Here is a 214,141-nt window from a genome sequence, read left to right as displayed (position 1 = left end):
GTCTCTTTGTGCGAGGCCTTGGTGTTGGTGGTTCTGCTCCGGTTTCCTTCGGCAACTGGATCGCCTCCTCCGCGGTCAGCACGGGCTCGCTCTGCGGCTGCACTGGGGGAGCCGACTCTCCCTCCCACTCACCCCCAACACCCCCAACACCCCCAACTTCCTCCCCGCCAACATCGCCCTGATCCTGCCCTGTCTCCGCTCTAGCTTCCTTTCTCGGGCAGGCTTTCCTCTGGTGTCCCTGTTCTCCACAGTAAAAACACCTCATCGTCTCAGAACTGAGGAACACCACACAATTCGTCCCTTCTACATTAAAATTCCAGGCTACATTTATTACTTGACTGGGATCTTTTAGTAACACAAACAACTGCCTTCTAAATGACATGACGTGTCTAACACTGTTATTTTTACAACCCAGCGGGATTCCCTTAATTGGGGATACAAGTTTACCATAACTAGCTAAATTCTTTTCTAATGGCTCATTTTTTAAAAACGGGGGCACATTAGAAATAATAACTTTTGTTACCAGGGTTACTAAAGGGGAAACCTGAACAAATTCACCTTTTACTGTAAAGCCTTCCTCTACCAGCTTGTTTACCAGCGACACCTCCATTAAAAATATTACCAGCACTTTATTCATTCTTGACGCTGACCTAATATTTTCAAATCCCACCACCTCTCCTACTTCCAGCAGGCACTCCTCCACCGAAGGGTCAGGCAGGCAACAGACCCCATGTTGGTGGGTGAGAGCCCCCAGTCCTCCTGAATGAGACCCCATTACGGGATCTCCAAACACATACCACTAACTTACGAACAAACAAACACACCCCACTAACCTATTAACAAACAAACACACACCCAAAAAGAACAACTAAGTAACTATCAAAACAAAATAAATAAATAAATAAATAAATAAAGTTTTAAATTTCCTGGTTGACATTTGTTGACATTTTGTGACTAAGTTTGTTGTGTGTAATTTTGTAAATATCTGGCAGATGGAGCAAGAGATAAGTACAAGGTATTACAGACACTTAGTGTTGCAATATCAGATTACACCGTGTAACAAAAAAATGTAATCTGCCCTGATCACAAAAGCAAAGTTTGTGGGGAATAATAGCCATTTTCTATACTTTTGAGGCATAAGCAATTAGGAAATAACACTTACTACCCAGGAACAAAAATTGTGTTACATAGTGTTATCAGCAGTTTTGTAGACTCAGTAATTCAAGTTCAAAGTTCACGTTCAAAGTTCAAACTTTGCAGAACGTACCAGTATGTTTGTACTCCCTGGGGACCATTAATTCAATTACTTACCAGTACGTTCATACTACTCAAAGGGTTAATTCATGAGAATGAAACTCAATTAGATGAAGCAAGTTGTCACAGTTCAAGTGTCCACGCAGGTTTAAGAAACGAAAGACAAATGTTGCCACTGAGTTTTCAATGGAGCTTCTGTTAGGAACGCTTACAGCAGTAACGGTACTAGAGATAGCGAAGACACTGTAAAACATGAGAAAGCATGATGAAACACAGAAAGTATTGAAAAGTTTAGAAAGTGCAAAATGCATTGGCATGCAAAAATCATGGGAAACTGCACAATGACCACAGGTCAGAGGTTTGTATGGTGTAGCCTAACTTAAAGCATACATCTGAGGTAAAGAAGCAGTCAAGCTGTTAATGCCTTCCTCAATGTTGTGACGTTCACCGACATATTTGACGAGTATACCTCATATTTGTGCCTTTAACAGATTGCAATTTTATGACTGTGGGACTAGTTTCACAAACACCCTAATATGACCTTAGGTAATGATAATGACTATTAGGATCAGTAATACCAGCCGCTGGTGTTTGAAGTTATGGATAAACTTTTAATTAGTCATGCTTCCTCTGCCAGCTCTTCTATTTGCATGACAGCAGCATGTGTTAGAATGCAGTAGGGAATATGTTGGCTCTGCCCTGCCATTGCCCCTCTGTCTTTTCTCTGTACACAACCTATCAACCCTTGTCACAGTCCATGCAAACAGAGTCTGCACGCAAGGCTGGGACTGCAGCACAAATGATTAACTAGCACAAGCTCTCAAGAATGCACTCACACACACACACACACACACACACACACACACACTATTTGCTTGCTTAATGTGGAGCTTTGCTATAGAAAAAGCCCTTGCTGTTTGTATAGGCCGTTCAATAAACAGTGGCTCCTGGAGCTCCTCTCCCTTTACGGCTCTTTGCATGATGCCCTTTTGTTCTCACATTGAAAGAAGGTTGTTTGGCCCCGGCCTCTTCGTGTCTGAAAGTATAAGGTGATAGAAAGATGGATCAGTGAGATAAATGTGTCTGCACGCAATGAATATAAAAAAAAGTTGGCTCACAGCAAAAAGGCTGTGAAGGGCAGCTCAGGGAGCCAACCTGCTAATCCGGTCTGTGAGCACAACAGGAAATGAGGAGGGAGCTCATGTAAATACAACTCCACCCACACACCCCTGGTTGCCTCTCTGCCTGCACACTGACCCTGCAGGAAGAACAGGAAAGGCCCAGGCTGTAGGCCCAAACTGGCTTGCAGGGAAAAAGCTGGTGCAGGGAGGCTACAGGTTTAATGGGTCAGTTTTTTTTAAAACTCACTAAGGTTCTAGAATGCATCAGAATATGAGTTCAATCTGAAAAATTCAAAACAGACCCAGAGAACCTGGAGCTCTAGGGTCAACCTAGTATATTTAGGGCCCAGTTAGACAGGCACTAAACATTTTAATGCCAACTACAGGTGAGACTGTACAGCTATAAGAAGGGGCTATAGTGTGATTTAGAGGTGTTAGGTTCTGTTTTACATCCTAAATATTTAGAACGCTATTCAGAAAACATGTTTCTCTCCTACACTGCTCTATATTTCCACAGATTTCTGTAAAGAGTATTTAATGTATTTACAGCAAAGGCAAAAGTGCCATAAATCTTGTTGTCAGCTGTCAGTGTTTCTGACCGGACACCCACCCCTTGTGTGCATTTTATTTATGTATGTGTTCATTTGTTGTTATTATTATTATTATTATTATTATTATTATTATTATTATTATTATGTTTATGTGCGGGAGGTCAAGCACTGTCCGTCTTTTATTATTTACTGTTTGAGAGTGTCAAAAAGCCGGTCTTATAATGTGTAGTAGGTGGCGATGGGGTTAAAACCCCTTCGCTAGAACTCTCGTGGGAATGTGACTGGAGTCTTAATAAGGTAATTTATTGTAGGTAATTAATGATCCAGAAATTAATATAAAATACTCACTCTCGGCTTAGAAGGAGGAACATGTCAGAGGAGAGACGTGAGTTTTTGAAAAAGAAGTAAACAATTGCTACATATGCGGTTTCACAACCAGCATACTACTTGTTACAGTTTGTTTGTTTGGCCCTTGTGTCCTTTTGTTTGGTGTTTTGTTTAAATCTTTTCTTTTACTATTTAATAAATGCGTTGAGCACCGTTGCACTTCAGTTTTGCCCTGTCCTTCTTTGTTTGTGTTGTTTCTTCCTGGTCCGTGACGTCAGCGCTTCTACACACTCCAACCACTCTGCCACAGTCTTACATGGGAAGTTTAAAAAAAAAAAACAGACTCACAATTTAAATAACTTCATTTAAAAAAGAGAGCTGATACAATATTAGGTTGAAGCAGTTCTATCTCCATGTTTTATATAAATAAGTGTGACAGAGACAAGATTATTCTTGGTGATAAATCTCCTTCCCTACTTGTGAGGGCGCTGTGTAAAGGGAACTGGACTGGATGGCCAGACAATTCATTCAGGTGTTAGGTGGAAGTCGGACATCTAGAAAGGGGGATTGGAGGAGCGGCTGCAATTGTTAACCAAAGCGTGATTGACGGTGCATAAGGGGATGTAGAGAGGTGATCTGTTCCTTTGTATGGTTAACGCTGAACTGGAAGGAGAACTTAATTGTTATCATGAGTTTTTTATTTGTTTTATTGTGTTTAAAATCTACTTGTTTGTTCATATTAGAGAGCTAACACGATCCGAAGCTGTCGCTCCAGGCCAGCACTAAACTTAGTCAACACTGCACTTGTTCACAATAAATTGTATTTTCACCACAAGCACTACAGCACTCACTTTGGACTTGTGACTTGTTTGTGATTACTGTGTGTGCTTAAATACCGAGTTTATTGTTTCAGGACTGAACCTGTGGATGTAACTGAGCATCGTTATGTATGGCCAGTTCTTATTATTCTTTACTGTTATCATCAGACTTTGGATTATAAATAAACCATCATTTCACCAGTACTTTGTTGTTTGTCATTGTCTTGAGCACTGCATCATCAATGCCCCTTGGCAATTTGTTCAAAGTCCTTTTTTGGGTAAATGTATGTTTTATTGTTCCTCACACTTTATACCAGCTTCTGTTCAAACAGCAAAGCTAGTAATATTTCATATGCATATTACTGACTCTTCTGTTCAAACAGCAAAGCTAGTAACATTTCACATCCATAACTGTGACAGAAATATAATGATTCTTGGTTGTAAATCCCCCTCCCGACCTGTGAGGGCACTAAGCAGCGAGAACAGAGTTCTCTGGACGGGCTGGCCTGACAGTTCTTTCCCAAGGTTAAAGGGACTTCGGCCAGCTAGAAAGGGGGCAGGACTGAATTGCAATAATGCATTGACCCGGAAGGGAAACGACATGGCAGCCGCAGATTGGAGAGGCAGTTGCACTTATTTATTAAGGGGTCATGAGTGACAGCATAAAAGGAGAAGGAGAATTGCCATCTGTTCCTTTGCTTTGGTGCTAAATAGAGAAAGGAGAAGTCTCTGGACAAGATGGCCTTTGTTCGTTTTCCAAGGTTGTGAAGTCAGTCAGCCTGGATGGAGCGAGCTCCTCAAGATCCTGTTGCTGTCTCATTTCTTCCAGCTTCATTTCTAGCATACTTACTAGTTTATGCAAGTCCTGGATCGCGCGGCACTTTACACACACTTGGTTTAGCTCCGCTGGGTTTTCTCGGATTTCCCAAATCAAGCAGGTGTCACAGATTATTGGCTTGAAGACCATGTTGATGGGGTTTTTTTGAAGTTTAGTTTCTTCTCAAGCCGTCAACCTGCTTTCCAACTGCTTCTAAACTGCTCTGCACTTTTCCACGCCTGTACTTCTCCCACGCTGTTGCTTCCACTCGTTGTCGCTGGGAAGACTGCCTCATTTATAGCTGCGTTGTTCTGCTGATCTGTTGGCTCCTCCCCTCGCCCGTGTCTCAGAACGGCATTGAATTTGAATCAGCTGCTCCGAGTTTCAGCTTGCTTGTTTGTCAAAAGCCGGAACGAGATGGAACGGCCCGGAACGGCCCGGAACGGTACTTTAATGAATTCAGTTGCTTTAAAAAACAGCATAGAAAGTTGCACACATGTGAGGAGAATATTTTACCAATCAGATCCGATTAATAACCTGCTGTCATTAACCCATTCTGGCCCAGAAACCTCTTTTTATCACCAAAAAGCTCCCGGAACACTGGGTTCCGAAGGTGCAAAGACAATGAAAATGATACACACAATGGGACTAAGTGAGAACAAGCATAACACTATTGAGAAAACCCACCGAACTGACCTTTAACTGCCCATTCTGTGCATAAACAGCTGTATAGATAAAGCCGCCCGGAACACAGGGTTCTGAAGCAGCACAGAGTATGAAAATGAATTGAATATATATACATATAATATCAAAACGACCGAACCGATGTAACTGCCCATTTCTGGAAAAAATTAGACAGAATGGCCCCTAAATTATCAGTTTCTCTGGTTTTACTATTTATAGGTATGTGTTTGGGTAAAATGAACAACCAACCTTTTTGTTTTATTCTATAAACTACTGACAACATTTCTCCCAAATTCCAAATAAAAATATTGTCATTTAGAGCATTTATTTGCAGAAAATGACAACTGGTCAAAATAACAAAAAAGATGCAGTGTTGTCTGACCTGCGAATAAAATGCAAAGAAAATAAGTTCATATTCATTTTTAAACAACACAATACTAATGTTTTAACTTAGGAAGAGTTCAGAAATCAATATTTGGTGGAATAACCCTGATTTTCAAGTTGTGGGTAGCTTTCACGTCTTGGCATGCTCTCCACCAGTCTTTCACATTGATGTTGGGTGACTTTATGCCACTCCTGGCACAAAAATTCAAGCAAGCTCGGCTTTGTTTGATGGCTTGTGACCATCAATCAAACCAAATTGATCACATTCCAGAGGACATCAATGGGGTTCAGGTCTGGAGATTAAATAGCTGGCCAACAGGGTCTTTCTGGTGGTTTCATCCACACCTTGATTGACCTGGCTGTGTGGCAGGAGCAATGTGCCATGCTGGAAAAACTGACAACACTCACAGTTGTATTGACCACCAGGGGGAAGAGTCAGCCCAAGGAAGACAATGGTACCAGTCCTGACATACTTCCAGGCACAAATCATGGTGACCTCCTTGGGTTTTTTACACAGTTTTCCCATGAAGCATAGGGACCAGGTTGAAATGCAATATTCTGAAAATGCTGTACATAAGAATTCCACAGTGGACGATGACCCCTTGGGTGTGTTTCTGGAAATGGGTGTATTGAAATCACTCCTGACTTGCTGCTTCATTTCACTGTTGTTCTGAGATGTTTTTTCTGCATTAAACTAGATTGTGAGAGAAATGTTTTTGTGGGTAGCCCCTAACTGTAACAGTTATTTGTGATTAAAATAATAATAATAATAACACAAACTGCAAAGGTCTAGAATTGTGGGTAGCCCCTAACTGACATGGTTTTGTATATAGCTGCAACAGTTTCACAACATTTATTTTTTGCACATTTTTTGGTTCTTCTTACAACGAGAAGAAAATGCAACGCAAATTCACTGCAAAGGCAAGCAAACACACAATTATATAGCTTACAACATGTAACAAAAAATAAGCAAACAAAGCAAAACAGTTTAGATTTTAATATTACACCAGATGACTTCACATACAGACATTGTGTCATATGCATAAATACATAAATAGAATAAACAAACAAACAAACAATAACTATAAGACAAGACATGATTAAATTAAATTAAATTAAATTATATTAAATGTTAACTTTTTTGCAGAAAAAATGGCATGCTTGGATTCCGGTATATTACTGACAACACTTTGGACGTTTGTATTGACCACCAGGGGGAAGAGTCAGCCCAAGGCAAGACAGATGGTACCAGTCCTGACATACTTCCTGGCACAGAATCATGGTGACCTCCTTGGGTTTTTTACACAGCTTTCCCACAGATGGTACCAGTCCTGACATACTGGGCACAGAATCATGGTGACCTCCTTGGGTTTTTTACACAGTTTTCCCATGAAGGGACCATGTTGAAGTGTAATATTCTTCTAATGCTGTACATAAGAATTCCACAGTGGACGATGACCCCTTGGGTGCGTTTCTGGAAATGGGTGTATTGAAATCACTCCTGACTTGCTGCTTCATTTCCCTCTTTGTTCTGAGATGTTTTTTCTGCATTAAACTAGATTGTGAGAGAAATGTTCTTTCTCCGATTAATACTGTAGCGATCTACTGCCGTACAGGAACCATGTCAACAGGGAATGGCACCAGCGATCCACTACACAAAATACGTGCAAACAGGCATACAAAAATTGCACAGTTGGATGATTCATGCTGAACTGGTACGTATTGCGGCGCATGAATGATCCACTCAGACCAATCAATCTTTGAATCCATCTGTACATCTATTAACGTTTGCAGTATGTGATTGTAGTTGGTGGAAAGGCCATGTTTGGAATCTAGGTGCGAATCATCTTCCACTTCATAAAAACAAGCATCAGTATCCAATGACAACTGTGTACATTTGTGGGGATGATCCAGATGTCTTTTTCTGTAATGTCTGCTTTTATGCCAAACTCATGTACACTTTAAGTGTATCCTTGTAACTCAATTGAGCGAATGATAAATGAGCTGACAACAAAGAGATCAACGTCTGCTTCAGTGACGTTCTTTAGGGAAGCCCTGGTAAGCAAGAAGCTCTCAATGACAGTGTCAACTAGCCAGTTGTTGTCCAAGAGAGACTTCATGTCTTCAACATTAATGTAAATGTTCTGTACTCGTGTACTCTTCATGCGTGGATAACCTGTTAGGGATTCCCATGGAACTTGTATTGCTGTGTTTGTGGTTTTAGGAGAGCTTGAAAACTGTGGTGCTCCTGGATCAAACTCACCCAGTGCAAAGGAGGATGCACTTGTTTCCATAGGAACATGTTTATCTGGACTCGACCAATTCTCATGTGTTTCCACTGAATTGATGTTTTTCTGTGCAACATCAATTCTGGGGTCACACATCAGAAGGGAATCCAATGCTGCTGATATCTGCAGTTTATCCTTTTGTCATGTTTTTTTTTCTCCCAGATTTGCCTGTTCTTGCATTCATCTTGAGTTTTTTTAGAGAGTACACAACTTTTTTCGCGTGTTGCTTTTTACCTATTGACCTCTGTGCTGCCAGTATGTGGTAGCACATTCTAGAACAGTTGCAAGAACACGTTTCAAATGGGAATAATTTCACCACATACTCTTTTTCGCGCAATCCTCTGATTACGAAGCAGCCAGACTGTGCTTGTAGAAATACGCGGTTTTGTTTCACAGTCAAATCAGCTAGACCTTCCATAGTCTTTGATTTGCGATCATCTGCTTTTGATCAAGCGCATGTTCTGTATTACACTGTCCCTGTTTTATGAAGTCCAAAATCTCCTCTACAGGTACACAATCAGCTGGGAATTCTATAGAATCAGGATTTAGTTTTCTGTTGGCATGCCACGTGTTTAGGATTCACTCGTAATTGAGAAAGGATGCACTCCATTTTACCTTTAGGTTTTCCAACAACTCCAGAAATTCCTCTTCACTCTCACAGTCTAACAACCGCAGAACATTGTTGGTGTAAACATTCCTGTCAACTTTCCCTCCTTCATGACCTGAAACCCAGAATTCGAAGTCTTTTATATAATATGGTTCCAGCAAACCACATGCGTACAACTAGGAATAGCATTTTCAATCGCTTTTACAATAGCTGCTTCTCTGTCGCTTACTATTACTGTGGACCTGTTGCTGACCTGGAGCACATGTTTTGCTAGAAATGAAAAGAACGTCTCATGGGCATGTGTTGTGCGCTTGTCATGAATCAGAGCTGCCACAGGAATTGCGGGATTTTCCAAAAAAGGCGCATTGAAATATTAAGGGAGACAAGTAAAAGTCACCAAGCTGAAACGTTGTGTCATATGAAAGAAGTGTACTTGGATTCAGCTTGGTCACCTCCTCAAAAATACAGATTACTTCTGGAAGAGCCAAAGTTACAGCGATTTCAGAGATCAGGGAATACTGACAGACAAATCCTTCCAGGGCATAGTGAAGCTCATACACACCATATAGATCATCGTGACTGATACTCCCTTTCTGTTTTTCATACTTTAATTTATTTTTTATTTGTTGCATATTTTTGGGCAGCACCACTCTCATATGGGCAGAGGAAGCATCAGATGTTGTTATTTCTTGCTGGTAAATTGTAGTCAGGCCCAAATGTTTCCATTCTGCAGCTTCGGACAGCACTGATGGCATTGTACGAACACGAGATCTCAGGGGATATTTCCTCATATTCCCGTGGGGCACATGGTTCCGGTGTTTTGTCTTGTCCCAAATAATGAACAACCACTTTGTCAACACTTCCATCAATAACTTCATATCCGCATCTGTGAAACATTACTTGATCTGAATCAATCAGTCTTTGAAAGTAGGTCTTCCTTACCAGAGGATGCCCTGTGGCAAAATATGTCTTCCTTTGTGGATCAATTTGTACTGGTCGCACCTCCAGTCATCTTTCCTTTCCTTTTGGCCTTTATAACTGTAGACAAACAGCTGTCTGTTTTTTGGTTTAGAAGCTGGGAGAGTCAAAAAATTTTCTTTTCTAGGATTTCTTAGAATATCCAGTAATTCTTGTGGTGAAAGGTGTTCCAATTTATTCATGTAAAGTAAACTACACATACTGGATACAATAATATCTACACAATCTGCTTTATTATAACTGTACACATGCAGGTTATACAATGTTCTCCAAGGTATGAACAAAACAAGCCTCATCGTGGACACGTCATTGGACGAGACACTTGCGTTTCCGATACAACTCGCTGTGGGCTTTTTATTTATTTATTATTATTATATTATTTATTATTATTATTATTATTATTATTATTATTAACTATTTTGCATTATAGTTTCACAACTAACCCTACTGTAAATTATGAGAGGGTCAACTTGCTTCTTTTTTTCCTTTAAGCAGCTCCCTCACGGTATTGCCTGGTATTGGAACAGGGTGGCTTTGTTTGTGTTTGTATGCACATTTGTTTTTAATTTTGGCATTTAAATAATACTAGTTTGCACTTCAGTTCATTTTTTACATTCACATTTTTATGATTTAGAATTGAGCATGTTATGTTTGTGTATGTATATCCTCCCCTGCGTATGGTCGATTATGTATATTTTCTTTTAAAATATAATCAGTAGTGGGATAAGACTGTTCCCCTAGACTGTGGTAGTCCTCGTTTGATTGGGTGATTTTTGATTTTATGTCGTAAGTTCCTTTTTTCTTTTAAAAGCTGGCCGGGAAAAGATTCTGGGTTCCCCTTTGTGTTTTATACTCGCCCTGGGAGGCACGGTTGGAGCGGTTGGCTGCCTAGAATCAACTGAATTAAGAGGCAATGTACGCGCTGAGTTGGAAAACACCCGTTTGCGAGATGTTGGCATTTTGGATATACATAGTGGTGAGATGTCTGTAGCAGATAGCCCTTTTTCTGAGGAACTCGGTTTTGAAAAAAAGGCTCCACTGCCATCCCTGACTCCAAGGGCAAGCCTACCTTTTTTTTGTTTTCACTTTTATGTTGAGCGCTGTATGTTTCATTTTCATGCCTGTGTTTAATTTGGGAACCTCCTGTCTTGTCTAGTGCTGCTGTGTGTGTGTTTGAATACAAGAGAAATGCAACAATGTATTCTTGCTCTAAATGAGTTGCTGCTATATTAAACTATGTAACAGTGTAATATCTTAGAAAGAAGGACTGAACCTTTGAAACATTGTATCAAATTGAAGTATTTGGCTGAAACTCTGTAACTAACAGACAGCACTAGTTTGTGCAATATGAGAATTGAAACGAAATTGTATTTTAAATAAATGTGATTATTTTACATCCCTGGTATTTTTATTGTGTGTTTGTGTTGTACTTGGTCAAGACCTTATCCTCTGGCCCAAATAAAAGATCCTGGTGCTAACAACCTAAAATCTTTAGCTTAATCTGAAGGTAGTGCCTTCAGTGGTGTAGACGGCAACCATAAATTATATTTTAAAAGCAGTTTAGCCCTCGCTACTGTATGACCTTTATTGCTAATATGTATCGGAATGTTTAGTCACCAACGAGGTATTTACGGCTGAAGTCTAATTGAATATATGGCTTTAAATGTGGAGCTATGCACAAAACATGTGATTGTTAATCAATTTGCATGACTTTTCAATATTAGGCTGTATAGATTAGAACCCCTGGAGGTTATTTTTGAGTTTTAGGGTTTCTTATTAATCCTACGATATTCCAGCGTTTATTTCTGGTTGTTTAGTCTGATGTTTAAAAAGGTTCTTTGTATACTATTTGGAACCCCTGAAATACGATTTCTTGGAATAACTTTTTCAAGAGTGTAAGATTTTTAAACCTCACTAATATGTTTTAGAACATTCCTGGAAGGTAGGCTATTAGTAATAATCAGACACTTTGTAGCCCATCAATCAACAAAACCTTTACTATTTAAGTTCCAGTACAGTAGCAAACAATATTAAGCCATAGCAGTGAAAACGAGGTTATTACCCGTTCTCAAATGGAAGTTGGGCGTGGTCTGGCATCTCTGCGTCAAGCAGTTTGGTCTCTTAATTATTCATTATTATTAATTAGTCATTTTAGCAGACGCTTCTATCCAAAGCAACTTGCAGAGACTATGGGTGAACTATGCATCACAGTCACCTCCAATAGGACCTTGGTTTTACGTCTCAAGGAAGGAGCACAAGAAGATTAAGTGATTTGCTCTGGGTCACACACAGTATGAGTTGGGATTTGAACTGGAAACCACCTGGTATGAAGCCTTTGTCTTTAACCACTGGGCCACCTTACCCAAGCTAAAGCACATTTGAACTATCGACTGGCTCTTTTCTTATGTCATTCTTAGCCGAGTGCATGACAATTCGTACAATAATGACACTAGTCTATAATATTATGTGCACAGAGGGGCACATTTACTAATGTAACAGGAGGGGGAGGAGGTGTTTTGGGCAGGGGTGTGTTTGGGGCTAGTGTTGGTTGTTCGGCGAGGGGGGGAGGGAGCAATTATTGAATGTCTGGATATTGTGAGCACTGGTGTGGAGTGTGATTGTGGGGTTATCTTGGGGGTTTATTATTGGGCTTTGTAGTGGCCGCTGGGGTTTACAAATAACTTTACTCTTTTATATGCTCTGAGTTCCCATTACCTTTTTTTCTTATTAATTTAATAAACACTGGCTTGAGATGTGTTATAAAAAAAAAAAATCGGAGCTGCTCCGCCTCATTCGTACTCACAGGGGTTGTATCTTACATTACAGGCTAATGAAACCCCAATCTCATCATGCCCAACAGATGACACGTTACAAATGAGCGACAGTTTAACAATCCCACCTACATCTCAGTCGTTTCACATTGCAATCTTAATATCACACATTCACTACTGCCGCTTCTGCATCTCACTCTAAAAACAGTCTCATCAAAAACAGCAGCTTGTTAAGTGAACAATCAACAAGTTCTATGTGGTTACACCGTCAACATCTTAAAAGTACATACATTTTTTTTATATTATGACCCTTAAAATATGTATATCTAGTAATATGGACAAATTCTCTCTCTATTAGTGGTGCATGGACCAAGAAGAAGCACATTGGAACCCAGGAGCAAGCTGATGTTCTCTAACCCCTATATTCTCATCATTCAGTCTACAACAACATCCAGTGTACCACAAACTTATCAACACAAGCTGGAATGGTTGTCAATGTGAAGCACATTCAGCAGTTTACAGAATTCATGGCATTTTGGAGAAATTAGTACAGAGTTCTCAGCATACTGCATGGACTATTAAACTGATTATTATAAAGTACAAATACAGAATCTTACACGTGGTTTCAAACAGCACCAGATAAACGATTCCACATCTAAGACATAAAACCGTTTTTGCTAAATTTTGTTTTCCTGAGAGTATAACACATAAGCCTAGATAAAATTTGCTTCTAGTGTTTAATCACTAAAAACAAGATCTGGTCAATAACATGATATTCTCGTCGTCACTGAATTGCAGTGTTCCGATCCAGTACAGTATTAAACTAATCAGTGGCTCTTTGCAGGTGTTTCTATCAAGGCTGAAAAGTGTAATTTGTATAGACAGTAAAAATCAGTGAACAACCGCTCGGCTGAATACACATTCTTGAATTTGCAGTAGATCAATTCATATTAACCCATTGCATGCAGGGAATTAAAGGTCGGTTAACACTTCGGACACTTCGGACAGTTTCTGTAAGGATGTTACTCATTGTATTGTGTGTATATTTCTTTTCGTCTCCTGTGCAGCTTCTGGGCAGCTTCATTAATCAAGCTGTTTATGCACAGAATGGGCAGTTAAAGATCGGTTCGGTGCGTTTTTTCAGCAGTGTTATGTTGTTCCCACTTAGTTATATTGTGTGTATCATTTTCATTCTCTGTGCAGCTTCGGAACCCCGTGTTCCGGGCGGTTTTGGGCGGCACGGAATGGGCAGTTAAAGTCTCTACACTTAGCTGTTTATGTTCCGCACGGAATGGGCAGTTAAAGGTCGGTTCGGTGGGTTTTCTCAATAGTGTTATGATGTCCTCACTTAGTTGCATTGTGTGTATAATTTTCATCGTCTTTGCACCTTCGGAACCCAGTGTTCCGGGAGCTTTTTGGTGATAAAAAGAGGTTTCTGGGCCGGAACGGGTAATGACAGCGCGTTATTAATCGGTTCTGATTGGTAAAATATTCTCCTCACGTGTGTGCAACTTTCTATGCTGTTTTTTTAAAGCAATCGAATTCATTAAAGTACCGTTCCGGGCCGTTTGGTCTTGTTCCGGCTTTTACCCCGAGTTGTTACAGAACAAGGGGTGTGTCAGCGGAAACTCCTTTATAGCACGTCGTATATTCATGTCTCGTTTTGTTTTTAGGTTGTGCAGGGTAGCTGTGTGATGACGTCAGACCAGATGCAGGAAGAAAAACAAAAGGAAAAATACTGTGGTGCAATACACACAAATAAATAAAGTGTTTCAATAAAAAACACACTGTTCACAGGGCAAATAAAATAGATAAACAAAACAAAATCACCAACACAAAAAACTAAACATACAGGTCAGGCATGTGCAGAACCGCTATCGGGGCTCATATATTATTTATGTGGAGCCAGCATCAGGGTTTTAATTGTTAAAAGGAACAGGGAATCCTTTAGGGATTTTAGATCCCACAGGTATATTTACTGTGTCAGCGGAAACTCCTTTATCTCACGTCAGTATATTCATGTCTCGTTTTGTTTTTAGGTTGTGCAGAGTAGCAGATGACGTCAGACCAGATGCAGGAAGAAAAACTGCCAAAGGCTTTTATTTACTATATGGTGGGTTACCCCGAGTAGTCACTATGGCCGACGACGGTCCCTTGTAATTTCTTAATAATACCTATATATATATATCACCCACACGATAACAGTAATACAATAATTTCAAACCCTTGATGACTATCCTGGCTAGGAAATCCGTGCCCATATATACGACAAATAAAAAGTGTATATAGACCACTTAAAAGGTCTCGTTTAAGGTCATTTTATAAACATATCTCCTGATGTACACACCCCCAACATTTTGCAAATTTGAGTGCAGGAGCGTCCGAGGCTTTTCCCGTCTATTAGACTTACTTTTTTAGGGTGAAGTTATACTGATCATAAGTTCTCAGATGAAATGAGAGCCACAATCTACACAAGTTTTTTAAACAAACAGGGGACTTCTTGATCTGTTACAAGAGGGGTGCCTGCTTTAAATAGATACAGGGCTGGGAAGTAACATCGTAATGGGGAGTCGTGTTAGATGTTGTTCAAAAATTACAACATGACCTGCTCCCTGCACTGCTCATCTGAGATAACATTTAAACAAAACAAAATGCACTGCTGCAGGGCTCCTCATTTTCCAGTGTCTTGTTTTGCTTTTTTGCATTTTCTGTTCCTGGTCATTTAGAGGTGGTATCAGAATTATCTTCTGTGGTGAGGGGACTAATCTATTGCAAGTATTGATTTTTGAAGACATAGCTGTGGAAGTCACAGCTTTCTACTTTTTTCTTTGATCGACCCATTTGTCTTGACCTCAGAAGTGTGGTGGTAGAGAAACGGGAGGGGATGGAACATGAAGTCTGCTGAGGCATTGTGATTAGGATGGCTTGCAGTGGTGACATCAGACCTGGAAGAACACAGCCTCCAAAATAAGGAGTGGCTGGTGAAAACTGAACCATGGCGCTCAGTATATTTGTTAAATGATAAGCAGAAAATAAAAGCTGTAAACAAAACCAACACAAACAAAAAGGCGCGTTGGCCAAACAAATAAACAGCAAGAAAACAAGTATCATGCTGGTTTTCAGCCAGCGGATATAGCAATTGTTTCCTTTACTCCACAGACTTATGTCTCTCCTCTGACACACAACCCTGAGCGCAGACGGCTGCAGGCTTTTATATTCTGGCCATATAATCATAAATCTCGAAAAACTACTCACTTCTAAATCTTTTGTGGTCATTTTTGTATTACTTTAGTATAAATACATGTTAATTTGGATTCATATGTTGTTCTTTTCTGACTTTATGTGAACGAAAAGACACACATTTGCCCGTTTTCCCATTGGAAATAGTGATATTTTGAAATATCACTGTCCTGGTCACAAAAGCAAAGTTTGTGGGGAATAATAGCCATTTTCTATACTTCTGAGGCATAAGCAATTAGGAAATAACACATACGACCCAGGAACAAAAATTGTGTTACATAGTGTAATCAGTAGCTGATCAGTCACGCATCCTCATGAGGTATTTAAAAATAAAGACAATAACCTGGTGGACGGACAAAACAATAAACAAAGGGGCAGGACAGCATGTCTGCCACAGACATGCTCCTCCTCCACTTCTTTATTTGTAATATTGACAGTCTCATTGTGGGTAGTGTTAATACATTAATTATCAATAAACTGTTCGAGTTGACCAATGTGTTTGAGGCTGCAAATTTGTTCTTCTAGATTTGTTATTTTACTGATTAATTCCTGAATGATACTGCAATTTGAACATACACAGGTATCCAGGTAATCATTGCAGCTAACAACAGTAAACATAGAACATGAAGTACATTGCATGGGTTTGTCATTAGGGTTAAATACATCATAGCTCCACAGGAGGATTGTACTCACTCAGATCAGAATTAAACTGCGTCTTTTATTGAGGAAAAAAACAATCAGTCAGCGACTAAGTATAACTCCCTTTTTCCAGTAGAATGCAGCAGTCCTCTGCTCGTAAACTGCAGGCCTCTGAGAGTCCAAAGCTTTCCTGCTGCTTGGAGCCAGGAACCAGGGTGGTGCAGCTTCCTGCTGCTGCTGGATTGGGGCAGAGCCTCAGGAGTAGTTCTCTGCTGATGCTGCTGGATTGGGGCAAGGCTGGATTGGGGTTGGTCTCCTGACCTCCCCCCCTTCTTTGTAGCTGGCAGCCCCCTCTTCTGAGGTGCCGGCACCGGTGCTTCCTGCCGTCCTGCAGAACTAGCAGCGGCCCCAGGCAAAGCAGAGCAGGCAGCGACCTCAGGCGAAGCAGAGCAGGCAGCGACCCCAGGCGAAGCAGAGCAGGCAGCGACCCCAGGCGAAGCAGAGCAGGCAGCGACCCCAGGCGAAGCAGAGCAGGCAGCGACCCCAGGCGAAGCAGAGCAGGCAGCGACCCCAGGCGAAGCAGAGCAGGCAGCGACCCCAGGCGAAGCAGAGCAGGCAGGCGACCCCAGGCGAAGCAGAGCAGGCAGCGACCCCAGGCGAAGCAGAGCAGGCAGCGACCCCAGGCGAAGCAGAGCAGGCAGCGACCCCAGGCGAAGCAGAGCAGGCAGCGACCCCAGGCGAAGCAGAGCAGGCAGCGACCTCAGGCGAAGCAGAGCAGGCAGCGACCTCAGGCGAATCAGAGTCCTTAGTGACCCTAGGTGAAGCAGAGGAGAGACAGGCAAACCCAGGCAAAGCGGGACCCTCGGCAACTCCAGGCAAAGCAGGACCCTCGGCAACCCCAGGCAAAGCGGGACCCTCGGCAACCCCAGACGAAGGGGGACATTTCTGAGTCAGCAAAAATTCCTAGGTCTTTTACATAGATTCCTTGTTCAATTTCAGTATCTGTTTTATACATGTTAACCACACCCTTTTCCATCCTGCATGCAGTCCTTGAATCCCTACTGCTCAGTTTGAAATTAATCTTTTGCCATGTGTCTGCCCTGTTCTGAATGTTGTCTAGATCATTTTGAATGACCTTTGCTGCTGCAACAAAATTTGCCACTCCTCCTATTTTTGTGTCCTCTGCAAATGTTGACAAGTTTGCTTACTGTTACCATAATCTAATTTTCCATTTTGTAGATTAGGAATTTCCATAAGACCTAATATAATAGAAGTCAGGTACTTACTGGTCTGTAGTTACCTGGTTCCATTTTGTGGTTTTTCCTCTAATCAGTACTTTCTGTTTTCCCTGTCGGTAACAACCCCTTTGTCAAGAGACTGTTGCATGATCTTGGTTAGCGGTTTGTAAATAACTTCTTTCATTTCTTTGAGTACTACTGGGAGGATCTCATCCGGCCCAGGGGATTTGTTTATTTTAAGAGCTCCTAGTCCCTTTAAAAGCCTCTGTTATGCTAAAGTTATTTAAAACTAAACAGGAACTGGATGACATGTGGGGCATGTTGTCTGTATCCTCCTTTGTAAAAACTTGTGAAAAGTAATCATTTAATATATTTGCTATTTTTTTATCTTCATCTATGATTTTGCCATTTGTATCTCTTAGACATTTAACCTCCTCTTTGAATGTTCTCTTGCTGTTGTAATATTGGAAAAACATTTTGGAATTGGTTTTAGCTCCCTTAGCAATGTTCATTTCTATTTCTCTCTTGGCCTTTCTATCTTCCTTTTTGACTTGTGTTTGCAGTTCGGTGTACTCTTTCTCTGTACTTTCTCTGTACTTTCTCTTTGGTCCCTTTTTTAACGCTCTGTAAAGTGTCTTTTTTCACTGAATGTTTTTTTTTCAATTTATGTATTAAAAGATTTTGGCAATTTAGTTTTACATTTAGATTTGTCTACTTTAGGGATGTAATTGTTTTGCTCCTCTAGTACTACATCCCTTTTCTGTGGATATTTTCTCTATTTTACTCCAATCAACTTCCGTTAGTGAATGGTTCAGGAGACAGTCACTCACAAGCATCTTTGTTGAATCGTTCAAGAGACAGTCACTAAAAAGCTTCCTATTGAAGCGTTCAGGAGACAGTCACTCATAAGCTTCCTTGTTGAAGCGATCAGGAAACAGTCACTCAGAAGCCTCCTTGATGAAGCGTTCAGGAGAAAGTCACTCACAAGCTTCCTTGTTGAAGCCTTCAGGAGACAGTCACTCACAAGCTTCCTCATTGAAACGTACTAGAAAGTCACTCACAAGCTTCCTTGCTGAAGCATTCAGGAGACTCACTTATAATCTTCTTCATTGAAACATTCAGCGGACAGTCATTGACAAGCTTCCTCATTGAAGTGCTGGAGACAGTCATTGACAACTTACTTGATAAAGCTTTTTGGAGACACTCACTCAACCTTGTTGAAGCATTCAGAAAAACGGTCACTCACAAGCTTTCTCGTTGAAGCGTTCAGATGACAGTGACTCAAAAGCTTTCTCCCTCGTTGAAGCGTTCTGGAGACAGTGATTCACAAGCTTTCTCTCTCATTACAGTGTGCTGGAGACAGTCACTCACAAAACTCCTCCCTCATTGAAGCTTGCTGGAGACAGTTACTCCTTGTTCAAGTATTCAGGAGACAGTCACTCTCAAGCTTCCTTGTCGAAGCGTTCAGGAGACAGTCAGTCACAAGTTTCCTTGTTGAAGCGTTCAGGAGAAAGTCACTCACAAGCTTCCTCATTGAAGCATGCTGGAGACAGTTACTCACGAACTTCCACCCCATTGAAGCGTTCAGCAGATAGTCACTCGACAGCTTCCTCCTTTGTTGAAGCATTCAGGATACATTCATACACAAGCTCCCTCATTGATGCGTTCGGGAGACAGTCACTCACAAGCTTCCTCATTGAAGCGTCCAGGAGACATCCATTCACAAACTTCCTTGTTGAAGTGCTGGAGACAATCCCTGACAAGCTTCTTTGTTGAAGCGTGTTGGAGGCAGTCATAAGCTTCCTCCCTCATTGAAGCATGCTGCTGATAGTCACTCACAAGTTTCCTCATTGAAGCGTTCAGGAGACAGTCACTCATAAGCTTCCTCCCTCGTTCAAGCATGCTGCTGACAGTCAATCAAAAGCTTCCTCTTGAAGCGTGCTGGAGACAGTCACTCACAAGCTTCCTCCCTCACTGATACTTGCTGGTGACAGTTGCTCACTAGCTTCCTCATTGAATGGTTCAGGAGACAGTCACTCACAAGCCTCCTCATTGAAGCATCCAGGAGACAGTCACTCTCAAGGATTCTCCCGCATAGAAGCTTTCAGGACACATTCACTCACAGGCTTCCTTCTTGAAGTGTTGGAGACACTCACTCACAAGCTTCCTCCCTCATTGAAGCGTTTACAATACAGTCACTCACAAGCTTCTTTGTTGAAACATTCAGAAGACATTCACACACACGCTTCCTCGTTGAAGCGTACACAGTCTCTCAGAAACGAACTCCTTGTTGAAGCATTCAGCAGACAGTCACTCAAAGCTTCCACCTTCTGAAGTGTTCAGCACACAGTCACTCACAAGCTTCCTCCCTGATTCAAACTTGCTGGAGACTTCCTTGATGAAGCGTTCAGGAGATGGTTACTATCAAGTTTCCTTGTCGAAGCATTCAGGAGACAGTCACTCACAAGCTTCCTCTTGAAGTGTGCTGGAGACAGTCACTCACAAGCTTCCTCATTGACGCATGCTGGAAGCAGTCATTCACAAGCTGCTTCTCCAGTTGAAGCATTCAGGACACAGTCACTCACAAACTTCCTCCCTCATTGATATTTACTGGAGACGGTTCCTCAAAAGCTTCCTCGTTGAAGCCTTCATTACACAGTCACTCAGAAACTAACTCCTTGTTGAAGCGTTCGGCATAAAGTCAATCAAAGCTTCCTCCTTCATTAAAGTGTTCAGCACACAGTCACTCAAAAGCTTCCTCCCTCATTCAAACTTGCTGGAGACAGTTCGTCACTAGCTTCCTCGCTGAAGCATTCAGGAGATAGTCACTTATAAGCTGCCTAGTTGAAGCATTCAGGAGAGAGACACTCACAAACTTCCTCATTGAAGCATGCTGGAAGCAGTCAATCTAAGCTTCTTCTCTTGTTGAAGCATTCAGTAGACAGTCATTCACTAGCTTCCTCATGTAAGCATTTGGGAGACAGTCACTGACAAGCTTCCTCCTTCGTTGAAGTGTTCAGGAAACAGTCACTCACAAGCTTCCTCACTGAAGCATTCAGGAGACAGTCACAAGCTTCCTTGTTGAAGCATTCAGGATACAGTGACTGACAAGCTTCCTTGTTGAAGTGTTGTGCAGACAGTTCTTCATACACTTCCACATTGAAGCATGCTGGAGAAGTCACTCATTAGCATCTTTGTTGAAGTGTTCAGAAGACAGTCACTCACAAGCTTCCTTGTGGAAGCATTCAGGAGACAGTCACTCACAAGCTTCTTCACTGAAGCATTCAGGAGGCAATCACTCACCATCTTCCTTGTTGAAGCGTTCAGGAGACAGTAACTTATAAGCTTACTCACTGAAGCATTCAGAATACAGTGACTGACAAGCTTCCTTATTTAAATGTTGTGCAGACAGTCCCTCAAAGGCTTCCTCTTTGAAACATTAAGGATACAGTTACTCAGAAGCTTCCTCCCTCGTTGAAGCATGCTGGAGACAGTCACTCACAAGCTTCCTCATAATGCGTTCAGGAGACAGTCACTCTCAATGTTCTCCTCCCGTTGAAGCATTCAGTAGAGAGACCCTCACAAGCTTGCTTGTTGAAGCATTCAGGACAGCCACACACAAGCTTCCTTGTTGAAGAGTTCCGGAGACAGTCACTTATAAGCTGCCTCGTTTAAGCATTTGGGAGACAGTCACTCACAAGCTTGCTTGTTGAAGCATTCTAAAGAAATCACTCACAAGCTTCCTTCTTGAAATGTTCAGGAGACAGCCATTAAAAAGCTTCCTCTTGAAGCTTGCTGGAGACAGTCTCTCATTTCAGTGAATGAGGAAGCTTGTGAGTGACTGTCTCCTGAATGCTTCAACAAGGGAGGAAGCATTTCAGTTACTGTTTTCTGAACGCTTCAACGAGGGAAGGAGCTTGTGAGCGAGTGTCTCCTGAATACGTCAGTGAGAGAAGAAGCTTGTGAGTGACTGCTTCCAGCATGAGTCAATGAGGAAGCATGTGAGTGACTGTGTCCTGCACGCTTCAAGAGGCAGCTTATAAGTGACTGTCTCAATGTCGACAATGTCGACTCAAGGGACTTTTTCGACCTGAAAAAAGAAACAAGGACCAAGGGTTCACAAATGGAGATTAGACAAAGGGGCATTCAGAACAGAAAATAGGAGGCACTTTTTTACACAGAGAATTGTGAGGGTCTGGAATCAACTCCCCAGTAATGTTGTTGAAGCTGACACCCTGGGATCCTTCAAGAAGCTGCTTGATGAGATTCTGGGATCAATAAGCTACTAACAACCAAACGAGCAAGATGGGCCAAATGGCCTCCTCTCGTTTGTAACCTTTCTTATGTTCTTATGTTCTTATGTTCTTACAAGCTTTCTCGTTGACACATCCTGGAAGCAGACACTCACAAGCTTCTTCCCTCGTTAAAGCAATCAAGAGGTACTCGCTCACAAGCTTCCTCCCTCGTTGAAGCATTCAGTAAACAGTAACTGAAACGTTTCCTCCGTTCTTGAAGTGTTCAGGAGACATTCACTCACAAGCTTCCTCATTCACTGAAATATTCATGAAACAGTCACTCATAAGCTTCCTGATTGAAGTGTTCAGGACACAGTTACTCACAAGCTTCCTTGATGAAGTGATCAGGAGACAGTCACTCACAAGCTTCCTTGTTGAAACATTCAGGGGACAGTCCCTCACAAGCTTCCTTGTTGATGTCTTGTGACGGAAATATGAGTTCTTATGTTCTTATGGTGATAAATCTTCCTCCCGACCTGTGAGGGCGCTAAAGAACGAGAGGAGAAGTATCTGGAAGGGCTGGCCTGACAGTTCGTTTCCGGGACCGTGAAGGGTGTCAGCCTGGAAAGAAGCGAGACTCTGTTGTAAGACTGTATTGATTTGAAAGGTAAATGAGGGGTAGCTGCAAGTAATAAGGCAGCTGCAACCGTTTACCTAGCTATCATACGGGACTACATATAGGGGCCAGGGTAACGCTGATCATTTCCTTCGTTTGGGTAAAACACTGGAGAGAGAGAAGGATCGAGAGAGGAGCTCTTATTAAAAGAAAAGAAAGGGTGTTGTGTGTTGTGTGTTGTGTCTGTGTAAATAGCTGTCTGTGTTTTCACCACTAGACAGCTAAACGCACAAATCCGGAGCTGTCGCAAGGGTCAGCACAAACCAGATCATCACTGCACCAACCCTCATGAATTACCAGTGTCTTCACCACCGCACACGCACGTCTGCACTCACCCAGGACTGGTGATCATGTGTTTGTTTTTGTTCGGGACTGTGCCCTGTTATTGCTATCCCTGCGCTTTACACATTGTTGTGTATAGCCAGGGATTTATTATTTGACGGTCACCAGACCTGGATTACAAATAAAAGCACTTTTTCACTGGATATCGTTGTCTGCCTGTTACTCCTGCATCACATCACTGCTACACCTGTTCCCCTCCACCAGCCACTTTGCCACACGTGGTGTGAGAGGTGGGATTATGGACAGCAACGCGCTGGCGGAGCTGCTGCAAGCGCTGGAGAGCAGACGTGACGCAAAGAAGAGAAGGAGGGAGGAGCGCTACACGGCGCTTCATTGAATGGGTAGGGCTGGCCATTGCTGCAGCGACGACCCCTACCACAACACCACAACACATTAAAAATATACTTATCGGTAGGACCAATAAAACGTCACCTTGTAGTCGGGGTGGTGGAAAGGTTGCCACACCCAGTTATTCTGGGCCGAGACTGGCCAAAATTCAAAGAATTAATGCAAATAATGGCAGTCTCAGCCACACACATAAACGTGGCAGAAAAAAAAAAAGAACAAATTGGTGATGTGTTTCCTTTTCACCCTGAAATGTTTTTTTGTCCTAGAAAAACAAATAAGGAGAGAAGGACAGCGAAATGGGAGGGAGCGTCTTTAAGACAAGGCTGGGGTCTGGTGGGAGAATGCTGCAATGGTAACAAACGGCAGTCGAAGGGAGTGGGAACGCAGTGCGACCGAGAGAGCAAGGTTACTGGACCGACTAGGGCAGAGGCTATTCCAGCCCCTCTCAATGTACCGGACCCGTGGTACTCAAGCACGGACCTAGTGTTGGGCCAACAGAACGACCCGTCACTGGTGCACGCTCTGGGGCAGGTCCGGTCCATTGAAGGTAAGGATGTTGATGGCACTGGGGCACTAGTATATCCACATTTCAGTATTAAGGGGCAATTACTGTATAGGGTAAATCTAGCCGCGGACACAGGACAGCCTATAACACAATTGTTGGTTCCCCCGTCTTGTCTGACCGAAGTCATGAGACTGGCGCATGATATCCCTTTTGCGGGGCACCTCGGAGCCGAGAAGACGAGGGAATGGATATTGGCTCGATTCTATTGGCTCGGTCTTCATACTGATGTGTCGAGATATGTAGCCACATGCCCAGACTGCCAGTGAGTAGCGTCGGGTCAAGTGCGCCCAGCCCCTTTGGTCCCACTGCCCATTATTTCCACTCCTTTTGAGCGCATTGCAATGGACATAATGGGCCCTTTGCTACCTTCTGACTCCGGGTACACGCATATATTAGTAGTGGTGGATTATGCAACGCGATACCCGGAGGCAGTTCCATTGAGGTGATTCATAACACAGGAGCAGAAACATTGGGCATCGCTTCTTCCCTACCTCGATTTTGCGGTGAGAGAAGTGCCGCAGAGTTCAACGGGGTTCTCCTCCTTTGAGCTCCTGTACGAACGGCAGCCTCGCGGCATTCTTGACCTGCTGAGAGAGGGGTGGGAGGAGCACAAAAGCTTGTCTAAAAATGTGGTGAAGTATATGCTCCTACTAAGAGATCGCCTGGATTTGGTCGGTCATTTGGCCCAAGACAACCTCAGATCGGCTCAGCACCGACAGCAGCAGCATTACAACAAAAATGCACAGATTCGAACCTTTCGACCAGGGGACAAGGTAATGCTGCTACTTCCCTCATCCGAATCAAAACTGTGTGCTAAATGGCAGGGGCCGTATGAGGTGATTCGGCTATAGGGAAAGTAAATTATGAAATTAGACGAAATGAACATGAAATTTACCATGTTAATTTGTTAAAGCCCTGGCAGGCAAGGGAGGTCTTATTTATAGCCCCAGGCAATATGGACGATGATTTAGGTCCCTGTCCAGAGACCCCAAGCACAAGAACAATTTCTATGGGGGAGCAATTGGTTCCGGATCAGCAAAGAGAGTTGCGTAAGCTTATTGAGGAGTTCAGCGATGTTTTTTCTGAAGTGCCCAGCAGAACAAACTTAGTTGAATATGACATTATCTCCACCAGGTGTCACAGTGCGAGAGAGACTGTACCGGATCCCGGAAAGTCGACGAAGTGGCGTTCGCAAAGAGGTATGGGATATGCTCGAACTTGGGGTGATTGAACCTTCCAGGACCGAGTGGTGCAGTCCGATCGTCATAGTGGCTAAGAAAGACGGCACCAACCGCTTCTGCGTGGATTTCAGAAAGGTGAACGCTATTGCTAAGTTCGATGCATATCCCATGCCTCGGGTCGACGAACTTTTAGACAGACTGGGAAAAGCGAGGTTTATTTCCACTCTGGACCTGATGAAGGGATACTGGCAAATCCCTTTAACCCGCAGCTCCAGAGAGAAAACCACATTTTCAACACCAGAAGGGCTGTTTCGGTTTAAAACCATGCCATTTGCTACATGGTGCGCCCGCTGCCTTTCAGAGACTGACGGACCAGGTTTTACGCCCACATCATGAATATGCAGCAGCGTATATTGATGACATGGTGATTTACAGCTCCACCTGGCGAAAGCATTTGGCTAGGGTTGCAGCCGTTCTTCAGTCTCTAAGGGCAGCCCGGCTGACAGCTAACTTGAGGAAATGTGCATTTGCCAAAACAGAGACTCAATATTTGGGATTTTTAATGGGGAATGGAAGGGTGAGACCTGTAGTCACCAAAATCCAGGCTTTGGTTGATGCAACGATCCCCAAAACTAAGACTCAGGTGAGGTCACTACTGGGATTAGTCGGTTATTACCGTCGCTTCATCCCCGAGTACGCCACAGTGGTTAACCCGTTAGTCGACCTCACCAAAAAGAGTGCTCCAAATTTAATTAAATGGTCAGCTGAGTGTCAGGGGGCGTTTGATACTATTAAGCGTACACTTTGCCAAGCCCCCACTCTTATCACACCGGATTTCACCAAGAGATTCATCCTCCACACCGACGCATCGGATGTAGGGTTGGATGGTGTCTTGTCCCAAAAGGTAGCTGGAGTAGAACACCCGATATTGTACCTGAGTAAAAAAATGTTACCTCGGGAACGTAACTACTCTGTAGTCGAAAAAGAGTGTTTACCCATTAAATGGGCTACTCACTCTTTACGATACTACCTGCTGGGACACTCATTTGATCTGGTCACAGACTACGCCCCACTCACGAGGTTAAGCACAATGAAGGACAGCAATGCCCGAATAACTCGGCATTCAGGACAGTCATACACAAGCTTCCTTGTTGAAGAGTTCGGGAGACAGTCACTTATAAGCTGCCTCATTTAAGCGTTTGGGAGACAGTCATTAACAAGCTTGCTTATTGAAGCGTTCAGGAGACATCACTCACAAGCTTCCTTCTTGAAGCTTTCAGGAGACAGTCATTAATAAGTTTCCTCTTGAAGCGTGCTGGAGACAGTCACTCACAAGCTTCCTCGTTGACGCATGCTGGAAGCAGTCATTCACAATCTTCTTCTCTCATTAAAGCATTCAGGAGACACTCGCTCACAAGCTTCTTCCCTCGTTGAAGCGTTCAGAAAACAGTAACTGAAACGTTTCCTCCCTTCCTGAAGCGTTCAGGAGACAATCACTCACTACTGTGTTGGTAGCTGAAACTGTAAAGAGAGAAAATAAAAGCTGTTTAAAAATGTTTTTTTTCTTCTTTCTTGAGAACGCGGTGCTTGTGTTCATTGTGTGGAATAGGTGCACATATTCAATAAAATGGATACACCCAAATACTGGCGAGTTGATTAATTGTTTTATCATTATTATATTACTTTGTTTATTACTAATGGTAAACTTGTGTTAGGTCTATACACAGTATGTACCATTTTCAGTAAAATGCATCTTCACTGCATTGAGCAGCAGGAGGCTGGGAAATGTATTAAAGGATAATAATCTTTTGCATTTGTATTATAAAGGATTTGGACAAAGGCACTGTGTGAAATGACAAATGTATATTGTGCCGTGACAATGCTGGGATGTTTAAACAAGTTTATTTAAAGTCTAAATATAAATTATATTTTATTTGTAGGCTTGTGAATTGGTTTAGCCCAGAGGAACTGAATTATGTGGCTATATATATATATATATATATATATATATATATATATATATATATATATATATATATATATATATATATATATACACACACATATATATATATATATATATATATATATATATATATATATATATATATATATATATACACACACACACATATATATATATATATATATATATATATATATATAATATATATATATATGAGTGGAGGAGTAAAGCTTTTCTCGAAAAGAGGTATGTCTATAGAGATATACAATGTCTAGATATGAGTAGCAGTGTACTTCAAAGACGTATTCTTTTATTAACTTAATTTTTTTGTGTCACTCCCAGTGACTCATTATTTCAATAGTATATAGCACCATGTTTATTTCAATTATTGATTTGTTATTTATTTATTTATTTATTTATTTATTTATAGCTATTCAACGATCTTATACACTTATTGGATTTATTTGTTCTGATCCACTCTGTGACCAGCCTGAAGGATGAGACTTCACACATTGTTTTAACTGAACACAAGACAGATATTGTGCACCTGTTCAATATTCCATTATATCTGATCATGTGTGTTCTGTAAGATTCCCCGTTGCTGTTTCTGTTCAGATCATGAATTACCAGGATTACTATTAATCAAGTCACTTTTCAATTGCTGGATTTGCTCTTGTAAAACTCTAAACGCTGGATTGCTGAGTGAGGTGTTTTTAGAAGTAATCGTTAGCAGTGTACACAAATCATTTTGCACCCTCTGCAAAATTGTTAACTGTGAGTTAGTAAAAAAAAGAAAATGCTGTTCAGGGGGGACACAGATTACAGTTGCACACCCCTAGTGCTCATTTTGTAACCACCTCTCTTCAGAAATTGAGATTTTAGGAGTCTTTTGAGAAGTGTGTGTTTGGTAAAGGGCATTAGTTGATAGATCAGATGAGTAATTATATAAGTATACACCACAACACCACTTGGTAAATGTTATGAAAATGTAGATAAGTTCACATTTAAATGATATACCGATATGTTTCCCCCAAAGTAAACAAACGTGACTATCCTGTCTGCTTTCTCAGAAGAGATTGAAAAGGTGTTTTTGCCATATATTTATTCAAGTCAAGGAGGAGGTTAAAAATACATGACAATGACATGGTCAGATAGAGAATGCATTATTGAGGTCTACAGGGTGCAAATTAATTTGTAGAAAAATGGGGAATTCAAATATGATTTACAGTATGACCTAATGTTTCATGTACTCAGGACAGGTGAATGCTGATAAAGCAGGACTGTATCAGTTTGACTGACTGTCTGTTTATAGACACATAGAGTTGTGAAAGTGCGATATGATTCATGATACCCTATGGTCATTCGTTTGTTCTTCCGCAGTTACTGTACACAACAATGCATAAACATGTGTAATTACAGAACCATATAAACAATTCTTTTGACAGGCTGTGTTTTTCCTACATTTTTCAAAGTGCTGAGTGATGCCCATCCCAACGTCTGAAGCATACCAAATAAGATATAGATAGCCTAATGAAATCTTCAATACTGATATTAGTAGTTTTAATACTGATATTAGTAATGTATTGCTGATATCAGCAATTCTCAATGTTCTATTTTTATATCAAAAATAGAATTGTTGATATTGGAAACACAATTGTGGATATCAAAAATTGAACTGTTGATATCAAAAATACTATTGTTGATATCGGAAATACAATTGTTGATATCAAAAATAGAAATGCTGATTCTATTTTTTATATCAAAATAATAGTAACTTTTATTTTGATATCAACAATTGTATTTCCGATATCAACAAGTATATTTTTGATATCAAGAATGGCATTTCTGATATCAAGAATGGGTTTTCTGATATCAAGAATGGCATTTCTGATATCAAGAATAGGATTTCTGATATCAAGAATGGCATTTTTGATATCAACAATTCTATTTCCGATATCAAAAATGCATGCTAATGAACATCCGGTCTCAATTTTTGATATAAATGATGCATGCTAATGAACATCCGGATTCAATTTTGGACTTCAAAAACGTGTACTAGTAAGACGGAGACTTCCGGTCGACACATTTGTAAGCACATTATCCTGGGTATGCTAAAATGGCCCATAGTGTTGATAGTGTTTCTGCTGTATAAAGGCGTGTTTTTTTTATCTACAGAACGGGCCAGAACGGACATGTCTAACAATAACGAAGCATCAAAGTTAGTAACTTTAACACAAAGGTATTTTCAAAGATGAAGAAAAAGCGATTTAACCATTCATTGTATGGTCATAAAACACTGTATAACCTATATATATATATATATATATATATATATATATATATATATATATATATATATATATATATGTGTGTGTGTGTGTGTGTGTGTGTGTGTGTGTGTGTGTGTGTGTGTGTATATATATATATATATAAACCGTTTTGCATTCAGCATTCTTTAGCTACACATTACTTCTGTCTTAATTATTTGAAACTATATAAGCCTTGCGAGTTCCAGTCCTGCCTGGAAGTGCATTTTCTATGAATTGCTCATAAAACATTGACCATATCACGAGAATTCTCAGACATTTTGCCATACACAAAACAGACATACAGACCGGGTGTAATTCATCATCTAATTATGCATTTATGATATCAAGAATTCAAACCGGATGCTCATTAGTATGCATTTTTTATATCAAGAATAACGTTTTTTGATATCAAGAATTGCATTTCTGATATCAAGAATGGCAAGAATTGTATTTTTGATATCAAAAATACGATTACAATACTGATATCAAAAATGCCATTATAGATATCAAAAATACAATTCTTGACCTTCCTATAGATGTCCGGACTGCCCACTCCCTGATCACCTTCCGACGCCTCCTCAAGACACACTTCTTCAGACAACACCTGGAAAACTCAACTCTTCCCTTCTGGTCAATATAGCACTCTGTCTTTAACTTGCACTGATCTGCTCCCTGTTTTCCTGTATTTAAACCTGCACTTAGTCCAATCTGTAGTATTTTGTATTTAACTTGCACTCATATCTAACCCTAATATAACTATCAACACTGTTATCTGCTTTTGAATTGCCCCAGTATCAAATCGTACTGTGTTTTGTATTTGCTCTTATTAGGACGGAGCCATTGTATCTTGTATCTTCTCTTAATTGTACTGTAATTCTTAATATGAGAATGGAGACATTGAGAAATACTTCCAGTCGAAACTTATTTTATTACATTTATTTTAGTATTTCTAATGAGTGTTTAATATAGGTTAAATAACCAATAAATATTTGGAAAATCCGAGTCACGTTACATTTTTAATAACGCATTTTAGGAATAACTTACTTTAGGGCGAGTATTAAAAGTTAATGAATTTTGCTTTTTTTTTTTTTACCCAGCTCGAAGACAACCCTTGTTATTTGAGTCACTGAATTACGGATCGCAGGTGAAGAAAGCCTCCGGTATGAGCAGCACGTACATCATGTTGTGACCTCCATGCTTAGAAAGGACACGCCTCCACTAGGCTTCATTCAGTGTGTGAGATTCTGCCTCTTGTGATCGAGTGCTCGCGTGACAGAGTGACCAGGCGAGCCACGGGACTGCCCCGCACAGTGAACACCCCCGAGCACGATCTCTGGTTTCTCACGCGATTCCAGAGACACATGCAGAAGGAGAGAGCAATCTGTACAGCCTGCTGTATGTCAGAGTTAAATAAATACATAAGCATCAATTTCTTTTCAAAGTGGAAGCATCTCTGTTAAATATAATTCACATTTTGTTTTGAATGACACTTGAAGATAAACTGAAAATGGTTATTGAGCGTTCTGTAGGCCTATAGAAAACATATAATTGTTTTCTGGAATCTTCATTTTGTTAACATTTTATATATCAGAGAAAACATGGTTGTGGTTACCATATAAAGTCAAAATAGTTAGCATATAAGTAACTAATAGTTCTGTAACGATGTTTCATATTGGAAAACTAAATGCGAAGCTCTCTGCCGAGGAAGTGGCCACTGATTACATTTAATGATACATATTTGTTTTTAACGTGCATTAAATAAATATACGGTATAGAACACTGCTTCTGTTCAACAGAATAGTTCTTTATAAAAATCTCCCAACATGTAAACTGGGACCTCGGAGCAAAAATAATGGGATTTTTCTAAACCAGTCCAGCAGAAAACAGTAACGATTCAAGATTACATGAAATACACAATAAAAACGTACAATCCTGTTTTCTTTTTCTTCGCATGCTTATTTATGGCGGTTTCCGTGTTGGCTATAATCTGGGTAAATCAAAAACTGCATTAAATCACAAAGCATAGCTGTGGTGGCGCCATAAACTTGTAGAAACCAGTCCTACTTTGTTCTATCGATTAATCTCTCCAGGCATTAATTAGAGATGCAACAAATAATTACTGATTGCAATGGATTGTATTGTGAGACTCGCGTTTTATTTAAGACATTTGCTTTTTGCATTTGAATAATAAAGTTCTTAATATTCTATCACGATGTGTAATAAAATGTACATGCGTGGTTGATGTTCAGATGTCACTTTTTATTGTTCTTGCTTTTGAATAATAGTGATCTCGTTGATTTTTTGGGAGTTAATAAAAAGAAAGGCGGCTGAGTGGGGTAGAGCAGCTCATTCATTAACCACGTTATTTGGATATAGTGTATATACTTAGAGATTATGTGAGAAGAACAAAAAAAAGTCACCTGTTCTGTTTTGTCATTCTCACACAATTAGACCAATTCTCGCGCTTTGAGAATGGGTTACTAAAAGTGTTGTTATAAGACGCGTCCATTGCAAGTGCGAAGAATGCAGACTGTTGATTTGCCATTATTGCCCCATCGCTCCAGTTTAAGGTTAATCACCTGCGTTTGTCCTGTTGCAGCCTTGTCTTTCTGCCTTGTTCCATTCTCACGCAATCCATGTTCTTCTCACGACAGGGAAACAAATGTGGTTCCCTTTCACCTATCAAACACATGTTGTTTCATAGCCCCAGCATCCGCAACTCTGTCCACAGCCTCTCACGCAACTCCGACAATCTTTAACCAAGGTAACGGGTCACACACAGGGGCGTCGGCTTGAGCAAATTCTATTAAAACTTTGACAAGATAACATTCGGTGAACTAAAGGCCAGTACTTCACTATGATAATGAACACGCTTTTCTTCAACATTTCATTATTTTTTCAATCAAGTGAAAAACAACATTTTGCCTACTCTTGAAACAATCATTTAAAAGAAATGTTCAATTCCTTTAAAGGGATAACACAGTCTAATGAAACCATAATATTTGTGTTATTTTGCTGCATTGTAGGTTTTCAATGCAGATAGGACACTATAAAACCAAATGCTTAGGAATTAAACATTCATATTAGGCAATATACTAGATATATCAGTATTTATTACGTAATTACTTATGTGTCTTGTTTATTCATTTGAAACTTTATCATATCAATGATTTGTGGGAAATAATTGGGAAACATTTGCAAATTCTTCTTGATTAAAAATACATTTAAAACAAACAGTGTGGTTCCTTATTATGTTAATCTGGTGTTAATTGAATGCATATTTTGTACTGTGTATTTTCCGTTTGGCTACTTAAAATAAACCTGTCAAAAAAAAATATATATATATAAATAGATCTTCTACGAAACGAAACTTATAGCTGAGTTAGTTTATTATAGACGGCAAAAATAGAATATCTGCCGTTTTTATCTTTACAGGTAAAATAAAGAGGAAGCTTTTATTCTCCCCAAATGGGGTTTTCGCTATAATTATATTATTATTATTATTATTATTATTTTATTATTATTATTATTATTAATAATAATAATAATAATAATAATACAGGAAAGATTTTTTCTTATTTGTGTTGAATGTACTCCTCGAATTTATCAACCTGTCAAGCGCCCTGACTAAAAAAGCCCGGAGGCTGAATTCTCCTTCCTCTGAACATTACCTTTGCAGGCTATCCTTCAAAAGACAGGGTTGAAGTTTAAATGACCCTCCACACAAAGAAATGCTAATGATCTACGACTGTATAGATCCACTTTACACTGAAAAGCAAACTGTAACAACACGGATTCACAATTCAAATTAATGAGGTGAACACTGGAGACAAACTGGATTAAGTTAAACATTTTACACTTTTTTGTTTTTAATTTAGCCTTTAAAAGATACTTTGGGGGAACAGTACGTTTAAAGAGATCACAAAAGACTGTTTTCATTAATGAATTTGGTCCAGATGCTAAGTTATGACATCTAGCTTATTAATTTCAAGGGGAAAACACCAGTTTGTAAAATCAAATTATTTAATTTAATGAAAAAGATTACTTTTTTAAGTGTTATTACAATAAGCATTAGTCTCGGTATATACATTTGTCTGTAATCTGTTGTATGAAATGTAATTTTTAATTTTAACATTTAATTTACAGAACATGAAAACGCTGAAGCAAAATGAGTATAGTAGGTTTATATGTTTTCAATTTATTTCGACCATGAAGTTTGTTACACTTTTGGTTTGTTTTATTAATAATAATAATAACACTAATAATAATAATAATAATAATAATAATAATAATAATAATAATAATAATAATAATAATAATAATAAGAGACATAAAGTGTAACCTCATAAAAGATCTGCTACCAAATGGTTTCGTAAGTTTCTGTTATAATATTTAAACTAGTACTTGAATCGGATTATAGCCTAATCAGGATATCCTTTACTGGGTGACCGGCAAAGTTTCAGTGTCACGAAAAGGTTTCGTAAAGGATTGTGTCTCATATACTATATGAATGATTTACATGAACCATACATATATTATTATTATTATTATTATTATTATTATTAGTATTATTATTATTATTAATAAAACAAACCAAAAGTGTAACAAACTTCATGGTCGAAATAAATTGAAAAATTTTGCTTCAGCGTTTTCATGTTCTGTAAATTAAATGTTAAAATCTTATAAAACATTGTCCACAATAGACTGTACATTAGAGCTGAGTATGCATATGTTTGTAAGGATTGTTTACTCCAGTATAATTACATTTGACGTCTGAGTTGTTTATCACTGGTGTATCATATACACATCAAAACTTGGTATTTATTTATTTCTAACACATAATTGCTTGGTTTACACTGTGCAATTAATTGAAGCCCCGCGGTTGAAGTCGCACAGCAGCACTCTGGAGAGATCGAGTTTAGATTCCCGAGTTCAGTGTCCCGAGTTTACATGTCTGGGTGAAAAGCTAGTAGCTGGAAGCACAGAACATCCTGACTCTTATACTGCTGATAAAAGACGTGTATACTACTTGTAGATCAGTCTGGAGATTTTATTAAAAAAAAAAAAAAAACTTTAATTTGTAATGTTTACTAGAATGCGCCCCAACTACAATGCATCTAAACAGAATTGCACGTAATCTGTTAAACTAATACTTCTACAGCGTTGCTGAACTGAACTCTTCAAATAAAAAAGTATTCCTTGTCACGCTCTTCTGCAGGCACGCATCCCCGCTGGCTTCAGACAGAGGCGTTCTTCTGCTCATGTGATCTACACATTGCTGTGGAAGATAGCTGATATATACACAGACACAATAGCTGTGCTTTATCTACCTGCTGTTGAAATGTTCTTAATGGCGCTAATCATGTCGATACTCTTCTGTCTCAGTCGTGACTAACGTAGCTAAAAGCTTGCTTATTTATGTACTCTTCTGTTTGTTTATTTAATATTCTTTCTTTTTAAACTTGTCACCCTTTAACATTCTTTGCAGAGTTTTCTTCTTCTGTTCTCTTTTGTTTTGTGTTGAAATAGTTGGAATAGCATTGGTTTACCGTCTCTTCGCTGCTCCCTTTTATTGTGTTTAATTAGCCTTCCTAATGTTAAAATCGCACCGCAGGGTGTGTGTGTGCAGTGGAAGGTGCTGTGAAGAGCAGCCACGTGACAGAGAGGACTGACCAATGCGGGCGCTCAGAACTCTATAAAAGAAACGGTCTTCTCATCTTCATAGTCTTGCGGTGTTGAAAACGTAAAGCAAGTATCAGACTGATAGGCTTGCCTAGTCACCGATTACTGTATACACTGTGTGACACGACTGATCACACTGCCAAGGCTGGGATCAAACCCAACGGCTTAGCAAATTGACAAGGTAATTATGCCTTTTGCTTGTATTTTAATCAGTATATTTTTTTGTTAATTTTGCATTTATAAAAATAATAGAGTAGACTACAGCAGATTTTAAGGAATAAATACAAATATCTACATTGCAGTGGTTTGTACTGAAGTCATGCAATTTAGTTGCTTATAAACTCCTACAAAAACACTGTAAAATCATATATTGTAGATTACAAATGCATTACCCAATATGCATGAAGCCATATAAAGTATGGTATTTTACAAAATATATTACAACATTAACGAAATCAATATACATTATAATGTATTAATCGGCATGTGCCTTTTTACAATACTGTGCCATCAGAAGCAGTGTAGTCTACGGTCATACCTACAGTATGACTTTTTGACAGTGATAAGTATTGGTAAAACTATGAAAATGCATTTTATAAAACTTAAAAACAAACTTAATAGATACATTAAGAAATATTTTAACTACTCGATTTGTTGTATGAGGAACTACATATTTTGCAATTTTAGATGAAGTCTTGACTTCTAATCTATGATTGAGCTTTTGAAGTTATGGTGAATCGTTTGTAATTTATTATTCAGCCTGCAGGGTTATCAAATGCTACAGCCGATTCGGCGCTTTATTCGTGTCGGGGCAGGTGGTTGTAATTTGTAACTCGTGCTGTTGAGATCCAAATGGTTTGTACAGTGTTTTATACGCGCTGTTAATCTGCTAGTGTTGTAGACTGAGATCTGGAATCGCACTGGTTATGGCGCAACAGTCTTTGTCATTGTCGGCTGTATTCCTCGATACCGCAAGGTTTTATTACAGCTAGGGGTTTGAAAGCTGCATGGTTTAATAGTGCATTAGATAGCACTGACTGGGTGCTTCTGAGACTCCAGTTGCCTATATGCCCGATATGTGCAACAGGCAACAAAAATACAATGCAATAAAAAACAGAAAGAAACTAGATGAAATCACAACTTCCTTGGGAACTAGGGTGGCATATTCTGCGCGAACTAAATGACACCCGACCACTCTATCCAAACACACACATGCGCTCCAGTGCATTGCGCATTGTTGAGCGGGTTGCTCATACAGTGCCAGGCAGCTCCAGTGCTTTTGTGCATTGCTGAGAGGGTTGTTCATATAGTGCAAGGTGCAGCTGGGTCCCATAGAATGTACACTTAGCACACTGAAGCAGGATTGCAGCATTGCGTTTGGAAGGGGTTAAGATTCCTGGTTCGTGTACTACCGAAGATACTACACATTGAAGTATGGGGTGCCATGTGTAAAAAAAGCGTTAATATTTTAGTCTTTTTTTCCAGATTTAACATAAATCTTGTATTTTTTCTCCAGATTTTAAATGTTGTGAAAATAAATAAATATGTTTTTTAAATGTGTACATTCAGATATAATTTATAAATATTAATTTAGCAAGTTTTCAACAATTAAATGCTAAATCTTTATTTTTAAAATTAAGTCTTTATTTTCTTATTAAATATTTATTTTGAGAATCAAGATTTAGCAGTTCGCAAATAAATCTGGATTTTCTAAAATAAATATTTAACTAAATCTTAAATTTCTTAACAAGATTTAACATTTAGCTAGATATTTAACTGGCCAGCTAAATCTCTAAAAAAAAAAAAAAAAAAAAAAAAAAAAAAAAATTAGCTAAATATTTAACTAAATCTTATATCTCTTTACAATGTTTAACATTTAGTTAAATATTTCAATAAATCTTAAATCTCTTAACAAAATTTAATATTTAGCTAAATATTTAACTGGCCAGTTAATTCTGGAGTTTGTATTATAGGAAAAACCTCAGAATGGAGTGTGGTAACCAGCGGTGTACCACAGGGATCAGTATTAGGTCCTCTGCTATTCCTAATCTACATTAATGATTTAGATTCTGGTATAGTAAGCAAACTTGTTAAATTTGCAGACGACACAAAAGTAGGAGGAGTGGCAAACACTGTTGCAGCAGCAAAGGTCATTCAAAATGATCTAGACAAGATTCAGAACTGGGCAGATACATGGCAAATGACATTTAATAGAGAAAAGTGTAAGGTACTGCACGCAGGAAATAAAAATGTACATTATAAATATCATATGGGAGATATTGAAATTGGAGAAGGAATCTATGAAAAAGACCTAGGAGTTTTTGTTGACTCAGAAATGTCTTCATCTAGACAATGTGGGGAAGCTATAAAAAAGGCTAACAAGATGCTCGGATACATTGTGAAAAGTGTTGAATTTAAATCAAGGGAAGTAATGTTAAAACTATACAATGCACTAGTAAGACCTCATCTTGAATATTGTGTTCAGTTCTGGTCACCTCGCTATAAAAAAGATATTGCTGCTCTAGAAAGAGTGCAAAGAAGAGCGACCAGAATTATTCCGGGCTTAAAAGGCATGTCATATGCAGACAGGCTAAAAGAATTGAATCTGTTCAGTCTTGAACAAAGAAGACTACGTGGCGACCTAATTCAAGCATTCAAAATTCTAAAAGGTATTGACAGTGTCGACCCAAGGGACTTTTTCAGCCTGAAAAAAGAAACAAGGACCAGGGGTCACAAATGGAGTTTAGAAAAAGGGGCATTCAGAACAGAAAATAGGAGACACTTTTTTACACAGAGAATTGTGAGGGTCTGGAATCAACTCCCCAGTAATGTTGTTGAAGCTGACACCCTGGGATCCTTCAAGAAGCTGCTTGATGAGATTTTGGGATCAATAAGCTACTAACAACCAAACGAGCAAGATGGGCCGAATGGCCTCCTCTCGTTTGTAAACTTTCTTATGTTCTTATGTTCTTATGTATGCAAATGAGCTCCGTCTGCTTTGTGCTTACGTCAGCAATTTAGGAGGGGCGGGCGAAATATCCATGGTTGATTCCAATGAGTTACATTAAATTATCGAGCGTGCAGATGCTGCTGGAGTAGTAACTGCACGCTCGATAATTTAAAGGCCACATAAGAACATAAGAAAGTTTATAAATGAGAGGAGGCCATTCAGCCCATCTTGCTCGTTTGGTTGTTAGTAGCATATTGATCCCAGAATCTCATCAAGCAGCTTCTTGAAGGATCCCAGGGTGTCAGCTTCAACAACATTACTGGGGAGTTGATTCCATACCCTCACTATTCTCTGTGTAAAAAAGTGCCTCCCATTTTCTGTTCTGAATGCCCCTTTGTCTAATCTCCATTTGTGACCCCTGGTCCTTGTTTCTTTTTTCAGGTTGAAAAAGTCCCTTGGGTCGACACTGTCAATACCTTTTAGTATTCTGAATGCTTGAATCCGGTCGCCACGTAGTCTTCTTTGTTCAAGACTGAACAGATTCAATTCTCTTTTTTTTGTGCCACCATACACAGCGATTTTGTCGTCCAGTGAGAGAGGCAGAAGGAGTACTAGCGGTTTTATGAGCTTGTGCAACTCTTGCTTTGAAAAACAGTTAATGTAAATGGGGGTGCGGGTTTTACACACACACAGCATATGGACTACAGTAGCATATACCAAATGAAAATCCTAGCAGTTCGGGGTACAAGGATTATGTATGAGAAGTGTAGTGAAAGCAATTGAGACAGAGAATAACCGAAACACATTAAGAGAAATATTAATTAAAGGGGTTTATTATTTTGGTGTGGACCTAAATCTTGATCCTCAAAATATTATATATATATCTATATATATATATATATATTATATATATATATATATAAATATATATATATATATATATATATATATTTTAATATATAAAGATTTTGCATTTAAATGTTGAAAACTTGCAAAGTATTAAGATTTATAAGTTCTATCTGAATGTACACATTTTTAAAAAAAAAGTATTTATTTTCACAATATTTATAAATCTGGGAAAAAGACAAGTTCAAATATTAATGCTTTTTTTACACATGGCACCCCATCTTGAAGAGGCAGGCTGTCTACAGTAGTGATGACTAGGCATGATAATTATACAGAGGGCAACATAGAGTGCTGGGCATCAGTAAAGATAGGTTGTTATTAATATAGGGCATGCGTTTATATATTAATGTATATGCAAATTACAGGGTGTGTCAATGTGACCAGGGGAGTGTCTAATGAAGCCATGTGTGTGTGCATCCAGTGTGTAATAGAATTTGGGGATCTTTGGAAAATCAAGAGCTGATTTTAAATGGCAGTTTTGTGCCAGTCTTGTACACCTCTGCAAATTAATTAACAATATACAGACAAGTTCCTGAAATATAAATATTACTATTCAAATACTTTTTTTTCTTGATGAAATGTGTGTGCGTGTATAGTGCTATGGCCAGTTGTTACAAATGCTGTCTCTTTATCAATGCACACAAAGGCTGTTTCTTTATTGCAAGGAAAAGTCTCCCATGTCCGCACCTTACTAAGAACGGCTGTATTTTGTTTGTATAAACAGATATCTGAGCTCTGAGACCCGTGTGCTGCATTTAAAATCCTTTCAAAAGGAAAAACAATGGCGCTCATATCTCTACCCATCCTTGGGCCCATCTTGGTATCCGAGAGCCTGATCGCCGTGGCAACGTTGTGCGCAGTCTACCTGCTGCTGCGGCTCTTGCGCACGGAGATCCCACAGGGTCTGCGCAGACCCCCCGGTCCCACACCCCTACCCCTGATCGGAAATGTGTTGGAGCTGGGAGGCAACCCCCACCTCAGCCTGACGAAGATGAGCCAGCGCTATGGAGACATCATGCAAATCCAGATTGGCACCCGGCCCGTGGTGGTGTTGAGCGGGAACGAGACAGTGCAACAGGCTCTCATCAAGCAAGGGGATGACTTTGCTGGACGGCCCGACCTCCATAGTTTCCAGTACATCTCTAACGGCAAGAGCTTGACCTTCAGCAGAGACCATGCTGGGGTGTGGCGAGCCCGGCGCAAGCTGGCACAGAATGCCCTTCGCTCTTTCTCCACCGTTGAAAGCCCGACCAGCAGCTACTCCTGCATGCTTGAGGAGCACATCTCCCTGGAGGCGGAATACTTGGTGAAGCAGCTCTCTAGGGTCACGGAAGCTGATGGGAGTTTTGACCCTTTCCGCCACATTGTGGTCTCGGTGGCCAACGTCATCTGTGCTATGTGCTTCGGCAGGCGCTACAGCCACGACGACCAGGAGTTGGTAAATCTGGTGAATCTGACCGACGAGTTCGGGCGTGTGATTGCCAGCGGCAATCCCGCCGACTTCATCCCTGCTCTGCGCATCCTGCCCAACCGCAACATGCGTGCTTTCATCGCCATCAACAACAGATTCAACACCTTTGTCCAGAAAATTGTGACAGACCATTACCGCTCCTTCGACAAGGTAAGGGCTGTGCATGTGAGTAGTTGTGCTGCCTGTGAAATACGCTGGTTATGCTATACTCTAGAATACTGTAGTGTTTTGAGCATGGTAGTTTCACATTGAGAACATTACCATAGTGTTGAGAACTGAGAACTGAGAACAATTATTAGGATCTATTTAAGATTTCTACCTCCTAAAGAGTACTGTTAAGTCACAGATGCAAAATTAGAATTCCATAATCACACTCAGATCTCAGTCATTGAAATCAACTAAGCCTTTAAATCAATTAAACCATTAAAACCATTAAAACCATTAAAACCATTAGCCATGATGTTCATCACTGTTCTGTTTCTCTCATCTCCAGAGCAACATTCGTGACATCACTGACTCACTGATTGAGCATTGCCAGGACAAGAAGGTGGACGAGAACGCCAACATGCAGATCTCTGACGAGAAAATTGTGTCTATTGTTAATGACCTTTTTGGAGCAGGTGAGTTTTTCCATTTATTATTATTATTATTATTATTATTATTATTATTATTATTATTATTATTATTATTTATTTGGCAGATACCTGTATCCAAGATGACTTACAGGTGTTACAGGGCAGTACAGATATACGATGCAAGATTGATATTTAAATACAGTTTAGTTTACAGTAAGTGCAAATAATACTACTAAAATACAATATAAAATAGGATGCAACAAGTTAGGATTACAACAGATTATATCTACAGTGACATTAGTAGTGGAAGGATAGTGCATCAGCTGAGGATGCAGGAATGTGGTGCCTAAGCCAGGGAAGTGCAGTGCATAGAAAAAGGGGCACAATCAAGATAATTGAACCATTTGATCATCTTGATCATTGGACCACATTCTACAACGAGGACTATCTGTATAGACGGGATGGACTGCATTTAAATAACAAGGGAACTAGTCTACTCGGAGAAAAGATCCTCGAGCAGGTTCGGAAGCATTTAAACTAGAAAGGAAGGGGGGAGAAATCAACAAAAAAACAGAAGGGAGACCGCATCAAAACAAGAACAACAACTCAGGTAAGACAACCATTAAATGTATTTATCTAAATGCTAGAAGTATCAGAAACAAAATTCTAGAACTTGAAGCTACTGCACTAACAGGTAACTATGATGTGATAGGTGTTACAGAAACGTGGTTATCTGAGAGTGATGGGGATGAATATAATATTTGTGGGTATACACTGTATAGGAAAGACAGGCAGGACAGAAGAGGAGGAGGGGTAGCGCTATACATAAGAAACAGTCTTGAAGCCCAGGTGTTAAACCTGGACAAAGAAAATAAAACCGAATCAATATGGGTCAGAATAACAGACAAAAATTCAAAAGGCATAATAATAGGAGCATGCTATAGACCGCCAGATTCAGACGGTGAGCACAATAATCTGTTATACAATGACATTAGAAATGTGTGTAGCAAAGGAGAAGCCATACTAATGGGGGATTTCAACTTCCCCCAAATAAAATGGGAAAACCCGGTGGGTAGCGCGAAGGATGAAATAGAAATGGTGGAAATGACAAATGACTGCTTCCTAACACAATTTGTGAAGGCACCCACTAGAGGGGAGGCATGCCTTGATTTAGTCTTTTCAAATAACGAAGATAGAATAACTAAAACAGAGGTCAGAGAACCACTGGCAAACTCAGACCACAACATGGTCTCATTTGAAGTGTTTTTTAAATCCCCAAAAGTAAAGACTAAAGCTAAGGTTTACAATTTTAGAAAAGCAAACTATGAAGGCATGAAACAGAGACTAACAGAAGTAGATTGGAGTAAAATAGAGAAAACACCCACAGAAGAAGGATGGTTGTTCTTCAAAAATGTAGTACTAGAGGCGCAAAACAATTACATCCCTAAAGTAGACAAATCTAAATGTAAAACTAAATTGCCAAAATGGTTTAATAGATCAATTAAAAAAAATATTCAGCGAAAAAAGGCACTTTACAGAGCATTAAAAAAGGACCAAAAAGAAAGTACACAGAAAGAGTACACGGAACTGCAAACGCAAGTCAAAAAGGAAGTTAGAAAGGCCAAGAGAGAAATAGAAATGAACATTGCTAAGGGAGCTAAAACCAATTCCAAAATGTTTTTCCAATATTACAACAGCAAGAGAACATTCAAAGAGGAGATTAAATGTTTAAGAGATACAAATGGCAAAATCGTAGAGGAAGAAAAAAAAATAGCAAATATGTTAAATGATTACTTTTCACAAGTTTTTACAAAGGAAGATACTGACAACATGCCCCACATGTCATCCAGTTCCTATCCAGTTTTAAATAACTTTAGCATAACTGAGGCAGAAGTGTTAAAGGGACTAGGAGCTCTTAAAATAAACAAATCCCCTGGGCCGGATGAGATCCTCCCAGTAGTACTCAAAGAAATGAAAGAAGTAATTTACAAACCGCTAACCAAGATCATGCAGCAGTCTCTTGACACAGGGGTGGTACCGACAGACTGGAAAATTGCAAACGTAATACCGATCCACAAAAAGGGAAACAAAACTGAACCAGGTAACTACAGACCAGTAAGCCTGACTTCTATTATATGCAAACTTATGGAAACTATAATAAGATCCAAAATGGAAAATTACCTATATGGTAACAGGGTACTGGGAGACAGTCAACATGGTTTTAGGAAAGGGAGATCGTGCCTAACTAACTTGCTTGATTTTTTTGAGGATGCAACATCGATAATGGATAATTGCAAAGCATATGACATGGTTTATTTAGATTTCCAGAAAGCTTTTGACAAAGTCCCGCACAAAAGATTAATTCTCAAACTGAACGCAGTTGGAATTCAAGGAAACACATGTACATGGATTAGGGAGTGGTTAACATGTAGAAAACAGAAAGTACTGATTAGAGGAAAAACCTCAGAATGGAGTGTGGTAACCAGCGGTGTACCACAGGGATCAGTATTAGGTCCTCTGCTATTCCTAATCTACATTAATGATTTAGATTCTGGTATAGTAAGCAAACTTGTTAAATTTGCAGACGACACAAAAGTAGGAGGAGTGGCAAACACTGTTGCAGCAGCAAAGGTCATTCAAAATGATCTAGACAAGATTCAGAACTGGGCAGACACATGGCAAATGACATTTAATAGAGAAAAGTGTAAGGTACTGCACGCAGGAAATAAAAATGTACATTATAAATATCATATGGGAGATATTGAAATTGGAGAAGGAATCTATGAAAAAGACCTAGGAGTTTTTGTTGACTCAGAAATGCCTTCATCTAGGCAATGTGGGGAAGCTATAAAAAAGGCTAACAAGATGCTCGGATACATTGTGAAAAGTGTTGAATTTAAATCAAGGGAAGTAATGTTAAAACTGTACAATGCACTTGTAAGACCTCATCTTGAATATTGTGTGCAGTTCTGGTCACCTCGCTATAAAAAAGATATTGCTGCTCTAGAAAGAGTGCAAAGAAGAGCGACCAGAATTATTCCGGGCTTAAAAGGCATGTCATATGCAGACAGGCTAAAAGAATTGAATCTGTTCAGTCTTGAACAAAGAAGACTACGTGGCGACCTAATTCAAGCATTCAAAATTCTAAAAGGTATTGACAGTGTCGACCCAAGGGACTTTTTCAGCCTGAAAAAAGAAACAAGGACCAGGGGTCACAAATGGAGTTTAGAAAAAGGGGCATTCAGAACAGAAAATAGGAGACACTTTTTTACACAGAGAATTGTGAGGGTCTGGAATCAACTCCCCAGTAATGTTGTTGAAGCTGACACCCTGGGATCCTTCAAGAAGCTGCTTGATGAGATTTTGGGATCAATAAGCTACTAACAACCAAACGAGCAAGATGGGCCGAATGGCCTCCTCTCGTTTGTAAACTTTCTTATGTTCTTATGTTCTTATGTTCTTATTTGTTCAAACATGCTATCGTAAAAAATCCTTAGTAATGACCTGCTTTTGGTGTTCACTTCCCTGTGCTTCAGTACATCTCAGCACATATCAGGTTGTTATGTGTTCCATGAGCTGACCTGGTACCCGTTATGACTTAATTTACAGGCTTTGATACAATCAGCACTGCTCTATCCTGGTGCTTAATCTACTTGGTGTCCCATCCTGATGTCCAGAACAAGATCCACCAGGTATTAGGTAAGTCTATCTAGCACTGCATTTTTTTGTGTACATAATAACAAAATAGCAACACATTAAGGCCACAAAGCAACCTCCCAGTCCCTTGTCTTTAACCAGTAGGCCACAAGGCAGCTTTCTCAATCGTTTAGCTCTAACCACTAGATCAAACTGCCTCCATCCTAGTCCAACAGCTCTAACCACTAGACCACACTGCCTCCTTCCCAGTCCCTCAGCTCTAACCACTAGACCACACTGCCTCCCAGTCCCTCACCTCTAACCTCTAGACCACACTGCCTCCCAGTCCCTCACCTCTAACCACTAGGCCACAATCCATTTGCTTTATCTTCCTGTGCAGATGAGCATGTGGGCAGGGAGCGGAGCCCCAGGCTCTCTGATAAACCCAGCCTGCCATATGTAGAGGCCTTCATCCTGGAGACCTTCCGCCACTCCTCCTTCTTCCCCTTCACCATCCCTCACTGGTAAGTCCCACTCTGCTAATTCTTTCAGTTCATCCCATTTCCCCCTGGCAGATAGGGCTGTGTGTTGTGAACACATGTTCTAAAAGTGCTGGTTTTTTCCTCATTTCAGCACGACGAAGGACACGGCTCTCAATGGGTTTTACATTCCCAAGGACACGTGTGTCTTCGTGAACCAGTGGCAGGTCAACCACGATCCGTACGTACCTTACCAAAATCTCCCATGCTTTCTTCAATCTTTTTGAAGCAGGTACATTTCTACAATGAAACGTATTGTAACTAATTATATAAACCTCACATCATGCAAGATGATCAAATGTGCAGCTATGGTCAAACTTTTGCATCACCCTACAGAATTAACAAATGTTGCTTCATAAAGCCATGTTGCATATCACTTAATAGTTTTCCATATGCTTAATGAAAAACAGATAAATTAAAATAATCAACATGTCAAATCTAATAAAATACTATTTGAAATATTAAAATTAAATATTATGGCTTCTGCTAGTCTTTTGCAATATCATTTAGTTATTTCTTTGACTGCATTATATTAAATAAAATATCTAAATTATGTTCATATAATTTGTTATAGATTGTGACAATCCTAAAATTCTAGATGATGCAAAACCTTTGCCCATTAACTGTAGACCCATACAGTGCAACGGTGTTTATTTAGCTGCTGTGCCAAGCTAAGAGAGAGGTTCTTTTGAAGTGATACTAACCTGCATTTGCGTATTTCCTCAGGAGTCTGTGGAAGGATCCCTCCACCTTCTCTCCAGAGCGCTTCCTGAATGCAGAGAGCACCGGTATCAACACGGTTGAGTCGGAGAAGGTCATGCTGTTCGGGCTGGGGAAGCGGCGCTGCATTGGTGAGTTTATCGGCCGCAGTGAAGTCTTCCTCTTCCTGGCTGTGCTCCTGCAGCAGCTGGAGTTTCGCAGCCTGCCTGGCCAGAAGCTGGACCTCACCCCTGAGTACGGACTCACAATGAAGCACAAACGATGCCAACTCAGTGCCTCCCTGCGCTACCGCCACAGAGCCGACTCCGAGGAGTGAGAGTCTGCCCTCCACAGAAACACAGCACCATGCATGCCAGGGACACCGATCCGCTGCTCCACTCTCCTCAGGACTTCGGCTAGCTTCTCTGTTAAGTTTTCTGTGCCTTTTACAATTAACTTTTGAGCCTAATGATCAATGTTTTTTGCAACTTTTCTCAAGGTGGGGAATGGGAGGAACCCAACAGACAGATTATGTTTTTAAAAACATAGTTTTTCTTCTTTAACAGAGCTAGTGGCTAACCATTGGAAAACTTAACCTCCAAGTACAAACATTGGTAACTGGTCTAAATGGTCATGACTTCAATATTTGGTTGAAAAGTCCTGTTAGAGTGTATCAGGCAATATTATGCATTTGTTGACAGATTCTTATCAGTTGGGATATATGCTGTAATGTTTATCAGCTAGGCAGTTTTTCATTGTGCAATGCACCGCGGTTATTTCTACTTGCTGCTTGAGTTTTAAAGGGGGAAGTGGGGTCCAGTGAAAGCAAGATCAGTCTGAGCCATGGAGTTAGCAAATCTCAAACATGTAAAAGCTGTTTTACCTGGCTTTAACTTACTTACCTTTACCTTTTTGAGCTCAACTGGCTAGATAACCAGTGTCCAACTCCAGAAGTTCACGCAGAACCAATCTTTTTTTACACCTTTCTGTTTCCCAGACATTACTACCTGTACTTGCAGCCACGTTGTCTGAGCCATTATGAAAACAAGGATCCAGTTAATTGCCAAACAGCTGAAATAACTCTCTGGGTGAAGTATATTATACACCCAATAAGCTTACTGTTTGAATTAGAAGTGCCTTTGGATTGGGTCAGTTGTGTTGGACAGCTCATGCCCAGTTATCACATAACCCCAGGATTCTGTATACTAAGCGACTTCTTAGGGGTAGCTTGCCTGAGTTTAATAAGATTGCTTGAGTTTAATAAGACTGCAAACATCCATTTTTAAAAACAAACTCTAGCACCAGTCAATAAACACAACAAAACACTGTCAATGGCCTGCAGATTGAACACTCTACCTGCAGATTTATGTCAACAGAAACCCTCAATAGAATTACAGCCTTATTATGCATAGTTGGGTGTACACTGTTTCTTATAATTCTCAGAAAGAAATCTGTCATTTTGTAATTTAAACATGTACATGAAGGATGTTGTTGAACAGATCATGAATTCAGTTTTTATTTTTTAACTGTTCAAGCTGTTTTAATCTATTTGTCAGATGTATCTGTATGTAACAAGCTATTTTCACATTGTTGGTATTTTTAAATGTATCCCGAGAGAACACTTGTCTAATTGTGTACATATTTAATCTCTATGAGATAATAAAAAGCTATTGGATGTATAACTCATTGTCTCCTTTTTTGTTTTATTAATGCAAGTCAGTTAGTATGTAATTTCCATGAGCAAACCTGGTTATTCCTAGGGTCAATAAAGCAACATGGGAGGTAGGGCTTTTTCTTACAGAGCTCCTAAATTATGGAATGCTCTGCCTTTGTTTGTCAGGGAAGCTGGGGTCATTACAGTTTTCAAGTCAAGATTAAAAACGCACTTTTATAAAATGGCTTTCTTATCTTAGTGGGTTTTAATGTAACTTTAAAATTGCTGCTTTGTATTATGTGTATACTGTTATTTAAATGGTCTGACTGTGGCAGTTGTATGTGTGACATGCTATACAAATATATTGTGGTTTGTTCTTTTTTCTGCAATGTACTGTAAAAATGTACTTAAAATGAATTCTATACTGCACATGGAACCAGTGTAAAGAGGCAAAAACGGTATTAGGCTCACTTTTCCTGGTTTTAGTCAGAATTCTAGCGGTGGTATTCTAAACAAGCTGCAAGCAGGAACCACATGTTTTGGGACACCATAAGAAAGTGTATTACAATAATCATAAGAACATAAGAACATAAGAAAGTTTACAAACGAGAGGAGGCCATTCAGCCCATCTTGCTCGTTTGGTTGTTAGTAGCTTATTGATCCCAAAATCTCATCAAGCAGCTTCTTGAAGGATCCCAGGGTGTCAGCTTCAACAACATTACTGGGGAGTTGATTCCAGACCCTCACAATTCTCTGTGTAAAAAAGTGTCTCCTATTTTCTGTTCTGAATGCCCCTTTTTCTAAACTCCATTTGTGACCCCTGGTCCTTGTTTCTTTTTTCAGGCTGAAAAAGTCCCTTGGGTCGACACTGTCAATACCTTTTAGAATTTTGAATGCTTGAATTAGGTCGCCACGTAGTCTTCTTTGTTCAAGACTGAACAGATTCAATTCTTTTAGCCTGTCTGCATATGACATGCCTTTTAAGCCCGGAATAATTCTGGTCGCTCTTCTTTGCACTCTTTCTAGAGCAGCAATATCTTTTTTATAGCGAGGTGACCAGAACTGCACACAATATTCAAGATGAGGTCTTACAAGTGCATTGTACAGTTTTAACATTACTTCCCTTGATTTAAATTCAACACTTTTCACAATGTATCCGAGCATCTTGTTAGCCTTTTTTATAGCTTCCCCACATTGCCTAGATGAAGACATTTCTGAGTCAACAAAAACTCCTAGGTCTTTTTCATAGATTCCTTCTCCAATTTCAATATCTCCCATATGATATTTATAATGTACATTTCTATTTCCTGCGTGCAGTACCTTACACTTTTCTCTATTAAATGTCATTTGCCATGTATCTGCCCAGTTCTGAATCTTCTCTAGATCATTTTGAATGACCTTTGCTGCTGCAACAGTGTTTGCCACTCCTCCTACTTTTGTGTCGTCTGCAAATTTAACAAGTTTGCTTACTATACCAGAATCTAAATCATTAATGTAGATTAGGAATAGCAGAGGACCTAATACTGATCCCTGTGGTACACCGCTGGTTACCACACTCCATTCTGAGGTTTTTCCTCTAATCAGTACTTTCTGTTTTCTACATGTTAACCACTCCCTAATCCATGTACATGTGTTTCCTTGAATCCCAACTGCGTTCAGTTTGAGAATTAATCTTTTGTGCGGGACTTTGTCAAAAGCTTTCTGGAAATCTAAATAAACCATATCATATGCTTTGCAATTATCCATTATCGATGTTGCATCCTCAAAAATAATCAATTCTAGTTGAAAGAAAGGCATGCATTAGTCTCTCAGCATGAAATACATAAATAATTGGTCAAAGTTTGGTTATAATTCTCAAATGGTAAAAAGATACTTTAGTAAGTTTCCTAATATGTCAGGATCAGGATCTTAATTTCTAGTTTAAGTTTTGATGAGAGACTGCAAGGGTCGAGCTCATGTAATCCCACATTTCCTTTTAATTGGTTCTGTGATCCCACTAGCATAACCTCTGTTCTGACACCCTGGGATCCTTCAAGAAGCTGCTTGATGAGATTCTGGGATCAATAAGCTACTAACAACCAAACGAGCAAGATGGTCCGAATGGCCTCTTCTCGTTTGTAAACTTTCTTATGTTCTTATGTTATTATTTTATTTTTAAAGAAACGTAAGAAGTCATTCCTGCTGTGAGAGGAGCCAATGTCAAGGGTAGGACTATTAGGGGAAGGATTAATTCATGTGTTTAGGGTAGCAAAAATAAATCTATGATTGTTTTTATTTGTTTCCATTAAATTAGAATAATATGATGATCTAGCCAATTCCAGAGCCATCTTCCTATATTTAACCAGATGGCACTTCCATGAGATGTAATGGGACTTTTTCGACCTGAAAAAAGAAACAAGGACCAGAAGTCACAAATGGAGATTGGCTAAAGGGGCATTTAAACAGAAAATAGGAGGCACTTTTTTTTAAAAAGAAAATGCAACCAAGTTTTCTTCATTATTGGCTAAAAATTAAAAAAAGTTTCTTCAGCCCCTTTGTCCTGGAACTTCCAGAAGTGTTCTAAACCAAGATCAGGTCACTCTAACTGTAGCAGACAGAGATTCCTAACACGTGGTCCTTGAAATACCTTCAAAATACTGCACCTCCCAGACCCCAATTCATTCCACTGCAACACAGCACACAACAAAGAATTGAAATACCCTCAAAATACTGTCTGTGCATCTCCCACACCCCACACCATTCCACTGCAACACGGCACACAACAAAGAATTGAAATACCCTCAAAATACTGTCTGTGCATCTCCCACACCCCACACCATTCCACTGCAACACGGCACACAACAAAGAATTGAAATACCCTCAAAATACTATCTGTGCACCTCCCACACCCCACACCATGCCACTGCAACACAGCACACAACAAAGAACCCCAGCAATCACAGTCTGGGTCCCTAGTTACTATTTATCTACCAGTGCTGAAGAATATTCAATATTGTTCACTGCTAATATGTAAACAAAATGTAGAATCAAATGCATTTGTGCAATTTATCAAAAACTCAAAAAGTTTATTTAGCATCATAATGTTAGAAAATCAAGAAAAATACATTTTTCTAGATTCAGTTATTCATAAAAATAAGGCACGTGGGACTCAAGCTCCACTATTCTACTCTTGAGTTCCATTGCTCTACTTGTGAGTTCCACTGCTCTAGTCACGAGTTTCACTGCTCTACTTGTGAGTTCCACAGGTCACTTTTGAGTTCCACTGCTCTACTCTTGAGTTTCACTGCTCTAATTTGAGTTCCACTGCTTACTTATGAGTTCCATTGCACACACAAGACCCAGCCTGGAACCCTGTTCTGCATCTCAGACACCTCCCAAGATATGGCCCACTTGAACTAGAACTACCCCAATTTTTAAAGAATGACATGCACAAGAAAATCATACAAATTGTCCAAAATATTATGCACAGTATAACTGAATTATATTGTGTGTTGTGTCTCTTTGAAATGCCAGTTAAGGTAATTTCAAGCACTCATAAGAATGTTGTAAGCATTCACAGAATCCTATTTGATTTCAATATGCAATTAATCTGACACTGATAAGAACATAAGAACATAAGAAAGTTTACAAACGAGAGGAGGCCATTCGGCCCATCTTGCTCGTTTGGTTGTTAGTAGCTTATTGATCCCAAAATCTCATCAAGCAGCTTCTTGAAGGATCCCAGGGTGTCAGCTTCAACAACATTACTGGGGAGTTGATTCCAGACCCTCACAATTCTCTGTGTAAAAAAGTGCCTCCTATTTTCTGTTCGGAATGCCCCTTTGTCTAATCTCCATTTGTGACCCCTGGTCCTTGTTTCTTTTTTCAGGCTGAAAAAGTCCCTTGGGTCGACACTGTCAATACCTTTTAGAATTTTGAATGCTTGAATTAGGTCGCTACGTAGTCTTCTTTGTTCAAGACTGAACAGATTCAATTCTTTTAGCCTGTCTGCATATGACATGCCTTTTAAGCCCGGAATAATTCTGGTCGCTCTTCTTTGCACTCTTTCTAGAGCAGCAATATCTTTTTTACAGCGAGGTGACCAGGACTGCACACAATATTCAAGATGAGGTCTTACTAGTGCATTGTACAGTTTTAACATTACTTCCCTTGATTTAAATTCAACACTTTTCACAATGTATCTGAGCATCTTGTTAGCCTTTTTTATAGCTTCCCCACATTGTCTAAATGAAGACATTTTTGAGTCAACAAAAATTCCTAGGTCTTTTTCATAGATTCCTTCTCCAATTTCAGTATCTCACATATGATAGTTATAATGTACATTTTTATTTTCTCCGTGCAGTACTTTACACTTTTCTCTATTAAATGTCATTTGCCATGTGTCTGCCCAGTTCTGAATCTTGTCTAGATCATTTTGAATGACCTTTGCTGCTGCAACAGTGTTTGCCACGCTTCCTACTTTTGTGTCGTCTGCAAATTTAACAAGTTTGCTTACTATACCAGAATCTAAATCATTAATGTAGATTAGGAATAGCAAAGTACCTAATACTGATCCCTGTGGTACTCCACTGGTTACCACACTCCATTCTGAGGTTTTTCCTCTAATCAGTACTTTCTGTTTTCTACATGTTAACCACTCCCTAATCCATGTACATGCGTTTCCTTGAATCCCAACTGCGTTCAGCTTTAGAATTAATCTTTTGTGCGGGACTTTGTCAAAAGCTTTCTGGAAATCTAAATAAACCATGTCATATGCTTTGCAATTATCCATTATGGATGTTGCATCTTCAAAAAAATCAAGCAAGTTAGTTAGACACAATCTCCCTTTCCTAAAACCATGTTGACTGTCTCCCAGGACCCTGTTACCATATAGGTAATTTTCCATTTTGGATCTTTTTTAAGTTTCCATATGTTTGCATATAATAGAAGTCAGGCTTACTGGTCTGTAGTTACCTGGTTCAGTTTTTTTTCCCTTTTTGTGGATCGGTATTACGTTTGCAATTTTCCAGTCTGTCGGTACCACCCCTGTGTCAAGAGACTGCTGCATGATCTTGGTTAGCGGTTTGTAAATTACTTCTTTCATTTCTTTGAGTACTACTGGGAGGATCTCATCCGGCCCAGGGGATTTGTTTATTTTAAGAGCTCCTAGTCCCTTTAACACTTCTGCCTCAGTTATGCTAAAGTTATTTAAAACTGGGTAGGAACTGGATGACATGTGGGGCATGTTGTCAGTATCTTACTTTGTAAAAACTTGTGAAAAGTAATCATTTAACATATTTGCTATTTTTTTTTCTTCCTCTACGATTTTGCCATTTGTATCTCTTAAACATTTAATCTCCTTTTTGAATGTTCGCTTGCTGTTGTAATATTGGAAAAACATTTTGGAATTGGTTTTAGCTCCCTTAGCAATGTTCATTTCTATTTCTCTCTTGGCCTTTCTAACTTCCTTTTTGACTTGTGTTTGCAGTTCTGTGTACTCTTTCTGCGTACTTTCTTTTTGGTCCTTTTTTAAAGCTCTGTAAAGTGCCTTTTTTCGCTGAATATTTTTTTTAATTGATCTATTATAGTACTGTATTATGCTATTACAATATTATTTGTCAGAATTTAGTATCTGCACCAAAAGTACATATTGTATAAATTGAGAAAATCCTGATTTTAGTAAAAAGAACACAGAATGAACAATAGTCTAGGGGCTAAAGGCACTTTAACCTACACATTTTCATGAAATGTCATTCTCTATCCTGTTTTAGATAATCATTTACCTTGCTTACTGAACTATTCCAGCTAAAAGTTGAATTCCTGAAGTTAGGCGGTTTGATCACTTGAGTGTGAATTTACTCACAGTTGCACACGCCTAGTTTTTAAGTTTTAGAAGTGGACAGAATTTTTGATGGAACAGTAATTGGTATGTGTTGTATGTATTGTAGCATGCGTTGGGTTAGGGGTCAGGACTGGTCGGTGACACAATCAAATATGAAGACATAACCCTGACACCAGCTCCTGTAAGGGAGCCCGGCTCTTTTGTACAGTGGTATTAGTGATATATACCAGCTCATGTAAGGGAGCCCAGCTCTTTTGTACAGCGGTATTGGCGATCCCAGGTTCATGTCTGACCTCCTCCTGTGAGAAGTCTCTGCTTGTGGGAACCGAGGCTTACAATGCAAAAGACTTTCAAGACATGTATTATTAAACGCATAAAACTTGCTTCAATATTAGTCCCTTTCAGTCACAATGGGTAAGCCTAGTGCTACAAATTACTACTGGTGGTATCTCAGCAGTTATGAATTATTGTTGTATGGGTCGTTATAGATGGCAGACTTTGCTGGGGAAAAAAATAAATAAATACTGGATAAAAGTCTAGGCCACTTGCGTGAATACCCGCGAGCCACAGTAACTGCAATTACCTGTGGCAACTCCTTGCTTGAATCACTGGCAACATGCAGGACAGATTCATTACATTCACTCCCCGACAGTACTACCAGCAACACGGGCCAGACAAGGCAAGGGAGAGGAAGTGAGGTAAACAGCCACGAGGCCTTCCGGAAGTAGCGGACAGAGAGAGAGAGAGAAAGGAATCAAGGCTTCAGACATTTAAGAAGACGCTCGAAACGGCTGATTCAATAAAACCCGAACCTTGCCCATTTTAATTGCGAAACGTGAACCCAGAGCAGGTAACCCATTTATAACCTTGGGTTTCAAACGAGGTGTGAACAGCATGGTGTGTGGAGAAGATGGAAATAAACACTGGAAAGTTATTTATTTTTAATATTGCTACACACACACACACATATACTTTTTTTTATAAATTACAGTTTCAGCTACAAATATGCCCTGACTGAAGAACATTACAAATGAGTTTCTCGTGTTGTAGTTATTGCGTTTTTTTCATTGTTAATGTGGGATTTGCTTTTGAGAAAATGTGTGCAAAACTTAAGGACAGACAGTAATATGTAGGCCTCGCACGGGGAGTTTTGTTTGTACTAGCTTAACTAGTGAGGTGTCCTTAGCAGTGTTTTTATTGTTTTAACTGTACAACAATAAACACATGATGGTACTACCGGCGCTAGTTCCTTGCTGCCAGTGACGACATCGAAGCAGTAGTGGTGCAATGTTTTTGTATTACAGTACTATGATTCTTGGTTTACAAACAAATACGGAATTTTAAGTTACGATATAAGTCTGCATTCGAAGTTATTTATAATTCTTATTTGCAGCATTTCTGCATCCCTTGAATGCACATGGATGAATGCAATAGTAACAGGTGGAAATAGGTTTTGATAACACAAAAATATATGCTTCTGTTTACTGTGTCCAAGCTTAATACATTTCTTCAGTATGTGCGCTACACTATGATAGGATCTGTTTGCCCAAGATACCGGTAACCACGCAGCCCTGTTTCTGTGGAAAATGTAACACACATACTGTCTTCTAAAAACATACAGAAAGCAATCAAACGTTGAGCTATACTGTATTAGACTGGAGTTTATAAATTATTATTTCCAACCCCTGCAGATAGGGAGAGAGAGGGGAGGATAAAGGTTAGCCAAATGTTAAACCTTAACGTTTAACTCTTGTCCAAAAATATGCAAACCAAATATAGATGTGTAGCCTTAGTGTTTACGTAGTACTGTAGTAAGTGTACAGAGTAAACCAATTGTCATATGCAACATTTGTTCAATGTTTATATGCTGTGCTTATCCAGTCTATACACAGATTATAGTGTAGGCAGCACTCCATATAAAGTGACAGATGTTCATGTGGCTCATCTAATTGGTTACAAACATTCTCAATATGTTAAAGTTTTAGATATGTTTTAGTTTAGGAAAATAAATGTCGACCCCTTCTGTAAAACCTGAAAGATCTTGAATTGCTGTGTATTGTGAGTCTGACTTCCTTCCTGGTTTATCGTTTTCTGGGGTTCAGTTTGAATTGCTGTGTATTGTGAGTCTGACTTCCATTCCTGGTTTGTCTGTTTCTGTGGTTCAGTTGCTGGCAGGATGGCTGCGGACTGGCTGGGGAGCCTGGTTTCTATAAACTGTGGGGAGACACTAGGAGTGTACCAGGGGAAGGTGTCGTCTGTGGACCAGGGCAGCCAGACCATCTCTCTGAGACAGCCCTTTCACAATGGGATGAAGTGCCCTGTGCCAGAAGTCACGTTCAGGTGAGGCCTCTACTGTTATACCAACAGACTGTTATACTAAGTACTGCCCAGTGATTGTGGATTTTCTCCAATAAATACACTCGTGTTATACTGCCAGGCCCACTGAAAAGAAATGGGAGAAATGGTATATTAGGGTTATTCCAGGTCAAGTGAACCAAGTTCCTGGGAGGTGTCCCTTCCATTTCTGGTGTGATTGAGAAAATGGTTCTGGGATAGGTTATCTGTTAGCATAAATTTTAAAGATTGGTTCACTTGAATGACCTAGATCAGCGTTTCTGCTAGGTAAAACTACTGCCTGTCAGTAAAACCCCAGAAAAATGTGCCCATGACAATAAGGATGTAGTTGTGGAAGACAGCAAAGGAAAGAAGGTACAACTTAAGTGTACAAGTACTGTCGAGTTACTATACGTATTTTGACACACAAAAAAAAAAAAACACCGAAGCATTTTGGAAAGTAACCGAAAACACACGTTTCATACAGTATATAAAAAGGGAAAGCCCTGAAAAAACGATTTACATAAAATTTGAAAATGGCTAAAAATAAGCACAGCAAAATGAAATTAACAAAAACAGAAGCTCTAATAATAATTAATGTTGTGGTCTCACATATTTGTCTACTGAGTTCCCCAAGCTAAGTAACTTGTTTATTCAATATTGCAAACTATGCGTGCTGTGCTCTGCTTACCGTGCCAGAACACTAAGCTCTAGGGAAGTGATAAGTGAAGTACTGCTTTCGTTACATTTCTTAAACGCATCAACATAATTCATATAAAATTTAACTTGTGAGAATCTCATTTTTTAAATATTTAGTGTGATCAGCTAGTAGTAGGAAAATTTAAATGACCACATTTCTTTCTTTTACTCTATAGCTATGGACATTTGAAAAAAAAAGTACACAACTAGAACTACCATTAATTCTGCCAACCAGTAGACCCTTAACACTAGAACTGCTGAGATTTTGGACTACATACTACTGCTGCACCTGCAAAATGTTTGGCTCCATTTTAAAACTGCTTCGATATGAAAATTAAAAACAATCGGATACAACTTAATATTTTTATTTATGAACATTTTGCTTAACATTTTCGGAGCAGAAACACTGTATTTATATTTTAAGAAACTTTTTTCTTATGTTTTTTCAAAAAGCACATATACATAAACATGAAAAACTGTAATAAAATAGACTTTATACAATAAACTTCACCAAAAAGTGTAGAAAGCTGTATGCACATATAAAATTATAAAACATAAATTACTACTGCATTTGCCAAAGACTGCCTTTTCACAACGGGTGCAGACATCAAAAGTTCTCTATTACATTGAGCAACCTGGCATTGACTTATTCCGTGTGCCAGTGAGCGCAGTGCTGGCTGAAGGTTGAGGGGCATCTGCCAGCTGGCTTTCGTGACTCTTATCAAAAAGTTTCTGCCGTAGCTCCAGGGCTAGCTGCAAAACGAAGTCCCTCCGATTGATTGTGTTGCCGGTGCACTCCTTGTATAAAACAAAAGCCAGGTCCAAACCATTATAGAAAACAGCCACAGGCCACCTGCGAATACCACCTTTGACAGTATTCAGCTGTGCCATTTGATCCAGTATATCCACAACGTACTTCGTTGTGTTGTAAAATGCAACAGTCTCTGGGTTTCGTTTAGCATCAGTCCCAATAGTCACTGATTTGTGCAGAGAGCTTAGAATAAGCAATTTTTTTTTTACACCTGTACACACTTAGAGTGGCACAGTCGTTCTGCCTGAGGAGTGCAGGGGGTGCTTGCAAGGCTTGAGATGTTGGTGGTAACTATTCAGAGGACAGGCATAGAAGTAAAAAGTAGAGTAGCTGTATCACACTGAATTGTGATTCAATGTGTATATTTTGGGACAACTGCTAATAAAATAAATAATAGTAATATATGATGTGTAGAATGACTTTCATTAGTGTTTCGGCACTCAACAGGAGTATATAGTAAGTTTTTTTTCACAATGATGATTTTATTACAAAGCCCAGATTAAATTGTTGGCTCTATTGTATTGTTTTCAATATACCGCATAAACTGCGGGTCTGGTGGTTGAAGAAGCAAGTGCTTCATTTTTACGATTCTGCAGCTGAAACACTGTATGGGTATTTAATTCAAATATTTAGTTATACTTAATGGACATGCACAAGATACTTGCATATGCTGAGATATTTAAATTTGAATTGCAAAAGCCGATTATTGCGGTGCTAGTGTTAAACTTAAAAGTATTGCTATATAAATAGGGAAGTAGTCACAAGATAGCCTGAAATGGATTTCTGTTAAAACAAGCAACTGTACACACAGATGATCATATGAAAGTGGCACAACTCTGTATAGCTTCAGTTCTCTCTATTCCAAATATTTCCAAGTCCATGTTTTCCCATTCTTCACAGCGGGAACTACAACATAGAGTATGGTCTTGTAACATTCTGAAAGTTGAACCTCACACAACGCAGCTGCATTACCTGCACGGTTAAAAAGTCTCAACAAACCCTGCAAGCATAAAGGACGCTAGTGCCCGCGTCCCAGAGAGCCTTGAATATAAATTCCATTGTATTGCATTGTCTACAAATGGCACATCCCCTGTTCCTTCCTCCAGTGCCATGGACATCAAGGAGCTGAAGATCCTGGAGATCCCTGGTGGTGGAGCCCCAGCTGGACAGACAGACTTGGGCTCCACTGCCCACAACGGGAGGAGCACCAAAGGGCCTGGCAGTGCCCCCAGCAGTGCCCCCATGTCTGTGCCTCGCAAAGGTGAGCTGAGAGCACAAGAGGGGCTCCACTCGCCACAGCAGTGTTCAAAAAGCTACGGTGATCGCCACCTAGAGGCACTCGGTCTGGCCAAAGGCTTTCGCCGGCGGCACAACTCCTGTAAGTACCACTTGTGGTGAGGTGGGAGGGGGATGGACAGCTCAGGGTGTGCTTTACCTTTTCAGTAAAGGTTTTTGTGTCGATGTTGTGACCTGGATTTACTGAAGACTGACTTTACACATTTTGACCCAGTACTGTGTGTGGGATGCTTTGCTATTAACATAGACCTGCTCTTTCTACCAGGACCTGTATGGAGTGTGGGTGGGGTTTTGTTAATAATAATTGCTAGTGTCCACCTCATTTATTAAAACTGCATCTACTAACAAAAATATTGCACCTTTTTAAAGGAACAAAAGCTGGCACCCTGTTCTGATCTTTTAGAGTTGAGTGTTGGCAGTTTTCTTGGGTTTAATTGCAAGTTTAAAAATTATACATTTATGCCCGAAAGAAAGGCAAGTAAACTGAGAACATTGTTTACCCTTTTCATTTGGGATGCAAGCCGCTTATGATCGGTTTGGATTTTTATTCACCCCCCCACCCCCCTGCAAACTCTTTCAGCTTTTTTTGACAGCGATAAAAACTAAGTTTAACTTTAAAATCGAAAAACCCTATTGCAATTGCGCAGCCAAGGGAACAGGACATACCATTATTACACATGTTATTTTTTTTTAAATGTGACAGATTAGCTCAGTACAATGTGATTGCATCACTCAAACCATTGTAGCATACAATTAGACACAATATAGAAAGAATGATGTACTAAGAGGCATTCAACTTTCTTTAAAAATTATATTCAGGGAACCCCATCATCGTCCATTGTAAGTGGCAAATCATGTTAGAGGTTTTACAAATTGCAATTATTTAATCAATATGTTGGCTTCAAAGTGACTGAGATTTGGCAGCTTTTTAATATAGTTTTGGGTGAAGAAACGCTTCTAATTTAAAATGCCACCTCTGTGTCGGCAAAATAGCCCGTTGATATAATACATGGTATTTACACTTTAAGTCAATCAATATGCTGATCAAATGCATTAACAGTAATTGGGCAAATAAACACATTTGCAGTACATGCAGAGCAAATGAAGCTACCTACTAAAAATAAAACATGTACAGTAACTGTCCTGCTCAAAGAAGCACCTGTTTTAAAGCGTCTTCCAGATATTTGTCCACAGCATCCCTTTCACTTTTCCAGTTTCAGAAAGTTGAGGTTCTGAACCAAACATTTAATTTTATTTCAGTGCTTTTGTATTTAGCAGCTTTAGTCAGTTTAGCATCATTTATCATTATATTTTTTGTTTGGCCTGCACAGAGTAATTTAACAGACAGGACAGAATCAACTTAAAAAAAAAAAAAAAAAAAAAAAAAAAAAAAAAAAAACATTTTGTATCAAACTTCCAGCTTCAGATTTTCACTTCTTAGTAGAGCTGCTAGATTCTGTTTAATTTAGTAAACGTTAAAACTTTTAAAAATGTACAGTTGTAAACGTTAAAATAAAAACATTTTGAAAAGACTCCTTGTAAGGGGTGTATGCGCACCCTCTGTGCGGTCTGAACAAGATCACATGACCGTGAAGTATTAATTGTCTTACTGCACTGCTATGACATCATAGACCAATTACTTACCTGATCTATTAATATTACCACGCCTTAATAGTCACAGTTATCTAAAGAGTGTTTCTATAGGTAAAAATGGCAACATACAACAGCATTTTAATCGGTCAGCAATCTGTTTTTTTCATCTGTCACTAAGAATTACAGAAAAATTGGCAAATATACTGTGGTATTTATTTATTCAGAGAACAGAACAAAGAGAACTGAGGCAAGCAGTAGCACTATTCAAAAGCCATTTGAGAAATCGCCACGCAAGTCTCACTCGGCATGTAATATACTGTATGCGGCAGGACGTAAATCACGGAGCAGTCACACGGTCAATGCGTTTAAAATGACGGAGAATAGTACCGGGGATATAAATAAATAAATAAAATAACTCTTTAAAAGCATATTGCGGCGTTGGTGCGCACAGGTTCAGAAAAGGACAAGACAAGCAATGAAATTTCAATTTGTTGCTTTTGTATTTGCTCTGCAACGGTGACTACTAACTAACAGTAGCATTTATAAGCACTAAACTATGCAGAGAATAAAGACGGGAAAGGGTAAGAGACGGCAAGCGTAACACACGGGGGCGAGAAATACAGACACGAGGATAACTCGAAGAGGGTGTAGAGCTGACACGAGACATGTACATTAAATTAAGTGCAACCGTACAACAGTTAAAACACAAGTGGAACAATAATTTCAATTAAAAAGAGGAAACTGTTCAATGTATATCCCGCAGCGAATGCTTGCATTTAGTATAGTACGCACGCACAAATGCAAACAAACAATTTATGAACTATTAACATAACTTTCAAGAAGTATTTAATTGAAGAGCTTAGTTTAATTCAAAATTATTTTTTCTAATCCAAAATTTTTTTTTTAAAAAGTACAGCAAGTACTGTATTGGAGCTAGTTCAAAATATGTAATTATTTATTGGAATTAATAAACGATAAATGCTTTTTTTAAAATGTGAATTTTATTGTTAATGAGAAACACTTTCCAATAAAATAACATACATATTGAACACAATTTACTAACATCCCCGCAAGTCACACACCATCGGCAAAAATCAAGGACACTAGCAAAAGTCACGGAATCCGTGACACCCGCAACCACTGTGACGAAATCCCAGCCCTAGCGATCGTCTCAATAACACTATGTAACACAATTTTTGTTCCTGGGTAGTAAGTGTTATTTCCTAATTGCTTATGCCTCAAAAGTATAGAAAATGGCTGTTATTCCCCACAAACTTTGCTTTTGTGACCAGGACAGTGATATTTTTAAATTGACCTATTTCCAATGAGAAAACGGGCAAATTTGTGTGTCTTCGTTCACATAAAGTCAGAAAAAAACAACATATGAATCCAAATTAACATGTATTTATACTAAAGTAATACAAAAATGACTACAAAAGATTTAGAAGTGAGTAGTTTTTCGAGATTTACGATTATACTGTAAATCAGCCCCCAAATGTAGTCTCCCATCATGTTCTCATTATACTGTCCTTGGTAGCGGCGTTCAAAGTCCAGTATATCCTGGTGGAAGCCCTCTCCTTGCTCCTCCGAGTACGCTCCCATGTTCTCCTTGAATTTATCAAGATGAGCATCAAGGATATGGACTTTGAGGGACATCCTACAGCCCATTGTGCCGTAGTTCTTCACCAGAGTCTCAACCAGCTGCACATAGTTTTCGGCCTTGTGATTGCCCAGGAAGCCCCGAACCACTGCGACAAAGCTGTTCCAAGCCGCTTTTTCCTTACTAGTATAATATAATATAATTCTTGGGGAATTCCTTACTAGTATAATATAATATAATTCTTGGGGAATTCATTGCACTCCAGGATCTTCTTTATCTGTGGTCTGACGAAGACACCGGCTTTGACCTTTGCCTCAGACAGCTTAGGGAAGAAGTCTTGAAAGTACTTGAAGGCTGCTGACTCCTTATCTAGAGCTCTGACAAATTGTTTCATAAGGCCCAATTTGATGTGCAGTGGTGGCATCAGCACCTTCCGATGGTCCACCAGTGGCTCCCACTTGACGTTGTTCCTCCCCACAGAGAACTCGGTCCGCTCTGGCAAGTCCCGCCTGTGGTAGTGCGGCTTGGTGTCCCTGCTGTCCCAAAGGCAAAGATAGCAGGGAAACTTGATAAAACCGCCTTGGAGACCCATCAGGAATGCCACCATTTTGAAGTCTTCTATGACCTCCCAGCCGTCCTCATCATACTTCAAGGCGTCCAGCAAGGTCTTGATGCTGTTGTAATCTTCTTTGAGGTGCACGGAGTGAGCCAGAGGAAGAGACGGGTACTTGTTACTATTATGGAGCAGCACGGCTTTGAGGCTCCTGGATGAGCTGTCAATGAAGAGGCGCCACTCATTCTGGTTACAGCCGATTCAGATTGCCTCGAACAGACTGGTCACATTGTGGCAGAAGCAGAGCCCACCTTGACGGGTGAAGAAGCTGGAAAAAGGTTGGTGACGCTTCCTCTGATCTGCGACTTGCACACTTTCATCCAACAAGTTCCACTGCTTGAGCCTAGACATCAAAAGCTCGGCATTGGACTTGGTGAGACCAAGATCTCTAATCAAGTCGTTGAGGTCTTTTTGGTTGGGGTAATATGGGTTTCTCTCCTCAGCTCCACCTCTGAAATTGTCATCTGAATCTACAACGTCTTCCTCTCTCTCTGACTTACTGCTCTCTTCTAAAGACGGCTGCTCTCTCTCCGGAGGAGTGGGTACGGGGAGCTTATGGCAGTATGGCACCAGGGCGATGGATGAAGGAAGGTCCGGATATGTGATAGCAGGTGCATTCTTGCCAGTCCGACGTTTGGAAGGATCCACCATGCAGAAGTAGCAGTTGCTTGAGTGGTCAGTGGGTTCCCGCCAAATTCTTGGGATAGCGAACTTCATGGCTCTCTTTTCCCCTCTGTACCACCCTACAAAAATACATTTATTTCACCCACGACTAATGTGTAAGAGATTCTCGCAACATTTTTCATATATGATATATTTTTTCAATAACATTGAAAATTGTAAAACATTTTAAAATGAAAAACTTTTACAATTTTAAAAATTAACAAATTTTATAACATAAAATTCCGAGCAACAATTGTCCATCTTACCTTCCAGAGTTGTTTTTTGCAGTGCTCGCAGGTGAAATGAGGTGCCCAGGGTTTGTCTTAGCAGATGCTTCCACGGAGTACTTGCAATGCGTCTGCTGGGTGCAGCCTCTTGATGCCATCTCAGAAAAATGCAGATATGTATCCACTTAGGCAGCTGGAACTAAATTGAACTGGTGGGCTTAAGGCCCCGTATTTATACTACTGTTTATATTACTAGAAAGTTCTAGAAGTTACTCCAAGTTTACTCAGCACTAAATCTATCTGGAATGTTCTGGAAAATGGGTAAATTTCAAAATATCACTGTCCTGGTCACAAAAGCAGAGTCTGTGGGGAGTAATAGCCATTTTCTATACTTCTGAGACATAAGCAATTAGGAAATAACACTTACTACCCAGGAACCAAAAAAAAAAAAAAAATTTGTTACACAGTGTAATCAATCTTTTTATGTTTTCAGCCCGAATTTTATCGCATTTCCTAACATTTTGCTTGCGTGTCTGGGCCCCACCTCCTCCACGCTAAATTCAGCTTCATAGACGCAGACTAGTCACGTGACCAAAAGCTTGCTGGACATTGGGAGGTGAATATCCAGTGGCAATGATGCCACGTTACAAAGGTAGGTAGTAATAAAAAAAAACTGAGTAGCTATTTGCAGTCAGCCGCTAATTAGTGTTTCACCTGCATATTTTTGACAAAGTTTAAACAATTAGTTAAATGTTTGACACTTTTCTGATGTGTAAACATGTAAATTATAAAAGATTTACACCCCTACTTCTTAGGATGCATTTTTAATAAAAGGTTTGGGTTTGGGTGAGGGCACACAGGCCAGGTGTGGTGTATGGCTCTAGGTACTAGCACCAGCACTTTCATCAGCAAACCTGAACACACAACTAGGTATGAAGCCACAGTTATCACTACTGAAGGGTGTCAGAATCAATCAGACAAGTCTGTCATGACTTCTGATTTATGTTACCATATTAAAGTTATGAAAGGATGTTAGTTTTTTTTATTGAAACATGTTTTCAAAAAGTTGTGTTGTGTCTGTTAAATTACTCTGCAGGCCAGATTAAAAATAGTAATGACTAAACTGACTAAAGCAGCTAGATGAAGCGTGTGCCTGTAGCACAGTGTGAGATAAGCTGCTGGCAGTGCCCCCAGCATTCGTGTTTGATTTGGTTTTATCTTTTGTCTGTTTCATTCGGTTTGGAATTTTATGCATGTGTCCGTGTCGGTTCTGGAAACTCATAACCGTTGCGTCCCCACAGCACAAATAGAAAGTAGATCACTGTAACATAATCCTCATATGAGGCATTGCAGTTATCCTGCACATGCATTTTAAGGAAGTGCAGTAGAACCTCAGAGTTACGAACCCCTTGGGAATGGAGGGTGTTCATAAGTCTGAAATGTCTAACTCTGGACATTTTTCAATGGTTTTAATAAATATGTACACCTGCAACGAAAGGTACATTTTGACCTTTGGAAGGTTCAGAACACATTGCCAAAGAAAGTTTCAAAGCTTCGATGGTTCTAATTGCATAATTTACTGAAACGTCACCATAGCTACTTGTTGATATTTGATTGAAAATCCTATTTTACGGCTAATCCATATAAATGGAATAAAACTTTCACATGTAGTTAAATGTTATGCAGAACAGTTTTTATAATTTAAATTAAAAAAAATACACTGTTTATTTACATGGATTTGATTCTGCTTGCGATATACAGTAAGCTTGCATTGCAGTAGCTGACTTAGGCAAAACAAAGCTTTATTTAACAGTCATCGGTTCAAGCAGGTTATCAGTCACATTTTACTACTAAAAATATTAATAATAATACTAATGATAATATGAACTTACACTTGTCAAAGGACCCCAGAGATTGGTTGCGCCTCGATGATACATCAACAGTCGCTTGCACAGCTTGCATTCAACTTTTTTTTTTTTTGTTAGTCTGGGCATTTAACAAAACAATCCCAAACAGCTGAGGGGTTTCAAGACATTTTTCAATACAGCTTATGCTGTACAGAGCTTTGCGGTTGAGATGGAGAATAAAGAAATTAAAAGTTTGCTTCTGGATAACATGAGCTGGATGGGCAGACAATGCTCAGTTTTAAAAAAAAAAAAAAAATAGTGTTTACATATATTTTGTATGTTTTCAAACATATTCTACCATAGCACTCAGTACATATTTTACTGAAGCACTACAACCGTGATGGGTACCCCTCCCCAGTGCTATGGATACTATACCCTGTTCCATACTGTGCGTGGATAAGCCTGACAAACCTCCGACGGGTTAACTACCTTTTGAATTCCTGGCTAGTGAACAAACCTTTGAACACAGCTCTACTGTGTTTCTATTTCTGTACTTAAAAGTACTTAACTTTTTATGAAAACTACATCAGTGTGTCTACTAAATGTTTTTATTACCGTGAATTTATTGTGACTGGCTGTTTCTGAGTAGGCTACTACAGCACTATCTTTACAAAAAGTTAATAAGTGAACAAACCAGAGTTGAAAGGTCACAGCACAGAGGCAGGCTACAGTGTCCAAGAAAACAGTTTCAGAAAGATGAAGACAGAAATAAAACAGAAACCTCTAGTTTGCAAAAAGATGTTTACCCAGTCTGAAGTAGGAGAAAAAGTTTGGAGAAAATGGGAATTTATTTTCACCAGACTAGGGTGGGACCAGGGGAATACTTGTTATGAAGATACATTGGGGTTACACACAGCAGGGCCCCAGCGCCGACTACGGTCACCGGCACCGACGCCCGCGCACCATGTCAGTGTGACCAGTGTGCAGCTAAGCTCCCAAGGGAGGATGGGCACACTACCTGTGTCTGGTGTCTGGGACCAGAACACGCGGACAGAGAGCTGGCAAGAGAGTCGGACTGCTCCCCTTGTCAACGGTTCTCTAGAAGAACCAAGTGCAGAAGGGCAGCCCTCTCCCCAGCAGTTTCCCATTCCTCGGGACAAGAAAGGATGCGATCGGTTGTCTAGGGTCCTTCTCAAAGGACCTCTGGAACCCTGACTACTGTAGTGGCTAGGGATCTCCCCTATATCCCTGGTTCCCCCTCCCCTACTCCACCACCAGCACAGAGGCGTAAGCGCCCATCTGTGGAATAACGGTAGATAATGCCGAGGCAGCACCACTCAAGAGGGCGCTCACTGGGAGGTAGGCGATTGCCGAGGAGATACTGCTCTCCTTGTCCTCGCACACTTAGGCGCGCCCCTTCCGCGTCTCCCGAGAAACGCCAGAGCTCTAGGGAGCAACGTTTTGAGGCGCTGGCTCAGGCCGTGAGAGCCCGTCAGACCATGCTGGAGTTCTTGATACAGGCTCAGGGAAGACTGCCACCTGCTACCAGGCAGCTCCATCTTCTCCAGTCCGGCTCTGTCTCTGGCCCCACCTAGGCCCCCAAACCCTGGCGAGCTTTCGTTCACGGCTTCAAGGTCAGATGTGTTCGACCCCGCCACTTCGGTCGGGCAGGCCACAGTGTGGAGCTCCATACCGCTCCTCCCGCATACCTCTCAGTGGGAGGAGTTCCGTGCCCTGATGAAGCGCGCTGCGGCAGCCACAGATGTTCCCTGGCCTGTGGAGCAGGAGGGAAAGGGGAATCGATTCCTCAAACAGAAAAGGCACCCACAACATGCCCTTCCCCTCTGCAAGCATTTTTTGGAGCTGGTTCACTCTTCCTGGAACCAACCGGTATCTGCTCCCACTGGCTCCAGAAAAGCAGAGTCCCTGCTGCACACCTCTGGAGAAGCTGCACGTTGTTGGTGAGAGCGGCCATGTCCATGCTCTACCAGTCACAGCTAGCGGCAAGACTGCAGGAGCGGGCAAGAGAGGCAGATGCAGGGGAGCTTCAGATGGTGACTGGAGTGATGACTGACCTGATGGGGGAGCTAGGTCAGACATCAGGGTGGTCTTTTTGCAGCGCTGGTGGCTGCACGCCGACATCTTTGGCTGACCCAAGCCAAAGTGGTGGAGACAGAGAAGGTGGCGTTGCTGGATGCCCCTGTAACACCGGGGCAGACATTCGGAGCGACTGTTGATGTGAGCCTTGAGAGGTCCCACAAGGCCACGGAGGTCGCTTCAAAGTTTTCCCACCTTCCTGCCTATCGCCAGCACCCTTGGTGGCCTTCCCAGCCTGCCGGGACTCCTGGGTGCTAATGACTACGAGACATGGTTACGCTCTGCAATTCTTCTTAGGCCCTCCACCCTTCAAGGGTGTGCTCTTTATCACTGTCGGACCATCGTGCGCGATTCTCCTTCAACAATCTTCAACAAAAGCACGCTGTGCTCTTGGTAAACCCAAGCAATGCCCTCAGCGGGTTCTACTCCAGGTACTTCCTGGTGCCCAAGATGGACGGCTGTTTCCGTCCTATTCTGGACCTCGAACATGTTCCTCAAACTAAGGAAATTCAACATGTTGACCCCACAGCCTATCCTCCAGTCTGTCCAGCTGGGTGACTGGTTCGCATCGATCGTCCTGCAAGACGCCTACTTCCATGTCCCGATCCGTCCCGCGCACAGAAAATGTCTGCGCTTCGCCTTTCAAGGCAACGTGTACGAATTCTGCGTGCTGCTGTTTGGCCTCTTGCTTGCGCCGTGCACATTTTCCAAGTGCATGGATGCAGCACTGGCTCCACTCAGGCTGCGGGGTATTCGGATCTTGAACCACTTGGACGATTGGCTAGTTTGCGCGTGTTCAAAAGCACGCGCCAAGGTGCACACCAGACAGATCATAGATCATGTGACGAAGTTAGGGCTTCATAAATCAACAGAAGAGCAACTTCGTACCATCTCAGTTCACAGTTCCTGGGGATCAAATTGAACACACTGAGCATGCTTGCCTTACTGTTGGAAGACAGGATTCGGTCGTTGGAAGTCATCTGCCAATTCAGGAGGATGCTGTTCTACAGGTCAGAACATTTCAAAGGATGTTGGAGCTAATGGCAGCCGCCTCAAGAATCCTTTCCCTAGAGCTGCTGAGAATGCACCCGCTTTATGCTTGGGTGAATATGCTCATGGTGCACCTGGTCCGCGATCGACACCGGCTGGTGCGAGTGTCCAGACAATGCCGGAAGACATTGGAGTGTTGGCTCCGCCCTGGCAATCTGCGCCTCGGATCTCCCCTCGGCTCTCCTCACAGAAGGGAAGTTGTCACTATGGACACCTCCAGCCTGGGCTGGGGAGCGGTCTGAAATGGGAGGGGAATACAAGGTCAGTGGAAGGGACCTTGGCAGCAAGCGCATATAAATGCCCAAGAACTGCAAGTAGTAGCCCTGGCGCTATCACATTTTCGCCAGCAGTTAGCGAACAGACACGTGCTGGTCCGGGCGGGCAACAGGACAGTTACATAAACCACCAAGGCGGCCTGCGCTCACTTGGCCTTCACCATGCGGCACACAGACTTCTGTCTTGGACGCACAGAAACTTGCGTTCCATCATGGCGGTTCACCTCCCCGGTGTGGACAATAAAGCAGCAGACCTCCTGTCCAAAGGAACTCCAGACAGCTCGGAGTGGAGACTGCACCCTCAGGTTGTGAAACAAATTTGGGAGACGTTTTGTAAAGTACAAATCGACCTCTTCGCCACAGCCAAGTCCATTCATTGCCCCCTGTGGTTCTCTATGGAGAGAGAAGGGGGCCCCCTGGGAGTAGATGTGCTAGCCTTGTATGCGTTCCCTCCGCTACCGCTATTACCCCTGACACTAGAGAGGATCAGAGTGGAGAAAGCCCAGGTTTTGCTGGTCGCACCCTCTGTGTCCCCTGGGGCACATTTCCTGGCAGTGCAATTTCTTAAAGGGGCTTGGAGGCTCCATCCGCCGATGAAAAGCACGGTCCCTAAGTTTAATCAGGAGCTGGTTCTGGGAGTCCTCTATTTGAGCCCATGGCCTCAGCAGAGCTGCACCCTCTTTCCCTCAAAGTGGCGTTTTTATTAGCCATTACATCTGCCAGAAGAGTAAGTGAGCTTCATGCACTTTTCATCGATGACACATGTATGGCTTTCACTGGTAATGACTCATGAGTAACAGTAAAGGGGAACCTTTAATAAAAAACAATTACTTCAGATCAATGCGTATGCAGTTAGTTTATACGCGTTATAGTATTAATACAAAAAAAACAAAAAAAAACTTACCAGTCTGTGTTATGTAGGCGATCGCCTTCGTCGTTGTCCGACTTGCTTTCGTCAGATGCATTGCTTTCGGTTTCATATGGCTTAAATTGATATGGCTGTATGCCACACGCCAACACCGAGCCCACTGCCATCAAGAAAACTGCCCTCCCCATTACACTCATCACTTTCATTCATTCAGTAGAGTCAGTGAAATCACAGCTTCTCTGCAGCATATTTTCAATAATGTTCGCCATCTCTTCCGCCACCCATTTCACTCTGTGACGTCAAAAGTCTTTTTTTTGGTTTGGTTTTTTTTGTCATCTGACTAAAACAGTGAAAAGAAGACATGGTGCAGGAAATTAAACAGATTGTGAAACACATAATCCATAACATTGTGTTATCACCATTCAGAAATAAAATAAACAATCACCCTGCCATAGTTTTGTACAATAGCGAAACGGGAACATTATATATTGCTGACCAGGACAGAAAATCAGCAAATCTATATTTGCATGATAGGAAAAAATCTCTTGCCGTGGTTGGTTTGGTGTTTGTAACTCAGGGGGTTCTACTGCATGTGCACAGTTGGTTTGGAGTTTGTAACACAGGGGTTCTACTAATTCTGCTCTATTTGCTATATTTAACAAGAGGCATGCAGTGTATTGATTACATCCTTTACACAGTAATCTTTGCATCGGTTTCCTGTAAGGAATGTACAGTGGCTCTCAAATATTCACCCCCTTGGACTTTTCCACATTTTATTGTGTTACAACATGGAATCAGAATGGATTTAATTAGGAGTTTTTGCCACTGATCAACACAAAATCAACACCATAATGTCAAAGTGAAAAATGAAATCTATAAATTGTTCTAAATTACAGATATAAAACAGAAAATAATTGATTGCTTAAGTATTTACCCCCTTTGCTATTACACACCTAAATAAGCTCTGTTGCAACCAATTGTCTTTAGAAGTCACATAATTAGTTGAATGTGCACCTGTGTAAATTAAGGTGTTTCACATGATTTCAGATTAAATACATCATGAAGACGAAGGAACATTCAAAGCAAGTCCGGAATGAGGTTCTTCAAGCACCAATCGGGTAGGATATAAGAACATTTCCGAGGTATTGAATATTCCCCGGAGCACAGTAAAGTCCATTATTAAGAAATAGAGAGAATATGGCACAACTGTGTCTGTCTAGAACAGGCCGTCCTCAAAAACTGAGTATCCGGGCAAGAAGGGCACTGGTCAGGGAGGCCACCAAGAGGCCTATGGCAACTCTAAAGGAGTTACAGTCTTCCACGGCTGAGCTGGGAGACACTGTGCATACGACAACAATTGCCCGGGTGCTTCACAAAACTGGCTTTTATGGGAGAGTGGCAAAAAGAAAGCAATTGTTGAAAACAACTCTTATCAAATCTTGGCTAGTTTGCCAGAAAGCATGTGGGAGACTCTCAGACCAAGTGGAAGAAGATTCTGTTGTCTGATGAGAACAAAATCTAGCTTTTTGGTCTCAACGCTAAGCGTTATGTTTGGCGCAAAACTAACACCACACATCATCCCGAGTACACCATCCGTACCATGAAGCATGGCGGTGGCAGCATCATGCTATGGGGATGCTTCTCTATGTCAGGGCCTGGAAAGCTTGTGAAGATAGAGGGCAAAATGGAAGCAGCCAAGTAAAGAGAAATCCTTGAGGAAAACCTGCAAGAGTTTTTTTTTTAGCATAGGAGAATGCAGTGGTTTGCATTTGTTGCTTTTTTTCTTCTTCTCTACTTGTTTACGACTAGCACTATAGTCTTCATTGTACTGACTTGTGCATGATCAATTGAATGACAGTAACATTTGCAAAATATTATCCCAACACTCTCATATAGAAGACATCTGAGTGAAGTCACACAACAAATTAAATCAGCTTGGCTGGGTGGAGTGCAAAAAACAACATGCACAAGACTAGAGTTATGAGGTGAAAATTCTGTTCCCAGTGTCTAATTCCATGATTGTGCGATCGCGGAAAATCAGTAGGCCTACTAGAGCCAAAGTCCATACAGACATGTCAACGAAATGCCAATGAGACTCTTACTAATGGAGTTTTCTGTGAAATGCAAGTGATTTAAAAAAATAAAAAAATAAACTGATGGTATTAAGTTAAGAAGTGTAACAAAATGGTAACAGCCAAACAGGGACATTAAAATCAAGTAATAAAAATACTAAAAGTAATGAGATGCAATTGCAACCTCTGGGAGTGTGGCTTTAATGTTGATGTCAAATGGCAACATTGTGTGGAATAAAAAAAAAAAAAAAAAACTAGCAGATTTCTGAAACATCTGCACAGCATGTGATGTCACATTATGGTCCAAGTTAATTGCGTACACTTTGTGCCATCCCTGTTCTCACCAACATTTACATCCATTTCCATAAGAAACTCAAATAATGTTTCTGCTGATTTAATCTTTTATGTTTGTTCTACGTTACTTGTGATGTTTCTGATACAAGGTATCCTGTTTCATTAGATTTTTTAAAATTTACCTTCACACAAGGTCTACTGTCTTGTAGAATTGAGGGATTTATGCTGCAAGTTAAATCATGTGCACTTTATAGAGTTCCCTTTATCAGTGCTCCAAATAAGCAAAAGATAACTTACACTGCATTGTGTACAATGTTTGCTTTTGTAAGATGTTTAATGACATGCACTATCTGATATTTCTGAGTCGACTTGTTCTTGTTGCCTCTGTATTTCCAATGCTAGTTAACTACAATCTGAGTGGCATTAGCTCAAATTACATCATCACTGTCAGTTATATTGCACCGTCTCTGCTGTACCATAGTGTCTTCTGTAGCAAATTTTGGCTGAACGTTTAAATATCAGAAATATAGACGTTAGCTTTGGTATTTATCCAGTTGAAACTATAAAATGTAAATTTGTTTAATAGCAGCGTTTCCGCTGGGAAAAACTGCTGCCCATCAGTGACTTGTCAATAAATGCATTACCAGCCAATGCATTACTCAGAACACCATCGTTGTTGGTGTGACACCTGTCCATTCTTAATGCGATACACATACACGTAATTCCGAAGAATAAAACTGCCTATGTAAAAAAAAAATTGAAAATTCCTTTCGCTTTGCAGCTTTATTTTTTGTTATTTAAGCAGAACATGAAAGATCATTGTTTGTAACAGCTTGTGATGGTGTAAACATGGTCATGCTGAAGTGTCATTCTGGGCCCATGATCGGGTAAACACGATAAATGCTCTTTGTTTCTTTGAGTTGCTGGACACCATAATCTGCAGTACAGCTTGTTAGCGCGTATAATTGGATATGGAAGGATTGAATTTCACTGCTTGGTTGATTTTGTTTGTTTTTTCATGTGATGTCACTGAGATGGTGTGGTAAAGTGGCTAGTGAAGGGGAACAGATGTAGCGGTGATGCGATGCAGTAGTGATAGGCAGACAACAGTATCCAATGAAAATAGTGTTTAATTATATTCCAGGTCTGGTGACCGTAAAATAATAAATCCCCGGCTATACACAACAATGTGTAAAATGCAGGGATAACGATAACGGCACAGTCCCGAACAATAACGAGTTATCCGGGCATTGCTGTCCTTCATTGTGCTTAACCACGTGAGTGGGGCGTGGTCTGTGACCAGATCAAATGAGTGTCCCAGCAGGTAGTATCGTAAAGAGTGAGTAGCCCATTTAATGACCAAACACTCTTTTTCGACTGCGGAGTAGTTATGTTCCCGAGGTAACATCTTTTTGCTTAGATACAATATTGGGTGTTCTGCTTCAGCTACTTTTGGGACAAGTCTGCACCCAAACCTACATCCGATGCGTCGGTGTGGAGGATGAATCTCTTGGTGAAATCTGGAGTAATAAGAGTGGGGGCCTGGCAAAGTTTACGCTTAATAGTATCAAACGCCCCCTGACACTCAGCTGACCATTTAATTAAATTTGGAGCACTGTTTTTGGTGAGGTCGACTAATGGGTTAACCACGGTGGCGTACTCGGGGATGAGTCACCTGAGTCTTGGTTTTGGGAATCGCCACATCAACCAAAGCCTGAATTTTGGTGACCACAGGTCTCACCCTTCCATTCCCCCATTAACAATCCCAAATATTGTGGAGATAAACCTCGCTTTTCCCAGTCTGTCTAAAATTTCGTCGGCCCGAGGCATGGGATATGCATCGAACTTAGCAATAGCGTTTACCTTTCTGAAATCCACGCAGAAGCGGTTGATGCTGTCTTTCTTAGCCACTATGACAATTGGACTGCACCACTCGCTCCTAGAAGGTTCAATCACCTCAAGTTCGAGCATATCCCATACCTCTTTGCGAACACCACTTCGTAGACTTTCCGGGATCTGGTACGGTCTCTCTCGCACTGTGACACCTGGTTGAGAGATAATGTCATATTCATAAGAACATAAGAACATAAGAAAGTTTACAAACGAGAGGAGGCCATTCGGCCCATCTTGCTCGTTTGATTGTTAGTAGCTTATTGATCCCAAAATCTCATCAAGCAGCTTCTTGAAGGATCCCAGGGTGTCAGCTTCAACAACATTACTGGGGAGTTGATTCCAGACCCTCACAATTCTCTGTGTAAAAAAGTGTCTCCTATTTTCTGTTCTGAATGCCCCTTTTTCTAAACTCCATTTGTGACCCCTGGTCCTTGTTTCTTTTTTCAGGCTGAAAAAGTCCCTTGGGTCGACAATGTCAATACCTTTTAGAATTTTGAATGCTTGAATTAGGTCGCCACGTAGTCTTCTTTGTTCAAGACTGAACAGATTCAGTTCTTTTAGCCTGTCTGCATATGACATGCCTTTTAAGCCCGGAATAATTCTGGTCGCTCTTCTTTGCACTCTTTCTAGAGCAGCAATATCTTTTTTATAGCGAGGTGACCAGAACTGCACACAATATTCAAGATGAGGTCTTACAAGTGCATTGTACAGTTTTAACATTACTTCCCTTGATTTAAATTCAACACTTTTCACAATGTATCCGAGCATCTTGTTAGCATTTTTAATAGCTTCCCCACATTGCCTAGATGAAGACATTTCTGAGTCAACAAAAACTCCTAGGTCTTTTTCATAGATTCCTTCTCCAATTTCAATATCTCCCATATGATATTTATAATGTACATTTTTATTTCCTGCGTGCAGTACCTTACACTTTTCTCTATTAAATGTCATTTGCCATGTGTCTGCCCAGTTCTGAATCTTGTCTAGATCATTTTGAATGACCTTTGCTGCTGCAACAGTGTTTGCCACTCCTCCTACTTTTGTGTCGTCTGCAAATTTAACAAGTTTGCTTACTATACCAGAATCTAAATCATTAATGTAGATTAGGAATAGCAGAGGACCTAATACTGATCCCTGTGGTACACCGCTGGTTACCACACTCCATTCTGAGGTTTTTCCTCTAATCAGTACTTTCTGTTTTCTACATGTTAACCACTCCCTAATCCATGTACATGTGTTTCCTTGAATCCCAACTGCGTTCAGTTTGAGAATTAATCTTTTGTGCGGGACTTTGTCAAAAGCTTTCTGGAAATCTAAATAAACCATGTCATATGCTTTGCAATTATCCATTATCGATGTTGCATCCTCAAAAAAATCAAGCAAGTTAGTTAGGCACGATCTCCCTTTCCTAAAACCATGTTGACTGTCTCCCAGTACCCTGTTACCATATAGGTAATTTTCCATTTTGGATCTTATTATAGTTTCCATAAGTTTGCATATAATAGAAGTCAGGCTTACTGGTCTGTAGTTACCTGGTTCAGTTTTGTTTCCCTTTTTGTGGATCGGTATTACATTTGCAATTTTCCAGTCTGTCGGTACCACCCCTGTGTCAAGAGACTGCTGCATGATCTTGGTTAGCGGTTTGTAAATTACTTCTTTCATTTCTTTGAGTACTACTGGGAGGATCTCATCCGGCCCAGGGGATTTGTTTATTTTAAGAGCTCCTAGTCCCTTTAACACTTCTGCCTCAGTTATGCTAAAGTTATTTAAAACTGGATAGGAACTGGATGACATGTGGGGCATGTTGTCAGTATCTTCCTTTGTAAAAACTTGTGAAAAGTAATCATTTAACATATTTGCTATTTTTTTTTTCTTCCTCTACGATTTTGCCATTTGTATCTCTTAAACATTTAATCTCCTCTTTGAATGTTCTCTTGCTGTTGTAATATTGGAAAAACATTTTGGAATTGGTTTTAGCTCCCTTAGCAATGTTCATTTCTATTTCTCTCTTGGCCTTTCTAACTTCCTTTTTGACTTGCGTTTGCAGTTCCGTGTACTCTTTCTGCGTACTTTCTTTTCGGTCCTTTTTTAATGCTCTGTAAAGTGCCTTTTTTCGCTGAATATTTTTTTTAATTGATCTATTAAACCATTTTGGCAATTTAGTTTTACATTTAGATTTGTCTACTTTAGGGATGTAATTGTTTTGCGCCTCTAGTACTACATTTTTGAAGAACAACCATCCTTCTTCTGTGGGTGTTTTCTCTATTTTACTCCAATCTACTTCTGTTAGTCTCTGTTTCATGCCTTCATAGTTTGCTTTTCTAAAATTGTAAACCTTAACTTTAGTCTTTACTTTTGGGGATTTAAAAAACACTTCAAATGAGACCATGTTGTGGTCTGAGTTTGCCAGTGGTTCTCTGACCTCTGTTTTAGTTATTCTATCTTCGTTATTTGAAAAGACTAAATCAAGGCATGCCTCCCCTCTAGTGGGTGCCTTCACAAATTGTGTTAGGAAGCAGTCATTTGTCATTTCCACCATTTCTATTTCATCCTTCGCGCTACCCACCGGGTTTTCCCATTTTATTTGGGGGAAGTTGAAATCCCCCATTAGTATGGCTTCTCCTTTGCTACACACATTTCTAATGTCATTGTATAACAGATTATTGTGCTCACCGTCTGAATCTGGCGGTCTATAGCATGCTCCTATTATTATGCCTTTTGAATTTTTGTCTGTTATTCAACTAAGTTTGTTCTGCTGGGCACGTCAGAAAAAACATCGCTGAATAAGCTTACTCGGCTCTCTTTGCTGATCCGGAACCAATTGTTCCCCCATTGAAATCTCTCTTGTCTCTGGACAGGGGCCAAAATCATTCTCCATATTACCTGGGGCTATAAATAAGACCTCCCTTGCCTGCCAGGGCTTTAACAAATTAACATAGTAAATTTCACGTTCATTCCGGCGATCGGGCTGTCTAATTTCATAATTTACTTTCCCTATAGCCGAATCACCTCATATGGCCCCTTCCATTTAGCACACAGTTTTGAGTCTGATGAGGGAAGTAGCAGCATTACCTTGTCACCTGATCGAAAGGTTTGAATCAGTGCATTTTTGTTGTAATGCTGCTGTTGTCGGTGCTGAGCCGATCTGAGGTTGTCTTGGGCCAAACGACCGACCATATCCAGGTGATCTCTTAGTAGGAGCACATACTTCACTACATTTTTGGACGAGCCTTTGTGCTCCTTCCACCCCTCTCTCAGCAGGTCGAGAATGCTGCGAGGCTGCCGGCCGTACAGGAGCTCAAAGGGGGAGAACCCCGTTGAACTCTGCGGCACTTCTCTCACCGCAAAAACGAGGTAGGGAAGAAGCGATGCCCAATGTTTCTGCTCCTGTGTTATGAATCACCTCAATGGAACTGCCTCCGGTGTCGCGTTGCATAATCCACCACCACTAATATATGCGTATACCCAGAGTCAGAAGGTAGCAAAGGGCCCATTGTCCATTGCAATGCGCTCGAAAGGAGTGGAAATAATGGGCAGTGGGACCAAAGGGGCTGGGCGCACTCGACCCGGTGCTACTCGCTGGCAGTCTGGGCATGTGGCTACATATCTCAACACATCAGTATGAAGATCGAGCCAATATCCATTCCCTCGTCTTCATGGCTCAGAGGTGCCCCCAAAAGGGATATCATGTGCCAGCCTCATGACTTCGGTCAGACAAGACGGGGGAACCAACAATTGTGTTACAGGCTGTCCTGTGCCCGCGGCTAGGTTTACCCTATACAGTAATTGCCCCTTGATACTGAAATGTGGATATACCAGCACCATCAACATCCTTACCTTCAATGGACCGGACCTGTCCCCGAGCGTGCACCAGTGACGGGTCGTTATGTTGGCCCCACACTAGGTCCGCGCTTGAGTACCATGGGTCTGGTACGTTGAGAGGGGCTGGAATAACCTCTGCCCTAGTCGGCCCAGTAACCTCGCTCTGTTTGTCACAGTGAGTTCCCACTCCCTTTGACTGGCGTTTGTTACCATTGCAGCAGTCTCCCACCAGACCCCAGCCTTGTCTCAAAGAAGCTCCCTCCCATTTCGTGGCCCGTCTCTCCTTATTTGTTTTTCTAGGACGGAAAATAGGGGAAAACATTTCAGTGTGAAAAGGAAACACATCACCAATCCGTTCGCTTTTTTTTTTTTCTGCCACGCTTACGTGTGTGGCTGAGACCTGCCATTATTTGCATCAATTCTTTGAATTTTGGCCAGTCTCGGCCCAGAATAACTGGGTGTGGCAACCTTTCGGCCACCCTGACTACAAGGTGACGTTTTATCGGTCCTACGTATAACTATACTTTGAATGTGGGGTATGCCGCCGTGTCTCCATGGATACAGGAGATGGCCATCTGACCTTGTGGCTGCCACGACACACCGCCCAGGAGAGCTGTCCTAATAAAGGTTTGCTCACACCCTGTGTCCACTAATGCGTGGGTTTTCACATTCCCTAAAACAACATTAATCAGACAAGGCCCCTCCCGACCATTTTCCCCACGCAGCGAGGCATGAACTGGCCAGATGTCCCGGCTGGTTGCACCTAAAACATATAGGAGGGTCAGAGGGGGCATAGGTTAGAAATCTGTCCCGCTGCTGGTATGGCAACGGGGCAGGGGCAGCACCTCTACCCCAGCTGGGGGCTAACCATGGTCTCGATGGGGGGGACGGCAAGGGGGCCCAATAGGGTCGGCGCTCTCGGAGGTCTGGGTCCCAGGAATGAGGGTGGTGGTGGTGGTGTTGGAGGAGAGGAGGGGAGGGGAGAAGTCGGCTGCTCCAAAGGGCAGGGGCCAACAAGATCCTGACCCGGGCAGAAGTCAGGGAGTCTTTAAAGTCTTCCGCCAATTTGACTGCCTCCTCCAGGGTGTCAGGGTTGTGGCGCCGTATCCACGCCTGGGTTTTGGCGCCGACCACATGGCAGAATTGCTCCACCACAATGGCTTCCCCCATCTGTTGGGCGGTCTTCTTCCTGGGGGTCAGCCAATGCACCATGTGGTCGCACAGCCGCTCTGCAACCACCCGGGGGCGTGTCTCCGGGGCATTGTAAAGTTTTCACATTACTTCCCTTGATTTAAATTCAACACTTTTCACTACCATAAAATCGTTTTATAGGTTGTACTGACATAAGTCAGTCCCCCCTTTGAGACCTTTTTTGTATTTTCCTACATGCTCAAGAATAAAGAAAGATACGTAAGTTTAGTTTTATAGTGTTTAGTTAAACTGCTAAAAACTATTTGTTTTTCAAAACTCCAGAAGTAATAATTAACAGTGTAAAAGTTGTGCATCACATCTGTATTAAACTATCCATATTTTTTATATATCTGTCCAGAGAAGTTCAAGCACATATCATCTTTGCTTTACTAAACATTAATTTCCAAAACCATACTTGGACAATAGTTCCCACCTCATTGGCTTTTACAAATGTGTTGTATTAATTCAAATTTTAAAGAAGAGTATTAAGTGCTGTTTCATCAATTAAAAAGCAAAAAACTCACTATGCAAAACAGTGCACCATCTAGTAATAATAACCGGTAAACACAACATTTTGATGTTGCACATGGTGCAGTACAATTGCTTTCAATTTCCAGCTGCACAAATAAATTCATTTTGTTTTGTTAATCAGAACAATAACCATACACATACTTTGCAAGTGTACCATACGTTGCACTGACATGTAGAACAAGTTACAGTATGTATTAAAATCATTGAAATTACTACATCGGTCCATAAACACTTTCCTCCTATCCATTTTAAGTTTGTCTGTGTTTCGTCTCCAGCCACTTACTGTTTTTCAGCATTGCCATTAACATGTATTTCGGCAAATTCAACAACGTGCAATTTCAAACCTATTGAGTAGCATTTTCTTTTTTTTCTTGCTGTCACCTGCGTCATTATAGCATTGCAGTTACAACGAACACAAGACTTGAAAAGTTTACATTGGGCTTTCTGTTTCTTGTGGATCCCAGGGCTGGGTTCAGTTTGAATGTTGACAAATTATTTGCTGTTTGTGTTAACACTAAGTGGAAGCAGTATAGCTGTGATGTTTGAAAGTAAGTCAGTCAAGGGTCGTTTACATTCAGAATGATTAGTGGTATTGAGAATAAGAAATTAAAACTTAATTAGAGCAGTGGTTTTGTGTTTCTGTATTTTATTTAGATGAACATTTTGTTGGCTATAGTCAACTACAGCAAAAAAATATTTTATAACCACATTATATATAATTTAGACATGTATGTATTTTGCATTTTTCCTCGATCTCTTTTCTTGTATTACGGGTGTGTTTACAAATTAATTTATAATCCAGGGCTGACACTGGAACATGAAACGAGCAATGTGATTGGTCGCGGAAGGTTTCCAGAGGTCCATATATTGGATGGATATAGACAATTGGAGCCTTGTCACATATTCGAAATCACTATGCTGCCTCATAGAATTTAAAGTATCGGTAGCCATCTTGCTTACAGTTAGATGTACAGCTGGAACTATGAAACTAAGTGGCCAATTACTTGCAAAGAATTCCAAAGTAGTAAGTAGACATGCCAATTTGGATGAAGAACAATTAACTGAAAGATAGCAAAACAGAATAAAATACCAAAAATAAAATCGCTGTCTTTATACTCACTCACCCCGACTTTGTCACTTCAAATAATGTATTTTCTGCAGTTTGTAAACGCTATAGAACCCAAAAAGACACTTCTGCACCCCCCCTCTCTGACACAGACCTTACGAATTAGTGAAATCCGTGACGTAGTTGAATTTATTTTTGTTCCTCATGTCTGTTCTGCTCAAACAGTGTCTGCAGGAAAAAAAAAAAAAAAAACTCAACTCCAACTCCAACCCCTGGTGTATTTTTTCAGTGGCAATGTGCACAATATCGAAAATAAAGATGTAATTTCTTTTATATGTTATAACTAAATTTATTTACTCAGCTTAACTTTGTGTAGTTCAAAGTTATACATGGGACTGCTTGGCGTAAGGATATTTAATTAAAAAAAAAAAAAAAAAAAAGTTTTTCCCTAAACATGATTTAAGCTTTTTTTTTTTTTTTTTTTTTTTCAAATCCACTGTTTTACCTGGATTAAAATGATTTCCATTATGTGAGAGCAGGTGCTAAAACTTAATGCTGATGTTGGTCTCTGCTCCCGCCAGGATAAGCACCAACTAAGATGTAGCGTTTTACTGTAAACTAATGTGATCCATCTGCATCTTCATCCATTTGTGTATCTTTCCATTTGGTGTTGATGGTTGAAGTGTAATGTTAGCTCTATTTTGCCTATTTTGATCAACCACTATGCGGCCCCCCTAGTGCATCAGCATGACAACCATCTGGACTTAGCTGAGTAGGGTCCTTTTCTTGGGTCTTCTTCATCGACTAGCCTACTACATCTTAAGAGGGTTCGACAGTGATTCTGGCGCCCCATCTCTCAGCATCTGGTCATGACGCCAAGGAAACCGTCCTTTACTAAGATCCACCTTGCATCACGCACCCCTGTAGTCTGGTCGTTTGCCTGCGGGCTTTCTGTAAGCTGCCAGTGCTGCGTTGTCCTCTAACACTGTAGCTCTGAGTTGGCTGCATGGTGGGCCTGCAGTGTGAGAAGAAGCTGACGGCTTGTGTTCATCTTCACCGCTCCCGAGTCAGTGTGGGGGTGCTAGCCTAAAAATAATTGGCTATTCCAAATTGGGAGAAAAAACGATAAAAACAATTGGCGACCACTAAATTAAAAATTAAAAAAAATTAAAAATTAAAAAAATGTAATTTGTATTAACGTAAAATTTTTGCTTTATAATTCCAATAAGGTTGAAAAGTACCTAAATGAATGGGATTTGGTAGGACTTTTATTACTTCGCAATTTACAGTATTCTTGTCCACTCACTATATATTTAATGTAGTCTGCCCAGAGTCCACATTGACAGATTGACAGGGTGTTGTATGTTGTCTATACATCGTTTACAGTGAATCTCGACGGCTTTTTTTCTCAGAGTCTGGTGGCTGACTTTAACAGCAGTTTGGTGAGCACGTAGGCTCACCGACGAATAAAACCACGTACCCACTGTATCACCCTGCTCTGCAAGTTAATAGAAGAGTAATGTATTAGGTTGTGTGTTGGTGCCATTCAAAAATGAAATAAACAAATAATCCATAAGTTAGTTTAATCATTCTGATTGTGTATACCATATGTTTAAATGATAATAGCTGATCTATATATTTTTTTTTAAATCGGGCTTTTTGTACATTTAACATGTTGATTAGATGACAATATAAAAATAAAATGAGTTCTCTGCAATAAATTCACCTGATGTTTAATTTTTAAACTATTATTGTGTTATTTTATATATTGTTATTTTTGGCTTCAGAGTTGCTACGGGGTCAGTAAATTTAAAGAAAAAAAAACTCCCTGTTTTCACTGTGAAAATCTGGTAATCCTAAACTACAAGGACAGTGCGAGAAACTGAAGCTGTGGTAGAAACTTTGGTCAAAATAGTAAAACATATTCAACCTTTTCTCAAATTACTTTGTTTAATGCTGACATTAGAAGAACCGTGCAGAATTGGGTAAGCTGCATTATTCTACTGTAGGCATTCAAGAAATGTATTCATTAAATTAGCGAAGTGTGCCCCAGTGCTTTCTTCCACAGCAATGTGTAAGAATCTCAAACATGCTATATTAAAAAACCGGAGCAATACATCAATAGCTGCCAACTTTCAATGTGACTTGCAGGATATTGTAAACATTCTGAACACAAACAGACTCGGTTCTGAAAAAAATCCAAAAGGGAAGAAAAAAAAAAACTTCAGCTCGTATGCATATTCTTTCATGATGGTTTTTAATTTCTGTATGTTTAATGTGTACGGTAACCAAAGAGAGCTCACGCCTCAAATAAAAAGTGGCTAAGGCTAAGGTTGGCGCTGCGAGTGTTTCATGAAGCACTTTGCCAGTGCTGTCGCTTGCGCTCACTCTTTTGTGATCTGCGATGAGTGAAATCACTAACTCTATAATCCATTTTAAGGCACAGTGACCGATTAGGTAAATACGCAACGCAGGGTTGCAAAGGAAAGCAATTTTTTTTTTTTTTTTTTTTTTCTTTTAAAGAAAAAAGATACAATTATTGAAATGGCCGGTCCACACACATCCATTCTATTTGGCAAGTTTTCAGGAAGTTTTAGTTGAAGTTATGCATGAAGGAGTGGGCCAGAATTCCTCCACAGCACTGTAAGAGACTGATCAATAACTACAGGAAGCACTTGGTTGCAGTTGTTGCTGATAAAGGTGACGGAACCAGTTATTGAGTCTAAGGGGACGATTTACTTTTTACACACAATTGGGTGTTGCATAACTTTCTTTAATAAATAAATGAAATAAGTATCGAAATTTTGGGTTATTTGTTCACTCAGGGTCCCTTTTATCTAATATTAGCTTTTGGTTGAAGATCTGATAACATTCAGTGTCAACAATATGCAAAAATGCAGGTAATCAGACAGGGGGCAAATAGACTACCAGTCAGAAGTTTTACAACACCCCCATTTTTCCAGTTTTTATTGAAATTTAAGCAGTTCAAGTCCAGTGAATAACCTGAAATGGTACAAAGGTAAGCAGTAAATTGCCAGAGGTTTAAAAAAAAAAACTTCAGGTTACCAAAAACCTGAAAAATAATGTACATTTCAGAGTTATACAAAAAGGCCTTTTTCAGGGAACAAGTAATGGGTTAACAACTTACAGCTGTTCTGCAGCAGTGGAAGTAAGTTTAGCCTTGAAAGGTGATGCTAACAATTCCTACAGGTGTCCCAACTTTTGTTGATTACTTACAAACCCTCTGTCTGTATAAAAGCAGTGTTGGAACAGACTGTGTTACTGCACCCTCTTAAGCATTATTTGGACAGTATTGTACTGCAGGAAGTTGTATATTGCTATCATAATGGCAAGAAAAAGGCAATTAACAAAGGAAGACAGACAGACCATTATAACCCTTAAAAGTGTAGGTCTTTCCTTTAGAGAAATTGCAAAGAAAGCCAAGGCGTCAGTGAGTACAGTTTCCTACACCATCAAAAGGCACTTGGAAACTGGAGGAAACTCTGACAGGAAGAGGTCTGGCAGGCCCAAAGCCACAACAGAATCAGAAGACAAGTTTCTGAGAGTCAACAGCTTGTGTGATAGGCGGCTCACAGGACAACAGCTTAACACTGGTCGAAGTAAGCACTGTGAAGAGAAGACTTCAAGCTGCAGGTTTGACAGGTCAAGTGGCAGTAAGAAAGCCATTGCTAAGATGGCAAAATAAGAAAAAGAGGCTTGCTTGGGCCATTAAGCACCTCCAGTGGATTACTGAAGACTGGAAGAAGGTTGTATGGACCAATGAATCAAAATTTAAAATCTTTGGTCGTCACGCAGGGTTTTTTGTACGTCGTCTAGTAGGCGAAAGGATGGTTCCTCCGTGTGTGACACCAATTGTCAAACATGGAGGAGGAAGCGTGATGATCTGGGGCTCTTTTGCTGGATCCAGAGTCTGCGACTTGCACAGAGTGAGTGGCACCCTGAACCAAAACGGCTACCACAGCATTTTACAGCGCCATGCAATACCCTCTGGTATACGCCTAGTTGGTCAGGGGTTCATCCTACAGCAAGATAATGACCCAAAACATACCTCCAGGCAATGTCAGAACTACCTTAGAAGAAAAGAACAAGACGGTCGGCTTCAAATCATGGAATGGCCAGCACAGTCTCCAGACTTAAACCCCATCGAGCTGGTTTGGGATGCACTGGACAGAAGGGTGAAAGCAAAGCAACCTACAAGTGCAACACATTTGTGGGAACTTCTGCAACAGTGTTGGGAAGAACTTTCCGAACGATATTTGAGTTCCATTGTAGAAAGAATACCACAAGTGTGTTCGGCTGTTATATCTGCAAAAGGTGGCTACTTTGAGTAAAAAATTTAGATTAAATTTTGTTAAACAAAACGATTCCATGATCATGACTTGAGGATCATCCAGGTGCTTTTTGGCAAACTTGAGACTATAATTCATGTTGTTCTTAGTGAGCAGTGGTTTCCGCCTTGCTACTCTGTCATGAATCCCATTTTTGCCCAGTGTGTTTCTGATGGTGGAGTCATGAACACTGACCTTAGCTGAGGCGGGAGTGGCCTGCAGATCCCTAGATGTTGTTCTAGGGTTCTTTGTGACTTCTTGGACAATTTTATGCCTTGTTCTTGGAGAGATTTTGGCAGGATGGTCACTCTTGTCTCAAACTTTCTCCACTAGGACAATATGGTTCTGACTGTGGTTTGGTGGAGCCACAGAGCCTTAGAAATGGCTTTGTAACCCTTTCCAGACGATAAGCATAAACAACTTTTTTTTTTCCCCGGAGGAAACTTCAGGAATTTTTTGATTGTGGCATGATGTGCCTCTAGACCCTGTTTGCTGACAACTTCACTCTGATGGTAAGAGCTAAAGTTAGTCAGAATTATATTGGGCAGGGCTGGCCCAAATCAGGCCTGATTTGTTAACCACAGTATTCAAACAGCTGACTCTAATTATCCCTTTAATTGGATTGAGTTAACTAAGGGGGGCAATAACTTTTTTACACCAGAAGATTGTCTGTTTGATTACCTTGCACACCAAACTTTGGTGTCATTTTTTCTCCCAGACTCTTAAATACTCCAAATTCAATGTAAAAAATGTGCAAGAATGCAGAAAATCAAATACTCAAATACTCAAATACTTTTTCACTGTACTTTAAGTAAAATAACAGGTTCCTTCCTGTTAAACAATGATGCTGTATAGATCCAAGATTATTTTGATCAATTTTGTAGACCTCATTCTCATGTTATTCAAGTGATAATTAGGATTGTCTTAAATCCTGTTTTTAACAAGTTCTTTCTCACAGCCCTTTTATCCTCCCCCTCCCCCATCTGCTTTTCACATGCTAACTTTTTTAAATGAATCCATAAATAGCCATAATAAAATCCCAGACAAGCAGGTAGTAACCAGGAGAGCAAAACAGAGTATTTTAGCTGTGGTGGTTATCTTTTTAGCTTTAGAGTCTGTCTGAAACATCATTATCACTGTTAATACAATCATTGGTGATTTCTTTTTTAATACACAAATAAATACTGCTAGTAATGCATCAGGGCTTGAATTTTAGCGTGGGATCCCAGGAATCACGTGTTTCCCCTGCATATCTGCAGCTTTCAGTACGGGAAAGTCCCTCGAAGATATTATAAAAAGCTCCTGTATTCTTTGTGCTCCTCCTATGTTTCACCTAATTTAAACGCATGCACTATGCGAAGTAGTACAGGATATATCAAATGTTGCGAGACTGATGTGTTGCTCAGCAGCCATCTTTCAGTATTTTTGTGTTTGTATGTGACGTCACCACAGCACGGCGCTGCCATACTGGTATGGCTAATGCAAAAACGGTATCTTCAGCACCAAAATTAAATGTGTTTGCAACCACAGAGCACACTTCTCGTCTCCAGACACAGGAATTAGACCGTTAACAACCGTGTAGCCGCCATGGTTGTTTTGACCGCCAGTATGCGGCGTAGGCTGCTGAGGTCATGTGACTGCAACCCCTCAATTGTAGTAAGAGGAAAGTAAATAGTATTTAAGAATATAAAAACATAAGAAAGTTTACAAACGAGAGGAGGCCATTCGGCCCATCTTGCTCGTTTGGTTGTTAGTAGCTTATTGATCCCAAAATCTCATCAAGCAGCTTCTTGAAGGATCCCAGGGTGTCAGCTTCAACAACATTACTGGGGAGTTGATTCCAGACCCTCACAATTCTCTGTGTAAAAAAGTGTCTCCTATTTTCTGTTCTGAATGCCCCTTTTTCTAAACTCCATTTGTGACCCCTGGTCCTTGTTTCTTTTTTCAGGCTGAAAAAGTCCCTTGGGTCGACACCTGTCAATATGAAAGCTTGAATTAGGTCGCCACGTAGTTGAATGCTTGAATTAGTTTAGCCACGTAGACTCGTTTTTAAACTTTTTCTCCAATTTCAATATCTCCCATATGATATTTATAATGTACATTTTTATTTCCTGCGTGCAGTACCTTACACTTTTCTTTATTAAATGTCATTTGCCATGTGTCTGCCCAGTTCTGAATCTTGTCTAGATCATTTTGAATGACCTTTGCTGCTGCAACAGTGTTTGCCACTCCTCCTCTTTTTGTGTCGTCTGCAAATTTAACAAGTTTGCTTACTATACCAGAATCTAAATCATTAATGTAGATTAGGAATAGCAGAGGACCTAATACTGATCCCTGTGGTACACCGCTGGTTACCACACTCCATTCTGAGGTTTTTCCTCTAATCAGTACTTTCTGTTTTCTACATGTGTTTCCTTGAATCCCAACTGCGTTCAGTTTGAGAATTAATCTTTTGTGCGGGACTTTGTCAAAAGCTTTCTGGAAATCTAAATAAACCATGTCATATGCTTTGCAATTATCCATTATCGATGTTGCATCCTCAAAAAAATCAAGCAAGTTAGTTAGACACGATCTCCCTTTCCTAAAACCATGTTGACTGTCTCCCAGTACCCTGTTACCATATAGGTAATTTTCCATTTTGGATCTTATTATAGTTTCCATAAGTTTGCATATAATAGAAGTCAGGCTTACTGGTCTGTAGTTACCTGGTTCAGTTTTGTTTCCCTTTTTGTGGATCGGTATTACGTTTGCAATTTTCCAGTCTGTCGGTACCACCCCTGTGTCAAGAGACTGCTGCATGATCTTGGTTAGCGGTTTGTAAATTACTTCTTTCATTTCTTTGAGTACTACTGGGAGGATCTCATCCGGCCCAGGGGATTTGTTTATTTTAAGTCTCCTAGTCCCTTTAACACTTCTGCCTCAGTTATGCTAAAGTTATTTAAAACTGGATAGGAACTGGATGACATGTGGGGCATGTTGTCAGTATCTTCCTTTGTAAAAACTTGTGAAAAGTAATATATTTAATATATTTGCTATTTTTTTTTTTTTTTCCTCTACGATTTTGCCATTTGTATCTCTTAAACATTTAATCTCCTCTTTGAATGTTCTCTTGCTGTTGTAATATTGGAAAAACATTTTGGAATTGGTTTTAGCTCCCTTAGCAATGTTTATTTCTATTTCTCTCTTGGCCTTTCTAACTTCCTTTTTGACTTGCGTTTGCAGTTCTGTGTACTCTTTCTGCGTACTTTCTTTTTGGTCCTTTTTTAATGCTCTGTAAAGTGCCTTTTTTCGCTGAATATTTTTTTTAATTGATCTATTAAACCATTTTGGCAATTTAGTTTTACATTTAGATTTGTCTACTTTAGGGATGTAATTGTTTTGCGCCTCTAGTACTACATTTTTGAAGAACAACCATCCTTCTTCTGTGGGTGTTTTCTCTATTTTACTCCAATCTACTTCTGTTAGTCTCTGTTTCATACCTTCATAGTTTGCTTTTCTAAAATTGTAAACCTTAGCTTTAGTCATTACTTTTGGGGTCTTAAAAAGCACTTCAAATGAGTGAGTTTGCCAGTGGTTCTCTGACCTCTGTTTTAGTTATTCTGTCTTCGTTATTTGAAAAGACTAAATCAAGGCATGCCTCCCCTCTAGTCGGTGCCTTGACAAATTGTGTTAGGAAGCAGTCATTTGTCATTTCCACCATTTCTATTTCATCCTTCGTGCTACCCACCGGGTTTTCCCATTTTATTTGGGGGAAGTTGAAATCCCCCATTAGTATGGCTTCTCCTTTGCTACACACATTTCTAATGTCATTGTATAACAGATTATTTTGCTCACCGTCTGAATCTGGCGGTCTATAGCATGCTCCTATTATTATGCCCTTTGAATTTTTGTCTGTTATTCTGACCCATATTGATTCGGTTTTATTTTCTTTGTCCAGGTTTAACACCTGGGCTTCAAGACTGTTTCTTATGTATAGCGCTACCCCTCCTCCTCTTCTGTCCTGCCTGTCTTTCCTATACAGTGTATACCCACAAATATTATATTCGTCCCCATCACTCTCAGACAACCACGTTTCTGTAACACCTATCACATCATAGTTACCTGTTAGTGCAGTAGCTTCAAGTTCTAGAATTTTGTTTCTGATACTTCTAGCATTTAGATAAATACATTTAATGGTTGTCTTACCTGAGTTGTTGTTCTTGTTTTGATGCGGTCTCCCTTCTGTTTTTTTTTTGTTGATTTCTCCCCCCTTCCTTTCTAGTTTAAATGCTTCCGAACCTGCTCGAGGATCTTTTCTCCAAGTAGACTAGTTCCCTTGTTATTTAAATGCAGTCCATCCCGTCTATACAGATAGTCCTCGTTGTAGAATGTGGTCCAATGATCAAGATAGGTGAAGCCTTCCCGTGTGCACCACGTCTTCAGCCATGCGTTTTGATTAATTATTTCCAGCTGTCCATATGGTCCTTTGCAAGGTGCGGGTAGTATACCAGAAAATACCACAGTTTTGGTTTTCTCTTTTAATTTCCTTCCTAGCTCTCTGAATTTGTTTTGCAGGGATTTTGGTCTGTCTCTTCCAATGTTGTTTGTACCGATGTGGACGACTACTACCGGGTCGTCTCCTGTTCGTTCTAGGAGCCTGTCCACGTTCTCAGTGATGTGCTTGACCGAGGCTCCCGGAAGGCAGCACACTGTTGTAGTAAGGGGGTCCAAACTGCGAACTGAACTTGCTGTGTTTCTCAATATGGAGTCCCCAACAATCATGACCTCCCTTCTTTTTGCTGTCTGGTCACCACTGTCAATAGGGTCCTGGATGTTGTTCTTCATTCTCTTGTTGTTGGTTCTGCTCATCAAAATTCTGAAGTGACTCAAATTTGTTGGTTGTTTTGATTTCTGGTGGTTGTGTTTGACGAAGTTTCTTTTTTTCCCTGCTTCTGCCTACCTGAACCCAGCTGTTCTGACCTTCTATCTCCCTGGTGGCTTTCAGTCTGTTAGGGGTGATGCAGACTTCCATGAATTGTGGGTGTGCCAGTTCCTCAAGATCCTGTTGCTGTCTCACTTCTTCCAGCTCCATTTCTAGCATACTTACTAGTTTATGCAAATCCTGGATCGCGCGGCACTTTACGCACACTTGGTTTAGCTCCGCTGGGTTTTCTCGGATTTCCCACATCAAGCAGGTGTCACAGATTACAGGCTTGAAGACCATGTTGATGTTTTTTTTTTTTTAGTTTAGTTTCTTCTGCAGCCGTCAACCTGCTTTCAACCTGCTTCGAAACTGCTCTGTACTTTTCCACGCCTGTACTTCTCCCACTCGCTGTCGCTTCCACTCGCTGTCGCTGGGAAGACTGCCTCGTTTAACTGCGTTGTTCTGCTGTGCTGTTGGCTCCTCCCCTCGCCCGTGTCTCAAAACGGCGCTGAATTTGAATCAGCTGCTCCGAGTTTCAGCTTGTTTGTTATCAGAAAAACACACGCGGCTGTTTGACTTTGAGATGCTGCTGCTGTGTTTCCCCAATGTCCTCTGTTTTCTGATTAAAGCAATTCAAGATGCAATTTCTCCTTTCTGCTTCGAAACTGCTCTGTACTTTTCCACGCCTGTACTTCTCCCACTCGCTGTCGCTTCCACTCGCTGTCGCTGGGAAGACCCTCGTGTTATTTTGCAAGTGGTGTCTTTTGGATGTTGCTTTTCTTTATAACTTTAAAAAGACAACGCGGCATAAAAAGACAAAATGGAGCACTGGTTAAAATGAAAAGCACCTTGCAGCAATGAGGCAGCCAATTGTTCTGCTGAAGGCAAAAAAAAAAAAAGTTTGCCGGAGCCACTGTTAAGTGAAAAATGAGATACAGAATGTGATGCAACACAAACAAGTGATGCCAGTGAAGTGAAAAGCTAAACAGACAGATTTCAGCCAAACTGGCTGAAGATTTACCCATGGCTGGTATTTAATAATGATTGTGGTCAAATGAGTTGTTCAGTCTGCAGTCTCTATGCAGCTGTAATGTTTGCTAGCCGCTGTTGCAAAACCTCTACATTGAGTCATTCTAGTGGCAGTGCACACAACGCAGCTTTGAAAAAGAAACGGCAAGTAGAAGCTTCACGTCGGGCAAAGGCAATGGAGAGTGCAGGTCAATAGGACAGTAAATACATGCAGAGGTTTTGATGAGCAGGTTTAAGTCATTCCCATTAATACTTGATGTGCAATACAAATTACTTACCTGAAACAACAGGAATGATAATGATATATTATATATATATATATATATACCTGTACTGGGTCTGTTCTCCAAAAATCATTATCATATATATATATATATATATATATATATAAATATATATAATATATATATAATATAGATATATATATATATTATATATATATTATATATATAAATATATATATATATATATTTTTTATATGCAAAAGTGCCTTTTTTTTGCCATTCCCCCCTAAAATTTTGGAATCATAGGGGTGAAATACCCCCAGCACACAACAGTGCAATTCAAGCCCTGATGCATTATTGTTCCTCTGTTTGAATATTGAATTTGAATTAGCTGGAAAATAAAAGTAAAACTCAGTACACTATCAAATTACCAGGTAAAGATGTTTTCATATTTACAGTGTGCATTGGTTTCCTTTCATGATATATTTTTTCTGTTTTGAACAACTGAACATGGTCACTTTTGTCCATTGAATATAATTCATGCAGTGTTTGTTGGAATATTGTTCCCAGCACTAATAATAATGCAGTGGTAGGGAAAGAGTGCCAGCTCTTCTTTAGGAACTTGAACAGGTAAATAAATAAAATCCAATATTGTCTGGCAAAATCAGAAGTCCCAAATGGAGTGTTTGAGATTAACAACTTCTCGAGAATCCTTCCTGCATGTCGTTGTCTCGGGGCCTTTCCTGTCTAGGCACTGGGTTCCTGGGCATGCTTAACACCACAGCTGGAAGCAATCTGTTCAGTGTATGTCTAGTTTGGGCAGAGGGATATAAACTGGGATTAAATGCCTATAAAGACCCAGCGCATGGCCTGGATTAGGAAGTGCGGTGGAGTTATGTCTGACCTCCTTGCATTCCCATAGCGTGCTAAGGCACGGGCCAAAGTTCCTCTTTTACAAAACTTGTTTGACAGAAGTCAATAAATGGCAAATACCCCTGAAGGAGATGTTATGCAAGCCTGGCTTACGTGCCGAGTCAGCCCTCCACTCATTCTCTCATGCACGCTACAGGAGGCTTTCTGAGCAGCCTGGAGCTTGGAGGAAACCAGCCTTGCCTCATGGGAAGTTAGATTGTCCCAGCGTGATAATTACAAGTAAATAAATCCTGGAAGCTGTGTTTACCTTCTTTTGTACTCTTAGGCTGCGTGCCAAGTTGACAAGGAGCTCAACCTCATTCTGTTGAACAGTTCGATGGCACGGGAGTGCTGTGCATTTCACATGCAATGTGATAGCACTGTTGCAGAGACTATTTGAGGGGGGTAGGGGGTGCGTGCGGAAGATGGAGAACTGCAATTGCCAAAAGGCAAGAACAGTGTCGCTATGATGCCTGACCTGGTTATTTTAACCCTGTGTAGCATGTGGTTTCATGGCTGAAAGTGAAGACCCCACTTAATCATGTAAGATCAGTGTTATTTGTCCTGCTGCTCTGAACTGGACAAAAGAAGAATGAAGCTAATTTAATTGTTATTGTAGTAAACACTTTATTGTGATCTAAAATACACCAACTGGATTTATCATTTTGTGCCCAGTATGCAGTGCATCACTGCTGTAGTTCTTGTATTTGGAATAAATAGTGGTGCCCAATGAATGAGTGAAGCAGGTGTATGTGTTCTTGCTAAAGTAAACAAGAGAAAGTAGACTTAGCACTTCCTCCTTTTGCGACAACGGGGGTGCTGTGAAAGTGTAATCATTTTTTTTTATTTATATTTTTTCTCTTCCCATCATGACCATGCTGGTAACAAGTGTGCAATATGAATTACCTTCCCATTCTCTTCACTTTACAGAATAACAGGGCAAGAAATAACCAACGACACTTTGTGCCCACTTGCCGCAAATTAAAAAAAAGTTTACGGCAAAAGTTACCTATATACCCTCCCGTCATTGATGCCAGTGTCCGTCAACACCAACACATCTGATCTACAACCCGTTCACAGACTTGCTCAGCGTCAGCTAGCCTGTTCTGTCACAGTTGAATTCTGTTTAATTTCGTCCTGTGAAAAAGTGACTGACTCTATCGTAATCTTATTGTTACTATTCTTTTTACTGTGAACCTCCCAGCATGAAGCCTTGAGAAAGATATACTGTATCATTGGTTAATGACAGCAAACAGAGTGAGGGATGCTGTTAGACTGAGCTCAATATGACCATGCCTCAAGAAGTCACGTGTTCGCAGGCAGTGTCACTGTGTGGATTTTTTTTTTTTCCCCCATCTTGAGGTCTATGGTAACTCAAACATTTAAAAAGGAAGAAGAGCTGTCTATAGTGGCAGCAAAGTGTTCTAGGATTTACCTAATGTTCAGGTAAGCAATGGGTGCACAACAGTTTGTCCCTGACAATAATATCAATGTGAACTTACATCAAGTACTGCAGAAATTGGTTGTGTCTTCATATGTTAAGAGCCACTTGTACAGTTTGCATTCCACTGTGTTTGGATCATTTAGGCATTTCACAAAAAATATCAGAGGATTTTCCTTTTTTTTTTTTTTTTTTTTTTTAATTTCGTGGTCACCAATTATTTTTATTTTTTTCTCCTCAATTTTTAGTAATGTCCAATTATTTTTAGGCTCATCCCACCATATAGAGCGCATCGGGAGCCCAAACAACAGAGGGTTTTCAGGTCACTTATTTAGCAGCTGCAATTTAATTTTAATAATGTAGATCTGTACTTAAATTTCCTTTTTTTTTTTACAGATTAGGTAAAGTAAACAGTTCTGTATTTTGACATTTCTGTTTGAGGGGAGGGTGCTAGCAGTAAATTGTGTAAAGTTTTTAGCCTCGTAACTCTTCTTCAGCCTTTGCAATTTACTGTCTCTGTAATATTTTTAGGTCCATACCAACAGTCATGTCATAATAAATCGCATCGTTTCGAGGGGAGCCGTTGCAAAAAAAACTTTGATGTTATCCGGTTTTCAGGCCAATTTATTATCAGCTACAATCAGGGCATTGAAGCGGTTTTTGCGTCTCTGAAAGCTCGTGCTTTTGTAAATTATTAACATTTAGATATGTGCATTTTAACTTCAAAATTATCCTATTTTAAATTACCAGGTTCGTTATAAACAGTTCTGTATTTTGACATTTCTGTTTGAGGGGAGGGTGCTAGCAGTAAATTGTGTACGTTTTTAAACTAAAATCTTATTCAGGTATGTGCATGTCCCCAGTTTTGAGCCTTTTAGTTAATAGTATTTTTATTACCGAATTGAAATATATCCCTGAGTAAGATTTTAGTTTGAAACATACAGAATTTACAGCTACCCCCCCCCCCCCCCCAACAGAAATGTCAAAATACAGAACTGTTTACTTTATCTTTACAAGAAAGGAGAGCTGCATCTTTGCCATAACCCACTATTTTCTTTTATGACGTTTCAACCCATGTCAACTGATCTGAGAGCTATGAGGAAAAAATTGAGTGACCTGAATCTCTCTACGAAATAAAACCCACGTTGATTTAAATGCACCCTGTGTGTAACACCTATCAAATAGGCTATGAAATAGTTTTTAAACACAGCAGTTCCCATATGGTTCAACTTGCATTGGCACATTTACAATAACGTAAAATGTAATTTAGTAAAGCATTTTGTTCAACAACGTCTTGCACATCTGACAGTTGTAAAGTTACAGAAAATATATATTTCTGGACCAAGTTTTTTTTTTATTTTCTCAGTACATAAGAACATAAGAACATAAGAAAGTTTACAAACGAGAGGAGGCCATTCGGCCCATCTTGCTCGTTTGGTTGTTAGTAGCTTATTGATCCCAAAATCTCATCAAGCAGCTTCTTGAAGGATCCCAGGGCAGCTTCAACAACATTACTGGGGAGTTGATTCCAGACCCTCACAATTCTCTGTGTAAAAAAGTGTCTCCTATTTTCTGTTCTGAATGCCCCTTTTTCTAAACTCCATTTGTGACCCCTGGTCCTTGTTTCTTTTTTCAGGCTGAAAAAGTCCCTTGGGTCGACACTGTCAATACCTTTTAGAATTTTGAATGCTTGAATTAGGTCGCCACGTAGTCTTCTTTGTTCAAGACTGAACAGATTCAATTCTTTTAGCCTGTCTGCATATGACATGCCTTTTAAGCCCGGAATAATTCTGGTCGCTCTTCTTTGCACTCTTTCTAGAGCAGCAATATCTTTTTTATAGCGAGGTGACCAGAACTGCACCCAATATTCAAGATGAGGTCTTACAAGTGCATTGTACAGTTTTAACATTACTTCCCTTGATTTAAATTCAACACTTTTCACAATGTATCCGAGTATCTTGTTAGCCTTTTTTATAGCTTCCCCACATTGCCTAGATGATCTCTAGCCTAGTATGATCTCTAGAACACTTTGACTAACAAAGCACAAAAATCGACAAGAGTTTGCTGTTACTATATATTTCAGGTTTACTGCATAACTTGACCCCATGAAAAGTGTGATGTGAATGTGCTGTTGCATATGGGGGTAATATGTTTACATTCAGCAGCTGCGTGACTTTAGTCCGTGCACCACCAGTAATTTAGGGATTGAGCTGCGACAGTTCATCAAACGTGTTCTTGTTCTTGAATACCTGTTATTAAATACAACAGTTACGTTCAGTACCGGATTCATGTCTTTTATTTAAAGAAGAACTGCACACATTGGAGGGATGTTTTTAAATGTTTGGGCGGATGTAGGATTCGGCCGAATCCGAACCCTGCTCAGAAAGTAGGTATTTGGGCAGAATCCTGGATTTGGTGCATCCCTACCTACAATACGTTATGTTTTATATGTGAACAAGCCAGTTTGTTATCTCTGCCTCAGCTGAGTTTACAGCAGTATGTATTTGAATAAAATACTGCTCTTGAAGTCTAGATATGTGTTATCCAAAACTTGATTGTAATCCTATCGGTTCCTTGGAGAACTGCCGTCTGGCTGTCTACGTGAGCAAATAGTCAGCATTCTTATAATATTACTATTATAAGAATTTTTGCATTTTGATTTGAGCAACTACAGATATATTTGCATTGGCAACAGGAATTTGGAATGACTTCATTGAAAACAGCATTGCCTGTTCAAGCTAAAAATAAAGCATTACATGGACAAACAGCTATTTCTCACAAAAGCATGGTGTCGCTGGACACAATGCATGTCAATCAAACCTGTCAAATCGGGGATCAGGTTTTGGCTGGCAGCGGACCCTACCCCTACCTGTGCAAAGATGAAACTCACCCAGCTGGTCAGAGACTGGGTGGCAATGTTGTACTGATGTAACCATGCTCAGAAAAAGGGATGAATGTTAACACTTTTTTTTTATTTCACTGTAATTAGCAAAACAGTTGAATAAAAAAAAAAAAAAAAAAAAACAGCCTGGTTGGAACAGTAAACAAAGCGAGAAGAGTTTCCACCATCTGCACAAAACTTCGTACTCCATGAAAGCAATCACTGGTGTCCAGTTGCTGTATCTTACAATGTACTGGGCATGGCAGCAGTCAGTTCCTTTGTTTTGTACAATGAATGCACCCAGGGGAAAATATCATCTTATGATGCTAGCCACGGAACTTTGGCAGAAACATTTCGATCAGAAAGCTGCAAAGCGGCATTGAAACACAGCTCAACCTGGATACAGTGCACATCAAGTGACACACGCAACAGAAAACAATGCCAGGTAACTAAATGCAATAAAAATAAAATGTCTGATATCTTTGTGTGAAAGAGCAGTATGTGGTACATGCACACGACAAGCTGATAAGCGTTACATTTGTGTGGATTGTGCTAATATGGGGGCTATTTTGAAGTATGTTTCCCTGAATGCGCATTCCTGTTACAGTGTGAACTGAGTTATTTTCTTTTTTATAAATAATGATTTTGACAATTCTGTTTGTAGGCCTACATATAACCAGTTTACAGCTGGTTACACAATATTTTCTTTTGAAACGTTTATTACAGTTTTTCATTTTTTTACATCATGCATTATATGCGCTAATTTTGCAGATAAAGCCTTTTGTTTATTTTTTCATTTTAGATAATGTTTCTGCTGTGAAAATATTAGATATGATGTTCATGAATACATTTTTTGAGTTGTGTCTGATAGTTTGCATTTCATTTTCATATTGAAGCTGTTTAAAATGTACCCGTAAAAATGACTACCACTGGCTGTTCTAGGTAGAAGCATAAACCCGACAGTTCTAGTGTTAAAAAAGTTTTAATTACAGGACACAGGCAAACGCTATATTTAGCTCTGGTTAACAGGCTGACACCCTAAATATTTTTTTTTTGCCAATTACCCTTTGTATTTTTTTCATTATGAAAGTTTGTTTTAAAATGGGATATTTTTATACCATTTTATTTTTACAATGGAAAAGTGACCTATATTTAATTTTTGTAGCAATTAATGTGTGAATCACCCAGAAAATATTGATTTTTGTTTGTTTGAAATAACATTTCATCAACAAAATAGGCTCTGTTTTTGTTGTTTTATGAATGAAATTGCCTTATGCCCTTGGATTGATTTATATTTTGCCTAGAACTGCCTTGTTGCCCCTGAATTTTCAAGCCCAACAAATGCAACATTGCCTTGCCCTTCATGACCTTAACTTCATCCCTGGAATAGGAACAGTGCTGCATGTTTGACAGTGCTGGACATTTAGATGGCCATAGTGCCCCCTGGTGTACAGTAAGGGGAGATTTTGTTGCATTGTAATTTGGAAATGTGCAAGCTTGTCCAAATTATAATTCACTTCCAGGATCTCCTGACACACTTCCTCCCACTTTTTAGTTTTTTGTTTTAAACATCAACATTTTGTGCAAAGGGCTTAAATGCATTAAATGGGGTGATAACCAAAACTGTGAAATCCATCCATGTTGCATTAGTGCTAAAGATAATTAGATTCTTTGCTTGTTTTTTCTGTTATTTCGAAAGCAATGCTATAAATAATACTGCTGCTTACTGGCACCTGATCACTTCCTTTACTGTGACTTGCATGGTGCTGATCCTGTTAAAACACCAAGATAAATCTGTCTGTAGCCAAAGAGAGTAACAACCAGGAAAAAAAAAAAAAAAAAAGCTTTTAATATTGTGCTATTTTGAGATGTTCAGTACAAGAAACCGGGGAATCGGCGATGTTTCTAATGCTAATAAGTAAAAACAGCATTTTAAAGAGCATGGAATCTAGAGGACAGTGAAGATTTTGTATAATGCTTATGAAAAGAGCAGTGTATGTATGGCGAGTGCTGGCCTTCAGGAAACCGCAACTGAAGAAAGATAGAACTGTGCTGTGTGAGTCACGTGTTGTAAAATCAGCTTGTAACAAGTTGGCTGATATTGGACTTTCACTAGGCTGTAGATCTATAGCGTCATTTACAGAACAGTATTCTTTACAGTACGTTTAACAGTGGCGCACAGGTCATCAAGTACATCGAGCTAACAGACATGACCAGTAAATCTCACCTAATATGAATTGCCATCGTTTGGTAGGTCTCACATTTTGGTAAAGATCCATTTTTACTAGTAGGCTATATTTTGGATTTTTGGATCAAATACACCAACTGGATTTGTCATTGCAGTGCCCAGTATGCATTGCATCAATGCTGCAATTCTTGCTGTTGGAAGAAATAGTGATGCCCAGTGAATAGCAGGTGTTCTGGCTAAAGTAAACAAGAGAAAGTACTAACACGCTCTCCTCTGAGACAACAAGGGTGCTGTGAAAGAGCAATCATTCTCAAACAGGCCACTGTTATTCCATAGAATATGTGTGGATTGCAGATTTATCCTGGTGTGTTTTTCAGTGCTACTCTTCTGCTTCTCTGTCACCAGTGTTTGGTACTGGGAGAGCCAGCCAATGTAAAAATGTTGGGTATCAAAGTTCATGTAAAGAAATAAATGGCAGAATTTTAAAATGTTTCCAGGTTTGGTTTTATTGAGAAATAATGTGTTTTTTAAAAAGAAAAAAAAAAAAGAATTCTTAAGTTGTTCCTTTTCATAGAAGTCGAGCTCCCAGAAGAAACTGCTTCCCTCTGAATTGCATATTTTTTATGTTGACTGCATTTACCTTTGTACATGTGGCGACGATAAGCTTTACTGGAAATATTTGTTTGCTGTATTTATTTGATTTATTTGTGGATAAAGTGTGCATTCTTAAGTATGCATGGCTTACAGTTTCAGGATTTCTGGATAACTGCTTATCCAATTGTTATTTAACAGATATAAAACTCAAAATAGGGGTGCTTAACACAAAAGAATGGGCGGCTGTGTGCAGAAGAGTGCTGTACTGTACCTCTCTGTCTTGCCCCTTGCGTGAGAGAGCGGAGTGCTGTCAGAAGGTAGAGCAGCAGGTTTGTCCAGTTTTTCTGTTTTTTATTAATAGAACTCTAATCGGATATCTGGTTTCTTTTAAGACATCTTTAAACAACATAAGAACATAAGAGGTTACAAACGAGAGGAGGCCATTCGGCCCATCTTGCTCGTTTTGGTTGAGTAGCTTATTGATCCCAGAATCTCATCAAGCAGCTTCTTAAAGGATCCCAGGGTGTCAGCTTCAACAACATTACTGGGGAGTTGATTCCAGACCCTCATGATTCTCTGTGTAAAAAAGTGCCTCCTATTTTCTGTTCTGAATACCCCTCTGTCTAATCTCCATTTGTGACCCCTGGTCCTTGTTTCTTTTTTCAGGTTGAAAAAGTCCCTTGGGTTGACATTGTCAATACCTTTTAGTATTTTGAATGCTTGAATTAGGTCGCCACGTAGTCTTCTTTGTTCAAGACTGAACAGATTCAATTCTTTTAGCATGTCTGCATATGACATGCCTTTTAAACCCGGAATAACTCTGGTCGCTCTTCTTTGCACTCTTTCTAGAGCAGCAATATCTTTTTTTTTATAGCGAGGTGACCAGAACTGCACACAATATTCAAGATGAGATCTTACTAGTGCATTGTACAGTTTTAACATTACTTCCCTTGATTTAAATTCAAAACTTTTCACAATGTATCCGAGCATCTTGTTGGCCTTTTTTATAGCTTTCCCACATTGTCTAAATGAAGACATTTCTGAGTCAACAAAAACTCCTAGGTCTTTTTCATAGATTCCTTCTCCAATTTCAGTATCTCCCATATGATATTTATAATGTACATTTTTATTTCCTGCGTGCAGTACCTTACACTTTTCTCTATTAAATGTCATTTGCCATGTCTGCCCATCTTGTCTAGATCATTTTGAATGACCTTTGCTGCTGCAACAGTGTTTGCCTCTCCTCCTAATTTTGTGTTGTCTGCAAATTTAACAAGTTTGCTTACTATACCAGAATTTAAATCATTAATATAGATTAAGAATAGCAGAGGACCTAATACTGATCCCTGTGGTACTCCACTGGTTACCTCACTCCATTTTGCAGTTAATCCGTAAGATTAACACCTGCGCATTTATCCTCAGACTCATAAGAACATAAGAAAGTTTACAAACGAGAGGAGGCCATTCGGCCCATCTTGCTCATTTGGAAACTTAAGTTCAAGGATAATGTTTTTCCTAGAGGGATTTGCCATTTTTTTAGTATTTCTAATTTATCTGTATTGAGAGTTTCGTAGTTATGGATGATTTGCGAAAACAATATCCCTGGCAACATTTCGGACCTGCATGCCCCTAATTGAATGACCTTTTTCTGATTCCTTCCTGTGATCCCTCTCTCTTCAGGGTCATCAAGCAGCCGGGGCAACAACCAGACGACCCCCAAGAAGAATGGCATGAAGAACAAGGACGACGAGTGCTTCGGGGACCCTCTGGAGGAGATCCTGGACACAGACTTTGACTTCGAAGGGAACCTGGCGCTGTTTGACAAGGCGGCTGTCTTCTCTGAGATTGAGACCTCTGAGAAGCGCAGTGGAGCTCGGTCCCGCGGCACGCCCAATGAGCGCACCCCTGCCCGCTACCGGCACGACGAGAACATCCTGGAGGCAGAGCCCATCGTCTACAGGCAGATAATGGTACCACAGAGCGGGGGCAAGGAATACTGCACTGGTGAGTAGACCTGTCTTCATTTGAGCGCCATGCTGTTTTTACTGTGCCTGCCAAGAATGATTGCACATTGCACTAACATGTTTTGCGGTATAGGAAAGCCGATGTGGTGACATCAGGCCAGAATGCAGAACAAAAACAATTGCAGTACTGCAGGGCAAAAGACGTGACATGCGCCGGTTTTATTTAAGTAACAGAATAAAAAAGGCTTAACAAAAAAATGCTCACAAAATAAGTTTAAAGAACATAATCATGAATACTAGACACAAACAGTAGGTCAGGCTGGGCAGTTGAAGTTGCTGTCACTGTTCATATTTATATTTTAGTTTTGTTTTTAATCCACTCGCTCACTCTCGTTCCTCCTTTCAAACACCCACCACAGCTGCAGAGCCCTGCAAGCTTTTATGCAGGTGACCAAATCCCGATTTAGCAACAAATTAATCACTTAGTTGGGGAGATTGCCACCTTCTGCACAAGGTTTTTATTTACACACTGGCAGAGGACGTGCTGCCTAATCTCGCCTCTGCCAGTAACAAAGCACGGCTACGCTGTCATATTAAGGTTGCACCGATGTTGTAATTTTCATACCGTGATGATAATATAAAAAATATTGCGATATTCTATAATACCATAATTTGAGGCCCCAGCCCCACATATTTGAGAACGTAAGACTTGACAACATACCCACTGCCAACCCAACAAAAAACATATGCAAAGTCAAAACCATGTGAACCCCCCCCCCCCTAAAAAATTTAATAAAATAACGGGCAAGTCAAAATTGAAGCACATCAACAAACGGAAAGGAAAATCAAATGAACATCAATGTGAAAAACAACCCATTTAATGTCCGTTTTAATCAATTGAGCATGATTGCATTTAGTTAGCTGTCAGTTGTTCTGTATTTTGAAATACAGTATATCCTCGCTATAATGCCCTTCATTAAAGCGAACTTTCGGCTATAACGAACCTGGCCCCAAATAATAATGATAAAGATAATATTGCAACATATACTATGTGAGGTCTGTGAAGTGCAGGAACTCTTGGAGTAGGAGCGGCTGTGTGTCACATCGGTCGAACAGCCTATGGGGGACAGGCATGGACCAAAGCAGCTGCTGGTGATTGGCTGTGAAGTGGGATGAGGCGGGACTAGCTGGGTCTAAAAACAGGGCAAGTGTTTGTTGTGAAGCAGAGAGAAGAGAATAAACAGACAGAATAGTTCCACAGCGACCTGTTAATTGTTAGTTAACAATTGGCAGATTATCTTTGATCGTTTATTAGTGTAATGAATATCGAGTTTGGCCCTGAATTGACCTGAAGGCGCATTCTTACAGCGTTAAGGATTTTTGTTACAATGTACACACACTGTCAACATCGCAGTCTGTCCGCATGGGATTATGCCACCTCACAGTGAAGTCAACTGTTTTGTCTTAAGAGTGTGTGTGTGTGTGTAACTATGCCTCCGAAACGAACATCGTTTTATGTTGCAACAAATCTGGACTCTATATTGATTGTTTGAAAAAAGGAGTAATGCAGACATAGCTCTGTCAGGAATATAGGTTGTCAACAAGCACTTTGTTTTTTGGCTTGTTCAGCAACCACGCGGAAAAGCAAAATTTGATTTAAAAAAAAAAAAATTGAGGATCAACTTTTCTTTCATGTCAGACTTCATGTCGTCGTGTTGATTTGGAATAAAAGATGAGTCTGGGATTCTTGCATGTTGGATTAAGATTTGGTGCACTTTTAAACGATTCATGTCAGATGGATTTTGAATAAGTTTAGCTTAATTTGAGATTTTTGCTTTTTATACCGCATTTTAATTATTTAACAAATTAGATAAAGGCAGAATACGGCATAGATGAAACGAACAGGTACATGTAATTCTACTTTAATTCACAGTCTCATCTCATTAACTTACTCAACAGTTTATCGTTCATTTTGATTGTCTTCGCTATAACAAACCTCTCGATATAACAAACAAAAGGCTTGGCCCCCAACAGGGTCTACTGTACATCTACACTCATACTGAGAATGACTTTCTCGCGAACACTACCACTTCCTTTTGTGTGTGTGTGTGTGTTTTTTTTTTTTTTTTTAATTCCTGGAGCATTTAGGGGGCGCAGCTTGAGTGTTTGCTTATATCTTGTGGCAGGCTTGCTCGACTACGTCTCGACTCGCATCTTTTCACATTCGTATTTTACCATAGTGAAATGATTAAGTTTAACAGTCTCATTTCATTGTCAAAATTAAAAAAAAAAAAAAAAAAAAAAACTTTACCTTACCTCATCTTTGAACATGTGTCCAGCTCATGCTTTGTTTGTAAAATCCTTTGCAAAAACGTTTATATTTTTATCACACACACAAAAAACCGCCACCATGCAGACTTGATATCTTGTTTGTTCCGAGGACCAACTTGAAAACACAAACACAATTTGGTTAAGTAGCAAGGCGTTTTTTTCTCAATTATACTAATTATTAAAAGGTGCTGTATCTGAACACAATATGTATAATAATATGTATTGTATGTTGTTCTCAGAACTGCCTCTTTTTGTAAAATTGTATTGTTAATAAAAATAAAGAAAATAGTAGCAAAGCGTAAAGTCACTGCCTTAACAGTTTCTTTTAGCAAACAGTAATCAGTTGTTAAGTAGTGGACTCACTCTGGCTGCAACCACCAACCTTCTCTTACTCCCTCTGCTGCATGTTACATCCAAGTGATGTGGATAACGTATCCAGTCTAAGACATCACACGCACAAGCACACGTATAGCTGACAGCAGCAGCAGGAAAAACAACATTCAGGAACAGAAAGTAACAGCAGTCTTGTTCTAAACCTCCACAAAGTTCTCTGGGGTGCTACAATGTTTTAACACTGCATGATATGAATGAAGGACATTTTATAACGTGTGTTATTTCATTAGCTATGTTTATTTTAGGACTAGTGATGATATTGACGATATATATAAAAAACCGTCCACATTTTCCAGTATCGCGATATACGATAATATTGAATATTGGCACAATCCTACGTCACATTTTAATAAATAAATCATAATACAAACAAAAAATAATAAACTGCACAGGGGCAGAGTGGCACCCTGTTCTAAAATAAACAAATACATGTACAGAGCTCCTCCTCCTGTTTCAGGGTAAAATAATGAACAATGGCATTCTGCATTGGTAGTAAATTTATATTATTTGGGGTACCTCTGCATTGGTGGGATAATAAATGTAATTTATATATTATCTAATTTGAAGAGGAAAAAATGCTCTGTTTCTAGCTTGGCAAAATACTGTATTTGCTCAAAATAGCACCTGGATGTTTATTTTCTCAATCTTCTTTTTACCTGGGCAGTATTTTGGATAAGGCTTTGGAGTAGGGACTAATTAATATACTTTGTGCATCTGTATAGTACACTGCTGTGCATGTCTTAGACATGTTGTATTTTTCTACTCTGATGCATTATGAGCATCAACAATTTACTCCAAGCCTCCACTAGTGTTTTCTACTATTATAACAACATTGACTTGCATAAAGAAGGAAAAATATTGAGTGAAATAGATTGCATCACTCAATTTTTAAGGTGTGGTATCCCAAACATAACACTGTTTAACAAAAAAAAAGTGTTATTTCCTAATTGCTTATGCCTCAAAAGTATAGAAAATGGCTGTTATTCCCCACAAACTTTGCTTTTGTGACCAGGACAGTGATATTTCAAAATATCACTATTTCCAATGGGAAAATGGGCAAATGTGTGTCTTTTCATTCACATAGTCAGAAAAAAACAACATATGAATCCAAATTAACATGTATTTATACTAAAGTAATACAAAGATGACTACAAAAGATTTAGAAGTGAGTAGTTTTTTGAGATGTACAATTATACTGTAAATACAGTAATTGTAAATCTCAAAAAACTACTCACTTCTAAATCTTTTGTAGTCATCTTTGTATTACTTTAGTATAAATACATGTTAATTTGGATTCATATGTTGTTTTTTTCTGACTATGTGAATGAAAAGACACACATTTGCCCATTTTCCCATTGGAAATAGTGATATTTTGAAATATCACTGTCCTGGTCACAAAAGCAAAGTTTGTGGGGAATAATAGCCATTTTCTATACTTTTGAGGCATAAGCAATTAGGAAATAACACTTACTACCCAGGAACAAAAATTGTGTTACATAGTGTAATCAACAAGTACAGAGAAACATCATCTGTAATTGACAAACCCAGGACTGGAAGACCCAAACAGCTGTCTAACAAGGATGAGCAATACTTGAAGATAATATCCTTACAGGGTTCTCACCTTTACCGCCCCCCTTATAATGCTACCCTCGCATACCACCAGCTGTTATCTTTGAACAAATGTCACTAATATAAAAACAGTGTTATTTTTACCCGTTATATTGCCATCCCGCTGTTCGCCATCCGCCAACCAACCAAGCCGAGCAAAAATAAGCATTATAGTTTCCCTCATTGTAGTACCAGCGAAATAATCATGGCCAATTAAAACAACAAAGTTTATGCAGTTAACCTTTCTCGTTTTTACTAATTAGTTGTTAACTGAACGTATCAATGTCATCAACAATCCCGCTCCCAAAGCAAAACAAAGTACAACATGGCGAGTCGACCCTACATTTAACACCAAAGCAAAAGAAACAAATCTGCATGTGTGCATCTGAAAATAAGAAAGCAAGTCATGGCAAATGTTTTCTCGTGTAAGTGAGGTATATACTGTTAATCGAAGGACAATTGGAAACATTGTAATGGATAAAAACAAATGGCATACCTGAAAGTCTTGATGCAGTCTAAAAGTGACTCTTTTATAAACCACTAAACAAATAAAAAAAAATAATAGTACAGTAAGAGGTTTGTTTGTTTACGTGCAAGTTTTATGGAATTGTTGTTTGGGCGATTTGACACTAAATGAGTGTTTATTAAGTATCAACCTTTCCTTAAAAGTAACCATGTATGTTTCATACAGATGGGAAAAGATGATAATACATCACTAGTATACATCACCTAGAGTACTGTAGTTTTTAAAAAAGATTAATGTTTTATTAAAATGGCCTGGAAATATTGTGATTGTATACAAAAAAAAGTTTGAATTTATTGCAAATATAGAAGTGTGTGTGTGTCTGTGTGTTTTTTTTTTGGGGGGGACCATCACTATAACGCCACCATCGCTTATTGCCCGTTTTTTCCCTTGGGCCTTACCAGGTGGTATAAATGCGGGCTGACTGTATATCTGTGGTTGTCAGTAGATAGATGCAAAGTCTGCGTCATAGGGTTACATACTCCCTGTCAACGCATGGGCGCCATTCCACGGAGGGGAAACTAGATTTTTGCCACAGTGTTAACGTTTCTGTCCCACTGAGAAACCTGTTTTTATATTTCAAAACATTAAAATGGCCTATGATTATGTGGATGTAATTAGTGCTGTTTTTATTCTTTCACAAATAGCATAAATAGTTTGGTTTTCTAAACTTTATTTATTTTTTTTTAATTCATGACTTTTTTTTTAAAATCATAGCTTACTGCATAGTAGTAGTTTCTGCATGTGAGTTGTACTGTATTTGTAGTTAAAGTAATATAAGCTACTTATTGATTAGTAAAAAAAGCTATACTAATAACGTGCATCATCTCAAATTTGAAATATCTAAAACTTTATTGTGATCATGTGATTTGGAGTTTTGCTTTTGTTGTTGATGTTCTCATATATATGTGTGTGTGTGTGTATATATATATATATATATATATATATATATATATATATATATATATATATATATATATATATAGTGTGTGTGTGTGGTTGTTGCACCATTAACTTACATTTGATCACACGTGTGCTTGCAAGATGATGTGGAAAACCTGTTTGTCACTGTTCCATAGTTAACGAATATACAACAGAAATGTTTTTTACATTTATCACCAGAAAACTGGACATGTACTATGTCCCGCATTTTATATTTTAAAACCTATACTATATGAAAATCTCTCTATGGGAAATGGAAGTCATACAAAAAGATAATTGTAAAATTGTGAAACTTCTGATTTTTTCCTAAAGATTTTGAAATAAAAAGAATTGAATATCTCAAAACTATTTGGAATACACTTTACCGTCCTTCATCTGAACGATTTATTTAACCGAGCTTGTTATGCTACATTCCCGCTATCGCTCTCCACGTCGCCACAAGTAAAACGTTTTCCTTTGTGGCTCAACTATTTTTCCCAAAGTTCGCCACGGTGGTGAAGGCTTTAAAAAATATACCTGTGTAAGACTGCCAGCCCATTCAACGTGTGCTGGTAGATGAGTCAATACAGACTGTTTAGTTTGATTTCATTTTGCCAAATGAAAGCTCTCTAGCTTGATCACGTAACATACAGTTGCTCTCAAAAGTATTCACCCCCCTTGGACTTTTCCACATTTTATTGTGTTACAACATGAAATCAGAATGAATTTAACTAGGAGTTTTTGCCACTGATCAACACAAAGTCCATAATGTCAAAGTGAAAAATAAAATCTACAAATTGTTCTAAATTAATTACAAATATAAAACAGAAAATATGATTGCTTAAGTATTCACCTCCTTTGTTATGACACACTTAAATAAGCTCTGGTGCAACCAACTGTCTTTAGAAGTCACATAATTAGTTGAATGGAGTCCACCTGTGTGCAATTAAGGTGTTTTACATGATTTCAGGTTAAATACACCTGTCTCCGGGAGGTCCCACAGTTGGTTAGTACATTTCCTTACAAAAAACTACATCATGAAGACGAAGGAACATTCAAAGCAAATCCGGAATAAGGTTCTTTAAAAGCACCAGTCAGGGGTAGGATATATGAACATTTCCAAGGCATTGAATATCCCCCGGAGCACAGTAAAGTCCATTATTAACCCTTTGCAGTCAATTTATTCAGCACTTATCAGGCACGTCAGGTTCAATTTATTTTCACATGCGCTGTTTAAATTATTTATTTATTTTTTCAGTAAAACAGGCGTAAAACACTCTGCATATCAACAGGACACTCGGTACTGCAAAGGATATTTACTTTTAGGCCTGCATAACCGATCAAGAACCACAGTCAAAAATGTTCTAATTAATCCAGCTCAGTTGTGGTCTCGGTAAAACCTGAATGAGATCTTGCTGCAGAACGCTACAATATAAAATCCTCCCTGACCAACCACAGCTCTAGCTGCACAAGATTGTACTAATGTCATTAATGATATTAGTAGGGTTGTACAGCCACTACTGTGTTTTAAAAAAAACTTTTTTTTTTTTTTTTACCGTGTTCTTTCACCTGTGACTACTGACAGTAAGATATTGCAACGATTCTGACATTAAAACTTAACAAATCATAGTGAGACTAATCCTTTTTAAAATAATAAAAGTGTATTTTATTAAAATTATTCCTCCTTCATATCCACTGTTACTATTTCCAAAACATATTTCACCACATTTTAAAAAAGATAGCAAACAAGTGATGGTGGGGGTGGTGGTGGGGGGGACTTAGCTGTGATCTTGAAGCGGCGTGTTTCTGGCTTGCAGTCTGTGAAAATGTTCTTTCGTGACCAGAGGGTATGTTTGAAACCATGACTGCTTCACCTCCCTGTGACTAGTATCACAGTCATATTTTAGTTGTGTGTGTGCATGGGTGACTGGTATTCCTTGGGCTGCATCTATGGAACATGATTCTGGTAATTGGTCTGTACAATTTGTTTTATAATAACATTGTTTTCCGTTTGGATGCAATGAAGGGTTTTTGTTTTGTTTGTTTTTTACAAGCAGCGTGGTCCACTGATTGTTTCTGTTGGAGCCTCTCTCTCCAGCTTGTGGCATGCATACAGTGGCTCTCAAAAGTATTCACGCCCCTTGGACTTTTCCACATTTTATTGTGTTACAACATGAAATCAAAATGGATTTAATTAGGAGTTTTTGCCACTGATCAACACAAAGTCCATAATGTCAAAGTAAAAAATAAAATCTACTAATTGTTCAAAATTAATTACAAATACAAAACAGAAAATAATTGATTGCATAAGTATTCACTACCTTGAGTCAATATTTAGTAGAGGCACCTTTGGCAGCAATTACAGCCATGAGTCTATTTGGATAAGTCTCTACCAGCTTTGCACATCTGGACACTGCAATTTTTGCCCAATCTTTGCAAAATTGCTCAAGCTCTGTCAAGTTGGATGGGGACCTTTTGGTGAACAGCAATTTTCAACTCCCTTTCTACATATTCTCAATTGGATTGAGGTCTGGGCTTTAACTGGGCCACTCCAGGACACTGACGTTTTTGTTTTTAAGCCATTCCAGTGTGGCTTTGGCTGTATGTTTCGGGTCATTGTCCTGCTGGAAGATGAATCTTCCCCCAAGTCCCAGGTCTCTTGCAGACTTCAGCACATTTTTCTCCAGGATTTCTCTGTACTTCACTGCATCCATTTTGCCCTCCCTATCTTCACGAGCTTTCCAGACCCTGTCGCAGAGAAGCATCCCCATAGCATGATGCTGCCATCACTATGCTTTACGGTAGAGATGATGTTCTCAGGACGATGTGCGGTGTTAGGTTTGCGCCAAACATAGCGCTTAGCTTTGAGGCCAGAAAGCTCTATTTTGGTCTCATCAGACCATAGAATCTTCTTCCACTTGGTCTCAGTCTCCCACATGCCTTCTGGCAAACTCTAGCCAAGATTTGATGTGAGTTTTTTTCAACAATGGCTTTCTTTTTGCTACTCTCCCATAAAGACCAGTTTTGTGAAGCACCCAGGCTATTGTTGCAGTATGCACAGTGTCTACCAGCTCTGCCGTGGAAGACTGTAACTACTTTAGAGTCGCCATAGGCCTCTTGGTGGCCTTCCTACTAGTGCCCTTCTCGTCCAGATACTCAGTTTTAGAGGACGGCCTGTTCTAGACAGATTCACAGTTGTGCCATATTCTCTCCATTTCGTAATAGATTACTGCAAATTATGCATGTCTGCGTCCCTTTCCCATTCTGTGCATCCCGTGAACGCAAAACAAAATATTTTTCCGTCCAAATGTGACCTCTGATCAGTTTAATCTAGTTAAGTAATTGGGCAACAGTGGGTCCCCAGGACGTGGGTTGAGAACACTGGATGCAATGATGTCTGAGCCAACGAAGGAAGCAATAAATAAATAAATGTATTGCTTTTTAAATGAACTAATGCATACTGGAGGTGATACAAGCAATAAAACATTTTAATTCTTTATCTAGGGTTGAATTTTTTGTGTCCAGTGTTTAATACATACACCATTTTCAGGCTTCACCTAATTGAACAGGTTTAATTGTTGTGCATTTAAATGCACAACCTACCAAATTTAATCATGTGTTCCAAAAGTAACAAAATCAAGAAATATAACAAGCCTGCTAAACAAAAGCCAGCAGTAGGTTTATTTTTATTTTTTAATTTACAGCCACTGGCGACAAGCCATGTATTATATTTAGAGCTTCTGATTTTCAGTTTTAACCAAAAAAAAACGGATGAAACACCCCTGATACAAAAAAAAAAAAAAATTGGTGTATAGCCAATAAACACCTGAAAAACGCTGGAAATGGAGACTCAATTCACTTTGACTTGACCCCTTTTCCCGTGAAAACAGTTAGTAAAATACCTACAAAAAAAATTACAAACTCCCGGTGCAGCTGGGCAATGTCCCTCCTTCCTGACTTGTATCTCCCATTGATTTGTTCTGAATACTTTAAACCCACCCAACTACTGAGTGACAGCAAATTCTACATTTCTATTACAGGCTATATTATAGTATGATAGGGAGTGTTGACATGCTTGTGGAATTTAAAACACAATTTAAATTGTGACGAAATGTAAAAAAAAAAGCGCCTAAACACACCAAAACCCGAGAAGAATATGCCCGTGACCATAAGAATTGAAGTGTGCAAGTACTGTCAAGTTACTATACATCATGTGACAGAAAAAAAACGTACTGGTTTGCATATTAACTTCGTTAATCTGAAATATAACTATGTTGATGTAATATGTAAAAACGCAGATGTTATGGTTGAAAACGAAGATTTTGAGATGGTATGCTTTTTACAAGTGCACACTTTTAAAGGCTAACGCAACCTCTGTATCTCATTAAATGGTCACACAAATTAATTGTGTTACCGGAGTATCCCAAACATTACTTTCTTTACTTTTCTTTCTTGCCATCTTACTTCAGAAAATAATTGCCAAACTTCGGAAAGCATTGTAGCTCAGTAGATACAGTATTTGTAATTGTAGCACAACGCTCTTTACTTGCTCTGTTACTTTGAAGACCCCTGCCTGCACAGATCTAATCCCTTCAGTAAACACTCACTGGGGGCAGGGCAGGGGGGGAGAAGCTGAGCTCAATCGCATGCAGATTCAGAGAATCAGACCTGAGGGGGGCAGAGAAGCTGTGCGCTTAATGCAAAAAAGAATTGCAGATTCAAAATTTAATTTAAAAAAAAAGTTTCCCTTTGCTGAAACCCTTTACACAAAAACAATGCACAGGCTTGACTATCGATAGTTGTCGAACGATATGATACATCGATGCATTGCCTCAGCCTTACTCAATACCTATACTGTACATAATGCTATTGTGTTTAATACAGTGATTTTACCAGCCCAACCACAGGAGACCCACGGTTACTGGTAGAGGTGTGCTGATTCACACTGTGAACCGTGTATTTTTCTTGAAGATATGATTGATTACCGATACAGTAACCCCTGTATCAATACTTTAAATTTTTTTTTTTTTTTTATTGAAGTACAATGTGACCTGATAAATATGAGCATGCACTAATTCATGTCTAGACTGATAATTAAAGAACAATGTTTATTAGCAGGCACTATAGCAGCCTTGCCTACCACTCGCTATGTTCAGGGTGTTGTCAGGGCCGTCGGAAGCTAAGCGGAGGTGGTTGTTAATGTTGAAGATCTCATCAGGGCGATGGTGAAATCAGACCTGCTCCGGCCTGTTTCAAATCCACTGGAATTTTGTAAACCAATTGTGTTTCTCCCAAAAAAAAAAACAAAAAACTCAAAGCATAAAATTATTCTATTTGTTTAAAAATAATCTGCATTTAGAGAACTGCTTTGTTTTTCTTTCTTTTTTGTCAGATTCAGAACTTTTGAAAAACTTGTTTCCAAGAACTGTGCACATTTTTATTTTTGTTTTATTTAGGACTGCAACGAAGGGTACATTTTGACCTTCGAAGGTTCGGAACACATTACAGAAGGAAGGTTAGAACCTTCAGTGGTTCTAATTTGCATAATTTACTGGTAACGTCATTATAGCTACTTAATTATATGTGATTGAAAATCCTATTTTACAGGTAATCCATATAAGTGGAGTAAAACATTCACATAGTTAAATGTTACATAGAACAATAATCCTGTTTTTGTAATCCTGCTTTGAACACTATACCCTGCTTCATTCACAGCAGAGGCGACATATTGAATTGCAACGTGTAGCAATTTGGTAGTGGATTTTAATACAACAACTTTTGTTTACGTAATGTATGCATTGTCCAAGTCAAAAGATAGTTTAAATGTGACATTTAGTGTGTGATTTATAGTATTCACACAGTTGTGCTCGTTCCAAAAGTGCACAGCAAAAAAAGTGTGCAACTTAAGTGTCATTACACTTTGGTAAAGTGCACGCTAATTGGCCTAATTAGTCCCATAGCAACAAACTCACAGTCGTGTAAAATACTTGACGATAGACTTTCATGAAATACCACCATACCTCCTCCACTTCCCGTATATAAAAGAACTCTCTTCTCTGGGAACATTCCTTCCATCCTGTTGTCCTCCTCTAGACTGTAGCGTAAGATTTTCCTTATCCCAATCTTACTAATACAAATCAGTTAAATATCCATCCATACATTATTATCAATCCGCTTCTCCTGGTGAGGGTTGTTGCTAAATTATATATAAATTGTATATAGAGAGTTTGATTTATACCAATACAATAATGTCAGCAGTTTATAATATTGTTTATTCATTTCAGTGTATTATGAATAGGGCTGGGATTTACACGGTGGTTGCGGGTGTCACAGATTCCGTGACTTTTGCTAGTGTCCGCGATTTTTGCTGATGTGCGTAACTTGCGGGGATGTTAGTAAATTGTGTTAAATCTGTATGTGATTTTATTGGAAAGTGTTTCTCATTAACATTAAATATCACATTTAAAAAACAATGGATTTATTGTTTATTAATTCGAATAAATAATTACATATTTTGAACTAGCTCCAATACAGTACTTGCTGCCCCTTTTTTTTTTTTTTAGTTTTTAAATTAAAAAAAAATAAATTCTGAATCAAACTAAGCTCTTTGATTAAATACTTCTTGAAAGCTATGCTAACAGTTCATAAATTCAGTGTGTGTGTACTATACTAACTCAGCATTCGCAGCGGGACATACATTGAACAGTTTCCTCTTTTTAATTGAAATTATGGTTCCACTTGTGTTTTAATTGTTGTATGGTTGCACTTAATTTACATGTCTCTTGTCAGCCCCACAATCTTTGTGTGATCCTCGTGTGTATTTCTCACCCCCAGTGTGTTACTCTTGCCGTATTCTTACTCATAGCCTTTCCCCTGTTTGCGTCTTTATTCTCTGCTTAGTTCAGTGCTTATAAATGCTACTGTTAGTCAGTAGTGTAGTCACTGTTGCAGAGCAAATAAAAAAGCAACACATTGAAATTGCATTTGCTTGTCTCGTGCTTGTTGAACCTGTGCGCACCAACACTGCAATATGCTTTTATTAAACAGTTATTTTTAAAAACATTTTTATCCCCGTGACTTTATTCTCCCTCTTTCATTTTCTCTGTGATTCTGAATGCTTTGACCTTGATTGCTCCGTGATGTACGTCCAAGTTTTCCGTGACAAACTCCTAGCCCTAATTATGAACGGTGCATGAGAACTACTAGATCATTATTACCAGCATTATTATCATAATAATAATACTATGAATAATGTAGCTTTTTCCCCGCAGGATGTTTCAAGCTTCCACCCCTTCTGACAGCACGCAACACCAGGTCCGCTGGATGGATGAGGAAACTCGTTCTCTCCTCCAAATTATTGCGGACCTTTACATGAGACTAAATTCTCTCATGTAAACTTGGAAGCAGAACTGTCATGACCATAAAAGCGCGAGAGAGCTGTTGTCACGCTTTGCAGTTTTTGCTTGTAAATTGCCCCGTTGTCAAACGGTTTTCTAACAGAATTATTATTATTTATTTATTTATTTATTTAATTTTTTTTGCGTGAATACCACCTGATGAACCTTTGAAGGCAAACGCAGTGTCTGGTTTGCTTGCTAAACCTCAATGTGAACAACAGCTGGACTCGGTCCTTTTGCTCATAGGAAACACATTTTAGAAGATAACCTGACTTGGAATTAAACATTTTGCACATAGTTTAGTTCATATTCTGAGGAAACAAGTAGAGCAAAAAACTAAAACTGTTTTACAAAACTGCATTAGTGTGCTCTACAAGTTAATAGCAGAGCAAAGTATTGGTGTGCTCCATTCAAAAATAAAATAATTATATGGATTGTTTGTTTAATTCTGATTATGTGTGTATGTTTAAATGGTAATAGCTGATCTATTTAAATCCTGGCTTTTTGTACATTTAGCACACGTAGATGACAATTTAAAGAAAATAATGAATTGTTATGATCTGCAATAAATTCACCTGATGTTTAATTTCTAAGCTATTATTGTGTTATTTATGTACTGTTATTTTAATGGCTTAAGAGAATTGAAGGAAAAGTCTATAATAATACTAATAATAACACTATGTAACACAATTTGTGTTCCTGGGTAGTAAGTGTTATTTCCTAATTGCTTATGCCTCAAAAGTATAGAAAATGGTTATTATTCCCCACAAACTTTGCTTTTGTGACCAGGACAGGTAAATTTCAAAATATCACAGTATAATCTACAGTATAATAATATTTACAGTATAATCGTAAATCTCGAAAAACTACTCACTTCTAAATCTTTTGTAGTCATTTTTGTATTACTTTAGTATAAATACATGTTAATTTGGATCCATATGTTGTTTTTTTCTGACTTTATGTGAATGAAAAGACACAAAAGCTCCCATTTTCTCATTGGAAATAGTGATATTTTGAAATTTACCAGTCCTGGTCACAAAAGCAAAGTTTGTGGGGAATAATAGCCATGTTCTATACTTTTGAGGCATAAGCAATTAGGAAATAACACTTACTACCCAGGAACAACAAAAAAAAATGTTGCACGGTGTAATAATAATTTGACAGGGCTCCAGACTAGGGGTGTCACGGTATCAATTTTTTAAGGTATAGTAACCGTCAAATATATCACGGTTATCGTTGTACGCGGTATGATGTCATTTTTTTGTAATCTGTTTTTAAATGGCTATTTAAAGAAATACACTTGTCTTTTTTTAACGAGAAAAATAACTTTAGTTTATTTAAAACAAATACAACACTCTGGTACTACAGTTCTATCATTACTACCTAGCAAATATTGCTGCCTTTTTATTTCAAATTACTATGGAAAAACACAAAATATTAATATTTTCTGGGCTCAGTCTGGAACGATAGGGATACTGATGTGATCACTGCAACTGAATACCCTCTTCATCTTTATCAGTTTGGACTGCATCCCATTAGTTAAGATGGGTTTTCAACCGGCGGTACCCCTGGGGCTACTTCTAAGGGTCATAGGGGGTACGCAGGACAACTCGGAAATGAACAAATAAAAATGAAAGTGTTTATAATCTTGATTTTTTTTTTTTTTTTTAATGGTATTATATATTCTCTAAACCACGAAATGTACTTTAATCTTTGTTTAGCATCTCAAAGTGAACGGCTAATGGAAAAAAAAAAGACGTCCACATTTTCCACTTGTACGCATTTTGATTGCGTGGATTTCCACTCTGATCAGGGTTGCCAGTTGCTCTTTTTAAAACCACAGAATTGGGCATCTATTTCCACGGAGTCGCTGTGAACAGGCTGGCTTTAGTGGGTGACGTCAGACCAGAAACGGGGACCAACACAGAACAGAGACGTGGAGTTTGGTGAAGCTGAGCGCTTGCTTGCGCTCAGTATTTAATAAATGAACAGACAAAAAATAAAGTTTGAAAGACAAACAAAACACAGGACACAACACTGGTAGCCAAAACAGAGACAAACAAAACGGACTACACAGACAAACACGATGAGCTGCTGTTATTATTACTATTACCTCTGTCACCAATCCCCTTATCCACTCAACGAACACACAACCCCGAATGAGTGAAAACATGCAGCTTTTATGCAGCTGTACCGAGACTCAATTGCTAATCAATCATTCAGTTGGAGTCTCAGTACAACTGAAGTGCAATTCCCCGTTCTCACATATTACTACATTTTACCTGCACATGAACTGCTGTGCAATCCTCGTTCCTAAATACAAATATACATTTTAAACACTCGTGCTCGTAACCCATATTATATCCCGTGTACCAATGACGATACACCAACATTAGCACACTACACGCAACAAACAACACAGAAATATACACAGAGGTGGTGCAACATTGCCACAGTCACTTAGAATTTTACCTTGCTGCTTTTTACTATATTTTAGGCTTCTTTTCATGCTTAGTCGTTTGTTCAATAAAATGTCATTCTTGTATACAAAAGCAAAACACATTATCTACCAGTTTTGTTTTCTCTGTAAGACATAGGAGGTGGATTGCAGCGTACCAAAGTTAGTCCACTTGATGTGTCTAATTAGTGGATTAAGCAGGTTTAGTCCACTTGCTTGGACTAAAGTTAGTACACTTGTTAATCCCGATTGCAGTGTACCAGACGATAATCGCCACTGGTGGATCATCCGCTAAATTGAACTAAACAAGATCCTGATTGCAGCGTACCAGATTGGACATGAGATGATCCTGTTCAGGTGGACTAACTTGGTATCATGAAGTATAAGACTAACGTAGTACGCTTGCTCGTTTGCTCAATTATTCTCTGAAATGACATCCAAAAATTACAGTATTAAAATGAAAAGCGAAGCATTTTGTTCAGTAAGGTTCGCTTGCTGAGTCGCATGAAGAGCTTCATGCTCAGTGCAAGGTACTGTAGACCCGCATAACCCAGTGTCTCAAGTAAAAGGCGCTGCCTAAATGCAACAGAATACAGAACTATGTACAATATTTAAGCGATAGAGTCCGTCGATGCGGGCTCTGCCATGTGGTAGATGACTGTGGCTGTAATTATGCGTCCCGAGCCGTAGGCGAGGGCGCTAATGAAAATCAAGGTCTTCTACCACACGGTAGAGCCTGTATCGAGAGGGCTCTATTGCTATTAGAAAATGATTTAATTCTTTATTTTCTCATTAAAAAAAAAAAAAATTAAAACCTATGTTTACCTTGAATTTATGATATTTCTCCAGGTAACATTCCGCTGAGGAAAATAGTCCCTAACAGAATTAGAGTAGAAAAACGACATACACGTAGAGAAAACTTTATTATTATTGTTAGTATTAGTATTATTATTGCTAACATTTATTTATTGGGGTCTTGCTCTTTCTTATTATAGTTTCTATGTACAATTGTTGAATAGTCCGTGTAGTATTGAGTCTGACTCTAAACTTGTTGGAGGTGTGGCGTCATTCAAGCAGCCAGGGAGTGGATTGGCTGATGCAGAAAGAACTGAAATAAGGTTGGGAGTTTGACTGGCTGGTTTTGAGGGAGGGTGTTGTTTGGATACAGCCGATGACAGAATTGTGGATCAATTGTGTCTTCCCTGTTGATTTGCTGTCCAATAGCTGCAAATTGAGCCTTCATTACGGTGTCCTGTCACAGACATGATTTCGCTTGTCTCTAGACTAGCGTTAGAAAGTATGTTTAAGTAGCGCTTTATGTTATCGGATTAGTAGTAGATTAGAATGTTAAGGGAAAAAGCTGGTATTCATGGGCGGATTTATTTAAAATGTAATTCACTGTTAAGTACTTCAAAGTTCCAGGGGGCATCTATGCAAGTAGAAGTCCGCTAGATCTGGAAGCTGATTGGCTGTTCGCTCTCAATCGTTTTCTAATTGTTTTTATTATTTTTTTTTTATTATTTTTACGGTCGGCTGTGACATAGCTTGGAACCGAGCCTGAGATCTCCAGGCTTTAGGGCACATCCTGTACGCCACGTGGATCCCAGTATTTTGTTTAAAGCCATAGACAAGTTGAATAACGTGATAGACTATTTAATGTTCATGTGACCGGAAATGACGCACAAGGGTGGTCCAGTTGGCTTTTTTTCTCACAGAGATCTGGCAACCCTGACTCTGATATATAGGTGAAGCAGGTGCCTGGAGAGCAGTCTGTGCTGCCATGATCTTTGCTGTTTTCAACTTGTCGTATCAGTCAAGCACAGTGTTTCTGCGTTTTTTTAGGAAGTATAAATGCTCTGGTAAACATACATGGTCATTGTACTTTGACATGGTTTTTTTTTTTGTTTATTACCGCGGCTGCATTTTATTAACAACGATAGCGGCTGGTTGAATATGTGTTCGGTGTTTGATACGTGTCTTTCTTGTAATATGAAAACTAAGGAAAACAAAAAAATCTGAATGCAAAGCGACAAAGTTATACAGAGTCCCTTTGGATCATTTTTAGTTAGTAATGGTAGGTTTTTACCCTAACCCTGTTAAACTGAAAAGAGAATGACAACCATTACCGAATGGGAAGAGCCTCTCTGACCATCAATCTCTGAGCAAATATACAAAAGCTGCCCTATCAGGGCCCTGCAGTGAGAGGGAAGTCCCGCCCACCCCCTGTTGAAGAGGGACATCCTCACAGTAGCACATCGCCATTTTCTTTCGAAAACAGGTGTCAGCTGGGGACACGACCTCAAAGGGTAATGGTTGTCATTCTCTTTTCAGGGAACCAGGGTTATGGTAATAACCTAACGTTCCCTTTAAATTTGAATGACAACCATTACCGAATGGGAAAGCTGTACCAAAGCTGTTGTGGCTCCAGATTACCAACAGTACAGCCCCATGGCAATAGCATCAGATCCTGAGGGCATGCCGCCTGCAACACCCTAGAGCCCAAACAGGATCTCGCTCGGTTTGCAACATTAAGGCGGTAGAAACGCGCAAATGTCTGACTACCTGTCCATGTAGCAGCTCATCTAAGGGGGCGCCATGAAGGAAAGCCCACAAAGTTGCCTAGCCTCTGGTAGAATGGGCCGTAATGTCCCCCGGTAATGGGGAGTCCGTCTGTTCATATGCCAAGCGTATCACATCTGTCAACCAGTGCACTAGACATTGCTTTGATAGGATCTGACCTCTAGAGCGGGACCCATAGCTGACAAACAGCTGGTTGGACTATCTCCAGGACACCGTCCTATCCAAATAACAGCGCAGAGCCCGAACTGGGCATGACGTATGTTGTCTATGGTCCTCCTCCTGACTCGTGCAGGGAAGGTCTGAAAGTTTCCAAAACCACTGATTGGTTAATATGGAATGAGGATACCACCTTTGGCAAAAAGGATGGATTTCTTCTTAATGTTACCCACGAGTCACTTCCAGTGAAAGCCATAGATGTGTCATCGATGGACAGCACATGAACGTAGACGTAATGGCTATTAAAAAGGCCACTTTTAATGGAACAGGGCACAGTTTTGCTGTCGCCATGGGCTCAAATGGGGGGACCCATAAGGGCCTGTAGTACCAGTTCTAGATCCCACTTGGGGACCATACTTTTCATGGGAGGACTAAGCCTCTGAGCCCCTTGCACTGCCAGGAAATGTGCCCCAGGGGACACAGACAGTTTTGTCATGGCACACTGATATTGCTGCCAGGTATGCCTTCAAAGTAGGCATCTCAATCAGGCAAGTCACCGGATCATGACCTTTGGCAAGGCACCAGTCTTTGAAAACTTGCTATTTATATGAGTACTGGGCTCTAGTGCTCGGCTCCCTAGCAGACTGTAGTGTTTCCACTACTGCATCTGGCAAACCTCGTCTGAATAGACGGCTCCGTTCAACGGCCAGACCCAGAGTTGGAGCTGGGCTGGGATCGGGTGCTATAATAGCCCCTCCGCTTGGCTCAGGAGGTCCTTGTGCAGCAGGAGCTACCACGACTGATCCGACAACATGTCAGAGAGGAGAGCAAACCAGGGGCATCTCGGCCATTTGGGTGCAACCAGCAAAACCTGTGCTCTCTACCCTGATCCTCTCTAGTGTCAGGGGTAATAATGGTGGTGGAGGAAACGCATACAATAGCCCCTCTGGCCAGGGGTGAACTAGCGCGTCTACTCCCAGGGGGCCTCTCCATGGAGAACCATAGGGGGCAGTAAGTGGAGGTCGAAACCTCTCCCAAATCTGCTTCACTACTTGGATGCAGCCTCCACTCTGAGTTTCTGGAGCTCTTCTGGACAGGAGGTCTGCTGCCTTGTTGTCCACACCGAGGAGGTGAACTGCCCTGATGGAACGTGAGTTTCTGTGCATCCAGGACAGGAGTCTATGTGCTGCATGGTGAAGGCCAGGCGAGCGCAGCCACCTTGGTGGTTTATGTAGGCTACCACTGTGATATTGCCCGTCCGGACCAGCACATGTTTGTGCACTAACTGCTGGCGAAAATGAGAACGCCAGGTTCACTGCTTGCAACTTGCGCATTTTTTGCAATTGCTGCCGATGTCCCTTCCACTGACCTCTTATTCCTCTCCCCTATTCCAGACCACTCCCCAGCCCAGGCTGGAGGCGTCTGTAGGGATCTCTTCCCTTCTGTGAGGGGATCCGAGGGGAAACCCGAGGCGTAGATTGCCGGGACGGAGCCACCACTCCATTGTCTTCTGGCATTGTCTGGAAACTCGCACCAACCGGTACCTCAGACCGGGTGCACCTTGAGCGTATTTACCCAGGTTTGAAGCGGGCGCATTCTCAGCAGCCCTAGTGGAAGGATTCTTGAGGAGGCTGCCATCAGCCCCAACAACCTTTGATATATTCTGACCTGTAGGAGAGCGTCCTCTCTGAATAGGGAGAGTGTGGCCTCCAACGACCGAATCCTTCCAACAGTGAAGCAAGCATGCTCACAGAGTTCAGTTTGATCCCCAGGAACACTGAGGACTGAGACGGTACAAAGTTGAATTTCTGTTGATGTATTGAGAGCCTTAACCTCGTCACATTATATGTGACCCGTTTTGTGTGCATCTCTGCGCATGCTTTTGAATGCGCACAAACTAGCCAATCGTTCAGGATCCGAATACCCCGCAGCCTGAGTGGAGCCAGTGCTGCATCCATGTACTTTGAAAAAGTGCAGAGCGCCAGTGAGAGGCCAAAAGGCAGCACACAGAATTCGTATGTGTTGCCTTGAAAGGCAAATTGCAGATATTTTCTGTGCACGGGACGGATCGGGACGTGACCCAGTAGCCCGGTTGGATGGACTGGATGATACTCTGTGCTGTCAACAACTCTGTTTGAGGAACAAGTTGAGGACCCTGAGGTCCATAATTGGTCTGAAACCGCCGTTCCTTTTGGGCACCTGGAAGTACCTGGAGTAAAAACCGCTGGGGGTATCGCTTGGGCTTACCAAGCGTACAGCATTCTTCCTTTGAAGATTGGCGATTTCTTGTTGAAGGAGTATCGCCCTCGCTGGTTCAACGGTGGTGGGGAGCACACCCTTGAAGGGTGGCACACCTATGCGGAATTGTAAAGCGTATCCATGTCTCATTGTCGATAGCACCCAGGAGTCCTGGGTGCAGCCTTGCCATGGGTTGTTGCCATTGGTCAGTCTGGTTGTGGGGAGGTTTGGTGGCAGCCGGCGCCCCTCAGGGGTGGTCTCCCTTGGGCTTGGGAGGGGGTGTGCCTCTGCCTGCTTGTCTATTCTGGGGTGGAGGGTGATATTCAGACCCTTTCACCCCGGCAGGCTGTCCATGCCACCTTGGGCGCTGACGGTAAGCTGGAAGGTGCGAAAACTTGGATGCGACCTCCGTGGCCTTGTGGGACCTCTCAAGGCTTACATCAGTGGTCGCTCTAAAAGCCTGCCCTGGTGTAATGGGGGCGTCCAGTAGCGCCACCTTCTCGGTCTCCACAACCTTGGCTTGTGTCAGCCACAAATGCTGGCGGGCGGCCACAAGCACCGCCAGCGACCTCCCTGATGCCTGACCTAACTCCCCTATTAGGTCAGTCATTGCCTTAGCCACCACCTGGAGCTCCCCCGTGTCTGTTTGTGTAGCCCTTACCTGCAGCCTCTCTGTCAACTGGTTCTGGTAGAGCACCAGTATGGCCGTGGCATTTGCTGCTCGGGCCGACAGCGCTGCCGATGCGTAAGTTTTTTTGAGCATCACATCTGTCGTTCTACAAGGCTTGGATGGACGGGTTGGGTCCTTATCCCTCTTGGTGAAGGTGGAAACTTGCACCAAAACCATGACCATGTTTCCGATAGTGGGGAATACGCCTAGGCCCGCTTCTTGGGCTCCTGCAGTAAGAAGCAGGGACTCTGCTGTACTGGAGGCTGAGGGTGCAGACGCTGGGTTGCTCCAGGAAGAGTGCACCAGTCCCAGGAAGTCCTGACATAGGGGGAGGGCATGCTGTGGGTGCCCTTTCTGCTGGCGGAAGCGGTTCCCCTTTCCCTCTTGTTCTGCTGGCCCCAGAGTACGTCCGTGGCTGCAGCTGCACGCTGCATTAGGGCCCAGAGCTCTTCCCTCTGCAGACACGGGTGGCAAGGGCGTTAAGGAGCCTTCCACCGTGGCCTGCCCGATGGAGGTGGCTGGGTCCGAGATGTCTGATCTGGATGAGGACAAGGACAGCTTGCCTGGGCTAGAGGTTGTAGGCAGAGGGGATGGGGAACGAGACTGTGGGGGCTGGGGCTGCCCGGTGGTTGGGGGCAGCCTGCCCTGAGATTTTAATAGGGTCACCAGCACTGTCTGCTTAGCCCTTACAGTCTCTGCCAGCTCCACGAAGCACCGCTCGGGTGTTACCCTCTCGGCGGTGACCATCTTGCCTCCCTTGAGAGGTGTCTGCGCCTCTGTACCGGTGGTAGGGGAGGGTGACCCAGATGAGCTTGAGAGGTCCCTGGTCACTGTAGCAGGGGGGCGTTCTGGATGACCTCTGCAGAGGCTGTTGGACCACTGATCTCATTCTCCCCTAGTTGGAGGAGAGAGACTCTGCTGTGGATAGGGCTGCTCTCCTTTGCTTAGTTCTCCTCACTTCCGACATGGAGAGCAGTCCAGCTCACCTGCCAGTGCCTTGGCTGCGTTTTCTGGCACTAGGCACCTGGTGCAGGATTGATGTTCATTCTGCCTGAGCAGCTTAGCTGAGCACCGGTCACACTGATGGAAGCCAGCTGAAGACCCAGTCGACTGCACTGACATGTTCTCTGTTGGTGTTGGTGGTGTTGTATGTTTTTTTGTTGTTTGTTTTTAAACTGCTATGTTCAGCTATGCTTATTTTTTTAAACGATTCATCGGTGCTGGGATCGGCGTCGAGGTGAGCGCTGTCGGCGCAGAGGTCTATGTCAAGATGCATGCGGTCAGTGCCGCGAGTCGATCACGTCGTGTAGCGCAGTCGGTGCCGGGCTGTAGACGGGCTTGAAGCTATACCCTGATGCCGAATCAGTCGGTACCGGGATTGGCGTCGAAAAGAGCTTGATCGGTGCATAGTCAATCGGCGCAGAGGTCGATGCCGATGTGTAGCGTAGACGGCCTCGAAGAGGTTTGCCGGTGCCGAATCAATCGGAGCTGGAAACGGCACAGAGCAAAGCACTGTCGATGCCGAGACAGTCGGCACCAAGTGGACCAGCCCGCGGGGTCTCCTTACAGCACCACAACAGCTCTCACAAAGTGTAACAACTACATGAGGCCTTGTGTAGTGAAAAGAGCAATGGCCACTCGCTGATCTCTTCAGAGGGGTTGAAACCAGCTCTAGTCAGAAAACTGACGCGAGAATAAAGCAAGGGCACTCTTTTAGACACGCTTGAAGCGCGATTTTTAGTGTGAATTAATCTTTAATTTGCGAGTAAATCCAACAAATGAGCTAAATTCGGTACATAAAAGCAAAAGCAATGTACGACCTGTCTCAGAGAGATGAGAGAAAAAATGGCGATGTGCTACCATGAGGACGTCCCTCTTCAACAGGAGGTGGGTGGGACTTCCCCCTCACAGGATGGCCCTGATAAGGCAGATTTTGTATATTTGCTCAGAGATTGACGGTCAGAGAGGCTCTTCCCATTCGGTAATGGTTGTCATTCAAATTGAAAAGGAATTATAGTTTTATCTTGAGGTTAATGTTTTTGTTATTGTAAATGTTTTAAATGGCACACAGTTATGCTGAGGTGGGAAGTAAATAGAAACCTGATAAACATTTACAGTGCTGACTATTTTGTATTATTTATAATGACTTTTCCCAATAGAAAGCAAAACATTCCTAAAAATACTACCTTTTAATGCTTTGCATCCCAGATTTAAGAATGAAGCCTACTGTTTAGTTTTCCGTCTCAGAATTTTAAGCAGATTATTCTGCCTTTTATTGCAGCTTTGGTACCATTCATTGAGCGAAAATTGTAAAGGGTACTTTAGCTGAAACCTCCCGACAGAACAGATACAGGTTAAAAAAAGGTTGAAAACCCATGATTTGAAGCAAAGTGTTACCTAGCATAATTTTTTATTTATTTTTTTTATTTTTGAATAACCTTTATATACCCTACACTGAGTATAAAACATTAGGAACACCTTCCTAATATTGAGTTGCCCTCAGAACAGCCTCAGTTCGTCGGGGCATGGACTGTACAAGGTGTAGAAAGCGTTCCACAGGGATGCTGGCCCATGTTGACTCTAATGCTTCCCTCAGTTGCCAAGCTGGCTGGTAGTTCCATCTCATCCCACATATGCTCAATTGGACATTGGGAAAACACTGCAGCTCATAGTCAAACAGCTGTGTGTGTTTTTCTGTTAACAAACAAGCTGAAACTCAGAGCAGCTGATTCAAATTCAGCGCCGTTCTGAGACACGGACGAGGGGAGGAGCCAACAGCACAACAGATCAACGCAGCTATAAACAAGGCAGTCATCCCAGCGGCAGCGAGTGGAAGAGACAGCGTGGGAGAAGTACAGGCGTGGAAAAGTGCAGAGCAGTTTAGAAGCAGTATGAAAGCAGGTTGACAGCTGCAGAAGAAACTAAACTTAAAAAAAAATAATAATAATAATTAACATGGTCTTCAAGCCAGTAATCTGTGACACCTGCATGATGTGGGAAATCCGAGAAAACCCATCAGAGCTAAACCAGGTGTGCGTAAAGTGCCGTACTTGCATAAACTAGTAAGTATGCTAGAAATGGAGCTGGAAGAAATGAAACGGCAACAGGATCTTGAGGAGCTGGCACACCCACAATTCATGGAAGTCTGTACCACCCTGAGACAGACTGCAGTTCAAAAAAAATAACACTTTAATTATAAATAAACACAAAAGGGCACAAGGGCAAAAATAAAGATGTTTAAACACAAATAATAAAACAAAATGCAAAACTTACAAAAATAAAGATTTCCAGGCTGGGCGATGCCTTCACTGGATGAGAGATTTCGCAAAACCAAAAACAGCAAACAAACACAAACTTGCTTCCTCAGCTCCCTCCTCCCAGTGGGAAGCAGAGGCCTCCTTTTATGTCAGGTGGCTGGGTGCTGATTGATTGTTAATTATGGACCCTAACAGAAGTAGATTGGAGTAAAATAGAGAAAACACCCACAGAAGAAGGATGGCTGTTCTTCAAAAATTTAGTACTAGAGGCGCAAAACAATTACATCCCTAAAGTAGACACATCTAAATGTAAAACTAAATTGCCAAAATGGTTTAATAGATCAATTAAAAAAAATATTCAGTGAAAAAAGGCACTTTACAGAGCATTAAAAAGGGACCAAAAAGAAAGTACACAGAACTGCAAACGCAAGTCAAAAAGGAAGTTAGAAAGGCCAAGAGAGAAATAGAAATGAACATTGCTAAGGGAGCTAAAACCAATTCCAAAATGATTTTCCACTATTACAACAAGAGAACATTCAAAGAGGTGGTTAAATGTCTAAGAGATACAAATGGCAAAATCATAGATGAAGAAAAAAATAGCAAATATATTAAATTATTACTTTTCACAAGTTTTTACAAAGGAGGGTACGGACAGCATGCCTCACATGTCAACCAGTTCCTATCCAGTTTTAAATAACCAAGGCAGAAGTGTTAAAGGGACTAGGAGCTCTTAAAATAAACAGATCCCCTGGGCTGGATGAGATCCTCCCAATAGTACTCAAAGAAATGAAAGAAGTAATTTACAAACCGCTAACCAAGATCATGCAACAGTCTCTTGACACAGGGGTTGTACTGACAGACTGGAAAATTGCAAACGTAATACCAATCCACAAAAAGGGAAACAAAACTGAACCAGGTAACTACAGTCCAATAAGCCTGACTTCTATGCAAACTTATGGAAATTATAATAAGATCCAAAATGGAAAATTACCTATATGGTAACAGTATCCTGAGAGACAGTCGACATGGTTTTAGAAAGGGAGATCGTGTCTAACTAACCTGCTTGATTTTTTTGAGGATGCAACATCGATCATGGATAATTGCAAAGCATATGACATGGTTTATTTAGATTTCCAGAAAGCTTTTGACAAAGTCCTGCATAAAAGATTAATTCTCAAACTGAATGCAGTAGGGATTCAAGGAAACACATGTCCGTGGATTAGGGAGTGGTTAACATGTAGAAAACAGAAAGTACTGATTAGAGGAGAAACCTCAGAATATAGTGTGGTAATCAGTGGAGTACAACAGGGATCAGTATTGGGTCCACTACTTTTCCTAATCTATATTAATGATTTAGATTCTGGTATAGTAAGCAAACTTGTTAAATTCGCAAACAACACAGCAGCAAACGTCAAAACGCAGCAGCAAAGGTCATTCCAAACGATCTAGGCAAGATTCAGAACTGAGCAGACACATGGCAAATGACATTTAATAGAGAAAATGGGAAATATCTAGACAATGTGGAGAAGGACTCTAAAAAACAAGATGCTCAGATAGATTGTGAAAAGTTTTGAATTTAAATCGAGAAAATGTTAAAACTTACATCTAGAAGACCTCATCTTGAATAGTGTGTTCAGCTATACAAAAAATATTGGCTCTAGAAAGATGCTCAGAAGAGCATTGAATGAAAAGCATGTTGAATTTAAATCACAGAAGTAGTGTTAAAATAATACGTGATTATTGTGTATATAAAAAAAAAAAAAAATTTACTTGTTAGTAACATAATTAAGATTTGTATATGACTGGGGGGGGGGGGTGGTCTTATTAACCTTTTGCCAATTAAACTGGGTGCTAATACAGTCAGTGCCACTTTATCGGGAAGCATCGGGAGAAGGAAAAATATCCCAAATAAACAAGGCAGTTGAGACGACCTTAGTCACACTTTTTTTGTTTCTTAATGAAAAGAAAAATAATGAAATTACATCACATTGTGATTAAATGTTAAATACATCATTTAAAATCAGTCAATGTTTTTTTTTTTTATTCCTAAACAATGTTTTATTTTTATTAGTATATGAAATTAAAATGAATGAAATCACATCTTATCACAAGGTGAGGCACCTGCGATGTTGACACGGCAACTTTCTTTGTAACAGCAGCCTGAGAAACCACAGGAGACTCCTCCAGGAGTTCACCATGGTTTTATGCAAGTCACAGTGTAATCACGTGTTCACTGCATTGTGCTACGCGACCTGTCTTGCTCTGAAAAGTGATCTCCTTTCATCATTTGTAAATATTGTATCCGAGTTAAACAAAGTGGCATCCCAATTAAACAACATAAATAACATTGGGAAGAACCGCCTCCCTTAAAATCCTGATTTTAATCAGAATCCCGATTTAGGTGGTGCCAACTGTATGAATAAGGGTGAGACGTTGAGACCACTATATCCAGGAGATATGATATATATTTATATAAAAATTAAAATTTTTAAATGATATATCTATATATATATATTATATATATATAATATAATATATATAATATCTACTATATTATACACACATATATATATTATACACACTGATAACCACAGCAATGCTACCTATCATTAATAAGTATTTTAAAACCATCCAAAATAGCCATTCAGCACCATCCCTATATTGTCAGACTGGCCGTACATTATTACATTCCTGGAAGCCCATGAAAAGGAACCTGTCGAATTACAGGGTAGCAGTGGTAAGAACAGTCTAACCCCTACATTTCGGAGCTACACTGCATCCTGGAAATCTCACAGAACAATAATGTCAGGGTGATAAGTAACAGCTATCAGGTTATGTAACACAGGCTGTACTATGTAAACATGAAAGCACCTCAACAGGGCTAGAAAGCTTTGCAGTTTAATTTCATTGAAGCTGCTTGGAATTGTACATTGAATAGATCCGTTGAGCATTCATTCTCTCTCTCACTCGCTCAGCAGTAATATAAACTAAGGAAGGGAGTGTGTGAAGGTGATTTGTTTTTACCACTTAATCTAAACCGGTGTGACACGGTAACAAAACGGCCTCTACTTGGCTGTAACCAGATCCAGGCTGGCATTCTTAAAGGGTATTAAACTTCCCGAAACCAGAGAGGCTGGCACAGTGCCTTGGCAAAGGGATGCCTGTTTGTTATTGTTACAATGGAGGTGATTCTGTTGTAGTGTTTTGCATGTGTATTTGTGCTGTCTTTCTAGCAGTAGTGCTTTCACACACAATTGTCGCTTTCACTCATAATTGTTGTTGTTATTAAAGGTATAAGCACACATCTCTCTATACCGTGACTTTCACACAGTCACCTCTGCTGTGTAACAATAACAAACAGATCTCCCTTTACATGTACAGAGATACCGGGGCAAAAATGTGCAGCTTTATAGGTCATGTGTATAGGTAGTACAGTACAAAACAAACTGACTGTGCACTGGGATTCCTTAAACACTAGTGGTAAATGTCTAAGACTGGCTGTGTGGCCAGCTGGCACAAACACAGTAAAACAATCTGTCTGAGTAAAGAGGTTTCGCTCTGTGTACCAAGGACAAGGTGTAGGGTTTAACATATTTGATTCCTGTTCCCACCCTTAGTCTCTTACCTCTCAAACGTATAATTAAAGACTGCGCTCTTGGGTACTTGGCTTTCTAAATAAACATAATTTACCAAACTGGAAGCGCCAGTATTCTCTTGAAGTAAGACTATTGTAAACTATTAAAATAACAGTTTGAGTCATAAAACACTTGAGAAAAAAACAGGCTCACTTTATGTGGGAATGATTGCATTTGGTGATGCTGAAATTGGAACCGTTCCTAACAAACAGTGCAGCGGTACACTGCCTTTCAGTGTGCATATAACTGTGAAATCCCAACGGAATCAAACAAAAGAAATAATGTTATTTATTTATTGAAATCAGGATAATTAACGCTGCCCCTCTGACCACTAGACCAGGGGTTCTCAAATAGGGGTCCGCAGCCCTCTAGGGGTCCTTGGGGAGGTTTCAAGGGGTCCTCCAAAAATAAACCAGTGTTATTTTCCCTGCATGCTTACGACACGCTGAAAACTGTTAGCTTCAGCATGTCATAAGCATGCGCAGAAATGAACGCGTTCTCAGGTTGCATATGGTGTAATAGAGCTATTTCAGCGGGAGAATGACAAATTACAAAGCAGAAAAATCACTGGAAACACACGATAAATACCAGATATAGATACATTTTTAAATCAACTGTCACCATCAAAACCCACAGAATGATGATATGGAACTTCCTTCAACAAGTTCAACCCTAAGGGCGGAAGAACAGCAAGGAGGTGGTGTTGTGAGTAAAAAACATAAAGCTGTGTTATTAACCCTGAAAAATTAAGGAAATACTTGAATTTTGGTTTTATTTGTACTGAAAGGGACGATATACCTCAACTGCAGTGTGTAATTTGTGCACAAGTACTGTCCAATGAATGTTTGAGACCCTCAAAATTACAGAGACATTTAATTACCAAGCATGAAATATATAAAAACAAGGCTAAGGAACTGCTTGGTACTAAAGCCATAATCAAATCCACAACTACCCAGATAAAAAGCTTGTAGTGTCATCGTACATAGTGCCGCAGAAAATTGCTAAAGCAAGAAGATCGCATACGATTGCTGAAGAGTTGATAATGCCATGTGCCATTGAAATTGTAAAGGAAATGTTTGGAGAGCAGAAGGCTAAGGAACTTTCAAATATACCAATGTGAAATAACACTGCCAAACAACAGATTGCTTTTATGTCAGAAGACCTAGTTTCGCAGTGCATTGATTGGCTCCATTGACATTGCATCAAACAGCTGCCTCAGAACCAAGTTCAGTGAAATGTCGCTGGAGACATTTTAGTGCGAGTACTCCAATGAATACAGCACTGCTGCTTCTGCAGCACAAAGTGTTGTCCAATTCAGTACAATCTAGATATATGCGAAACCGGATTTTCTTCCATGGCATCGATGAAAGAAAGGACAGAGCCAGGATGAACATTGACCATGATATGCGTGTGTGCTTGATGAAGCAACAAGTTTCACATTGAGTAAGTAAAACTAAAATAATTATATCCTCAGAAGCAGAATGGTTTAGAACCCCTGCCCTAGACCACACTGTCTCCCTGTCCGACCGCTGTAACCCCTAGATCACACTGCCTCCCAGTCCCTCTGCTCTAACCACTAGACCACACTGCCTCCCAGTACCTCTGCTTTTAAACCACTAGACCACACTGCCTCCCAGTCCATGAGCTGTAGACTGTTGCACTACCTCCTCGTCCCTCAGCTCTACTATGCCTTGCAGTCCCTAACTATTTGGCCAGTGTTTCCTCTGTTATCTCCAGCTACTAGTTATTAGGAAAGATCAGAGAGGTCCTGGTTTGTTTGCTACTTAACAATCTAATCCACCTTTGAACTGCTTTGTCATTATTTTTTTTAAGATCAAAGAAAGCGTGGAAGCTCTCATCTCCCAGCGTGTCAAAAAGGCTTGGAGTGCCAGGCCCATCTTCTAAATTACAACACCCAATTATCAGAGCACTAGAACAGAACATTGTGTAATGTCATGTTTGTACTTTCAGAGCCAAATATATTTAGACCTGGCCCTGGTCTAACCCCGCCTCCCATTTCCATGTATTGGTTTAAGCTTTCAGTTCTTTCTGCCTCCAGACAGCATGCCCTGCACGTTATTTTACTGCCACTGCTGGCTCCCTGATAACCCAGTTGAGCAGGTTAAACCTTGCATGTGTGCTGCTCACATTAGAGGAGGGGGTTGCTGGCTATGGAATTCTCTTTGCAAACACACCCAGGGGGACTGTCCTAGAAGCAATTAGCACAAAGTACAACAATTTTTGTTTCTTTATCATCTGCAGGTTGCATGTCAGAGAGTAGTCAACTTTTTTCCTCTTATCAAGTGTATTTGGATTAGAATCTGAACAGCTTTTTCTTGACACATTGTATTACATTACCTGTCATTGTAAAATAATACAGCACACAAATATAAGGCAGCATAAATAACACGGTCTCTTTAAGTGGTTTATATGACATTAGTTAGACAGATTCATCAACCCAAATGTTCCTACTATCTTTCTTTCTTCTTTGTGTCTGAACAAAGGTAAGGCACATTGGAACTGGCTACAGTGCCTTTGAAACACATTTTTATTTTGAAGTCTAAATTGGTAAAGTTGGTTTGTGTTCAGGTCCGATGAATCAGAAACAGTAAGCTGTATCAGTACATAATTGTGTGCAGCAAAGATACTCGTTTCATAAACATAACAGAAAATACTACGTAACTGAAATTATATTCTACACAAGATCATTCTGTATGGCATGCATGTATGGGGATACTAATCTGTAAAGCTGGGTCCACACCTGAGTGATCAGTTGCGCTACTTAGTTGCGCAACCGAGTCACTTATGTGGCTGTCCCTGCAATCAGTTGCATGAAGTAGAGTTGGGCTCTACTTTCCAAGCGACCTCCTGAGCGACTACTGTAGACACAGGCTATTACATGGCAATTTGCAAACTCCAATTGGTTTTTATAATGCTGACTGCACAGCTTGCATATCCTGTCAAAGAAGCGCTAATTTAAAAAATGTCGCCGGCAGACGGTTTCATCCCGTTTTTACGTTTTTTCTTTAGGGAACATGGCATTTAAAATAACAACAGTTGAAAAAATAACAGCAGCCAACTCTTTCTCGTTAATTACTCGACACATTACGAACTGACCAAATCCTCTGTTGTCAAAAAATAAATAAGTACAATTCTAAACTATTAGACACAGGACAAAAAAAAGTGTCAACTCATTGTCAAAACCAAAAAAAACAACTTGACCTTGTAGATGGATCCTGTCACCTCAGTTATCGTAAAAAAATGAAACTTGTAGACGCAGGAACCTTGAGCGAGTGGGAGAAGTACAGGCGTGGAAAAAGTACAGAGCAGTTTCGAAGCAGTTTGAAAGCAGGTTGACGGCTGCAGAAGAAACTAAACTTAAAAAAAAAAAAACTCAACATGGTCTTCAAGCCAGTAATCTGTGACACCTGCTTGATGTGGGAAATCCGAGAAAACCCAGCGGAGCTAAACCAAGTGTGCGTAAAGTGCCGCGCGATCCAGGATTTGCATAAACTAGTAAGTATGCTAGAAATGGAGCTGGAAGAAGTGAGACAGCAACAGGATCTTGAGGAACTGGCACACCCACAATTCATGGAAGTCTGCATCACCCCTAACAGACTGAAAGCCACCAGGGAGATAGAAGGTCAGAACAGCTGGGTTCAGGTAGGCAGAAGCAGGGAAAAAAAGAAACTTCGTCAAACACCACCACCAGAAATCAAAACAACCAACAGATTTGAGTCACTTCAGAATTTTGATGAGCAGAACCAACAACAAGAGAATGAAAGGAACAACATCCAGGACCCTATTGACAGTGGTGACCAGACAGCAAAAAGAAGGGAGGTCATGATTGTTGGGAACTCCATATTGAGAAACACAGCAAGTTCAGTTCGCAGTTTGGACCCCCTTACTACAACAGTGTGCTGCCTTCCGGGAGCCTCGGTCAAGCACATCACTGAGAACGTGGACAGGCTCCTAGAATGAACAGGAGACGACCCGGTAGTAGTCGTCCACATCGGTACAAACAACATTGGAAGAGACAGACCAAAATCCCTGCAAAACAAATTCAGAGAGCTAGGAAGGAAATTAAAAGAGAAGACCAAAACTGTGGTATTTTCTGGTATACTACCCGCACCTTGCAAAGGACCATATGGACAGCTGGAAATAATTAATCAAAACGAATGGCTGAAGACGTGGTGCACACGGGAAGGCTTCACCTATCTTGATCATTGGACCACATTCTACAACGAGGACTATCTGTATAGACGGGATGGACTGCATTTAAATAACAAGGGAACTAGTCTACTTGGAGAAAAGATCCTCGAGCAGGTTCGGAAGCATTTAAACTAGAAAGGAAGGGGGGAGAAATCAACAAAAAAACAGAAGGGAGACCGCATCAAAACAAGAACAACAACTCAGGTAAGACAACCATTAAATGTATTTATCTAAATGCTAGAAGTATCAGAAACAAAATTCTAGAACTTGAAGCTACTGCACTAACAAGTAACTATGATGTGATAGGTGTTACAGAAACTTGGTTATCTGAGAGTGATGGGGACGAATATAATATTTGTGGGTATACACTGTATAGGAAAGACAGGCAGGACAGAAGAGGAGGAGGGGTAGCGCTATACATAAGAAACAGTCTTGAAGCCCAGGTGTTAAACCTGGACAAAGAAAATAAAACCGAATCAATATGGGTCAGAATAACAGACAAAAATTCAAAAGGCATAATAATAGGAGCATGCTATAGACCGCCAGATTCAGACGGTGAGCACAATAATCTGTTATACAATGACATTAGAAATGTGTGTAGCAAAGGAGAAGCCATACTAATGGGGGATTTCAACTTCCCCCAAATAAAATGGGAAAACCCGGTGGGTAGCGCGAAGGATGAAATAGAAATGGTGGAAATGACAAATGACTGCTTCCTAACACAATTTGTGAAGGCACCCACTAGAGGGGAGGCATGCCTTGATTTAGTCTTTTCAAATAACGAAGATAGAATAACTAAAACAGAGGTCAGAGAACCACTGGCAAACTCAGACCACAACATGGTCTCATTTGAAGTGTTTTTTAAATCCCCAAAAGTAAAGACTAAAGCTAAGGTTTACAATTTTAGAAAAGCAAACTATGAAGGCATGAAACAGAGACTAACAGAAGTAGATTGGAGTAAAATAGAGAAAACACCCACAGAAGAAGGATGGTTGTTCTTCAAAAATGTAGTACTAGAGGCGCAAAACAATTATATCCCTAAAGTAGACAAATCTAAATGTAAAACTAAATTGCCAAAATGGTTTAATAGATCAATTAAAAAAAAATATTCAGCGAAAAAAGGCACTTTACAGAGCATTAAAAAAGGACCAAAAAGAAAGTACGCAGAAAGAGTACACAGAACTGCAAACGCAAGTCAAAAAGGAAGTTAGAAAGGCCAAGAGAGAAATAGAAATGAACATTGCTAAGGGAGCTAAAACCAATTCCAAAATGTTTTTCCAATATTACAACAGCAAGAGAACATTCAAAGAGGAGATTAAATGTTTAAGAGATACAAATGGCAAAATCATAGAGGAAGAAAAAAAAATAGCAAATATGTTAAATGATTACTTTTCACAAGTTTTTACAAAGGAAGATACTGACAACATGCCCCACATGTCATCCAGTTCCTATCCAGTTTTAAATAACTTTAGCATAACTGAGGCAGAAGTGTTAAAGGGACTAGGAGCTCTTAAAATAAACAAATCCCCTGGGCCGGATGAGATCCTCCCAGTAGTACTCAAAGAAATGAAAGAAGTAATTTACAAACCGCTAACCAAGATCATGCAGCAGTCTCTTGACACAGGGGTGGTACCGACAGACTGGAAAATTGCAAACGTAATACCGATCCACAAAAAGGGAAACAAAACTGAACCAGGTAACTACAGACCAGTAAGCCTGACTTCTATTATATGCAAACTTATGGAAACTATAATAAGATCCAAAATGGAAAATTACCTATATGGTAACAGGGTACTGGGAGACAGTCAACATGGTTTTAGGAAAGGGAGATCGTGCCTAACTAACTTGCTTGATTTTTTTGAGGATGCAACATCGATAATGGATAATTGCAAAGCATATGACATGGTTTATTTAGATTTCCAGAAAGCTTTTGACAAAGTCCCGCACAAAAGATTAATTCTCAAACTGAACGCAGTTGGGATTCAAGGAAACGCATGTACATGGATTAGGGAGTGGTTAACATGTAGAAAACAGAAAGTACTGATTAGAGGAAAAACCTCAGAATGGAGTGTGGTAACCAGCGGTGTACCACAGGGATCAGTATTAGGTCCTCTGCTATTCCTAATCTACATTAATGATTTAGATTCTGGTATAGTAAGCAAACTTGTTAAATTTGCAGACGACACAAAAAGTAGGAGGAGTGGCAAACACTGTTGCAGCAGCAAAGGTCATTCAAAATGATCTAGACAAGATTCAGAACTGGGCAGACACATGGCAAATGACATTTAATAGAGAAAAGTGTAAGGTACTGCACGCAGGAAATAAAAATGTACATTATAAATATCATATGGGAGATATTGAAATTGGAGAAGGAATCTATGAAAAAGACCTAGGAGTTTTTGTTGACTCAGAAATGTCTTCATTCTAGACAATTAGGGAGTGGGGAAGCTATAAAAAAGGCTAACAAGATGCTCGGATACATTGTGAAAAGTGTTGAATTTAAATCAAGGGAAGTAATGTTAAAACTGTACAATGCACTTGTAAGACCTCATCTTGAATATTGTGTTCAGTTCTGGTCACCTCGCTATAAAAAAGATATTGCTGCTCTAGAAAGAGTGCAAAGAAGAGCGACCAGAATTATTCCGGGCTTAAAAGGCATGTCATATGCAGACAGGCTAAAAGAATTGAATCTGTTCAGTCTTGAACAAAGAAGACTACGTGGCGACCTAATTCAAGCATTCAAAATTCTAAAAGGTATTGACAGTGTCGACCCAAGGGACTTTTTCAGCCTGAAAAAAGAAACAAGGACCAGGGGTCACAAATGGAGTTTAGAAAAAGGGGCATTCAGAACAGAAAATAGGAGACACTTTTTTACACAGAGAATTGTGAGGGTCTGGAATCAACTCCCCAGTAATGTTGTTGAAGCTGACACCCTGGGATCCTTCAAGAAGCTGCTTGATGAGATTTTGGGATCAATATGCTACTAACAACCAAATGAGCAAGATGGGCCGAATGGCCTCCTCTCGTTTGTAAACTTTCTTATGTTCTTATGTTCTTAAGTAATTGCTCAGATGTGGCCACAGCAATTGCTCGCAACTGAGTTATGCGATTTTGGGAGCAATTGGGTTGCGCAACTAATCGCTCAGATGTGGACCTGGCTTAACTCTTAAGCTAGATTGTGCTGTTTGTATACTGAGCATCAAAAGAAACTTATCACTTATATTTTGATAAAATTCACTAGATGTGATCGAGAAATGACAAACACTTGTTTAGAGTAGGTGCAGTGACTTTTTACTGTGCTGATCAACAATTGAAATTTTACTGTCTAAGATTATGGTGGTGACAGGGTATACTGTGGAAGTCACATGCTAGTAGCGTGTGTGGCCACCTTTGGAAGCAATACAAGCAGTACATGTGCAACGCATGCTGTGCACCAGGTTTCGGATGTTCATTCCTCCTGTAGTGCCTGGATAAGCATCTGCTTGTTCAGTGGTCTCTGAGCCTTAGAAGCCACACGTCTCCCAGTTCGTGGTTGACAGAGTAATTGATGGTGTGTGTCTGGTTGTACTGTCTCGCCAGGTTTGAAATTGCTGGCTGTGAGCACAGACAGTGAGCCACAATACGCTGCCCTAAAGTCCAGCCTCCAACATGCTGATTGCACGAAGGCGCTTCTGTCTTGACAGATGTGACAGAATAAATATAGTGTAGGGGGAGGAGTCGAGATAAGGGTGTTTGAATGTATGTAGTGTAGGGGAGGAGAGGAGGAGTCTGAGGTAAGGGTGTTTTCATGAATGTAGTGTAAGGGGAGGAGTCTGAGGTAAGGGTGTTTGAATGAATAGTGTAGGGGAGGAGTGAGGTAAGGGTGTTTGAATGAATGTAGTTGTTGGGAGGTGGTCTAAGATCTCTCTCTTTGTGCAAGTGTGTTACATGCATTCTTGCTGCTGCATCAGGAAGGAAGCACTGCAGCAGGCTCCACCTGTTAGGCTGGGTGGCAGCTGGGGCCAAGGCTTTGCATGACAAGAGCTACTCCTTCAAGCAGCTACTTAAGGTAGCATGCAACTGCACAATGCTCGACTCTGGTCTCCTTACAATTGTGTAAAAGTAATAGGTGTTTACAAGGCTACCTTCCCCTGCAAGTGGAGTGGGCCCTGTCCTAGTACTGTAAAGCCACTTACCCTTTAGGCAGTGTAGGTTTTAGTGTTTAGAGCTGAGGGAATGGGAGGCAGTGTGGTCTGGTTAGAGCTGAGTGAATGGGTGGCAGTGTGGTCTTGTGGTTAGAGCGGAGAGGATGGGAGGCAGTGTGGTCTTGTGGTTAGAGCTGAGAGGATGGGAGGTAGTGTGGTCTTGTGGTTAGAGCTGAGGGATGGGAGGCAGTGTGGTCTTGTGGTTAGAGCTGAGAGAATGTGAGGCAGTGTGGTCTTGTGGTTAGAGCTGAGAGAATGGGAGGCAGTGTGGTCTTGTGGTTAGAGCTGAGAGAATGGGAGGCAGTGTGGTCTTGTGGTTAAAGCTGAATGAATGGGAGGCAGTGTGGTCTATGGATGGAGCTGAGGAAATGGGAGGCAGTGTGGTCTGGTTAGAGCTGAGGGAATGGGAGGCAGTGTGATCTTGTGGTTAGAGCTGAGAGAATGGGAGGCAGTGTGGTCTTGTGGTTAGAGCTGAGAGTGTGGGAGGCAGTGTAGTCTACGGTTAGAGCTGTGGGATTGGCAGTGTGGTCTATGGTTAGAGTTGAGGGATTGGCAGGGTGCTCTGCTGAGCAGAGGAACGAACCAGGTGTTTTGTGTCACACAGTTCCGCCCTGGTGCCTCATTGAGAGCGCCCTGCGGGACTTTCTCAGGGGAATGTGCTATGGGCAGCCCTTTGTTGTGTGAGAAGTGTTCTGAGGTTTCTTGGTAACCGCAATGAGGTATAAACTTATTTTGAGGTGGAGTTTAAACAAACGGAGGTGCTGATGAAAAAAGGGGGGGTGTACACAAGGACTGTTCTAATTTCATGGGACAAGAAAGTGAGAGAGAGATCTGGTGTGTACTGTAGTGTGGTTTTGTCTGGGAGGAATCTGTTTTAAAGTCCTACTGGGATGACAGGAATTACATTTTTGCTATGTTAAGTACAGGTAATACAAGGAGGCTGGAGAAATGGCAGTCTTGTTTCTCTAAAATCACCCATTTGTTCCCATGATTATAATACCTCTTTGTTACTGTTTCATGGTGTACAAAGTGACCATGAAATAAATCATTTTTCTGCATGTCACGTAAGATTGATAGGGAAATGCCATGGCCCAACTGAAAATATCACATTTATTTTGTGAACTAGCCTTTGCCTTTTCACCTGCATGAGGGGTGGAGCAAACCTGAGCCATGAGTGAGGTGGAAGAGGTCAGTCTAACGAGTGAAAATGAATCCATATTTACCAGAACCTTTTCCTTGTTTATTGGTATGGCGTCACTCTCAAATTGACTCAATTCTGTTTGTACTCTGTTTGTAAGGGTCTCAATCGGGCTCAAATGTTTGAAGTGAATGATTCATTTTTGCAAACATTTCACCTTTTGTTCGGTATTTAAATAAATACTGTACTTCAAATTAAAATACAGTAAAATTAGATCCAATTAAGGAGTAAAACTTACTTCTATTGTGACCAACCCACAGACGGGCAGAATACATGTCATTTTCTGCTATGACATGCAAAATGTATTATTGCCCCGTCGGTAACAAAATTATTGACCCGAGGGAATACTATTCTACTATAGACCTTCTCACCAGTCCATATTTACTATATTGAGAGGTATGATAGTTCCTCATAAGTTAGAAAAACGTGTGTTTGAAACTACCGTGAGTCTCTATACAGCTCCAAGAGTTTTGCTGTTTTGACCATGTTGCAGCAGCAAAACTAAATCACTTAGAATTACCACCTGTACCAGTACTAGAAGTCTGAAACTTTCTTGCATCAAATGTGAAAAAAATGGTGGGTGGGAGTTTGTATAAATGGGTACGCTGGCTGTTTGTGCCAGCATGCCTTTCAGACTCTGCAGTTCTCTGTGGAGGCTCCTTGTCTCACTGAGCTGTGCCGCCTTCTGCAGCTCCTCTCTAATCTTCATGTCGCTCTTCAGATGATCATTCTTTAACTGCAGCTCACTCGCTTGTGCTTTCAGTTCAGCCACCACTACTTTATGTTCATTTTTTATTTTATTGATTTTGTCTTTTAGCTGTTCTATACTTTTTCTCTTGTTTAGTTTGGCTGTGATGGATTCTCTGAATTCAGTAAACTCTCTCTAGGTCTGACAGGCAGTCTGATAGCTTTCACAGGGCTGGGCATCTTTGGTGACAGACTGGGGGTGAGCTGGGCAGTGCTCCTGGCAGGCTGTGTGCTGAGAGTGGCGTCTGCAGCACTACAGTTCTCACCCTGTCTGCCCTGCTGTGTGCAGTCAGTTAGCGGCTTCTCCTTTTTAGCCTGTTGCTTCACTCTCTGGAAAGACTGTTCAAAAGTGTCCAGGCTGGCCTCACAGCCTTGTATCAGCACAGTGCCATTGTGATACATTGCATGTAAACACAGTGATGTCAGGGTGTGTATCTTCTGTTATCACTAATTTTCTGCCATTGCAGATGCCTTTCCTTTTAAAGCGCCTGAATGTTACACAGAGCACCAGGCTTGTTTTGGTCCTGGTCTCTCCAGATAGGGAGAAGTCTGCCATTAGTTTCTCTGAGCTGTCTTTTAAGAGAGCATATTTAAAGGTCTTCCTAGCCTGTACAGTCCTCACAAAGATACTGCAAAATGATCAGTCGATTTACTTCAAGTTTGTGGTCTGTCATTGACAGAGTGTGTCTGGTTATACCGTCTCGCCAGATTTGCAGTTGCTGGCTGTGAGCACATAAGACGGCGAGCAACAATACACTGCCGTAGTCCAGCCTCCAACATGCCGATTGCATGAAGGCACCTCTCTCTCTCTCTCTCTCTCTCTCTCTAATATATCTATCTAGATAGATAGATCTATATATCTATATATAATAAGAACATAAGAACATAAGAAAGTTTACAAACGAGAGGAGGCCATTCGGCCCATCTTGCTCGTTTGGTTGTTAGTAGCTTATTGATCCCAAAATCTCATCAAGCAGCTTCTTGAAGGATCCCAGGGTGTCAGCTTCAACAACATTACTGGGGAGTTGATTCCAGACCCTCACAATTCTCTGTGTAAAAAATGTGTCTCCTATTTTCTGTTCTGAATGCCCCTTTTTCTAAACTCCATTTGTGACCCCTGGTCCTTGTTTCTTTTTTCAGGCTGAAAAAGTCCCTTGCGTCGACACTGTCAATACCTTTTAGAATTTTGAATGCTTGAATTAGGTCGCCACGTAGTCTTCTTTGTTCAAGACTGAACAGATTCAATTCTTTTAGCCTGTCTGCATATGACATGCCTTTTAAGCCCGGAATAATTCTGGTCGCTCTTCTTTGCACTCTTTCTAGAGCAGCAATATCTTTTTTATAGCGAGGTGACCAGAACTGCACACAATATTCAAGATGAGGTCTTACAAGTGCATTGTACAGTTTTAACATTACTTCCCTTGATTTAAATTCAACACTTTTCACAATGTATCCGAGCATCTTGTTAGCCTTTTTTATAGCTTCCCCACATTGCCTAGATGAAGACATTTCTGAGTCAACAAAAACTCCTAGGTCTTTTTCATAGATTCCTTCTCCAATTTCAATATCTCCCATATGATATTTATAATGTACATTTTTATTTCCTGCGTGCAGTACCTTACACTTTTCTCTATTAAATGTCATTTGCCATGTGTCTGCCCAGTTCTGAATCTTGTCTAGATCATTTTGAATGACCTTTGCTGCTGCAACAGTGTTTGCCACTCCTCCTACTTTTGTGTCGTCTGCAAATTTAACAAGTTTGCTTACTATACCAGAATCTAAATCATTAATGTAGATTAGGAATAGCAGAGGACCTAATACTGATCCCTGTGGTACACCGCTGGTTACCACACTCCATTCTGAGGTTTTTCCTCTAATCAGTACTTTCTGTTTTCTACATGTTAACCACTCCCTAATCCATGTACATGTGTTTCCTTGAATCCCAACTGCGTTCAGTTTGAGAATTAATCTTTTGTGCAGGACTTTGTCAAAAGCTTTCTGGAAATCTAAATAAACCATGTCATATGCTTTGCAATTATCCATTATCGATGTTGCATCCTCAAAAAAATCAAGCAAGTTAGTTAGGCACGATCTCCCTTTCCTAAAACCATGTTGACTGTCTCCCAGTACCCTGTTACCATATAGGTAATTTTCCATTTTGGATCTTATTATAGTTTCCATAAGTTTGCATATAATAGAAGTCAGGCTTACTGGTCTGTAGTTACCTGGTTCAGTTTTGTTTCCCTTTTTGTGGATCGGTATTACGTTTGCAATTTTCCAGTCTGTCGGTACCACCCCTGTGTCAAGAGACTGCTGCATGATCTTGGTTAGCGGTTTGTAAATTACTTCTTTCATTTCTTTGAGTACTACTGGGAGGATCTCATCCGGCCCAGGGGATTTGTTTATTTTAAGAGCTCCTAGTCCCTTTAACACTTCTGCCTCAGTTATGCTAAAGTTATTTAAAACTGGATAGGAACTGGATGACATGTGGGGCATGTTGTCAGTATCTTCCTTTGTAAAAACTTGTGAAAAGTAATCATTTAACATATTTGCTATTTTTTTTTCTTCCTCTACGATTTTGCCATTTGTATCTCTTAAACATTTAATCTCCTCTTTGAATGTTCTTTTGCTGTTGTAATATTGGAAAAACATTTTGGAATTGGTTTTAGCTCCCTTAGCAATGTTCATTTCTATTCTCTCTCTTGGCCTTTCTAACTTCCTTTTTGACTTGCGTTTGCAGTTCTGTGTACTCTTTCTGCGTACTTTCTTTTTGGTCCTTTTTTAATGCTCTGTAAAGTGCCTTTTTTCGCTGAATATTTTTTTTAATTGATCTATTAAACCATTTTGGCAATTTAGTTTTACATTTAGATTTGTCTACTTTAGGGATGTAATTGTTTTGCGCCTCTAGTACTACATTTTTGAAGAACAACCATCCTTCTTCTGTGGGTGTTTTCTCTATTTTACTCCAATCTACTTCTGTTAGTCTCTGTTTCATGCCTTCATAGTTTGCTTTTCTAAAATTGTAAACCTTAGCTTTATTCTTTACTTTTGAGGATTTAAAAAACACTTCAAATGAGACCATGTTGTGGTCTGAGTTTGCCAGTGGTTCTCTGACCTCTGTTTTAGTTATTCTATCTTCGTTATTTGAAAAGATTAAATCAAGCAATGCCTCCCCTCTAGTGGGTGCCTTCACAAATTGTGTTAGGAAGCAGTCATTTGTCATTTCCACCATTTCTATTTCATCCTTCGCGCTACCCACCGGGTTTTCCCATTTTATTTGGGGGAAGTTGAAATCCCCCATTAGTATGGCTTCTCCTTTGCTACACACATTTCTAATGTCATTGTATAACAGATTATTGTGCTCACCGTCTGAATCTGGCGGTCTATAGCATGCTCCTATTATTATGCCTTTTGAATTTTTGTCTGTTATTCTGACCCATATTGATTCGGTTTTATTTTCTTTGTCCAGGTTTAACACCTGGGCTTCAAGACTGTTTCTTATGTATAGCGCTACCCCTCCTCCTCTTCTGTCCTGCCTGTCTTTCCTATACAGTGTATACCCACAAATATTATATTCGTCCCCATCACTCTCAGATAACCACGTTTCTGTAACACCTATCACATCATAGTTACCTGTTAGTGCGTAGCTTCAAGTTCTAGAATTTTGTTTCTGATACTTCTAGCATTTAGATAAATACATTTAATGGTTGTCTTACCTGAGTTGTTGTTCTTGTTTTGATGCGGTCTCCCTTCTGTTTTTTTGTTGATTTCTCCCCCCTTCCTTTCTAGTTTAAATGCTTCCGTATATATATATAGTGTGTGTGTGTGTGTATATATATATATATATTATATATATATATATATATATATATATATATATATATATATATATATATATATATTGACAACTGTTCTGAGTGAAGACTTGAGTATGAGAGAGGGTTACTCTCTCCCAGTTATCATGGTTAATCTATTAATGTATAAGATTTTATAATGGGTTGTAAAGTTTTTATCAAAACTTTATCGTAGGTTTTCGTGGTTAGCATCCAAAATATTCGCTACGTTTAGATCGATTAGTAAACATGAAGGGGTCATAGATACAATAAGGGACATTGCAACCTGTAAAAGCACATGTAAAGTGTGCAAATGTATTGGTAAAGATAAAAGTGAAATCGCAAATCGCCAAGTTGTCTGTCTTGGTTTTTTTTACATTGACAATCAAAATAATCAATAATGACAATCAAATAATGAATAAAGTCAGGGAAAGCTGTTCAAGAATGTGTATGGTAAACAGACAGACAAGACAAGAGAGTAATATAAGAGAAATGAGAAAAGATTTGAAAGTAAAATAATGGTTGAACTTCACAGTATCGAAAGTGTAAACATTGTATTGTTTTAGTTCCAAATGTACATTCATGCGTGGTGAAAACAATGTATTTTGGTAGGTATTGATATTTACTTAGGTACAAAACAACAATGTTATGAACGGTTAAAAAGGTACAGTACATACGCATGTAGAGGGTATTATACTAACACATGTTAATGCTGAAAAAAAACATTATCCTTGTTATAGCGGTGTTATGAAGTTAGGCCACTGCAAGGCATTTGTAAAGCATTAGATCTCTTGATAAAAGGTCATATCCATGTCCTTTGCATTTGTTGGCCATGGTTTGATTTTGAGTGCATCATTTGTACATACCCATTTTCCAGTAGCACCCACAGCAAGAAGAGACAGTCACCACGTTTATATGCAAGACATATTTGGAATACTTGAGTATTCTGAATATGAGAATTCCGAATGAGTATTCTGAATAAGCTGTTTACATGCAAGTTAAATTCAATATTCCACTAATATTCACGGTTTACATGCAAACAGGCATATTCAGAATATTTTTGAACATGCGCAATAGAAATAATCTGACATCACTTGAAGTAGCTTTTGCATAAATAAACTAGGTTGATGATATTGATGTTGTACACAACATTACTTTTTGCAAATTAGACAAGTACAAAATATGTTGATTTTAATCACCATACTCCAGAATCAAAGAGAGCAATTAGAAATTGAGCTGTCATCTTCTACCATTACACATGTAGCAGTACGTGCCATGCCACCTGTGTCAACAAGATGGCTATGGATGAAAATCAGGAGCAAGGATTGGTGGGTTAGAGTAGTTATGAAGGAATCTTCTGATGCAGAATGGAAGGAAAAAGTTGTGCAACATGATGGAAGGCGTTTTAACTCCACAAAATGTAACTGCGTGATCTTCTCCCACTCGTGATGCGAGTTGCAATTGTGCTGTATAAACTCGGAAGTTGTGCCGAGTATTGTGTAGTTGGTAATCAATTTGGGGTTCACAAATCTACGGTGCATAAGTTGGGTGAGATTTTCAAAACCTTCCATCTGTGCCTGCCTTGTTCAGCTGTTCTTATGAATCTGGCTTCCTGCATCCTTTCCACAACCACTTTAAAAACATCCCCATTGCGTTGCTTTCTCCCATCAAGTTGACACATTATGTCAAGTTCTTTAAAAACACTTAAAAGAAATGACGCCTCCTCTTTGGCCCAAAAGTACTTCGAACAGCTCTTACACGGAATCTTGCCGTCTGCACTTTGTAAACAAAAGCATTAACCCAAGATTCTTTGCGGAAGTCACACACATGCGCAGGTGTAGGCAAATGCAAGTATTCCGAATAAGGTGTTTACTTCTAATATTCCAGTAATAATCCACTAAATAGCTTAAAAATCCACCTATTGTATTCCGAATACTCATTCGGAATACTACCGATCATATTTACAATAAGCTGTTTACATGTTGTTTTTCATATTTGGAATACTGAAGTATTCTGAATAATAACAGAATATTTGCTTGCATATAAACGTGGTGACAGTGTCCTGAAGTAACATCCTGTCCTTGGTGTATGATAATGGAAGATGCCTGGTCATTCCTGTTGTCCACAGTAATTTTGCTCTTCTGCACAGCAATAAACTTTGAATTGTGTCGCTCTGTAACGGTCCTGTCTGGTTTGGACTGCAATCATTCTTCCTGCTAACTGAATAAGTTCACATTTCATGATTGGAGAAGTTTTGTATTGCCTACATTTGCTACCAAGAATCGTTGCCCATTTGTCCTTTCTGTACATGAGTTCTTCCAAACACATGGAATCTGTACCAGCAGGTGCATGTAGAGGGTAAACATGCAGCACCTGTCGGTGTGATGAGCAGCAGTTACATCGAGTACATACAATGTCATGACTTATTTTGACTAAAACCATGCAAGATACTTCAGGACAAATTTCAGACAATTTGTTGAGAAACTCTGCAACATCTTGTTGCTCACCTGTATTGAAGGGTTCTCCTAAGAAGTGACAAATATCCACAGTAGCTAGAGATGCAGTGCATAGCAAGTGATCATAGTGGTAAACAAAGCTTCTGATAACCTCTTGTTGACTGTATTTTAATGAATCCTTCAGAGGCTGCAAGTGAAGAAGGAACTTCAATGTTGCATTTGCATAGCATGAGATGAAATTGGGGTTGCTCAAGCCTCTGAATGGATGTGTAACTGCAAGTGTTCTCTTAAAAGATTGAGGCTTTTGCTGTTCCTGATGTGAAGTGATGGCTCAGTGAATGAAATGCACTTGATCTTTTACCTTGTGTCCCTTGTGCGTGTTGGTCTCCTTCAAGCTTATCAACTTAGAACAATAAATCCCTGTGAGCCTGCTGTATTCTGCAACTGCATTTTGAGGTGCCTTAATGCAGGTGGGGTCAAAAAGTTGATAAGGTGGACACCGCTTAAGGATGTAACTCTGGAAAGTGCAACGAAACGTCCCTAGGAGAAAATGGAGTTACCAAGATCCGTCATAAATGTTTTTAGAGTCATACCCTGGCATTTGTGAATGGTGATTGCATGAGCACCAATGACTGGGAACTGCTCTCGAACAATGTAGACTGTCCATGATTTAAAACTTTGAGCGTAAACATTCAAAGGTATGGGTGACTCCATTGTTAAATGAGATGGTTATGGTTTTGACCATACTTGTGTTTTCCAGATAGTGGGGAGCAGCTTGAAGCTTCCCTATTTTTTGCCCCATTGATGAGACCAGTGGAAATGTCAATGTTCTTGCGAAGCACCAATTAGCAGCTTATTTTGACTCGTATGGTAGTTTCCAGTCCAGCTGTACGACTGCAGTCAGCCTTGTAGGCGTTCATTTTTTTCAGCACATTTCTCTGGAAGTTACAAGGGCAGTACTGTATCTACTATAGATATTAATGAGAGCAAAACAAAAGAAGAACAAGGGAAAAGCAGATCTTTTCAAGAAAGCTGGAAGTCATTGTCTAAATGGATTTATATTTTTAAATGCTGCAATTACAGTTCTGCTTGTGAAGCATCCACACTCTGATTCGACAGAACAAGTGATTTATTTGCACTGTGCAGTACTTTGTTTCCCCGCCCATTGCTGGATGGGGACCTTTGGTGAACATCAATTTTCAACTCTTTCCACATATTCTCAGTTGGATTGAGGTCCGGGCTTTGACTGGGCCACTCCAAGACATTGACCTTTTTGTTTTTAAGCCACTCCAGTGTGGCTGTATGTTTTGGGTCATTGTCCTGCTGGAAGATGAATCTTCTCCCAAGTCCCAGGTCTCTTGCAGACTTCAGCAGGTTTTTCTCCAGGATTTCTCTGTACTTCGCTGCATCCATTTTGCCTTCTATGTTCACAAGCTTTCCAGACCCTGACGCAGAGAAGCATCCCTATAGCATGATGCTGCCACCACCATGCTTCACGGTAGGGACGGTGTACTCGGGATGATGTGTGGTGTTAGGCTTGAGCCAATCATAGCGCTTAGCTTTGAAGCCAAAAAGCTCTATTTTGGTCTCATCAGACCATAGAATCTTCTTCCACTTGGTCTCAGAGTCTCCCACATGCCTTCTGGCAAACTAGCCGAGATTTGATGTGAGGTTTTTCAACAGTGGCTTACTTTTTGACACTCTCCCATAAAGGCCAGTTTTGTGAAGCACCCGGGCTGTTGTTGCCGTATGCACAGTGTATCACACTTACATCCTACCCCTGATTGGTGCTTTTAAAGAACCTTATTCCGGATTTGCTTTGAATGTTCCTTTGTCTTCATGATGTAGTTTTTGTTAGGAAATGTACTAACCAACTGTGGGACCTCCCAGACAGAGGTGTATTTAACGTGAAATCATGTGAAACACCTTAATTGCACACAGGTGGACTCCATTCAACTAATTATGTGACTTCTAAAGACAGTTGGTTGCACCAGAGCTTATTTACGTGTGAATACTTATGCAGTCAATTATTTTCTGTTTTATGTTTGTAATTAATTTAGAACAATTTGTAGATTTTATTTTTCACTTTGACATTAAAGACTTTAGTGTGTTGATCAGTGGCAAAAACTCCTAATTAAATCCAATTTGATTCCATGTTGTAACACAATAAAATGTGGAAAAGTCCAAGGGGGGTGAATACTTTTGAGAGCCACTGTACAAGGAACAGGGACACCATGGATGAGAAAGTGTGTGGTTTTACAAAAAAAACATTTCGATAATGTACACTATAGCAGAATAAAATAAATGGATAACATAACATGATGTCTGAAGGTTTAAGTAGAAATTAACGGTAGATTGTTCATCATCATTAGTTACATAGTGAATGACGTCACAAAGACATTAGATTTAAAGAGAAATAAGTGTGGTTGCCATGGCATCAAAAAGCTACAAATACCTCCAATGTTGTTTTCAAACACACCTTCACTTGACAAGATATTTTAAACATACCAAAATGTTGGTAAAGTTGGCTCTTTGTATAAAATAGAAAATTAGTGCTACCGCTTGATTTTAAAATTTGACCTGTAAATTTATGGGAATTGGTTAATTTAATCAATAGATTAACCCATCTACATTGTAACACGTCTAAATCAATAGAATCTATAAAAACATAAATTTTAAAAAGCCTATAATGGGAATTTGGGGCCCGATCTTAGATCTTCGTGCAATCCCCTCGCTAAATTTGTGCCTCGCAAAAAAACAGTGTTTTGGCCCAAAATCAGAGATATTCCAAAATTTTGAATATAGCAGTTTTTTGAGCAATTCGCAAATCTGTTTGTGCCTCGCAAAACCGTCTGCGCATTCAATACCAATATAGCAACTGCACACAACAGCCAAGCGAGAATGCAGAATGTCACCATTAGTAATGTCATTACGCCGACAAGCTGCTATCGTGTCACCACAGTATGTACCGATATGACAGCAGACAACACCACACAATATATCATGCACACATACATACGGATCATTCAAATACGCAATTGGTTCCATAGCTAGGTGCCGAGTTTTCAAATTAATTAACTGATAACGCCACTGTTTTATTGAATACGGACAGTATTGTATCACAAGGAAATACTATATAAGAACATAAGAAAGTTTACAGACGAGAGGAGGCCATTCGGCCCATCTTGCTCGTTTGATTGTTTGCAGCTTATTGATCCCAGAATGTCATCAAGCAGCTTCTTGAAGGATCCCAGGGTGTCAGCTTCAACAACATTACTGGGGAGTTGATTCCAGACCCTCACGATTCTCTGTGTAAAAAAGTGCCTCCTATTTTCTGTTCTGAATGCCCCTTTGTCTAATCTCCATTTGTGACCCCTGGTCCTTGTTTCTTTTTTCAGGCTGAAAAAGTCCCTTGGGTAGACATTGTCAATACCTTTTAGTATTTTGAATGCTTGAATTAGGTTGCTGCGTGGTCTTCTTTGTTCAAGACTGAATAGATTCAGTTCTTTTAGCCTGTCTGCATATGACGTGCCTTTTAAACCCGGAATAATTCTGGGCGCTCTTCTTTGCACGCTTTCCAGAGCAGCAATATCCTTTTTGTAGCGAGGTGACCAGAACTGAACACAATATTCAAGATGAGGTCTTACTAATGCATTGTACAGTTTTAACATTACTTCCGTTGATTTAAATTCAACACTTTTCACAATGTATCCAGGCATCTTGTTGGCCTTTTTTATAGCTCCTACCCATTAATCCATGTACAAGTGTTTCCTTGAATCCCTACTGCATTCAGTTTGAGAATTAATCTTTTATGCGGGACTTTGTCAAAAGCTTTCTGGAAATCTAAATAAACCATGTCATATGCTTTGCAATTATCCATTATTGATGTTGCATCCTCAAAAAAATCAAGCAGGTTAGTTTGACACGATCTCCCTTTCCTAAAACCATGTTGACTGTCTCCCAGGATACTGTTACCATATAGGTAATTTTCCATTTTGGATCTTATTATAGTTTCCATAAGTTTACATATAATAGAAGTCAGGCTTACTGGTCTGTAGTTACCTGGTTCAGTTTTGTTTCCCTTTTTGTGGATCTGTATTACGTTTGCAATTTTCCAGTCTGTCGGTACAACCCCTGTGTCAAGAGACTGTTGCATGATCTTGGTTAGCGGTTTGTAAATTACTTCTTTCATTTCTTTGAGTACTATTGGGAGGATCTCATCCGGCCCAGGGGATTTGTTTATTTTAAGAACATAAGAACATAAAAAAGTTTACAAACGAGAGGAGGCCATTCGGCCTATCTTGCTCGTTTGGTTGTTAGTAGCTTATTGATCCCAGAATCTCATCAAGCAGCTTCTTGAAGGATCCCAGGGTGTCAGCTTCAACAACATTACTGGGAAGTTGGTTCTAGACCCTCACAATTCTCTGTGTAAAAAAGTGTTTCCTATTTTCTGTTTTGAATAACCCTTTGTCTAACCTCAATTTGTGACCCCTGGTCCTTGGTTCTTTTTTCAGGTCAAAAAAGTCCCTTGGGTCGACATTGTCAATACCTTTTAGAATTTTGAATGCTTGAATCTGGTCGGCGTGTAGTCTTCTTTGTTCAAGACTGAACAGATTCAATTATTTTAGCCTGTCTGCATATGACATGCTGTGGCAAAGTGCCCTGCCCCTGGGCTATTTATTTGTGTTGTATGTTATGTGTAGTGTGTTAGTGTTGGTGTATAGTCATTGGTACATGGGATATAAACGGGTCTGTGTAACACAAGTGTTTAAAATGTATATTTGTATTTAGGCACGAGGATTGCACAGCACTTGACGTGCAGGTAAAATGTAGTATATGTGAGCAAGGGGAATTGCACATGGGGTTTTAAGAGCTCCTAGTCCCTTTAACACTTCTGCCTCGGTTATGCTAAAGTTATTTAAAACTGGATAGGAACTGGATGACATGTGGGGCATGTTGTCAGTATCCTCCTTTGTAAAAACTTGTGAAAAGTAATCATTTAATATATTTGCTATTTTTTTTTCTTCATCTATGATTTTGCCATTTGTATCTCTTAAACATTTAACCTCCTCTTTGAATGTTCTCTTGCTGTTGTAATATTGGAAAAACATTTTGGAATTGGTTTTAGCCCCCTTAGCCAATGTTCTTTTCTATTTCTCTCTTGGCCTTTCTAACTTCCTTTTTGACTTGCGTTTTCAGTTCCGTGTACTCTTTCTGTGTACTTTCTTTTTGGTCCTTTTTTAATGCTCTGTAAAGTGCCTTTTTTCGCTGAATATTTTTTTTTAATTGATCTATTAAACCATTTTGGCAATTTAGTTTTACATTTAGATTTGTCTACTTTAGGGATATAATTGTTTTGCGCCTCTAGTAATACATTTTTGAAGAACAACCATCCTTCCTCTGTGGGTGTTTTCTCTATTTTACTCCAATTTACTTCTGTTAGTCTGTTTCATACCTTCATAGTTTGCTTTTCTAAAATTGTAAACCTTAGCTTTAGTCATTACTTTTGGGGTTTTAAAAAGCACTTCAAATGAGCCCATGTTTGTGTGTTGATTAAATTGGGTTCAGTGTGTGTAGATTGAATTGGGGTCCATGTTTGTGTGTTGATTGAGTTGGGTTCTGTGTGTGTGTTGACTGAATTGGGTTCTACATGTTAGCAAGCTTAATTGGGTTCTATGTTTGTGTGTAGATTGATTTGGGTTCTGTGTAGATTGAATTGGGTTCTGTTTGTGTGTAGATTGAATTAGGTTCTGTGTGTATGTAGATTGAATTGGGTTCTGTGTTTGTGTGTAGATTGAATTAGGTTCTGTGTGTATGTACTGTAGATTGAATTGGGTTCTGTGTTTGTGTGCAGATAGAATTTGGTTCTGTGTAGGTTGAATTGGGTTCTGTTTGTGTGTAGGTTGAATTGGGTTCCGTTTGTGTTTTGATTGAATTGGGTTCTCTGTGTATGTGTATCGAATTGTGTTGTGTTTGTGTGTAGATCGAATTGTGTTGTTTGTGTGTAAATTGAATTGGGTTGTGTGTAATTAAATTTGTTTTGCAGCGTTGTTGTGCTGATTCAGTTGGGCTCTGTCTGTTTATTGATTGATTTGGTTTCGTGTTTGTGTTTAGGTTTAACACCTGGGTTTCAATACTATATCTTATGTATGGCGTTACCCCTCCAACTCTTCTGCCCTGCCTGTCTTTCCTATACAGTGTATACCCACAAATATTATATTCGTCCCCATCGCGCTCAGTCAACCAAGCTTCAGTAACACCTATCACATCACAGTTACTTGTTAGTGCAGTAGCTTCAAGATCTAAAATTTTGTTTCTACTAGCATTTAGATAAATACATTTAATGGTTGTCTTACCTGAGTTGTTGTTCTTGTTTTGATGCGGTCTCCCTTCTGTTTTTTTGTTGATTTCTCCCCCCTTCCTTTCTAGTTTAAATGCTTCTGAACCTGTTCGAGGATCTTTTCTCCAAGTAGACTGGTTCCCTTGTTATTTAAGTGCAGTCCGTCCCGCTTCTATACAGATAGTCCTCGTTGTAGAATGTGGTCCAATGATCAAGATAAGTGAAGCCTTCCCGTGTGCACCACATCTTCAGCCATGCGTTTAGATTCATTATTTCCAGCTGTCTGTATGGTCCTTTGCAAAGTGCCGGTAGTATCCCAGAAAATACCACAGTTTTGGTCTTGTCTTTTAATTTCCTTCCTAGCTCTCTGAATTTGTTTTGCAGGGATTTTGGTCCGTCTCTTCCAATGTTGTTTGTACAGATGTGGACGACTATTACCGGGTCGTCTGTTGTTCGTTCTAGGAGCCTGTCCACGTTCTCAGTGATGTGCTTGACAGAGGCTCCTGGAAAACAGCACACTGTTGTAGTAAGGGGGTCCAATCGTCTTATAGATTATAAAACGACGACTCGTGTGTCTAGAGAAAAACTGATTTTCTGAATAAGGTGTCTAGAAGGGCTAGTGTTCCGATAGCATCCTAATATTAAGTGGGTAGTTGGTATCACGTCTTCGGAATACTGCTATCCAGAATACGGATGGATTCATTCGGAATATCCTGTTTACATGGCATGGAATAGCTATTCAAATTTCCCACTATTCCGAATACAACTGGAATCCTGATAGAACATGACAAAGTGGCGGGACACTGCTGACTGGGTGATCCCCACTGTATCACCTGCTACCTTCTGGAAGGTCCCGGTAGCCAGGATACACATACAGACAGACACTACCATTTGCTCAGACAAGGCATGACTGCGCAGGTTTGTTCTGGCCAGGTCATCATGCAGCATGTGACATAGATGAGTCAGCATGTCTCGGTCGAGACAATACCTGGACACGACTTGCTCATCGCTGAGCTCCTCATATGTGTACCGAGGCTGGTACACCCTTTCAGCATATCTTCGCCTATGTCGGGGGTTGCTGTTGCTGGGTGTGTCTTGCATCATTCACACCCACATGTCGACAGACACGATGCATGCTACCCACGTTTCACATTGTTGCCTGTTTGTAGTCCGTGCTGGAATGGTAGTGTGCGTGGAGTTAACGCAGTCCTTTTACAATCGTTATTCAGCGCGTCACAAACCTGGTTTTGTGCTTGGCGCATACCTTCGAATATACCAGAATCTACGCATATTGCCGGCCACTCCCCCCATATTGCACGATGCATACATTATATTTCTACACAGCGAGCAATGGATTGTGATGCACAAAAGGTCGTTTCGAATATGGCAACTTGGCACAGTTTTGGCACAATGGCCATTTGCGACGCGCATACCCCTCTGCGGGGTGCGCAGACCTTTCGAATATCAGGCCCTTGGTCTTTTTAAAAGCTGCATTCCCCATTACAGCTACAGACAGCGGAGCTGCGTTCCCCATTACAGCTACAGACAGCGGAGCTGCGTTCCCCATTGCAGCTACAGACAGCGGAGCTGCGTTCCCCATTGCAGCTACAGACAGCGGAGCTGCGTTCCCCATTGCAGCTACAGACAGCGGAGCTGCGTTCCCCATTGCAGCTACAGACAGCGGAGCTGCGTTCCCCATTGCAGCTACAGACAGCGGAGCTGCGTTCCCCATTACAGCTATGTACTTGGCTTTGTACTCCTTTTTATTGCATCTAGCAAAACCTGAGACACTGAAGAGATTTTATTCCGAGAATACTGTGGCTATTGACAAGTGATTGCTTAACGTGCTGTTGTAGAAAGTGTCAGAGGTGTCAGAAGTACAATTGTAGTCAGAAGCTTACATATCCCAATGGAAATTTATAATTTCTAGAAATTTCTCAAGCAAAGAATTTTAGGGAAAATATTTTGTAGCAAAAGTTTTGGTTTTCTGGATGAGGAAAAAAAAGTTAGAAATAGATGTTTACAATTATTTATTTCAGCAATTTTATTGCAAAACTCTAGTGCCAGGATCATGTTTTACTGCACACAGACCTCTGCACTGACTTGTCACAGACCAGTAGCAGGTTTGTGTGTAGATTGAATTAGGTTATGTTTGTGTGTTGATGGAATCCAGTTCTGTGTTTGTGTGTTGATTGAATTGGGTTCAGTGTGTGTAGATTGAGTTGGGGTCCATGTTTGTGTGTTGATTTGAATTGGGTTCTATGTGTATGTAGATTGAATTGGGTTCTATGTGTAAGCAGACTTAATTGGGTTTTGTGTTTGTGTGTAGATTGATTTGGGTTCTGTGTAGACTGAATTGGGTTCTGTTTGTGTGTAGGTTGAATTGGGTTATGTGTGTGTAGATTGAATTATTAGGTTCTGTGTGTATGTACTGTAGATTGAATTGGGTTCTGTGTTTGTGTGTAGATTGAATTGTTTTCTGTGTGTAGATTGAATTGTGTTCTATTTGTGTGTTTGAATTGTGTTCTGTGTATAGATTGAATTGGTTTCTGTGTTTGTGTGCAGATTGAATTTGGTTCTGTGTGTGTGTTGATTGCATTGGGTTCTGTTTGTGTTTTGATTGAATTGGGTTTTTGTGTGTAGATTGAATTGTGGTGTTTGTGTGTAGATTGAATTGGGTTGTGTGTAGATTGAATTTGTTTTGCAGTGTTGTTGTGTTGATTCAATTAGGCTCTGTCTATGTGTAGATTGATTTGGTTTCATGTTTGTGTGTAGATTGAATTGGGTTATGTCTGTGTGTAGATTGAATTGGGTTCAGTGAGTAGATTGAATTGGTTTTGCTGTGTTTGTGTGTAGATTGAATTTGGTTATCTGTGTAGATTGAATTGGGTTCTATGTTTATATGTAGATTGAATTGGGTCCTGTGTGTAGATTGCATTTGGTTCTGTGTTTGTATGTTGATGGAATTGGGTTATGTCTGTGTGTAGATTGAATTGGGTTCTGTGTGTAAATTGAATTGGGTTCTGTTTGTGTGTAGATTGAAACGGGGTATGTAATTTGAATTGGGTTCTGTTTGTGTAGATTGAATTTGGTTCTGTGTTTGTGTGTAGATTGAATTGGGTTCTGTGTGTATTGAATTTGGTTCTGTGTGTAGATTGAATTGGGCTCTGTGTAGACTGAATTGGGTTCTGTGTTTGTGTGCAGATTGAATTGGGTTGTGTGTTGCTTGAATATGGTTCTCTGTGTAGATTGAATTGGGTTCTGGGTTCTGTGTGTAGATTGAATTGGGTTCTGTGTTTGTTTGCAGATTGAATTTGGTTCTCTGTGTAGACTGAATTGAGTTCTGGTACCTGTTTGTTTAAAAAAAAAAAAAAAAAAAAACACTGAAATAAAGAAAATACTTTAATTCCAACTGAATGTCACACATAGCAAGTACAAAACATACTATGCACCAACACTAAGTTAACTAATAGCTAAACACAATCGTGTAAGTAACTGTGCTGCATGGGAAAACTGCTTATTCCCTATAAATACCCGGCTTCAGGCATCTGTCTGGCGTAATCTGCTTTTTTTGTACATCTATCTGCACCTACTTTCATCTCTGCCACTGAGTTTGAGAGGCTGCTTAGAGCAGTTCAATCAACACTGTGTTTGTGTGCAGATTAAATTTGGTTCTCTGTGTAGATTGAATTGGGATCTGTGTGTGTAGATTGAATTTGGTTCTCTGTGTAGATTGAATTTGGTTCTCTGTGTAGATTAAGTTGGGTTCTGTGTTTCTGTGCTGATTTAATTCGGTTTGCAGTGTTTGTGTAGATTGAATTTGGTTCTGCGTTTGTGTGTAGATTGATTTGGGTTTGCGGTATTTGTGTTCAGATTGAATTGGTTTCTGTGTGTGTAGATTAAATTGGGTTTGCGGTATTTGTGTTTAGATTGAATTGGGTTATTTGTGTGTAGATTTAATTTGTTTGGCACTGTTGGTGTGTTGGTACAATCTATGCAGAAAATATGCTTTTGAACTGTACCAGTGCATTTGCCAAAGACTGCCTTTTCACAACAGGGGCAGACATCGAAAGTTCTGTTTTTATTGCATTTAGTAAGCTGGCATTGTCTTATTCTGTGTGCTAGTGGGCACAACGCTGGCTGACAGTTGAGGGGCATTTGCCAGCCGGTTTTCCTGTCTCTTGTCAAAATGTTTCTGGGCTCCCAAGTGGTGCATTCAGTAAAGAACCAAAGGCATGTCATATGCAGACAGGCTAAAAGAATTTAATCTGTTCAGTCTTGAACAAAGAAGACTACGTGGCGACCTAATTCAAGCATTCAAAATTCTAAAAGGTATTGACAGTGTCGACCCAAGGGACTTTTTCAGCCTGAAAAAAGAAACAAGGACCAGGGGTCACAAATGGAGATTAGACAAAGGGGCATTCAGAACAGAAAATAGGAGGCACTTTTTTACACAGAGAATTGTGAGGGTCTGGAATCAACTCCCCAGTAATGTTGTTGAAGCTGACACCCTGGGATCCTTCAAGAAGCTGCTTGATGAGATTCTGGGATCAATAATCTACTAACAACCAAACGAGCAAGATGGGCCGAATGGCCTCCTCTCGTTTGTAAACTTTCTTATGTTCTTATGTTCTTAGGTTTCTCTGCATGAGTGCAGGATGTGCCCTATAGCCTGGACGTCACCGGTTCGAGTTTGGGCTATTCCACAGCCGACCGTGGACGGGAGTTCCCAGGAAGCGGCACTCAATTGGCTGGGCGGGGGGGCTTGTCTGTAAGCTGCCCAGAGGACAGCGTGTGTTCGTCTTCGTCACTTCCGAGTCAGCGCAGGGGTGGAAGCAGTGAGCTGAGCCTAAGTAATAACTGAGCATTTCAAATTGGGAGAAAATAACAAAAAATAATTGGCAACAACTAAATAATAATATAATAGGTCCAGGGCTAGCTGCAAAACGAAGTCCCTCTGAGTGATTCTGTTCCCGGTGCACTCCTTGTGTAAAACAAAAGCCAGGTTCAAACCATTAGAAAAAACAGCCACAGGCCACCTGCAAGTACCACCTTTAACACAATACAGCCGTGCCATTTGATCCAGTATATCCACACCATACTACATCTCTGGGTTTCGTTTTTCGCAAACTTAGAATAAGAAGTTTTTTGGTGTTTTTTTTTTTTTTGTAACACCTGTACACACTCAGGGTGGTACAGTCATTCTGCTTGAGTGTACTGGAGTGCAGGGGGTTTGCGTGGCTTGAGCTGTTGGTGGTAATTCTATTCAGAGGACAGGCAAACAAGAAAAAAGTAGCATAGATATGTCACATAGCATTGTGGTTCAATGTGTATATTTTGTGATAACTATAATAATAATAATAATGCATTTCGGTGCCCAAGAGTCAATGAATGTTGTGCACAGAAGGCTTAATTCTTCTAGATGATATGAACAAAATACTAAATAAACACAACTTACTCGCTTTCTGTGAAGTTTGAGCACAGCAGTACGTTTGTGTGTGCAGTTGTTAGGCCCACATTGGCCTCAATCTTGTTGCTGGTCCAATAATTGTGCGGGTGTACTGCTTGTACTGTTCCTGTCAGATGGTAGTTGATAAGGTCGGACTCTGTGCAGGATGTGGTTAGATTTTTTTTAAATACCGTGGGTACTGCATCCTTTTTAAGTTTCTGTTTGTGTTGCACATTAATTCCAAATGGTGTCTTTAGAGCCGGTTGATTTGTCAAAACAATCCTCCGTGAAATGTACACTACAAAGTACCGAGTGCTGAGTTGGATTTATAAAATTATAGCATGAACATAACCTTTAAATCTTTTTAAATTGTTCGCACAAACGCATCTATTGCTGTACTTATTCAGTGTACAGTACTACCTCCGATGACGTCACACAGTCGACGGTCATACAGCTGGAAAATGTCTTCCTGCTAATGTTCGGAGGGACATTTAAAATTATATTTTGCAGAAACTGCGCATTGCAATTGAACATTTTAAATGAGAAAAACATTAAAATACATTATATTATCATTTTGTAAAAAGCGGTTAGGAACTTGATAGGGGGACTTTAATTCAAATATTTAGTAACATTTAAGAATAGACATGCACAACATATTCACATACACGGAGATATTTAAATTTCAATTGCAAAAACCGTTCAAAAAAGCAGCTATGGCGGTGCTGGTGTTAATCATGTTCCCTGTTTTATGTAGATGCTGCATGTACTTTTTGACACTTATGAATTTAAATGAAAATTGGCCTGGACATACCAATATTTTGAGTATCAGAATCTGGTAGGCTTGGTTTTGTTAATTATCACAACCTGAGTATACTTGTGTCTGTATCAGCATGTCATACTTTCATTTTTATACCTTCATCTTTCTTGCGAGACTAAAGTAGCATATAAATATACTACTATATATTTATGTAAGTAGTGTATAATTTATTATTTTGCAGTAGGTTTCTGCTCATGGCAGCAGCAAATAGAGATGCATTAGGGCGTGTGCATGAGTTTACATACTTGGAACATGAGTCGGATCAAGACAGTGCACAGTCAACGAGGGGGAACAAAACAAAAAAAATACGCCTAGTACTCCCTACATGCAGTGCCCTCCATAAGTATTGGGACAGTGAAGTCAAAAGTGCTATTTTTGCTGTACACTCAAGCAATATGAAAATATGAGTAAAAGATGAATATGAGGCAAAAGTACAGAATGTCACCTTTTATTTCTAGTGTTTTCAATGCATACATGCTTTACCAACTAAGAATAACAACACTTTTAGAAATCCATCTCATCATTTTATGTGAGCATAGGTGTTGGGACAATTCAACTTAAAGAAAATATAAGAATTATAAAAGTTGGTTTTAGTCGCAAATCCTGTGCATGCAATAACAGCAGCGAGTCTGCGACCCATTAACATCACCAAACTCTTGTTATTGTCCGTTTAGATGCTTTGCCAAGCCTTTACTGCAGCCGTTTTCAGCTGTTGCTTGTTTTGGGGAGCTTCTGACTTCAGTCTCCTCTTCAGCAAGTGAAATACTTGTTCAATCGGATTTAAATCAGGAGATTGACTTGGCCAGTTTAAAACTTTCCACTTTTTTCCCCCGATGATGAACTCCTTGGTTGCGTTGGCAGTGTGTTTTGGGTCATTGTCCTGTTGCATTGTGAAGCGCCGCCCAATGAGTCTGGTGGCATTTCCTTGTATGTTGGTAGCCAAGATGCTTCTGTACACTTCTGAAGTCATTCTGCTGCTGCCATCATTCGTTACTTCATCAATAAAGATGAGTGAGCCTGTTCCAGAGGCAGCCATGCATGCCCATTCCATGACACTACCTCCACCGTGCTTCACACATGAGATGGTATTCTTTGGATCATCTGCAGTTCCTTTTTTTCTCCACACTTTTTTTTGCCTTCCCCATCACTTTGATAAAGGTTAATCTTCGTCTTATCTGTCCATAATGATCTGATCAGAGGTTTGCATCTTGCAGTGTGGCCTTTGTAATTCTGCTGCTGAAGTCTTCTGCGAACAGTAGATTGTGACACTTTCACCCCAGCTTTCTGGAGGTTGGTGATTTCATTGACACTTGTTTGAGTTTTTTGTTTTTTTTCACAGCTCTAGTTATTATTCTGTTATCAACTGCTGTTGTTTTCCTTGGCCGACCTGGTCGTTGCCAATTGCAGAAGACACCTTTTTCAGGACATTCCAAGCTGTTGATTTGGCTATGCCCAACTTTTGTGCTGTGGTTCTAATTGAGTTCCCCTTTTCTTTTAGCATCCAAATTGCTTACTTTTCTTTCATAGACAGCTCCCTAGTCTTCATGTTGGATTATGCCTACTGACACAAAACGCAGACTCCAAAGGCAAAAGCAAAGGGTAGAACTGAGACTACACATTCACAGCTCTTTTATGTGTGAACAATCAATGCAACAGGAAACACCTGATCAATTAGAAACACCTGTGAGCCAAATGTCCAATATGTATGCTCACATAAAATGGGGGGATGGAACTCAAAGTGCTGTTATTCTTAGTTAGTAAAACGTGTGTGAAAACAGCCAGAAATTCAAGGTGACATTCTGTACTTTTGCCTCATTCATCTTTTAATCATATTTTTGTATTGCTTGAGAATACAGCAAAAATATCAATTTTGACTTCACTGTCCCAATACTTATGGAGGGCACTGTATATTGATATGAGACACAAATCAGCCTGGAATACATACTAGCTAGTGCGTCACCTCATAGAAGTGACAGTGTTTGTTAGTGTTCTTACGCTGCAGGTGAGAGGAAGGACCTGCACAGATCCAGTAGCTCCTTCAACACAAAATCTGGCTTGGGGCTAGGCATGTACTTTTAGCATTTCCCTTTTTTTCTTTAAGAATGAAACCTTTCAGTTTGTGTAAACAGCAAGGGAGTTTCGGTGCTGCAGGCATAGCTTATACTCCCTCCTCTGTGTCGGAACAAAGCTCCCAGATCTCAGCGACACCTGTGCCAAAGAACAGGGAGAAAACACCTTGCTTTACTTATCCCTGATTGGTACACTGATAGCTGCTTTAGCAGGGCTAGATGGGTGAATTCTTCTGTTTTTACAACTGCATTGAGTTTATTCAGAAAAATAGTGGTTACCCAAGTATCTAAAAGCTTTTTTTGTTTTTTTACATCTGTAGCAAGATATAGTCAAAACAAAGATCACTTACATGAAGTCATCCATGCAAAATAGACATTGCTTTATTTTTTTTATGCACCACACTGATAAAATACCAACAAGTCTTGTATATGTACTTAGATGTTACACACCTTATTATGACACAGAGACGCAGTGGGGCCCTGTGGATATTTCAGAGAAACTAGGGGACAGTTGTCTCACCCAAAAACCCACACTCATGACCCTGATTGCTCAATGCTTCAACTCTGTGTCCCTTGCAGATGCTGGCCTGGTGGTTCCCAGTATCTCCTATGAGCTGCACAAGAAGCTGCTGTGTGTGGCAGAGCGGCATGGGCTCACGCTGGAGCGGAGGCTGGAGATGGCGGGTGTGTGTGCCAGTCAGATGGCTCTGACCCTGCTTGGGGGCCCCAACCGGTAAGATCAGTGAGGGAACTGCTTCACAGAACCTCAGCACTGCACATACCACAGTGACGGACACAGTGGTCAGAAGTGGCATGCAGTAGAAGTGGTCCATCTCTTTTCTTCTGAACTGTTACTCCCAAGCTTTCTCCTGCCAAAGCTACTTCAGGTGCAGCACAACTTGTGCAGCACACATTCTCCATTCAGAGACATTCCTTCCGATGTGCACACCCAATTCTCAGCGTTTTGTATTGCATAGATTCTGAGGTTCGGATCCCTCAAAACCCTCAATCAGTGCTTTGTGCTCAGAAAATGAGTTGCAGCTATTTAACCCTTAGCGGTCCATTTATTCAGCGCTTGTCAGTTGCATCAGGTCCAATTTATTTTCACACGCGCTAGGTAAAATATATTTTTTTCAAAGTAAAACTGGTTTAAAAGGCACTGCATAGCAAAAGCACAGTCAGTACTGCATCTCCAGCTAAGCCCCACCCCTTGTTCGCTGTATTTTTCACATACCTCTTTATAGTCGTACGCACTGATAAATCCTCTCCTGATCACTGATCTTACACCAAACGCATTATTTTATTACTCAAAAAGCTCTGCAAATGTCTGTGATATCCTTTGAGCATTGGATGAGGAAGCAACTGTCGTCTTTGTTTGTGTCCGTGTTATCTCTGTGGTGCATGGGGCTATGTGTATTGCTCAGTCGTCCCCTTTTTTTTTTTTTTGGCTTCATTCGGCTCCTTTCGGTCTCAGTCAGCCAACTAGCGACCTGTCCTTGACGTCTTTTTGATGGTGTCGGACAGAGTCCAACATCGGACTGGAAAGGGAAAAATGTAGTGTTGGACTTGGCCAGACATAGGATCACAAAGGGTTAACAGAGAACTCAAACTCGGTGTGTTGCCTGTGTTCCTCACTGCTATGGATCTATGTATTGAGTGGCTGAGACCACTGAGCTAGCAAGTATGAGCCTACTATTGTATAGAGCAGTAAAGCACTGCATCAGCACAGGTGTGAGGCTGTTTATTACTAGCTATGGTACAATTCTTCTTTGTGAAAGACACCCTGGCATTTGTTCATTCAGCCCAAGGCAACAATCTTCCAACAATACTGCACCTTGTCATGTGAAGCCTCAATTCAAACCATTTTGCACAGTTTAATGGTTTTGATGGGTGGAAATCTATGGAATAGTAAACCCCTCAATCTGTTTAAACAGAGATGGGCATTTACTGAAGAATCAGAACCGATGGCAGTAAGAGGCTGAAGCTGCCATTGAGCTTCTGTGAGACCAAGTTAACCGTCGGTTACACCTGCAAGCTAACTTTCTTCAGACAACAATCTGGGTCTGCTTTTTTTTCTCCAACAGTATAGGTATTTTATGCATTTATTTTGTGTGGCTAGATCACTCAGTCTCCATAAGCTGTACTGTACCAACCCTGATTTCAGGCTTCATTGCTGTCACTCCCTGGTTGATCACACACGTTAATCTGAGCACCTTTAACCTGTTAAACCCCCAGCCTCCCACAGGCAATTTCCGCCTGGAGGGCTTTGGCCTTAAATAAATCACATTATCTTCCAAAGTATAGCCAGCACAGGCATGGTTCAGGGCTTGAGTTCAAGGTAACCCCCTGGCCATTAGGACTAAAACATCAGATTTGATATAAGTCTTACTGAGTACCACTCTGGAAGGAGACATCCAGAAAAAACATAAAAAACAAGAAACGCTTTTCATTTGTTTATATTCTATCGTAATTTTTTCACCTTGTAGCACATGAAAGAGCCAGATTTTTTTCCCCAACCTCTACACACTGGATAAACATTTGAAACTGATTGAATAAAGGGGTCAAATTCTACATGAGTTTTTACAAAGCTAGGCCCAAGGGTCTTCCCAGTCCAACATGGCCCACTACCAACTGGTCTTACTCAGGTCTTGACCCGCCCGGTTGCTGTCTATAAGCAGGCTGAGGCAGAACCTGTACGCCTGTATACTATACACTGCATTGTTTGTTTCTTGTATCATGCCTGGCTTTTATGTCACAGAGGTACTGACAAACTGCAGTTTCATCAAGTTTTGTGCACCTTTTTATAAGTGCCACCTTGAGAAATGTCTCTCCCGCAGCTCTACAGAGCGCTCTGCGTCCCTTATTCCTTCATAGCGCTCTTCCTCATCACCCACTGTTATACCCCGTTTTACACAAACAAGTTATGATGGCTCAGAATATTTTATGCCTTCTCTGAACCACCTTGCGTCTTAACTCCTGTGTGAAATGCTAGGCCGGCACTGAAGCGGATATGCGAGGGCCGCACCTAAATCCTACTTTGCTAAGATTTATCGATAGTACATGGTTATTTAGATTTCCAGAAAGCTTTTGACAAAGTCCCGCACAAAAGATTAATTCTCAAACTGAACGCAGTTGGGATTCAAGGAAACACATGTACATGGATTAGGGAGTGGTTAACATGTAGAAAACAGAAAGTACTGATTAGAGGAAAAACCTCAGAATGGAGTGTGGTAACCAGCAGTGTACCACAGGGATCAGTATTAGGTCCTCTGCTATTCCTAATCTACATTAATGATTTAGATTCTGGTATAGTAAGCAAACTTGTTAAATTTGCAGACGACACAAAAGTAGGAGGAGTGGCAAACACTGTTGCAGCAGCAAAGGTCATTCAAAATGATCTAGACAAGATTCAGAACTGGGCAGACACATGGCAAATGACATTTAATAGAGAAAAGTGTAAGGTACTGCATGCAGGAAATAAAAATGTACATTATAAATATCATATGGGAGATATTGAAATTGGAGAAGGAATCTATGAAAAAGACCTAGGAGTTTTTGTTGACTCAGAAATGTCTTCATCTAGACAATGTGGGGAAGCTATAAAAAAGGCTAACAAGATGCTCGGATACATTGTGAAAAGTGTTGAATTTAAATCAAGGGAAGTAATGTTAAAACTGTACAATGCACTAGTAAGACCTCATCTTGAATATTGTGTTCAGTTCTGGTCACCTCGCTATAAAAAAGATATTGCTGCTCTAGAAAGAGTGTAAAGAAGAGCGACCAGAATTATTCCGGGCTTAAAAGGCATGTCATATGCAGACAGGCTAAAAGAATTGAATCTGTTCAGTCTTGAACAAAGAAGACTACGTGGCGACCTAATTCAAGCATTCAAAATTCTAAAAGGTATTGACAGTGTCGACCCAAGGGACTTTTTCAGCCTGAAAAAAGAAACAAGGACCAGGGGTCACAAATGGAGTTTAGAAAAAGGGGCATTCAGAACAGAAAATAGGAGACACTTTTTTACACAGAGAATTGTGAGGGTCTGGAATCAACTCCCCAGTAATGTTGTTGAAGCTGACACCCTGGGATCCTTCAAGAAGCTGCTTGATGAGATTTTGGGATCAATAAGCTACTAACAACCAAACGAGCAAGATGGGCCGAATGGCCTCCTCTCGTTTGTAAACATTCTTATGTTCTTATGTTCTTATGATATATCGTGATTATGAATAATCATGTCGTTCACATTTTTTAATTATTCGATAATCGTAGAAAATGACAGTCACATACTCACTAAACTTGGCTGGAAGCAGAACAGATGCTTTTCTCGCCAAATAAGGGTACAATCGTCGGTGTGTACTAGGGCTGCTACGATTAAATCAAAAATCTATTTTTTGATCGATTCCATTCCTCATTATATACATGGACATAAATATTGGATAATCTATTTAATAATTACATTTTTGTAATGCGCATAGTTAATACAATTATTTAAGTTTATCAACGAAACTGCACCGAATGCCCTACCTTGCAGTATTTCTACCAGACAAACAGTGGGCGTGGTCTTGTTTTCCTGCTCGTGTTAACTACCATCTGATTTGCTGGTCCAATCCTACCAGCAAGTCAGTTTTGAGAGAATTTTTAGTAAGTACGCCCCTCTGTGTATTCAATGTGCAAAAAAAAAAAAAAAAAAAAAAAAAAAACTCAACGTTATTATTAGTATGATTATGTTTACAGTATTAAAATGCAATGTGCAATGATGCAGCTGTCGCTGAATTATTTTTTTTCGTAAACGCATGTCTAGTTTATATAGCTTACATTCCAAAGTACTGTAATGTGTTTGAAATACATATTTTAGTACACTCCTGTAGTATGTTAAACTTGCTAGGCTTGTTGCGAATGTTGTTTTGATTTATGTATGTATATGTATGAAGAAACAAATTAAAACATTCAAGGAAAAGTAATGCATTGTTAAATGTTCATGATAAATCCTTGATGTGCTCTCTGGTTATAGAGTTCTTTAGTGTATTAGTCTTAATAGTTCATCACACATTGTTCGGTTCAGTCACACATTACATGCGCCAACTTCCAAGTGGCTAAGTACGCATGCACAATGTCCAGCATCTAGTGAATAGATGCCCATTACGTGTTGACAATATCAATATCATGGCTTCAGTTCAGTTACTTGTAAACACACAATGTAAGTTTGATACTTATTCTGTTGCTGCGATGTTTAAAACAGTCGTCTTAACACAGCCGTCCTCTCTGTAGAAGTTAGCTGTGCAATAGCACAGTGCAGTATCTCTGTGAAGTCTACTGTAGGCAAAAGCTGTCATCGTTCCGGAGGCAGCCCATCTTCTCCAGGACAGCTTTGAAGATTACATCATTGCGTCTTCGTTGAAGAACTTCAGAGTTTTATGAGTTGAGAGTGATGAGATTGAAGAAAGAGCAAATTCAGAGACAGTCCAGAGAGCACAAATCCAGAGAGAGAAAATCCTTGTTTTGAGTTTAAATAGCACGATGTTTAGGCGTTCCCTTGTACTGTAAACAAATCCTTGTCGGTCCATCCATTAGTTCACAGTATTTGATAGACAGTTGCATGTCACGCAAAAAGGGTGTGTTAGAAATGGAATGTATCCGCCTATTTCGTTATCAAAGGATTTTACATTTATCATTTAAACCTCCTATTCAATATAACTTTAGTTACATTCATTGGAGAAGCATACACATTTCAGTTTCATATTCTATAAAAAATTACAATTACAAGCATATCAAACACATTTTAATACAATCAAAGGATAATATTCAAAAGTAGTTATTAGTTTACACCGAGTGTACAAAATATTAGGAACACCTTCCAAATATTGAGTTGCACCCCCTTTTGCCCTCAGAACAGCCTCAATTTGTCAGGAAATGGACTACAAGGTGTCAAAAGCATTCCACAGGGATGCTGGCCCATGTTGACTCCAATGGTTCCCACAGTTGTCAAGTTGGCTGGTAGTGGATCTCTACTCCGAATAGCTTGTTCCATCTGATCCCACAGATGGTCAGTTGGACTAAGATCTGGTAACTGGGCAGGCCACTGCAGTAAGCTGAATTCACTGTTATGTTCGTGGAACCATTCCTGGACAATCCTAGCCTTGTGGCATGGAGCATTATCCTGCTGAACAAATCCATTAGCAGATGGATGCACTGCTGCCATGAAGGGATGCACCTGATTGGCAATGGTGTTCAGATATCCTGTGGCATTCAAACGTTGCTCCACTTTAGTCAAGGGGTCCAATGAAAACACACCCCACACCATCACACCACCACCACCACCAGCCTGCAACGTTGACACGCGGCATGATGGATGCATGTACTCGTGGTTTTCTCTATACCCTAGTCCTCCCATCAGCGTGAAACAGCAGGAACCAGGATTCATCAGACCAAGCAATGTTTTTCCAATCCTCCAATGTCCAGTGTTTTTGTTTCTTAGCCCACTGCAACTGCAGTTTCTTGTGTTTTGCTGAAAGAAGTGGAACTCTGTTAGGTCGTTGGCTGCCACTCCCTATTCGTGTCAAGGTATGACAAGTTGTGCATTCTTTTATGGGTCTTTCGGCACCAATGTTGTACTGGACTGTCATTTGACTAACTGTAGGCCATCTGTTGCTCTGCACAATTCGTTTATATAAAAGTGTGCATTGTAAGTATCATATGGGAGATACTGAAATTGAAGAAGGAATCTATGAAAAAGATCTAGGAATTTTTGTTAACTCAGAAATGTCTTCATCTAGACAATGTGGGGAAGCTATAAAAAAGGCCAACAAGATGCTCGGATACATTGCGAAAAGTGTTGAATTTAAATCAAGGGAAGTAATGTTAAAACTGTACAATGCATTAGTAAGATCTCATCTTGAATATTGTGTGCAGTTCTGGTCACCTCGCTACAAAAAGGATATTGCTGCTCTAGAAAGAGTGCAAAGAAGAGCAACCAGAATTATTCCGGGTTTAAAAGGCATGTCATATGCAGACAGGCTAAAAGAATTGAATTTATTCAGTCTTGAACAAAGAAGACTACGCGGTGACCTAATTCAAGCAATCAAAATTCTAAAAGGTATTGACAATGTCGACCCAAGGGACTTTTTCAGCCTGAAAAAAGAAACAAGGACCAGGGGTCACAAATGGAGATTAGACAAAGGGACATTCAGAACAGAAAATAGGAGGCACTTTTTTACACAGAATCGTGAGGGTTTGGAAGCTGACACCCTGGGATCCTTCAAGAAGCTGCTTGATAAGATTCTGGGATCAATAAGCTACTAACAACCAAACGAGCAAGATGGGCTGAATGGCTTCCTCTTGTTTGTAAACTTTCGTATGTTCTTATGTGTCGGCCTCCTTTGGCTTCTTTCATCAATGAGCCGTTTTCGACCACTGGCCGTTAACTGGATGTCCTTTGAGTGGTGGACCATACACACGGGAAACTGTTGAGTGTGAAAAACCCAGCAGAGTTGCAGTTCTTGACACTCAAACCAGCGCGCCTGGCACCTACTACCATACCCCGTTCAAAGGCACTTAGTTGCCCATTTACCCTCTGAATGGCACACATACACAATCCATGTCTCAATTGTGTCAAGGCTTAAAAATCCTTCTTTAACCTGTCTCCCCTTCATCTACACTGATCGAAGTGGATCATAGCTTTCACCTGGATTCACCTCGTCAGTCTATTTCATGGAAAGAGCAGGCGTTCCTATTGTTTTGTACACTCAGTGTATACTATTCATTTAAAACACAGTAAACCCTTCAGATTTATTGGGAAACTCTGGGCAGCTGTTACCCACAAAGGAACTGTGTTTGCAGAATTGCTGAGTGAACATTCGGCGACGCCTGTCCTGCGTGTCACCTTGGGGCTCAGGGGTCAATAGGAGGACTTACTGTCCACTGCCACCTCTAATGAGGTGGGCGAACAGGAGCTAACATTCCAGTCCTGAGGACGTGGAGTCAGACAGTACATGCCCTGCGTTTGACAAGAGGCAGTCCAAACTTTTTTATCTGCTATGGGGCGAGTTCCCATGGTCAAGCCCTGTCTAAGCAGCAGCTGTCCGAGTGGATAGCAGACATGGTCAAGACTGTCTATAAGCTGACCAACTTGCCTCCTCCAGAAAAGCTCACTCCACCAGGGGCATGGCTACTTTGCGGGCTTTATTCCAGGGTGCATCTGTCGCAGACATTTGCAATGCAGTGGTGTACGCTACTCCCATACCTTTACTAGGTTCTACAGACTTAAAACCCTAGTTTTGGTACTAGAGTGTTAAGGGTCGACCATTACAATACAGGCATAGAGGTGAGTTTCTCCCTCAGTTTTTTAGCCCTAGCTTCTTGTTACTGGGGTTCCATATAGTAACGCACAAGGCAGCCTCTCGGCTTAGCCTGTAGCATTCCAGTCTTACTGCAATATTACCCTTGCGACCGCTTTGGCATATTCACCCATACAGTAATGGTTACATTTCGTGCTTGATAGGGAACATTAGGTTATCAGAACCCTGGTTCCCTGAAATAGAAATGTAACCATTAACCTTCAAGGTTGCTGCGTCATGATTGCAGCAGGCTTGAAGGAAAGATGGCATTCAGGTCTGTGACTACAGTACTTTTATGTCCTCGGGGACGGGCCATGACTGCATCTCAGGCTTGTGGAGCAGCTTTGATATGTCTTATTCAGGTTTCGGGTCTTTCGAAGGCATTTCTATTTCAGGAAACCAGAGTTATGATAATAGCCTAACAATCTGCAACACAGCCATAATAATGTGCTAATAAGCATTTTAAAGGCGTATATAACTCACATTAAATTGATGTGGCAGTTTTTGTTAACCTGTATTAATTTAATTATTCTTTTTTTAAGGCTCACCCCTAAGAATGTGCACCAACGCCCCACGGTGGCCTTGTTGTGCGGCCCCCACGTGCAGGGTGCTCAGGGCATCAGCTGCGGGCGCCACCTCGCCAACCACGAGGTCCATGTCATCCTCTTCCTGCCCAACTTCGTTAAGATGCTGGAGTCCATCACCAACGAGCTGACGCTCTTCGGCAAGACTGGTGGCAAGCAGGTCTCCAGTGTGAAAGGTACTGGGGCATTACAGGAAAATGATCTTAAGGGGACTGGGTGGAGATTGTAGGCTTAGTTACACATGGTCTCCAAGGTGGACAGCTTGGGAGATAATCAGGCGTACTTTCTTTAAAGTGAACATAATAAGGGCATGTCTAATATTTGAGTCTGGAAGGTAGGCATTGTGTTATAGACTAATGTAGACCTGCTCTTTTAACCGGGGTATGGAATCCCTTCACTGGCAGACTGACTGTTGAGTTACACTGACTAGTTCCCGTTCCCTTTTATGAGTAAAGCTCAGAAAACACTGATGGTTCTTCAAATACAGCATATCATTTGTGCAGTTGCTAGAGTCACGTGACGTAGCTGAGAAGATGATAAAGACGATTAAATAGACAATTTGTAAAAATAAAAAAACGGCGCTAGAAGACATCTATAACCCCTCCGACATGATGGCTGATACAAAACAACCAGACTGCGACTACATGGGAATAAAACAGCTAAACCTAAAAGTGCCGTTCAACCTCCTGAATCTGAACTGGAACAAGATGGTGAGGCGGTTTCCACTTCACCTGGTCAGTCTGACCTCAACAGTGTTGCTAAAGACATTGCGAATACTGCACATTACTGCACATTACTGAAAAATATCTGAGGATCTAAGCAGTTTAAATGCTATTAAAGACTTTGTTGCAGCAGTAGAGGGGAAACTGTCTGATATAATGACACGAGTGCAGGGGGTTGAAAGCAGGGTAGAAATGCTGGAGGAAACCCGCGAGGAAAGGAAGGCCAACCCCCCTGCATCTCAGTCAGATCTGGAAGCCTTCCGCCTTAAAATGGACGACCTTGAGCATAGAAATAGATGTAACAATGTTGGATTTCCAGAAGGGGTTGAGGCAGAAGATGTGATTAATTTCTTAAGGATAAATATTCCTATTATTCTGGATCTTGGAAGACTATGGTGAACTGGAAATGGATCGAACACAGCGCTCCCTGGGACTACTGCAAGATTTCTATGTTTCCAATACCGGAATTAATCCTGCAGGCCACCAGAAAGAAAGGAGAGATTTGTTGGAGATGGCATCAAATATTAGTCTTTCCTGATTTGTCAGAGCCTTGCAAAATAAACAGCAAAAATTTCTTCCAACCAAGAAACTACTACATGAGCACAGCATAAAATTCACCCTTCTATATCCAGCTGTACTGAAGATTGACACAGAAGTGGATTCCCAACGCTTTGAAGACCCCGTCAGAGCTATGCAGTATGTGCGCTCCTTAATCTGAAAATAATTTTAATTTATACAGTCAAACTTTTATGTCTAGTGTTCTGGTTTGCTCCCACCGACCTCTGTCTAGTAATGGATTTACTGAGTAAGCACCCTGCATTTTTTTATTTGTTTGCTGTTGTTTCAACCATATGAGTGACACTTTATTTGCTAAAATGACTATAAGATTATATAGTAACAAATAGGGATGGGTTCCCATCCGTTTCTTTTTTTTCTCTTTCTTCCTTCCTTTGGACATACTACAATGTGTAGCCAGCTGGGGATGCTATATATTACTGAATGCACTATGCAAGTCACTTCTGATGAATCTTTCTGTAGCATGTTTCTTTTAACCAACAGAAAACAGATGTTTTGCTTCCAACGAGAAATCTCACGTTACTATTGTTAATTTGCATGGTTGTCACTGCCTTTATTTTTACTATTGTTTTTGTTTTTTTTGTCTTTTGTCATTTACAATTGCGGGTGGTTTCATTCCTGCATTGCATCAGATAAATATATGAGATATACTCATGTATATTTTAAGCAGGGTTCTCCGTCATCTGCTTGATGTAATCTTCGTAGAACATTCTTCTGTTAATGGTTTAAAATGTAAATGCTGTGCAATAAGGAATTGGTCGGGAATGGAGAGGAGCAGGTGTTGGAGACCAGCAATGTTGTAAATGCGCAAACTGTTTAAAATAAACTCTGGTCTAATAACATTATTCAGAGGTTGTTGTATTTAGTTGGAGATAAGGGTGGAGAGGGGTTTTTGCATCAACAGTTATGGGCACATGTTTTTCTGTTGTGCTAGTATGTTCAGCGGTTACTGTTGCCCACATCCACAATGATTTGTTACTGATTGAACGACTGAAAAATCTTAATCAGTTATTTAAAAAAAAAAAAAGATTTGCGGATTCTAATGGGGGGGGGGGGTTAACATCTGGTTAGATTACTATGAAAACTAATTTTGCATCTGCTGCTTTGAGCGCATATGTCTACATTGGGGATGTGGGAGCGTGGTCTGAGTAATGGATCTCGCCTGTAGAATCACGGACCGCATAGTTGCTAATTTAGTTGATTTTGTATGTTTTTTTTTCTTCTTTTTTTTCCTGTTTTGGTTGACTGGTGTGGTGGGGATTACCCTGCTCAGGTTTCAGATATCTACTTTCCTGTTACCTCTCTTAATTTATGTAAGCCTCTAACTTAAAAAATAATGGACTGGGTCTGACCTCGTGGAATGTGAAGGGCTTAAACCACCCCATTAAGAGGAAAAAAAGTACTGTCCAACCTTAACATTAAAATCTGACGTGGCATTTTTAAAGGAGGCACATTTATTGGAAGATGAGGTTAAACAGGTATATTTTACTGTAGGCAGTGGCAATAGCAGAGGGGTTGCAATTATAATTAATAAAAAGCTGCTGTTAAATTTATTAAAGAAATAAAAGTTGTGTAATAATAAAGGTTTGCAATAATCCTAGCTGAGATACAGGGCCACAAAATCATACTAGCAAATATTTATACCCCAAATGGTGATAATCCTGCTTTTTTTTTGAAGATCTTGAAACCAAGCCAAGTGATTTGGGTCAATATCCAATTATAGAGGACGGGGACTTTAATCAGGTGCTGGATCCAATTTTGGATAACAGTTCCCCATCAGCTTGCCATGTGTCTAGGTCGTTAAGAGTATTGAGGGGTATATGCAATGGTTTAGGTCTGGTAGATATTTGGCGCTTACAAAATCCAAAACAAAGAGACTACACATTGTATTCTTCCCCTCATAATGTATTTTCTAGAATTGATTTTTTGCAATATCAAAATCTTTAATTAATTAGGGTAGGACAAATGTTTGGTTATAATACATATTTGATAGACTACGCAGGAATCTGGATGAACCCCATGTTATGTATTGGTAAATCCCCCTTTTTGTGGAAAGACTGGTATAATGGTGGCATACGTGTCCTGGTAGATTTATATCAAAACAATATAATAAAATCATTTGAAAAACTTAGATCAATTTGGTTTACCGCATTCCCATTTTTGGCGATATCTACAAATTAGAGACATGCTGCACGAAGTATTTGGCTCGAGTTCTAATCCACCTAGACACGTGGATACCCCATCCAGGATCTTCGAGAGATTCAGCAAGGGACATAAATCGTCTTCCTATTATGCCATGCTACTACAAAAGTCAAATACATAAAGTTTGGCATTACAATTAGTCTGGGAGAAAGATTGAAATACATCCTTTACTGAAGAGGAATGGGCTAATGTCCTAAAAAGTATAAAAACAATGTCAAGGGAGTTGCGAACCAGGCTTGTTCAGCTTAAGATCTGGCACAGGTTCTATTGGACCCCCCGCCAGGTTACATAGGCTGGGTATAAAGGACTCCCCATATTATTGGAAGTGCCTAACAGAGGTGGGGACTGTAGTGCAGTGGTTCCCAACGATCAGGCCGCAGACTGCTGCCGGTCCCAAGAAATGTTGCTGCTCAGGCTTCAGTATTTCAGACAAGCCTTGATAGAATGTTAAGAGAAAGTTGTCACGTAATATAAAGCATTGGTGTGCAATACTGTAATGCTAATCTGCTGCTTTACTTAATTCAGCTATGTATTTTTACATTTTAGGACTGCATGGTCATTGTTTTAAATAAGTAGAACTTATTGTAACCTGTCATACTTAATTAGTTACATGTTGTGCTATAGACGTCTTCCAACTCGTGTAGGCTAATATAGTTTGTAAACTTTCTTAATTAAAGATGCAATGAAACAGAATAGTTTTTTTCCACTCATAAAAAGCAGGTCTATGGAGTACACTGTTTACGTGGTTTAACTTAAAACAGACAAGTAGTACTGTAACGAGAGCCAATAGATCACCCATAACCACACTATTATTATACATATTTTCTAATATGATGTGCATCTACGTTAGTACATTACATTATAATGCACTACATGTTTCACAGTATATTGTGGGCATGTAATCTGTGAAGGGTTGATTTTTAATGATAGTGTCTCCGTTTAAATAACAATGTGACACTATTTGGCAAAGTGACACTAAATTCTGCCAGCTGACACTATTTGGCAGTGACACTTTTAGGCATAACTCTGGTCCGCGAAAGTTCTTTAAGTCTGTTTGCCGCTCCGCACGAATGGCAGCTGTATTTGAGTAATACTGCGGCCTGTGAACAGCTGGTTAACAAACTTGAGAAATTTGAGCAAAGGTGGTTTAAATACATAGCACTGTTCAAACTCCCTTGAAAACCTAATCATACCAGATGACAGCCCCAAACATTTAAATTGAAATTATTGTGAAGGAGCTTGATGTTTGGAACCATCCAGGAAGCAGGGTTTATTTTTCTTTTTTTTTTTTGTGTGTTTGTCTTATTTTCATCTTACCTTTTATTTTATTTTCTCTCTCGCTGTGTGTGTGTGTGTGTGTGTGTGTGTGTGTGTGTGTGTGTATATATATATATATATATATATATATATATATATATATATATATATATATATATAATAAATATATATTATGACATAGGAGTCATAATTAATTTAAATTCCGTTTGTAGTGTTTTATGTTGTTGTACGTATTAAAATTCAATCCAAAAAAAAAAAAAAAATGCTTTGTAAAGTGTAATGCAATATTGCCACCTGCTGGTATAAAAAAATATGATTATTAGCTAGAAGCTTGAGTCCTGCACCCAGAACTAAGTATATATTTAAATGACCAGGACTTTGGACTTTACAGTCAGACTCCTGAAAAGGGATTCTTTCCCTATAGTTTTATGAACTTGGAACTGGAATTGATTAAAAGGGAATGGGAATTGGAAATGGAGATGAAATTGACCCCAACCCTGTTTGAGATGTTTTGCTAAATATACAGAATTTAAAGACTGAAATGGATAAAATAATATTAAAAATTAATGGAAACTGGCAACAGAGGTGAAAACAATGAAGAGCCTACTAACACAGAATCTTGCTAGGAGAAGGGAAATCTGAGAAGAGCGCAGTAAACAGCCCTTTTCCTAATGGTAATGGTTATCTCTGTCCTTTTTATAAAAGCCCCCATTCTTTTTTTATTTATATTTTTGGTTTTTGGTCTCTGTAGTTTAAGATTCACATTCATAGAGCTTATGCCAGCTCTCGAAGTCACAGAAAGCTTCCTGTTTGATTGGTTACATATCTCTCTGTCATTATGTGGCGTGACACATTTAGCAACATCAATTCAGTTGTCAACAAGAATTGGCAATGCAAATTGCTTATCTAGGCCTATTTGGTGTTAGGTGAAACTCATTCATGCTATGATGACAAATGCGATCAGTCTGATTGCTAAAATTCCTGGCACCTGGTCATTTCTAACAAACTAATACATTTAAACAAGGTAAGTTCTGAAAGCCAGGACTGGGTGCTGTATGAGTAACCCTTCAGCCCTACGTCTAACTTCCATGTTTGTCATTTAGTTTTCCAGATTGAAGGTCCCTACCCTTCCTCTCTCCCTACAAAGTACATTGATCCCTCTTTACCACTGGCACATCCAAGCTGCTAGGGCCCCAGGCCCTTACGGTACAGGTGCTTTTCCAAAGGCTATTGGTCTATTCAAGCAAAAAACAAACCGTGAAATTGGCTGTGCAACACATCTGTATCTGGGTCCGAGCGGAGCAGGGCCAGGGGAGGGGTTAATGGTTTTTCTCATTACATTCCGTCAGTCAATACACTTCAGTCAGGAAATGCGATTTAAGACAATGATTACATATTTGATTGTCACAAAGATGGCTGCAGTGGGTGACGTCAGACCAGAAACAGGAAATAAACAACAGAGGTGGAGTTGGGTGGAACTGAGTGATGGGTTTCGTTCTGCATTTAATGAGTGAACAGAACAGTAAATAAAAAGGTTGTAACAAACAAAAAAACACAGAACACGGCACTTTCGCCAAAACAAAAAGACAAACAAAACGGACTATACAGACAAAACACGGTGAGCTTCTATTTTAACTATTATTATTATTATTATTACAATTACCTCTGTCTCCAATCTCCATCTCCACTCACCGAACACACAACCCCGAGTGAGTGAAAACATGCTGCTTTTATGCAGCTGTACCAAGACTCGATTGCTAATCAATCATTCAGTTGGACTCGCGGTACAACTGCATGTGAATTAATAAAGTGTAATTCCCTGTGCTCACATATTATTACTTTTTACATGCACGTGAAGTGCTGTGCAATCCTCGCGCCTAAATACAAATATACATTTTAAACACTCGTGTTACACAGACACTTTATATCCCGTGTACCAATGACTATACACCAACATTAACACACAACATACAACACAAAGTACACGCAGGGGCGGGCACTTTGCCACACTGATGCACAGAGTTTGAAATAAGCAAGCATGAGAAATCAATAACCTTACCTTTATTTGTCGTATGTTGTCTAAGGATGGGTATTTATTATTAGGCTTCCAAGCCAAAGGCTGGGGAAGCCTATTGTTATTGCTGTTTATTATTATTATTATTATTATTATTATTATTATTATTATTATTATTATTATTATTATTATTATTGTTTGTTTTTCTGCCAAAAGTTTGTTGCAGAGTTATGAAAACACATACGTAGGTAGATGCCTATGGGTAGAGTACCAGACTGGTGGTCCTTTGGTGAAAAAGTAAACAGTTTGGCCACAAGGCTAGATCCACCGATCAACATTGCGGTTTCAGACAAGATGATCTTTGAATATTTTGCGCAATTCGAACGTGCACTCATGAAATTGTTTTGTTCGCTGCATCTGTGTTTTTTAACGAAAAAGCTGGGATTTTACAACACTTAGAAAGAACCTTGTCTTGAGCAAACGTAACAATTTTGGTACCGATCAACAGTGCGGTTTCAGAGAAGATGATCTTTGAATAACACTGCTCTGTTATGGGTCATAAAAGTAGTTTTTTAATTATCAATATGGCCACCAAACCATGTGACCAAAACACGCCATTTTGAAATCGACAGTACTTCATATTACCCTCTACTGTCTTACTCAGTTTCATGTCTCTAGTGTTTTGTAGTATGGAATTATACTTTAATATATGTCGATCAACATTGAGATTTCAGACAAGAAGATCTTTGAATATTTTGCGCAAGTCCAACGCGGCGGGCAAACCAACAATCTAATTGATTTTTGTTTCAACGTTTTTTTTTGTTTTGTTTTTTTATTGGTCATTCGTGCACTGTCTGCTGACATTGTCGGATCCCCATCTTAAGTCATGTTTGTCGACAAGAGTTTTGAAAATTGTCCAATATTTTCACGAGATCTAGCCTACTGGCCAAACTCTGAACTTTTTCCACTTGGGGACGCCAATCTGGTTATCCACACATAGGCATCTACTTACGTATGCATTTTCATGACCGAAAAAATTTTATCGGAAAAATGATAATAATAATAACTAGAACTGCCAGGCAGTTTTACGGCTTCCAAGCCCCAGTACCAAACACTTAAGCGATTACTGGAAGAAGTGGTTTAGTTCAAATAAATAAATAAATAAATGCATCAAACAGCCATTTTGGTTTCAGGTCAACACCATTTTTTTAAAAGTCAGTTGAATTGCTCCAGTGTCAAGGATGACGCTTGTAAAGTTCGGAGTTAGTCAAGTAAATTGTTTGTCAACTGACTCAGGTTTAAATTTCAAATGTAAACATATAACTGGTGGCCATCTTGTTTTATAAAACATTACCATTTTCACATATTTGTATCCCATTTTTACTGGGATGATAACTATCAAGTTTGGGATTTTTTGGACAAATGGTTTTCAAACAGCAGCTGTTTGTTGTTAGGGGTGAGTTTCAATAAGATTTATGCAGCCATTTTGACATTAAAATTTATCACAGTAACTTTGCAAACATGATGGGGGTTTGGATGTTGATATATGCCAAGTGTCAGATCAATGGCTTCACTGGTTCCCAAGAGGAAGATTCAAAAGGTTTTATTGAAAAATGCGTCACGCCACCAATTGCAAAGACGCAGCAGAATTTTTTTCAGCATCTGACAACCAATGTATCCAGCTTGTTACCTGCCAAGTCAGAACCTGATCAGTCACACAGCTTTGCAGCAGTTTAAAGTTTTGGGAAGAAAAAAAATAATAATAATAAAAAAATATCTTTAACAATAGGTTTGGAAGCCTAATAAAAAAAGTGTCAAATAATCCAAACATTTTCTTTTTTTTACTGCTGGTCATTTGAACGGTGCCATCTGTTTATTTCACAAAGCAATTTATGTATATGAGTATGTACAGGCAAATACTTTTCTAAATGAAAAGTAAAAAAAATATATATATTTTGCTGTTAAACAAATTGGCCCGTTCTGTCAAGGTTAGCCATTTGTTTTTATCCATTACAATGTCTCCAATTGTCCTTTGATTAACAGTATATGCCTCACTTTGACGAGAACACATTTGCAATGACTTGCTTTCTTATTTTCAGATGCACACATGCAGATTTGTTTCTTTTGCTTTGGTGTTAAATGTAGGGTTGACTCGCCATGTTGTACTTTCTGTTTTGCTTTCGGAGTGGGTAGATGACATTGGTATGAACGTTCAGTTAACAAGGAATTAGGAAAGCGAGTTAAAGGTTAACTGCATAACTTTGTTGTTTTAATTGGCCAGGATTATTTCGCTGGAACTACAATGAGGAAAACCACAATGCTTATATTTACATTTGCTTGGGAAGTTGGCAGATGGTGGACAGCAGGGTGGCTATATAACAGGTAAAAGTAGCACTGTTTTTATATTGGTGACATATGCTCAGAAAGACTAGCTGGCAGGCGGCATGCGAGGGTGGCGTTATAAGGGGGGCGGTATAACGCGGGACAATTGTACTGCTAAAATATAATATGAAATAGGATGCAACAAAGATTACAGCAAATTACATCTACTATGACTTATTAGTAATGCAGTAGTATAAGGATAGTGCATCAGCTGAGGATCCATTAACGTGGTGTGTAGCAGGTGAATACAGTACACAAGAGGAGGGGTAGATCAAGTGCCATCTAAACAGGTGAGTTGATGAAGTGGCAGAAGGCAGTGAGACAGAGCAGTCCTGAAGTATCTTGTCAAATCCAAATTACTATTCTCTCCAAGAAGCATTCCTCTCCTAATCAGCCTGTCATTATATTCAGTAATATATAAAGAAAATGAAGAAAAACACAACCATAACCTCAGGATCCACCATTCTCAACTCAAATACCACGTAATAATACTCAGCCTTAGACAACGTACGATAAAATAGGTAAGGTTATCGATTTCTCATGCTTCCTAATCAATAGGATTTCCTGACAAGTGTATTGACTGATGGAATGTAATGAGAAAAGCCATTAACACCTCCCCTGGCCCTGCTCCGCTCAGACCCAGATACAGATGTGTTGCACAGCCAGAGTTTCATGGTTTGGTTCTTGCTTGGATAGACAAATAGCTAGTGGAAAAGCACCCGTATCATAAGAGCCTGGGGCCCTCGAAGCTTGGATATGCCAGTGGTAAAGAGGGATCGGTGTACTTTGGAGGGAGAGAGGAAGGATAGGGACCTACAATCTGGAAAACTAAATGACAAACATGGAAGTTAGACATAGGGCTGAAGGGTTACTCATACAGCACCCAGTCCTGGCTTTCAGAACTTACTTTGTTTAAATGTATTGGTTTGTTAGAAATGACCAGGTGCCAGGAATTTTAGCAATCAGGCTGATCGCATTTGTCATCAGGCATGAATGAGTTTCACCTAACACCAGATAGGCCTACATAAGTAATTTGTATTGCCAATTCTTGGTGACAACTGAATTGATGTTGCTAAATGTGTCACGCCACACTGGGATTTATACAGTGGTTTGCAGAGTATTCACCTCCTACCAATAATGTCACATTTTGTTGAATTCCAAGTAATGTGTGCACAGTTTTTCAACAAACTTTTTTTAGTCAAAGCTGTAGAGTTTAAACTGAACACTGTTATATGAGGAGGAGGAGGTTAAATGTCTGAAAACCTGCAAAGAACATGTACAAAATGAAATTTACTGGTTGCATAAGTATTCAGCCCCTTAACACTAGAACTACCGCAGCTGTCTTTTTTACTTTATATTAAAATGCGTATAAAACTACTGCAGCATTCACGCTACGAAACCGTTCTTTGTTAGATGTAGTCAAAACAGCGTGTTTATTTTAACATACCAAACGTAGGGCTTACCTTTAATTCTGATTTCCTCACTTGTATTTTCCCATAATTTCTTTGTAAATCAGACATTTTGATGTTATTGTTTGTTTTCCTTCAGAATATTGTCTGTGACACAGTTTTTGCAGCCTATTGTTACACGTGAGGGAAACCTGTTGCAACACGAGCACTGACACAAGACTTGGGGGTGGTGTTTGAAGGGGTCTTATGATTCCAAATGCTGGGCTGTAAAACAGAGTGGTTTTAGCAGCTCAGAAACGACTTGACATTCATCGGGAGCTTATGACACTGTGAAGCAATAGAGAGTAGTGCCCGAGATTTATTTGTTTGACTGTTTTATTCAAGTGTTTTCTGTTTACCATTTTATTTTGTGCTTGAGTTTGACTGTCTTGGTCATTGCACGGTAATTTCCATCTCCAGTCTTGCAATAGCTGGTTTGATACACTATTATTCAGTATTTTTTTTTTTTTTTATATTTTTCCAATATAATCATGCCTAAGACTTGCTGTGCAATCCTGCGTTGTATTGGTCTATTCATTTTAACAAAAATAAGTATTTTTAAATAGAAAATAAGTATTTTTACAGCTGTTGATAGATCATGTCTGAAAATGTCTGTAGCCAGTTCAGCAGCATTAAGCCACTGTTTTTACTATGACAGACAAAATTACAGCTGTGGTAGTTCTAGGTATAATATATTATATCTCCATAAGTTTCTGCAACCCTGGGCCTACTGGTGGTTTGATATGTTTAATATATATATTTAGGAAAAGTCAAAAAAGCACAGGTGCCTAGCTGCCAAATCAGTGGAGAAAAATGCATTTTAAAAATGTGATGTTCCAAAAAGACAGCTCCGGTAGTGTTAGTGTTCAGTCAGTACTTGGTATAAGCACCTTTTGCAGCAATTAGTCTTTTTGGATAGGTCTCTACTAGCTTTGCACAGTAAGATGGTGAAATTTTTGCCCATTCTTCATGGGAAGATTGCTCCAGTTCTGTAAGTTTGTTGGGAATCGTCGTTGGACTGCAATCAAAGTCTCGCCATGAATCCAATCAAATTTAAGTCAGGACTTTGACTGGACCACTCAAGAACATTAATTCTCTTCTTGTTCAACCACTCCAATGTGGCTTTGGCTTTGTTCTTCGGGTCATTGTCCCGCTGAAATGTGAATTTCCTCCCTAGTTTTGAAAGTCTTGGCTGACTCACAGGTTTTTCTCAAGGATTTGCCTGTACTTTGCACCATCCATTCTCCTCTCTATTCTGAAAAGCTTCCCAGTCCCTGCGGAAGAGAAGCATCCCCATAACATGATGCTGCCACCACCATGCTCGACAGTTGGGATGGTGTTGACTGGGTGACGTGCAGTATTGGGCTTGCGCAAGACGTAACGTTTGAAATTTACACCGAAAAGTTCAATTTTTGTCTCGTCTGAGCACAAAACCTTTTTCCACATGTCTGCAGTCTGATTTACGTGCTTTTTTGCAAACTCCATACATGCTTTAAGATGAGGCTTTTTGAGTAATGGCTTCTTTCTTTACAACAATCCATACAGGCCAGCTTGCTTGCGTGGCTGCTCAGTTTGAGAGGGCACCCTGATCTGGGCAGTGACTGGGTGGTATGATGCCTCTTCCACCACTTAATGATGAACTTCACTGTGCTGAGAGGGATAATTAACACCTTTTTGAAATTTTCTTGTACCCTTCTCCTGCTCTGTGCCTCTCTACAACTTTATCCCTGACTTGTTTTGAAAGCTCCTTGGTCTTCATGTTTGCTTTGTTGGATCACTGTGCGAGTTGCAGCTTGAAAGTCTTTATATACCTGAGGGAAATTATCTACAAGTCAAACTACTTTGAGAAAACATGCTGAAACCATTTCACTAATTTTGTGGCCTTTCAAACAAATAATTTGCACCTGAGCTGATTTTTAGGGCTGCCATAGCAAAGGGGTTGAATACTTATGCACCTGAGGTTAACCCTTTGCGGTCCTATGTTGGACCAGGTCCGACATTACAATTTTCCCTTTCCAGTCCGATGTCGGACCCAGGCCGAGGGAAACTGATAGGAGCTGAATGAAGCCAAAAAAAAAAAAAGGGAGTATCTCATAGCCCCATGCACTACAGAGATAACACAGATACAAACAAAGGAGGTAGCTGCTTCTGCATCCAGCGCGCAAAGAATATCATGGACATTTTGCAGAGCTTTTTGAGATGTCATAGTAATAAAATAATGACTTGGATCGCATTATTGAGGAGATTGGTGATAAAACGAGTGATCAGTAGAGGATTTATCAGTATGCTCGTCTATAAAGAGGTATGTGAAATGTCCTTTTGTGATTCAATGCATTTTAAACCTATTTTATATTGCAAAAATATTTTAAACAGCGCTTGTAAATTAAACAGAGAGTGTGAAAATAAATTGGACCTGATGCACCTGACAAGAGCTAAATAAATGGACTGAAGTAACACGAGCGATCCCAGCAGAGGTGACAGCATATTTTCACATGAGCAATGCAGGAAGTGTTCTGTGACTTTGAGAGCAGACATAAGAACATAAGAAAGTTTACAAACGAGAGGAGGCCATTCGGCCCATCTTGCTCGTTTGGTTGTTAGTAGCTTATTGATCCCAGAATCTCATCAAGCAGCTTCTTGAAGGATCCCAGGGTGTCAGCTTCAACAACATTACTGGGGAGTTGATTCCAGACCCTCACAATTCTCTGTGTAAAAAAGTGCCTCCTATTTTCTGTTCTGAATGCCCCTTTGTCTAATCTCCATTTGTGACGCCTGGTCCTTGTTTCTTTTTTCAGGCTGAAAAAGTCCCTTGGGTCGACACTGTCAATACCTTTTAGAATTTTGAATGCTTGAATTAGGTCACCACATAGTCTTCTTTGTTCAAGACTGAACAGATTCAATTCTTTTAGCCTGTCTGCATATGACATGCCTTTTAAGCCCGGAATAGTTCTGGTCGCTCTTCTTTGCACTCTTTCTAGAGCAGCAATATCTTTTTTATAGCGAGGTGACCACAACTGAATGCAATATTCAATATGAGGTCTTACTAGTGCGTTTTACAGTTTTAACATTACTTCCCTTGATTTAAATTCAACACTTTTCACAATGTATCCGAGCCTTTTTTAAAGCTTCCCTGCATTGTCTAGATGAAGACATTTCTGAGTCAACAAAAACTCCTAGGTCTTTTTCATAGATTCCTTCTCCAATTTCAGTATCTCCCATATGATAGTTATAATGTACATTTTTATTTCCTGCATGCAGTACCTTACACTTTTCTCTATTAAATGTCATTTGCCATGTGTCTGCCCAGTTCTGAATCTTGTCTAGATCATTTTGAATGACCTTTGCTGCTGCAACAGTGTTTGCCACTCCTCCTATTTTTGTGTCATCTGCAAATTTAACAAGTTTGCTTACTATACCAGAATCTAAATCATTAATGTAGATTAGGAATAGCAGAGGACCTCATACTGATCCCTGTGGTACACCACTGGTTACCACACTCCATTCTGAGGTTTTTCCTCTAATCAGTACTTTCGGTTTTCTACATGTTAACCACTCCCTAATCCATGTACATGTGTTTCCTTGAATCCCAACTGTGTTCAGTTTGAGAATTAATCTTTTGTGCGGGACTTTGTCAAAAGCTTTCTGGAAATCTAAATAAACCATGTCATATGCTTTGCAATTATCCATTATCGATGTTGCATCCTCAAAAAAATCAAGCAAGTTAGTTAGGCACGATCTCCCTTTCCTAAAACCATGTTGACTGTCTCCCAGGACCCTATTACCATATAGGTAATTTTCCATTTTGGATCTTATTATAGTTTCCATAAGTTTGCATATAATAGAAGTCAGGCTTACTGGTCTGTAGTTACCTGGTTCAGTTTTGTTTCCCTTTTTGTGGATCGGTATTACGTTTGCAATTTTCCAGTCTGTCGGTACCACCCCTGTGTCAAGAGACTGCTGCATGATCTTGGTTAGCGGTTTGTAAATTACTTCTTTCATTTCTTTGAGTACTACTGGGAGGATCTCATCCGGCCCAGGGGATTTGTTTATTTTAAGAGCTCCTAGTCCCTTTAACACTTCTGCCTCAGTTATGCTAAAGTTATTTAAAACTGGATAGGAACTGGATGACATGTGGGGCATGTTGTCAGTATCTTCCTTTGTAAAAAACAAACTATATTTGCTATTTTTTTTTCTTCCTCTACGATTTTGCCATTTGTATCTCTTAAACATTTAATCTCCTCTTTGAATGTTCGCTTGCTGTTGTAATATTGGAAAAACATTTTGGAATTGGTTTTAGCTCCCTTAGCAATGTTCATTTCTATTTCTCTCTTGGCCTTTCTAACTTCCTTTTTGATTTGCATTTGCAGTTCCGTGTACTCTTTCTGTGTACTTTGTTTTTGGTCCCTTTTTAACGCTCTGTAAAGTGCCTTTTTTCGCTGAATATTTTTTTTAATTGATCTATTAAACTATTTTGGCAATTTAGTTTTACATTTAGATTTGTCTACTTTAGGGATGTAATTGTTTTGCGCCTCTAGTACTACATTTTTGAAGAACAACCATCCTTCTTCTGTGGGTGTTTTCTCTATTTTACTCCAATCTACTTCTGTTAGTCTCTGTTTCATGCCTTCATAGTTTGCTTTTCTAAAATTGTAAACCTTAGCTTTAGTCTTTACTTTTGGGGATTTAAAAAACACTTCAAATGAGACCATGTTGTGGTCTGAGTTTGCCAGTGGTTCTCTGACCTCTGTTTTAGTTATTCTATCTTCGTCATTCTATATGACATGGTTTATTTAGATTTCCAGAAAGCTTTTGACAAAGTCCCGCACAAAAGATTAATTGCCAGTGGCTCTCTGACCTCTGTTTTAGTTATTTTGTCTTCGTTATTTGAAAAGACTAAATCAAGGCATGCCTCCCTTCTAGTCGGTGCCTTGACAAATTGTGTTAGGAAGCAGTCATTTGTCATTTCCACCATTTCAATTTCATCCTTCATGCTACCCACCGGGTTTTCCCATTTTATATGGGGGAAGTTGAAATCCCCCATTAGTATGGCTTCTCCTTTGCTACACGCATTTCTAATGTCATTGTATAACAGATTATTTTGCTCACCATCTGAATCTGGCGGTCTATAGCATGCTCCTATTATTAAACCCTTTGAATTTTTGTCCGTTATTCTGACCCATATTGATTCGGCTTTATTTTCTTTGTCCAGGTTTAACACCTGGGCTTCAGGACTGTTTCTTATGTATAGCGCTACCCCTCCTCCTCTTCTGTCCTGCCTGTCTTTCCTATACAGTGTATACCCACAAATATTATATTCGTCCCCATCACTCTCAGACAACCAAGTTTCTGTAACACCTATCACATCATAGTTACCTGTTAGTGCAGTAGCTTCAAGTTCTAGAATTTTGTTTCTGATACTTCTAGCATTTAGGTAAATACATTTAATGGTTGCTTACCCAAGTTGTTGTCCTTGTTTTGATGCGGTCTCCCTTCTGTTTTTTTGTTGATTTCTCCCCCCTTCCTTTCTAGTTTTAAATGCTTCTGAAGCTTTATGCGAATTTTAAATTACAGAGACCAAAAGTGAAAAATATAATCAAAAGAGAGTGGGGACTTTTATAAAAAGGACAGAGTTCACCAACCTATATACCATTAGGTAAAAAGCTGTTTTCCGGTTTTCTTTCTCCTAGCAAGATTCTGTGTTAGTAGGCTCTTCAGTGTTTTTGCCAGTTTACATTAATTCTCAATATCCTTTTTTTCCATTTCAGTCTTTAAATTCTGCACATTTAGCAAAACATTGCAAACAGGGATGAGGTCTATTCCATTTCCAATTCCCATTCCCTTTTGGATCTACCTTGTTAAGTGCTTTGTGATAGTGTTCCACTATGAAAGGCACTATATAAAATAAATGATTGATTGATTGACTTGATCTACTTGCGACTCGACACGTTTCTATTGTGTGCCGTCAGTTGCATAGCTCGGGCTCTGCAATGGAAAAACATCCACTCTCCTAAACCCTGGTGCGGCTCGGTTCTACAGTGTAAAAGCGGTATTATAGCAATGCACTACAACAGATAAAATATATGTAGGATATTATTTGCCTGGGGCAATAAAGTGTTAATGCCATGTGACGTTTAACTGAGTTTATTGTTTTATTTTTCGTTTTCCCATGTAGATTTGCCAGATAGCCCAGTGGACCTGGTGATAAACTGCCTGGACTGCCACGAGAACTCCTTCCTGCGAGACCAGGCGTGGTATCGGGCGGCCGTGGACTGGGCCAATCAAAACCGTGCGCCAGTGCTGAGCATCGACCCGCCGGTGAGCACACAAGAGCAGGCCGTCGATGCAAAGTGGTCCCTGTCTCTCGGCCTGCCCCTGCCCCTTGCCGAGAGTGCGGGTCGCGTGTACCTCTGTGACATTGGCATCCCTCGCCACATATTTCAGGAGGTCGGCATCAACTACCACTCCCCCTTCGGCTGCAAGTTCAGCATCCCCCTACACTCCACCTAGCACCGCCCTGGCTTTCCCCAGCCCTCTGCTTTCCAACGGGACAGCGGCCAGATTAATAAACGGTCTTCAAAACAACCAGAAAAGAGCTTGAACGTTTGTCTTCAGCATTGAAACTGTCTCCGTGGTCTCTGCCATGCTCAGGTGGAGAGTAAGCAAAGGGTTTTGTTGGAGCTGTTCTCTCGATTCTAGCCCTGTTAATGTGTGCTGTCAAATGGAGCAAGGACAAAAAGGAATTGCATTTACAGAAAGACTATTAAGTTGTTTACAGAGCATTAATGCAGCAAAGTGTAGTTACTGTTGTAAAGGCATGACTGAGGCAGGCGATTAGAAAGGACTACTTGCACTCAAGTTTAAATGGGGACATTATATTATATATATATTATATATATAATATATATATAAAGAGAGAGAGAGAGAGAGAGAGAGGAGAGAGAGAGAGAGAGAGAGAGAGAGAGAGAGACACACACACACCGTCTGAAAGTAAAATTATGCTATAGACAGGTGAGGGGAAGAAGTTGGAACTTGAATAGGCTGGAAAACAAATAGCAAAGTATTGTTTTAGTGCACTGGAAACTGTATTCCATCCACCCTACACAGTGCCGGAGTCTTCAACAGACATGGTTCAGTGTATTCATGTAGGAATGTTTCCCCCAGCCCTTGCACAGGTTCACTGATTCTGACGTGGCATATTTGCAATTATAGGTACTATGAAATGTTTTAGAAAGAACAAGCCTAAACAGCAAAGAATAGGAAGACTTCAAATCAGCAAATTAAGTCATGCACTTAACCTTTCAATCACTGCAATCTAAAAGATTTGTCACATCATAAAAAAAATGCCTTGCCAACCTGTCACAGCAAGATCCCCAATAAACCCGCCCCTCGAGGTATTTGTATTTAATATTTAGTGTTGTAATTTGAGTGTGCTGTGACCCTGGGCAGTGTTATAAGCGAGTGTGCTGTGACCCTGGGCAGTGTTATAAGCAAGTGTTTTGTAACCCTGGGCAGTGTTATAAGCGAGTGTGCTGTAACCTTGGGCAGTGTTATAAGCGAGTATGCTGTGACCCGCTAGGCTACAACATGCTGCTCAGATTTTCTTCTGATTCTTGATGCCCATATTACGTCAGAATGTGGGGAATGAGGTACTATCATTGTGGTCTGCTGAAGGGATCTCGGCATTACTGTTTATAGCTCTCCCTGTTCAAACAGGAACATTTCTTGGTACCTTTTATAAGCAAAACAGATCATTTTCTGCTTTCTTTAGGAACTAGCCATGAGAGATTTAAAGAGTTTCTAAATTCTGTCTGATACAGACTGACTTGCATTTGTGTGATGTGTAAGAGCACTGATGACAGGCTTGTTATTTTGATATCGTGGCACACAGGTCATTTTTTTTTTTCTTCCATACCCAGATTAATACTGTGTAATGTACAGTGATTCCCAAATACAATTTGTTTAATCTCTAGGAAGCACATATTGATTGTGCAGTATGAAGAATTGTGCAGAATGAATTCAATCAGTGTCAGACATTACACATGTTGCCAAAGCTCCATTTAATAAACATAATTCAAAGCAATAAAAGCAAAGCTATGTTCCCCTGCATAGTAAAAATCACCGTTCTAGGTTGTCTGTTCATTGCGTTGCTGGTACACATTTTTAATGCTAATGGAAACTGAACAAAATTACACAATTATTACCAACTGAAGATAATGATATGAACCAGTGCCAACTGAGAACGAGGGACCAGAACACTTGACTGGGCTTATTGTACCAACGTGTTGGGAAGTACATCCAGCACCCTCTTTGATATGAAATGTCCTTAAAATAAACAAAGGCTCTACTGCAGTGGTTCCAAGAAACTAAGATTATTAACATAATCCTGATTAGTTTTTATATTTGTATTCACTTACTTGTGTCATAAATCATGATCCCTCAAGGATGGTGCTGTGATTGGAATGACTTGAGTGTTGTGGGAACATGAACTCATAGGCAAGACGAACCCACTTTTTCCAGAGTGAAAATCGAGAAATCTGCTGGTTTTTGTTCCACGTATTTATGACCCTTGATCGTGATAAAAAAAGTATCGAAACAAACGTTTGCTGAGATCCAGACAAAACTGGATGGAGCAAAGGTCGGTTATTCTGGGACCTTTCAACTTGTAACTGCTGCCTGCCTACTAAATTCCATCTGGGTCACTTATTGCATCAACGCAATGGCTGTCTTTAATTAGTTGGCTTGAGCCTTAACTTAGTAAAGAGTATCTTACACATCTGCCTAAAGTAACTACAGAGACAATTTATTAAACAGAGCTCAGTAGCAGGAAATCTGAAATCCAACACATCTAATACAATAAACAATACACTGGGATCAAAGAGCAGTCACATTCAAAACTTGGCATGTTTAGTCCACAAAACTGTTTAACGGACATGAATGAATTCCAAAATGCAGGCAGTAGGGCACTATTATATTCCATTATGACACTTCAAGGGAAAACTTTCAAGAAAGAAAGTAGACAAACATTTCAGCTAATGCCTTCATCAATGTCTAGGGATTTATTTCTTCTTCTGATGAACAGATCTTGCAGTACCATAAGTAATTATTCCATCATTTCAAACATTCAGTAATAATTTATATGGAACTACATCTAAGGTACTTGCTATATGGACTGCAAAAATGTGTGAAAAAGAACATTGAAGGAGAGCATTCTCCATTATGTTTCAACACCCTAACAAATGTTACCCTCGTCTCTTCAGGTTTTGGCTCTGGTCTTATTGAAAGGTAGTCAAGTTTATTTGTGTAAGGAACAAACAGCCGTCCAGTGAATATCCTTGCACTGTGTCATTTCTGTTTGCATTCCATCTCTAACATGATTTCGAGCAAGATAATGGTGCATGGTGGTGTGCTTGTGCAAAAAAGAGCATGGATTACAGAATTAGTAAAGGGTTTACTTGAAGGATCTTTCCATAGGCCGTGTTGAAACAGATGAGATGAGATTTATCAATAGGACTGATCCATACTGGGGAGGTGTGATTAAATTGGAACCATTAAGTGCCAGATATAAATGAGTGTGTTTTATAAGTCAAAACCACTTCATGACTGCAAAAGCATAACTGCACCTGTCATAATTGCCTTTTGGCAGTGTTGTCCGATGCACACATTCACACAAAATGCACCCTATGTCATATGCAGGCTCATGTACTGTGCACTAACTGGGATAGCCTCTCCATCACAAACTAAACTAATGGAGATCCCCAAACTATTTTAAAACCAGCCTGGAAAGTGGATTTTCCTGGGATTGGCGTTTTTTCTTGCATTTGAAAAGGGGGACACAGACAATCCAAGTGGCCATACATTGGGACTGCACTGGCACATTAGTTTCTTCAGCCCCCAGTGTCACAGCAAAGGAACAAGGGTGAGAGGGCAGCCCTACAGTTGAATTTTCTGTGTTGTGCCCAGCTAGTTACAACGCACAAGCAAAGCACCAAGGAGGCTCTTCTGATTGCCCTTGGACAGTTCCAATTCAGACCAGTTTTTGATTTTGTACTTGACTTTTTGTTATGATACTGATGGATCAAACAATCCAGATGGCAGATTAAAATGTAGCATGAAAATCCCAATTAGGTTGTCTTGGAGCTTGGCGGTTTGTGAATTGTATGTTGCTGCGGTCATGATTCAGTAATGTCAGTACATGCCCAAAATTGTCTTTATTCCACACTGGATTCAAATGTCTTATTTCAGGGGCCAGTGCTGATATCCGCACCCTTGCAGAGGTTTAAAAAAATAAAACTGGATCTAGACCATTTCCATTACATAGGAGGTAGTGCTAATGGGACAAATCTGGATTTTTTTTTCATGACCATTCAGTTTAAGGCCACAGTGGTCATGTCACTGTTTATCAAAAGTGACTACATCTGCATATTGTTATTGTATTCCAAGACAAACCAAATATTTCAAAGATAATTTAGTAGGTTCAGTTGTACTGAGATTTTCCAATTATTACTGTTGGCGTGCATAGATTAAAAAAATAGGACTGTATATTTTTCACAGATCCAGTGTTTGTCTCAGCACTATTATGAGGAGTCTTAAAGTCTGTGAAGAACTCCTGTGATACACTCAGGTCATGTTGCTGGCTGAGGGCAAGAACAGCGTAACTAGTTTATATTAAAATGAAATATTCAGATCTCCAAAGTATTGGATTTGTTACCGGCTGTGTTCTTGCACTTACCCATCTAAGTTAGCTTTGTTATTGTGTGTGTTCATTGTCCTTTTTGGAAAGTTTCTGTTACTGTGCTCGTATTGGATGCAGAATGCAGTGAGAGCCCCTCCCTGATAGTTCAAAGAGCTTTCCCTTGCTTGTTTTGCTTCGTGGAGAACGAGTTGCTTCCCGGGTGGGAGCCTAGGCACTTCTGTGGAAGAGGCAAGTTAATCAGGGTTTGGATGCCATACACTGTAGGACAGCACTGCACTATAGCTGGGGTGTGTGCAAAAAATGGGGATTTCCTTTTGACATTCTCTTTAATGAAAATAGTATTGGTAATATTTCTTTACTGAATAAAAAAGATTAATGGAAATAAGGTATATGGACCCTAAAGCTTTAATAATGTTTTTCCAAACTGTGTAATTAAATAAAGGATACACTGGTTTCAGTGATGTATCATTTTTTGTGGCAAGGCCCAGACTAAACAGGTTTGCGTCCTATTGAACCAGTGGACAGATACTGGTCATATTCTTAATCCTTAGCGGTCCATTTATTCAGCGCTTCTCAGGCACATCAGATTCAATTTATTTTCACATGCGCTGTTGATTTTACATGTACTGCTTTAAAATATTTTATTTTCAGACTAAAACAGGTTTAAAAGACACTGCATGGCAAAAGGACATCAGTACTGTATCTCCAGCCAAGCCCCACCCCTTGTTCGCTGTATTTTTAACATACCTCTTTATAGGCGTGCATACTGATAAATCCTCTCCTGATCACTTGTTTTATCACCAAACTCTTAAGTAATGCAATCCAAGTCATTTTATTACTATAACATCTGAAAAAGCTCTGCAAATGTCAGTGATATTCTTTGAGCGCTGGATGCGGAAGCAGCCATAAACCTTTGTGTCTGTAATCTCTGGTGCAGGAGCTCTCTGTATTGCTCAGATACGCCCCCCCCCCCCCCCCCTTTTTTTTTTTTTTTTTTTTGGCCGCATTAAGGTCGAAGATAGCCAGAGTGATTTGCTAGCCATTGAAATGTTTTCTCTGCTTTTTCCGGAGAAAAAACGACTAGAGACCTGTGCTTTACGTCTTTTTGATGATGTCAGACAGGGTCCGAGATTGGAATGGAAAGGGTTAATGTATTTTCTTCAACACAAGAACTTGAATATAAATTACTGGACCTCAAATGTACATTTTAAATGTTGTAGAACTGTGGTGTGATTTTATCCTTAAATGCATCTCAGTGTATACCACTACACATCCCTTTCAACAAAGGAGAGGTCCGGTATTTTGAACTGTCAAAGCTTCAACAGCATGGAGAATGTATTTTCTCAACAGTATGACATAGCAGTGTCTCGACTCAGCAGTGCTGTGGATAATGAACCAAGGACTGTTCGAGACTACTGCTGGTGCATTTTACAAGTTTAGAACAATTTTGTGAATACCACATTTCCTTTAATACATGAAATTATACTTTGGTGGAAAAAACCCATTGCAATCCCAGAGGTCCAATAACTCCCTAATTTATCCAGCTTGCTCAGCTTGTTAATACTGCCCCACATTCTATTATGCATCCGATATTTCCACCCCAGTAAAGGCTGGCCTTGAGAGTGGAATGTCAACCCTATACTATATACCTCTAAAACTGTTTACAAGTCAAAGTGCTTGTAATAAAACTTTGATGGCCTTTTATGTCCATGTATTCTGTCGTGTACGCTTTGGGTGTAATTTATAAATTATCATCCACCTGCTGGAAAAAAAAAAAAGCCAGAAACCCCAAAATAAATGACATTTTTTGGTCAATAACTCTGTGGCTTCCATAACCATACCTGATTTAGACACGATGACCTGGCATGACACGACACTATGAAATAACAAGACATGACACAGCACAATGACCTGGCATGGCACAACCTGACATCACACACCACGACATGATGACAGGGAATGACACGACCTGACACGATAAGAGCCTGGCATGGCACGACACGACCTGACATGACACGGCAAGCCCTGGCACGACACGACACAACCTGACACGATCTGAGCAATAATACATTGCTGTAGGTGTTTTATTACTTTCTTACAACTTTTTAAGTTGGAAGTTAAAATGCTGAATTTTTATAAGAAGGAAGAATGCCTGCTGGATCCCTTTCAATTCGAATGACAACCATTACCGAATGGGAAGAGCCTCTCTGACCGTCAATCGCTGAGCATATATAAAAAATCTGCCCTGTCAGGGCCCTGCTGTGAGGGGGAAGTCCCTCCCACCTCCTGTTGAAGGACGTCCTCACAGTAGCACCTCGCCATCATCATCTCGCTGAGACAGGTCAGATTGCGTTTTTTGCTTTCTTGAACCGAAATTGGCCGATTTGTTGGTTAAATTAAAAATAAATTTCCACAGTAAAATCGTACGTGTCTAAGACTGCTCTTGCTTTATTCTCACGTCAGTTTTCTGACGAGCTGGTTTAGACCCCTCTTAAGGGATTAGCGAGCGGCCATTACTCTTTCACTACACGAGGCCTTGTGTAGTTGATACACAGAGTGGAGAGCTGTTGTGGTGCTGTAAGGAGACCCTGCGGGCTCGCGGCGTTGTCCTCTACATCGATTTATTCGGTCACAGCGACCAATAAAAAAATAAATAAATAAAATAACAGCTCGAGCCTAGCACCCCTCTCAATACTCAGGCTTTCCTAGAGCGGCTGCACTTGCCCTCGATGACCACGGCAAATGAATCGGTTGCATACCGTGGCACGACCACTGTTTTTCCCACCGATCGCGAGGTTGAGAAAACAGCGCCTACCCAGTCCCGATTGACTCTGCACCGGTGTAAACATCTTCAGCGCCACGTACAGCTCGGCCCCGACCTTGGAACAGGTCTTCTCGGCACCGACCAAGCTTTTCTTGACACCGTTTCCAGCACCGGTGAACCTCTTCGAGGCCATCTACAGCCCGGCACCGACTGCACTACACGTCTGCATCGACCTCGGCACCAACCGTGCTCTTTTTCAAAGGCGATCCTGGTACCGATTGATTTGGCACCGGGGGATAGCTTAGAGGCCATCTACACCCGGCACCGAACGCACATACACATCGGCACCGACCTTGTCGCTGATCCTGGCACCGATTTAATTTAGCACCGGTGAATCGCTCAAAAGTATCTACAGCCTGGCACTGACCGTGCTACTATCTGCACTGAGCGCAGCAATTCATCTGCGAAACCATGTCGGTCTAATCAATTGGGTCCTCCGCTGGGTACCACCAGTGCGACCAATGTGCGGCAAAGCTACCAAAGCAGGACAAGCACTGGTGCACCAGATGCCTAGGGCCAGAACACGTGGCCAAAGCGCTGGCAGGTGAGCTGGACTGCTCTCCATGTTGGAAGTTCTTGAGGAGAACTAAGCGATGGAGAGCAGCCCCAGCAGAGTCTCCCTCCTCCAACTAGGGGAGAATGAGATCAGTGGTCCAAGAGCCACCCTGCTACAGTGACCAGGGAGCTCTCACGCTCCCCTACCCCCCTACCGGTACAGAGGCGCAGACACAACTCAAGGGAGGCGAGATTGTCACCGCTGAAGCGTTACCACTCGAGGGGATGCTCACCAGGGGACAGGCGGTCGCTGTGTAGGCACCACTCCCCTTCCCCAAGGGACAGGTGGTTGCAGCTCAGGCACCACTCCCCTTTCCATGCAGACACAGATGTTCACCATCACAGTCGCCTCGAAGGCACCCAAGCTCAGCCGAGCGGCTCTTCGTGGAGCTGGCAAGAGACTGTAAGGGCTCAGGAGACCAAGCTGGAGACCCTATTGAAATCTCAGGGCAGGCTGCCCCCTACCACCGGGCAATCCCAGCCCCCACAGTCTCGTTCCCCATCCCCTCTGCTTAGACCCCCTAGCCCAGGCGAGCTGTCCTTGTCAGAGTCCAAATCGGATGTCTCAGACCAAGCCACCTCCATTAGGCAGGTCACAGTGGGAGGCTCCTTAACGCCCTTGCCAGATGTGTCACAGAAGGAAGAGTTCCGGGCCTTAATGCAGCGTGCAGCTGCAGCTACGGACGTTCCATGGCTGGCAGGACAAGAGGGAAAGGGGAACCACTTCCGCTAACAAAAAGGGCACCCACAGCCTGTACCCCTGTGCCAGGACTTCCTGCAGTTGGTGCGCTCCTTTCCTGGAGCAACCCAGCGTCTGCACCCTCAGCTACCAGACCAGCAGAGTCTCTGCTTCTTACTGCAGGAGCCCAAGAAGCGGGCCTAGGCATATTCCCCACTATCGGTGACACGGTCACAGATTTGGTGCAAGGTTCCACCTTCACCAAGAGGGATAAGGACCCAACCTGTCCGTCCAAGCCTTGCAGAATGATAGATGCGATGCTTAAAAGAGCTTATACATTGGCAGCGCTGTCGGCCCGAGCAGCAAATGCCATGGCCATACTGGTTCTCTACCAGAAGCAGTTGGCAGAGAGGTTGCAAGAGAGAGAGAGCTACACAAGTGGACACAGGGGAGCTCCAGGCGGTAGTTAAGGCGATGACCGACCTAATAAGGGAGTTAAGTCAGGCATCAGGGAGGTCGCTGGTGGCCGCTCACCGGCATTTGTGGCTGACACAAGCCAAGGTCTTGGAGACACGAGAAAGTGATGCTACTGGACGCCCCCATGACACTGGGGCAGACTTTTGGGGCGACCATTGATGTGAGCCATGAGAGGTCCCACAAGGCCAAGGAGGTCACGTCCAAGTTTTCGCGTCTTCCAGCTTACCAGCAGTGCCCAAGGTGGGCAGCCTGCCAGGGTGAAAGGGTCTGAACACCACCCTCCACCCCACAGTAGACAAGTAGGCAGGGGACCACCGCAGGCCAGAAGTAACCGGTTCTCCAGCTGGAGACTGAGTCCAGGGCTTAAGAAAGACCCGCCCCTTCCCAAGCCCAAGGGAGAGACCGCTCCTGAGGGGCCCCGGCTGCCACCAAACCCCCCTACAACCAGAATGACCAATGGCAATGACCCATGGCCCCTATCGACAATGAGACATGGATACGCTTTACAATTCCACATAGGTCCACATAGGCAGCAGCTGCCTCTCCCTTTACCAAAAGAAGGACGAGGACGTGATGTTAGCATTCCTCCGCAGCCTCTGCCACAGTAGCCACCTACAGTACCACGACTGGTTCTGACTCTGTCACCACCTGGGAATGCCTTCACGTCACCGCCCAAGGATGCCTGCCTGGCATTGCCTGGGGTTGCTTGTAGCTCTGCATCACTTAGGGAGGCAGTTTCTTTTTTGTCTTCCAGGGTTGCTGAGGGTCCTGCTTCGCCTGGTGTCAGGAGACCAGCTCCCCTCGCAGTGCTTTCGTTGCCAGATACAGTATGATTGGAGCCCCGGAAGAGGGAGCTGCCAGCCAAGTAGGGGGGGTAGGGGGGGTAGGAGGACCCCCCCCACCCCACCCCTGTGAGTGCTAGAAGGCATCTGCAATTACTCCTTTTCATCGCAAATAGTTTTAGTAGATGACAAGACGCCCTCATACTACTAGCTCGCTGTCGATATGGCAGAGAAATAAGAAGGGAAAGAGTATTTTCTTTAAGTACGAGAGTACCGTAATGAAAGTTGTTATTTACAAACCACTAACCAAGATCATGAGAAAACACCCACAGAAGAAGGATGGTTGTTCTTCAAAAACGTAGTACTAGAGGCGCAAAACAATTATATCCCTAAAGTAGACAAATCTAAATGTAAAACTAAATTGCCAAAATGGTTTAATAGATCAATTAAAAAAAATATTCAGCGAAAAAAGGCACTTTACAGAGCATTAAAAAAGGACCAAAAAGAAAGTACACAGAAAGAGTACACAGAACTGCAAATGCAAGTCAAAAAGGAAGTTAGAAAGGCCAAGAGAGAAATAGAAATGAACATTGCTAAGGGAGCTAAAACCAATTCCAAAATGTTTTTCCAATATTACAACAGCAAGAGAACATTCAAAGAGGAGATTAAATGTTTAAGAGATACAAATGGCAAAATCGTAGAGGAAGAAAAAAAAATAGCAAATATGTTAAATGATTACTTTTCACAAGTTTTTACAAAGGAAGATACTGACAACATGCCCCACATGTCATCCAGTTCCTATCCAGTTTTAAATAACTTTAGCATAACTGAGGCAGAAGTGTTAAAGGGACTAGGAGCTCTTAAAATAAACAAATCCCCTGGGCCGGATGAGATCCTCCCAGTAGTACTCAAAGAAATGAAAGAAGTAATTTACAAACCGCTAACCAAGATCATGCAGCAGTCTCTTGACACAGGGGTGGTACCGACAGACTGGAAAATTGCAAACGTAATACCGATCCACAAAAAGGGAAACAAAAAACTGAACCAGGTAACTACAGACCAGTAAGCCTGACTTCTATTATATGCAAACTTATGGAAACTATAATAAGATCCAAAATGGAAAATTACCTATATGGTAACAGAGTACTGGGAGACAGTCAACATGGTTTTAGGAAAGGGAGATCGTGCCTAACTAACTTGCTTGATTTTTTTGAGGATGCAACATCGATAATGGATAATTGCAAAGCATATGACATGGTTTATTTAGATTTCCAGAAAGCTTTTGACAAAGTCCCGCACAAAAGATTAATTCTCAAACTGAACGCAGTTGGGATTCAAGGAAGCACATGTACATGGATTAGGGAGTGGTTAACATGTAGAAAACAGAAAGTACTGATTAGAGGAAAAAAACCTCAGAATGGAGTGTGGTAACCAGTGGTGTACCACAGGGATCAGTATTAGGTCCTCTGCTATTCCTAATCTACATTAATGATTTAGATTCTGGTATAGTAAGCAAACTTGTTAAATTTGCAGACGACACAAAAGTAGGAGGAGTGGCAAACACTGTTGCAGCAGCAAAGGTCATTCAAAATGATCTAGACAAGATTCAGAACTGGGCAGATACATGGCAAATGACATTTAATAGAGAAAAGTGTAAGGTACTGCACGCAGGAAATAAAAATGTACATTATAAATATCATATGGGAGATATTGAAATTGGAGAAGGAATCTATGAAAAAGACCTAGGAGTTTTTGTTGACTCAGAAATGTCTTCATCTAGGCAATGTGGGGAAGCTATAAAAAAGGCTAACAAGATACTCGGATACATTGTGAAAAGTGTTGAATTTAAATCAAGGGAAGTAATGTTAAAACTGTACAATGCACTTGTAAGACCTCATCTTGAATATTGTGTGCAGTTCTGGTCACCTCGCTATAAAAAATGATATTGCTGCTCTAGAAAGAGTGCAAAGAAGAGCGACCAGAATTATTCCGGGCTTAAAAGGCATGTCATATGCAGACAGGCTAAAAGAATTGAATCTGTTCAGTCTTGAACAAAGAAGACTACGTGGCGACCTAATTCAAGCATTCAAAATTCTAAAAGGTATTGACAGTGTTGACGCAAGGGACTTTTTCAGCCTGAAAAAAGAAACAAGGACCAGGGGTCACAAATGGAGTTTAGAAAAAGGGGCATTCAGAACAGAAAATAGGAGACACTTTTTTACACAGAGAATTGTGAGGGTCTGGAATCAACTCCCCAGTAATGTTGTTGAAGCTGACACCCTGGGATCCTTCAAGAAGCTGCTTGATGAGATTTTGGGATCAATAAGCTACTAACAACCAAACGAGCAAGATGGGCCGAATGGCCTCCTCTCGTTTGTAAACTTTCTTATGTTCTTATGTAACAGTCTCTTGATAAAGGCGTTTGTACTGACAAACTGGAGAATTGCAAACGTAATACCGATCCGCAAAAAGAGAAACAAACTGAACCAGGTAACTACAGACCAATAAGCCTGACTTCTATTATATGCAAACTTATGGAAACTATAAGAAGATCCAAAATGGAAAATTACCTATATGGTAACAGTATCCTGGGAGACAGTACAGCATGGTTTTAGGAAAGGGAGATTGTGTCTAACTAACCTGCTTAATTTTTTTGAGGATGCAACATCAACAATGGGACGGATAATTCGCAAAGATAAGAACATAAGAACATAAGAAAGTTTACAAACGAGAGGAGGCCATTCGGCCCATCTTGCTCGTTTGGTTGTTAGTAGCTTATTGATCCCAAAATCTCATCAAGCAGCTTCTTGAAAGATCCCAGGGTGTCAGCTTCAACAACATTACTGGGGAGTTGATTCCAGACCCTCACAGTTCTCTGTGTAAAAAAGTGTCTCCTATTTTCTGTTCTGAATGCCCCTTTTTCTAAACTCCATTTGTGACCCCTGGTCCTTGTTTCTTTTTTCAGGCTGAAAAAGTCCCTTGGGTCGACATTGTCAATACCTTTTAGAATTTTGAATGCTTGAATTAGGTCGCCACGTAGTCTTCTTTGTTCAAGACTGAACAGATTCAATTCTTTTAGCCTGTCTGCATATGACATGCCTTTTAAGCCCGGAATAATTCTGGTCGCTCTTCTTTGCACTCTTTCTAGAGCAGCAATATCTTTTTTATAGCGAGGTGACCAGAAATGAACACAATATTCAAGATGAGGTCTTACTAGTGCATTGTACAGTTTTAACATTACTTCCCTTGATTTAAATTCAACACTTTTCACAATGTATCCGAGCATCTTGTTAGCCTTTTTTATAGCTTCCCCACATTGTCTAGATGAAGACATTTCTGAGTCAACAAAAACTCCTAGGTCTTTTTCATAGATTCCTTCTCCAATTTCAATATCTCCCATATGATATTTATAATGTACATTTTTATTTCCTGCGTGCAGTACCTTACACTTTTCTCTATTAAATGTCATTTGCCATGTGTCTGCCCAGTTCTGAATCTTGTCTAGATCATTTTGAATGACCTTTGCTGCTGCAACAGTGTTTGCCACTCCTCCTACTTTTGTGTCGTCTGCAAATTTAACAAGTTTGCTTACTATACCAGAATCTAAATCATTAATGTAGATTAGGAATAGCAGAGGACCTAATACTGATCCCTGTGGTACTCCGCTGGTTACCACACTCCATTCTGAGGTTTTTCCTCTAATCAGTACTTTCTGTTTTCTACATGTTAACCACTCCCTAATCCATGTCCATGTGTTTCCTTGAATCCCAACTGCGTTCAGTTTGAGAATTAATCTTTTGTGCGGGACTTTGTCAAAAGCTTTCTGGAAATCTAAATAAACCATGTCATATGCTTTGCAATTATCCATTATCGATGTTGCATCCTCAAAAAAATCAAGCAAGTTAGTTAGACACGATCTCCCTTTCCTAAAACCATGTTGACTGTCTCCCAGTACCCTGTTACCATATAGGTAATTTTCCATTTTGGATCTTATTATAGTTTCCATAAGTTTGCATATAATAGAAGTCAGGCTTACTGGTCTGTAGTTACCTGGTTCAGTTTTGTTTCCCTTTTTGTGGATCGGTATTACGTTTGCAATTTTCCAGTCTGTCGGTACCACCCCTGTGTCAAGAGACTGCTGCATGATCTTGGTTAGCGGTTTGTAAATTACTTCTTTCATTTCTTTGAGTACTACTGGGAGGATCTCATCCGGCCCAGGGGATTTGTTTATTTTAAGAGCTCCTAGTCCCTTTAACACTTCTGCCTCAGTTATGCTAAAGTTATTTAAAACTGGATAGGAACTGGATGACATGTGGGGCATGTTGTCAGTATCTTCCTTTGTAAAAACTTGTGAAAAGTAATCATTTAACATATTTGCTATTTTTTTTTTCTTCATCTACGATTTTGCCATTTGTATCTCTTAAACATTTAATCTCCTCTTTGAATGTTCTCTTGCTGTTGTAATATTGGAAAAACATTTTGGAATTGGTTTTAGCTCCCTTAGCAATGTTTATTTCTATTTCTCTCTTGGCCTTTCTAACTTCCTTTTTGACTTGCGTTTGCAGTTCTGTGTACTCTTTCTGCGTACTTTCTTTTTGGTCCTTTTTTAATGCTCTGTAAAGTGCCTTTTTTCACTGAATATTTTTTTTAATTGATCTATTAAACCATTTTGGCAATTTAGTTTTACATTTAGATTTGTCTACTTTAGGGATATAATTGTTTTGCGCCTCTAGTACTACATTTTTGAAGAACAACCATCCTTCTTCTGTGGGTGTTTTCTCTATTTTACTCCAGTCTACTTCTGTTAGTCTCTGTTTCATACCTTCATAGTTTGCTTTTCTAAAATTGTAAACCTTAGCTTTAGTCTTTACTTTTGGGGATTTAAAAAACACTTCAAATGAGACCATGTTGTGGTCTGAGTTTGCCAGTGGTTCTCTGACCTCTGTTTTAGTTATTCTATCTTCGTTATTTGAAAAGACTAAATCAAGGCATGCCTCCCCTCTAGTGGGTGCCTTCACAAATTGTGTTAGGAAGCAGTCATTTGTCATTTCCACCATTTCTATTTCATCCTTCGCGCTACCCACTGGGTTTTCCCATTTTATGTGGGGGAAGTTGAAATCCCCCATTAGTATGGCTTCTCCTTTGCTACACACATTTCTAATGTCATTGTATAACAGATTATTGTGCTCACCGTCTGAATCTGGCGGTCTATAGCATGCTCCTATTATTATGCCTTTTGAATTTTTGTCTGTTATTCTGACCCATATTGATTTGGTTTTATTTTCTTTGTCCAGGTTTAACACCTGGGCTTCAAGACTGTTTCTTATGTATAGCGCTACCCCTCCTCCTCTTCTGTCCTGCCTGTCTTTCCTATACAGTGTATACCCACAAATATTATATTCGTCCCCATCACTCTCAGATAACCACGTTTCTGTAACACCTATCACATCATAGTTACCTGTTAATGCAGTAGCTTCAAGTTCTAGAATTTTGTTTCTGATACTTCTAGCATTTAGATAAATACATTTAATGGTTGTCTTACCTGAGTTGTCGTTCTTGTTTTGATGCGGTCTCCCTTCTGTTTTTTTGTTGATTTCTCCCCCCTTCCTTTCTAGTTTAAATGCTTCTAGAAAGGAAGGGGGGAGAAATCAACAAAAAAACAGAAGGGAGACATGGTTCATTTAGATTAACAGAAAGCTTTTCACCCACATAAAAGTCCTGCATAAAAGATTAATTCTCAAACTGAATGCAGTAGGGATTCAAGGAATTTCATGCACATGGATTAGGGAGTGGTTAACATGTAGAAAATAGAAATTACTGATTTAAGGAGAAACCACAAAATGGAGCGAGTTAACCAGTGGAGTACCACAGGAATCAGTATTAGGTCTATAACATGCTCCTATTATTATGTCCTTTTGAATTTTTGTCCATTATTCTGACCCATATTGATTCGGCATTGTTTTCTTCGTCCAGATTTAACACCTGGGCTTCAAGACTTATTTATAGTGCTATCCCTCCACTTATTCTGTCCTGCCTGTCTTTCCTGTACAGCATATACCCACAAATATTATATTCGTCTCCATCACTCTCAGGCAACCAAGTTTCTATAACACTGTGACGGAAATATAATGAGTTCTGGTTGGAATTCTCCCTCCCGACCTGTGAGGGCACAAAATAGCGAAAGGGAAAGTCCTGAAATGGGCTGGCCTGACAATTCATTTCCAGGGTCGGGAAGTCAGTCAGCCTGGATGAACATAAGAACATAAGAAAGTTTACAAACGAGGAGGCCATTCGGCCCATCTTGCTCATTTGGTTGTTAGTAGCTTATTGATCCCAGAATGTCATCAAGTAGCTTCTTGAAGGATCCCAGGGTGTCAGCTTCAACAACATTACTGGGGAGTTGATTCCAGACCCTCACAATTCTCTGTGTAAAAAAGTGCCTCCTATTTTCTGTTCTGAATGCCTGTTTTTTCAGGCTGAAAAAGTTCCTTGGGTCGACACTGTCAATACCTTTTAAATTTTGAATGTTTGAATTAGGTCGCCACGTAGTCTTCTTTGTTCAAGACTGAACAGATTCAATTATTTTAGCCTGTCTGCATATGACATGCCTTTTAAGCCCAGAATAATTCTGGTCACTCTTGTTTGCACGCTTTCTAGAGCAGCAATATCTTTTTTATAGCGAGGTGACCAGAACTGCACACAATATTCAGGATGAGGTCTTACTAGTGCATTGTACAGTTTTAACATTACTTCCCTTGATTTAAATTCAACACTTTTCACAATGTATCTGAGCATCTTGTTAGCCTTTTTTATAGCTTCCCCACATTGTCTAGATGAAGACATTTCTGAGTCAACAAAAACTCCTAGGTCTTTTTCATAGATTCCTTCTCCAATTTCAGTATCTCCCATATGATATTTATAATGTACATTTTTATTTCCTGCGGGCAGTACCTTATACTTTTCTCTGTTAAATGTCATTTGCCATGTGTCTGCCCAGTTCTGAATCTTGTCTAGATCATTTTGAATGACCTTTGCTGCTGCAACAGTGTTTGCCACTCCTCCTATTTTTGTGTCGTCTGCAAATTTAACAAGTTTGCTTACTATACCAGAATAAAAATCATTAATGTAGATTAGGAATAGCAGAGGACCTAATACTGATCCCTGTGGTACACCACTGGTTACCACACTCCATTCTGAGGTTTTTCCTCTAATCAGTACTTTCTGTTTTCTACATGTTAACCACTCCCTAATCCATGTACATGTGTTTCCTTGAATCCCAACTGTGTTCAGTTTGAGAATTAATCTTTTGTGCGGGACTTTGTCAAAAGCTTTCTGGAAATCTAAATAAACCATGTCATATAGAATGACGAAGATAGAATAACTAAAACAGAGGTCAAGAACCACTGGCAAACTCAGACCACAACATGGTCTCATTTGAAGTGTTTTTTAAATCCTCAAAAGTAAAGACTAAAGCTAAGGTTTACAATTTTAGAAAAGCAAACTATGAAGGCATGAAACAGAGACTAACAGAAGTAGATTGGAGTAAAATAGAGAAAACACCCACAGAAGAAGGATGGTTGTTCTTCAAAAATGTAGTACTAGAGGCGCAAAACAATTATATCCCTAAAGTAGACAAATCTAAATGTAAAACTAAATTGCCAAAATGGTTTAATAGATCAATTAAAAAAAATATTCAGCGAAAAAAGACACTTTACAGAGCATTAAAAAAGGACCAAAAAGAAAGTACGCAGAAAGAGTACACAGAACTGCAAACGCAAGTCAAAAAGGAAGTTAGAAAGGCCAAGAGAGAAATAGAAATGAACATTGCTAAGGGAGCTAAAACCAATTCCAAAATGTTTTTCCAATATTACAACAGCAAGAGAACATTCAAAGAGGAGATTAAATGTTTAAGAGATACAAATGGCAAAATCGTAGAGGAAGAAAAAAAAATAGCAAATATGTTAAATGATTACTTTTCACAAGTTTTTACAAAGGAAGATACTGACAACATGCCCCACATGTCATCCAGTTCTTATCCAGTTTTAAATAACTTTAGCATAACTGAGGCAGAAGTGTTAAAGGGACTAGGAGCTCTTAAAATAAACAAATCCCCTGGGCCGGATGAGATCCTCCCAGTAGTACTCAAAGAAATGAAAGAAGTTATTTACAAACCGCTAACCAAGATCATGCAGCAGTCTCTTGACACAGGGGTGGTACCGACAGACTGGAAAATTGCAAACGTAATACCGATCCACAAAAAGGGAAACAAAACTGAACCAGGTAACTACAGACCAGTAAGCCTGACTTCTATTATATGCAAACTTATGGAAACTATAATAAGATCCAAAATGGAAAACTACCTATATGGTAACAGGGTACTGGGAGACAGTCAACATGGTTTTAGGAAAGGGAGATCGTGCCTAACTAACTTGCTTGATTTTTTTGAGGATGCAACATCGATAATGGATAATTGCAAAGCATATGACATGGTTTATTTAGATTTCCAGAAAGCATTTGACAAAGTCCCGCACAAAAGATTAATTCTCAAACTGAACGCAGTTGGGATTCAAGGAAATACATGTACATGGATTAGGGAGTGGTTAACATGTAGAAAACAGAAAGTACTGATTAGAGGAAAAAACTCAGAATGGAGTGTGGTAACCAACGGTGTACCACAAAGATCAGTATTAGGTCCTCTGCTATTCCTAATCTACATTAATGATTTAGATTCTGGTATAGTAAGCAAACTTGTTAAATTTGCAGACGACACAAAAGTAGGAGGAGTGGCAAACACTGTTGCAGCAGCAAAGGTCATTCAAAATGATCTAGACAAGATTCAGAACTGGGCAGACACATGGCAAATGACATTTAATAGAGAAAAGTGTAAGGTACTGCACGCAGGAAATAAAAATGTACATTATAAATATCATATGGGAGATACTGAAATTGGAGAAGGAATCTATGAAAAAGACCTAGGAGTTTTTGTTGACTCAGAAATGTCTTCATCTAGACAATGTGGGGAAGCTATAAAAAAGGCTAACAAGATGCTCGGATACATTGTGAAAAGTGTTGAATTTAAATCAAGGGAAGTAATGTTAAAACTGTACAATGCACTTGTAAGACCTCATCTTGAATATTGTGTGCAGTTCTGGTCACCTCGCTATAAAAAAAGATATTGCTGCTCTAGAAAGAGTGCAAAGAAGAGCGACCAGAATTATTCCGGGTTAAAAGGCATGTCATATGCAGACAGGCTAAAAGAATTGAATCTGTTCAGTCTTGAACAAAGAAGACTACGTGGCGACCTAATTCAAGCATTCAAAATTCTAAAAGGTATTGACAGTGTCGACCCAAGGGACTTTTTCAGCCTGAAAAAAGAAACAAGGACCAGGGGTCACAAATGGAGTTTAGAAAAAGGGGCATTCAGAACAGAAAATAGGAGACACTTTTTTACACAGAGAATTGTGAGGGTCTGGAATCAACTCCCCAGTAATGTTGTTGAAGCTGACACCCTGGGATCCTTCAAGAAGCTGCTTGATGAGATTTTGGGATCAATAAGCTACTAACAACCAAACGAGCAAGATGGGCCGAATGGCCTCCTCTCGTTTGTAAACTTTCTTATGTTCTTATATGCTTTGCAATTATCCATTATTGCTGTTGCATCCTCAAAAAAATCAAGCAATTTAGTTAGACATGATCTCCCTTTCCTAAAACCATGTTGACTGTCTCCCAGGACCCTGTTACCATATAGGTAATTTTCCATTTTGGATCTTATTATAGTTTCCATAAGTTTGCATATAATAGAAGTCAGGCTTACTGGTCTGTAGTTACCTGGTTCAGTTTTGTTTCCCTTTTTGTGGATCGGTATTATGTTTGCAATTTTCCAGTCTGTCGGTACCACCCCTGTGTCAAGAGACTGCTGCATGATCTTGGTTAGCGGTTTGTAAATTACTTCTTTCATTTCTTTGAGTACTACTGGGAGGATCTCATCCGGCCCAGGGGATTTGTTTATTTTAAGAGCTCCTAGTCCCTTTAACACTTCTGCCTCAGTTATGCTAAAGTTGTTTAAAACTGGATAGGAACTGGATGACATGTGGGGCATGTTGTCAGTATCTTCCTTTGTAAAAACTTGTGAAAAGTAATCATTTAATATATTTTCTATTTTTTTTTTCTTCATCTATGATTTTGCCATTTGTATCTCTTAGACAATTAATCTCCTCTTTGAATGTTCTCTTGCTGTTGTAATATTGGAAAAACATTTTGGAATTGGTTTTAGGCCCCTTAGCAACGTTCATTTCTATTTCTCTCTTGGCCTTTCTAACTTCCTTTTTGACTTGCGTTTTCAGTTCCGTGTACTCTTTCTGTGTACTTTCTTTTTGGTCCCTTTTTAATGCTCTGTAAAGTGTCTTTTTTCGCTGAATATTTTTTTTAATTGATCTATTAAACCAGTTTGGCAATTTAGTTTTACATTTAGATTTGTCTGCTTTAGGGATGTAATTGTTTTGCGCCTCTAGTACTACATTTTTGAAGAACAGCCATCCTTTTTCTGTGGATGTTTTCTCTATTTTACTCCAATCTACTTCTGTTAGTCTCTGTTTCATACCTTCATAGTTTGCTTTTCTAAAATTGTAAACATTAGCTTTAGTCAATACTTTTGGGGTTTTAAAAAGCACTCCAAATGAGACCAAGGAAGCAGTCATTTGTCATTTCCACCATTTCAATTTCGTCCGTCGTGCTACCCACCGGGTTTTCCCATTTTATATGGGGGAAGTTGAAATGCCCCATTAGTATGGCTTCTCCTTTGCTACACGCATTTCTAATGTCATTGTATAACAGATTATTTTGCTCACCATCTGAATCTGGCAGTCTATTGCATGCTCCTATTATTATGCCCTTTGAATTTTTGTCCGTTATTCTGACCCATATTGATTTGGCTTTATTTTCTTTGAACAGGTTTAACACCTGGGCTTCAAGACTGTTTCTTACGTACAGCGCTACCCCTCCTCCTCTTCTGTCCTGCCTGTCTTTCCTATACAGTGTATACCTACAAATATTATATTTGTCCCCATCACTCTCAGAAAACCAAGTTTCTGTAACACCTATCACATCATAGTTACTTGTTAGTGCAGTAGCTTCAAGTTCTAAAATTTTGTTTCTGATACTTCTAGCATTTAGATAAATACATTTAATGGTTGTTCTTACCCAAGTTGTTGTCCTTGTTTTGATGCGGTCTCCCTTCTGTTTTTTTGTCGATTTCTCCCCCCTTCCTTTCTAGTTTAAATGCTTCTGAACCTGCTCGAGGATCTTTTCTCCAAGTAGATTGGTTCCCTTTTTATTTAAGTGCAGTCCGTCCCGTCTATACAGATAGTCCTCATTGTAGAATGTGGCTCAATGATCAAGATAGGTGAAGCCTTTCCGTTTGCAGCACGTCTTCAACCATGAGTTTAGATTAATTATTTCCAGCTGTCCGTATGGTCCTTTGCAAGGTGCCGGCAGTATCCCAGAAAATACCATAGTTTTGGTCTTTCCTTCCTAGCTCTCTGAATTTGTTTTGCAGGGATTTTGGTCTGTCTCTTCCAATGTTGTTTGTACCGATGTGGATCACTACTACAGGGTCATCTCCTGTTCGTTCTAGGAGCCTGTCCATGTTCTCAGTGTTGTGCTTGACAGAGGCTCCTGGAAGTCAGCACACTGTTGTAGTAAGGGGGTCCAAACTGCGAACTGAACTTGCTGTGTTTCTCAGTATGGAGTCCCCAACAATCATGACCCCCCTTCTTTTTGCTGTCTGGCCACCACTGTTAATAGGGTCCTGGAGTTGTTCCTTTCGTTCTCTTGATGTTTGTTTTGCTCATCAAAATTCTGAAGTGGCACAAATTTGTTGGGTGTTATGATTTGTGATGGTTGTGTTTGACTAAATTTCCTTTTTTTCCCCGCTTCTGCCTACCTAAACCCATCTGTTATGACCTTTTACCTCCCTGGTGGCTTTCAGTCTGTTAGGGGTGGTATAGACTTCCATGAATTGCTTCAGTTTAAAATTGGTTCACTTGAGACATTCCAAACTTGGAAACCATCGTGCCTGTGTCGGTAGAATTTCCATTTTCAAAAATGGCATTTGTGCGTTAAACGAGATGAACAAGAAGGCCGTCTGATGCATTTTTGGAAAAAAAACTTTCAAAATCATCTTCTCTGGAACTGTTGAAGTTGCTGATTTTAAACTTGGCATATTGAGAACTAAACATGCTTAGACAGGTACTGATACTGGGGCTTGGGAGCCGTAAAACTGCCTAGCAGTTCTAGTTCTTCTTCTTATTTATTTATTAATTTATTTTCTTCCAAAAGTTGTTCAAAAACTCACGATATTCGGTACGCTGGTAGATGCCTATGGGCAATAGTGGGTGATATTTGGCAAATTTGCGTAAGTCACCTAGTTCGGCAGCCATGTTGGATTCTGCGGAATTTGTTAAAACACCTACACTACCGGTCAAAAGTTTTAGAACACCCCCATTTTTCCAGTTTTTATTGAAATTTAAGCAGTTCAAGTCCAGTGAATAACCTGAAATGGTACAAAGGTAAGCGGTAAACTGCCAGAGGTTAAAAAAAAGTTTAGGTTACCAAAAACTGAAAAATAATCTGCATTTCAGAGTTATACAAAAAGGCCTTTTTAGGGAACAAGTAATGAGTTAACAACTTACAGCTGTTCTGCAGGAAGTAAATTTAACTTTGAAAGGTGATGCTAACAATTCCTACAGGTGTCCCAACTTTTGTTGATTACCTACAAACCCTCTGTTTGTATAAAAGCAGTGTTGAAACAGACTGTGTTACTACACCCTCTTAAGCATTATTTGGACAGTATTGTACTGCAGGAAGTTGTATATTGCTATCATAACGGCGAGAAAAAGGCTATTAACAGAGGAAGACAGACAGACCATTATAACCCTTAAAAGTGTAGGTCTTTCCTTTAGAGAAATTGCAAAGAAAGCCAAGGTGTCAGTGAGTACAGTTTCCTACACCATCAAAAGGCACTTGGAAACTGGAGGAAACTCTGACAGGAAGAGATCTGGCAGACCCAAAGCCACAACAGAATCAGAAGACAAGTTTCTGAGAGTCAACAGCTTGTGTGATAGGCGGCTCACAGGACAACAGCTTCAAGCACAGTTTAACACTGGTTGAAGTAAGGTGTAAGGTACTGCATGCAGGAAATAAAAATGTACATTATAAATATCATATGGGAGTTATTGAAATTGGAGAAGGAATCTATGAAAAAGACCTAGGAGGTTGACTCAAGTCTTCATCTAGGCAATGTGGGGAAGCTATAAAAAAGGCTAACAAGATGCTCGGATACATTGTGAAAAGTGTTGAATGGGAAGTAATGTTAAAACTGTACAGCACCAGTTCTGGTCAAAGAAGACAACAGAATTATTCAAAAGACAAGACAGGCTCTGAATCTGAGTCAACAGCTTGTGTGATAGGCAAGCATTCAAAATTCTAAAAGGATTGACAGTGTCGACCCAAGGGACTTTTTCAAAAAAGAAACAAGGACCAGGGGTCACAAATGGAGTTTACACAAAGGGGCATTCAGAACAGAAAATAGGAGGCAACACAGAGAATTGTGAGGGTCTGGAATCAACTCCCAGTAATGTTGTTGAAGCTGACTGGGATCCTTCAAGAAGCTGCTTGATGAGATTTTGGGATCAATAAGCTACTCAACCAAACGTTTCAAACTGTTCTTATGTTCTTAAGTAAGCAAGTCTCAGTTTCTACTGTGAAGAGAAGACTTTGAGCTGCAGGTTTGACAGGTCAAGTCAACTGAAAATTGCTATACATGCTGACGGATAGGCCATGATTAACTGTTGTTATTATGAAGCTGATTGGTACTGTGGTTTGGCAACCACATTGTTTAATGTCATAAAATTACCATAAAAATATAAAATCATCCAAATTCAAACATCTTCTATAAAACATCTCAGTATGGTCATCTGTTATGCTTGTTCAAGATAAGTTGCTACTGTGAAAATTATGGCGGCCACGCTGGATGACATCATCTGCATACGCAACTGACTGTAAAACTGCCTATAACTTTTAAACGGCTACACCAAACCTCATGAAACTCGGCACAAATGTAGGACTATGGGACATTGTGCCGTGGTCAATATGGCAGCCTTTGGTCACATGGTGTGGCAGCCATTTTGTATTTACTGAAAAGTTTGGACAATATTCAAAAGTCATCTTCTCATGAACGGTAAAAAGTACAGCTGTGAGTATTTTTGTACGTAGTGCACTCATGTCCACAATTGATTCTACTTAAGGATAAAAGGATTGTCGCATGGTGTGGCAGCTGTGTTGGATTTTGCGTAAAACGCTTAAACGACAACTCCTCATGAACCCTTTGGCCGGTTGAAATTAATCTTGTGCATACGTTACCTTTGTAGTGTCCTCAGGAAAAGTTCCTACATTAACAAACATGACCGCCATGAGCCAATCAATATGAGTGACATGCCAGTTTTGACCATTTTTCACCCTGAAATGACACATTCCTGCCACTGGGGCGCCGCTACCATGGAAAACAGCAGTCTAGGAAATAATATTTCTTTAGCAGCCATTGTTCGCTGGTTCTAGAAAGAATAGTTTCACTAACTCATGCAGCTTAAAACATGGTAATTACACTGAAAAGCCTGATATTATTTTATACATACATACAATACAATATACAAAGACACATACTGTAAACTCAGAAAACATTTTTGAATCCCTTTTGCAGCTGTACAACATTCATATGAAGAAAAAAAAAACTGCACCATGCTTTTTAAACCACAAGACAATCGAAACAATAACAAGTATAATACATGAGCTTTACAAATCACACCAGTAGTTTGTTTAAAAATCTTAATAAAATTGTTTAGAAAAAAATACTGTAAACTTGAGCTGTACAGAAATGTACTGTAACGTGAGACATATGTGTGTGTGTGTGCGTGTGTGTTTGTGTGTGAAACGCTATTGTACTGATAGCTGAACCAAAGCCAGCAGAAAAAAAAATGAGCAATGTGAAGCTAGCAACAATAAGCAACAGCAACAACTTCCGGTAAAACTTACTTCCGCATCTCACTCCAGACGAGGCATTTTTTTGATAAAAGATAAAAGTCTCTTGTTAATCTCATATAATGGTTGTCTCTAACTCGTGTCAATCTAAGTATACTTTAAAAATATATATATATATATATATATATATATATATATATATATATATATATATATATATATATATATTGTGAGATAGCAGGGAGGGGGTTAAAATCCTTCCCTGCTAAAAACCTTGTGAGAATGCACATTTGGGTGTTATGGGGTTTAATTGTGTAATTGTTTTATTGTTTAGTTAATCCCCTGCACCTGGTGGTAATTGTAAATTAGAGCCAGGTGCAGGGTATTTAAGAGAGGCAGCCAGTCTGTTCCCGGCTGCTGCTGAGAGAAGAGCCTGACTGTGTGAGTGAGCAGTCGTATTGAGGTATTGTGTGAGGGTGTGTTTTTTGAATGTTTGTGGCAGGTAAACGGTTTAGCTGTCCTGCGTGATAGTTAGGTTCCTGTTTATGTTTAGTGAGTGCTCCAAATAGGAGCTAGGTGTTTGTTTTGTGTTTATTTCATTTTGTGTTTATTAAAAGTGCGCGTGAGCGCTGTTTCAGTACAATCCTGTGTGTTGGGTCGTGATTCAGAAGGGAGAAGAACCCGTGAGAGCCTGTGTGGCGAGCAAAAAGGTGACTATATATATATATATATATATATATATATATATATATATATATATATATATATATATATATATATATATATATAAATAATTTCATAGTTATATTGTAATCTACATTAAATATCTACTTTATATTAATTGTATGTTATATGTATATGCAATAAAAAATGCAGTAAAATAAATATAATTTCATTAAATAAATTAAACTTTGTATACATCAAATTTATTGTATTTATTTTCTTGTCCCATATCCAGCACAAAAAAATATAGTTTATATACACATACAAAGTGGGGTGCAATGTAACGTAGACATACTGGGGGTACAGAAAATAATTACTTACTTAAGATTTACGTCACTGTAATAATAACACTACTTTTTATGTCACGTGTCTAGATAAAACAACCATTTCCCTGGGTGCAGCCTTGCCATGGGTCGTGTTCGTTGGTCAGTCCGGTTGTGAGGGAGGTTGGTGGCAGCCCGGTCTCCAGCGGTAGAATCGGTTACCCATGGCCCTTGTTACCGCCAATAGCTCCCCTGTGTCCGTCTCCGTTGCCCTCTCCTGCAGCCTCTCAGCCAGCTGCGTCTGGTACAGGACCAGTATAGCCATTGCATTTGCCACCCTGACTGATGTCCGCTGACGCATATGCTTTTTTCAGCATGGCGTCAGTAGTTCTGCACGGCTTGGACGGGGTTAGGGTAGGCACCGTGCCTAGCTTTTTTTAATACCGCGGTGCGTAAGTCTCTGCCCGTGCTACTTCGGTACCATGGTGTGCACAGTGCCCATTGTCACTGTACCGATATAGGCTAGCGTGCCTGTGCGGCACGGTACTCGGTGCGCTCGGTGTGCATGATGCCTGGCGCTGAATGGTACTCGGTGCATCTCTGCACGCACTGTTCAGTACATGTGGTGCGAGCACTGCTCGGTGCAAGCGGTTCACACGGTGCTCGGTGCATGCAGTATTTATTGTCGCACGGTACTTGGTGCACGCGTTGCATGTAGTACTCTGTGCTCTTAAACCCTCAGTACTCCACGCGGCGCACACGTGTTTAGAGTACACAGTGGTTTCAAACCCGGCACTATGACCGGCAGGGCTGGCTTCCATGTCTGCTAGACCTGTGGGATCAATATCCCACAGGAGGACAGACACAGCATGTGCACGCAGTGCCTAGGTCCTGGTTAAGGTTCCACCGGTGGGAGGTATGCCCAAGGACCCTGTGTGCCCGAACCTGCAGTGCAGGATCATGGAGAAGCACGTCCATAGTGCCTATGTGGCGGGAGCCCAAAGTACCCACCTAGCAAACGCGTCCAGTATAATCACTGCATACCTGTACAGGAGCTGGTGGCCACGGAACTGCAACTTCTGTCGCACACGTTGCTCCAGCTCTCCGGCCTGCAGGCTCAGACCCTAGACCGGAGCCTGGTGGCCCACATGGCGCTAGTGTCGCAGACGCGGGTGTCTGATGCTGATAAGGCCGCTCTGTTGGATGCGCCCATATCACCAGGCCACACTTTCGGCCCAGCAGTGAAGGCGATCCTACAGCAAAGCCTTAGGGAACGCGAGGCGTCGAGGCAGGTAGCCACGTTGCTCCCTCACCCCCGCTCCGGCATGGGTCAGGTCGAGCTGCTGGCACTCTGCGCAGACGCGTAAAGTCACTCGGACAGTGCCGGTTCCTACAGCCCCGCCAGGTGACCTTAGGCACTGCCTACAGGCCTCATCTCAGGTGAGCCAGCCCACGCAGCAACAACCGAGACGGCAGTTCCAGGTTTTATGCTAGACAACCGCCACTTCTAGCCCCACCCCAGCCTCAGCCGCCCCAACAGGGCCGCTGAAGGCTGGCGGCCTCAGACCTAATTCACAGCACAACAGCTGCACTACTGGCGCGCTTGCACTTCCAACGTGTGGGTGCTCGCAACCGTACAATTCGGTTATGCGCTTCAGTTTCGTTTGGGACCCCCTCCTTTTCGCAGCGTCATGACTATGTTTGTGATGGACCCACTTCAGGCCTCGGTGCTGCAGACCGAAGTGGCAGCCTTGCTGGATCCTACCTCTCTCGGAGAGGGGTTCTACTCGAGATACTTTCTGGTACCAAAGCGAGACTGTGGCTTTTGCCCCATCCTGGACTTGTGGTTTCTAAACCGGTTTCTAAAACAGAAGGGGTTCCACATGCTGACTCATCGTCACATACTCCAGTCTGTCGGGCCGGGTGACTGGTTCACTATGGTGGACTTACGGGACGCATATTTTCACGTTCACATTCGTCAGCAGCGAGGAAATATCTCTGCTTCGCTTTTTAGGGCAGCATGTACGTGTTTTCCGTGCTGACGTTCGGCCTCTCCCTAGCTCCCAGTACGTTTTCAAATTGCGCAGACGCTATGCTAGCCCCCTTGCGGCTGCAAGGAGTCAGAGTGATGAATTACCTCGACGACTGGTTGATCTGTTCCCAGTCGCGGGAGGGAGTGGTGGCTCACACGGCGCTAGTGACAGAGCATCTAGTGAGGCTGGGCCGCACCATCAACTGCATAGATACCATGCTGTAATACACACACTGCATAGATACCATGCTGTAATACACATACAGCATACACACCATGCTGTGATACACATACTGCATACACACCATGCTGTGATACACATACTGCATAGACACCATGCTGCGATACACACACTGCACCGGCCATAGGCATCATGTTTAATTACTTCTTAAACTTGTTTTGTTTAAGAAACTTTTTCTGCAACAGCAAACATTCCACAAATTAACTACTGCTTCCACAGTTAACAATAG

The 214,141-nt window shown here is 40.2% G+C and overlaps 2 protein-coding genes across 3 annotated transcripts; both read left to right on the top strand.

The window, feature by feature from the left end:
* The first annotated feature begins 35,054 nt into the window (after positions 1-35,054).
* LOC121295032 (cytochrome P450 1A1-like) lies at positions 35,055-47,479 on the top strand. The gene is made up of 7 exons (XM_041219314.1): positions 35,055-35,202; positions 39,602-40,498; positions 40,842-40,968; positions 44,533-44,622; positions 44,960-45,083; positions 45,193-45,279; positions 45,825-47,479. The coding sequence occupies exons 2-7, from the start codon at positions 39,659-39,661 to the stop codon at positions 46,132-46,134; spliced, it is 1,578 nt and encodes a 525-aa protein (XP_041075248.1). The 5' UTR covers positions 35,055-35,202; positions 39,602-39,658; the 3' UTR covers positions 46,135-47,479.
* A 6,514-nt stretch (positions 47,480-53,993) lies between these two features.
* On the top strand, positions 53,994-186,480 carry LOC121294431 (enhancer of mRNA-decapping protein 3-like). 2 transcript variants are annotated; one of them, XM_041218113.1, is made up of 7 exons: positions 53,994-54,122; positions 55,438-55,612; positions 58,223-58,377; positions 100,316-100,639; positions 160,651-160,804; positions 168,947-169,164; positions 185,783-186,480. In XM_041218113.1, exons 2-7 carry the CDS (start codon positions 55,449-55,451, stop codon positions 186,115-186,117), a joined length of 1,350 nt encoding a protein of 449 aa, XP_041074047.1. In that variant the 5' UTR covers positions 53,994-54,122; positions 55,438-55,448; the 3' UTR covers positions 186,118-186,480. The 2 variants fall into 2 exon arrangements, with proteins under 2 accessions (XP_041074047.1, XP_041074046.1); XM_041218112.1 differs by having other exon boundaries at positions 58,223-58,494.
* The last annotated feature ends 27,661 nt before the right edge of the window (positions 186,481-214,141 follow it).

This window comes from Polyodon spathula, chromosome 19 (genome assembly GCF_017654505.1).
Source record: "Polyodon spathula isolate WHYD16114869_AA chromosome 19, ASM1765450v1, whole genome shotgun sequence".
NCBI lineage: Eukaryota > Metazoa > Chordata > Actinopteri > Acipenseriformes > Polyodontidae > Polyodon > Polyodon spathula.
This window is presented reverse-complemented; position numbering and strand designations above follow the sequence as displayed.

What these genes read in the sequence shown, in the direction of transcription:
- LOC121294431 (XM_041218112.1), top strand. Translation starts at nt 55,449, where the DNA reads ATGGCTGCGGACTGGCTGGGGAGCCTGGTTTCTATAAACTGTGGGGAG. An exon ending in GTGCCAGAAGTCACGTTCAG is followed by an intron (nt 55,613 to 58,222) that starts GTGAGGCCTCTA and finishes TCCTTCCTCCAG; the next exon opens with TGCCATGGACATCAAGGAGC. An exon ending in GCAGGTCTCCAGTGTGAAAG is followed by an intron (nt 169,165 to 185,782) that starts GTACTGGGGCAT and finishes TTTCCCATGTAG; the next exon opens with ATTTGCCAGATAGCCCAGTG.
- LOC121295032 (XM_041219314.1), top strand. Translation starts at nt 39,659, where the DNA reads ATGGCGCTCATATCTCTACCCATCCTTGGGCCCATCTTGGTATCCGAG. An exon ending in CCCTTCACCATCCCTCACTG is followed by an intron (nt 45,084 to 45,192) that starts GTAAGTCCCACT and finishes TCCTCATTTCAG; the next exon opens with CACGACGAAGGACACGGCTC. An exon ending in TGGCAGGTCAACCACGATCC is followed by an intron (nt 45,280 to 45,824) that starts GTACGTACCTTA and finishes GTATTTCCTCAG; the next exon opens with GAGTCTGTGGAAGGATCCCT.